The 270,211-nt window shown below is 35.3% G+C and overlaps 10 protein-coding genes across 19 annotated transcripts; 5 read left to right on the top strand and 5 right to left on the bottom strand.

The window, feature by feature from the left end:
- Nucleotides 1-29,299: 29,299 nt before the first annotated feature.
- On the bottom strand, nt 29,300-51,572 carry LOC129004372 (protein ecdysoneless-like). Of its 2 annotated transcripts, XR_008491700.1 has the most exons (14): nt 51,326-51,572; nt 41,696-41,816; nt 41,227-41,314; nt 40,079-40,224; nt 39,150-39,291; nt 37,714-37,893; nt 37,072-37,185; nt 36,650-36,830; nt 34,338-34,491; nt 33,748-33,914; nt 33,078-33,176; nt 32,083-32,201; nt 30,900-31,150; nt 29,300-29,585 (listed from the first exon to the last, which is right to left on the bottom strand). XR_008491700.1 is itself a non-coding variant. In XM_054432940.1 (13 exons), the coding sequence occupies exons 1-13, from the start codon at nt 51,558-51,560 to the stop codon at nt 30,983-30,985; spliced, it is 1,914 nt and encodes a 637-aa protein (XP_054288915.1). In that variant the 5' UTR covers nt 51,561-51,572; the 3' UTR covers nt 29,300-30,982. The 2 variants fall into 2 exon arrangements, 1 of the variants encoding a protein (XP_054288915.1); XM_054432940.1 differs by having other exon boundaries at nt 29,300-31,150.
- A 3,798-nt stretch (nt 51,573-55,370) lies between these two features.
- Nucleotides 55,371-69,011, bottom strand: LOC129004028 (ribonucleoside-diphosphate reductase subunit M2 B-like). The gene is made up of 8 exons (XM_054432401.1): nt 68,754-69,011; nt 68,558-68,644; nt 63,180-63,353; nt 62,079-62,188; nt 58,416-58,541; nt 57,131-57,359; nt 56,468-56,686; nt 55,371-56,045 (listed from the first exon to the last, which is right to left on the bottom strand). The coding sequence occupies exons 1-8, from the start codon at nt 68,841-68,843 to the stop codon at nt 55,893-55,895; spliced, it is 1,188 nt and encodes a 395-aa protein (XP_054288376.1). The 5' UTR covers nt 68,844-69,011; the 3' UTR covers nt 55,371-55,892.
- Nucleotides 69,012-71,936: 2,925 nt separating this feature from the next.
- LOC129003908 (matrix-remodeling-associated protein 7-like) lies at nt 71,937-81,461 on the top strand. The gene is made up of 3 exons (XM_054432246.1): nt 71,937-72,318; nt 78,443-78,564; nt 81,130-81,461. The coding sequence occupies exons 1-3, from the start codon at nt 72,115-72,117 to the stop codon at nt 81,239-81,241; spliced, it is 438 nt and encodes a 145-aa protein (XP_054288221.1). The 5' UTR covers nt 71,937-72,114; the 3' UTR covers nt 81,242-81,461.
- A 6,842-nt stretch (nt 81,462-88,303) lies between these two features.
- On the top strand, nt 88,304-108,817 carry LOC129003875 (MAPK regulated corepressor interacting protein 2-like). The gene is made up of 6 exons (XM_054432204.1): nt 88,304-88,542; nt 91,652-91,754; nt 97,571-97,671; nt 99,243-99,329; nt 103,220-103,270; nt 106,156-108,817. The coding sequence occupies exons 1-6, from the start codon at nt 88,491-88,493 to the stop codon at nt 106,227-106,229; spliced, it is 468 nt and encodes a 155-aa protein (XP_054288179.1). The 5' UTR covers nt 88,304-88,490; the 3' UTR covers nt 106,230-108,817.
- Nucleotides 108,818-112,167: 3,350 nt separating this feature from the next.
- On the top strand, nt 112,168-119,098 carry LOC129004206 (uncharacterized). The gene is made up of 5 exons (XM_054432688.1): nt 112,168-112,211; nt 112,510-112,582; nt 112,927-113,020; nt 117,904-118,023; nt 118,798-119,098. Exons 2-5 carry the CDS (start codon nt 112,580-112,582, stop codon nt 118,950-118,952), a joined length of 372 nt encoding a protein of 123 aa, XP_054288663.1. The 5' UTR covers nt 112,168-112,211; nt 112,510-112,579; the 3' UTR covers nt 118,953-119,098.
- On the bottom strand, nt 119,063-133,822 carry LOC129004205 (uncharacterized). 6 transcript variants are annotated; one of them, XM_054432682.1, is made up of 5 exons: nt 133,708-133,822; nt 130,641-130,843; nt 122,813-123,006; nt 121,526-121,753; nt 119,063-120,555 (listed from the first exon to the last, which is right to left on the bottom strand). In XM_054432682.1, the coding sequence occupies exons 3-5, from the start codon at nt 123,001-123,003 to the stop codon at nt 119,745-119,747; spliced, it is 1,230 nt and encodes a 409-aa protein (XP_054288657.1). In that variant the 5' UTR covers nt 123,004-123,006; nt 130,641-130,843; nt 133,708-133,822; the 3' UTR covers nt 119,063-119,744. The 6 variants fall into 6 exon arrangements, with proteins under 6 accessions (XP_054288657.1, XP_054288659.1, XP_054288658.1 ...); XM_054432684.1 differs by having other exon boundaries at nt 130,668-130,843; XM_054432683.1 differs by lacking the exons at nt 130,641-130,843; nt 133,708-133,822 and adding an exon at nt 130,405-130,539.
- A 6,478-nt stretch (nt 133,823-140,300) lies between these two features.
- LOC129004508 (caspase-2-like) lies at nt 140,301-166,857 on the top strand. 3 transcript variants are annotated; one of them, XM_054433118.1, is made up of 9 exons: nt 140,301-140,382; nt 143,084-143,233; nt 143,972-144,099; nt 152,034-152,163; nt 154,448-154,621; nt 155,749-155,981; nt 158,853-159,199; nt 161,479-161,588; nt 165,970-166,857. In XM_054433118.1, exons 2-9 carry the CDS (start codon nt 143,102-143,104, stop codon nt 166,105-166,107), a joined length of 1,392 nt encoding a protein of 463 aa, XP_054289093.1. In that variant the 5' UTR covers nt 140,301-140,382; nt 143,084-143,101; the 3' UTR covers nt 166,108-166,857. The 3 variants fall into 3 exon arrangements, with proteins under 3 accessions (XP_054289093.1, XP_054289092.1, XP_054289094.1); XM_054433117.1 differs by lacking the exon at nt 140,301-140,382 and adding an exon at nt 140,835-140,972; XM_054433119.1 differs by lacking the exon at nt 140,301-140,382 and adding an exon at nt 140,835-140,972 and having other exon boundaries at nt 165,402-166,079.
- A 16,061-nt stretch (nt 166,858-182,918) lies between these two features.
- Nucleotides 182,919-199,331, top strand: LOC129004187 (coenzyme Q-binding protein COQ10 homolog B, mitochondrial-like). 2 transcript variants are annotated; one of them, XM_054432656.1, is made up of 3 exons: nt 182,919-183,135; nt 195,848-195,994; nt 197,605-199,331. In XM_054432656.1, exons 1-3 carry the CDS (start codon nt 183,041-183,043, stop codon nt 198,065-198,067), a joined length of 705 nt encoding a protein of 234 aa, XP_054288631.1. In that variant the 5' UTR covers nt 182,919-183,040; the 3' UTR covers nt 198,068-199,331. The 2 variants fall into 2 exon arrangements, with proteins under 2 accessions (XP_054288631.1, XP_054288632.1); XM_054432657.1 differs by lacking the exon at nt 182,919-183,135 and adding an exon at nt 189,085-189,194.
- Nucleotides 199,332-199,932: 601 nt separating this feature from the next.
- On the bottom strand, nt 199,933-229,014 carry LOC129003153 (transmembrane protein 19-like). The gene is made up of 9 exons (XM_054431409.1): nt 228,872-229,014; nt 226,736-226,899; nt 225,784-225,888; nt 212,841-212,978; nt 212,116-212,265; nt 211,139-211,243; nt 210,331-210,546; nt 203,273-203,455; nt 199,933-200,031 (listed from the first exon to the last, which is right to left on the bottom strand). Exons 2-8 carry the CDS (start codon nt 226,875-226,877, stop codon nt 203,295-203,297), a joined length of 1,017 nt encoding a protein of 338 aa, XP_054287384.1. The 5' UTR covers nt 226,878-226,899; nt 228,872-229,014; the 3' UTR covers nt 199,933-200,031; nt 203,273-203,294.
- A 16,814-nt stretch (nt 229,015-245,828) lies between these two features.
- On the bottom strand, nt 245,829-267,699 carry LOC129002668 (neuroendocrine convertase 1-like). Its single transcript, XM_054430648.1, has 13 exons — nt 267,544-267,699; nt 260,536-260,640; nt 260,156-260,293; nt 259,512-259,823; nt 258,654-258,797; nt 257,376-257,541; nt 256,082-256,254; nt 250,720-250,932; nt 249,663-249,763; nt 248,841-249,062; nt 247,645-247,814; nt 246,657-246,790; nt 245,829-246,008 (listed from the first exon to the last, which is right to left on the bottom strand). Exons 1-13 carry the CDS (start codon nt 267,652-267,654, stop codon nt 245,859-245,861), a joined length of 2,139 nt encoding a protein of 712 aa, XP_054286623.1. The 5' UTR covers nt 267,655-267,699; the 3' UTR covers nt 245,829-245,858.
- Nucleotides 267,700-270,211: the final 2,512 nt, after the last annotated feature.

Below are 270,211 nucleotides of genomic sequence, written 5' to 3'. Positions count from 1 at the left end.
TTCTAAACGATTCATATGACCATACCAAAGTCATTATATTTTAATCTTATTCTCCATAAGAATAACATGGGGCTCGTAAAAGTGGTAAAAAAACCTTCAAATTTTAAAAATTAAACCTAAGTTTTGGGGGTTAAGGAGTAAAGATACGATAAATTATTAAAGGAGTAGAATTTAAAGTAAGGAGAATACAAGAACCAAGGAGAATACAAAGCAATAATAATATTCGCGAAAAGTAATTATTTAAGTATGAAAAAATAGCGAAAACCGGTAAAATTTGGAAAGAAATTTATCAAATTTTTAAGGTATGGCGTTTTTTGAAGCTGAAGGAGTGCGATTTTTGGAAAACGCAAAATAGGGTTTTGTAGAAAATTTAATTTCCTTTCGCTAAGATTCTTTCAAATCCTTTCTATCTCTTACTGTTTTCGAGCTACATCCGATTAAAAAAACTTGTTTTTTCGTTTTCAGAGGTCCGCCATTTTGGATGTTGGGGGGGGGGTTAATATTAGAAAATGGGACTTTTGGGAATTTCACCGGTAATGTAAGATCCCATACTACAATACTACCAAGTTTCAAGTCTCTAGCACGTTTCTAATTGGTTCAGATGAGCATACTAAAGTCGGCATTTTTCAATGTTATTCTCCATAAGAATAACATGGGGCTCGTAAAAGTGGTAAAAAACCTTCAAATGTTGACATTAAACCTAAGTTTTGGGGGTTAAGGAGTAAAGTTACGAAAAAAGAAGTATTGTGTAAAATTTAAACTAAAGTAAGGAGAATACAAAGCAATAATAATATTTGCAAAAAGGAATGATTTAAGTATGAAAAAATAGCGAAAACCGGTAAAAAGTTGAAAGAAATTTACCAAATTTAGAAAGTAGGGAGTTTTTTGAACCCGAAAGAGTGCGATTTTCGGAAAACATCGAAAAGGGTTTTGTAGAAAATTTAATTCCTGTTCCTGGATATACTTTCAAATCTTTTCTAGCTCTTACTGTTTTCGAGCTAAATCCGTTTGAAGAAAACGTGTTTTATCGTTTTCAGAGGTCCGCCATTTTGGATTTTTGGGGGGGTTAAAATTTGAAAATGGGACTTTTGAAATTTTCACCATTACCTTATGATCCCTTACTACAATACTACCAAATTACAAGTCTCTAGCACATTTCTAAACGATTCATATGACCATACCAAAGTCATTATATTTCAATCTTATTCTCCATAAGAATAACACGGGGCTCGTAAAAGTGGCAAAAAACCTTCAAATTTTGAGATTAAAATTACGTTTTGGAGGTCAAGGAGTAAAGTTACGAAAAAACATGTGATAAGTAAAATTTAAAGTAAAGTAAGGAGAATACAAAGCAATACTAGTTTTTGAAAAAAAAAAATATTTAAGTATGAAAACATGGCGAAAACCGGTAAAAATGTAATAAAAATTTACCAAATTTTGAAAGTAGGGCGTTTTTTGAAGCTGAAGGAGTGCGATTTTTGGAAAACGCCTAAGAGGGTTTTGTAGAAAATTTAATTCCTGTTCCTGGATATACTGTCAAATCTTTTCTAGCTCTTACCGTTTTCGAGCTACATCCGGTTGAAAAAAAAGTGTTTTTTCGTTTTCAGAGGTCCGCCGTTTTGGATTTTTGGGTGGGTTAAAATTTGAAAATGGGACTTTTGCATATTCCACCGGTAATGTAAGATCTTTTACTACAATACTACGCAAATTTGAAGTCTCTAGCACGTTTCTAAGTGGTTCAGATGGGAACACGAAAGTCGGCCATTTTTAATGTTATTCCCCATAAGAATAACATGGGGGGGGGAATTCGAATTTTCGGGGGGGTTAAAATTTGAAAATGCGACTTTTTGGAATTTTATGGGTGGTTTGGGCACTAGACCTACAACCACCGAAAATTTCAAGTCTCTAGCTCATCTAGAAGTGGTCTAGAATTTGTATCCCCAGTCAGTTACACATCGGATTGTATAGTATTTAGACTCGCCTTGTGCTCGCTGGGGGCTCCGCCCCCAGGCCCCCTTTTAATAGTAGCCGTGATGAGAAATTGTCACGGGGGACAGGATGTTGTCCGGAAACATTTTTGCTTTTTGCGTAAAAGACGTAGTGATAACTTGGCAGTTGCGAAGTATTCCATAGAGGGGTTGTTTAGTGCAAACCAAACCAGTCTTGGCATGTTAGAGTCTCGATGTAGGGCCGGTGCTATGACGAATTAAATTTGCTAAGTCACAACCTCTAAAACTTTCTTCACATCAATAAGCATCGATATAAAGTCTTAGGAGTTAGAGTGAGGTAAAATAATATTTTTAAATAATCTTAAGCCCCCTTCGGGAGCGGGGGGTTGGTAAAAATTATCGACATGAAGAATGGACCCCTTGCGCAGTAAAAATCACCAAAAATAGGGAAAAAAGGTAAAATTTCAGGTTTAAACACGAATTTGGGGTGGAGATGGGAAAAAATTTAACTAAACGCATGGCTCAATCAAATCCTGGTTGAAGTTCGTTCGCTACGCTCACTCACCTTTAGGTTGGAGCTCGTTCGCTGCGCTCATTGGCCTTCTGGTTAGCTCGTTCGCTGCGCTCACTTGCCCTCAGCCTAGTTCGTTCGCTACGCTCACTCACTTTTCGGTTGGAGCTCGTTCGCTGCGCTCACTTGCCTTCAGGTTAGCTCGTTCGCTACGCTCACTCACCTTTAGGTTGGAACTCGTTCGCTGCGCTAACTTGCCTTCAGATTAGCTCGTTCGCTACGCTCACTCACATTTTGGTTTGAGCTCGTTCGCTGCGCTCACTTGCCTTCAGGTTAGCTCGTTCGCTACGCTCACTCACCTTTAGGTTGGAGCTCGTTCGCTGCGCTCACTTGCCTTTAGGTTAGCTCGTTCGCTACGCTCACTCACCTTTTGGTTGCAAATAAGCTATTGTCATAGATTTTAAAAAAATATTAGTGCTGCACCCTGTTGCTAATGGTAACATTTTGTTAATGGGGATGAAAGAGGGGGGGGGGTTAGAATGGTATTGGTCTAAATATCCATAATAATTTACCTCCTTACATTTTGATCTCGTTTGCGTGTATAAGCATGTTAATTTTCTATAAGGAATACGTTAAAAAAAGCGTTAAAAAGTACCTTTTTGAATAAAAACCCGCCATTTTAAATTTTTTAGTATGTTAAAATTATAGAAGGTCACTCAAGGGACTTTCTTTTCAACGTTAAGACCATAAAAAGTACAAATATATGTACGAAAAGTCGTTTTATAAATTAGAAACACCAAAAAATCAAGATTTTTTACAATTTTTCGAATTAGGGCGTTTTTTGAAGGTGAAGGAGTCAGATTTTCGATATGACCCCTTCTTGGAGAAAACTGTCTTGTAGAAAATTTAATTCTGAACCTACGATTTTCCCTCAAATCGATTCTAGCTCTTACCGTATTCAAGCTACAGCAGTTTAAAAAAAACATGTTTTTCCCAAAAAAAACTAGGGTTTTACGGGATTTCTTTTGGCGGGTTTCAGTTGGAAAAACTAAATTTTGGGACTCTCTGGGTGGTTTGGTACCCAGACGAACCTTTAAACAAAAATTTCAGCTCCCTAGCTACTCTAGAAGTGACAAAATTTTTTTTTCTGTCACCAAACGCCCATATTTCACCTACTGACGTTTACGTCTAGTTTGCCTGTCGACGCATGTTAATTCTCCATAAGAAATACATTAAAAAACAATCTTTTTTATTAAAAATCCGCCATTTTGAATTTTTTTTGTAGGTTAAAATTATTGAAGGTCACTCTAGGGACATTCCTTTAAATGTTGGGAGCATAAAAAGTAGAAATATATATACGAAAAGTCGTTTTAAAAATTAAAAACACGTAAAAAAATAGAGGATTTTCACAATTTTTGGAGTTAGAGCGTTTTTTGAAGGTGAAGGAGTGCGAATTTCGATATGACGCCTTCTCAGACAAAACTGTCTTGTAGAAAATTTAATTTCGAACTCACGAATTTTCCTCAAATCGATTCTAGCTCTTACGGTTTTCGAGCTAGAGCCGTTTTAAAAAAACATGTTTTTCCGAAAACCGAAATTTTTATGGATTTTTTTTGGGGGGGTAGAATTTTGAAAATGGGGTTTTTAAGGATATTACCGGTAATTTAAGATCCCATAGTACAATACTACGCAAATTCCAAGTCTCTAGCACGTTTCTAAACGGTTCAGATGAGCGTACGAAAATTGGTGTTTTTCAACGTTATTTCCCATAAGAATAACATGGGGGGGAAATCGTTAATTTAGGGGGGGTTGGAAGAGGAAAATGCCACTTTTAAGATTTTTCCCGGGGGTCTGGGCACTAGACCTTCAAAACACCGAAAATTTCACGTCTCTAGCTCATCTAGAAGTGCCCAAACATTAGTATACGTTACTAGTTACACATCCGGCTGTATAATATAAAGGTTGGGACTCGCCTTGTGCTCGCTGGGGGCTCCGCCCCCAGGCCCCCTTTTAATAGTAGCCGTGATGAGAAATGTTCACGGGGGACAGGATGTTGTCCGGAAACATTTTTGCGTAAAAGACGTAGTGATAACTTGGCAGTTGCGAAGTATTCCATAGGGGGGTTGTTTAGTGCAAACCAAACCAGTCTTGGCATGTTAGAGTCTCGATGTAGGGCCGGTGCTATTATGAATTAAATTTGCTAAGTCACAACCTCTAAAACTTTCTTCACATCAATAAGCATCGATATAAAGTCTTAGGAGTAAGAGTGAGGTAAAATAATATTTTAAAATAATCTTAGGCCCCCTTCGGGGGTGGGGGGTTGGTAAAAATTATCGACATGAAGAATGGATCCCTTGCGCAGTAAAAATCACCAAAAATAGGGAAAAAAGGTAAAATTTCAGGTTTAAACACGAATTTGGGGTGGAGATGGGAAAAAAATTAAACTAAACGCATGGCTCAATCATATCCTGGTTGAAGTTCGTTCGCTACGCTCACTCACCTTTAGGTTAGCTCGTTCGCTGCGCTCACTTGCCTTCAGGTTAGTTCGTTCGCTACGCTAACTCACTTTTAGGTTGGAGCTCGTTCGCTGCGCTCACTTGCCTTCAGGTTAGCTCGTTCGCTACGCTCACTCACTTTTAGGTTGGAGCTCGTTCGCTGCGCTCACTTGCCTCCAGGTTAGCTCGTTCGCTACGCTCACTCACCTTTAGGTTGGAGCTCGTTCGCTGCGCTCACTTGCCTTCAGGTTAGCTCGTTCGCTACGCTCACTCACCTTTTGGCTGCAAATTGGCTATTGTCATGAATTTAAAAAAATTTAATGGGGATGAAAGAGAGGGGGTTGGAATGGGATTGGAATACGTTAAGAAATCGTTAAAAACTACATGTTTGATTGAAAACCCGCCATTTTTAATTTTTTTAGTGCGTTCAAATTATAGAATGTCACTCAAGGGACTTTGTTTTCAACGTTAGGTCCCTAAAAAGTACAAATATATGTACGAAAAGTCATTTTAAAAATTAAAAACACTTAAAAAATCAAGAGTTTTTAAAATTTTTGGAAGTAAGGCGTTTTTTTAAGGTGAAGGAGTCAGATTTTCGATATGACCCCTTCTTCGATAAAACTGTCTTGTAGAAAATTTAATTCTGAACCTACGATTTTCCCTCAAATCGTTTCTAGCTCTTACCGTTTTCGAGCTACAGCAGTTTTAAAAAAACATGTTTTTCCCAAAAAAACTAGGGTTTTAAAGGATTTCTTTTGGTGGGTTTCAGTTGGAAAAACTAAATTTTGGGACTTTCTGGGTGGTTTGGTACCCTAACAAACTTTTACAAAAAATTTCAGCTCCGTAGCTACTCTAGAAGTGACAAAAATGCTTATTCTGTCGCCAAACGCCCATATTTCACCTACTCACGTTTACTTCTAGTTTGCTTGTCGTTACATGTTAGTTTTCCATAAGAAATACGTTAAAAAACGAACTTTTTAATCGAAAATCCGCCATTTTGAATTTTTTGTAGTAGGTTTAAGTTATAGAAGGTCACTCTAGAGACTTTCCTTTCAACGTTGGGAGCATAAAAAGTATAAATATATGTGCGAAAAGTCGTTTTAAAAATTAAAAACGCTTAAAAAAATAAAGAATTTTTACAATTTTTGGAAGTAGAGCGTTTTTTGAAGGTAAAGGAGTGCGATTTTCGAGAAACGCTTAATAGTGTCTTGTAGAAAATTTAATTCCAAACTCACGATTTTTCCTTAAATCGAATCTAGCTCTTACCGTTTTCGAGCTACAGCTGTTTTAAAAAAACATGTTTTTCCCAAAATAGGGCGTTTTTAATGGAATTTTTTTTGGGGGGTTGCATTTTGAAAATGTAACTTTTTGGGATTTTGCTGGTTGTCTGGGACCCATACGGACCTCCACAAAAAATTTCAGCTTCCTAGCTATTCTAGAAGTGCCCAAAGATTTGTATACCTGATGAATCAGTCAGTCAGTCAGTTACACAAGCGGCTGTATATAATATAGACTCGCCTTGTGCTCGCTGGGGGCTCCGCCCCCAGGCCCCCTTTTTTGGTTGGGGGTCAGTGGGAATGTTCCTCGGGGGACAGAATTTTGTTTAGGAATATTTTCTGCGTTTTAATATAATGATTACTTTGCAGTTGCTAGGTAATTTTTAAAGAGTATGTTTAAGGGGGTGATTAAACAAGCCCAAAAATATTAAAGTCTCGATGTGTGTTTGGTGCTCTAATACAAAAATTTTCTAAGGCATTTACTGTAAACCTATATTTAGCTACAATTATATAACGTCACAATACAAAGCGATTGAGGAGGTAACAATATTTACTCCGCCCCAGGCCCCCTTTTAATAGTAGCCGTGATAATTTCAGGTTTAAACACCAATTCGGGGTGGAGATGGGAAAAAAATTAAACTAAACGCATGGCTCAATCAAATCCTGGTTGAAGTTCGTTCGCTACGCTCACTCACCTTTAGGTTGGAGCTCGTTCGCTACGCTCACTTGCCTTCAGGTCAGCTCGTTCGCTACGCTCACTCACTTTAAGGTTGGAGCTCGTTCGCTGCGCTCACTTGCCTTCGGGTTAGCTCGTTCGCTACGCTCACTCACCTTTAGGTTGGAGCTCGTTCGCTGTGCTCACTTGCCTTCAGGTTAGCTCGTTCGCTACGCTCACTCACTTTTAGGTTGGAGCTCGTTCGCTACGCTCACTTGCCTTCAGGTTAGCTCGTTCGCTACGCTCACTCACTTTTAAGTTGGAGCTCGTTCGCTACGCTCACTCACTTTTAGGTTGGAGCTCGTTCGCTACGCTCACTTGCCTTCAGGTTAGCTCGTTCGCTACGCTCACTCACCTTTTGGTTCCAAATTAGCTACTGTCATAAATTTAAAAATTTTAATGGGGATGAAAGAGAGGGGGTTGGAATGGGATTGGAATACGTTAAAAAAAACGTTAAAAATACCTTTTTGAATGAAAACCCGCCATTTTAAATTTTTTAGTACGTTGAAATTATAGAAGGTCACTCAAGGAACTTTCTTTTTAACGTTAAGACCATAAAAAGTACAAATATATGTACAAAAAGTCGTTTTATTAATTAAAAACACAAAAAAATTCAAGGATTTTCACAATTTTTGGAAGTAGAGCGTTTTTTGAAGGTGTAGGAGTAAGATTTTCGATATGACTCCTTCTTTGAGAAAACTGTCTTGTAGAAAATTTAATTCTGAACCTACGATTTTCCCTCAAATCGTTTCTAGCTCTTACCGTATTCGAGCTACAGCAGTTTAAAAAAAACGTGTTTTTCCCCAAAAAACTAGGGTTTTACGGAATTACTTTTGGCGGGTTTCAGTTGGAAAAACCAAATTTTGGGATCTTCTGGGTGGTTTGGTACCCAGACAAACTTTTACAAAAAATTTCAGCTCCGTAGCTACTCTAGAAGTGACAAAAATGCTTTTTCTGTCGCCAAACGCCCATATTTCACCTACTCACGTTTACTTCTAGTTTGCTTGTCGTTACATGTTAATTTTCCATAAGAAATACGTTAAAAAACGAACTTTTTAATCGAAAATCCGCCATTTTGAATTTTTTTTAGTAGGTTTAAGTCATAGAAGGTCACTCTAGGGACTTTCCTTTCAACGTTGGGAGCATAAAAAGTAGAAATATATGTGCGAAAAGTCGTTTTAAAAATTAAAAACGCTTAAAAAAATAAAGAATTTTTACAATTTTTGGAAGTAGAGCGTTTTTTGAAGGTAAAGGAGTGCGATTTTCGAAAAACGCTTAATAGTGTCTTGTAGAAAATTTAATTCCAAACTCACGATTTTTCCTCAAATCGAATCTAGCTCTTACCGTTTTCGAGCCACAGCTGTTTTAAAAAAACGTGTTTTTCCCAAAAATGGTCGTTTTTAATGGAATTTTTTTGGGGGGGTTGTAATTTGAAAATGTAACTTTTTGGGATTTTCCTGGTGGTCTGGGACCTAGACGGACCTCCACAAAAAATTTCAGCTTCCTAGCTATTCTAGAAGTGCCCAAAGATTTGTATACCTGATGAATCAGTCAGTCAGTCAGTTACACAAGGGGCTGTATATAATATAGACTCGCCTTGTGCTCGCTGGGGGCTCAGCCCCCAGGCCCCCTTTTAATAGTAGCCGTGATGAGAAATTGTCACGGGGGACAGGATGTTGTCCGGAAACATTTTTGCTTTTTGCGTAAAAGACGTAGTGATAACTTGGCAGTTGCGAAGTATTCCATAGGGGGGTTGTTTAGTGCAAACCAAACCAGTCTTGACATGTTAGAGTCTCGATGTAAGGCCGGTGCTATGATGAATTAAATTTGCTAAGTCACAACCTCTAAAACCTTCTTCACATCAATAAGCATCGATATAAAGTCTTAGGAGTTAGAGTGAGGTAAATATTTTAAAATAATCTTAGGCCCCCTTCGGGGGCGGGGGGTTGGTAAAAATTATCGGCATGAAGAAAGGACCCCTTGCGCAGTCAAAATCACGAAAAATAGGGAAAATAAGGTAAAATTTAAGGTTTAAACACGAATTTGGGGTGGAGATGGGAAAAAAATTTAACTAAACGCATGGCTCAATCAAATCCTGGTTGAAGTTCGTTCGCTACGCTCACTCACCTTTAGGTTGGAGCTCGTTCGCTGCGCTCACTTGCCTTCAGGTTAGCTCGTTCGCTACGCTCACTCACCTTTAGGTTGGAGAAACGCATGGCTCAATCAAATCCTGGTTGAAGTTCGTTCGCTACGCTCACTCACCTTTGGGTTGGAGCTCGTTCGCTGCGCTCACTTGCCTTCAGGTTAGCTCGTTCGCTACGCTCACTCACCTTAAGGTTGGAGCTCGTTCGCTACGCTCACTTGCCTTCAGGTTAGCTCGTTCGCTACGCTCACTCACCTTTTGGTTGCAAATTAGCTATTGTCATGAATTTAAAAATTTTAATGGGGATGAAAGAGAGGGGGTTGGAATGGGATTGGAATACGTTAAAAAAATCTTTAAAAACTCCCTTCTTGATTGAAACCCCGCCATTTTAAATTTTTTTTAGTACGTTCAAATAATAGAAGGTCACTCAAGGGACTTTGTTTTCAACGTTGGGACCAGGCCCCCTTTTTTGGTTGGGGGTCAGTGGGAATGTTCCTCGGGGGACAGAATTTTGTTTAGGAATATTTTCTGCGTTTTAATATAATGATTACTTTGCAGTTGCTAGGTAATTCTTAAAGTGTATGTTTAAGGGGGTGATTAAACAAGCCCAAAAATATTAAAGTCTCGATGTGTGTTTGGTGCTCTAATACAAAAATTTTCTAAGGCATTTACTGTAAACTTATATTTAGCCACAATTATATAACGTCACAATACAAAGGGATTGAGGAGGTAACAATATTTACTCCGCCCCAGGCCCCCTTTTAATAGTAGCCGTGATAATTTCAGGTTTAAACACGAATTCGGGGTGGAGATGAGAAAAAAATTAAACTAAACGCATGGCTCAATCAAATCCTGGTTGAAGTTCGTTCGCTACGCTCACTCACCTTTAGGTTGGAGCTCGTTCGCTCCGCTCACTTGCCTTCAGGTCAGCTCGTTCGCTACGCTCACTCACTTTAAGGTTGGAGCTCGTTCGCTGTTGGAGCTCGTTCGCTGTGCTCACTTGCCTTCAGGTTAGCTCGTTCGCTACGCTCACTCACCTTTAGGTTGGAGCTCGTTCGCTGCGCTCACTTGCCTTCAGGTTAGCTCGTTCGCTACGCTCACTCACTTTTAAGTTGGAGCTCGTTCGCTACGCTCACTCACTTTTAGGTTGGAGCTCGTTTGCTACGCTCACTCACCTTTTGGTTGCAAATTAGCTATTGTCATAAATTTAAAAATTGTAATGGGGATGAAAGAGAGGGGGTTGGAATGGGATTGGAATACGTTAAAAAAAACGTTAAAAATACCTTTTTGAATGAAAACCCGCCATTTTAAATTTTTTAGTACGTTGAAATTATAGAAGGTCACTCAAGGAACTTTCTTTTTAACGTTAAGACCATAAAAAGTACAAATATATGTACGAAAAGTCGTTATATTAATTAAAAACACCAAAAAATTCAAGGATTTTCACAATTTTTGGAAGTAGAGCGTTTTTTGAAGCTGTAGGAGTAAGATTTTCGATATGACTCCTTCTTTGAGAAAACTGTCTTGTAGAAAATTTAATTCTGAACCTACGATTTCCCTCAAATCGTTTCTAGCTCTTACCGTATTCGAGCTACAGCAGTTTTAAAAAAACGTGTTTTTCCCCAAAAAACTAGGGTTTTACGGAATTACTTTTGGCGGGTTTCAGTTGGAAAACCCAAATTTTGGGATCTTCTGGGTGGTTTGGTACCCAGACAAACCTTTACACAAAATCTCAGCTCCGTAGCTACTCTAGAAGTGACAAAAATGCTTTTTCTGTCGCCAAACACCCATATTTCACCTACTCACGTTTACTTCTAGTTTGCTTGTCGTCACATGTTAATTTTCCATAAGAAATACGTTAAAAAACGAACTTTTTAATCGAAAATCCGCCATTTTGAATTTTTTTTTGTAGGTTTAAGTTATAGAAGGTCACTCTAGGGACTTTCCTTTCAACGTTGGGAGCATAAAAAGTATAAATATATGTGCGAAAAGTCGTTTTAAAAATTAAAAACGCTTAAAAAAATAAAGAATTTTTACAATTTTTGGAAGTAGAGCGTTTTTTGAAGGTAAAGGAGTGCGATTTTCGAAAAACGCTTAATAGTGTCTTGTAAAAAATTTAATTCCAAACTCACGATTTTTCCTCAAATCGAATCTAGCTCTTACCGTTTTCGGGCTACAGCTGTTTTAAAAAAACGTGTTTTTCCAAAAAATAGTCGTTTTTAATGGAATTTTTTTGGGGGGGTTGTAATTTGAAAATGTAACTTTTTGGGATTTTCCTGGCGGTCTGGGACCTAAACGGACCTCCACAAAAAATTTCAGCTTCCTAGCTATTCTAGAAGTGCCCAAAGATTTGTATACCTGATGAATCAGTCAGTCAGTCAGTTACACAAGCGGCTGTATATAATATAGACTCGCCTTGTGCTCGCTGGGGGCTCCGCCCCCAGGCCCCCTTTTAATAGTAGCCGTGATGAGAAATTGTCACGGGGGACAGGATGTTGTCCGGAAACATTTTTGCGTAAAAGACGTAGTGATAACTTTGCAGTTGCGAAGTATTTCATAGAGGGGTTGTTAAGTGCAAACCAAACCAGTCTTGACATGTTAGAGTCTCGATGTAGGGCCGGTGCTATGATAAATTAAATTTGCTAAGTCACAACCTCTAAAACTTTCTTCACATCAATAAGCATCGATATAAAGTCTTAGGAGTTAGAGTGAGGTAAAATGGCTCAATCAAATCCTGGTTGAAGTTCGTTCGCTACGCTCACTCACCTTTAGCTTGGAGCTCGTTCGCTGCGCTCACTTGCCTTCAGGTTAGCTCGTTCGCTACGCTCACTCACCTTTAGATTGGAGCTCGTTCGCTGCGCTCACTTGCCTTCAGGTTAGCTCGTTCGCTACGCTCACTCACTTTTAGGTTGAAGCTCGTTCGCTGCGCTCACTTGCCTTCAGGTTAGCTCGTTCGCTACGCTCACTCACCTTTAGGTTGGAGCTCGTTCGCTGCGCTCACTTGCCTTCAGGTAAGCTCGTTCGCTACGCTCACTCACTTTTAGGTTGGAGCTCGTTCGCTGCGCTCACTTGCCTTCAGGGTAGTTCGTTCGCTACGCTCACTCACCTTTAGGTTGGAGCTCGTTCGCTGCGCTCACTTGCCTTCGGGTTAGCTCGTTCGCTACGCTCACTCGCCTTTTAATTCACCTACTTACATTTAGATTTCGTTTGTGTGTATAAGCATGTTAATTTTCTACAAGGAATACGTTAAAAAAAGAGTTAAAAACTACCTTTTTGATTGAAAATCTGCCATTTTAAATTTTTTAGTACGTCGAAATTATAGACGGTGACTCAAGGGACTTTCTTTTCAACGTTAATACCATAAAAAGTACAAATATATGTACGAAAATCCGTTTGATAAATTAAAAACATCAAAGAAATCAAGAATTTTAACAATTTTTGGAAGTAGAGCGTTTTTTGAAGGTCAAGGAGTAAGATTTTCGATGTGACCCCTTCTTTGAGAAAACTGTCTTGTAGAAAATTTAATTCTGAACCTACGATTTTCCCTCAAATCGTTTCTAGCTCTTACCGTATTCGAGCTACAGTAGTTTTTAAAAAACATGTTTTTCCCAAAAAAACTAGGGTTTAACGGGATTTCTTTTGGCGGGATTCAGTTGGAAAAACTAAATTTTGGGACTCTCTGGGTGGTTTGGTACCCAGACAAACCTTCACAAAAAATGTCAGCCCCGTAGATACTCTAGAAGTGACAAAAATGCTTTTTTCTGTTGCCAAACGCCCATATTTCACCTACTGACGTTTACTTCTAGTTTGCTTGTCGTTGCATGTTAATTCTCCATAAGAAATACGTTAAAAACGATCTTTTTTTATTGAAAAACCGCCATTTTGAATTTTTATTCGTAGGTTAAAATATAGAAGGTCACTCTAGGGACATTCCTTTCAACGTTGGGAGCATAAAAAGTAGAAATATATGTGCGAAATGTCGTTTTAAAAATTAAAAACACTAAAAAAAATCGAGAATTTTCACAATTTTTGGAAGTAGAGCGTTTTTTGAAGGTGAAGGAGTGCGAATTTCGATATGACGACTTCTCTGATAAAACTGTCTTGTAGAAAATTTAATTTCAAACTCACGATTTTTCCTCAAATCGATTCTAGCTCTTACCTTTTTCGAGCTACAGCTGTTTTAAAAAAAACATGTTTTTCCCAAAAAAGGGCGTTTTTAATGGAATTTTTTTGGGGGGGTTGCAATTTAAAAATGTAACTTTTTGGGATTTTCCTGGTGGTCTGGGACCCATACGGACCTCCACCGAAAATTTCAGCTCCCTAGCTACTCTAGAAGTGCCCAATCTTTAGTATACCTGATCAGTGAGTCAGTCAGTTACACATGCGGTTGTATATTAATATGGACTCGCCTTTGGCTCGCTGGGGGCTCCGCCCCCAGGCCCCCTTTTAATAGTAGCCGTGATGAGAAATTGTCACGGGGGACAGGATGTTGTCCGGAAACATTTTTGCTTTTTGCGTAAAAGACGTAGTGATAACTTGGCAGTTGCGAAGTATTCCATAGGGGGGTTGTTTAGTGCAAACCAAACCAGTCTTGGCATGTTAGAGTCTCGATGTAGGGCCGGTGCTATGATGAATTAAATTTGCTAAGTCACAACCCTAAAACTTTCTTCACATCAATAAGCATCGATATAAAGTCTTAGGAGTTAGAGTGAGGTAAAATAATATTTTAAGATAATCTTAGGCCCCCTTCGGGGGCGGGGGGTTGGTAAAAATTATCGGCATGAAGAATGGACCCCTTGCGCAGTAAAAATCACCAAAATAGGGAAAATAAGGTAAATTTTCAGGTTTAAACGAATTTGGAGTGGAGATGGGAAAAAAATTAAACTAAACGCATGGCTCAATCAAATCCTGGTTGAAGTTCGTTCGCTACGCTCACTCACCTTTAGGTTGGAGCTCGTTCGCTGCGCTCACTTGCCTTCAGGTAAGCTCGTTCGCTACGCTCACTCACCTTTAGGTTGGAGCTCGTTCGCTGCGCTCACTTGCCTTCAGGTTAGCTCGTTCGCTACGCTCACTCACTTTTAGGTTGGAGCTCGTTCGCTGCGCTCACTTGCCTTCAGGTTAGCTCGTTCGCTACGCTCACTCACTTTTAGGTTGGAGCTCGTTCGCTACGCTCACTTGCCTTCAGGTTAGTTCGTTCGCTACGCTCACTCACCTTTTGGTTGCAAATTAGCTATTGTCATAAATTTAAAAATTTTAATGGGGATGAAAGAGAAGGGGGGTTGGAATGGGATTGGAATACGTTAAAAAAACGTTAAAAATAACTTTTTGAATGAAAACCCGCCATTTTAAATTTTTTAGTACGTTGAAATTATAGAAGGTCACTCAAGGAACTTTCTTTTTAACGTTAAGACCATAAAAAGTACAAATATATGTACGAAAAGTCGTTTTATTAATTAAAATCACCAAAAAATTCAAGGATTTTCACAATTTTTGGAAGTAGAGCGTTTTTTGAAGGTGTAGGAGTAAGATTTTCGATATGACTCCTTCTATGAGAAAACTGTCTTGTAGAAAATTTAATTCTGAACCTACGATTTTCCCTCAAATCGTTTCCAGCTCTTACCGTATTCGAGCTACAGCAGTTTAAAAAAAACCTATTTTTCCCCAAAAAAAACTAGGGTTTTACGGAATTACTTTTGGCGGGTTTCAGTTGGAAAAACCAAATTTTGGGATCTTCTGGTAGGTTTGGTACTTTGAACCGCAGGGGGCTCACGCTTGCGTGGGTTCGTGGCCTGGGCGACCACGCGGACCCTAGCTCTCCCAGAGGGGAGGTAACTGCCCGGTGTCAGACCCGGCACTTCAGGTAGACCACAGTTATGGACGACTGGTAAGCGCCAGCCCCTTAGGGGGAGCCTCCAGTGACATTCCCTCCATTCAGGGTGGGGGGGGTGTTTAGCTCTCAGTGACGCCGTTAATTCCGCCTCTCCTCAACTACCTGTAACTGTGGTTGTGACTGAGTCCTACCTGTTGTGTTCGACTGACATTTTGTGAGGCATATCCTCGACTTTGGAAGTAGCCTCGTCCTGGGAGGTGAAATACCTAGCCCCCAGAGGGGAGGTAAATGCTCCGTGTTGGTATCGGCATTTCAAGTTGGCCACAGACATGGTCGACTGGGCATCGGGTCCCAGTGACATTCCTTTATCCAGGATGGAGGGGTGTTTAGCTCTAGGAGAGATGGAAGTACATCATAATCTCTAACCTACCTGTGTCTGTGGTACTTTGGGCTTCGGCCTGCTTGTGGTGTGCGACCAGCATTCAGTGGGCAAATCCTCGACTTTGGAAGTAACCTTTCCTGGAGGTGAAAACGGGCAAGTACCCGCAGCTCACGGGGACACTCAAGGGCAACGTAACTTTCCGCAGTGTGAGGGCAACGGTTTGTAGGTACTTATGCAAACCTATCCCTGTCTCTGAGCACGGACGGTATGGTTATCTTGAGTGTGGGGGGTTCTTCCCGGAACCTCAATTGAGTCAAGGGTGTCGCCACCTCTGGTGGATAGGTTCATCCGGGTGGGTCCCACTTCTATACCTGCCTCCTTTTGGGAAACCCTGATGGCCTGGCAGTGATGTTGGGTCTGACGGGCAAACGAAGTAGATCGGGTGCTGGGTCCGAGCCCGCCAGGGGTATCTGGGGATCTATCGCTCTGGATATCTCTGGTTCCCAGCAATGGGTCAGGCCTCGATCGGGCAGCGGTGTAAATGGGAGGTTGGGGTTCCCCCCGTCAGCGTGCTGATGGTCCCCTTCCTCCTGGCTATTGATGGCGGGTTCTGCCTGTCAGGGATGAGATAGGTCCCGAGTGTTGCTTGCACTAAATGCGTCGGGGCGCTCTACTATGGACCTCTAGGTTCCGACCTAGTGGAACCCAGGTGGAGTGACGCTTAAACAAGCAGCCGGAATCCCTGGTTAGGATTGAGGGGCAACCCTCTTTCCGAAGGGTCTGCTTCGGCAGCCGGCGAGCCTGATGACCTTAAGTCATCCGCCCATGATGTGCTAAAGGTTGATGCGTAAGCTTCGGCCTACATCATGGGGCCCGGGTATGTCCTGAAGGATAGGTACCGGGTAAGCAGTCAGGGGGCTTCGGCTCTCATGACAACAAATAATAATAATAATAATAATAATAATAATAATAATAATAGGTTTGGTACCCAGACAAACCTTTACACGAAATCTCAGCTCCGTAGCTACTCTAGAAGTGACAAAAATGCTTTTTCTGTCGCCAAACGCCCATATTTCACCTACTCACGTTTACTTCTAGTTTGCTTGTCGTTACATGTTAATTTTCCATAAGAAATACGTTAAAAAACGAACTTTTTAATAGAAAATCCGCCATTTTGAATTTTTTTTAGTAGGTTTAAGTTATAGAAGGTCACTCTAGGGACTTTCCTTTCAACGTTAGGAGCATAAAAAGTAGAAATATATGTGCAAAAAGTCGTTTTAAAAATTAAAAACGCTTAAAAAAATAAAGAATTTTTACAATTTTTGGAAGTAGAGCGTTTTTTGAAGGTAAAGGAGTGCGATTTTCGAAAAACGCTTAATGGTGTCTTGTAGAAAATTTAATTCCAAACTCACGATTTTTCCTCAAATCGAATCTAGCTCTTACCGTTTTCGGGCTACAGCTGTTTTAAAAAAAGTGTTTTTCCAAAAAAATATTCGTTTTTAATGGAATTTTTTTGGGGGGGTTGTAATTTGAAAATGTAACTTTTTGAGATTTTCCTGGTGGTCTGGGACCTAGACGGACCTCCACAAAAAATTTCAGCTTCCTAGCTATTCTAGAAGTGCCCAAAGATTTGTATACCTGATGAATCAGTGAGTCAGTCAGTTACACAAGCGGCTGTATATAATATAGACTCGCCTTGTGCTCGCTGGGGGCTCCGCCCCCAGGCCCCCTTTTAATAGTAGCCGTGATGAGAAATGTTCACGGGGGACAGGATGTTGTCCGGAAACATTTTTGCGTAAAAGACGTAGTGATAACTTGGCAGTTGCGAAGTATTCTATAGAGGGGTTGTTAAGTGCAAACCAAACCAGTCTTGACATGTTAGTGTCTCGATGTAGGGCCGGTGCTATGATAAATTAAATTTGCTAAGTCACAACCTCAAAAAACTTTCTTCACATCAATAAGCATCGATATAAAATCTTAGGAGTTAGAGTGATGTAAAATAATATTTTAAAATAATCTTAGGGGCGGGGGTTGGTGAAAATTATCGGCATGAAGAATGGACCCCTTGCGCAGTCAAAATCACGAAAAATAGGGAAAATAAGGTAAAATTTAAGGTTTAAACACGAATTTGGGGTGGAGATGGGAAAAAAATTAAACTAAACGCATGGCTCAACCAAATCCTGGTTGAAGTTCGTTCGCTACGCTCACTCACCTTTAGGTTGGAGCTCGTTCGCTGCGCTCACTTGCCTTCAAGTTAGCTCGTTCGCTACGCTCACTCACCTTCAGGTTAGCTCGTTCGCTACGCTCACTCACCTTTAGGTTGGAGCTCGTTCGCTGCGCTCACTTGCCTTCAGGTTAGCTCGTTCGCTACGCTCACTCACCTTTAGGTTGAAGTTCGTTCGCTACGCTCACTCACCTGTAGGTTGGAGCTCGTTCGCTGCGCTCACTTGCCTTCAGGTTAGCTCGTTCGCTTCGCTCACTCACCTTTAGGTTGGAGCTCGTTCGCTGTGCTCACTTGCCTTCAGGTTAGCTCGTTCGCTACGCTCACTCACCTTTTGGTTGCAAATTAGCTATTGTCATGAATTTAAAAATTTTAATGGGGATGAAAGAGAGGGGGTTGGAATGGGATTGGAATACGTTAAAAAAATCTTTAAAAACTCCCTTCTTGATTGAAACCCCGCCATTTTTAATTTTTTAGTACGTTCAAATTATAGAAGGTCACTCAAGGGACTTTGTTTTCAACGTTGGGACCATAAAAGGTACAAATATATGTACGAAAATAAAAACACTTAAAAAATCAAGAGTTTTTACAATTTTTGGAAGTAGGGCGTTATTTGAAGGTGAAGGAGTCAGATTTTCGATATGACCCCTTCTTTGAGAAAACTGTCTTGTAGAAAATTTGATTCTGAACCTACGATTTTCCCTCAAATCGTTTCTAGCTCTTACCGTTTTCGAGCTACAGCAGTTTTAAAAAAACATGTTTTTCCCAAAAAAACTAGGGTTTTAAAGGATTTCTTTTGGTGGGTTTCAGTTGGAAAAACTAAATTTTGGGACTTTCTGGGTGGGTTGGTACCCAGACAAACTTTTACAAAAAATTTCAGCTCCGTAGCTACTCTAGAAGTGACAATAATGCTTTTTCTGTCGCCAAACGCCCATATTTCACCTACTCACGTTTACTTCTAGTTTGCTTGTCGTAGCATGTTAATTCTCCATAAGAAACACATTAAAAAAACGATCTTTTTGATTGAAAATCCGCCATTTTGAATTTTTTTTGTAGGTTAAAATTATGGAAGGTCACTCTAGGGACATTCCTTTCAACGTTGGGAGCATTAAAAGTAGAAATATATGTGCGAAAAGTCATTTTAAAAATTAAAAACACTTAAAAAAATCAAGAATTTTTACAATTTTTGGAAGTAGGGCGTTTTTTGAAGGTAAAGGAGTGCGATTTTCGAAAAACGCTTAATAGTGTCTTGTAGAAAATTTAATTCCAAACTCACGATTTTTCCTCAATTCGATTCTAGCTCTTACCGTTTTCGAGCTACAGCCGTTTTAAAAAACGTGTTTTCCCCAAAAAAGGGAGTTTTTAATGGAATTTTTTTTGGGGGGGTTGCATTTTGAAAATGTAACTTTTTGGGATTTTGCTGGTGCTTTGGGACCTAGACGGACCTCCAAAAAAAATTTCAGCTTCCTAGCTATTCTAGAAGTGCCCAAACATTTGTATACCTGATGAATCAGTCAGTCCTACAGTAAGTAACTTACATCAAGTGCAAGCTGGTGAAATCCTGAAGTTGGTGTTAACTTAGGAAATATGCTGTTACACTTTCTGCACAAGAGATTTCTTGGTTTTACGAGTCCAAGGACAAAATCAAGCTCGTCTTTGGTGTTCAAATGAAGCGAAGAACTATAAAAATAATTTTAACTTGGTCATAGTGGTTAAAAATAATAATAAAATAATGGACATATAGGTTAAAAATATAGTATTAAAAATAATTAAAAAAGAATGCACTGCTTATGTTCCTTTGTTTTGAGAAAATTATGTGGCATTTATCAGTGCCAATTTGGTAAAAAGCACCTTATAAAAAGCACCATTATTGAAGTGTGAATATAAGTATGGATCTGAGAAGTCCATTGCATTTACATCAAGATCACTACTTAAACAGCATGAATGATTTTAATATTGAAATTAGTTTAAAATTTAAGTACCTAATGTTTAAAAGACATTTACTGAATTTTTTTTGACTTGTTTTTAATGGATTCATTTTTCTTCTTCTTTACCTATTCAAAAACCTGCCATGAGGAAGAAATGCAACATAATCCAAATGCACCAGTCGCTGCTGGTCTTTAACCAGTGCAAAAATAAGCTACCATACAATAAAAATAGGTTTACATTGGGTTGGTATAACGTATTCATCATTTCCTCCAGGATTAATTTTTGACAAGACAAAAAAAATAGGTTTACATACCTCAATTACATCCATCAATCACAATTTTTAGTGTTGGCGACTAGTTTCGAAACAACACAGTTTCATTGTCAACTGTTCAGCAGTATGTAAACCTATTTTTATATTGTCAAAAATCAATCCTGGAGGCAATGATGAATACATTATACCAACGCAATGTATAAAAACGCACATGTGGCCCTTACAGCGGGAATTCAAGCAGTCAAGCACTCTGTATAGAGTAATATAGAGTACTAGTACACCTGTTGCTCGAATTCGAGCAATTGCAAAGTATTACAGGCGTTATTTCAAAACGAATAACCCTAACAGTCATAATTTACTATGTAAAAGAATCAACTCCAAGATAATGTAATCAATCACTCCACTCCAGTGATCGAAACTGAAAATGAACGCTCTTGTGTGTATTTACTGTTTACTATGAACAGCTGCAATTAATACAAATTATTCGTCTATTAAAGTAAACAAAATCTTTTCTTCATAAGAAATACATTGGGATTTTAATGGCCTGTGGGGCAAAGCCCGAGGACTTTTATTACAGGAATTGGTGAAAGGGGGCGTCTACACAAAAAATACTTTATTTTGACGCGTCGTTTGTGAAAATCCGTTCATTATTAACGGAGGAGTAGTGTTTTTTAGAAATCGCCTTCACTTATTATATATAAGGATTTAGTACATGAAAAAACCTGTGTGGCTGTAGCCTAACCTTACAAAAAAAGTACAGTTAGAAAATTCTAATGGCTTAGAAATACACAGAAACACTGTCCTATCTCCAGAGTTACTTCAGTTTTACTTATGCTTATGTAACATTTCAAAACGTCAAGAATTAATTTTAAATGGTTTTGCAAGTAAAATAACAAAAACACACTTTTACTTCATGTTCCACATTTTTTTTCTGATTGGTTGGAATCAAGTGGGTCTAGGTGGTATTTTTTACAGCGTTTGTTCTTGTTGCAGCAGTTAAGTTTTAAGTTTGTACTGTGTTGGGTCTAGTTTATTTATTTAAAAAAAGCAACATCTTCATAGGGTACACTATATAAACATATATATATATTCCATGTAACCAACCAACAGCCCTAGAAACTTCCAGTTGTAGAAGGATTTGCCGCTGAGATGTCAGCGTTGCCCGGGGTGCGCCCGATTGTGATGTCGTTCTTGGGTGACGAGGGTCTGTCTCTTGCTTAGTCCTCGCTGCCGACGCAGAAAGGACTAAGCAAGAGACAGACCCTCGTCACCCATTACACGGCCACCAACCTGCAGAGCGACGGCTTCGGTCCAGAAAGAGCTTTTTATCACGGACACGAGTCCTGAATGGATCACTCTCAAGCAATCGGGTGGCAAGGTGGGAGGCCACATTGACTAACCCTCCCATACCAGCCAGGGAGGAACTGGCTCCTGGTGGAGGCCTTCATTACACGGTGTGGAAGACCCTAAATCGAATCAGGGTCGAGGTAACAAAATGCAAGACAAACTTGCAGAAATGGGGTCTCTTACCAGACAAAGAAAACATCTTGTGTGCGTGTGGTGCTGTTCAGGATCCTGGCCATCTGCTGATCTGTCCACGCTTAGATCAGTCTTGCACATTAGATGATCTTTTACAAGAGAATGACAAAGCCATATCGGTAGCTAATTTTTGGAAAAGCAAAGTCTGATTTCCGGACACGGAAAGTAAGTAAGCCCTAGAAACACAGGCCGAGACTAAAGCGCGCCTGTGTGTGTGAGAGATGATACAGAAGTCTAAACCAGTCAGATTTGAATGAGAACGAGTCTACTAAATTCAAGAATAGAATCAACTAGTGGCAATTTGCTTAAGGTAAAATGAAATAATTAGACTTATTCATTAAAATGTAAATTAATAGCAAGAACCTGTTAAAACCTGCTGCCTGACAGACAGATACAGCTGGTAGTCTGGTGGTCCAGCGTAGATAGTATGTGTCTGGATGTAGCATAACACTGTTGTAGGATCCATGATCCATCCAGAACACTCCAACAATGTACAATGATATAAGGTAAGAGCTGAGGTACAGCGTTCTGCAGGAAAACGAGAGGGATGTATATTTTTCATTTTAAAAACTGTGTAGTGAACCCTCAACACTGTAATTATTATGTGAATGCATACGGACCTACTTTCACTTGTTTTTTTGAACGCAACTTTTACGGTTATGCCTTTTATTGTAATTTAATATTTACATTGGTTGTACGGTTTTGGTTGTTGCAAATTGAAACAGTTGACAAAACAATAACAAATCTTTTTTGTTCACGTCGGCCAAATCCAAAAGAGATAGTAAACATTGATTATTAATTTTGCATATTAAACATTCTTCTTCCCTAGTAAACAATATGTAACTATGAATTTTTGCAGGTGATAAACATGTATCGAAAACAGGTTATTTCACAGTAGTGTAGCCAAAATATATTTAGTGGCTGATTCAAAAGTCAAGGGTCTTTATTATTTGAAAAAATTATATCAAAATTCCTTGGGCTAAGTAAGATGACAACCCTCTTACAAATTAAAAAAAGCCCTACTTAAACGAAATTTTGGTTTATATTTTGTTTTAGTTCAATCCCCGCAATATTTTAAGCTTGATTATGTTAGATTTTTTTACTGCTTTCCCTAAACTGTGTTTATGATTATTTCATATAAAATGTTACTGACAAAAACTCTAACATAGAATGCATATTTCTGCTTTGCCTTCATCTTAAAATAATTAAACAATTGCCTGCATTAATTTAACTTACTTTCCAATACTTGCACATATAGAACGGAACATAATGCATACACACAGCTCTGGAACAATAAAATCACTGCTTGCCAAATTATTGCTGTCATGACCACTTCACATGACATAGGGTGGGTTCAAGTTGATGAATTGTTAATTAGATATTATTGACATAAACCACACATACACGCAAGAGTGTGATTTTGGTTATCTACTTTTATCAGCTATGTATGTATGATGATAGTGAATAGTGATCCAACAAAATTTAAAAAATGAATTTTTTTCACTCCTCTTTCTACCTTTTACTCAAAGATGTTGAGAAGAACAATTGACATTGAAACCTGATAAGAATTGTCGACATAGAACAGTACCAAATTGTACATCTTGTGCTAAATAAGTACAAAGAACTTTCTAAAGATCAATATTTTTAGATGTCAAGACATACTTCTGCAAGAAAGTAGGATTGTATGGCATAGTCATTGGTACATTGCTTAAAGGCTTTTGGTATCAACTGGGTAACGTAATTAAGAAATTAAGACCCTAAGAACAGAACCGGGCGAAACAGGGCACATAGAAAAGACGCCCCCGGGCACCCGAAGGGCAAAATGTGAAGCTGTCCAAAATTATGCCCTGAGGCAAGTCGCTGCCGGGCAGAACTTTCGGCCCATGCACGTTGTGATTTATTCCCCCACAGGCAGATTTTGATATAGATTATTTTCCAACTGATAAAAAAAAAATCAAATCTTTATTCATCATTAAATAACATGAGTTACAATAAAAATGTAAAATGTAAAAATGTGTGTTACGTCAAAAATGTATAAAGTAAAAACCTTAAAGACACCTCAAAAATATGATTAGGAATACAGCATGAAAGACAATTGGTTTAAAGGTTTCCAGACAGTAAAATAAGCAAAGAATAAGCAGTTCAGACAAATGCACCTCGTAAAAAAAAAGATAACAATATACATGTATGACTGTGACATTTTATACAACTATAATATTGTGCTATTACTATAGTGGTTGAGTAACTAATTCTTGATCTTGGTATTGATACTGAGGAAAGAGAGCACCAACATACATACCTTAAGGGTATCAAAAACCACTCCTCAGGAGTTATGACTGTTTTCTATTCTGCTCCCAAGTATAAAGTTGAATTAAAAAATTGGCTAAATCGGCTCAAGGCTCAGAAGTGAAAATTCCCATATTTCTTTTCAGGTTTATGGAGGCTAAAGTTTTTACTTGACGTGCCCTGCCTTGTTCTGTGTGTGACAGCAGCACAACATGGCAAGTAAGGCGTCTCGTCGCGCCCCGCCTCGCCCGGTTCTGTGTGTGGCCTTATTAACCAACTTTATTCAACCAAAATTAAAAACAAATTAAACATTACAACCGGCTGTTAGGCCAACCACACACAGAACCGGGCGGGGCAGGGCGTGACAGGGCACAACAAGACGCCCGTCTAGCCCTGTCGTGCTGCCGTCACACACAGAACGAGGCAGGGCACGTCAATTTAAAATTTTAGCCCCCATAAACCTGAAAAGTAACATAGGAATTTTTATTTCTGAGCCTCGAGCCAATTTTAAAATTCAAGTTTATACTTAGAAGCAGAACAGGAAACAAAATTAAAACAGTCATACCTCCAGAGGAGTGGTTTTTGAAACCCTTAAGGTATGTATGTTGGTCCTCTCTTTCCTCAGTATCAATACCAAGATAAAGTATTAGTTATTCAACCACCGTAGTAAACACTCAAGTCGTATAAATTGTTACAATCATACATGTAAATTGTATTGGTTGTAAAATAACCTATAAAATAATAACCCATAAAATAAAATAACCCCCATCATATGGAAGCCTTATAAAAAAATATGTTAACAAAAATAACCACCTTAAATACCTTAAAAAACCTTAAAAATATGTTTGCTACCACAATTATACAGAATTTTCATTCGCATAGACGCATTTGTGCGTTGAATCGTCTCTGACAGTAGACCACCGACGCATATTTGCCTCGCAGCATATTCCTTAGCAACAGTCTATTTTAAAGCCCTGATCTATTCGTATCGGACCAGAGGGATTGCATTGCTTGGTCAGTGGATATGATGATTGGTTCGTCACACAACAGTAGGCCACATTGTTGTTTATATTGTATTTTCCACGGCATCACTGAACAGATGTAAACGTGCTAACCTTTGTAGTTTATATCAAACAGTATTTATATGTTTGAACTTTACCTTCAAACAAGCAAATCACAACGACGCATACATGCGTTGCTTGGTCTATTGAAACAGAAATTCAATCTCTTTTACTGGTTTTCATTAAATAGACTGACCAACATGTTTATAGGTTGTTTTAAAAGTTGCTCAAAACGATAAATAAAAGCAATATTTTTTGCTTCCTAATTCATTTTATGTTAATAGTAGTGAATTAGTCAATTTTTAAAAAAATCCTTTTTTTGTCTGTCGGTAATGCTATTCCTACACCATTTGGTCTGTGGGAGTGACTGGACCGACACAAATGTGCGTCGCCTGGTAGCGAACGTGTTGAATAACAGTTGATTAGTGTTTTATTTGTTGTTGAACTTCTGACACACCTTTTCAGGCAAGATTATTTCTTGTACAATGATGTGATGATGGCTGAAGTGCCGAAATGCACAAAATCAGTCAAGTAGAGACTTGGACCACAAGGCGACAACAAATTTAACTTTTTCACCTGAGAACTAGTAAATCTTAACTTATACTTCCTACAAACACTTTAAAACCACACTATGGAAATATAAGAAATTATAATAAAACTCCATTTTGTTTGATATATTTTTATTATCTCAATCATTTATATATAACATATGTAAAAGAAAAGAAATCTTAAGACTTAATACAAGCTATCAATTAAATTCTACAATACAAAGACTTAAAATAAATTTCAGAAGGTAACTGGATGTTAACAGTTGAATGAAAATCGGAATACATTAACATATAAATATAAACATAACCTAACACATTGTATATACAGGCACTTATTCTTACAACTGTCATGAATTCCCAGTTGCATTCACAATAATAAAGGCTTCATATTATTCTAATTGTTATGCGAGGAAGGGGAAAATCACTTAATATGCACACTAAACAAAATAACTTCTCGATTGGCATTGAGCTGAATATAGATAAAATTCCAATTTCTTCCAACACTAATCAATATATTTTTAGATAGTCACACAGGCTTGCATTTTGAATACATTCATGGCTTTTAATAATTAGTTTTACCATTCAATGGTGAGTGATAGCAAACATTATTTTTTTGTAAAAGACTGGCAGTAAATTTCCTTTTCCAACAGTCACCCGAAAAGTTGGCTTCCTTGTACTGTTTATAGTACAGAAAGCTGCTAATTGCCGAATGAGCTGCCGATACACCAAATATGTTCATCCATTTACCACCTTACTGGTAGTCTCAGAATAAATGTCAATATATCTAGTAGTGTTGGAAGACAGAAAAAAAGCAGGAGCCAATACTGAAACATGTGTTACATAAAACTAAATCAAATTTAATTGAAAACAAAAGATTTCATTTTTGTGTCTTGAGTCACTTAACATATAAATAAGAGGTTAATCTACCTTGGTTTTGTCTTGTGACTATTTGTCCTTACAAAACATAGTTTTAGGTCTGTAATTGGATAAAATATTACATGATGGGTTAGCCTCTGGATCAAGATAATGGAAAATATAAATAAATAAATACTTAATTGTCTTGACAATAAATATTGTATCGACAGTACAATTAATTAATTTTTAACTTAGGTTTAGTAGTATTAAATTAAACGCTTTATAATTTCATTTTTAAATTTTGATGCATTTTTCATTGAAGTCTTCAATAGAGTAGATCCGATCTTCAGTATTTGTTTTAATTTTTTTTTTTTTTGTATTCTTTTCATTTTAAGTTTTGATTATTAGATGGTAATTTGTTAAATAATTTTCTTCCATTGTAATAAAGATGTTTTTCATAAAACTTTGTTTTGTGGAAAGTAGAAGAAAATATTTGTAATTTTCTCAAATCATAACTCTTCTCACATAATTCATCATTTTTCCAGAATTTCTCAAAATTGTTCTTTAAAAATAGTAGGGGTGTGCGATGCATCAAAAATGCTGGAGGTTGGGAGAAAAAAAAGCTTTTCTCATCCGTGAATGAGGTGGTCAGCACATTTAAGACACAAAACACGAAACACATACAAAACGACATTTAGGTATTTACGATAAAAAACTTGGCCAAGTAGTCCAAACACGAGGTGCGTAACCGGCTGATGATAAGTCAGCACATTTCGGACAGATAACACGAAACACATACGAAACGACATTTAGGTATTTACAATAAAAAACTTGGCCAAGTAGTCCAAACACGAGGTGGGTAACTGGTTGATGATAAGTCATAACTCATCATCAACCGGTTACGCACCTTGTTTTCGGACTACTTGGCCAAGTTTTTTATTGTAAATAACTACATGTCGTTTCATATGCGTTTCAAGTTATGTGTCCTAATGTGCTGACGACCTTATTCACGGATGAGAAAACTGTTTTTTAAACGTTCTTCCGACCTGAAGATGTGCTTGCTTAGTAGCACGAAACAATTGTAGTTATTTTATTTATAACACAAGGATCAATTGACACAACAGTTAAACTAAACATTTTATATTTTTAAATATTACGTAAGAAAACTGACTGCAAGATGCAAAGGCATGTTAGCTACATCCAATATTTCCTAAACTCAAGTCTTTTAAGGAAGACATTAAAATCAACAATGGTTAAGATTGGACTAGTATTATCCTTTTCTCTTTCTTGCGGATTTTCCTATACGGAAGAAGCTATTACCGTTGGTAGCACGGCAAGACCTGGACACGGACCGATTTACTTTTTCATTTTGATGTCCCCAGAGATAAAAAAACACTACTATTCATTCAAGTGTAATTTTTCAGGTATTTTTTGTCTGGTTTTGATTGAATTTGGCATAAACGTGTAGGAGTACACTTAAATGATTCCACGAACCAGAAAGGTTGGGTTGTAGGAACAAGGTTGTTATATTATGGGTTTATTAATTAACATTTTTTTTTCATTTTTACCTTAAAAGTAAAATACCCCTACCGCAGCAAACCTGCCGACTAGGCGAATTTCCAGTTGCTTGAATTGATTTTCAATTAATGTATTTAATTAACATTGGGTTTTATGAGTACATAGGCTTGCTGCTACAGGGAGGGTAAAAAAGTGTGTTTTTTAGTAAAATATTAATAACTTAGGATAAAGTAAATAAATTAACCAAGTAGTTTGATCAAAATATATCCATAAAAAAGCATACTACAACATTTTAAATATTCTCGATAAGAATACATGGGAATTTTAAAATAAATTTTTTTGAATCTTCTCCTTAACCAATCACTGTACAAAAACACTTTGATATACTAAGTTATTTGTTTTTTTAAGCTCTTTTGAAAAGGTCTGGAGAAAAATTGATAAATTTTGTGTTTTAAGGGCAAAACATTTGAAAAACCCATTTTTACCCCCTTAAACCACGTTCCCATCCGGTCTGATCATGCTGCTTCGCGAACTCATTCAAGTTTATCCCGCCTTACACCTTCAAACCAAATTTTATCAAAATTGGACAAAAATTACTCAAGTTATCGTCCAGACGGATATACATATATATCTCTATATATAGATATATATATATATTGATTTGCAGTAGCTGTTCAATGGCGCTACTAATTGCACCAACGGGATTGATTTGTTTAGTATCTAATATGAATTAGAGTTAATCATGTACTACCACAAAGTATTCTTTCTACATAAATTACAACTCCATAATACCCCCACCGCAGCAAACCTGCAGCCAAAGTAAATTTCCATTTGTGTGCCTTTATTTTCATTTAAATCTAATTCAATAACATTAGGTTTAACGAGTACCTAGGTTTTTGCTGCCTACAGGGAGGGTAAGGAAGTGCGATTTTAAGGAAAATATCATTAGCTTACTGTGAAACAAATAAATTTGCCAAGTTTGATAAAAATCGATCCATAAACAAGCAATATTGCAACTGTTTACTTATCCTACTAATATTATAAGTAAGAAAGTTTGGATGTACGGATGTATGGATGGATGGATGGATGTTTGTGAAGTAAACGCGAAAAATACTAAACCGACAAGGTTGAAATTTAGTATGATTATAGCTGACATTCCCGATTAACATATAGACATATTCTTACCTCAAAAATCCTTTCAGGCTCCGCCCCAGTGGCTCTGGCTCTGGAGTTTCACATGTAAACCTTATGAGTATTCATATTTAAAGAAATTAAAGAATTTTGTCAGCCGTTTCAACTTCACAAGTTGGTTCTATGATATTAAATAGCATTAAAAAGGTATAAGGCTTACCAACAGAGTGCAGCACTTTTATGTTTTTTGCATTTATGATCACAGCTAATTTTAACCAACTAGCAACAAAAAGTTGTGGAACACAATGAGAACTTAAAATTTTTTCATGGTTTAGGTGCAGTGGTAGAAAATTAGGGCTATGGTAGATACTGTAGGACATAATAGGATACCGTATAAATTAAAAGACCAAATTTTCTTAAACCGTGTTCTCTCCCATAACTACAATAAGCATTTATACTTATATGTCAACCCCGTACGAAGGACGGGTACTCTGCTAGTATATATATATATATATATATATATATATATATATATAAATTTTAACGAATGGTGTTATTGGCCTTTGGGGACATCAAAATGAAAAAGTAAATTGGTCCCAGGCCTAGGTCTTACCATGAGACCTACGGTAATAGCTACTTCCCTATAGGGAAATGCGCTAAAATGCCCAACTTTTATTAAATAAAAACATTGGAAGAATGAAAATTCGCTTAGTCTGCAGGTTTGCTGCGGTAAAGGTATCTCATACTATCTCACATTCCTACAATTATATACTTGCGTAGTATTTTAAAACCCCTTCAAAGACTTGACTTCAATGACCCAAAAAATCAATTGATTGTTCATTTGTAAACATTGATTGACTTGCAAAAAGTCCCTCCTAGTTCATTACAATGGGCAATTGGGATTCCACTGTTCCTCGAGTTAACCTGAAAATTCAATATCTTAAATGTGAATAATTTTATATAATACTTTCAGGCTAGAACTGTGCTGGTATTAAAATAAAGTAAAAACTATAGCTATCGCTTTAAGAGCATAAAAATACAACATAATTTATTTGTATTTACAATAAATGTGTTATAAAAATACAAACTATCAATATTCATGACACACACACCACAATTTGTGCTCTACGATAAATCTAGCAAAGAAATTTTACAGTAAGAACCCGAAGACTAGTTTTGGATAGGTTAATCATATTTGTATTTAGAACAAGACTTGAAAAATCTATTGTAAACTGAAGAGATCGAAGTATAGTTTGGGGTTTGTTTAAACCTCTGTTGGAATATTATACGGCGAGTCAATAAATCTATATTTTTGCCTCTGAATCTAGATTATGAAGCTAGTTCTATGGGTATAAAATTATATCAGCTGATGTCAAAAATGTTGTGGCGATTTGGAATCCATGTTTAATCGCCACTGAAATAGGCTACTTTCGGTGCTGCTAAACAACTCAGTGATTCTCTATATTGCAATATGTCCAAATATATTCTAACTGTAAACTTATACCTAGTCTTCTAATCTTGTCACAATAATGTAAATCATGGTTTGTGTTTACATTCAATTGTTATTCGTTTGCTGTTAGAAATGTCACATTATTATGGCTGTAGTGTTAAATGCCCTTTGTCATTGTGTTTGTATTGATAAATAAATTGTGTGAATTGTGTAAAGTTAGAAGCTTAACTGTACCTAATGGCACATTGGTTATACTACAAATTAAAAAGTAAAAAAATAGTGAAAATGACACGTATAAAATTAGAAACCCTGCTGGCACTCATTGGTTGGAATAATCTTGAAATCTACTATAGAGCTTGAAGTACAACTTAATATTACTAAATAAATGGCCAACAATTATTAAGTAAAAGTTATCCAAGAACAATTAAAATATATTGAGCAAAATCTTCATCCATATAAAAACCAAGCCAACTGGACAGCTTCAAATTAATTTAGAATCTAACAAGAAAATAAACCTGAATGTTTTTTGTTCAAAAACACTATTGGAGGATTATTAACTAAGTAAACAGAATGGATTTCAAACAAACTAATAAATTATCAAAAGCAAGATAAAAAAAGTAGAAACTAAACTCGCCAAACTTTGTGAACTAATAAAGCAGTAAAACTAAAGGAATAGTAAATAATATAATCCCACTCTAAGCTTAACAAATTGATATAGCGTTTTGAACTTCAATCATTAAAAAAATATCACAGATAAAAAGAACAAAGGTTTGACATTTATAACTGACCGATTTGGTTTGAACAAAAACGATGCCATCAAAGTACTGTAGTCTACGAGATCTATTGTTGTGCTGTCGCTGTCATGTAGTTTCTACTGGTCATCATCGTCCAGTTTGACGCCCATCGGCCCCAGCATAGTAGACGCAGGACCTGCCACACCCATCTGGGCTTGGTACGAGGCAAGAATGTTCTTCAGAGCATTCATGTCTATGTTGACTGGTTCGAAGCTTTCTACCTCGGAAAAGCTGTCCTCCATACCCTGAACAAAACAAAACGTTGATGTCCCAAGATTTTGATTACAAAGAAAGTGTTTTAGAGTATTTGGAATGTACAGCAGCCAATCAAAAATATTAACCTCACTCCATAGCCACTAGTAAGGAAAGAGCATTGAATTTGTAACGATCATCATCATTGATTTAACAACTCCAGTCTATTGGGTGCGCTCATAAGCCTCTCCAATACTTTTCTAACAAAATAAAACTCCTTTCCATCCTCTTTTAAACACTTTCGATTATGTCTTGCTAGTTCAGTTCTTTTGTGGTCGTAAAATTCTTCTCAACCACAAATTTTTCTCCCAAACCAGATTTTAACTACTTTTCTTTCATATATCAATTTAACACGAACAAACCACTCTGGTCCTGCCATTCCGATTTTTTCTAATATTGTTTTGTCACATCTAAACTGTCTGAATCTGTCCCGTCTTGTTTTTAAGCTAGTATTCGGCTGTTGTCCTGTTTGTTGAGTGTACAAGTTTTAAAGCTACATGACAGAATAAGTGAATGTATGTTTTAAACACTTTTATTTTGATGGTTTCTATGTATTATCATGCCACAATCACAAACATTGTTAGTAATGCATCATAAATAATAGAACTGAAATTGGCAAGATGTTTTCCAATAGACCGAGATAGCCATTCATCAATTAGCAATAATAAAGAATTGCACAATCAAATGCTTAGATTAGAAGGATTAACCTTTACAGGTAAAAATGAAAATTTTTACAAACTCTTCCAATTAAAAATTGTTAACATAATTTTTTTGTTCGACCTCAAGGAACTGACTCTGCTGAGTTTTCGGGGACCTTATCGCTGCTACTGCTGTTCCATTAAATAATTTTTACTTGATGGGAGGAAAGTAAAACTATAAATTGAAAATCATCTGCGAGCTACAAATGTCCAGTCAATAATATTACCTTCTTGTCAGTGGCCTGGATCTTCTCAAAACTCTTGCCCACAGCTGTGGTTGCCAGTTCTCTGTCCATTTGGTCCATGTACTGCTTCAGTTCACTGATGGGAGTCTCTTGTTGATCACCTGTCCAAACACCACACATTCAAGCATACTATTTACTACATATCTGCAGGACAGCAATTCTTACTTCAGCTTGGGTGGTGATTTTGTCCCTCGGTACAACAAAGTATTAAAATTTCAGGACAAACAGCTTATTACAAAGCTGTCGCATTACTTCATAGTATGAGAAATGACTTAAACACCCTTAACAAAAAGTATAAACAATACTCCCGCTCCAGCAAACCTGCAGACTAAGCGAATTTTAATTTGCCTGAATTGATTTTAAATGTAATCTATTTAAATAACATTAGGTTTAATGAGTACCTATGTTTGCTGCTACAGAGAGACTAATACAGGGTGTTTTTTAGTAAAATAATAATAGCTTAGAATAAAATAAATAAATTTGTCAAGTCTGATCAAAATATATCCATAAACAAGCAAAATACAACATTTAGGCCTATTCTACACATAGGCCTATTCCCCGTAAGAATAACATGGGAATTTTAAATTCACAGTTTTTTTTCTACGTAACCAATAACCGTACAAAAACACTTTAATACATTAAATTATTAGTATTTAATATCTTTATAACGGTTTAGAAAGTTGGAAATTTTGTGTTTTGAAAGTGAAAAATGAGAAAAACCTTATAAAAAAAACTATCACATAAAACCCCCTGTAAAACCCCCATTCCCATGTTTAACATATAACATAAAAAAAGGTATATAACATTTTGAACTGTTGGAGTTTTTGGCCTCTGGACATCAAAATGAAAAAGTAAATTGGTCCTGGAACACGGGCCTAAGTCTTACCATGCCACATACGGTAATCTACTTCCCTATAAGAAAATTCGCTAAAAGTGATCAGTTGTATTTAGAAACACTAAGCGTTTAAGATACCTACCGGTTTTGTTTCCGAGATCCATGTCCTCTTCATCTTCATAAGAACTCATTCCTGATCCATCTGATTCCATATCCCAGTTGTCTTCAGGTACTGCAAAATCTGGACACAAGAAAAAGATAATTACTAATTAGTCATTGTTTATAGTGAGACAAATGGTAGCTTTCCCAATATCCGATTAGGCATCTGTATTATTTTTGTTGGCTAGCCAGCAAATTTATGTTGAAAATAATCATGTTTCAAGTCCTTCATAACATATGCACTTTTATTAAGGTTACTAAAGACGACATGTGATTTGACAATAAAATTTAAACATTGGCCTGCAGTGAGGCTCTAAAACTAGTCCTCTATGGTGAATTGATGACAACAAGGTATGTAGCTTATTTCATCATAGCCATTACATCAACCCTGCAGGAAAAACATTTTGAATTGAATTATTGACAAATTTATATACAAGAAAAACAAAACTAAATGTAACAATAAAGTATTGTAAAACTTACAAATAATTTTACTTTATCAATATATTGCATGTATAAGACAAAGGACTTTAAACAGAAGGAATTAATACATGAAAACTAAAAACATACTCTTACAATCACATGTTTTCAATATTGACTATTTGACCAAATATAATAGTAAGAAAAGAAAAAAAATATATGAATATTAAATGTACCGAGGATATTCTGCACGGCACAGGAAAATGAGTCAGGATCAAAGGACACTCGGTTGTCCTCCTCGGACTCCTTCTCCCTTGAAGTCGAGGTAGTTGCTGAGTTAGCCTTCCTCGGTTTCACCCCTCTTCGAGGCCTCACTGGTGGTGAGTCCATTGCTAGACTGTCCCTGCAGACAAAGATTTTGTAAAATAACCCATATTTTAATTATAAGCAAAGATAAGGTTAAGGTGTTTTCTCTGGGAGTAATTGAAAAGATGCACGAGAGTGAGGAGTTGAGAATCGTTAGTATTGGTCAGTTGCTGTTTTTAACATATTGTGTAAAGATGACTTTTGATTGACCAGTATGTACTACTATTTGTGCAAGCAAAGCTTGAAAAAAATTTAATTTTGCCTTGAAGATTTTTTATATAGGTAGATGCAGCTTAAGGTAGACTCGTTGGTGATTGGCATGATTTGAACACAGGCTTGCAGCAAAGAAGTCCAACACCCTAACCATTAATTGTAAATGGATAATCATTTATAAAATTATATAACACGTTTTGTGTATAGGAATTCTTAACTTTTCAAGACTAGCATGAGCATCACTTACTGAGGGAATTCAGCACCATCCACAGAGCTGACATGGTTAAGGAACTGCGCCAGTTGGGCTGGTATGTCAGTAGCAGGGTGAGACAGTTTGCGACCGTAGCGTTGCTCCATCATACGATCTAACTCTGCTGGGGTCACATCTAACCAGCTGTCATCTGGAAATGCAACCACCAACATCAGCTGTATTGACATAACATTTAGTACAACATACTTATAGTGATGGGCCGATTCCAGAACTTTGGTCAACTCCGATTCCAGAACTTTAGTTTCGATTCTTGAATCCGCACACGAAACCGATACCTGTTATTAATTCATTTAATAACACATATATGTGTGCTTATTGTTATCCCTATAAAGGAGCATGTTATTTAAATTTAAACTTTCGGAATCGATAAAAAAATAAATTTTAGGGATGGACGGGTCCCGAAATTTCGGGAATTTTTTGGGAAAAAAATATTCCCGATTATCGGGACGGGATTACATTTGACTCGGGAATTTTTCGGGACGGGATTTGGTCCGATCGACGGCGATTTTTCCGCTTCGCGAGTTCCAATAACGCCGTTATTGCGAGCGATAGGTCCGCGAACGCAGGAGACGAAGTCATTTTGACGATTACGCCGTGACCGCGGAGTCATAACGACGGTCGCGCCGTGGCCGCGATTATTGGACCGACGATCGCACCGAGATCGCGAGTCATAACGACGATCGGGCTGTGACCGCCTACGAGTCATACTGACGATCGCGCCGATACCGCGAGTCATACCGACGATAATGCCGTGACCGCGAGTCATACCGACGATAACCCCGTGACCGCGGAGTCATACCGACGATCGCACCGTTACCGCGAGTCATACCGACGATCGCGCCGTGACCGCGGAGTCATGCTGACGATCGAGCCGTGATCGCGAGTCATACCGACGATAATGCCGTGACCGCGAGTCATACCAACGATAACCCCGTGACCGCGGAGTCATACCGACGATCGCGCCGTGACCGCGAGTCATACCGACGATCATGCCGTGACCGCGAGTCATACCGACGATAACCCCGTGATCGCGGAGTCATACCGACGATCGCGTCGTGACTGCGAGTCATACCAACGATCGCGCCGTGACCGCGGAGTCATGCTGACGATCGAGCCGTGATCGCGGAGTCATGCTGACGATCGAGTCGTGATCGCGAGTCATACCGACGATAATGCCGTGACCGCGGAGTCATACCGACGATCGCGCCGTGACTGCGAGTCATGACGACCATCGCGCCGTGACCGCGGAGTCATGATGACGATCGAGCCATGATTGCGAGTCATACCGGCGATAATGCCGTGACCGCGAGTCATACCAATGATAACCCCGTGACCGCGGAGTCATACCGACGATCGCGCCGTGACCGCGAGTCATACCAACGATCGCGCCATGACCGCGAGTCATACCAACGATCGCGCCGTGACCGCGAGTCATGACGACGATCGCGCCGTGACCGCTAGTCATGACGACGATCGCGCCGTGACCGTGAGTCATACAGACGATCACCCCGTGACCCGCGAGTCACAAGTTTCTATAGGTACATGTAAATTGTTACCCATTTTTTTGTTTTTATAGATCAGTGCCACAAATGGTAAAAATTGATTTTGTATGTCTTTTTTGGTAACTACAATACAGTACTACAAAAAATCCCGTCCCGAAAATTGGGAAGGAAATAAAAATCCCGTCCCGTCCCGTCCCGAACTAAAAATTCAATCCCGTCCATCCCTAATAAATTTCATTTAAAAACTGTGCATGAAAATAAACAATAGAGATTTAAAGTTATATTTTTAAATATTTTTTTAAAGGAAACAGTTGGAACTTGAGTCTTTTTACTATCTAACCGCAACCTGTAATTAAAGCGCATCAGTAATCAATATCTCAAAATGTCGTGGCAAATGGGTTCAGAATTGATCTTTTTCAAAGCATCAGCAACCTTCAGATATAAAAGCAAACACCATGGGGTTCCCTAATATACTACTTTATATTAGGGAATAAAGGAATGGATATAATACAACTAACTTACTTAAGAAAAGAGTTCATAGCACAGACACAGTTTACAGTACTACTAATTTGATACTTTACCACTTAAAGGAAAATATTCAGAAGGAAATATTACTTCAACTTTTGTGTGCTGTCAACTCCCTCTAACCCTTTTTTTAAGTTAAGCTACTTGTGTTATCCATTTCTTATTCTTCAACTTATTTCCAAGCCAAGTGCTCTTTCCCTCAAAAACTATTTGCCTAGTTGGGACAAAACATCATAATAAAAGAAAACACTAGAGTACTACCGTCGGAAGGAGGCAAGGTGGATTCATTTTTCCGAAGCTCTTCAATGTCCACGTCGATCTCTCGCAGGAGGTCAAGAACGATCTGTCCAATGGCTGGCTGTGATTGGACACAATGTGAGCGGAAATACTCTTTGGCCTCTTCCTCAAGTCTGCTGTACTCTTGAGATCCCTCTAACAAGTCCTGCGAGGCAAACATTTAAATCTTAATCTTAGGAAAACTGTATGTTGTTGCTTATGGCAATTGTTAATTTTTTGTTCAATAGGAGTTTATAACCAGTTTTTAACCATCCATTTTTGCTAAAGCTTACAAAAGCTACATTACCCTATAGTTTGACAATTCAATTTAACGATCTTTGTCATAGCACAATTTGTCAATAAAGAAAACAGAATATTCTCATCAGAAGAAGGTTTGAAGGACCTACCTTGAAATAACCTTTGTTTTTTAGGGAATCTTTGTAACTTTGCCATTCTTTGCTGAGATCATCGGTCTGTCCAATACTTTTACTCTGAGTGACCAAGATTTCAAAACCACAAGCCTAAAACAGAAACTCACAATTAATTGTAGCATGTTTTAACCAATATTATTTACATTTTTTCTTGAAGTTAAATTTTTATTACAATAGTTGGTTACCGTTATTTTTAATAAGCATCTATTTTTCCTAACTGTTCAAGTATAACATATTATTAAACTGAGGCTTAGTCTGCAGTTATTAGTGTTACAGCTGCCTTAAATAATTCTTGAAGATTTTAAACAAATAAAATTGTTTTTTTTAACCTTCATCAAAGGAAACAAAAATAGTTTTAATTAAGTTCCACACTTTTTTCTAGGCTAATCCAGGTTAGTGCTGCTCTATCTGGGTTGTATGACAGCTAGCCCACTCTGATCATATGTGGCTTTGTCAAAGTTTTAACCCCACAGACACATGGGTCTGAGTCCACTTGAATTTAGAGTTTTTGTCTTTTGATAATACAGAAACCCGATAGGGACCTTAATTTACAGAAAATGCTTATAGCTAATCAATACTTTGATGCAGTTAAGTACAAACGCTGTTTATAATACTCACCAATTTGAGACCGAGCAGTTTGGAAGCATAGGAAGCATCAGTCGTAAGAGGCAAATTCCAACCAGTTCGTCGATCAGGCATGTACTTCTGATGTGTCAACATGGCGTACAAACACTTAGTGAATGTTACTCTAGTCATAACGCAATGCTCTGGTGGGAAGTATCTCATGGCACGACAGGCCTACACAAACCACAAAATCATTGACATTTTCTAGTGGTACATAGTTAAACTATGGCTAGCATATAGACCCAGGTGTAGGCTAAATTGGATATCACATATTGGTAAAAATAAAAATATATTACATCCAAATAAACATCCACACTAAAAAATCCATTTCTAATCCTTTTTTTTAATCCATTTTTTAAATATAATTTTATAATTAATAATATTAATTATAAAACATATAAATAATGTTATAATTTTAAAATATAATGGATAGAAATCCATTTTTTTAATAAATGATTTAGTTTAACATTTTTGGCTAAGTATAAAAACTAAAAAGTGTAAGTCCTAGTCCAAAAAGAATCTAATTCCATAAAATAATACTTATTTAATAAGTAAGTTCCAGGGAACCAAGCATTACTCGGTGGTGTTTAATTTCTTTGGGAGGTTAGAAAATATAAAACACAAGCTGTTATACCCGCTCTTCACACAGGGAAACTTTGGCCGATCAGGATGAGTATTTGTAAATCAAAAGCATGAGTGTAGTATAAGAAAATAATGTGTAGGCCTATTATCATTTAAGTTTCTTAAGTTTTTTAAGTTTCTTATATTCATTTTTAGTTCCTCATAGGAGGAAATTTAAGTAAAAATCCTGTATAGTCATAGAGCCAATATTATTTTTACTGGGTGTGAATTTATTTAATACTGGGATATTAAAATGCATGTACTTTTGAGGTTGGAATAGAAACTCATTAAGGCAACAATATATAATATATGTTTGATCTGCAGGTTTGCTACAACATGAACATAGTCCAGTCAAAATACATGTAAATTAATGACCCAAACTCCGAAAAAATCCGAAAGTTTTGAAACTTTGCACACATATTTCTAGGTACCTAGGGAAGATTATACCAAAAGTCCTCATAAATATGAGGCGAGCTCTAGAGGCAATTAGCGAAAACAGGGAACCTATTTTGGTTTTTGGCTAAAATCTCGAGAACCGTCTGTCAGAGTTAAAAGTGACTGTATACCAAATGAAAGATCATTAAATTTTCAACAAAAATGATATTTACACTTTTATTTTATTCCTCATGGTTACTGAGTTATAGGGCGCTAAAATATGGGGTTTTTTCTACGAAATAACTTCTTTAGTTTGCACCATTGTTCGCACCCCGACAGTTTGCAATTTTTCGGAGGTTAACCCTTTTATTGACTGGACTAACAGGGATATCAATATATTTAAAAAATTATGATTTGTAGAATAAATTTCAAACCTTAAGGTCAATAGGATCGCGATGACAGAATGCTGTAACAGCTGGTGCCACTAAGCTAGGACGAGCTCTCAGCAATGCTGCCACTCCAACGGGCACAAAAACATTACAACTGTGCAGGTTGTCCACAATACGCCCAGGATACCTGGGGCAGAAAATAAAGGTAATGTTAAAATGTATTTTACAGTCAAAATCATGCACTAGCCAATGGTGCTGTAAATTCACTAGCTTGTAATTTTAAGATGAGCAGAAGTGGTCATATTGAAGACTAACTTACTTTACTACATGTAATACACAAAAATTAAACAGTATTTTGAAGAAGCAGTAAAAGTTTTGGCAAGGCGCATCAGTGTAGAATAGAGCCACCATCTTGGCTTCGGAATTTGTCTATATACAGTAACAGTAACAAAACAAGTTGTTTCCATTAACACTCGTGCCTTTCGTTCGTGTAAGCAGAAGAGGATTTTTCATTCACAGCCATAGTAAGAGAAAGTCGAATGTAGTGAAGATGAATTTAAAAAAGTTTTAGTTTTTATGTCACAGAGCTTTAGAACTTTTTTACCAAATTTAGGAGTTTTGTCCAAGATTGTTCATGATAAAACTGAAAACCACAAATTTTGTGTCAGGTAAGATTTGAAACCCCTACTCAAGAGTTCTTGGATGGTTTTGGGGGAACATTTCACAAGATTCAAAATCAGGAGATCCAAAGTTTATATTGCCGATCAGAAGATCCAAAATCGGAATATCCAACGTTTATATTGCAAATCACAAGATCCAAAGATTGGATGATCCAAAAGTACAGTCATTACCAAAAGTACAATTTTAAATTGTGAAGTAAACTGAAATCGACCGACAGATTTGATGCTGAGCGATTACCACCTATCCCCAGCAATGGTGATAAATGCATCAAGAAGTAAAATAAAAGTAAATACCCCTCTATCCTGGCAGATATCGCCTGTTGTATGCCAGTGGAGGCTCTGGTCTCTTCAGGTGTGTCCCAGATGGTTTGGATCGCTTCATCAACTTCTAACGTCGCGTCTCCTGGTATCAGATGGACAGATCCCCCGTGTAGGTAAACCTGTACAGAAAAAGTATTAGATAACAAACTGTTTAAGTACACTGACCGTCAACAGATGCTCTTAGACATCAGCTTTGTTTCCCCTTTGACTATATATTGACGAACATAAAGTACACATTTTATTCCCAAATGTATAGCTTTGCATAAACTTAAAAAAAAATACTGTTCAATTACTCAGAGTGTCAAGAGACACTCTCAGATTTTAGCTTGGTTTCACCTTTGAAAGTTAAAGGGTTAAAAAGGTCAGACAGAATAAGCTTTAAAAAATGTATCTACATACAGTAGATCTCCAATTATCCGAATCAGTTGGTACCGGACTACATTCAGATAATAAAAAATGTGGATGATTGGATTTTTACCAAAATTTAGAGTCTTGCCGAGCTTTTACTACTGTGATCACAGAACGTGTATAGGAAGATTTTGCGATCGGAAATTTACGCTTTTGCGGCGATCGGGGATGATTACGATTTTCCATGACCATGAGAGACGATGATGGTGTCAACACGACCATGGGATATAATTATCATTTTGACACAATAGCTAAAAACTATGACAATGTAACCGTGACCGCGGGAGACGATGACAGTGTCTACACGATCGTGAGACGGGTTTTGGATTTTGCCACGATCATGGCTTCTGCCTTCTTTAATAACGAGTAACGACTATTAAATAAATGTGGTTTTCAATTTTTAAATTATTTCTGTTGTAAGAAAATTCTGATAATTGGTGATTAGGATAGATGGACTTCGGATAATTGGAGTTCTACTGTACTTGAAAACAAAATATGTTCTATACAAACTGTTCCAGGCACCTATAAATTAAAAACTCAATCCCATTTCGAAGATAATATTTTAAGGCCAAAAATTTACCAAGCATAACGAGTAAAGTAATGAGTAGGCCTACAAACCTAATGTACGATACTGTACATCAAAATATTAGGTTACCTTCAATCTTTCATTTAGGAGTATTCTTAATAAATACAGATATAAATTATGTACATACCCGTTTGTCACATGTCTCAGGATTGGCCCATTTAGGTAAATGATCTGCGGCTTCAATCAATAGAAACTCTCCATCCACATCCACCATCCTAAAAAGCAATAAAAAAAAAGATAATTCCTCAACTCAATGCCAAATATTGTTTAAAATTGTCATGAAATAATACAGAAATATATGCTCTGAATTAACCGCATCTTGTAGTAAAAATTCATTACATAAAAGTTGTAGAAAGTTCAAAACAAAATATATTTTAATTATTGCTGATTAAAGTGTAGATACGCCTATCTTGTACCTATTTTCATTAAAATACATGGTATAGAAAGTTAGGTATAATCAAAGTTTAAGAATTCCACAATTTTTTGAACGTTGACTACATTGCACAAGATGCAATAATGTCACCTATTTTTGGCATTATTGTTAAGAACTATAGCACAAAATGGGTAAACAGCAAAACTACTAATGGCTAATCTACCTTGCTATAAGTCCAGGGATTTCTTGAGTAGCTTTCATCAATAGGAACACTATGAACCATTCATCTTCTATGTTATCCCCATAGTGTGTGACTCCATACAGATGAGGGGGGAGTTTCTCCACTGAAAACAAGCATTTTTACATCAATGACTCTGAAGGAAGTAAATCGCTTAGTTCACACTACTGTGAAATAAGGTGCTGCAAATATATGAATACAGGTCCTGTTGGGGGAGCTGGAGCCCAGGTAGGTTTGTTACGATACCACCAACCAACAGTACTTGATAGCGATACAAATCGCAGACTTGGGAAAGTTACTCAAAAAATGTAGGTAACTGGTTACAGTTACAAGTTACTCGCTCTTTCAGAAATGTAGGGTAACTGATTACAGTTGCAAGGTACATGCTCTAATTTAAAGGGATGTGATCTCTGAAATCGGAAATAAAATTGAAGTTTTTTTTAACCAAACCGATATGCTCAGAAAGTTTATAACATATTTGGTTTTGCCTATATTAAAGAAACAAGAATTAGATTAAACTATAATAAAATAATATTTGTTAATACAACATCTGAATTGTCTTGGAGATCTTGAGTCTGCTAATATACATTTTTACTATTGAACCAAAATGGAATAAAACAGTTAAAAAAGTAATTTTGTTTAAGGTAAAATTATAGATAACACTAGCTGTACCCGCGGGCTTTGCCCGAAAATTAAACTTCTTAATTTTCAAGATGAGCCTATTTAATGCCCAAAGAATCGGTGTACCGAATTTCAGCCTCCTAGGTAAATGGGAAGTGGGAGAATTAGTGATGAGTGAGTGAGTGTGTCAGTGAGGGCTTTGCCTTTAACATATTTGGTTTTGCCTATATTAAAGAAACAAGAATTAGATTAAACTATAATAAAATAATATTTGTTAATACAACATCTGAATTGTCTTGGAGATCTTGAGTCTGCTAATATACATTTTTACTATTGAACCAAAATGGAATAAAATAGTTAAAAAAGTAATTTTGTTTAAGGTAAAATTATAGATAACACTAGCTGTACCCGCGGGCTTTGCCCGAAAATTAAACTTCTTAATTTTCAAGATGAGCCTATTTAATGCCCAAAGAATCGGTGTACCGAATTTCAGCCTCCTAGGTAAATGGGAAGTGGGAGAATTAGTGATGAGTGAGTGAGTGTGTCAGTGAGGGCTTTGCCTTTTATAAGTATAGATTCTAGGTGTATATGGGAATCAGATTTTTAAAGCGTTTTTAGGTAACCCTCTACAAATAACTACTAACTAAAAATACAACAGTAATTTTGGTATATATTTATTAATGACTTTCCACACTTTGAATACAAATACTACAAGAGGAAAAACAAGAATTTTAAAAGGTGGGTGTTAAAAGCGTTAGGCTGGATAGGGATAAAGAGAAGGTAGACTAATTGAAGTAGTTTAGTTCATTTGATGGTAGTATCTTACCTAAACTGCTTTGTGATTCATAAGTTTTAGCTTGTAACTACCCTATTTTATTTTTAATAAAAAAATAAATAAATGAGGGTTTATTTTGTTAAATTCCATCTTGAAGGCCCCTGGATTTATTTTGTTCATTCTTACTTCCTTGATCGGTAAAAATATATTTTTGTGATGGGCCTACAGTAAAATTTTTTAATACAAAGTGAATTAATACAGTATTTATAAATCTAATTTTCATTATTTTCAAAACCTCTTAAACATAAAATTAATACTGTAGTATAGAGCCAGTGGTTTAATGCAATTTATAAAAAATAACACTAAGTTTAGTAGCCTACTAGTACAGCAAGCTTGTTATAAATTTTAGAATAGACCATTTCGGCAAACAAAAAATTCGGGTGTAGTTCGGCCTTCTGGACATACGATAATCCTATTAGCGACACTCGGCTGATCTGTCAGCGCTACCCGTCCCTGCGTTGGGGTTGAAGATGAATAAGCGTAGGACAGTGGAGGGGGTGAGGTGCCAATGTAGGGGAAGTCAGTGCGAGGTGTAGAGAGTGAAAGTGATGTAGGGTGAAGAGAAGGAAAGAGGTAAAAATTCAGCCATAAGGATCAAACTGATCAACAACTCACCCCATTGCATTGTGATCCAATGGTGTTTATAGTTTTTTATGTCTTTGTGGTGATATTTATTTACCGTATTGTGAGTTAACAGTATATTGTGCAAATAGCCTAAATGTATCAATAGTGTTTTTAGACCTCTCTGTACTTACATTCTGTGCTTTAAGTAAACTGTTGATTGTTTATGAACAAATTATGGTCAAATTTGAAAAAGAAGTATTTAATTCATACTAAACTATTAGTATTTCACCTAAATAAAACACTTTATTACCTTCCCTGTAGCAGCAAACCTAAGTACTCGTAAACTAATGTTATTTAAATAGGGAATAAATATGAGACATCCTTAAGTAGATATTGTAGTGAAAATTCAATCTTGCAAATCTTAATTAGTTTACAGGTTTGCTGCGGCGGGGCTATTTATAAATTATATAGTTGCTGTTGATGGAAAAATCGCTTTTCTTAATAAAAAGATGGTAGATTGTGGCCTTTAACTTTAATGGACAAGTTATATAATGTAACGTTCAAATCAAATATAAATGTCGAGATAGGAAAAAAAACAAACAGTATTATACCTAAACAGAATAACCGTATTTATTTGTTCAACAAAAATAATAATAGATATATTTACAGCTGGAGGATACAATATCTGCCTAACATTATTTTGTAAATAAAGTAAATACTTACAATATATACAAATCGAGTAGAAAAATGCACGTATAAAAATATACATAATTGGAGCATACACTTATATTTTTGCCGTTTAAATCGTCTTTTATTACTCAGATGGTGTAAACAATTTTATTAACTAAGTGTGCAATGCAGTTGTATGCTTGCAATATTGAGCGGAGCTAGCATATTAATCCAATACTTTTCTAAAGTCAATTTTACATCTGTTCCTCGCAAATGAGATTAAATACTTGCAGATCGAATGTCAATGGTATATTTGGTTCACTTAAATGGAATGTCTATTTGCAGTATTCTAAGTCAATTATAAGTCTGGTTCACGCAAATGAATTGTCTAATTGCAGAAACCAAAGCATATGTTTCATCTGGTTCTCATAAATGTCTAATTACAGTATCCAATGTCAATGATACATTTGGTTCGGATAAATAAAATGCCTATTTGCATTATCCAAAGTCAATGGTACGCCATTGACGGTTTACATAAATGGAATGTCTATTTGCAGTATTCCAAGTTAATTATACGAATTGTTTACTAGCGGTATCCAAAGTCAATGATACGTCGGGTTCACGTAAACGAATTGTTTACTTGGAGTATCCAAAGCAATGGTTCATATTTGATTCACATAAATGGAGTGTCTATGTAGTATCCAAAGTCAATGGTACGCCTGGTTCACGTCAATGGAGCAGTATCCAAACTCAATTGTATGTAGGCCTAGATTTGGTTCACATAAATGGAATAGCTATTTGGATTATTTAAAGTCAATGGTGCATCAGCCTTATTCCGCCGACCATAATTATTGGCATTTCATTTTGTAGTAAACTATAATCAATGATATTAATCCGATTGTTCTTCCCTTTTTCTCTGTACGGTATTTGGTATTTGTAATATGCTATTTAGATGATTCGTTGACTAACATATGTTGCGACTCTTGTTTTGCCTTTTTATTGTTATCTCGCAAATAATGTCATGGCAACCAATTAACCCATAAGGCCCATGTTAAATTTCCAAAAGTTTGAATTCACGTAGAGAAAAGCCCTGTGGTCCGATTTGTACCATTTCAGATTTATACCTTCCCATGGTAGGTTACTATGATTGTGCTAAATTTTGTGCAGATCGCTTCAGCCGTTCAGGAGGAGTATTTGTAAAACAAAAGCAGGAGTGTAGTATAAGAGCTTCGCTCGCTTCGCTTCGCTCCACTCGATTAATTAATTAATGGTTGTTAATTGGTATTTTAATTAATACTGTATTGGCAAATTTGTTAAATTCATACCAAACAATTAATATTTCACAAAAAATACCTTATTACCTTCAAGGCAAACGCAATAACATATAACGATAGAAAACCTGATAAATATAACCCTGGTATGACTGTTTTTGTGTTGCGTATATATTTAGTTCTTATGAATCTATTGTATTGGTTTGTTGGTCACATAGTTGCAGACAAGTACTTATACCACACGCACGATTACAGCTTTTTAGACACAGGCCACAAAAATACCATATCTCGGTCATTTTAAATTGGATTTTCTATGTCGATGTGTCATTACGTTTGTGTCAGAATTTACAGTAAAAAGCATTATTGTATTTATTTTAAGATTTTCTGGTTTAACGTTACAACTGTTAACAAATTTTTAATGGCTGCCATATTAAATTTTATATTTGTAAATTGTAGCCTAATATATCCTTGCAAAAACTAATCGTACTAGCATGAACATTTATTTACAATTTAAAATTTTAAGTAACATGGATATAAAAAAACTAAATGGTGGCTCTGTGTGTAACCATTGATTTACAGGTGCTTTAAATGTGATACTGTATTTATACATTTGTTATTAACACAGACATTATATTCTAAAAGGTTGGTAGAGAGTTACTTAACACCCTATAGTTAGACAGAATTGTCATAACAAAGTCACTACTAGATCATAAATGACCAGAAATAGATTTTCATCAACATCAGTTGATGAAAATCTATATCTGGTTAGTAACTGGTTAGATGACGTATTTTCTCGTCACACAATTGGTATTCGGAATGTGACGTTTGCAGTAAAGAGTTGAATAAAACTTGTTCAATACCGTACAAAACTATGATTTTCTTATTTTGTATAAACAAATCATTCAACAAGTCTTAATTTACGACTCAACTAAATAAACTATGACATAAATATTACATATATATACTGGAATATCTAAGAAATAGCAAATTAAATCCTTGTACGCTAATCACTCATATTTCCTTTACCTTTCCTAGTACTAAACACTGATTCCCTTCATTGCATTTCAAGTCCATTCAAATTCTTTAAGTCGAATTTTTGTAATGTCAACCATATCCTTCTGGGAACGTCAGACGTCCGGTATCGCTGGGGGCAACAAACTCCATCTTCTATCTCGCTCTACCCCCACTCTAGCGCTTGCTACCCCTCAACTGCCAGGAAAGGCCATAAATCAGGCGATTAGCTTCAACAATACCCGGGTAGGATTATGTCACGAGTTCCGTCTCCCAAAAAATTCAGCCCTTTAGGCCGTGTAGGGGGGGGGGGGGGGGGTCTTGGCCTAGGCCTACCTAAATACAATGCAATTGTTTGGATCCAAGTCAGACCTACATTATAAGTTTTATTCGCCTATAATATTGTGTTAGTAAAGCAAAATAAACGCATAAAAACTCAATTTCACACTTATTACAAAATTATTGCAAATCCAAACTAAGCTTAATTAAACGTTTCAGCATGAAATATAAATACATTATTCCCTTATTCTGAATGTCTGGAACGTAATTTGTATTTGTATACGTTTCTTATTGTTGATGAAAGAATTTTCTCCATGCTCATTGAATTTTGTCATAAAATTGTGTCATAATGTTATAAAACTAGCCGTGCTTTATTGCTGCGCACTTCGACTGTACGTAGTATAATTCATAACTCTATTATCTAAGTTCCCATAATACAAGGATTTTTATAATAAACAATCACGCATAATTGAATGTTCTCAAACTAAAGTATGACTAATAAAACTTTGAGACAACTAAACGGATAAACATATAAAATAGACCTAGGATAGGCCTAGATATAAACTTTAAAACTACACTTTGGACCACAACAAACACCAAAAGAGACTGGAACTGGAATCAAGGACCAGACTACAGTGTCAGGATTTACACTCACTGACTTCACTACAACTGGTACGTTGACGGACTTTGGACTGATGTGACGGACAGAAGTGTAACAAAGGGATGGGTTGAGTCAAAACAAAACAAATGTTATTGTGTTCGCTACTGGGAATGGTTAGGAGCTTGGGGTCAACAAACTGGCCTAGCCCGCTTTCTCTTCTTTCCGAACTACCCTTGTCTCTGAACGGTGTACTGAATTTAAATTTGAAATTTGAAAATAGTTTTCAAGATCAATAACAATGTAACAAAGTTAACTTTTTGCCACTACTATTTAACGTTACTAATGTTTTTTTAACGATTACCAATTACAAGTTACTTGTTAGCGAATTTCCCATATAGGGAATAAGCTATTACCGTAGGTCTCATGGTAAGACCTAGACCCGGGACCGATTTTCTTTTTCGTTTTGAGGTCCCCAGAGGCCAAAAACACCATCCATTCAAATTCATATATATATATATATATATATTTATATATATATATATATATTTATATATATATATATATTTATATATATATATATATTTATATATGTGTCCGTTAGCGCGATAACTCGAGCAAAATTGATCCGATTTTGATGAAATTTGGTACAAACGTGTAAACCTACATTTATTCGAACGAGTTCGCGAACCAGCATAATCGGACCATGGGATCAGGGGTTTATGGGGGATTTTATGGGGTAAAAATGGGTTTTTCTCATTTTTGACCCTAAAAACTTAAAATTTCTAAATTTCTCTCTAGACCAATTTGAAGAGCTTAAAAAAACAAATAATTTGGTATATTGAAGTGTTTTTGAATGTTCATTGACTACGGAGAAAATTTAAAATTCCCATGTTATTCTTATGGAGAATAAATAAACTGTTCTAGTTTGCTTGTTTATGGATATATTTTAATCAAATTTGGCAATTTGGTTTATTTCATACTAAGCTATCAATATTTCAATTGAAAAAAACACATCTCAACATCTTCCCTGTAGCAGCAAACCTAATTACTCACTAAAATTAATGTTATTTAAATAGGAAATAAATCTGAAAATTTATAGGGAATATTTTAGTAGAAATCAAGCCGGGTAAATGGAAATTCGCTTAGTATGCAGGTTTGCTGCGACGGGGGTATTTTAAGATGTAACGGATGAGTTACAGACGTTACTCAAAAATGTAGCCATTAATAGTAATCGTTACGTTATTATAATCATTCAGAACTGGGAAATCTACAATTCAAGCTGTGACCTATCTTGTAGATGCAATCCTTGCAAACCTTGAAAGCAGAGCCGATACTGGTGTCACCTAATGTGACCTCAGTAAAGCCTTTGATTGTGTTTGTCATGAGACATTGCTGGCTAAGTTAAAGTACTACAAGGTGACTGATACAACTCTGTCACTTCTTAGCTCATACCTAGATAATAGAGAACAAATAGTCTGTGTCAATAATCAGTATTCATGTAAGAGACTTGTACCCTTTGGCGTGCCGCAAGGTTCGGTTCTTGGACCTCTTTTATTCCTTGTCATGGTTAATGACATTGATGTTAATGTACCATTTGAGACTGTATGTTTTGCTGATGACACTACTTTGTTTAATGCTGGTTCTGATATAAAAACTGTCAATTTGAATTCTGAAAGTGCCCTTAAAAGTGTATCCAACTGGTTCAGTACCAATGGTTTCATACTTGACAATGACAAAACTCAAACCATAGTTTTTAGTAATAAGAATGTCAAGGCTAGTGATTCTCCCTCCTGTGATCAATTAGGGTTAAGTAATGTTAAACTATTAGGCTTAGTTCAGTTCTTGATAGAAAATTGACATGGCAGTTTCATACGGATTATATTTGTAACAAACTTTCAAGAGTTGTATATTTACTAAGATCTTTAGATAAAAATGTCCCGAAGTCATATCTCAAGCTTGCTTACAATAGTTTCTTTCAAAGTAATTTACTGTATGGCATATGTTTATGGGGAAATGCAGCTGGAGTACATAATGTCTTACTGGTTCAGAAAAAAGCTGTCAGAATACTAGCTTCAGCTGACTACTCAGAGCACTGTAGGCCTATTTTTATCCATGAAAAAGTGTTAACTGTCTTTAGTTTATATGTTTTGTATGTTATATTAGAAGTAAAAAAACAATCTGTATTCTTGTTGAAACGGCTAAATGTACATAGCCACAACACAAGGCTCAAGCATGAAATTGACATTCCCTTTTGTAGATTGACCAAAGCAGCCAAAAGCTCTTAAGTTATAGGGCTTAAACTGTACAATAATTATACTACCTCATCATGTCAAGAATATTGAATCCTTTGCTAATTTTAAAACTGTTGTAACAAATGGTCTTCTAAAGCACCCACTTTATTCTGTTAATGAGTTTTTGCATTTGAGTGCTACTGATTTTATAGATTTTAGCATTGTTATTCAACAATTTTTATTTTATGATATTTATTCTCAATTGACAACTGTGATCTCTTCTGTGATATAGGCTAAGTTTTACATGTATGTTACATAAGGTCTACTGTGATAATGTTCATGACTCTGTTACATTTTCTAGTTTATAGTTTTCTTTGACAATGTCTATTGCACAACCGTGTCTAATGACACCAATATGGATAAACATAAGGACACATATGTATATATATATGTACATATATAAAATATGGACACAAAGATGAATAAAGGATTCTTATTCTTCATTACTCCCAAGTCTGCCAAATCGGAACTGCAGTATCGCAACCACATGTCTGCTTTAGTTGTAAAAGTAATATTTTAGTGCAGGCCTAACAATTTTAGGGTTAAAAATATCAGTTTGTAATAATTTATAGATATAACATCAAAAAGGTAAAAATAAAAAAATCTTAAAATAAATTAAATTAAGTAGGGCCTAAGCCTACTTACCTAGGCACCTAACAAACTTTTTGTTAAAATCACCAAAACGCTCGGTAAGACTAATTTAAGTTAACTGAATCAGGATAAAATAACAATTATAGTCTAATAAAAAGGTTACCTCTAGTACTTGTCAGTGATCCTGGAATTTAGGTCAGCGACCCAGGTTTTGAACCTAAAGGTTCATTTTAAAGCTGATACCAAGTTGAAAACGCATTCCAAACACGCAATCCTCTTCATTACTGTGAAGAGTCATTAACTTATAACACACGAGACACGAACACGAAAACACTGAACATTTAACAAAAATTGGCCAATTATAATAAGTTACTGGTACGGTAGCGTGCGTGGTGTAGCCGGCAAAAGATGAGTCATGACTGGCCATCTTGAGTTCATGCTTAGGCCTAGTTCATAACAAGTGCGATTGTTATATCGTTTGGTTAACTTAGTTAGGTAAGGTTAACGTAACCTAACTAACCAAATGATATATCGGAATGAAACAATTTAATCGATATTTTCATTCAAATGAGTGTAGGACCTAAAGTAAAGTGCAGCCTCGATTATTAATCAATATTTTCAATTCAATAGTTTCAATCGATATTAGCGTAGCCCAGTTAAGACACTGTACCCCACTATTGTGTTTATTTATTTTATGTATAGCCTACTTGTATAACAAAACACAAATAATAATAATTTTTCCTATAGGCCTAATTTTTCCCGTTCTAAGCCTATGTCACGATTTCGCCCGTCCGGGAAGGGTTAAGTTGCAAAGACCCATGGCTACCTATCATTATAATATTTTGTCTAAATAGTGTCAACACTTGGTAAAATTAGAGTTACCTGAGGTATCAACTGCAGCAATTTCGCACTCAAATCGAGGTACAAGATTGACTTCATCTTTTTGCCAGATGTAGGTACAATATTTGTATTTTCCAAACACAGACCTTACTTCAGCTAAAACATTTTGAAGATATTCTCTTATGTTTTCTGTAGAGTGAGATGTCTTAGGGAAAATATAATATTCAACATAATCGTCCTCTCTTACGGTTTGAAGAACTTCTTTATTAATGTTCATGCTTGCTTTGGGCTTGTTGTGTTGGGTTGACTTCTTGATTTGATTTTGATCTTGCTTTTGCTTGATCTGTATTCTGTAATCTGTACTGTATGTAACCCTAACCTAACCTCAAATTAAAAGTTTTTTTTTTCTTATAACAATTTTCAGTTCAGCTGTTCAACTCAATTCAATTCAACTAGGACGGAACGATTCAGCAGATCAGAACGGAGTGAAATAAACGGCACCAGCAGCCTGACACCACTGAGCTAAAATTATAACTGGACTAGCACTGCCATGGCAGAAGTCTGTCAAAAGCGTGTCGCTGATTTTGTTAGGCCCGTATTACACTATCATAGTTCTATGACATATATCTATTGTCATATGTCTTTGATGAAAATTACAGTGTAATGTACCAACTATTATAATGGTTTTGAACTATCTATATATATAATACGCTAAGCCGATTTTTGTAAACAGAACTCCTCCCTCATTTTTGGACCGATTTTGATGATTAAAGTGTCAAATGAATTGCCCTGATCTGTAGTTTTGCAAAGTCTTTTTTTGTTTTTTGAAATCTTTATTAGTTTGGACAGGATATTCCATCAAAGTCGGATTTTCTCCCATAAGATTAACATGGGGGAATCTAAATATTTAATTGGAAACTTTGTCTCCATTAATTTGAGAGAACGACTGGACGTAGAAACTTGGTAGAGGTGTCCAAAGAAAGGTCTTGGTCTCTAGATGAGTTACCAAAAGAAAAACTAAGTGAATCCTGTTAGGGCTCTGCCCCAGAAGCCTTTAAAGATCCCTCCACAGATTTGTTTTCATTTTGTCCATGTGGATAATACTTTTTAATGAAACAGCTGTTAATTTTTGAATTAATTGTATTTTAAACAACACATATTTATTGGGAGTTACTGAATTGTCCAAAAGAAGTATTTGCAATGTTATTTTCTGATTTTAAAATTGATTTCCTACTGTATGTCATATTTTGCAATATAACGTTCCATTACGAAATCAGTAGAAAATCCTTTTATCACAGTAACTCTCATTTAACATTTATTTCTTATTGAACTATCTTATATCTATTGTACGGGTTGGTGTCTGCCTTTTTCACCACTTTTGGCTATATTTTCTCATATTATTCTAGACAGATCATCATAGGTTCGTGAGATTGGTCATACATGTTTTCAATCATTGGAAAAATCTTCGATTTTGTAATACAATACAAAATAATACAAGTGCAGAAGTGTCTTTTAGCTTTAACATTAACCCCACAACCGATTTCTCAAAACTATACTAGAGGGTAATTCATTGGCACAGAAGTACGATATGAACTGATGCGACGTGTCGAAGGAAAAATCAAACTTACACTGTGAGGACCTCCCTTTCAAGTTAGAACGTGTCTCCTCAACAAGCAGACATTTTCTCTCAAATAAAATCATAGATTAATCCTTATTACACTGATGAAATCGGGGAAGTTTTTAACTAAAAAAAGATCCACCAATACGATTTTAATACTGTTTAAAGGTTCTTCCAAAGTATGGGAAATATTTTATTCGTTGAATGATCAACCATATTTGGTAACTAACGCAATTAATATCATTATTGTTTTTACACTTATTTACTCTTTAAACAATGTTAAATGCTCAAAATATGTATAATTTTACTCAATTTATCGCAGTTAGATGAATTAGCGTAAGCCTTGAAAGTAACCGTCGATTTCGACGGGTTTCACCTAGTGATAATATGTCATAGAACTATGATAGTGTAATACCGGCCTTAGGTTGGTATAGCAGCGAGTTTTCTTACCATAGCAATAACATGGCTTCTAACTAGGTTGGTATAGCAGTGAGTTTTCTTATCCAATAACATGGCTTCTTTATAACTCACACCTCACGCAAACATGGCGGCTGGCGACACGCATCTTTGACATTCAGTGCTACCTCCAGTTAGAATTATAGCTCAGTGCCTGACACATACTTTCTCCCATTAGCTTGTGAAAAACGTTTATCAAGAGCAACGATCACATAGATTTCTAAGACCAATTAGGGCACGCCTATCTAACTACTAACTAACATTCAAGCTTTCAAGCAGCTGCCGCCAGGTCCGCCATCTAGCCATCTAGGCTCGGTTCACACGAGCGACTTATCTAGCTGACTAGGCTAAGGCTGTGACTAGGTAAGCCCGACTGGGTAGCAGACCACGGGATACACCGGTTCTCACGAGCGACATGTCCATTGTCCACGAACTAGATGAAAATATCGATATCAAAACCACTCGGATCCATCAGTGGTGCACAATGAGAACAAAGGGAAGAATGCGAGCTGCAACGCGACTACCCGATCGCTCGTGTGAACGCTGACGCTCCCATAAGGCTACATGTACTGCTACGCCACTCACTAGAGCGGGTGACTGGGTAGCTGCCATGAGTGACTGGGAATCGGAATCGGGGCCCGACTATGTTTTGGGACACCAAGCTCGAACGCGGCTAGCTACAGTTCGGCCAAAACTTCTGTGCGCGTGGACGGGTTGCTACTAGCCGAACTAAAACATACGGGTACCGGCTATTAGCAGTGCTAGGTGTAGTGGCGACTGGCGAGTGAGTAGCAAGACACAAATGTTTTCACAAAAGTACCCCCGGCAACCCCCTCGCCTAGACTCAACCAGATCTGGTCGCGCGCACACAAACTTTGTCGTGTGAACCGGCCTTACTGTAGGATAGAAGCGCTAGATGCCGATGAAAACTGCACCAAAACTCATTGTTCGCTTTAAAATAACTTGACATTTAGCCTACTTAGACTAGGTAAATCGTTGAAACTTCGTATGAGAGATGTCAATAAGTCTAGGACACTATTGGTTCTAATTAAAAGCTTTTAAGAGTTAATATTTTCTATTTTAAATCTTGTAATTGTTGCAGCAATGGGGGGTTGCACTATTGATAGCAAATCTCCCATAGGGAATAAGCTATTACCGTAGGTCTCATGGTAGGACCTGGACCCAGGACACGAGTTCGCGAACCAGCATGATCTGACCATGGGACCGGGTTTTATAGGTTTTTCTAGTTTTTCATACTCACAGAACATGAAATTTCCCAATTTCTCTTTAGACCATTTTAAAGAGCTCAAAAATCAAATAATTTAGTATTTTAAAGTGTTTTTGTATGGGTTTTGGATAAAATGCAAGAAATTGTAAATTTAAAATTACCATGTCATTCTTATGGAGAATAAGTAAACTGTTGTTGTAGTTTGCTTGTTTATGTATATATTTTGATCTAACTTGTAAAATCTATTTCTTTTATACTAAGCTATTAATTTTTTACTAAAAATGCACTTTATTACCCTTCCTGTAGCAGCAAACCTAGGTAATCATTATACCTAATGTTATTAAAATAGATTTAATTGAAAATCAAATTAGGCAAATGGAAATTTGCTTAGTCTGCAGGTTTGCTGTGGTAGCGGTATTTTTATAATTCACATTAATTTTAATGAAAACCGGTTTCATGGCTACATTTAATTTTCTGTTTTTTATGGGGGTTTAAGGGAAAATAACATAAGTTACAATACCTTTTGAACCGTTATGTTTAAGGAAATGGTACCAATTTGTTCAGAATTTAAAGGACCATAACATTCCAATAATTGTAATCAAAACTGGTTTTTTTTTCTAAAATCTGATTTTTTAAATGAGAAAATAATATAAGTCACAATAACTTTTGAATCGTAAATTTTGCGGAAATGGTATTTGTACAATTTTGTTAACCAAGTGTTGTAAAACTATTTAAGTTGGAGGAAAATAAAACTTATACAAGAATTTGTGTACAAAAGCTTCTTTAATATAGAGAAATATACAAATCACAATTAAAATACTGAAAAGTATAGTTTCCTTTCAGAAAGTATACAGTTTTATACTGACATACTACGCTGTCAGGCGATCGTACTACAATATAACTTCACACGTTAATTTACAATTATTATGTATATTAGTGTTCTTTGCTATTTATTACATTCAAGACAATTGACCATTATTCACAAACTTAACAACTACAACAGACGAAATTACAAATTTGCTAAATTAACTCCTCCAAACAGAAAAATTTGAAAAATAAAATGGCAAAATTAACTGGCCACAGATTAACTATATGGATTAATTATTCTTAGGAATCATACTTCCTGTTTAAACACAAGACTCAAGAAACCGAGGATGATACAATTTATCGGAATAGTAAATTCGCAACTCAGGTTATAAGTACACAACTTAAGTTATTGCTTGTTTTCAAATTAAAATAAAGAACTTAATAATTAAAAGGCAGCATTGGTTTGTTTGAAAGACACTTCGTTATGGTGGAACACTGTTTTAAAAATCGGCTTCTGTAGCAAAGACGTTCTCGCTTCTCTCATCCATCACTCCACTTTTCTTGTACTCTCCAACTCGTTTTTCAAAAAAGTTTGTCTTTCCTTCCAGTGAAATGTTTTCCATGAAGTCAAATGGGTTTTCTGAGTTGTAGACCTGCAAAGAACCAACATGATTTATTATTTGAAACAATTACTAAGTATTGTTTGTTACTTAATAAATAGAAAAATAAATATTTCATAAGTCAACCTAGCTTAAGTGAAACAAATTTAGTTTTTTTTAAGTACTCCAAAATTAGTCAAAGACAAATGATATTTAAGTGTAAAAAAATACTAAATTAACTTGATATACACTACGAACAAGACGTTAGGCCTAATGCATTGGTTTGTGAACAAAATAAGCAGCAATTCAAGCCATAAACTTGATGATAAACTTATTCAATCCATAAACTTGAACTTGTTGATACTGTTTCTTGTAAAACTATGGCCCTTAACTAATTTCCCAACTTTGTATTTAAACTAAGTGATATTTATAATACAACCGTAAAAAATCCAGCTAAAGTGAAATATCTCACTAACCTTTGAGCACTTGAGTTCATAGAGAAGGCGGTCAGCCACGTACTCAATGTACTGCTTCATGAGGTCGCAGTTCATTCCGATGAGACTGACTGGAAGCGCAGCCGTGAGAAACTCCTGTTCTATGACCACAGCCTCCTTGACTATAGACTGTACTCGCTCCTCGGACGGCTTCTGAACCAGGTGCTTGAACATGAGGCAGGCAAAGTCACAGTGCAAGCCCTGGAAATAAGTATAATTAGATGTTATACACACAAAATGAAAATGTATATATTTTTAGGTTGGCCTCTTTAAATTTGCATTTGCCTGTCCACATAGGCCTCGAGTCAGCTAATAAAGAAAGAAAAGGTAAGGGGAAAGTGGCATGGTACAAGACTTAAGTGTAGTGGTAAAATTTAGTCGCAGGCACTAGGACGTAAACCCCCTCTGCCACAAATTTTTGTAGCCTGTCCCACTAACTACTATTGAGGTAAAGACATACATTTTCCTAAACTTATTTAGTTAAATTTCTCCATAAACTGTAGGACAACAGATTGTAACACACCCCGATAAAAAAACATTTAAAAAATGTATGAAATGTATATTTACAACACCCATATAAAATGTGAACTAAATTAACACCATTTCCACAGCTAAAATTTAGATCAAAAAGATTAAGGTACAAACCTCATCACGGGAAATTAGTTCGTTGCTAAAGGTCAAACCAGGCATGAGCCCTCGTTTCTTCAGCCAAAAGATGGAAGCAAAGCTGCCGGAGAAGAAAATCCCTTCAACAGCTGCAAACGCGACAACTCGCTCACCAAACGTAGCCGTATCACTGGCAATCCACTGCAGAGCCCAGTCAGCTTTGCGCTTTACACAAGGCATTGTTTCGATTGCGTTGAACAGAAACTCCCTAGAGCAAAAGAAATCATGAGAACCAGTAATCAAATTTAAAACAGACAATGAAAATGTGAATTAGCTAAAACTGTGAGTTCACAGCCAAAAGATATTTTTACCAAAAGATATAAAAAATGAATGTAATAGTAGGAAGTTCCACTTTAAACTAAAGAAATTCCTAGTAGAAAAAGCAATTTACTCCTTTGAGGGATTTTACAATTTAAAATATTGTAAATAGACAATTCATTGTAGGCCTACTTGTACATTTTTGAATAAATTTATGAATACATTTATAATATTTATGAACATCTGTACTGAAATGTCGCAAAAAATTCCAAAAACCGGTGTTTTATTGGAAATTAAAAATATGTAGGCAAAAAAAATGACGTAGGATAGTTTTGAACTAGGTAAGTGATCATCTACTAAGGCAATAATAATTTAAAAAAAGAAAAAAATAGAAAAAGTTCTCCCATCCTCCACTTTGATATTTTGAAGTTGATTAACCAGCCAGAAAATTTACTTAATTAATTAATTATATGTTGAAACCGTCTAGTTTGACGCTAACTACAATATGTAATAAATATATACATTACTTCAGGAGTTTATTGTCTATGAACACGGGAGACAATGATATGTCCACTATGTCCAGACAAGCACCAGAAATTATCAGAATTTTGCTGAGATAAAAAGAAGACGATGATGTCTACATGAGCGTAGGAAACAATTAGGATTTGCTACGATCACAGGAGACGATGAAGTCCATACAGCTGTGGGAGAAGGTAAGAATTTTGCCAGAGACGTTATACATACAGGAACACAGGGGATAATCGGAATTTTTAATTGCTGCATAATTTTTTTCTTTACTGAAAAAACACCCCGTTACCCCAAAATTACCCAATGGAAGAGAGGGGTTAGTAAAGTAACCAATTCATCTAGAAAATTTGGTAAAATTAAAAATAAGAATGGTATTGATATCGAGAATTGATAAATTTTGGTATCGACACATCATCACTAGTTATCAGTCAACAGGAAGGTTTAGTCGTGACAGTGTCTCTTCTTTAACTGCACTCACCTCTCCTTGGAGTCCTTGATGTACGTGTCGATCAGTAGACTGTACATTTCGGAGTGTATGTTCTCCATTGCGATCTGGAAGCCGTAGAAACATCTTGCTTCGGTAACCTGCACCTCCTGACTGAACCTACGGATCAAATTAGAACATTACAAATCCGTAGGTTAAAGATGTAACGTAAAGAACAAAGGCCAACGTGTCGTCTGGAGCAGGCTTACCTGACTTGACTAGGAGAGTCCACCCAAGCACAAGAAATATAACAACTTCCCAATATACACAACAGTTAGAATAATTTACTGTCCCTGACATAATCGTTAACTATGGAAGGTTTAGTTGGGAAGAGAGGTTTTGGTAGGGAAGGGATACAGTTTTTTTACTAGGAATTAAAAATTCTATGATCTTGATGGATACACTTGAATTACTTTTTCTAACCACTGCTACAAATCTGCAGATTAGATAAATTTAGAGACAATTTTTAGATTTTTATAAAAACTATCTTATGGTAAAAGGAGTTGGATCCATATCATGAATAGTTTACAAATAATGCTGGCTAAACTAGAACTTAGATCACTGCTACAAAAAATAAAAATCATTGTTTTTACTGCACAAAAATTGCTTCTCCCCAATCCAACAAAGAGAGGATTGATAAATTCCCAAGTTCTAATGGTATTATTTCTTATTTTTTGGTGAAGTTGTAGGGAAAAAAATTGAACTCAAATATTTTAGTGATTTATAAAGTTTTAAATTCCATTTTTCAGCCCCTGAACTGCTTAGTATAGACTAAAATAAAACATACCTCGTCTTACAGTTCAAATAGTGTGTTTTTTAATCCACTACATGTTTCGCCATGTTGGCATTTTCAAGTGGTACACAGAAACATTGAAATATTGAAACATTATACCATTCAATTGGACTTGTCAACTTGTAGAAATTTACGTGTAAATGTAAATTCCTACAACTTGACAAGTCCAATTAGGATGGTATAATGTTTCAATGTTTCTGTTTACCACTTTGAAAATGCCAACATGGCGAAACATGTAGTGGATTAAAAAAACAAACTATTTGAACTGCAAGACGAAGTATGTTTGATTTTAGTCTATAAAGTTTTAGTGAAATTGCACTGAAACAATTTAACTCTATCACTACCATGTAAGCCTCCCATAGAACCTATTACTACAGTTTCTCAACCTTTTGAAAAAAAAAATGTTAGTGTAACCCTCCGAGTGTCCATAGTTTAGGCCTTAATGTCCGCCTATTTTTGGCGCATTTGCAAGGTTTTATTAAAACGGATCTGAAAAGCTTAAAACAATGTTAATTCTACTGTTCTATATACCATTTTGTTTGGAAAATCATGGGCTTCAATATCATACATAAAACCTAAGGAATATTTGTTTCAACAAAAATTTTTTAGGTAAAAATAAAAATTATTTTGGAAAAATTGAAAAAAAAAATAAGTTCGCACTCAATGAAATTGTATAAATTATAGGCCTATAAATATTTGAAAATAGCCACTTTGTTCTAAATTTTATGAGGGTTACAAATATATAATAATATAAGGAAGTAGATTTGCAAATAAATAAGTTATGGGCAAAAAACAGATTTCAGTACATAGCGTTTAGCTAAGAATGCATAGCCTAACCATAGCTAGGAATCTGGCTGATAATTTACATCAATATCACTACCTACTTCTTCAAGATCATCAACCAGCCCTTCAAAATCACTTAAATCTTCTTATAATGCACCACGTATATCACTACTTTTGATTTTTAACACTAAAACAATGATAAACATAATAAAACACATCAGTCATCGGTCCGAGGTTAACTAACCTGTTTACAAATACGCACGTCAGCTGTCTGCTACAATTACGATCGGCTCGGAGAACATAAAGCACTTAGAGACAGACCTCTGGAGAAAGCTTATAATCTAACGAAAAGAACGATACCTAACTCGATCCAGTTCAATCCGATTTTGTCAGTCATAGAGCCTTCGCCGTAAACAGTGTTCGTGAGTCGCTGCAGCGACGCATGACACTACACAAAGTGTGCTACGCGTCGCTGCAGCGACGCATGACACTCGGAGGGGTAAACTCGGCGCTCAGCAACGGCACAGAGAAAAATGTGGAGTGTTTGTGAGTATTAATGAAATATTAAGAGAGAAAATAATTAAACCATGTTAACAAGAAGAATAGAAAGGAATATTTATTTTTACAATATTATTAATCATTTTAAAATCATCAGCTGTTCTAAACAGGCTAAAGAAAACTTAGGTGTAAGAACTGAACAAATACATCTAGACTGTAATAGTTTTTTAATGGAAAGTACATAAAATAAGTCTAACTAGGTGAACCCGTGTTAATTCGCAAGAATAATAAATTAGGATATTTTGAATGTTTGGATGAAAATTATTTGGTATTAAAGCTAATCAATGACAGAAAAATAAAGCTACATATAAAACATGTTTTAAATAATTAAGATAAATGTTTACAACTCTTTAAAAACGACATTAGTTTTATGGATGGAACTTTCACCGTCAACAAATTGTTTCTCTGTTTCTGTAATGAAAACCCTTGTTGAGTCGAAGCTTTTTGCACGACTGAGTGCAATATATAGTTGCATGCTGCGAGAAGACCGGTTTTGGGAGCTTCAGTGCAACCTTCATAAAGGTTTGTCCCTGACTTTCTTTTGTTTATCGTAATTGCATATACAACGCAGATAGGAAACTGGTATCGTGTGAGTTAAATGGGAAAACCATTAGGATTTTAGGTTTTTCATTAGCCTGTGTTCTGGTGTCCTTACAGTATTGAAAAGCCTCATTTCCCTAGAATGTGGTGATAAAATTAGTTTACAAAACCAAAAACACCATTTTGAACGATTTTGTTTCTACAAGGGTTAGGGAGCTGAAATTTTCCCAGAATATTTTCAAAACTTACTTTATTAACATTAAATGTGCAAGGTTTCAACATTTTTGGTGCATAAATGGGCAAGTAATATAAAATCAAATGTTTAAAGCTCTTCGTGGGACACCCTGTATACAAAATATGGTAGTGATGATTGATTTTGATTGAACACTTTCAAACCCAATAAGAAAATGACAAGAATCTCAATGGTGTCCCTACTTATTAGCTATTGAAAATTCGGGCCAAGAAGTTTCTAAAAAGTACAACTGGAGTTAAAACGTATTTATTCGTTAATTCGCTAGTATTTATATTATCACATTTTCCCTTATAAATATGACTCTTCATAAGTATTCATCACTGCTTTCTTACAATTATTTAAAATACTTATATCGTCTTCAATTTTCCTTAAGAATTTAGGAAATCAGAACTTGAATAGGCTATAATAGTTTAATTTTTATTTTTATTTTTGGTAAATGAAAATGCAACGATTTTTCATTCAAAAACTAGTTTTGGATAGATACAGTTAGGTTTGGTTAGGGTAGATTACCTGACCTACCCTAACCAACAATTTTAAAGCTAATTGTAATTTGGTTTTATTCAGTAGACAAGCACAACTGTCAACAACCCAAATTTGTGTCTCAACCATTAATCACAGAGGATAGGTCTATAAGATTATATAACAGTTGATGAAAAGAGTAAATTTTACAGCCAAATAAATGGAAAAGTGTAACTACCTCATTAGCCTGGAAAAGTGTAAGTGTAATTACCTCTCAACAAGGTTCTCGTTGACGATGCCATCAGAGGCTGCAAAGAAAGCAAGCACATGGGAGATAAAATGGCGTTCTCCTTCGTTCAGTTTCTCCCAATCGGGTATGTCCTGTAAAAATCATAATTTAGTTAGATATCATACTGCCAAAACTTACATGTTTGATAAATTATTATTATAAAAAGGCACAGTGAGATTGTTTGAGACAGAACAATTCCTGGGATTTTACAATGCCGTTCTTTACACATAGAAGCGACATATACAATAAAAACTGGGACTAGGAATGATTAGCGATTAAACAATTTTTACTGCATAACTACTGATCGAACAAAGTATCTATTAACTAAACTGGATCATGTGTTAGGGGTCATTTTTGTGGTTACACAGATGTAACCTAAACAATACAAACAACAAAAGGCTAAAATAAGTCTTTTTTAGACATGTTTAGGCTATAATATAAACTAAAAATAAATAATACATTACTACTATTTATGTTTCAGTACTTTAAAAAAAGATTCACCGCTAGAAAACAACTTTAATAAATGGGAAGTTACGTTACATTATGTAATAAATCATTGAGTAAATCTTAATGGGGCGGCTTGCTGTTCAATGACTAGCACTCACGTAATCTCCAAGATAAAAAGTGTAAATAAACAGATATGTTGTAATTTTGAATTGAAACGTATGTTGTTATAATTATGTGTATTTTTATTATTGAAAAAAAATATATGATAAAATATACCTAGAGCAGAGCCTATTGATATTTTATAAATATATATATTGATATGTAGGCCTATATATTGAGCAAAAATATTAATAATAATAATAAGAATTCTTTGTTTACTATTGGTACAGCAACTCGTTTTATCAATACTAGTGTACCTGTTGCTCGAATTCGAGCAATTGCGAAGTATTGCAGGCGTTATTTTAAAACTATAGTATAAGGTTTTGCTGTCAGACAATAATTTATAGAGAGACACATTTTGTTAAACTTTAAAAAACTAATCTTAAACTCTTAAAGTAAAGCAACTAATAATTGAAGATGAGTTACAAATAATCTGCATTTATTTAAACAAACCTTATCTAAGTTTGTATAAGTTACCTTTGTAAGATCGACTTCTTCTGCCGTCCAGAATGAGGCCTCAGCCTTTTTGTACATAAGCCAGATATCATGATATTCGATGGGGAAAACCACGAACCTGCGCGGATTTTCTCGTAGCAAAGGCTCCAGCTGGGGGTCAAAGGCCGGCTCACTCGTGGCCAGCTTCTTAACAACCTGCATGACAACGCAACTTCATAGTTAAAACAATAACTACCAAGAAAAACTATGGGCCTACACCTTTCTTACAGCAATATTTAAACAACAATTCATCTTCTGTTTTGTTAACTTCACGACAAATGGCATTTAAGAGCACTGTAGTAAGTAGCCTGTGAGTAGTTACCTGCAAAAATATTTAGATTTGTTTATTTCACATGACTTAAACCTCCTGAAGAATTGGGGCGACTTCAAGTTTATGAGCCAGTCTTGTTTTAAATACTGGAAAAATAATTGAGATTTTTATCAGTGTTGTAAATATAATTGCTGTAACTAAAACCATTAGGGCATATAACTATTAAGAGGAATATTTTACAAATTAAGATACATTAATATACAAATTAAAACATTTTGGGTCCATGTTTAAACTATTAAGGGTTGTGAGATTTATTTTTTTATATTTAAAAATAATTGTCATAAGAAATATATTAAGTGTTTTACTTTTAGTTTATTCTGGTTAATCAACCAATAAATTAACTTAAAATAATATAGGCCTATCTTGTTTGATTTAAGAACAATTGTTTTATTTCAATTTGTAGACGTAAAGATGTATTTTGTTTGACATGACCAATGCAAATCTGTTTTTTTAACTTTGGTTGAATAAAGGAGTTATTGAGTTATAATAAAATCAATTCCTATTTAAGATAGGGACGCCACTATGTGCGTATTTTACCATGGTCTAAGTTAATTATGATTAAAAAAGCCATTATGTGTGAGTTACGGTATTAACATATCAAAACTCTGAATAATGCCGAGGCTACCAAAGGCAAAATAGCCTTACATAATGTTATTACTTTAACTTGCCTAAATGGTCTCAATTTGCTTAGTGACAATAAGCTTTTTAAACATAAAAAAATACAAGAAAAATATTCATATTTTGAGTTGTTTTTGTCTCTGGATCACAGAACAAACTATAAAAGGTATAAAATTACCTGAGTACTGCCAGAGTGATCCTGTTGGTCCTTACGGACCCAACCTAACACATTGTTAAACGACAAAATCGACAAAATCAGTTTCCAGTCCAACGCTCTGTATGATACTTTAATAACAAACCAAGAACAGCTGATGAACAAAGAGCCGAGAAGTACAAAGTCCACCGCCCGCCCACCTCCCGTATCGCAGTCATGACTTTAACCTACAACTGTGCGGTCGGACATTGCAAGTTTTTGTCGGTAGGCCTATCCGTAATCGTAAAATGTGTTTATTTATTATGTGTCCGTGTTGTATATTTAAACTTTTGACGACCTTTTCGAAGTGATAGATGTGTTTCTTGTACAAGATCTGATGATGAGGACTTAAGCTCCTCGAAACGCTTAATCCGTAAGGACCAACAGGATCACTCTGGCAGTACTCAGGTAATTTTATACCTTTTAAGAAAAATATATTTCAATCACTCGTTAAAAGCATTATCTTAATGCTGTGATAGACTATAAACAACGATACAAACGACAAAAAAGCTGAATACATTAAGATGTTAGGCCACCAGTTAAAACCTCTACATTTTCCACTTTAATACACCATAGGTAAGGAGTTTAAGTTAAGTTTAGTAAATAAGATAAACGTCATTGTAGTTAGCTATAGGAGAATGTATGAAAGCTATGTTTCGTTATTGAACCCGATTGTTTTTAAAACAAAATTGTATTAAACATGTTTGAAAAACACATAACAACTTAAAAAACAAGTTGTATAGTGTAATGGTTAAGTTTTGGTTGCAATATTATGAAATACATTTTGTCAAGGATGGATTCATTAATGCCCTTGGCTCCTTGTGGTGGCTTTTGTATGGCTCAGACAGAAGTAGGCCCGAATCAATATCTTAGGTAAGGGCTAGTCTACTGGAGCATTTTGATTTCAGATGCTAGTTAATAAATAGCATAACCTATGATACTTTAAGAAAAAAATAAAAACATGATTTATTGAGCTAAAATGTAAATTATTCATACACTTCCCAAACACAGCAACAACTAATTAAGTTACATAACATCTTGTTAAAAAAATAGCTTTCACTTACTATGGAGTTATAATATTTACATAACTAAACAACAGAATTCCTTCCTAGATCATTTTGCTGACTAAATTTACTACAAATGCTGTAGGCTATAATATTTACCAAATGTACCTACCTAAAACTATACTAACAATATCTAACCTACAAACATCAGATGTAACTTGACATCTTTTTTTATCTTGATTTAGTAAAAAAAATTCATGATAACTAAGAAACCAACTGAGGCAGGGTCACTGGATTGCATACTACCTTTTTCCTAAGATCTACATAAAACATGCGGTACAGTAACTTAAAAGAATGTAGACTGAACATTAAAATATGATTGTTAGTGTACTTGCTTTTAAATTAAAATACCCCCGCTGCAGCGAACCTGCACATAATACGCGAATTTACGTTTACCTGATTGGAGTTCCCCTCAAATTTATTTCCCTAAGGAAATAAATAAATAAATTTTGCTGAATTTATTTCCTCGAAGGTATTTTCCAAAAATTCTCCCTGAGGAATATCATTTCATCCGGTTTTTAATTTCAACTTTTAACACTTGGAATCAAATTTGGGGGGTGTCTACCAGTCGATCACGCAAAATTTCAGTGACTTCGGGTGGTGGTAGGGGGGGGGGGGGACAACGCACACAATAAAGAAAATGCACAACCTTTGGAACCAAAATCAAATTCTCTTCTATGAACATGTGATAGTCAAGCATGTACAATATTTTGTGCTGTAACAATTTGAGCTGGTTGCCTGCTCCTAAAATATTTTCACTCTCACTGATTATGTACAGTATAATGAATTTTATCATTGTCTGTAGCATGGGACAAAACAAAAGACAGGCCTAGAGAACTTATGTCAACAAGGCCTGATTTTTTCTGTGACTTTTGAGACCTTAAAAAAACAGTGAAAATTTGTTTCTTTTCAGTGACTTCCATGAACCCTTAATAAAATCAGTGACTTTTTCCATGATTTCCGTTACCGGTAGGGGCGGTAGGCACCCTGTAATATGCTATGACCTATAACTTAATTTGCTAAAGACCTAGGTTACTATTACCAAAAGGCAGCCTCGGCCAACACAGCTGACCATATCGGAATTAAACATGACGGAATTAAACCGCCTAAAACTAGTCTTTCTGGAGGATTAAGGACAGCTGAGTCCAGTTTCAATCAAAACATCAATTTCAGAATAATAGGGAAGCACTCTACTGTAACCCCTCTATGACCTTGAAGCTATGTTAGTAAAAATATAACTATAAAGGTTACTTACAGTCTTCGCAATCCTGTAAATTGAGCACTAAGGCCGTTTCGGAGATAACTCCATTGTCGGGTATGTAGTCATCATACACTAATCTGAACTATTTACATATTTACATTTTTTACGTGGTTTCTTCATTTTCATTGCGTCAAAGTTTAATAAATAAGTTAGTACATACAATACAAAACACGGACACGACACGAAAACATTAAGGCACGTGCACGGCTAAAAACTGGCGACCGACTGTCAAAGCATTAAACTTAGCAAAATTTACAGACAAAATCAAAACTGTTTTAACAGAAAAAGCATGACTATAATAATGGTACTATACCTCGTCAAGTAATCCAAATGTTGTTTGAGGTTAACAACCTACATGTTTCGCCGTAAATACGGCATCGTCAGGGTTACAAAAACGAAGACATCGATGTCACACGCACACAATAAATACACGAATACGAACATTTACAGAAAGACAAAGTAATCATTTAATTGACATTGATAGGCCTATCACACGCACACGACACGGACGGTCCCGGCGCAGGTAGTAGACTGCAGTGTCAGACTCCTTCCTCGTTGTTGTCCATGTTATCAGTAGGACAAAGGTCAGGTGGCCGGTTATTTTGGTGAATTAGCACATTGAAAATAGAGTGTGACTGGAACTGCAGTTTTTCGTTGAGGATATGTCCACTGGCAGTGTTGTCGTGGTACAATTTGTAAATTTCAAACTCCTCTAACGTGTTTAGTTTAGAAACATGTAGGTTGTTAACCTCAAACAACATTTGGATTACTTGACGAGGTATAGTACCATTATTATAGTCATATAAAGTAATCCAGGGGCCATCAACATGGAATTTAATAGAAAAAGCATATTACACTCTCAAGGAATTTTTCAATGACTCCTGGTAACAGACACCCATTCTCTTATCAACCTCTCCTAACATAATCAGTTCCACCATGTTGTAGCTTTTGTAGGGGTATCTTCCTGGCTAAATCTTAGGTTTTTTATATATTTAGAATTCCTTATTTATTAGAAACCTTGACAATGTACCTGCCTGTGTATTACGTTTGTAATAATTGAATCAGATGTTATGTGCAATAAAGAATTGTCATTTGTCGTACAGTAAAAAAGTGTTGTTTAAGTAGTTAAATCGACCCTATTAAGTTAATAACAATGTACAATAAATGCGCTCATCGCCTGAACAAATTCATTACAGCCTGGACGAGAAGAAATGGGTAGGCTGTGCAGCCTAGTGGTGAGGGTAAGGTAAGAGAGGTTTGGGTTAATCCCCTGCCCGAGCAACAAGAGTTTAGAATTAATTGAACTTGGTACTTTCGTATTATACGGGAGGCAACCCTTAGCCTATACAGCGTGTTACAGCAGTTAGGTTATCATGATTTTGTATGACTCATCTGGTATCGTTCGATACATAAAAAAACAAGAATAGTCCTACAAACATATTTAGGCCCTACCTACTTTGTATGGTTGCCATTTCACCGAAGAGTATTAAAGTATGATAACCCAACCTAACCTAACTGCCGCAGCGCACTGTAAAATAAGTGGCCTCCGTGCAATAAGAAAGTACATTGAACTTTCCTAAAATCAACACTAAGGCCTATATTTGGCGACTTTTAATAACTAGGCCTAATAAGAATGGCGCCCATTCTGTAACTTACTAGGCCTAGGTGGTAACACAACGAGAGTATGGACAAGGATCACTTGAACGAATGAAGATAGATACTTGAATGAAGATAGAAGTACAAGATGACAACCAAGGTGCGAAGCTTACTACGAACGGGCTTACTACTGTACAAGTAACTTAGGCTATGTTAAATAAATCAGAAACCACAAAGGTTAGGGCCTATAGACCAGGACACTTGATTACAAAACTACAACTTTCCTAGGCTACTTACATTGGTTTTGTCTGTCTTAATAATGTTTGTGGTGTCTCTCAGGGCAAGACTGGCCACACTCTTACTAGGACTGAAGGTTGGGTCCACCTGAAACAATGCAAAGTATGGTATTTAAGTTTACAGCATTAAAAAAGTAATATTGCTTGACTTGAATCTTTTGACTTAATTTGCCATTCCTTTCTGCTCAACTACGTACCTTCTTTGTTGAGAGAGGCATTTCACAGTCTTCTGTTAGATTAGCATTTTCCTTGTTGGGGATGTACATTTCAACAGTAGCGTTTGGCATGATTTTGTATAATTAACGAAGGATGTAATAGTAAGAAAAAGAAACTAAATGAAAAGGAACTGTTAGTTTTGGTAGCTAAATTAAACAAATGGTGCATACAACGTGTCGTTGATGCCAATGGAATGAAATGAAACGATGAAAGAAAGAAAACTAGAGGGAAAATAACATAAACTCATAAACATGTCCGTGTCCTTCACGAATAAGTATAGGCTAGCACCAATTACAAAAAAAAATAACTTACACCTTAGTTGATTTTTAATTGTAAGAATTGAAGATTTAAGTTCAAACATCTTATATAGATGAATAAAAAATTTTTTTAAGTTTTCAGTAAATAAAACTAGTAATAATTGATTTCTAGACGTTAATTTGTTCGAAAATATTTTCAGCGGCAAATTCAAACATGGCATTTTAGAGGGAATTTGACATTCGCTTTGTTTAGAGACCAATCATGATTCACGAGAATGAGATGGTAATCAAAAGGGGTTGGATGTTTGAAAGCCAGTAGTATGATATTGATATAATACCATATAAAATCTGGCGAAACATTGATATACGACTCAATTCCATAATATTATTGAAAAATACTTTTCTGAAATATAAAATCTGTTTGTCCAGAAATCCTAAATTTTTGGGATAAAAGAAAAGTACTAGTAGAGGCTTACTACGAATTTTTACCTCTTCTATCATACGCAGCTGCGATTTGGGGACATGAGTGATTTAAAAGAGTCTTAAAATTGCAAAAGAAAACCATCAGAACAGTTTTTAAGAAGCGTCGTAAATTTTCCTGTAAAAAACCTTTGTTAAGAATAAAGTTCTTACTTTTCCGTACATGTATAACTTGAACCGTCTCGTATTTGTTCAGAAAAATGTTGACCTGTTCCAAAATCTGTCTCACTCTATCTCCTGCGGTTTACCTCAGACTTACCTAGACATTGAGATAAGAAGCCGATTCAATATTAGACATCCTAAAACATAGATTTTTTTTAAACCATTTATTTTACAATGGCATTAAACAGTTCAATGCACTACCAGTTCCTCTGGAGATAGAAACTACAGGACTACAGCATGCGGAAAAATTTGGTAAAGGACACTATTATGGGACTCTTCTTTGGTCACGATGACGATGTTGCTACAGTGCCGTGAACTTTTTATGATGTCTGTTGTGATTTATATTACTGTAACAATTAATGATTTGTATTTTTATATTTTGTCTATAAGAATCTGTTGTTTTACTAGTTTTATGGAAAATACTTATTGATGCAATTATATGCACTTTCTCACTGTCAAAAATAAAGAGATTTGAATTTGAACAAATGCCGTGCATGTAGAATAACGTTTTATTGACGTAACCGCATTAATTCCATTGTGCTTATAACCACGTTTAACTGTCTCTGCGACTGTTTTGTCAGTTGCGGTTTACCGGTTCTGGTTGTCGATTGTGTGATTTTTAGTTGGGTCTTTGCTTGAATGCACTCTTTTGCTCGGTATGGACGGTTAAGGAAAGTGGGATTATTACGGGTGAAAAATCCGTTTTACAAACATTACCACCGAAACACCAGCTACATGAGAGTTGCCCTGATCGTACCTAAGGTACACATTTACGTATATGTTATTTATTACGAAAATAGTAGAGTGCTTTCTATCTATTTACCTAATCTACCAAGTGCCTTCTTAGGCCTGTCTGACCATACAGATGGCTGACTCACCTTCTGGCTAGTGGCTACACACCTAACACACGTCCGCATATCAGTTGATTTGGAAGTTAGTGTTAGTTGTTTATATGACGACTTTTCACGGTATTTACTCAAGGTAGGTATAGAAGAGCCTTCGATGACGTCAGCTGTCAGATCTCTTCTCTTGAGGGAACACCATTACCGCAACGATACGGTATTGAGTCATCGGCCTCGGTGGTGTAGAGGAAGCGTTTGGTGGGAGTAACTATGGTAATATTGTAGGAAGAAATCACAAAAGTTGCATTAACTTTTGAACCGTAATTGTTACAGTAATGGGGGTTGCGTTATTTTGTTTCGAATTATAAGGCCCATAACATATTAGTCGAGAACTTAAATCGATCGAGAGCTACAAAACCATTTCGGCCCGTGGTAGACCTACGAATGCTTTTTTTTCACCACACTATACCCTATTACCACTATTCCACACAATAATAATTTACACTAACAGTCAACACAACTACAACTTAAAGGTTATGTGAAGAAATAATTTGAGGAATTAGCAAAAAAAATAATAAATACAGTAGTTGCTAGGCAGCGGTGACAATAAAAAAATTCAATTGCAATGCTATGGATACTGATTGTGTATTTAATATGCATTCATGTTTTAAGAAAGTAAGTGGGCAGCTGATTTTGCGACCCTAGGGATGTAAAAACCTGCTCGGTCCCCAAAGACGATGACAGAGCTGGCATGGCCAGCAAATCGTAACTTTCAGCCACCAATTTACGTATGTAAAACAGCTAAAAACATCATAGTGTGGTGAAAACATCTTTTGGGGGTCCAGGGGGACCCAAAACGGATATATCCACTCAAAGCTCAAACTCAAAATTTTTGACGAAAACAATACTTTCACCATATACTATGTATAGGGGGAGAAAGTAAAAAGGGGACCAGACCCAGAGGCCAAAAAATGTAGAATGCTTTTTAATTGTTCAGTAATGGTAATAGCATTTATTTATATTGCACATATTAATAATAACTTTCAATAATATGCTAGCTCCACTCAATATTGCAAGCAGACAACTGCATGTACCAAGGCAACCTAAGTTAGTATTGGTTAGTCTATGCTAATTACTACCTGCATTGCTGCATTCATGGTGGAACTTCCACCATGAACCTGCATTAATTAGACCATGAGACCTACCTACTTACATACCTGCATGTTCTTAAGTTTCATGGTATATGTTATTGCCTGCTGACAATTAGAAAAGAGTAAAGCGCTTTTTTGCTGTCATATGTTTGTGTTTTTCTATATTTCTGCTAAGTTAGTTTTGTTGTTGTTGACTTTTTTTGTTCTTTGTTTATTTATTTTATAGCTAGCATCTGCTTGCTTCTGTCGTCTGTCTGAGCTTCACTTTCATTCATTCAACTTTCACTCTTCACTTCAGTCTTCACTCACATCACACAGTCACACAGTACTTAACGCAAATATAGGCCTAATGTTTATTTTACCGAGTTATTTTCAAATTTTCACTTGCCAGAAATTATTTACTCTGATCAAATAAAACATATTATTTTAACATTAGGCCTACGTTATAGAATGATTAATAATTCAATACTTGAAAATTTATCAATACACAATATTAATTTGTCAGTTTATTATATTGCGAGTGTTTTAATAACAGTTTTATCCATTATTATTACATGGTGGTATCAAAAATATTCATCGGCAAAACTAGAAGATTCTGGTGTTAATTCAAGCATTAGTGAGGGACAGATTGAAGAGGAAACCTCAGATCTCAAGGTAAGGGACATTAGGTAAAAATAGGTAAAATCCAGCCCTACCCTGTAGCCAAACCATAACCAGTGTGAGATTTTCTTTTGACTGATAAAAAGTTAACCAAATTCCTACTGACGCTTTATCAGGCATACTGGTACTCTAAACAGTGATATCTCATCGATTCCAAGGTGGAAGTGAGAAGCTTAAGTTTATTGCTTTTAAGTTACTTCCATATTATCGACTAGAAGCCACATGGAAACTTACTTACATGGAATTGAATAATGTTTTTCTTTTTGCGAGTACAGTTTCTTAACTAGGCTACGCTAGTATCCATTGAAGCTATCGATTCAATTTGAAAACCTTAATTCAATTTTTTAACTTTCCAGCAAGTTTGGTTAGTGAGGTTAGGTTATGACAGTTTCATTTTATAATTGATATACTTAGTTAAATATGTCAATTATTAATTGACATTTTCAATCGATATCAGCGTAGCTTAGTTAAGAAACTGGCCTACGAATTGAAGGTTGCAATTTGCCTTGAAGTTGGCCGCATCCCACAACAAATAATGCTTCACAGAGTTATGTTGAACTGGAACTCCAGAACTAGAAGGTAGCAGTGCATTTATGATTAGTGACACCACTTGCAGGATATGCTGTTTAAAATCAAGTAGCCTAAAGTTATATTAAAATAAACTCCCAGATCTAACCTTTTAATCACAATATGAAGTTTGATTCTAACATTTTTGGTTATCTTTTAATGCACTTTCAAAATTAGGGATGACCCTGCCCCACCCTGTATATAGGCCTACAAACAAATAGGCTACCGGTACCTATACAAACCAAACATCCTCTTTCATACGTACATAAGATGTGTCTGTGAACACAATAACTTGAGTAATTTTGGTTAGATTTTGATAAAATTTGGTTTGAAGGTGTAGAGCAGGATAAACTAGAATGAGCGCGCAAACCAGCATGATCGGACTATGGGAAATGAAATCAAATGAAAATGAAAATGAAAATGAAAATGAAAATGAAAATGGAAATGGAAATGAAATGAAATGGAAATGAAATGAAAGAAACAAAACGAAATGAAATGAAAATCCTTCTTTATTGAGGCGAACTTAGGACCTCATGGTCCTATCTTACAGTTAACCTCTACGTTTAATATTACGTAGGAACAGGGTTTTATTGGAGGTTTTATGGGGTAAAAAAGGGTTACTATAATTTTTGGCCCTGAAAGAATAGGAATTTTTTTGAGATAAGAATAGGCCTATACGGTATGTTAATGGGGAGTGTTAGCCATCATCATGCCAAATTTCAGCCCAATCCGTCCAGTAGTTATTGCGTGATTGAACTTCAAACAATCAAACACACAAACTTTTACATTTATAATATTAGTAAGATAAGATGAGGGAAATGGTTCTAAAATTTTTAGATTTTCTACTAACCATTTAGGTACTAACCATTTTGAGAGTAGATAAGTCGGAGAATTAATGCATGAAACAATTGGTCTCATTCCGTCTTCTGATTTGTGAACTTATTTGTAAGCTAATAGTGCTTTTGGCGGCTAGGGACATAAAAATAAAAAAAGTATATAGGTCCTGGGTCTGGGTCTTAATATTCCACCTACGGTAATAGCTACTTCCCTAGGGCAATGAGAATGAGAGAATGAGAATATGAGAATGATTTATTTCTTGAAAGCATAATATGTACAAGGAAACGTCAATAGGCTACATCAATCTTAGCCTAAGCCTGCAACACACCATGCAGAGAATTGAAAAACAAAAACAAAACTTTTTTATCATCACACATTGGCACTCATTGGCTAAAAAACTTACTTACTTGGCCAGGTGAAATTTCAAAATACTCGTTTGATGAGTAAATCGGATTTGCCAACAGAAGAGATTCCATCCCCTTTTTGAATTTTCTTCCGACAGGTTCCGAGCTGTACAAGGGAGTTTGTTAAACAACTTGTATCTCTGTATACAATAGCTAGATTGGACCTTTCTTAATCTAACATAGGGTACATTCAAGTTGTCCTTCCTCCTAGTATTTTGAGGGTGGATATCACTTCGGAGTTCGAGAGAGCCTGACTCCTGCTTAGTATACAGAAGAGATTGGTAAATAAATAAACTGTACACTGTCATAACGGATTCAGAAATAATGATAGATTTGCAGTGGTCTAGAAAATCAGCACCTGCCAAGATTCTGACTGTCGCCTTTTGGAGCGTCAAAACCCTCTCGACTCCCGGAGTGCCACCCAAAGTCTTAAACCATAAAGAATTATGCTCTGAAAAAAAACAAGGTAGGCAGTTCTTAGCCATTCAGTGGGTACAGAGTTCTTCAAGTTCCTGAGCAAGTGAATAACCCTGGAAAGTCTACTACATACTAAAGATATGTGACTATTCCAATCCAGCTTAGGATCCAACATTAATCCAAGTAGTTTAACGCTTATGACATCTTGCTTATGCTGTCTAAGACTAAATATTATGGACTGAGTCTTACTCTCATTCAGGAAGAGAAAGTTAGCTCGGAACCACGCCGAGGCCATTTGGAGAGCCTGAGACATAGTGCCCTGCAGGACATTAAAGTTATCATTTACCCCAATCAGAGTAATGTCATCTGCATAGCAAACAACCCCCTCTCCCAAATGCAAAGAAGGTCATTTATCATTATGTTGAAAAGCAAGGGCCCAAGGACAGACCCCTGTGGGACGCCATGAGTTAAAGATTTGACAACAGAGGACTGACCATTTACAGAGACAAACTGTCTGCGCCCGCCCAAGTATGATCCCAGTAAGTCCAAACCCTTACCCCTAACTCCATAAAAATGGAGTTTGTCAAGCAAAATTTTGTGGTCCACGGTGTCAAAAGCCTTGCTGAGGTCACACATCGTGGCCCCAGCAAAGCCTCCACTCTCAAATGATTTTAAAACAACCCCAGTCAGAACTTCAACTGCATCGATTGTGGAACGGCCTGATCTGAAACCATACTGGGCTGACACAAGCAGTCCATTACTTTCAAAATAAGGTAACATTTGATCCTTAATTATACCTTCAAAAATCTTACCAAACACAAGGAGAATAGATACAGGTCTAAAATTTTCAGGCACATGGTTCCCCTTTTTATGGACAGGGACTACTCTGGCTGTTTTTAGGACATCTGGAAGAACGCCCTCCTTGATACAAAGATTGATACAATAGGTGAGTGGAACTACAATATGATAAATCACATTCTTAATTAAGATTGCAGAGATATCAAAAACATCCATACTTCTAGAGCTATTCATCTTATGTACAACAGATAGCACTTTCTCACAAGAGACAGGTTCAATGTTAAAAGAACATGTTGGTCTAGGATGCTGGGCTAGGAGGTTTACAGCGGGGGTTGGTGGGGTAGGCCTAACAAATTGCATCCCGAGTCTGTTGGACAGAATTAATGAAGAAATCATTCAGCTCCTCAGCAGAAAGTCTAGTAGTTGGTTTTGCTTTTGCAGGGGCCCCCTCTTTTTTGATGACAGACCAAGCGGCAGCACAAGAATTTTGAGAGGACTCAATGAAATTGGCATTGTATTCTTGTTTTGACCGTACTAAACTCACCTGGTAATCTTTCTTTATCGCTTGATACCTCCTCTTGGCATCAAGGGTTTTTTCTTGTCTATAAATATCGTAAGAAAGAAGCAACCATCTTCTCAATACTACAATAGTCTCTGATTTCCACTCTGGAGCCAGTGGATGCTTTGTATTCTTCGGTCTAGACACTTTTTTAGTTAAAGATTCTTGAAAGAGCAAAATAAATATTCTAAAAAAATTACTAAAAATAACATTAGCATTACCCGCAAGTAAAATATTCCAATCAACTGAGTTGAGAGCAACTATAAAGTGATATGTTTTATCAAGAGTAATCGGTCGATAAGTCCTAGCAATATAAGGATCTTTATTCTTGGACAGAGGGATACCGAGATTAAACTGAATGCCATCATGGTCACCTATGGCATGTTTCACCACCTCTACTTTAAAATCTTCACGAGGAAGATCTGTGGCAACATTGTCCAGACAAGAGTTCTCATGAGTCGGCACCCAGACAGTACAGTAAAGATTCAGTGATTTTAACAAGTTTATAAAATCTTCAGACAAACAGTTTTGTTTCAACACATTAATGTTCATGTCACCACCCAGGATAATATGGTTTTTTGCCCTCTTGTTGCCTACAAAATAAGGTTCTCAAAGCTAGACAAAAACATTCCTGGATCACCATCAGGGGACCTATAGACACAAATAAGGACAATGTTCATAGCCGGGAAATGAACGCAGACAAACTCATGATGTAACTCTAAACAAAAACTATTTACATTGATAACAATAAATGAGTCACTAAGTTCTTGGGAAGCAAATATAGCAACTCCGCCTTGCCTGCGTTGAGAACGACAAAAAGCTGAAACATAAAAATAACCCTTAATGTTCACAAGCTTAATATGTTCATCACTCAACCAGTGTTCCGACAAGCATAATATTTTGTATTTGTTATCAGTGAGCATCATTTCAAGTTCCATAACACGGGTGTAGCATAGACACTGGACATTTAAAAATAGTAAGCAAATGTTTAGGAATTCCATGTTGTTTAGGGCTGTGCCAACTTTGGCTACCGACTCCCTTACAAAGTTGAGAGTTTATAAAGTTACGTTGAAATCTAGGCTTAGTAACAAATTCTTTAACGAGTGCACCCTCTGGCCAAAAGGATTCATTCAACACTTTTGAGGTTAGGTTGTCAGGAATGCCTATTTTAAAAGAAGTGTAGGTATTGTGTTTAGGTTTGAGAGGAACCACATCACCCTGGATACCAGATTTGTTAAGAATGTCAGAAATATCTTCCTTCACGCAATCTACGGCGAGTCTGGAAACAAAAATCGATGGAAGTTTACCTACCTCACGAACCTTTGTAGAGTCTAGAGTTTTATTGGTCCCGATGATTTGTAGAGACTGTTGTTTATTGGAACCAATATGCTTGGAATTAATACTGGGCTTTAGTCCATCACGCTTTAAATGTCTTTTCTTACCAGCTGTTTGCCACTGTTCAGCACTGCTTATGTAGTACACGTTGTCCAGAGGTGGAAGCACAATCAGAAACAGCCTTGTTACTTGAACCTCTTGTTACCTGGGCAAAGGACTTAGCCTCAACCTCACTGTTTATTAGCTCCAAACTATTAGCAGATGCAATGCCAACCTCCGTGGAAGACAGTGTGCCAGTTGTATCAGAGTTTTTATCATTAGTCTTAGGCCTATTTAAAGGATCAACTAGCCTAATTTGCGAGTTAAGAATCGAGTCTAGTTTATTGTTGACAGCAATATTATCAGATGCTATTCCCTTAACAATTTGAATCAAATTCAATACTGTGGATTTCAGCTCAATTAAGCCCTCAATATAGTCAACGTTCTTGATGACTTTGTCAAACTTAACCTCACAATCACTGCAAGCCCACTTGGACTTGTTACCTAACAGACTCATACAATTGTATTCCTCACTGCTTATATTCACACACTCACAATGAAACCATTTAAAACAGAAGAATTCACAATAAACTCCTTTTCCATCATCACAAACAGTAGTTTTACAGACTGGACAAATATCATCGTTGTAACCACCAGCCATGACAGGTTCACTCCAATTCCTTTAAAGACAGTAAACTGCACTGTGGCAGGCTAATAGGCTAACTTTAAGTTAATATTAATGAAGTGAAAGCAAATGATTGACAAAAAGTTGGGAATCTTTTAAAAGTCATTATAACTTACTTTAATTAGACAACATTTATTCAATAGCCTATAGACAATAATGTTTATTGGCATGTTCGTTGAGAACAGTACATGCGTCATTATTCGTGTATTATATCTTCATATTCCAATATTACCATTTTAGTTGTATGCATTTTCTTCCTCATGTCACCTAGAAACAGAATATAGAATTTTCTACTGTCTCTCTAATCACCGATCATTGGCTGAAATAATAGCCTACTTTTGTGATTTGCAAGTGATGACCGACTTGAAATAAAGCTCCGAAAAGGGAATATTATAAATGCTTTGAGGTGTGAATTTATTTTTTAATGCTCATAACTTTTCAAGACAGTCCCCATTTAAACTTCCTTAACTGTTCCAGGAATCCCAACGCAAAGACGATTCAATAGATGAAAATATCATGTCTCATATTAAGAAAAGACACTCCTTAGCAGAAGAAGTAGCTGCAAACTTGACTCAGCAACAACTTGAGGAAGAAATGGAGTAAGTTTATTTATAATACTACGTGTGAAATAATTGATTAAATGTATTGATGTTGTCAATTCACTGAGAAATACTACACATAGGCCTAAATAGTTGTGAGGCTCCATTTATTAATTTTCAAGTATGATAATCAAAGTGTTTTGAATATTATTCCAAAGTACTTTGAAAACTTGTTGATCATATTTGAAAAAAAACCTCAAGAACTAATCTTCTGTAATAACAGACGGTGTATTGGTTAAGACGATGTAAGAAAAAAGAAAGCCATTCCATGTAACTTAAGCATCAATTTTGCACAATTTGCATCAATTTTGAAGATAAAATACCCTGTCACAGCAACCCACAGAAAGGTGAATTTTCATTTGTCTGATTGTATTCTTACTGTAATATTTCCTTAAATGTATCAGAATCATTCCCTATTTAAATAAAATTATGTTTCATGAGTAAGGTTTGCTACATTGAAGAAAAAAGCTTGCTGTTTGGTAAAATGTTAATAGTATGGTCTGGAAAAAAATCAATTTTTCCAAATTTTATAAAAATAAACCTATGACCAAGTAACTAAGTAACTAACCAAGTCCAATAACAAAGGAATTTCAAATGTACAGTTTATTGGAATTTTCTCCTTAGCGATAAAGCCTTCAACAACGCTTTATTTATTTTATTTTTAAGTTTTACTCAATGGCTGTAATAAAAATTAGGCATTTTTTCATGATTTTTTAGTAAAAGTTATAACAAATCAATTTTTGAAAATCTAAAAACCCTATAACACTTTTGTTCCTGTTACCCAATCTTGCTGGTTCACAAAATCTATACAAATAAAATTAGAGTTCTGTCTGAACTTTGTTCATAATTATATTGTTTTTTTGTTATTTTTACGTTTTATAAATTAAAGAAGCCTAAACAAGTCTTATCTCAATATCTGTCTATCTGTCTGTCTGTCTGTCACGGCCCAGAAGGCATTTTATGTGGCCTTCTCCTGAAAAACATGAGCATCGATTGTGATTCAAATAGGCTAGTCTTTTTGTATTCACTGGATTGGCAACAGTGTCTTTAGCCATTAAAATATGGCCTCACTACTTTTGAAATAAAATAATTGAGGTTCAAAAACCCAATATTGCGCGTTTTTTCTGTCAAGTTTTCTCCCAGTGTTTACCACATATGGTACGTCATTAATGTAATATCTGTTTGTAGACTACGACATCTATGAAGTAACAAACGGCTGTTTGGATAAAGATTAATTTTCTAGCTGTCACTGATATGCTTACATTAAATGTTGTGTACAAATACTGCAACCTTTCTGATCACGTTTTGTAATAATGTGCAATAATGTGTAACTGTATATGAAATTAAATTGCTTGTTATCATTCAGAACCTTAACCGGAGATTCTGCGTGTGTGTATCAAAATGTACTCAAGTTTTGATAACCGGGAAAAAGACCCTGAATCAGTGTTGAATACGGCTGGGAAACTTATATTTGTTAATCATTGTCTCCAATAGCTTACAAACGAGGTTTCCACTCATTGCGGCCTCGATGTTGAATTAATATAAAAAAAGAAGCAGAATTCTTTATGTTTAAGTCTGTTCGACTTTTAAATTCCAAATAAAATGCGCTTTTGTGTGATGTAAAAAATCACAACAACAGTTTGATCGTAGATGTTGTTGTGATCGTAACAGAGGTTTCCAATGTGTCACTTTCGGTTTCTACTCACTACTATTGCACTGTTATCACTGTACCATATACCACCGCCAATATAGGGCATCTAGCAAAGATTTGTTTTAGAAATCCTAATGCACCTATCAAATTCTTGAATCTTGAACACCTCCCCTTCTTAGTGAGTTTCATAAATTAAGTCTACGCACGGGTTTATGTGTATTTTTTTACGTCTCACTGTCATAGCGGGAGCTGGTGGCACCGTCAATTGGAAAACAGAAATGTCGTATTGTGCTTAGTGTGTTATCATGGCTTTCCGCAACAACTTGGATTAGCAAGGACGCATAGTAAGTCATGCAGGGAACACTCATTCTACTCTCTTAACCAGAGTAGGAAATGTGTTAAACATAATTTTACACATTTACTTATAAAGTTTAACTTGCTTTTAAATTTTCAGACCAAATTTTGTTGTTGATTAAAAACATATTCTTTATAACAATTAGAACTGGGTAACAAAAATCCAATTTAACTCCCCCCCCCTCCCCTGTAACTCTACCCACTTGTCTACTTTCAAAAAGCGAGGGCATGTTTATAATTTAATTAGAAGTTTATTTCCATAATCTAGTGATTTTTCCAAAGTTTTACAGCTACACATGTGACAAATTAATTTTATTAGTCAAAAGCTTACCCAAGCAAAGAGAGGGCAAAACAGCCGTTATATTAATAACACTGTGATGGAAGATCAAAGCTTTCTTATCAAGAATAATTCATCTTCTGTGATAAAGTTCCTATTTCAGGTAAACTTGCCAATAGCAGCTTGCTTGGCCAAGACTATACTTCTGATAAACCTCATAAATTACATTAAAATGTATTCTTAAAGAAAATTTAGAAAACTAATTTTTGTTGGTTTTTTTCAGAGTTGAGAAGCAACAGTTAGAGGCAATATTCCAGCTCCTTCAAAATCAGCAAGAAAAATATCAAGTTTCATCAATGGAAGAATTAGAAGACCAACTTAGACTCTATCGTTAGATTTTACAAAAGTCAAGGTTTTTGTAGGTCCTATTACCTATGTTGTACATATTGTATTATTAACAATACATGTGGCTTTAATTAAATGTTTTAAATTATAATGCCTAATTAGTCTTTTATACTAATTTAGATTTATTTATTGTTAATATAGTACCTGTATAAAATATATTTTATGAGATCAATACTTTGTTCAAAACTTGAATAAATGTTTTCAATGTTATTTTTTTTATTTTCTTTAATAAATTCCATATCACTCTTATCTTGTGTGTTATATTGCTTGAGCATTAACTATCCCAAGGAGGTTATTAGCTTTCTATCCTCTATGACTCAGTTCTTACAGTAGGAAATGTAGAAACTATTTTCAGGAGGGCAATAATAGTATATTTCATCACCAGGGCTTAAAGTGACTATTTTCGACCCGAGCTCTGTGAAGCCAGAAAATGAGAGAGGGGTTTATTAAGAAAGTTAGAAAACAAAAATACTTTTCATGAAAAATAACATTAATTTCAGTTAATTGTTTTCAATTTTGCTAAAACGGAAATAAGCAGATGTTTAGTCAGATTGTGTTAGTGTACATTATCGATATGTTGATCTAATTGTCAAGAATACTAAAATAAGCTACCACCAATTAAATCTACCCACACAATTAATTACCATGATTCTATAATTCCGTCTATTACGATTGTGTTAGTGTATTAATAGTGTGTGTTATTGATATGTTGACCTAATTGTCAAGAATACTAAAATAAGCTACCACCAATTAAATCCACCGACACAATTAATTATCATGATTCTATAATTCCGTCTATTACGATTGTGTTAGTGTATTGATAGTGTGTGTTATTGATATGTTGACTTAATTGTAAAGAATGCAACAATAATCTACCACCAATTAAATCTTATTAGCAAGTTATTAACAAGCAGACTAAAATAGTTTGACTTATTCTCCAAAAGCATAACATGGGAGTTTTTAATTTACAATCTTTAAAATTGTTTCCGTAACTAATATCTGTACATAAATGCTTCAATAAACTAACTAAATTGTTTGTTGTTTTAAGCTCTCCAAAATGGTTTGAAGAAATTAAAAAGGTCATGATTTGAGGGTCATAAATGAAAAACCCCAATTAAATTTTACCCAATATATTCCCCCCATTCCCATGGTCCAATCAAGCTGGTTTACCAAATTTCATCGAACTCTGATCATTTTTGCTTGAGTTATTGTGCTAATGGACACATATATATGAATTGGAACGGATTGTGTCTTTGGTCTTTGGGCACATCAAAACGTAAAAGTAAATCGGTCCTGAGTCCAGGTATTACCATGAGACCTACGGTAATAGCTTATTCCCTAAATGGAAAATTCGCTAAAATGAAATAGTAGCGAATCCAATTCTTTAAGTTAATATGAGCTTTGTCTGTGTTGTTTGTTTGTAATATTTTTCTCATAACCCAGTGGAATGAATTGGGCTAAAACCCCTAAACTTTAGTGTAACAATGGGAAAATATTAATATTTGTGTCTTATGTAAATGTAAACTATTTTTTTTTTATATTTGACTTATGTCGCATGTGTGAGTTCTACTATTTATTTAAATTAAATTGGATTCCTCACGGAGTTCAAGTAGAAATAAAACTTTCTCGTCCGTGTATAGATCAACTTTCCAGAGTTTCATAGCGATCAGATGGATTTAATTTAATTTATTATTTAATTGAATTTTGAATTCTTATTAGGTTTGAAATCAGCATCCCATTATATAGGTCTTGCTACCACGTCCATTTCATGTTCAGAGCATTAAGAGGTCTGACTCAAAAGGGGGTAAACAATTCCTGACATTATAATTTTTTTCTGCGCACACGAGGGGAGTATTTCCAGTCCTAGAAGGAAAACTGGTAAACTATACTTTTATTTTATTTTATTTTGCTTCCGGTCCAAACAAACCAATTTTTTATTTTTTTTTTTACAATTCATAATTTAATGTAACTATATCTAAGGCCGGGGCCACACGAGGCGGATTATCCGCGCGGACGATCTGCGCGGATCATCCGCATGGTCCGACAACACATTGAATCAAATGAGAGTGGCCACACGGGGCGATCCTAAGCCGCCTGGGCGGATTGTCCATGTCATGTCGTCGATTGTCCACGTGATCATAAGTCGCGTTGGAGGGGATGACACACGTAGTCTTATGAGAGTGGCCACACGATACGGATTGTCCGCGCGGTTGGAGCTCATTTTCAAGCATTTGTAGTTGTTTTTTTTTGTTTGTGCTTGTGCGTTTCGGTTTATAGGTGTAAAATGTTCGATATAGACAAATTAATAGAACTTAATAAAGACAAACCATGTCTGTGGGATTTATCATGTTGTATTTCATGTTGTACATTTCTCATGAGTGTATCTTCCTTAGTTGTATGATGCGGTCGAAGCAATTGAAGTAGCTCGTCAAACGATGCTATCTACATGCGATAGTAACCAAAAAAACTCTGAATTATGGTTTTGCATGTCCTCATAAAAGGTTTGGAACTTATCGGTTGTGAAAGGATGGACCCATTGATTTCGGTTAACCTTAGGCTCTAGCTCACCACACGCTTCTAATGCACAAACTAACATAAATGTTTCGTCCATGACTACCATGAGAACGAGTTAATTAAACCTTGTTCTAATCTTACAGTACGTAGGCTGGGAAACCCCAACCGGAAGCGGTTCATCCGCTCCGTGTGGCCGGGACATTGTCGCGCGGACGATACGCCCCGTGTAGCCCCGGCCTAAGGGTTAAGTGCAATGGGACCTATGTCATATGTCCCATGACATATGCACCTATGTATCCTGACAGGGGGAGGGGGTACAATTCCAGGGGGATACAATTACACCCCATACACTGACCAAATAAGCCTCGTTGTAAATGAGGGGAGACAATTCCGCGGGCCGTCCAGTTTTTAATGGTATGCCGATGAATATAATGAAACCAATAGTGCATACCAATATCAATGTTTTATTAAGAGGTACAACTCCGACCCGCCTTGGTACATTCCTTGCTGGCAATGTTTTGATCAAGAAAATGAGACAGTGACGCCACCTGGGTGGTGTACAATTCCAGGGGGGAACAATTGTATAGCGCCTCGTTTTCCTAGTCACGAATGGATGAGAACCTCTTTAGAGAAGGAGTGGGGGGCATGACGTCACTCTTTCCTTGAGGGAACACCATTACCGTATAACGAGACGATATGATTCCATCGGTGTTCGTGGCGTCTCGGACTGGTGTTCTGGAGGTCTCCAGATTGAATCCCGGCGGGGACACTAACTTTTTGTCAAAAATTTGTCTTAGAATGCAAATACTTCTTAACTGAACATCTTTTTTTAGAATTTGAGGTATTTATAATTTTATATACAAATAGCACTATTTTTTAAAAATTAGTAAACCTTCATTCGATTTTTATTTTATATATTTTTTATATTATCAGCAAGTTTGGTTAGGTTATGGCAGTTTAATTTTATAATAAAACATTTTAAAATTAATTTTATAATTAAAATTATTTAAGTAAACCTTCATTTAATTTTTATCTCATATCTTTTTTATATTATCTCAGCAAGTTTGGTTGGTTAGGTTAGGTAATGACAATTTAATTTTATAATTAAATTAATTTTATGATTAAAAAAATTACTTTATATTAAAAAAATAATTTTATTAATAAAAAAATAATTTTATAACTAAAAAATTAATTTTATAATTAAATATATAATTGTATACCAATTAATTGTACACCATTACCGTATAACGAGATGATATGATTCCATCGGTGTTCGTGGCGTCTCGGACTGGTGTTCTGGAGGTCCCCAGATTGAATCCCGGCGGGGACACTGACTTTTTGTCAAAAATTTGTCTTAGAATGCAAATACTTCTTAACTGAACATCTTTTGTTAGAATTTGAGGCATTTATAATTTTATTTACGAATAGCACTATTTTTTTTTTATTAGTAAACCTTCATTCAATTTTTATTTTATATATTTTTTATATTATCAGCAAGTTTGGTTAGGTTATGGCAGTTTAATTTTATAATAAAACATTTTAAAATTAATTTTATAATTAAAAATTATAAGTAAACCTTCATTTAGTTTTTATCTCATATCTTTTTTATATTATCTCAGCAAGTTTGGTTGGTTAGGTTAGGTAATGACAATTTAATTTTATAATTAAATTAATTTTATGATTAAAAAAATTACTTTATATTAAAAAAATATTTTATTATTAAAAAAATAATTTTATAACTAAAAAATTAATTTTATAATTAAATATATAATTGTATACCAATTAATTGTACACCATTACCGTATAACGAGATGATATGATTCCATCGGTGTTCGTGGTGTCTCGGACTGGTGTTCTGGAGGTCCCCAGATTGAATCCCGGCGGGGACACTAACTTTTTGTCAAAAATTTGTCTTAGAATTCAAATACTTCTCAACTGAACATCTTTTGTTAGAATTTGAGGCATTTATAATTTTATTTACGAATAGCACTATTTTTTTTTAATTAGTAAACCTTCATTCAATTTTTATTTTATATATTTTTTATATTATCAGCAAGTTTGGTTAGGTTATGGCAGTTTAATTTTATAATTAAACATTTTAAAATTAATTTTATAATTAAAAATTATAAGTAAACCTTCATTCAATTTTTATCTTGTATCTTTTTTATATTATCAGCAAGTTTGGTTGGTTAGGTTAGGTTATGACAATTTAATTTTATAATAAAAATTGTTCAATTAATTTTATGATTAAAAAATTACTTCATATTTAAAAAATTATTTTATAATAAAAAATAATTTTATAACTAAAAAACTAGTTTTATAATTTATTATACAGGGTGTTGAAAATGTCTGGAACCAAGATTATATCTGGTGAGTGGTTAAAGAAAAACAACTATTGATATTTTGTGTACGGATATACTATGGTTTTACCTATCTTTTGGTGCCTTATGCAATTTTTTACCACTTATAGGGAACGTCCTGTGGAGGATGCAGTAAAAAGTTTTAATGGAAGCCTATGGTAAATGATACATTATTTTAAAGGCCATTTCTTTCTGAGTAAGGAGCCACAAGTTTCATCTCAAAAGGACCACCCTAGCAAAAATGGCGACTGTTTGAAATTTAAAAAACCCACTTATAGGGAACGTCCTTTGGAGGATGCAGTAAAAAGTTTTAATGGAAGCCTATGGTAAATGATACATAATTTTAAAGGCCATTTTTTTTCTGAGTAAGGAGCCACAAGTTTCATCTCAAAAGGACCATCCAAGCAAAAATGGCGACTGTTTGAAGTTTTTGAAAATAATTGAAAGATGTTGCTATAATTAAATAGCAATGGTTTAAATTTCAAACAGTCGCCATTTTTGCTATAGGGTGGTCCTTTTGAGATGAAACTTGAAACTTGTGGCTCCTTACTCAGAAAAACATGGCCTTTGTGGTGGCTCCTTACTCAGAAAAACATGGCCTTTAAAATGATGAATCATTTACCATAGGCTTCCATTAAAACTTTTTACTGCATCCTCCACAGGACGTTCCCTATAAGTGATAAAAAATTGCATAAGGCACCAAAAGATAGGTAAAACCATAGTATATCCGTACACAAAATATCAGTTGTTTTTCTTTAACCACTCACCAGATATAATGTTGGTTCCAGACATTTTCAACACCCTGTATAATTGTATACCAATTAAGTTTATAACTAAAAAATTATAAAATAAATTTAACGTTTTTCTTAAATTGACGTGAGGGGCTATCCCACAATCCCCCACTCCTTCGCAGAAAAGGTTCTAATCAGTTTCAATCGAGGAAAATGAGACGCTAGGTGAACAATTAATTCCGCCACCCACATAGCTCATCAGCTGAGGTTTACCAAAACTTCAATCAGCTGATAACCTACATATATTAAAAAAAGTAGTGGGAGAACTTCACCTCAAACTACTTAAATTTTGTGAACAGAGTAGGCCTATGATCTGATGACAAAATAAATTAGTCTGGGCCATGGTGGAAGGAACTTCCAGGACTGAACTTGGAGAACTAGGAACTTGGAGGTTGGAGGTGAAGTTCTCCCACTAGTTTTTTTAATATATGTAGGTTATCAGCTGATTGAAGTTTTGGTAAACCTCAGCTGATAAGCTATGTGGGTGGCGGAATTAATTGTTCACCTAGTGTGATGGAAGTTCCTTCCACCATGAGTCTGGGCTAAGATTATGCATTATAAATAATATTGCAATGATATCATTGACTTTATATCTACACAAGATGTAGATATAAAGTCAATGATAATATATTGAAATAATATTGTTTCATCGGATCCGGCTGTCCAATGAAACAGCTGGTCTTGGTCAGCAACAAAGCTACACACACAAGACCACTGAGCTAAAATTATAATTGGAGGTAGCACTGCCATGGCAGAAGTCTGTCAAAAGCGAGTCGCTGATTTTGTTAGGTTGGTATAGCAGTAAGTTTTCTTACCATAGCAATAACATGGCTTCTATAACTAGGTTGGTATAGCAGTGAGTATTTTTGTCATACTTGAATACTTTTAATACTTTAATAATTTTCTTTGAAATGGCGACCATACAAAGTAGGTATTTTAAGCCAAGTATAATAATAGCCATAGCAATAATATGGCTTCTTATAACTCACACCTCACGCAAACATGGCGGCTGGCGACACGCATCTTTGACATTCAGTGCTACCTCCAGTTAGAATTATAGCTCAGTGCACAAGACATGCCACTAAATTCTACTACCTTTATACATATTTGGGTTAAATTACGCACCTTGGTGGTGGTCATCATCTCAATTAGTAATACTGTATACATATATAAAATAAAATCTACACATCTGAAATCAATAATCCATCGTTCTAGTAATATGTTTTATCGATGGTTCTATGGGTTCTAGTTCTAGGTAGTGTTCTTTAATCAGTCAATTAATTGTTTTACAACAGACTGTTGGCAATCCTGTTGACCATGTGACTTTCGATTTTGGTCTTGGTCGGAAAAAATAATAATAATTAGAGATCAAGGCCTTTGAAATTTCTTCGTTTCTTCTATGAGTTCAGTTTCGTCTGCCCTTTTCTTTCCATTATCAATATCATTACTGATTACCGATTCGATTCGTCCGGTTATCAGGTGTTAGTAATTCAGAATTTATTAATAACTCGATTTGTAATAATTAAATTCACAGTTCAAATAGTTTTCAGTGATTTTTTATAAATTGTTACGTAATGTACACCGTTTCCAAAGGTCCGAGTAAGATTGTCCACAAAACCCGTCGAGGTAAGTTCTATAACTAATATTTGCATGAGCTACAATAACTACTTATTTGGAATGTAGGAACTGATAAATTGCAATAATAAATAAATAACAATTAAACGCTTCCTCTGCTGTAGGGCTAAGGTTATCAATGGCCGCCGTACTTAATTTCCTTTCAGGCTTTATTTTGGTTAGGCCAAATTCTGTAGTAAAGTCGCAGGGTTCATTAGGCCTATAAGCATTGGCTTTTTATTCTTTGGGCAAAAATACATTTTGTATTTCATCCATTGGGTAGACTTCCGTATCTGTTGGCAAAAACAACCAAATGAAAATATCGATTACTCGATTGTTTCATTCGATAACTTATATCGTTTGAGGTTAACCTTACCTAGAACTAACCATTCGATATATCGATCAATATTTTCATTCGGTTACGCTATCTATCGTTTGAATATATCGATTCGATTCCTAAACCTTCATTCAAATTTTTAAAACTAGGCCTAGGCCTATATCAATTATAAAATGAAACTGTTATAACCTAATAACCAAACTTGCTGAATAAAAAAAAATCTAATGAAGGTTTAGGGCCTACTAATCAAATGGATATTTTCAATCGATAGTAGCGTAGCCCAGTTAAGAAACTGTACCCGTGTCCCTTTTTTATGCCTCAGATATTTAAGTCCTGTAGTCAGCTTTGCAGGATCTATATTTCTTTATTTTCTTCCTTAAGTTAGCTAATACATTTTTGAAGACATGGCTGTGGGCATCAACATTCTTTCTTCTGAACGGATAGGCTATGCTAATTTACTTAGCTTATTCATGATTGTTTTCTTTTAATCTGGTTAAGCCAAACTATCAATTATCAATTATCAATCATTGAGATGGGGACGCCACCTAGGTGCGTATTTTAACCCAAATATGAGTGTAGAATGGTGTTTGATGACCTGTGTAGTTTTGTTACTGACTAAGATCAGCTGTTTCATAAGTCAGGATCATTTATTTAAAGCCCAATGATCAGGAACAGCTGGGTCCAGTTTCGAACCATCAAAAAGCCTTACTGACTTTTCTCAGGATCGAACCGGCGACCTTTTGATTACTAGGCGAGCACTATAACCACTCAGCTACTCAGCCAGTTAACCCTAGCAGTGGCCAATGTTAGTGGGGAATGGCCAACCCATTTTGGCGATTTTGCAGAACTTTTTTTGAATATTCGTATAAATTCAACTGTACAAGTAAACCTACCCAACCTCATATTCATTTTGTTCGGAAAGAACAGGATAATCTAGAAATAGCAATATAATAATGATTTAGATAGGCTAGTGCATTTTTTCGGTAAAGTGATAAAATAAAAAAAATTAGAATTTTATTTTTGAAATTTCAAAAGTAGCCAAAAATGTTAAAAAATTGTTTACAGATTTTTTATGGGAAATTCATTATATACAATTTTTAGACAATCTAATTTCCTACATAGAAATAGGCCTATATATCATGTTAGGAAAATATTTTTTTTATAAGTTTTTGGGGCAAAACATAATAACAAACGGAGAACCGAAAAAAATTGAAAACCGTACAGTATAAGTTTGTGTTCTAAAAAGTTATATGTGTATACTAATAATGATATATACATGTTTGTATAGAGCTAATTAAGTAAGGAATCCAAAAAAGTCATAAAGTTTATGATAAAAATAATTTGTTATTTATAAATATAAAATAATGTTTTTGTGTTTTAGCGATTTTGTGAAAAAAAATCATAGTATTTAGTATAAAACTTTAGTACAAAATGTTTTTACTTCAAACTTACATAATAATTTTGTAGTGTATTCAATTACCTACATAGAAATCTATAACACGTTGGGTTACAATTTTTGTTTTTACGTGTTAGGGGACATAATAAAAAAATAAACGGAAAACCTCAAAATACAACCGCAAGAAAAATACAACCTTTTATAAACACAATTTCACACTATTCAGTAAATATTCATGAATAAAAAATGCATGAAGATTACTGTTGTATACACACACACATTTCTCTAACGATACAAAATAATAATGAATTTAGTAATAAATCGCGGATAAAACGAGAGCAAAAACTCACCGGCAACAACACGCAATGGCAAATACAAGGCACTTGGTGTATGAGACCTTGACAGTAGTGACGCACTTTCGTCGTCTTAGTGAGAGAAAACGGAAATAACCCTGAGCGCAGGGCTGCCACTATCACAAGCTACATTTCTTTCTCTTCAAAATGACATATTAGGCCTATATGACTAGTAATAATAACTTGCACTGTATGTAATTCGTTTTTCCGTACTAGCGTATTGGTACTTGGTATATGGCCATTTGTTATAAATTTCTAAAACAGCTGTTTTTATAAAATCGTACAATAGTGTGCAATCAATATTTTTTTCTAAATATCAATACCACAATGAAGATAAAATCAATGGCTATCCAGTGGTACCACCCGCAACATCCCAAGACGAAAATTTACACGAAGCAGGGTAATGCCAAACGAGTCGTGTTTTGACAGTTCCCAAGTGTCAGCTGCAAAAGTCGTGCCGCGCCAAAAATTCATTTGATTTCCAACCGTTGTGACATTCTTATATAGGTACCTGCTACAGGGTTTGTTTATATAATAAAATGAAAGTTCAGAATGTGATATTTCGAATGGTATACCGGTATATATATTGTTCATATCAGAGTTGATTATAAGCAGTTTTTTAACGGTTAAACAAATTTCGGCCCATACTATCGTATTATGCTGGTGGCCATTCTAGGCGTCACGGCGAACGAGCGTATTACGCTTGTTGGCCACTGCTAGGGTTAATCTGTTCTCTAGTGCCTTCAAACCACGTTTTACAACTTTAGGGAAAATTCCGTTAAAAATAATAAAAATTTCCTAATTTAAGGTTCTAACGAGTAACCATAAATAAAAACCTGTTTTATTCTCTTCTTACAAGACTGTATTAGGCTTTTCTTAAATTTTTGTCATATCATCACACAATGTGTCATAATCCTTAACCTCCTTTATTTTCATTGAAATGGCTTTCATTTTAGGATCACTGTCTAAGAAAAAACAGTAGAAATACTACCATTTTGGTAGGAGTGTACCTAACCATTGTGTGATTTATTCCAGGTATATCCCAAAACCTTGATAGGTTAGAAAATTCAAGAGATTTCTCCAAAAAGTGGGTTGAAAGTCAGAGTGAGCCTTCCTCACCAGATGATTGGACGATACGGTGAGTAAATTAATATTTTACTTTGGTACTTAGTTATGAACTACTAGCGAACCTGGCGCACGTAATCCTGCACAATCTAGACATAGGAGAAGAAGAATTTGTATTTATCTTTTTTATTTGGAGTTTTCTGGTTTCTTTGATTTTGTTGTCAAAGGTGGAGATGGTAAAAGGCCTTTTGAGTTCGTTGTTGAGTCTTAGGATTCGGCCTCTTTCAAGGGAGTATTTCATTTGATCCAAAATCGTTTGATCCACCGTTTATATTGCCGATCGTTTGATCCAAAATTGTTTAATCCACCAGTTAAAAAGCTACAGTAAGAGTAAATAAGTCTTAAAATTGCATCTACATTCTAAAAACCCCATAAAATACATAGTTTTCTTATTTTAAAATTTTCTGCCATTTTAGGAAAATGGCGTCCATTTTTGAATCATTATTTTTATGTTTTTAATGGTCACAACTTAATTCCCCATTTGTGGTGCTTCTTTTTGGGGAGGTATTGAGTCAAGGAAACACGTTTGTAGTGTGCATCAGAGATTTGTCTACAGATAATGCCTGAGAAGGATAGTAATAGAGCTTGAACAGTCTATTAGCGTGATCAATTATTGGCTGGAACCAGAGAGCATAGAATAGAAATAGAGAGGGCATCGGGCAAGTGAAGTGAAGCCACCTGAAAATCGGCGTTGCCCGTATAAGTGGTGGGGAGAGCAATGAGTCATCCTAGTTCCGCAGTCTCTGCGAGTTGCTACAAGTTGCTAACTAAGCAACATTCATAGACTGATGCATGTAACTGGAGTCAGGGATGGTACAAAACAAAATTTTTATATTATTAACAAGTGTTGGAATCCAAGCATGTAGTTTATTTTCCAAATTATTTATGTGAACGTGTTTATGTTGTAAAAATACTTGTAAAATATCCAATTTACCGTGGTTAATGGGTTTTCTTAATGTGTAATTGTTTCATTGGCATCTTAACACAATTTTTAATATATATAGATTGAGTACTGTACAGAAAAAAACATTCAAAAGCATGCAGTTTATTTATATTCGTACATGTGTTATATTTGAAATATAAAAAAATAATTTAAAAAAAAACCATTATTGTCGTTTTTTATTTTATGAACTAATACTATATGGGACCAAGCTTTAAAGAAATTGCAATAGGCCTATCATAGAAAGTTCATTAATCGTTATATTTTCAAACATATAGAACTAAGCTCATATAGTTACACAACAATGATGATTTAGTCAACTTTCTGGTTTGGATTTTGTGGTTAATAATAGTCATTAAGTACGCGAAACAATAGTAACACGGATAAAATAGCTATTTTATGAAATAAATATATTATTTATATCAAAATCAACTTAGAGTGCAAATCCCGTGTTTTTGTAATGTGTAATTAATTTATTGCCATTTACACTTGATTTGTAGTTGTTTGAGCAAAGTAAAACAAACACAAAAGCATATTTTTGTTTTTAAGTTAGCCTTCATGAAAGTCGATTTAGGCACCATCTAACAAACGTTGCACCATTTTTGGGACAGTAAAAGTATTTTTGAACAGATTTATGAACAGCATTTTGTTGTCAAATGTTTTATGTTCAAAGTATTATTAATGTAATTTACCGTGAAAAATTATGTACATTGTATTATTGTTATGTGTAATTGGTTTAGTCATTGCCATTTATACATGATTTGTAGTTGTTTGAGCAAAGTTAAACTTAACCCAACAAAATAAATTTGTTTTAATATCCTTATTAACAGTTTGTAAACAGGCTTCAATGTATTGTTCAATATAGGACTGATTTAGTCATCATTTAGTTATTAATTATTACACAAAATAATAATTAAATTAACGTGAATAGCATTTGTATACGTATACAAATGTTACCGTGCTTATATTATAAATGTATAAATTAGAATGAATATTGAATGCATCAATCACTGTGTGCGTAGTAGGGTAGTAGCATTGACTATATATACCTATGTATATATAGTATATAGTATATATACCTGTAGGTATATATAGTCAATGGTAGTAGTGAGAGACGTGTAGTCGCAAGGCAGCGCCCGAGCGTCGGCGGGTCCCAAATTTTGCTTCCTCTTCTACCTGATTTATTTCCAAACTATTCATCATTAATTTTTCCAAAAAATATATGTTATGATTCAACTCAAGCTCTCAAACTTTGCCGCTGACAAAACTTTCCTGACCAAAAAATTAAAAAATCTAGATCACTTACTTTTTTATGTTCTAATTCATAATTTAATAATTTCTTTAGGTTTTAACGGCTGTTAAAATTACAATAAAATTATTTTTAATATTCCTACCTTACTGTCAGTGAGAAGCACTAATAATTTATAGTAGTTGTGCCAAATTTGGTAATTTTAGGTCTACTCTAAAGGTGATCTATCGCTATATGCAGCAGTTGCCGCCACTTGCCCGTATAAGTGGTGGGGGATTGGCTACACTCCCTCAATGCTTGCTGGATATACGTAGCCCCTCTATTTCTATTCTGTGCTCTCTAGCTGGAACCTGCTACAAGGGTCATGCATACCCAGGCTCCCCTAATTTAGGTGAGCTACAAACATCCACAATATGAAAAAACTTTAAAATAAATTGAAAATTATCACGGGGCATCATTTTTGAAAAAAGGTGTGGCCTAGCTAATTGAGTATCCCAGTACAGCTCGTGACATCTAAGCTGGCACTTGGCCTAGTGCGGACAGTGTAGGCGGGAGGAGGGTGGAAGCAAGGAAAAGACCGGACTGCAAACATTTCCGCTGCCTCACGGGGTTGACGGGGTTGAGGTGTATTGTGTACTTCAGCGCCTTCACGTGAGTCGCGAGGGCAGTTGACGCAACCCGCACGACAAGACATAGGCCTAATGTTTTTGAACTAGCTACTAGGAAAGATCGGCCAAGTGCCAGCTTAGATGTCACGAGCTGTAACTCATTATACTGGGCTTACGTATTAGTCCCATATTTATAATAATGGCTAAAAAGACTTTCATCTCAACAACGGTAACATTTATCCATCTACTTGTACGGCTGAATGGGGACAATCCATGCTGCTCCCTTGCAATGAAGTCTGTTGCATATTCAGGCACGGTCCTAGGGACTTTGCCGCCCTGGGCGAGATCGGTGATTGCCGCCCCCCGGGGGGTTTGTAAGTAAGGGGGGTCCGGGTCCTTCCCCGGAAAATTTTAGAAAAATAACTTCTCTAAACACTATTTTTAAGCGTTTAGGAAGTGAAATCTGATGTTAATACTTAATACAATTTTATGCAATTTTGTAACACTTAAACACTGAATATTTTGATTAATATGTAGTTTGCTAATATGTATAGGGACTTGGCCTATTAAAAAAAAATTATTTCAAAGGCGAGTAATAAAATCACTTAACTTCGTTGTTCCATTGCCACACCGGCTAACGCCATCAAATCTTTCTTTTCGGGGTGAAAAACCCGATCAGTTTACTTTGTTTTGACATAAAATAACACTCATGAGACACCACGGAATACGAAAATCATAAAAACACACTGGCACAATAATTAACACCAGACGACAGATCAAGCGTAGTGTGGGTGACGGGGTAGAGGAGGAGGGTGTCGATGGGCGGTTGAACGCAGAACGTCCTGTGACTCACGTCTGTTTGGCGCGCAAATATCCAACCCCACCACTGCTACCGGCTACCGGCATGTAGTTTATCTGTTACCATTTATTCATCGACAATGAAAGTATACGTTTAAACAAACAAGCTTAGTACAATAGGCTTGACATTTGATTAACTATTTTATTGCTCATGTTAAAACGATTAATTTCAGGTAGGTGTAAAAGGTGAAGTGGTGGTGGTAGGGGAGGGGCGGATAGGCTAAGGCTGTTGACCTTCCGTGACTTGTGTCTGTACTCTGTTTTGCGCGTAAAAACCATACTACTTTCACTGGCATTGCAGTTTATTTACGATTTATTGATATTGAAAGTATACTTTCGAAAAACAAGCTTAATACAATAATAGAAGTAAAATTAAAAACGTTCACTATTTCATTGCATACGTTAAAACATTATTTTTTAAATGTTATTAAATTTTTTTACCCATTATACGTTGAAGGGGGGATATATCCCCCTGATCCCCCCCCCACGTATCTATGCCACTGTCCCGCCTAATTGTTGACGCTGTCACTCGTCCTGGGTAACGTCGTAACGTGGTGGCGACGGTTGTTCGATACACAAGCCGAGTGGATGGTTTTTATATTTGGGCTTAAATTATAATTTTACATCGATGTTTGAATTGCCGTTTATCTTCTTAGGCTTGTTCTTTGCGTAAATTGTAATATAGATAATTGTACTCTTCACATTCACTTAATGAATTTATTATTTTATTCGTATTAAAAATTTACTGTTCCCTAAAATTTGTTTGTTGCCCTGGCTCTGCCGCCACGGCTCCGCCGCGGCCACCCCGGCTCCGCCGCCCTGGGCGACCGCCTGGTCCGCCCACCCCTGGGGCCGGCCCTGTGCATATTGATTAATTGCACGAACAAATGTTTCGAGCAAGGTGGTAGTAAAAAACAAACTAAAATAGGAAAGGGGCCTTGAGTTTACTGGAGGACAATGTTTGGGCCCAGAAATTTCTGCAAACTGAATTCGATGGTTATAAGGCTCGTCACTACCTTCTTCTTTTTCATCTTAAGAGGTACTATCGTCATTTTCAGATTAATTTTATCCAGGCGTATTTATAGGGGCATTCCTACCCCTACCTCTATTTCCTCTAGGCCGTCTACTACCCCTAGACCCTCTATTGCCCCTAGACCCTCTTGTATTCGATCCTGAACCTTTTGCTGACATAGGCCTAGTTGGTTGTAAAGGCTCATCTGCCTCAGAATCGGAACTATCATGATGAGCTGCAAGTCTGGTTTGAAACAAAGGCAAACATCTGTTAGTGTTGTTCTGTTAGTGTTGTGTGAAGGATCCTCGTCAGTGTCATCAACTACAGAATGACTAGAGGCCAAACTATTAACATCGTAGTTGTTTCCTTTGTTGCCACTTTCTTCAAAATCGATGTTTAGCCCGGCTTCTCTTGCAAAACTTGCTAACGTGTTTTCACTGACAGGTGAATTTTAACGTAAATTACTCATAACTTATTTTAATTTACTCCAAAAAAGCATAAAGTAATAATTCACATAACCACAAACAACAACTGAACTGAGACAGAAACAATAGTAACAGCTGTATTGTGCAACAGCGTAGTAGTCAAAAGACGCCACAGCGGCCACGGCGCTCTGTATTTCAAAGCTGTAAATATGACAAAACTGTACTATATAAAATGTCAAAATGTATATTATATTCTGAAAAAGTATTTATTTACCTTGAATTTAATGCAACTTGCGTTTCAATATTTAAAACAACAGCGCTACAATAAAAAAAGTTCTGAACAACAATGTGTTCCTTAGCACTTTTCGGGAATAAGATGAGGAACGATAAATTGTTCCATAGCACCTAAAGGGTCAAAGAAACAATTACGCAGTTTCAGTTCATCCAGTGCATAGTGAATATTTTACAGTTTATTTTAACTCGATAAACACTTTAATAATGCCACAAGGTTCTTTTTTTATAGGACCATGTTTACGTGGTGAACAGCCGGCGGGTGGAACCCTTTAATAGGTTGATACGTGGTACCTAAACTACCCATTGTCTTGCTTCATTAAATTATTCTATCAATAATTATGTTTCATTATGCTAGCCTCCAAAACTGTGACTGGTATATGTGTAAGTTTTTAGATACCTACATCGAAGTATTTGTTTTGTGATTCAATGTATGTTTATTACAGAATCGATAAACCAGTGTTCCACAAAAAATCAAATGGAATGAGGGCACAACAAGAGGCAATAAGCCCCCAACATGAAGAGATCATTAAATTCATTCATGAATGTGAGTAAGGTCATGCATCCTCATATCATGTAACTTATGCAGTCAGTAGTAACTTAACATTAGTTGATGATATTAATTGTTTTAATTAAATACTTATTAATTAATTGTGAAACAATTCCTAATTCAAAAGCCAAACGTAATATTGCAAAAAGAAGTGTTTATCAATCAATACAAAATTTCACCTTTCATGAAACACAAGTTTAATGATTTACAAAATTGCATTGTTGTTTATATTGTTAAGATTTGGTTGGCACTAGGCCTATTGTTCTACAGTAGACTCCCTCTAATCGGACACCTTTTAACCGGACATCAGTTTAACTGGACTTCACTCGGCGGAAATGACAACTCTTTAACCGGACAATTTTTATCAGCACATTGGTTTAACCAGACTAGATCGGCAGGAAGTGGGCAGTACTGAAACGACTGTTCTCGTGGGAAAGATTTGAGACCATTGATCACGTGTCTAAATACAATGCTCTCCTAAATTTAAGTCGAATATCGCAGTAAACAGTCCGTTTTAACGAGTTTTTATGGACGTCGGTTTAACTGGAAAACCCGTTATCTGGACTGGCCTCGGTCCCGGATAAGAGGGAGTCTACTGTATTTGAAGGAGATTGCAGGACCTCATTTAAGAAAGATGCATTAATTTCAAACTTTTAAACAATTTTGAAAGAAATAATGATGCTGTACATTAATTTATTGGCTTTTGTTGTGTAATATCACAAATAATTGTCTGTGGGGAGAGGGAGTTATAGGAATGGTTGAGGAAGGAAAGTAGGGGTCATAGCCTTATATAGCTCCCTAAGGTTCTATGTACCTAGACAGCAATTAAAATGTTTTGAATATAGCACTGATCGGTGATCCATACAGACTCGCCGCCTATATAGCGTGTGAGGGAAGAGAATTAGAGTGAAGGAAGAGAAGTTAATTCATCCTTGTAGGTTTTAGTTCCAGAATTTCAACTCCTCAAATTGGGAACCATTTGTGAATAAAACAGTAATAAAAAAGAAAATCATTTTAACATAGGGCTTATAAAGATTTTATATTTTTGCTTGATTGGAATTTTTCACTCTATAAAAGAATCATATTTGATTGAAAAAATAATTTGAAAAAGTGTCATGCCAACTGAAAGGAAAAATTCTGTTTTTTTGTGAGGGTTTAAAACTGCATAAATATATGACAATAGATTATTAGGCTACCTTGGCCTCTTGTTATCTGTTAAGTAATATTTCTTTGTTAAACAATTGCTTTGACTGTAATTCAAAAGATAAGTGTCACAGGAAGAATGTAGTTGTTTGGGGTTATCTTTTTGCAATATTGTTATCTAAAGTTCATTTTTTATCTTTAGTTTCCTGTATATAATCAATTTATTAAGTGTCTGGGCCATTAATTTTTTACTGTTTTTCTTTTTAGTTACACATATTTATTTTTTATGCCTTAACATGGTTTCTAACACCAATAATAATAATATGGTTTTCTTAGCAGTGTAGTTTTATGTCATATTTATTTTAATCATCAAAAGGATTTATATTAAATTCAAACTGGATCTTGTAACTGTGATTTTTTCACAGCATGGAGTTCGGTTTGTAAGGAATGTGATAAGGAGAACGGAGAATCGTCACAATCTGAACAAGTTAATGGGGAATCACATATGCCAAGTGAGATGATATTTTTATTTGTTATATGTTGTTATATGATTCAAAAATGTACTTTAAGCCCTAACATATTTATGAAACTCTGTTAACTGTGCTATAAACAGATACTTTAAAATATGGGTCCAGTTTCTGTTGAATTGTAGGCATTTTTCTGAAATCTGGAATCAGTGAGTCGTCAGCAATGACAGACTGTAAAACCAAGGGTGTTCTGATGCTGCCACTTGAAACTGTTTAGTTAATTCTTTTACTGTACAGGCTCACCACTTACTTTGCTAGATTCATTCCTTGCACAGACATTTGAGGCATGTGAGGTTAAAAAGAGGCCTCTAACCTCTTATAAAAAACCAATAGATTCAAGTAAGGTTATAACAAAATGTTGTTGGTTTTCAAAACCTCTATACATAAAACATTTAATGTTAGCTAAAGTAAATAGTGTTTCAGTGAAATTAGTTGATATCAGGCCATATCGTCAAATCAAATCAAATTATTCTTTATTTGCAGTTTTGTCAAGAAATTACAATGGCGTCATACAATAATATTAAATAAAACTAGTGGATAGATTTGACTGTGAAATTGCAAGAAACAAATTACGGTTTTTAAGTTATTGTAACTTATGTTATTTTCCCATAAAATAACAAAATATAGGATTTTAGGAAAAAAGCCGGATTTATTAAAATTAATGTGTTATGGTCCTTATAATTCTAAACAAAAATAGTGCAACCTCCCATTTCTGTTACAATTACGGTTGAAAAGTTATTGCAACTTTTGTGATTCATGCCTATAGAATATCATAGTTACTCGCACCACTTACCCATGGTAAAGGTTGTTTACAAGCTTATGGGAGAAAGTTTGTGTTAGTTTGCTGATACCGTTTATTTTTAGTTTCATTGTGCTAGGAATGTTTGTTAAGTCATAAATAGATCAAGGAGACACAATTTTTATAACCAAACGTGTGTGCAAATGTATTGTTATTGAAGGATTTCATTAATGTTCTGCTTGATTCTACATTTCCTAAGCTTTTATCATTGTTGTTAGAACTGGTTCTTATGTCATTGTTTTTCTACATTGTTAAGGCCTAATTAACTTTGAGTCAACACTTTTCTCAGAAACAAATTGTTAAAATATTTACACTAATCGGAGTCAGTGCAGTTATTCACTTAAACCAGTTTGCAGCATTTCTCTTACATAAAACCTTTCCAGGTATTATTTAGCTGAAAGCCTGTTTAACCTGAATCACAGTAGCAGTAACCATGTGGAAAAAATGCAGTTGAATAAATTTTCAAGATTTATTTCAAACAAATAATCCATTAAAACATAGTCCTACCATGGATAAAACATACTCCCTAAGTAGATTTATCATCCTTATGGAACAGCTGAAGCAAATTTTTTTGTTAGTTATGACCGATGGTATACTGTTGTAGAGGCCTTGTTTTGTTTAAAATTTGTTTCTTGTTATTTCAGTAATTTAAAACCTCGTTTAACAAAATAAAACAATCTAATTATAAACAATAACCCATTCCCTTGTTATACAGGGTGAATAAAAAGTCAAGACCCCCCCTTTAATATTTTCCCCATTAAATATACAGAGATATCCTTTTGGTGGTCGTGCAATCTTAGCAGGAAGTTTCATTTTATGATTTGAAATTTTTGAGTGTCCCCCCAAAAGGGGGGGTTTGGGGGGTAACTCAAGTATATTATATGTAAACCCCCTTCAAGTGACACCTCATTTTGAAGTGTTTACAAAAACTTAAAGAATGGTGAAAACTAGAGGTCGCTATCTCTTCTCTATCCAAAACGGTAGCCCGTCAAATGTTGTAGAAAATCAATGGTAAAATTGGTTCGTAATAGTAATATTGGCTACCATTTTGGTTAGAAAAGAAATAGCGACTTCTAGTTTTCACCATTCTTTAAGTTTTTATAAACACTTAAAAACAAAATATTAAAAAATGGGGGTTTACGTTTAAAATTTTTGAGTGTCCCCCCGGGGGGATTTGGGGGGCAATTAAAATTTTTTCAATGTAAACCCCCATCAAGTGACACCTCATTTTGAAGAGTTTACAAAAACTTAAAGAATGGTGAAAACCAGAGTTCGCTATCTCTTCTCTATCCAAAATGGTAGCCAATATTACCATTACGAACCAATTTTACCATTGATTTTCTACAACATTTGAGGGGCTACCATTTTGGATAGAGAAGAGATAGCGACCTCTAGTTTTCACCATTCTTTAAGTTTTTGTAAACACTTTAAAATGAGGTGTCACTTGAAGGGGGTTTACATTTAAAATATTTGAGTTACCCCCCAAATCCCCCCTTTTGGGGGGACACTCAAAAATTTCAAAATCATAAAATGAAACTTCCAGCTAAGCTTGCACGACCACCAAAAGGATATCTCTGTATATTTACTTGGAAAAATATTAGAGGGGGGGGGTCTTGACTTTTTATTCACCCTGTATAACCAAACAGTAAAGCACAAATCTTGAAACTAACCCTAAAATAATAGAAACAAAATTTCGTTGACACTAGCGATCAGTGTCACCAGACATGATCTAGACACAAAAAGCGAGCTTAAAAATTTACAATGGTATGAGAAGTCTACTTGTGTTGGTTAGTCTATGGTGTTACCTAATGTAACGACAATCATATTACAGTAGTTTATTATTGATACAATTCTGTTACTACAATGGTGACTTTAGAGTTAAATAAACCTATGTATGTCTAAACAATTCTCATATATTTTAACAATTTGGAGATAAAGACAAGTAAGATTTTCTTTTGCAGCCATACTTCAGTAAAATATATTCCGAATTGTAATTGATCACAAACATATTAATTGATCGGAGCGAAGCAAAGCTCTTATACTACACTCCTGCTTTTGTTTTACAAATACTCCTCCTGAATGGCTTAAGCGATCTGCACAAAATTTAGTACAGTCATAGTAACCAACCATGGGAAGGTATAAATCTGAAATGGTACATTTTCCCTACGTAAATTTCAACTTTTAGTAATTACACGGGCCTTATGGGTTAATTGGTCGCCATGATATTATTTTCAAGATAACAATAAAAGGGTAAAGAAGAGTCGCAACATATGTTAGTCAACGAATCATCCAAAATATCAAATTAGAAATACGGTACAAAAAAAAGGAAGAACAATCAGATTAATATTAATATCATTGAGCATAATTTACCACAAAATGAATAGCCAATAATTAGGGTCGCCAGAATTAGGCTGATGCTCCAGATTGACTTTAAATACTCCCAATAGCCTTTCCATTTATTTAAACCAAATATAGGCATACCATTGACTTTGGATACTGCAAATAGGCACTCTATTTATGTGAATCAAATCAACCATTGACTTTAGGATACCGCAATTAAACGATTCGTTTACGTGAACCCGGCATTGTCTTTGAATACTGCAAATAGACATTCCATTTAGGTGAACCAGAAGTCAGCCTACCATTGACTTCGGATACTGCAAGTAGATTTTTCATTAATGTGAAGCAGGGGTACCATTGATTTAGGATACTGGTATACCAAATATACCATTGACATTGGATACTGCAAGTTTATATATCTCATTTACGAGAAACAGATGTAGCATTGAATTTAGAAAATATTGGATTAATATGCTAGCTCCGCTCAATATTGCAAGCAGACGACAGCATTGTACACCTAGTTTCATACAAAGTCATGTTCAAATCAAATCTTTATTAATCAATAATTAACATGTGTTTCAATATTATATTTTGTCAAATTATAAATAATCACCATATAAATAACTCAAAACACGACATAAGCTTTTTAATCATACAACAAAGTTTATCAGGAAATGAATCATTATATTCTCTACTCAAATGTTTTCTAAATCTTGATTTTCATTGTCATTTTCAGGTCCTTCAATAGTATACTACAAGGAGAATGAACCCAACCATCACCTTCAAGGTAAATTTGACTAAAATTTAAAATCTAACATTGGAATTCATCTAAGAGGCTTTTGAGGAATTTAAATTTATTCAACAAAAAATATTGAAAACAATTAATTGCCAAATTACCGAGAGTATGTCTGAGTACTAAGTGCCAGTAATAAACGCTGTTTAGATAGCATGTGTACTGCTGAAATAGACAATAGACAAAGCTTTATTGTACATAATGCCTGAATACACTAATTACAAAAATAATTCCCAAGCTGGTACATGGCTAATTTATATCTAGGTTCCTTAATCTTAATTTATATCTAGGTTCCTTAATCTTTATTATACCCTCCTAATAAGAGTGAAAAATCATTAAAATTTATCTTAAAAAAAAGTATGAATTTTGTAAATATGCTCTCAGGCTCAAAGTCTCTTTCAACTTACATGTAAAATTTGATTTTGATAAAGTTCTGTATGAATTAGGTAAATGATTTCATGTAAAGAGGTCTAGTTTCAAAATTTGTGTGACAGTGTTTAGGATATTGAACATTTTTGTTATTATTTCTCGTTTGATAGTTATGATTTATTTATTTTATATTTTTCATAAAAGAAAGGATTTGCATGAACATCCTTATGTTTTTGGAAAAAGGTTTACAGCTGGTTTTAGACTTCTGGTGAAAAATAGTTCTGAGAATAGACTTTTGGCAAGTGAACACTTTCTTGGCCTTTACATAGTTACCCCATAGAGTAACGCCATAAACAAACAAAGAGTAGACATATGCATGATAAACCGTCAAGCAAACTTTATCGGTGTGACTTTGGGCCCCCAGAAGGGAGGTAACTGCCCGGTGTTGGAACCGGCACTTCAGGTAAGGCCACAGCTATGGACGACTGGGATCGCCAGCCCTCAGGGGAGCCCCCAGTGACATTCCTCCATCCAGGATGGTGGGGTGTTTAGCTCTCAGAGTGTAATTCTCTCACCTACCTGTGGCTGTGGTTCTATGGGCTTGCCCTGCCTGTTGTGTACGACTGACATTTTGTGAGGCATATCCTCGGCTCTGGAAGTAGCCTCTTCCTGGGAGGTGAAAGACGGGCAATTGCCAAGCCCCCAAAGGGGAGGTAACTGTTCGGTGTTGGAATCGGCATTTCAAGTAGGCCATAGTCATGGACGTCTGGGTAGCGCCAGCCCCTTAGGGGGAGCCTCCAGTGACATTCCTCCATCCAGGTTGGTGGGGGGGGTGTTTAGCTCTCGGAGAGGTGGAAGTGCGCCATCAATCTCCCATCTACCTGTGACTATGGTTCTATGGGCTTCGGCCTGCTTGCTTTGTGCGACCAACATTCTGTGTGGCAAATCCTTGACTTTGGAAGTAGCCTTTCCTGGAGGTGAAATCGGGGGAGTACCCGTAAGCTCACGGGGACACTCTAGGGGAACGGAACTTTCCGCAGTGTGAGGGCAACGGCTGGGCGCACTCCATCAGCCAATCCCTGTCTCTGAGCCCGGAAGGTATGGTTATCTAGAGTGTGGGGGGTTCTCCATGGATCCTCAATTGAGTTAAGGGTGTCGCCACCTTTGGTGGATAGGTTCATCCGGGTGGGTCCCACTTCTATACCTGCCTCCTTTTGGGAAACCCTGATGGCCCGGCAGTGATGTTGGGTTAGATGGGCAAACGAAGCAGATCGGATGCTGGCATCAAGCCGGCTGGGGGTATCTGGGGATCTATTGCCCTAGTTATCCCTGGTTTCCCAGTGAATGGGATGGCCTCGATCGGGTAGTGGTGTAAATAGGGGTTTGGATTTCGCTGACGGTCCCCTTCCTTCTGGCTTTGATGGCAGGTTATGGCCTGTCAGGGATTAGATCCCGATCAGGTCCCGAGTGTCGCTTGCACTATGTTGCGTCCATGGACTCCATCATGGTCTGTCGGGGTTTTCGGCCCTGGGGGAACCCAGTTGGAGGGACGTAAGACCAAGTAACCGGTATCCCTGGTTAGGATTGAGGGGCAACCCTCTTTCCGAAGGGTTGCTTCGGCAGCCGGTGAGCCTGATGACCTTAAGTCATCCACCCATGGTGTGACTAAGGTTGGTGCGTATGCTCCGGCCCACACCATGGGGCCCGGGTATGTTTAATTATAGGTTACTGGGTTGCAGTTGAGGGGCTTTGGCTCATTCGACACAAACAGAATGGAATGGAATGGTGTGACTTTGGATAGTACACTCAATGAATACCTTGTTGACCTTAATTTTTTATTTAGATGATGAATGTGATTGGACCAACTTAATTTTGAGTCTAAATTTAGACCTAAACACAAACTTTACAATTTTTGTATTACTGATTGTGGGATCTGAAACCCTATTTCTGAGCTTAAATTGAAGAATGTTAGTTTTACATTAATTCAATTTCACACCATGGCTCTCAAACCACTCATTAATTTTTTAATTGTGCTGTCAATAGTTAATTTAAGTTCACTTAGTGTTCTTCTTTCTAAAGAGCAGTTGTGTCATTGACATACAAAGTGAAAGTACAGGAATTTGTGGAAAGGCAATTAGGCAAGTCATTAATCAATATAATAAATAATAAAGGTCCAAGTATGGAACCTTGTGGAACACCATATGTAAAGCTGGCTCAGTTAGAATAATATTTTATTGATTTGTTTATTACTATTGTGTGCTGCTATCCATTGAATAGGTATGATCGTAATAATTCTAGAGTAGACAGTAAAAGGATTGTAATAGTTATCAGGCCATTATTTGAAACTGTCCAAACTTGAATGATTGCACAAAAATTCTGCTGAATGGGTCCAAATTTCGTCAAACAAGCCTGAAATATTTCAATGTGTTTGTGTTTATGAGTTCCTCTGAATGATACCAGATTAGCAGTGTTTACTTGGTTATGCAGTTAATAAATGTTCATTCTTATAGACTTCAAGCCTTTTGACCTGGAGTCTTGGTGGGGCAAGAGGTTGTTCAACACAATCACCAAGTCCATCCCCTGAGAGCAACACAGACTCGCTCAGTGAACACTCTACTGAACGATTCTCCTTCCTAGTGAGTCTCAGCGAGGCTTAGCTCTGTAAATACACTGTATATATGTAAAGGGCTCTGGCCTCGATAGTTCCTAGGCGTAGATGTGAATATGTAAATAGCCTATTTTGTAAATACCGGGGATTCTTTGTTATCTGTTCATCGTTCTTTAAGACATAAGGCATTGTTATTTTTCTTAATCTTTCATGATTATCTGATGTCCTGTAGTCTCCATTTTGAAATGAAATATCTAAGTGTTTCCACTTCGGCACTTTGAGTGTTATATCCTAAAGGAATCAGTCGGAGCTTAATGCACCAGTATTCACATTTGTTGTGTTTGGGTTACATTACAATACTGGTGGATTGAGATCTTACAGTACATAAAATGCCAAAGTGGAGTAGATTTTCTATGCCTATAATTGAGGGACAAAACTTAAATCATATTTCTTTTTGGAGGGTGTTTGGTTATTTGTGAAACTTTTCTAAATATATATCAGATCAAAGGGTTGCCCATTCATTGCATATTTTTCTTCAACTCAACTTTCAACAACTTTGAGTTGTTGTGCAATTTTTGCCTATCTTGATTGTTGCTTGTTCAAATAGTTAATTCTATTTAGGTAAAATATAAATCTCGTCATCATTAGTTTGTTGTTGTTATGTCTTGGGTCAGTTGGAAATCTTCGTTTTATAATTATTAATGTTGACTAAACAATGTATTTTAGTTGCAAAACTATTGGTTCTGTTTCTATATCAAGAGTGGCTTTGATTCAGAAGTTACACTGTGGTCAAATTCACTGTAACTTATTCTCAATTCACAACAAATTTGCTGTGGTAAAAAACTAATATTTTTACTCTTGGACCAATTTTTTAATTTAAAAAATATTATAACTAATGACCAGTCATATTGACTGTGATAAAATTTCTTGTTTTCAATACATGATACGAAGACCAAGTCTGACCTGACCTCTGATTGTTATTAAATGTGTATTTACTATGCATAATGGTTGTTAAATGTTATTGTTAGTTTTGTTAAATCCATTTACAATTTAACTCTAGTTTAAGTTAAATTTATGTTAATTGATAGTATTTACAAGAAACTATTTCCTTTTAATGTGACATTTATGGTGATAGATAAAAGGCCTATATAGAGACCATACTATATGTTTTTATGTAAAACATAATTTAATTACCTCAGAAAACACATTACAGTATGGTAATAATTGTTTTACAATCTTTTCTATAAGTTATCTAGCAATTTCTTTAACGCCAATACAACCTTTTTTAAAGGCTAAACAAAGTTTTTGTACCTACAACATTTTACACGGCTGAATATTTTTTTCAGTCTTGTGTGGGAAACTAAACCTATTAGGTTATAGTACAACATCCTAGTTGTATATGCTATTAACTAATTTTAGTAATTGGTTTGTTTTTCTCCTGTATCTAAACCCAAACAAATCAGAACGGTAAATTGGATATCACATTAGAACTGCCTAGGCCTAAAAGGTGTTTAGAGGCCAGCTTGTTAGTACAAACATACTTTTATGTTATTTTGTATGACTGTGAAAGTGGGACTAACAATCTTGTTTTAAATTACATGGTGTTTGAGATAACAATTTAATTGTAAAACTTATTGAAGAATGGTTAGAAACTATCATAGCCAAGTATTTGTCAAAGGTGTGCTGGATTAGGTTTCTGGTATTCTGTAAGTATATAGGGTTTTTTGGGGGTGGATGTGCGAGTTATGATTTTGGGTGCCATGGATCGGAGTTTTACCAAGTTAAGTGATTCCAATTACAGTAGTCGAGAAATAGTGTTGATAATTATAAGTGTCGTTATCCAATTTTGTAATAAGACTTGCCAAGTTAAGTCATAGTTCTGTTATGATTTTGTAACTAGTTGTAAGAGGTGCCCGTTTATATTACGTTGCGGAGCGCGCCGTAGACTGAATGGCCTGTCGACGTGGCGGGCTGTAGTAGTATAACCGGACGAGACAGTTGAGTCTTGTCCATTCGTAGTCGATCCTCCAAAACGCCTTGTACGCAAGAGCCAGTTTTGGTGTAGTCTTTCGTAGTTGATTTATGCATGCTAAAATGCTTTAGTTACAAGAAATATTAATTTACAATTGTGATCAGACTTCCAAAGTTGTACTGCAGATTACTGCTTGTCTCCAAAGAAACATTTTCAATATTTTTTGTGACGTTATAAAGAATGATTATGTTATCAGGTTTTTGCTCTTTACTGTTGATTTTTTATGCTAGTCTATTATTGTTGTAATTGCCATAACTTTATGAAATGACTTGTTAATTTTGAATAAGGTAGGACTCTTTTTAAGGTATTTTTAAGGTACTGCAGAAAATCTGTGCAAATTGAAATACAAGCACAATAAATACACAAACCCATATTACTCAAGGTATTAAATCTTGAATTTTAATCATTTCTCTACCTTTAAGCGTAAGAAGTAAATATATTTGTGCAATAAAAAATATTTATTTCTTTAAAAAATTCTGTTAAAACATTGTTAACAACACCTACTTTTTTGTTATTAAAAGTTGAATGGCTACCTCAAAGTTTTTATTTCAGTCACTGTTTAATCCAACATACTAAGCAACCCTATCTAAAACTATATTATGGCAATGGTTTTATTTTTGTATAGATCAAAGTAAAATACATTGGAACCTCAATCAAATGGCAATTTTAAATACCCTTGATTTTATATTACCCTTAATTACATGTTAATCGCTAACTTCAATAAGAAGTAAATCTTGATTACAAGTCTAGTGTTATTTGATCATTAATCCCCTTGAAAGGTTTGTTGTCAAGGTTATACTGTATACTTGATATGTTTAATACAAAAACCAAAGCATTATCTGTTACCAATGAAAAAGGGTATTCCATTATTTTTGTGTAGTTGGAAATACATAGCTGCAAATAAAAATGTGTGTTTTTTACCATCTATTTTGTTATATTACATTTTGATTTTATATTCTCAAGTTATAGTTGTAAATATAATAAAAGATATGGAAAAGTTGTTCATTATACATAATGTCACGCTAATTTGCAAACAATTTCAAGTACATAAATTCACCAAGTACATACATTTTCGTAGTTGCCTTTAGTTCTTGAAGTGTTCCAGTATTTTCCTTATGCGCATTTCACCAGGAGGTGTGGCATCTTCAGAGGTCACTATGTTGTAAATTACATCCTACTATATACAAAAGTTCATATCCTAATGTATACAAAATTTCATACACAAAGAGTCAGCACTGTTTGAACTTTGATGGTTGCTTCACCATACCTTACTAATATTATAAATGTGAAAGTTTGTGTGTTTGTTTGTTTGTTTATGTGTTTGAAGTTCAATCACGCATAAACCACTGGACGGATTGGGCTGAAATTTGGCATGATGATAGCTTACATTCCCGATTAACATATAGGCATATTCTTATCTCAAAAATCCTTTCGGGCTCCGCCCCAGTGGCTCTGTAATTCCCCATGTTAACCTTATGAGTATTCATATTTAAAGGGAATTAAAGAATTTAGTCAGCTGTTTCAACTAAACAAAGTTGGTTCTATGATGTGGAAGCATTTTTTTAAAGCATTAAAAAGTTATAAGATTTACCAACAGGGTGCAGCACTATATTTTTTTGCATTTATGAAAACAGCTAATTTGAACTAAGCAGCAACAAAAAACTGTGATTCGCAATGAAAACTGTCAAAGTAGGATTGTTTAAAGTAATGTTTATGTTTTTCATTTCATGAATAATTTGTGATTACTAATATTATTTGTGATATTTTGCAAATTGTTGATAATTTATTTTTCTCTATTGTTTAGGTGAAGTGGTAGAACATTATGGCTACGGTAGATGTGTAATACTATAGAATACTGTAAATTTAAAAAAGCAAATGTTATCAAACTGTGTCCTCCCTTATTGCAAACGCAAAGCTTGAGTATAACTGCAATAAGCATTTTATATTTATATTCCAACCCCGTACGAAGGGCGGGTACTCTGCTAGTAAGTCATAAAATCATTTCCAAAGGATAATTGCAACCTCTCCATGGTAAGAAGCTGTAAATCGGAATTCCAGTATGTAATAACTAACTCCAGAACTAACCCCAACCTTAGATAAACCTTTCCAGAACAGCAAGTTAAATGCATATCAGGCATAGAATATATATTTTTGTTCATAGTTGAAGGTAAAACTAGTGAAAGTGGAATCACTGCATAGGTGGCAACAGCCATGACAGTAACTATTTTGTCAACTGACTACAATTGACAAAGTCCCCCAGGGGACGAAATATTGTGTTTGTGTGTCTTATTGACAACATTTTACCTGCACTTTTTCTAAGGTAAGCTAGCTGCTATCCCCTTATTCTGCAAGACTAAAATAACATATTTAATAGTTTATTTCATAACAACTGTAGAAAGTGAGTCATTATGGTCATTACATGTTTGAATTGCGAGATTTATCGAGAACTTTAAATGGTCGAGAATATGTATAGAGCCACTTTCACTAATGTTTTGAACGTTACTTTTCACTACACTACAAAGAATGATTATTTAGTTCATTACATAAAACTCATAGCATTTTTAGGTTATGCCTTCAAATTAAAGTTAATATTGTCTTTAGTTGTTGAAAATTGAAACAGTTGATAAAACAACAACAAATATTTGTTTATTTATGTCGGCAAAATTAAAAAAAAAATAGTAAACGTTAGTTTCCCATAGAAAACATTCTTATGCCGTAGTAAACAATGTAATGATAGATTTTCACAGGTGAAAAACATGTAATGAAAACAGGTCATTTCACAGCAGTGTAGTGAAATAGTATATTTCGTACCTAGGGCCGAAAATTGGGTTTTGCCGGCTCGAGATAGTTTTTAAGTTCGAGACGAAGTCGAGAACTTAAATCGATCGAGAGCTGCAAAACCATTTCGGTCCGTGGTACGAACGCTATTTTTCACCACACTATACCCTATTACCACTATTCACCACTATAATAATGCACACTGATCGTCAACAACTACATCTTTAAGGTTATGTGAAGAAATAATTTGAGGAATCAGCAAAAATATAAATAAATAGTTGCTAGGCAACGGTGACAATAACACAATTCTATATTGCAATGCTATGCATTTTGATTGTGTATTTAAAACGCATTCATGTTTTAATTAAGTAAGCGGACAGCTGATTTTGCGGCCCCGGCCTGTAAAAACCTGCTCGGTCCCCAAATTGGCGCCAGCTGGCATGGCCAGCAAAACGTAACTTTCAGCCACCAATTAACGTATGTAATACAGCCAAAAACAACATAGTGTGGTGAAAATATGTTTTCAACCACCCAAAACGTCTGACTCTTAATATAACAAGCCAATTTAACCAGCTTCATGATCAGCTTTGGAACAATAATGCTTACATTAATTTACATTATTGCTGCATGAATTCAAATTTTTTGTCTAGGCTACCTAACAGTGATGTATTTTATGTTGACCAATATACAATGACTATTTGGTTTTATCATTAATTTTGTAACCTTGTTGCTAGGTATATACATTTCTTTAGCCATCCAAATTTTAAGTTGCTATTTGTACAAGAAAATGCATTGTGCAGAGAAGGAACAAGATACTTTTCCAACTGTCTATGCCAAAGATTTTATATGGCATGAGTTGAAGGATAAACCAGGAAAGTAAGTTATTTTTTTGTTAATTTTTAATAAAACATGTTCCATAAAGAAGTCAGTGGTGTAGGTGGTAGATGATAGGACTTTTGTCCTGAAGGTTCAAGTTCAAACCCTGCCGATTAACAATGGCCTTTAGTTAGTGATAATGACATGACTCAGTAGAAGTTATGAGCCCTTCTTTAGTTGTAGGTCTGCCTCAACAAGTAACAAAGATAGTTCTTTAGTTGAGGCAATCTATCTCCATGCATTGGAGATATCTTCCTTGCTCCATTCATAAGGTATGATTTTAGTTTTCTCCCAGGTAAGTTGCATGTGATTTTTTATGACATTGGCTGTGAATTTAAGAATATACAATCAATGAATTATTCTAAGGTCATCTAGAATGACCTAGCTGTATTAATGTATTACCTTCTTCAACGTAACCAGCTATGCTGAATTGTTGTCATTTAAAAAAATTGATACTTTTTGTATCTTTAATATTTACATCTTGTAATTATTGTATCCTTATAAATGTCTATTGAGGTGCTTCAAAGCTAAGCTAAATAGAAACCTTCTCTCAAACAAACATATTTTTAGGTTTTCAAGTCCTGATGCCTATGCTTTGACTAAAGATCGAGAAAGAGAATTTATAGATACAAATGCAATTATGGTAAGTTACGGTTTTAATGCTTATATGTTTCGCCTAGCCTTCATAATTATTAATGAAGCTATTGAAACTGTAATTAATTATAATCTATATGTATACTGCATGGTACTTATAGTTAAAAACTAATTTAAAATTAGCTTCACTATTTGCAACATTGTATGAAAGCTCGACGCTTGTCAAAACTATTGAGTGTAGAATTAGAACAATTGGGATTTTTAAAATATCCCAAAAATCTTAGGGGAATCGGTATGAAAAAAAGTTTACATAGTTGTTAAGATTAAGTTACAGTTATGTATATCTAGGTATCTGGTTTCCCAATGTTTTTATGGTTGTTTATATTCCTTCAGAAAATACCATGGGAAGAACAACTGGAAATCATTAAAAACCTATACGCCCAACGAATGAAGACTACGTACTATGTTAGTTTTTGTGAGAAGAAAGGTAAGCTGCTTAATAATGCTAATTTGTACTCATAAGTTTTGAGCGCTCCCTAAAAGTTATTTTTCATGACGATTCTGATTTACATGAGTTGATAGTTTAACCTTGGGGCATTGCTGGTCCAGTGGTGGACTTCTGACCTGGAGAATTGGAATAAAATAGTGCCAATCATACTTATGGCTTATCAGTGTAGGTAGACCAAAATGTAATTTCGTGTGTTTTAGCGAATTTCCCATATAGGAAATAAGCTATTACCCTAGTACTCATGGTAAGACCTGGACCCGAGACCGATTTAAATTTTCATTTTGAGGTCCCTAGAGGCCAAAAACACTATCCGTTCAAATTTATATATATATATTTAAATATATATATATGTGTGTGTGTATGTCCGATAGCGCAATAACTCGAGCAAAAAGGATCCGATTTTGATTAAATTTGGTACAAACATGCAAACCTACGTTTATTCTAACCAGTTCACGATCCAGCCTAATCGGACCATGGGAACGTGGGTTTATGGGGGGTTTTATTGGGTAAAAATGGGTTTTTCCCATTTTTGACCCTAAAAACAAAAATTTTGCAATTTCTTTTTGAACCCTTTTGTAGAGCTTAAAAAAGAAATAATTTAGTATATTGAAGCGCTGTTGTATGCCTAACGGTCACGGAGAAAATTAAAAAATAGTGTAATTTAAAATTCCCATGTTATTCTTAATGAGAAAATGAAAATTTTTGTAGTTTACTTGTTTATGGATATATATTGATAAAATTTGGCAAATTTATTTATTTCATCCTTTACTATTGACGTATGGTAAAAAACACTTTTAACCCCGTTAGCAGCAAACCTAATTACTCGTTAAATCTAATTCTATTTAAATAGGGAATAAATATGTCTTATTTATGGAAATCTAATATATAAAATTCTCGTGTCACAATGTTTGTCTGCAAACTCCTCCGGAACGACTTCACCGATCGTTATGAAATTTGGTGTGTAAATTCTGTAGGTATGCGAATCGGACGTAAACTATTTCCCGTTTCGAAAATCTTAAAAGGGCTCCGCCCCAGTGGCTCTGGAGTTTCCCATGTTAACCTTATGAGAAATGGAATTAATGAATCTTAACAGCTGTTTCAATTAAACAAGTTGGTTCTGTTCTATGATGTTCAATAGCATTAAAGTTACAAGGATTACCAACAGGGTGCAGCACTATTATTTCTTTTACATTTATGACAACAGCTAATTTGCAACCAAAAGGTGAGTGAGCGTAGCGAACGAACTTCAACCTGGAGGCGAGTTAGCGTAGCGAACGAGCTAACCTGAAGGCAAGTGAGCGCAGCGAACAAGCTCCAACCTAAAGGTGAGTGAGCGTAGCGAACGAGCTCCAACCCAAAGGTGAGTGAGCGTAGCGAACGAACTTCAACCTGGAGGCGAGTTAGCGTAGCGAACGAGCTAACCTGAAGGCAAGTGAGCGCAGCGAACGAGCTCCAACCTAAAGGTGAGTGAGCGTAGCGAACGAGCTCCAACCCAAAGGTGAGTGAGCGTAGCGAACGAACTTCAACCTGGAGGCGAGTTAGCGTAGCGAACGAGCTAACCTGAAGGCAAGTGAGCGCAGCGAACGAGCTCCAACCTAAAGGTGAGTGAGCGTAGCGAACGAGCTCCAACCCAAAGGTGAGTGAGCGTAGCGAACGAACTTCAACCAGGACGTGATTGAGCGATGCGAACGAGATCATCTTGAAAATTAAACGTAACGGTACTTTCTTTCCATCGGTCTGTCTTAGGGGAAACCTATAACTTAGGCGATACGAAGTTCGCCGGGTCAGCTAGTATTTTAGTAAAAATGTAATCAGACAAGTTGAAATTCGCTTAGTCTGCAGGTTTGCTGTGGCGGGGGGTTTTTTTTAATGCAAAAACTTATTATATGTGATGGGGAAAGCGAAAAGGGACCTCTTGTCGGAGATGCAAAATTTTCAGTACGGCCAATATAGCCGTAGTAGTAGTAATTAAGGTAGAAAATATTGTATTTTGGGTTTTTTTTCGATTGTTATACCTCATTTAACATAGAACATGACAGGACATAGAACATAGAATATGGAAGGAGTATTTGAATAACATATTTATTATATCTTGTAAATGGTAGAACCGAAATAGTTACATCATATACTTTTTTTGTAGGAAATTTAATCACCTTTAATTTCCAAATTTTATATAGTATACAAAAAGTGGTACTTTCCTATTAAAGGGAACATTCATTATTAACGATGATTTTTTCTCGATATATCTATAATATTAAAACGAAACAGGGTTTTTTTATTTCACGATTCTGAATCAACCACTTGACGGATTTTCATGATTTTTGTGTTGAAAGAAAGATAATTTTGAGAACTAAGGAATGTCGAAGCCATAATTTTAGTTTAGGGTTTCAGTTTTTTAGAAATTAAGTTTTAATTTTTAAAAAGTCTAGCAGCCGACGCTAGCAATTTGAAGGATTTTCAATGCTGGTTTAACTAACAGCTGGTTTATAACTGTCATTGAAATGTTTATGTTACGAGTTGTTTGTTTACAAAAATATTGTTCGTTGGTGTTTTTCTACATACCTACTAACTGTTTCACTTTAAAATGTAGGTAGTTTTCCCCTACCGTGAAGGATATGCGTTATCAGGAAATGTGTTATCTTGAACTAAACATCTCAAACACTTGCGTTTAGTCAAGTTTTGTCATAAATGCAATCTGTGTAAGTATTTAGTTTATGCATTGCAAATTTCAACTCATATTTGGGAAATATTTTTTCGGCAGTTTATCGCTTAATTGTTTAAGATATAAGTGGTTTACGTGTTGATACCTCTTTTTCTGTATGTTTGAATGTGAGTATGTCGGCATACTAAAATTTTGGTTAGTAATGAAAGCGTCAATCGGTGTAGTAGGTCTCTATAAAACTGTCAAATAAACTGCAGGGTGCAGCAGAAACCAAAGTTGACTCATACCATACCAACTATCCCCGTAGTGCTGATGATTCAGAAACTTGGGCACTGACCAAAGAACCGAAAAACCTTAATGCTGAGTTAGATAATAAAGTGCAGAAAAAATATACAGTTCAAGATAACTAGGAGGTCGAAATAAAAAAGATCAGAGAGCTAAGAGAAATGTGTTAACACCCAAATATAGGGATGCTTTCCAAAAGTAGGTAAAGCTTGGATGGACAGGCTGTGCATAAACTTTTAAAAAGTATATTCCAAGGAGTACCACACGATAGACAGGAAATATCAAGTTATGAAATGCATCCTCAGACTGGGATCTAAATTTTGAAGAGGCAGGTGAATGAAGAGAATCCTCATAAAAGTTTCAGTGGTCACGGAGGTAAGATAAGGTACGGTGAGTACATAAGTAGTACAGTATGCAATTGGAGGTGGCATGTAACTACTCTACTCAAAACCAGTGTGAATCGGTCGCCAATCTCACTTCAAGATTTTTCAAATCGACACAAATGCTGTTTTATGGTAAAATTATCGGATTTAAAATGCATATCGCCATATTTTAGGTCTATATTCGAATGGAATAAATAGGTGGTCACGATACATTTGTTTATAAGGTGATCTTCCCCATTAAAACTGCCTGAATTTGTGTCTATGCGTGTAAACTAGATGTTCTGAATTATTCCGTTTTAGTTGACAACTCGATTCCCGTACGTAGGACGGGCCACCAGCTCGTCAATATTAACAAATATTGAAACATATCAGCTGATAACTACGATAAATATTGTTCAGTATCAACAAACATTAATGAAATGAAACTGTTCTAAAAAAATAACCTAACATAACTAACCAAACTGCTGTAACATTAAAAAATTCCGTGTTTTAAATTCAACCCAAACGGAATTTTTAAATGGTACAGCAAGTTTTTTTGTCGCGAACCAGCATGATCGGACCATGGGAACAGGGGTTTATGGGGGCTTTTATGGGGTAAAAATGGGTTTTTCCTATTTTTGACCCAAAAAACATAAAATTTTGAAATTTCTTTCCAAACTATTTTGTAGAGCTTAAAAAAACAAATAATTTGGTATATTGTAGCGTTATAATGCGCCTAATGGTTACGGATAAAATTCCAAAAAATTGTTAATTGAAAATTCCCATGTTATTCTTATGGAGAATAAGTAAACCGTTGTAGTGTGCTTGTTTATTAACATATTTTGCCCAAATTTGGAAAATGTTTTTATTTCTTACCAACTATTAACATTTTACATAAAAAAAACACTTTTACCCTCCCTGTTGCAGCAAACCTAAGTATGTGTTAAACTGATTCTATTTAAATAGGGAATAAATGTGATATTTTTAAGGATACATTTTAGTCTAAATCCAATCAGGCAAATGGAAATTCGCTTAGTCTGCAGGTTTGCTGCGGCGGGGGTATATAGTTTTTGCCTTTAACAAAAAAAAAAAAAAAAAAAAAAAAAAACACACAAAGCTTTATTTTATTACATATGCGCCTGAACTATATAGAGCAATGTTCTAATGCCGCCATTGAGTGGTTTGAAATCCACCTTTGACTTACATCCACCTATCTTTAAACACAAAACATAGAATAGGAATCTCACACCTACACGCAAGGAGAACTTTTCTTGTATTGGAGAACTCTCTTTGCTTAAAGACTTATGATAATAAATTAATTAGATTTAGCATGTTTGGATTGTGTTTCTCTTGCTTTCTTCTTTCATGTTGCTCACAAAAACTCTTAAGCCACCCCAGCAACAAATTTGTGCTTGATCAACTTCCAAACAGATAAAAGAATTACTTCATAACACAAAATATTCAATTGCGTTTAAATTTTTCAATACATTTAAAAGAATGATCCAAAAATAGCTGTATATGTTTGTAAAGGTTCTAGTCATTTAATTTTCCAGCAAAGAAGGAAATAAATTCCCAAAGTGAGGATGATGAGGATACCCTGCTTTCCACTGCTGATAAACTCTACTCTCCTAAATCTCAAAAAACTCTTCTCCCAATACCAACTTCTCGAAGAGGTAAGTTATTGTATGTTTTCTTTTATAAATTTTTTAGCTTTAAGGTAAATATTTTGTTTATAGTTTAATGGTTTAATTCTGAATAGTCGCCAGTTGGTATCTTTTTGATGGCTCGAAATTGGTTCCAGATGTCCTCGATTTTTGGGCTTTTAATAAATGGTACTGCCTTAAGAAACAGCTGATTTTAATAACAAATCTAACATCTCATCCATTCAAAACTCATCCTTCACTCACCTTTGCCAAATATCCACTTGTATGTCAGCATCATACAAACATAATCCTAATCTAATCTATATCATAAACCAAACCAAAGGTTTTAAAAACTGGATAATAAAGATAATAGGTTTTGAATCGATAGTTGGGGTCATAGACCACATAATGTTTTCCATAATAGCTATATAATTACTGTAGTTATGGAAATCGCAAATGATGTATTTAGCTAAGCCCTTGGAAATATATTTGTTTTTAATACTGTTATTGATAATACAAGGTGGTATATACTGTACATTGAAGATGAAGATGCTATAGATAGATGTTTAGAAATATCGATTGGACTCCCCAAAGTCATCGGATCAGATCTTTCACAAAATATGTGTAAAATCAGCTATACAGATCAGAGCCCGGTACACAATGTTTTTTAGATCCATAAACCAAACTTGACCATAACCCTCCAAAAATATCTTTAAAAATTCATTAAAAAATAATATAATGATTTCAAACTATTTTAATGATATTTGTGAGAAAAGTGTCAATCAAAAATTATAATCCTTGCAGTGTTGGGGTACAGCAGGCCTGCATACTACTACATGGGACGTAGTGAATATCAAGATGAGTTTGGCAAATTTGGATATGGACAGTTGATGCCTTCCAGAGGTCAGAGACTAAAACAACGACTTAACTTCTGTGACATGTTTACAACCAAACACTAACTTACTTCTAAACAATTAAAGCATCATGGGATTTACAAATTAGTTTCAATATGAAAGTTTACAAAAAGTTTTTTTTTTAAGTTAGATGATCTATTCTATCTAAAAAACATAAATTGTAAGATTGAAAGTCCATTTTTAATGTGAAGTTATGTTTTTTTTTTTTTAAGGTGGGGTTGACTCCATGGTTAGGCTGATGGGGGGGGGGGATAGGTTAATGCAGATATTTTTTAAAACATTCTATAACAATATAATTATCAGATATCAGAAATTGGTTTTTTATAATTGCCAAATACATGTAATAGCATGTAAAAATAATTTTGAAAATATTCAGTTCAACTGAAGATTGTTTAAGAATTTAAATTTTGAGGGTTGTCTATTAATTAACGTTTAAATCTGACCCCAGCACCATGCATTTTACTATCTCCACAACTAGCCTATGCAGTTGTCTCTCGGTGGCTATGTTGAATATGAAATTGGTGAACAAGTCGATATCAGTGGAGGGGAATATTGGCTCCTCGCCAAGTTTCTGTGATTCAATTTCCATTTGAAGGCGATCAGTCCCAACTAGCTTGCTTTGTTGTGATAATGGAAGCTTTTTTGGAACCTTGATTTAAGAATCACTGATCTTATTAAAATTACGTGCCATGGGATGCAGTAGAAGATTTTCCAATCATCAACTGGACAGGAAGGTTTTTCATATCTTTCATAGCTTGAAGCAACTAAATCACTATTTGATCATCTATTTCTCTAAAATCATTATCATGCTTTTATATCTTTCTAAGTCATTATTTATCAATCCAATGCTCCAAATGTTTCTAAAAGTTTCAACAAAGCAGGTAATCTTGCTTTGTAATATTTGCTACGGAAATTCTTTGAGAAAGGAGAATCTTCATCATTGACAGGTTTATCAAACTCGTTTTCACCCATTTCATTAAAGTCAGCTAAGTTATCCGGGTCAGCCATGGCTACTGACAAAATCGAGCTGCAAACAAAGAAACCGTACGGGGAATAACGTTTTATCTCCTTGTCAAACTCATCTTTTGAAATTCTTTCTGATACTTGTGCCTTCTCCAACGTCTGGTTGAGCGTTTCCCGATAAACCTCAAACAATTCCTCTTGTGAGTTTTCTTGAACTTCTTGTTTCACACTAGTCCACCAGAAGTAATGAATATCTTGTGCGAAGCTTCCAGTACGAATAATCTGGAAATCTATGAGTTTTGAATCTACGACTTTGCCTGACTCGTACTTAAATAGGAAGTTGGTGGTCCAACAATCTCCGTGACAGAGGACTCTCAGTTCACCTTGAGGTTTAAAAATTTGTTGCATCGTACTGTAGAAAGTGTCCAACTTACCCTGGATAATCTCAGCGTATCTGTCTAAGCCAATAGACTTTACTGTCTTCATCATCGTGGCAATGTTAAATTTTGTGAACTTTTCTTGCTCTTTTATGTCTTCTTCAGGTCCATCGTCGCTGAACCATGAGCTCTTTCCTATACTCTGTATCAGCTCGGGGTTCTTCTGGTAAAGTGCTATTGAGAGTCCGTGAAATGTCGCTAAACTTATAAAAAATTGCCTGCAGTGGGCAAAATCTAGTTGTTTCAGCCTGAAAAGAAAAAAGAGGAAATGAGATTAATTCAGTAGGTTGTTTATAAGTTTACAATTAATCACTTATGCTAACATAAAAAAAATAATTGGTGTAAATGAAGAGAGGCTTCAACCCTCAAAAAACCTGATTGTGGTATACTATTAATACAAATAAAAGAACTAACCGTATAGTGTTTTATTGAAACATTTGAGGGAATTGCCATTCAGAAAATAGTTGTATAATAGCTAGGGGTTCCAGTGGGTTGTCAAAAATGTGAGTTTGATTTCATTTCAGCAAGATTTTATCCTTAAGATTGTTAAACACATTTCTCAAATATCATACATTATTTATGCATTTACATTTAGAAAAATAATAATTCAAACTCTGTTTTGTTACTTTCTGAAGTTAAACTTTTGTTAGAAAACAATATAATAATAACCCACCAGCAAAATGGCAAGAGGGTTTAGAATCAAACTTTAAAGACTTTTCTCAAGATCAATCATACGACTTTTAGATAACAAGGCAAGTATTTTATGACTCCATTAGATAGCAAGTAACTACAACCCCCCATCGGATCCACAACCTTAAAAGAACCTATGTGACAACAAACTGTCAACCCTCATCAACTTCTATCTCTTGAGATTCTTATAGATGATGATGATAATGATTTTTATAGATTAGCTATGTTTACATTACGATAGTTTTTATTCTTCCATACAGCTGTTTGAATATACATACACTGAAGAGATCACTAAAAATGTAAGCAAGAAGTAAGATTGAGTTTTGTCTCTATAATCGATGGTGGGAGTAACTTTTATTTAAAGAACCACATTATACTCCTCTGTGTTCTCAACCCGTTGTGAAGCACAGGCAGTGCAACTAGTTTCAGTAATGCTTGCATCTGCATGCAAAATTTCAACCATATAATAAAAATTTGTTAACACAAACGGTTTTAAAATATAAAAATCATTCAGCCAATGGTTCTTACCTGTCAGCCATTTTATAGCCGAGTACCGTCAGGTCTTCAAGCACCAAGGAGTTGTGAAGGTTACATGGGTAGGAGCGAGCCGTCACTACGATGGACCAACTAATCTCATACATTCTGGGGAGTACGTCTCGGTACATCCTCAGCTCTTTGCCATAGCCATCAGATTTCTCCAGCCATTCTTTCACCTGGCCTGACTCCAGAGGGGTTTTGACAATGAGAGAAATAGATCTGTTAAAAAAAAACAAATAATTTATTTTACAATTTTAATTGATTTTTCTTGACCCTCGCTAACTTAAATATTGATCTCCCAAAATAAAAATCTTCGATATCTCAAATAAATTTTAATTACCTTAGGAAACCTGATTAAATTTAAAAAAATAACCATTCATAACTTGAAACAGTTTTACAGTTTTAGTACTTTACCTCTATAGAATTCAAAAGAATACCAAATCAATCCTGAATAAATGTAATTCTTTGAGATCCTGAATAGTTTTCAATATCTTGTAGGTTTGAATATCTTGATTAGCTAAAAATAAATGTAAATACATAAAATTGAGTTAACACTGTTTTAAAAATTGGATTCAATTTGCGTTTTAGCCCGGTTCACACAAATGAGGCCAGTAGGACTGGCCTGGCCAGTGAGGCCAGGTTACCTGCCTCAGTGTATTTCAAGTGACTGTAGCTGAGCAAGGAAATCAGCACTTTACTGGCCTTGTGTAAACACGGCTTTGCTTTCAAAAATCAAGTGTGCATAGTTTGGTTTTATAGAATATTTTGGGGAATTAAAGTAAACTTCATCTCTGTTAGTCGGATTCAAAATTAGTGTAATTGGATAGGCTAGTTGTTATTGTACAGTAATGACCTCTGTAACTCAAACTCTGCTTAACGCTAACAACCTGTAACTCGAAGAAAAATCATAGTACAAAATGAATTTGTATCTAGCAAGAGATCAGGAATTTTTATCCTGATTTTACAAACAAAAGTATACAATAGATGAACATTATGGAATATCCAGCTGTGTAGTATCCATGTGTGTAGGTACTGTAGTTGTATGCTATAGGGAGAGAAAGCTTATGGTGCATTCTTACAGCATAATTTGGTTATACAAATAAAATGTAGAGTGATGCAAACTAACATAAGCGTAACACACATACTTTTGTTAGGAACTTGTTTACACATAGGCCAGCTCAATATTAAAAAATGTGTAATAGTGATTACTAAATGTGGATATTACTGTATAAATAAATCTTAAAAATGCCCAAACATCCTATTTTGGTTTTTCCATACCTTTGGTCATTCTCTATCTCGTAGTCAACAGACAGACGATACAACAGGCTGAGGTAGTTGCTGCCAGGAGGAACTGCAGGGTTACATTTCCACTTGGACACAGAGATGTGGTCTTCACCGATGTTTTCAACTGATCTCAATACTTGCTTGATAAACCCTTCATCCAACCAACCGGGTTGCAAGTCCTCCATTATCTGAAGAATCAAACTCTGTTTACAGACTTTTCTCTTTCAAGTCTTATGTTGGATTTCATAAATATTGGAATCTATATAATTAATACATTACATGAAACTTTATCGGTTGAACTCCTCCGCCATTTCTTAACCGATTTTATCCATTGGCATCTCATTGGAAAGAGCGTGTCGCGTAGGTTTGCAAACTGACCTTACATTTCTGAAAAAGTCCCTTGGGCTCTGCCCCAGTGGCTGTTAAAGTTCCCATGTTATCCTCATGAAGAACATAATTGTTTATATTTTGATCAGCTGTATAATTTAATTGCTGTTATTTATTAAAACGTTTTTATTAGGTCGCTTTCTTGTCCGCTACAAATTTTGCAACCGATTTTATACTAACTTCCCGATGAGCTAGGGACTTGAAACTTGAAACATATCTCACAAATGGAAGACAATGCAATATTATACAATTTAATTTTCATATTTCCCTTGGGCTACGCCCCATGGGCTTGTTTTTATTAAATCGATTTCTTGCAAATTTTGATACTTCCCGATGAGCTAGAGACTTGAAATTAGAAACATAGCTCACAAATGGATGACATTGCAATATTATATCATTTAATTTTCATATTTCCTTTCGGGCTACGCCCCATGGGCTTGTTTTTATTAGCTCGCTTTCCTACAAATTTTGTTATCAATCTTAAACGATGTTCCCGATAAGCTAGAGACTTTAAATTTGAAACATAGCTCACAAATGCATGACAATGCAATATTATATCATTTAATTTTCATATTTCCCTTGGGTTACGCCCCATGGGCTTCCAAATTTTTCATGTTTACATTTTGAAAGGATGTAAATATATCAACTAATTTAAGTCAGCTGTAAATACTTAAATTTGACAGTTCGAAGAGCAGAGGTTAAGAGGTACAGGTTATGCTCCCAAGAGATTCTTTATACAAACAAACATTTCAAAATAAAGATAAACAATCTGATTGCAGGTATCAAGGTGTTTGTAAATAATGTCAATTTTTGTTTATTTAGTATTCTATAAAGTAAACAATAAATAAGTCGTGTCAGATCATTAGATGGCATAAGAATAGAGGAACTTGACTGCTCAAAACTCACTGGAAAGACACCATGCAATGAAGATGCAATGAAGGAGATGGAGAGAATGCGAAAACTAGATCATCCAGCATCATAACTGAGCATATTTAAAACTAATAACCAATAAGTACGGTATAGCTTTAATTTCAAGTAACAATTTTATCAAATACTAGCTGACCCGGCGAACTTCGTATCGCCTAAGTTATAGCATAGAATAAATAAACACCATATTACTTATAGTAATATTATTTATATTACTTCATCTATGGTTATAGGTTTCCCCTAAGACACCGATGGAAAGAAAGTACCGTTACGTTTAATTTTCAAGATGATCTCGTTCGCATCGCTCAATCACGTCCTGGTTGAAGTTCGTTCGCTACGCTCACTCACCTTTGGGTTGGAGCTAGTTCGCTACGCTCACTCACCTTTAGGTTGGAGCTCGTTCGCTGCGCTCACTTGCCTTCAGGTTAGCTTGTTCGCTACGCTAACTCGCCTCCAGGTTGAAGTTCGTTCGCTACGCTCACTCACCTTTTGGTTGCAAATTAGCTGTTGTCATAAATGTAAAAGAAATAATAGTGCTGCACCCTGTTGGTAATCCTTGTAACTTTAATGTTATTGAACATCATAGAACAGAACCAACTTGTTTAATTGAAACAGCTGTTAAGATTCATTAATTTCATTTCTCATAAGGTTAACATGGGAAACTCCAGAGCCACTGGGGCGGAGCCCTTTTAAGAATTTCGAAACGGGAAATAGTTTACGTCCGATTCGCATACCTACAGAATTTACACACCAAATTTCATAACGATCGGTGAAGTCGTTCCGGAGGAGTTTGCAGACAAACACTGTGACACGAGAATTTTATATATTAGATATTTATGAATAACATTTCTTTGTACTATATTTCAGAAACATTGCGATTAAATAGATTGATATATTTATAGTTAGTAGGTAGGCCATACATGCAATCTAATACATAATTATATGCAAAGAAACTCAAATAAACCTTAGATTTCCCACATGCCTCTGTCTTAATCTGATATAGATACTTGAAATAGATTTAACATGCACACACATTAAAACTAAAAGTATAAAATAATTTATAAATAAAAAACTTTTTAAACAAAACGTTTTTAAACGCTCTAAAAAGTAGAAAATAATTTACAAATAATTTATAACTATGTTGAGAGAATATAAATACTTGTACGATTTAAAACGAAAAACGTTGGGTGCATGCAATTACTGTAATTGATAATAATACATTAGTTCAGTAGGTGAAGGTAAACTATCTATTGCATGCACCCCACGTTTTTCGTTTTAAATCGTACAAGTATTTATACTCTCTCAACATAGTTATAAATTATTTGTAAATTATTTTCTACTTTTTAGAGCGTTTAAAAACGTTTTGTTTAAAAAGTTTTTTATTTATAAATTTTTTTTCAATTCAAAGTCTTTTAAACTCATTGGAAATTATGATGACTTTTATTTGTTTTTAAATAACTACTTAACTTCTTTGCAATATTAATTGGGTCGCCGGAAGACTGCCCCCCGGAAAACTACCACCCCAAGCAGGTTCCTACGTCATATTGACGTCAGAGACCGGGGGGGCAGTTTTCCAGTCACGGACACTCAAATTTAGTTGTCAAACAGTTCTATTCTAGCCTAACCTAACCAACCAAACTTGCCGTAACATTTTGAAAATCTGTTTTATATTCACCACATGCTTTTTCTATTATCCAACGGAATTACTTGAATTAAAATTACATACCATGATTTGTCTAGGGGGGGTAGTATTCCAGTCGCGGACACGGCTTCCATATTGGTTAGTTAGCAGATTTTGTGACGTCACGTTTCACCTGGGGGGGTAGTTTTCCGGGGGATAGAATTCCGCATCCCCTATTAATTATATATAGATTGCTCGATTTCAAGCAACGTTTTTACTAGTAATTTATTAGAAAGCCAATGATCAAGGACAGCTGGGTCTTAATTTAGAAATTTTAAGGACTAAACCATTAAAAAATTTTTAACTTCACATAAACAACCATTGTCAGTAATTCCTGCCAGGTTACCCTGAATAATATTTAGATTGTTGTACATCCTTGAACTTTAAATATCTAGTTCTTAAATACTTTGCTTCTTTATTTAATTAGCTAATTTACTACAACCCCCTCCCCCAAGAAATATAGTAAAAATATTTTCAATGTTTTTTTGAATAGGATGTGCAAAAATCCTGTTGTCCAGACATTATTTGTCACAATGTCTAATATGAACGCCATTGCAAAAAATTCACTTTCATTTAATATGGGGAAAACAAGTGTTTAGCTATCATTATAATACCAATTTCAATGGTTCCAGTGGTATCAAAAATAGTTGAATCCTGTGCTAAAGCCCAGATCTTTGATTTTCTTAACTTAAATAATATTTTAAACAATAACCAATTTGGTTTCAGACCGGGTCGTTCAACTACTTTGGCTATAGAATCGGTGGTGTCTGATATTTTGGATGGTTTTGAATCTGGTGGTTATCTTAGTGTGGCACTTGTAGACCTCAGTAAGGCCTTCGATTCGGTCTTACATACAATTCTTTTGCAGAAATTAGAATTTTATGGAATAATGGAGCACGAACTAATTTTTTTTAAATCATGCCTCTGTGGAAGACTACAATTTGTTAATTTGGGAAAAGATAGGTCAGATTTTAAGGAGGTCCTTGCTGGGGTTCCTCAAGGGTCGGTACTGGGTCCGGTTTTGTTTATTCTCTATATTAATGATTTGCCAAACTCCATACCTTGCAAAACAATTTTATATGCTGACGACACAACCTTCATCTCATCAGCTGACAACTTTTACTCTGCAAACCAAAGCATAGAAAACGCCATTGAATTGGGTAAGCTATGGTTTGAAAGTAATTTTCTGGAAATAAATCATGATAAAACAGAAAAAATTTGTTTTACTTTGCGTAATCTTGAAGCAGACAATGCAGTTTCTGTCAAATTACTCGGAATATCCATAGACTCTAAACTCACTTGGGAAATACAAACCAATAATATCATTTCAAAATTGTCAAGAGTATGTTGTTTGATAAGAAAACTTAAAAATTGTGTTTCTAAACCAACACTTCTAATTGTTTATCACAGTTTATTTCACTCACACTTGCTGTATGGCAATATACTGTGGGGTGGGGAGCGAGCTGGCGTAGTGGCTAGAGCGCGGGACTTCGGCCCGTGAGGTCCCGGGTTCGATCCCCGCCAAGTCACCAATGGATTTTATCTAAGTGATAGTGCCGCAACCCCTAGGTCTAGCCTGAAGTAATGTGAAAAACAATCCCAGGCTCGTGCCTAGCGTCCTAGGACAAAAAAAAAAAAAAAAAAAAAATATACTGTGGGGTAATAGCTCAGGAGCTCACCGGGTCTTTACATGGCAAAAGAAGGCTCTCAGAATTATGTTTGAAATTCCGGATAGGGTTAGTTGCAAAGCATTTTTTGCTGAAAATAAAATCATGACACTCTCTAATATTTTCATTTTTTACAATTTAGTTTCCGTTAAAGAGAATCTGAATAAATTTGTTCCTTGCAACTCAATCCATGGGTATATCACCAGACAATCAAAAGATTTATATATTCCTCAAGCCAGGCTATCAAAATTTATCAAAAGTTATAAATACTTGCAAATAAAACTATTTAATAAACTTCCAATATATTTTAGAAATCAGGAAAATATTCATTTGTATAGGTCAAAATTTATCAGATTGGCTTACAAGTCGTGCTTTTTATTCGGTTGAGGAGTTTTTGCAGAATGTAGATTTTTCAACGCTTATGTGAGGCCAAGCAGTCTTGATGATTCTTTGTTCGTGTTATGGTCTTTTCCCTGTTAATTTCAAAGTTTTTATTATTACTGATGCTTTATCCTTTTAAGTTTCTTTTAACTTTATTTTAACATTTTCTGTAGAATATTTAATATTTTATATAACATATGTAACAAAACATGTTGACCTTGTCTATTGTAATGTTTATATTACCAAACGACAATAAAGATATATTATTATTATTATTATTATTATTATTATCTATTCAAAAACTAAAAGAGAAAAGCTGCGTCCACACTTGGCGAACGTTCGCGATGATCATGAACGTTTGTACGCCTAACTAGCAAAAAACATTCGCTGAACGTTCACTTAACGTTTACTGAACATTATTTAAGCTGTTCGACGGACAAAATATGGTGTTCGCTCTAAGCTCAGTTTTTAGGGTTTTCTTTTTTACTGTTGTTTCTGTTGCATATTACATTATCAGCTATCAACGGCGTCGTCGGTTGTGACAGACAGTTTATGAAGACGACACACGCTACCCCCACCCTCGCTCTCTGAACGTTGGTCAATGTGTCCACACGTAACGAACATCGAACGTTCTCTGGCGAACAGCGACATGTTAGCGAACACTGTTCAGCTAACATTGTTCGTCAAGTGTGGACGCATCTATACAGATAAAGTTTAAATTTCAAAGTTTGCTTATTATTGTAATACTGTACTAAAAAGCTATATTTAAGTATGTATTGTTTTTTTTTTTAATTGGTTGTCTAATTGTTACAGTCTTTTCAATAGTTAGTTTTACATAGTATTGTCATAGCCTCCTCTAATATAAGGCGGCGAGACAAAAGTAGTAACACAGCTGTTGCACTAATTTATAATGGACAGTATAGGAATGTTTTATGTTTACATTTTGTTATTTCTGTTACCAGGCAGTAGGCATTAGGTTGCAATGTTTGTTAGAAATTTAAAATTGTATGTGATATTATTTTATTGTGATATTATGTGATATTGTACACACAATCATAATAGACAAAATGATTGAATGACTAACTATAGTTCAGCTGCTTAGAAAGCGACCTCTAGCATTGGTTAGCATTAGCGCTCAGGTCGGTTTCTAAGTGACTGAACTATAAACAGCTGCTTCTTCCATTAGTAAAATTTAAAACCTGGTCATTTTGAGAGGCTACCTTTAAGTTTACCTATAGTTTACCAAATTGGTAAATAAGTGTCTCCCCCCTCCCTCTTCACTTTACGTCACTTTACAGCGTTTGCGCCCTAGTAGTAAAATATACTATTTTTTTTTATTTTTGTTTTTGTAACAACTTAGGCTAAGCTTAAACGTAATTTGTAATTTTAATCAGAGTAGAGATATCGTTATATTCAAGAAAGATTCAGGATATTCAAAATAGTAAAAAAATGTCCCCATAAACAGCTTACAAGATTCACTCTAAACTGTAGCATTTTAAAGAGTTCTTCTCAGACCCTACAACAGGGTCCTTCCCGTCCTAAAGCTTATTTTTGAGTGCCACAAAAGATAATAATTTTAAATGAAACTGTTTAGAAGGAATGTTACTACCTGTAGTAAAAAATAAACTCATTAGAACTTTATATAAATAAGGACTAAAATGTAATCTGAAACACCATTCCACTCCAAGCTTTCAGTGTGTTCTTGCCCATAGACACACAAACACTTGTACAGTATCACAACACTTACACTAGCCATGCTTATCACTGTAAGCAGGTCAGTGATATCTCAGATATTAGATATCTCAGGTACAGTCATTGACTTGGCGGTAGACTTATAAGTACCGCACCTTAGACTGAAACTGTTTTTGATGGGTTCTATGTTGTTAACATTTGATTAGGCTGATTTTGACTAAATGTTTCTCTCTTTTTAGGGTTCATTTTACAATTCGGTGCTTTACTCAATACAATATCAGAGGATGAGCAGAGATTTGCTATTAGTTTTATATTATTTAGTATAAATAGTTGACCTAAATGAATCTTTTATTGCAGAAACCATAACCAACTTTTTTCGATTTTTAATTTTAGTACATAAATGTACCTAAATATTTAAAAACAAAATTTGTTCGTTTGACAAAAAACAAAAATTTGCAATTCGAACAGTGTGCAAATTGAAATACAATGTTTTGTGAAGATATCACACAACTGCGAAATAATGTTGGTTATGGGGTTTCTGCAATAAACGATTCAAAGAAAAAAAAGACTAAGCACACTAAAAAAAGACTAAAAGACTAAAGCACAATCCACTTACCAAACAGAATATACCGTTCTTTTAAAATTGTCTTTAGCTGATATTATTTCTGATTATCCTTTATTAGAATGATGATTTTACTAGTAGTAAGTAAGATCTATAAAATTATATGCAAACTTACATAAGAATAAATATCATAAAACGGTACTTACCCCTTAGCCAGTCACAAGACCCATAACTTATCAAGTCATGACCAATAAACCATTCTGTATTGATATTTCAAAGTGTTACTTACCACATTGCTTATCAATCAAAGGCAGCTCTCAAAAGTTTACAAAATTAATTCTAAAATGAACTCTAACTTGACAATTGCAGCCAAGTTAGTCAGCAAATAACAGATGGAAATGTAGGTTATGAACTTGGAGTTATTATCATAACCCACTGATAAGAAAAGTGAGCCTGTTTTATAACCGTTTTGAAATGACATTGCATCTTTGAGATGTTAGCAGCATGGTTTAAAAGATTACTCACATGGGATGACTTCACTGCAAACAGTACCAGTAAAGCTGCGTTTACACCAAAGTTGACAACCAAAAGTTTACAACTGAATGTTGCTCCTCACTAATTTAGAGCAACTAGTGGAAAACTTGTTGCCAAAAGAATAGGCGCGAAATGATCAGTTGAGTTAAACAGTAGTGTCCGGATGTCATCGGACGAAGAAGACGCAATCATTCCTAAACAGAAAATAATGTGCACTTTAGACATTATTGAATCAGCAATCTGACACATACTATCTCTGATTAGCTTGTCAACAACCATTATCATGGATAAGCGATTAGAGTAATAATGATATTTAATAGGTAGGTATTTAGTAAACTATGCAACTATGATATTTATTAGGTAAAATTACAAAAGTCACATTAACTTTTGAATTGTAACTTGTACAGCAATGGTGTGTTGCACTATATTGCTTAGAACTATAAGGACTACAAAGGTAGTAATTCAATCAAAAACGGTAAACTGTTGTAGTTTGCTAGTATATATGATCATATTTTGATCAAATTTTGAAAATGCATTAATTCCATACTAAACTTTTAACATTAAAAAAAAACAAAAAAACACCTTTTTACCCTCCCTGTTGCAGCCAACCTAAGTACTCGTTAAACTAATGTTATTTAAAAAGAGAATAAATGTGATACTTTAAAGTGACATTTTAGTGTACAGTAAATCCAATCAGGCAAATGGAAATTTGCTTAGTCTGCAGGTTTGCTGTGGCGGGGGCATTTTGTTTTTTCATGTGGTTTTATATGAAGATAACAAAAGTTACAACAACTTTTGAATCGTAATTTTTACAGGAATGGGAGTTCTATTATTTTGTTCAGAATTTAAAGGGTGGTTACAACATACTAAATCTTAATCAAAATTTTTTCGCCCATTTAAAAAAAATTAATTTTTCCATCTTTTTATGAGTTTTTATGGAAAAATCACCATTAAAAATCAAAATTTCAAAAAAGTTCAAAACACCTGGAGATATTATGGATTAGTACCTACATACCAAATTTCATCAAAATCAGACCACGGGTGTGGTCTGTAGCTCTGTACACATCCAGAGTTATTAGGCCTAATTAAGATATTTATATATAAAATAGCTAACATTTACCCTTTAATATATAGATTACAATAAAACACAATATTTACAATATGTGTACAATATGGAAGGGGAATAGTTCTCCACTAGTTTTCCACAAGTTGCTTGCGCAAAGCGCGTAGCAACTAGTCTTCCACTTTTTGTTGTAAACTTTCTTTGATCTTACCGACTCTCCGCGGGAAAACCAAATTTTAGTGGAAAACTTGTCTCTCCACTAGTTGACGACAGAAAAAGTTGCTGCATTTTGTAGAAAAAGCAACAAGTTTCTGCAAATAGTGGAAAACCTGGTTGTCAACTTTGGTGTAAACGCGGCTTCAGTAATGCAATTGTAAATTTGAAAATAATTTTGCACCATATGAAGTAACAGATTTATAAGAAAGCTAGCGGTTATAAGAAACCTGGTGTAACGAGTTTATCTTTAGTTTTGGTTATAAAACATAATTTCCTCCATAAATGCTTAATCCTTAAGTTTTGTTTTTGTGAAATTCCAACCTATGGATATTTATTACAAAAGTATACTAACTTTGACTACAGATAGACCATTGTGAAACATTCCAAATCAATATTGCTTAACACATTGGCTACAAACTATACTCATCCCTCAGTTACAGAGTAGTGTGCCGGTCAGTAGGGAGTGTGTTAAACAAAGTGTGATTCAATTTACGGTATTGGTATCACTGTTAACTTTTGGATAATGAAGTACATCTCTCATCTATTTGGACAAGCTGTATAAGTAGTTGTCAAACAAGTCATAGAGTAAGCTTCGACAGTACTGTCAAAATAATATTTTCTCTCTTATTTTTTTAAATATTATTTTATGATAAAATACCCCCAGCAGCAAACCTGCAGACTAAGCGAATTTCCATTTGCCTGATTGGATTTACACTAAAATGTCTCCTTAAAAATATCACGTTTATTCCCTATTTAAATAACATTAGTTTAACGAGTACTAGGTTTGCTGCAAACAGGGAGGGTAAAAAGGTGTTTTTTTGTAAAATGTAATAGTTTAGTATGAAATTAATGCATTTTCCAAATTTGATCAAAATATGTTCATAAACCAGCAAACAACAATAGTTTACTTATTCTCTATAAGAATAACATGGGAATTTTAAATTTACAGATTTTTGGAATTTTCTCTGTAACCATTAGGCGCATATTAACGCTTCAATATACTAAATTATTTGTTTTTTTAAGCTCTACAAAATGGTTTGGAAAGAAATTGCTAAATTTTAAGTTTTTAGGGGAAAAAATGGGAAAACCCAATTTTTCCCCCTAAAACCCCCCATAAACCCCTGTTCCCATAGTCTGATCATGCTATGGTTCGCAAACTCGTTCGAATAAACGTAGGTTTACACATTTGTACCAAATTTCATCAAAATCGGATGATTTTTGCTCGAGTTATCGCGCTAACGGACACATATATAAATATATATATATATATGAATTTGAACCGATGGTGTTTTTGGTCTCTAGGGACCTCAAAACAAAAAAGTAAATCGGTCCCGGGTCCAGGTGTTACTATGAGTACTACGGTAATAGCTTATTCCCTATAGGGGAAATTCGCCAAAAGATGCTATGGTTTACCACAAGTTTATCATTCAATTTGGCTAGTTTAAAAGTTGATTTATAGCATACAACAAGAATCAGTAATTTATATCTGTCACCCTGTAAAACAATATGTCTACAACTCTTAAATGGAATGTCTATCAAACAAGCAAAAATACTGATTAAAATCACTTTTGAATAGCATGGGGCCAAATTAATAATTTTTCAGCTAAATCGGTATACATTTTTTGTGGATTCACATTTTTTTTAAATAAAATAAATAATTATTTAGTTCTATTCATGGTCATATGTGGTGTTCAAAATGAATTTTAAACTTTTATTTAATTGATAAATCTACAGTATTTTTTAAAACTAAATTTAAATAATCATGGAAGATGTCCTAACCTGTGTTGTGTTGTCTTATTGTAGTCCAATGATGTATGATGATTGTCTGAGTTGTTTAGCTAGTTGTGCAGTCTGTAGTTTTGGCAGACAGACCTTGAAGCCAAGGCTTGCCACTAATTTGGGCCATTGCAGGAACAAAGAAACGGACAATTTCTCTGAATGACTTTTAGCTTTTAGCATTTGATTCTCTCTTTTCCACTGAGTTTTATATCATAGATGAAACTGCTCAGTCTGTGGTTTTATTCTTCAGCAGTTTAATCCATTCAGGAGCAATAATTGCTATGAATGATCAATTTGTTAGTGCTGGTGTGAATAGAGCAAGTGTTTTAGCGAATTTCCCTAAAACAAAATAGCAGTACTATTATTATGAGTACTATTGTTAATGAGTACTATGAGTAGTATTGTTATGAGCAGTACTATTACAATACAATGATGACCGTAGGTCTCATGGTAAGACTTGAGCCCGGGACCGATTTACTACTCCATTTTGATGTCCCCATCAGAGGCCAAAAACACTATTCGTTCAAATTGTTATATATTACATTAGACATTTAGACATATTTTATTTGCACATAACATTCTTTACATGTGTTGGTACATACAGAATAGTATTGGTGCATTGTCAGAGTTAAATTATCAGAATATAAAAAATAAAATAGTAATCAAGAAGATAATGTAAATTAACAAAATTGAATGACAAAACTATTCTAGACTAAATGGGTATTATGAAAATCTGCAATTAAATAAAAGGCTCTGTCAATTTTAGTTCACCTATTTTATCATTAAGATTATTTTCACTTAACAATTTATAGTCTGCAGGCAGCACATTGTAGGCCTACAGCCTCGGCCCAGCATATAGCGGACTTTTTCCATAAAGGGTTAAACCACTTAAACGGACGGTGCCTTAGAAATCTAAAAATGTTTTCATTTCGAGTATTATATCTATGGTTGTTTTGAATTGATTCTGGGAGGTTGTTTTTAGCTGAATGCATGTACAGTAGTTTATTGATTCTAAAATGTACAGTCCTGTTAGGGTGTGGATTTTTAAATTTTGAAAAAGGTGTTTGCATGAACTAGGTGGATGAGAGTTGGTCATAATACGGATAATGCGTTTTTGTAGCCTGAATATTGATTTGACTCCGGTAGCCTGACCCCATAACATTATACCATACCTCAATACTGATTCTACATAAGCAAACCATTTTCAGAGTTTCCTTATAGGAACACAGTCCCTTAAATGCAGAAATACAATTGACATTACTTTTTAATTGATTCAGATGTACATCCCATATAAGTGATTCATCTAAAGTATGTAAACACCTAGAAATTTATGAGACACCAAATTTAAGGGATTCAATTTTGTTACCATTGTTTCTGACAGAAAATTGTATTGTTTGCGTTTTTTCAAGATTAAGTTTTAATCCATTGTTCAAGAACCAACCCTCCATGTCATAGCCTATGTGTTATGTATAAATAAACATAAATATCTATACAGGGTGATCAACTCAAGAAGGCCACCATTGGGATATCGGAACGGTAAGAATTAGAGAAAACTTCAAATGGGGAACATTCCTTTATTTTTTGTGGCAGTAAAAAATATGATTTCAGTTTTTAGAAATTCAGCCGCCATTTTCCACAATGGCGGCCACTTTTGAAATTTCTTAAGGAACACCCTATATGTTATCATGTTTTCGGATCATACATACAATTTAAAAACTTGTATACTCTTGACATTTTTTCGATAAACCCACTCGTTTAGGAGTTACAGCCTATGGAAAAATGACTTCCGGTGTACATTTTACATATGTAGCTCCTAAACGAGTAAGTGTAGAGCAAAATTGCGGAGAGAATAAGTCTTTAGAATTCCATCTACATTCCAATAAGACCATAAAATACACAGTTTTCCACTTTTCAAGTTTGCCGCCATTTTGGAAAATGGCCACAATTTTTTTAATAATAGAATTAATATTTTTAACGAATTTTATGGTCTTTTTGGAATGTGGATGCAATTTTAAGACTTGTTTGAATTATTTACTCTTCGCATTTTCGATATAAACCTACTTGTTTATGAGCTACATGATAAATATTTACCTAAATTAGAACAAACTCATAACTCCGCGACAGATACCGTTCATTTAACTAAAAAAATTTACTCTCAGCTTACCCATGATAAAGGTTTTTGACAAGCTTATGGGAGAAAGTATGTGTCAGAATGCTGATAACGTTTATTTTACTATGTTTAAAAGCATGAACCCCATGATTTTGGTGTGAATAAAGAGTTGTGATAGAAAAACTACCTCTAACACCACTTCACATTTCATTCAATTGTAAAAAAACATTTGATAACCAACCAATTTCCATATTCGTTTTATAGAAAATAGATCTTGCCAATGCAAAAGAATGGAATGTATATATCCTACTAATATTATAAATGAGAAAGTTTGGATGTTTGTGACAAGTGAACGCGAAAAATACTGGTCGGGTTGGGCTGAAATTTGGCATGATGATAGCTCACATTCCCGATTAACAAATAGGCATATTCTTATTTCAAAAATCCTTTCGGGCTCCGCCCCAGTGGCTCTGGAGTTTCCCATGTTAACCTTATGAGAAATGGAATTATTGAATCTTAACAGCTGTTTCAATAAAACAAGTTGGTTCTGTTCTATGATGTTCAATAACATTGAAGTTACAAGGATTACCAACAGGGTGCAGCACTATTATTTCTTTGACATTTATGACAACAGCTAATTTGCAACCAAAAGGTGAGTGAGCGTAGCGAACGAACTTCAACTTGGAGGCGAGTGAGCGTAGCGAACAAACTTCAACCAGGACTTGTTTGAGCCATGCAAACGAGATAATCTTGAAAATTAAGAAATTAAACGGGGCAAAGCCCGCGGGTTACAGCTAGTAGTACTTTATAAAAGGCAAAGCCCTCACCGACTCACTCACTCATCACTAATAATTCTCCCACCTCCCATTTACCTAGGAGGCTGAAATTCGGTACACCGATTCTTTGGGCATTAAAATAGAAAAACAAGTAGTTTTTATTCTGATCCTCTCCAGTGGCTCTGGAGTTTCCCATGTTAACCTTATGAGTACTTATGCAATTAAAGAATCTTCAGCTGGTTCAACAAAAACAAGTTGATTATGTGATGTTCAATACATTAAAGAGTTAATAGGTTCACCAACATGGTGCATCACTATTATTTTTTTACATTTATGACAACAGCTTGCAACCAAAAGGTGAGTGAGCGTAGCGAACGAACTTCAACCTGGAGGCGAGTTAGCGTAGCGAACGAGCTAACCTGAAGGCAAGTGAGCGCAGCGATTGAGCTCCAACCTAAAGGTGGAGTAGAGTAAGCGAGAAAGCGTAGCAAATGAACTAGCCATGCGAACGAGCTCATCTTGAAAATTAAAGAGCATTGACATAAACCACATTAGGACAGGACGACGACTTGACCAATTGAGCAGATTTTTTCATGAATAGAGCCAATACAACCACAGGCTTAGTGGAGATAGTCATTTTTAATTTAATACTCTCCTAGGGCCCAAATACTTCCTGACAGCTAATTAGGTCCAATGTTGTTCTTTGGAGTAACCATGAAAAGCCACTCGAAATACCACCCAACCCGGTACGGCAATCAATAGTTTTATTAATACTTATGAAGTTAAACGGGACAAAGCCCGCGGGTACAGCTAGTTTGGTGATAAAACATGAAAAATTGATTACTTCATAGTAGCAAATAACAATTAACAGTACAAAGGGAAAACATCAGTTGTTACTATTGAGCAAAGAATACACTGAAGATTAATCTATATAGAGGGAAATATAGTAGTTCACCTAGGATATGAATTATTTTTACCATCGACTGTAAAATACATTAATGTGTTGTGGATTGCCAGGTTAAATTCCTCATCATAACTAATTGAAATTCCACTGAAATTTAAATAATTAAGTCAAAATGTTTTGTAAATAATACTGGAGTTTCCTTTATTTTAATTTAAAAATCGAAATCAACTATACCAAACCATGTCTCTGTCCCCCGGTACTTAGATATATAAACTGCATGCAAGCCTGAGGCGTTTCCACTATAGTGCCATTGCCATTGACTGTATTAATAGTCAATGATAGTGCCTAGTTTTCCCCTTCTGTGTAGGAACTGATGAGAACCTCTTTAGAGAAGGAGTGGGTGCGTGACGTCACTCTGCTCTAGAGGGAACACCATTACGGTAACGAGACGATATGATTCCATCGGGGTTCGTGGCGTAGTTAATAGACTTGTGATCTGGAGGTCCCCAGTTCGAATCCCGCCGGCGACACTAACTTTTTGTATAAGCTTTTGCTTAGAATGCGAATAATTTCTTAAAAGTACATCTTTTGTTAGAATTTGAGGCATTTATAATTTTATTTATGAACAGAACTATTTTTTTTAAATTAGTAAATTTTTATTCGATTTTTATCTTATATCTTTTTTATATTACCAGCAAGTTTGGTTGGTTAGGTTAGGTTATGACAGTTTAATTTTATAATTAAAAATTTAAAAATTAATTTTACGATTAAAAAGTAATTTTCTAACTAAAATATTATGAAATAAATTGAAATATTTTCTTAAATTGACATGAGGGGCTCTCCCACAATCCCCCACTCCTTCGCAGAAAGGTTCTCATCAGTTTCTGGAAGGGGAAAATGACATACTTGGGAATAACGAATAGAAATTTTATCGAATAGCACTATTCATTAGTTTTTTTGGCTAACTTCTATTTTATTCGTTTGTTTTTAAATTAACTAACTAATAACTTCTATCAGTTAGAATTTTCAACTAACTTTCCCAATTATGCGGAAGCATCTAAAATACTGGTTATTTATTTCACGTGATCAGTGAGAGTTGCGTGCGGCCGTGAGAGGTCAGTGCAGTTGTAGACAAACAATGCGGGGGATGGGGAAAGAGAAAGTCAAAGTCCAGTTGCTTTGGAATGCAGTGGGCCTGTGGAAGGGTAGTGACGGCCATTATCAACACCCCAAGCACTGATGGGTGGGGAGGGGAAATGTTTGTTTGGTGATTGATATATCATCTCAAGTGTCAAAACATTGTCTTTAGTTGATGTTCATTATCTGACAAGTTTTATGTCATTTGTTTATGTTGTAGTAATGTAAAATGTGACAATGTTTGATTAAAACACAAGTACCAGGGGACCGATCTTGCTCGAGGTGTTTGATTTGTTCAAGAGGTAAAAAATAGAGCTTATTATAAGCCTACAAATATTTTCAGTCTTACTACGATTAATTAAGTAGTAAAGTCAATTCGTTTTTGTTAGACATCCACTTATCCTCAATTTAGTCTATAAAACTTTTTAATTTGGACGATCAATCTATAAAATGTCCACAATAAGCTTCAATCAATATAAAACTCATGATACATTACATCTATTATCTGACGACCGTTATTGCATTAAGTCACTGGGACCGTGGAACGTTGCAACTATAATTACGGGATGGTGTAATAACGCATCAATTCGTGAGGTGCATCGTCGAAAAATACAAATCTCTTTGGCCTTTCCTTTAGATTTTTAGTTCAATTTCAGTGTATGTTTTGCAGTAAAACATGTTTTTGAACAGTCGTGGGGGTAGTAAGACATCATACAATGCAAATGTATTATACAAGCAATTTTCAATGGCATTGAAATTGGAGGAAATCGTAGGAGCCATTTTTTAAATCATATCTTGCGCAATCTTTACTCATATTAGTAACCAAGATGTGACATTAAAAAAATACTTTAAAACAACTGCCCAACGAACAACTAATTTCTACTAAAACTAACTTTATTTTCTATCAGTTAGTTTTTCAACTAACTAATAATTTATATCAGTTACTTTTTAAACTAACTAACTTATAACTTCTATCAGTTACTTTTTACGGGACTAACTTATAACTTCTAACTAGTTAGAATTTTTGACTAACTTTCCCAACTATGGAAAATGAGACGCTAGTGCAGATCCGAAACGGCACACGGAAGATTTCTGAGGTGCCGTTTGACGTCACTAACTGCTGATGTCACTTTGAGGGAACACCAATACCGCAACGATACGGTATGAGCCATCGGCCTCGGTGGTGTAGTAGATAGCGTGTCGGGCTGATAATCCTATTGTACCGGGGTTCGAATCCCGCTGGTAGCTTTGACTTTTTGACTACAATTTTTTCATATCAGCAAGTTTGGTTAGTTTGGTTAGGTTATGACAGTTAAATTTTATGATTAAAAAATATAAAATTCAATTTTAGGCATTTATAATTTCATTTTATGAACAAAACTATTTTTTAGATTAGTAAACCTTTATTCGATTTTTCCATTATCGGCACGTTTGGTTAGTTTGGTTAGGTTATGACAGTTTAATTGAATAATATAAAAATTATAAAATTGTCTGTTTCTTCGATTCTTCAGACGCAGCAGTTAGTGACGTCAAACGGTACCTGAGAAATCTTCCGTGTGCCCCACCGAGTGCAGATCCACCATTCTGATTCCACTCATTCCAGTCTTCCAGTCCAGTCCCAGTCCAGTGCCAGTAGTACTAAGTACTGTACTACTTCAGTCTTCAGTCAGCAGTACTCACTCACTCAACTCAGTTTTCTTCACTACATTAACTCACTTGGCCTGTCATCTTCTTCAATCAACAATAAGGTTAACTTTTGTTTTAGTTTGTATTGAACGAAAATGAAATAATTATTTCTTTTATACATTTAATTATAAAATTTAAGCTCTAACTTGGTATAATGTTTTTGTATCACCCTTTCAGTTAATTTGCATTCCCTCTAAGGTCAAAGTTCTAATACCGCCTGTGTCAAAGTCTATTTAAGATGCTTTTTCTGTGTTCCTATTATTCTGACCATCGTTTCGGACCCTAGATTAAAGAAAAATGTTTAATGTTGAAGGTTGGGTCAACATTAAATTTTCAAAGTTTATAAGGTAGACTGGATTAATAGCCAGGGGTTTAAGCAACATTTATCTTGTTACCTACTTTTGTTTCCCTGTTTTAACGATCGTGGTTTTACTAGGCCTACATATCGATGATCAGCTGGTGAGGTTCCCTCCAATTTCCATTTTTTTTATACTTTAATTGGTAGGTACTTTTTAATAATTTTCTTTAAAATGGTGACCATACAAAGGTCTTTATTTTCATAACCTTTACCTTAGTGACATTCTTTATTTGTTGATGAAACTGTCACTAAGTTAGTTTCTGGAGCTCCTCCGTGCTTGAAAAACTGTCAAAGGTAAGTTATGAAATCATTTTTTATAGGTATACTTACATGGAGACTAATGGTGGGTAGACTTTCATATCTGTTGTCAAAAACAACCGAATGAAAATATCGATTATTTCATTTGATGTATCGTAAACGATATATCGAATGAAATAGAAAATATCGATCAATATTTTCATTTGGTTGTTTTTGATAACAGGAAATGAAAGTCTACCCCTAATGGTTTTGCATCATGGTCTATTAAAACTTTAATAATTACCTTGACCGAGTATCTTGTGGGGACCAAGGTGTCCTACTAATATAGGAGCCTATGATGGCTAAGTTATTTAAGTCATATTTCTATTCTCGTACCTACTTAAAGTACGGTAAGTTAGCCATCCTTAATCATGTCGACATATTTAGCCTGTAATCAGTGGTGTAAAGCGGAATGCGTGGTAACTGTAATCCCACACTGTTTTTCCCAAGGAACCTAAGTTATTTAAGTTAGGTAAATTTCTATTTTGACATAAGATATGGAATTTCTGATTAGGCCTAATAATGTCATGAGGCTGTGCAGAATTACATCTAGATCACCACTGTAATGTTTTTTCCGTCGCTCCTAAATATAAGATTATTCTTCTGACATTAAAAAATTATAGCCTATATTATGCATTCACATATCTTATTCATCTTTTGCAACAAAACAACTATATTACGGTACTGTACTGTACTTACAAATTACTAAAAGGCTCGTGTTAAAGTACCTCCCAGTTGGGGAAGAATGATGACAAAACAGCGGCTCAGTGCCCTGACTACCTTACATTCATCAATTGCCCATTGTCCTCATCAAGAGCGACACCAGAGAAGTAACTGGGCCGTGAAATTTGTGCACGTAGAGCCTTGATATTGTACGAATAGTAGCCTAAATGATTTCTAGCTGATCAAATAACTTATACTATTTTGGACACCTGTCAATTAACAATGGCGTCACTTCGCTGCTAACATAAGTGAGGGTGAAGTGAAGCAAGTTAAGAAATGATGGGAAGATTTAAGAATAGCCCATTCTTGATTGAAAATAGAAAATTATCATTGACTATTGTAAACACTTCTAAAGTGATTAGGTAATTAGACAATAATGTTTCCTTTAAAGAAGATTTTGATTCATTAGGCTACAGGGATATAAATGGGTTGGCAGACCACTTACACCTAGTCCTTATTTAGGCATGTTAGGATGGGAGGTCATTCTTTTGTTGATTCAAGGCTGTATTAAGGAAGTTAGGTTAGATTAGGAAGGTAAAGTTTAGGTTACAATGAACCGGGTATTAGTTGATGTTTTGTAAGACACTGCTTGCATTTTTGAAATAGTATTTTGCAGGGTATTACTTAGTGTTTTAATTAGATAAAAAGTCTGGAGATAAAGATAACATGAACTAACAACTCGGTTCATTCCTAAACTTACCTTACCTAATCTAACCTACATTCAAAGGACTTAATGCAGTCATGAATTAACATAAAGGACGACCTCCCATCCTAACATGCCTTTTCTGGCATCAAAAGGAATTTGCTGACTGTAAGAAGTTTGGTTAGTTGCTATATTAGATTAGATTTTTCCCTGTTTAGATTAGGATTTTCGATCGCGCAATCTTCATGGATGCTTTCGGTGATCGCAAAAAATAAGTTCGATTGGTAAATTGCCCCTTCTAACTCTAACAAATAATCAGCAAAATTTATTTTTTAAGAGAAAAATCAAACAAATTATTTTGAGGCATTTGACAGCCCCCTCCCCTTTAATACGCCACTGATCCCTCCCTTTGAATTGCAGAGTGGTTTGCCGATGAAACTTTGAATTACCACCTCTTTCAAATCGGCCTGCTCTCTGCTTGGACTTGGAAATACCAAGTGTATGAAAATGCATGATATTTAACTTCAAAATATTAAGAGATTCTCTACGGACAGAGCTTTTACTTTGAGTTAGGCCTATCGAAAGTTTTGATTTGTCGAGTGTGTGTTACCAAGAGTAGGCTGTATTATTATAGTTGAGCTTATAAAATAAAATATATTTTAACCCTAGGTTCTGGTGTTGACTAATTTTACTTAGATTTAACTTAAAACTGTATGACTTAAATACATTTTTTGTGTCACAGTAAATTTGGCCACATCTAATGGAGGAAAACCACAGAAAAAAGATATTGGACAATTTGGACAATCTTGCTGATGGGATTGTTTTTGATGACCTCTTCGAGCAACTTAAAAAGAAAAAAATGTTCAACAGTTTTATGGAAAATGAAATTTTAGTAAGTTTGTTATATAAAAATATATTTGTATTAAAGTTTAAAGAGCACGTTTAGTGGGTGAATAATGTTAAATGAACTTAAAAATTATTTTTTCATATTTAGGATACTTATTGAAAACACTGAATTAGTTCTTTCTGTTTTAAATTTTAGATTTATAACAAAACTAATTATAGCCACAAGGAAGGCTGTTGAAGCGTTTAGTTCTAGCTTGTTATTTTTATAAAAATTTAATCACTAGAAGTATAGGCTTGCTCAAAATATAGTATCTTGTAATAGTATATTACGTTACTAGTCCAGAAAATAAGTGTTTACCGGACAAGTGTACGGGATTAGTACCATACGAGTCCGGTACACACATTTTGGACGAGTTATGTACGATAGTTTACGCCATACTACTAGATCTGTACAAATCCTTATATATTACCACCAACTAAGGACTAAAAATCACTAGTCATAACCTCTCTTATGTTTTTGTTTATAACCACTCATCGCCACCCAAATACAGTATAATCAGCTAATTGGTGTCCAGTAAAACTCATTACAGTACAGTAGTACACAATGAAACCCTATTTAATTAAGCTGGCAGCAAACAGCTGTTTTCTGGACTAAATCCTTGCGTGGAACATAGTCAAAATAGTGTAGTGTGGCGTAAAAATATTAGCAGAGCTGGAAACACCACATTTAAGAAAGTTTGAACATACTGTTAATTACAAACAGATGAAATGGTGATTTTTTCAGGAAAGAAGACAGCTTGATTTTTTATATCGCTATGTGACTACTAGAGGACCCGATGCATTTGGTGACTTGTGCAATGCTCTTAATGATATCAATCGTAGTGACCTGGCAAACCTTCTGACTTCCAAAGGGTAATGTATGATAAAGGCCAAGTCAAATCTCTCTGGTCTAGCACATATAGCCTGACTTAGAATAGGCCTATGAGTGTTAATTCAATTATTAGGCTTAGTTACATGTAGTAGCTACCGGTGCTATGGCAAGACCTGCCGACTGCTTGCCCAAAATCTTGATATCATCATCAACTCCTCTCTCTGGTTGGAGTGGGGAGAGGCGTCACGGGAATAAGCCTAGTCCAGCCATTATGTACTGTGCTGAACTCTACCCTGTTTGAGGGAGCTTGTGGTGTAATGGTTAGCATTTTACTGTTCTAACCCAGTGAGTGGTGTCATGGAAATTTTAGCAGTGGCGGAAAGGTGTAGGTCTACCTGGCCCAGGCCCCGTTCAGCTTCTGCTGAACTGCACGGTATGAGTTTCTGATTAGTCTATTCATGTCGAAGTTGAGTGGTTTGTCGGATTTTGGCAAATTTATGTTGTATTCATTTTTTGGCCTAAGGTAACTAACTACATTTTTATTGCATACATAACTTTTATTAAATTCATTTTTGTACATCAATGTATTGTTTTGTGGCCGGAAACATATATTTTTTTGGTTGTGTTGCAGAAAGTCAACTGTGCCAAAAGGTCAAATAATTTATTCTTGTACCATTAGATAAAAACAATATAGTTTGCTGTAGCGTTAGGTCAACAGTCCCATTTGGTCAACAACTAAAGTCAGTACAAAAAACGTAGGCTGTGTATATGATTTTGACCGTTTGACCCAATGCGATTTTGACCTAGTGAACAGTTCGTTCATACAAGAACAAATGTTTGATCAAACGAACTATTTCGCTGTTTCAATAAGTCAACAGTACCACTAGGTCAAAAGTATATTCTGTTCAAAACAACGATGGTCCTCTCGACTTATGACTTCAATAATTTTGTGTTTTGCAATACTTAAAATTCTGCTAACATTTTAAATATCCCCGGCGCAGCAAACCTGCAGAATAAGCGAATTTCCATTTGCCTGATTTGATTTTCAATTAAATCTATTCAAATAGCATTAGGTTTCAAATCAAAAATCACTTTATTCAGCTTGAAATATACGTGAATACATGATAATTGGTAAGAATAGTATTCCCCCAAATAGATTACAAGTCCGTGCTCAGTTTAACAAGTACCTAGTTTTGCTGCCTACAGGGAGGGTAGTAAAGTTTGTTTTTAGTAAAAAGTAAAATATTTATAGCTTAGTATAAAATAAATAGATTTGCCAGGTTTAATCCAAATATATCCATAAACAAGCAAGCTACGGTGGGGCAGAGTGGACTCCCTGATTTGATCGGTTAACTGTCTAAAAACCATACAAGATTATTACAAAAGCTTTTTATATATGAAATCTAAATACAATGCCATTTATTTTTCATTGAGTTTTAAAAATGATATCGTCCAGGTGACGACCTTGAGGAGCGATTCACATATTCAGCCGTTCAATGAAGTTTTCAAAAACTACGCAGCATATCTGGCGTTATTCCAGTGATAACATCAACAATTGCTTCCTTAAGGGCTTCCAAGGTCCTTGGTCGAACTTTGTAAACCTCAGATTTGAGATACCGTAACACCAAAGAAAATAATCGTATGGGCTTAGATCGAGGGAGCGAGGGGGCCATGAAACATCCCCTCGTAATGAGATCAAGCAGCCGGGAAACCGTTCTTGCAGAAGTTAGCGAGAGCGACGGGCGGTATGAGCCGTGGCACCATCCTGTTGAAACCAAAAGGCTTCCATATTATTTTCCTCACCATACTCTTCAATTCTGGGGAAGAAAAAGTTCTCCAACATCTGACAATAGCGCACAGCGTTCACAGTAACGGTTGCACCTTCCGAATAAAAAAAAGTAGGGGCCAATTATGCCTATGGAGGACACAGCACACCACACAGTCACTTTTGGAGAATGAAGAGGTTTTTGGTGAAGAGTTCATGGGTTTTCAGCTGCCCAGTAACGAAAATTGTGTTTATTTACTGTGCCCGAGAGGTGAAAATGTGCCTCATCACTAGACTACAGAATAGTGCCGGGTTGTAAAGAAGCCAGTATTGCATTGCAAGCATCTGTACATTTAACAAAATCTGCTGGCATCAATTCTTGAACAACCATCATCTTATACGGGTGTAAATTAAGGTCTGAGTGTAAAACTCGCCTCACCGTTCTGGCCGACATTCCAAGAGCAGCAGCATGTTTCCGCGCAGAGCGCTATGGAGATTGTTCAATAGACTTTCTCACCGCCATTATGTTCTCTGGTGTCCTCACACTCTTTGGTTGTCCGACTGGTTTTCTAGGCAGTGCAGATCCGGTCGCCCGTACACTTGTAATCCATTTCCTTATGGTTTTAGCATCGGGAACACTATCATGACGATTCAAACCAAACCGTCTACGAAATGCACGCTGGGTCGCCACCACACTATCCTTATTTTTAAAGAACGTTTCAACTACAAAACCACAATGCTCGCCAGTCCACGGCATGGTGACTACTAACAATGGCGTCTTTCCCCCCACCACATGAAACCTCTCCCACTCCGCTAACTCGCGCGCGCGCTCTTCAGCGACTGATTGAAACTAGGGAGTCAACTCTGCCCCACCCTGTACAACAGTTTAATTATTCTCCATAAGAATAAGTTGGGAATTTTTAATTTACAATTTTCTCTGTAACCAATAATTATACAGAAACACTTCAATATAGTGTTTAATTACAATTTATTTTGTTCATCTAATTTTGTTTTTATTCATTTTTACAACAAATCAATTTAGGTACAATAATCAATTTTAAAAATTGAATAGGCCTAGGCCTGTATTTTTATGAGAAGTTTAAAGTAAGAAATACATTAGTGGCCACATAGAGGTAGCCTCAAACACTTCTACATGAAACATCTATACATGAATATTGAACACTCAGTGAAAAGAAGTGAAACATTAAAAATCATCACATTCCATTTATAACAAGCACAAAATAGGCAGTTGGAGTAACTTTTATCAGGCAACCTATTTTACCTTGCTGCAAACATATATTTTTCACTTTACTTGTAAATAAGGGCGTTGTCATTTCTTTTTCTAAAACTATTCTGAAGTGTTTTTGCTGGACGTTTTAATCTCTTCCTCGCAGCACGAAGGCCTATTTGATTATTTGTTGTCATCAAAGTGTACATAACAATTTAATGTTAGAGCTTATGGGATTTTAGTCAGCCGATTTAAGTTAAGCAACAGGGTGGTACAAAACCACAAAGAAACATAGGTACCTTTTTTTAAACTTACCTGTAGATCAAGCATGTTGTGATTTCTTTTTGTAACATTATATTATATTTTAGTGATTTTGGTAGACAAAATCTTGTTTTATCTTCTCTATAACTTTACTACAGTTAGATTTTTTTAGATAGAAGCGGTTTGGGTGGTGTGGAATCATTTGGCTGTATGTGTACATCATACGTGTAAAATTTTGAGGTTAATTCAAAACAAACATAACAAACCGGCATATTATAGCCTATTCTTGGAATTGACAATTAGTTAAATAGTCTACTTTTTTTAAACATACTCTACTTTTATCAAATCACTTGGCCATTAAAGAATATTTACTGTGAAATAGAGACGTAGGCTGATTCCTAATTCCAAATCAACTAATGAATAAGTTGTTAAATTGTTGTCTCCAATATTTATAAGTGATGGTTGCTTTTAAAATAATTAATTAACTTGAGCAAATATTAAAATAGGCTATTGAATCTTCATGCAAAATTCATGTCATCATTATATTAAGAGAATAATTTAGTTACTGTGACTGGCATATACATGATAAACTGTTGGGTCATAATAAAGACTTAATGTTTCGTTTGGAAATCTTTTAACATATAAATAAAGACCACCTTTTAAGGGTTTAAGTTAGGGGCCAGAACTAAATGCTCCCGAGATGACGATATACACCTTTATAGACTAACGTTTTAACCCATTAAAATTATAATCTGATTGCTAATAATTCACTAATGCCAAGGAAGCAAGAGTCGAGTTTGGTTTATAACATGCAGTAGCCTAAATAAATACTGAATGTTTTATAAGAAATAAGAAATTACACAATGAAATATACCAAATTGATTTATTTAATCTTAAATGAACATTCTTATGTAAGTTATACTACCCGGTCCCTAATTGACAACATGTCAGTTTGTCTGCAATGATTTAACCTCAAAATTTGAACAAGTATCGAAGTATGAACACATGATTGCAATACAGCCAAAAAGGTTCATCTTCAAAGGTATTCCACCACTGACCACACCTTAAAAAATCCACTTCTAGGTAAAAAAATCCAACTGTACTTGATATAGACCTAATTGGCTATTCATTTTTATAATCGACGGTATTAATCTAATGGTTTTTTACTTTTTCTCTGTATGAAACATATTGTGTTACGATTATTTTGTTAACGTTCTTATGACAGTCATGGTGGCATGGCCCATAAGGCCTATGTTACATTTTGGAAATTGTATTATATGCATATAATGACAAAAGATTTTCCTGGCTATACATCACTGGTCTAGAACTCATTTTTGAAACAGAACTTAGGTATACCGTAAGTGTAACGGTGTTTCTCGGTGCCGATTCCGAGATCAAAGTAGGCCTAACGTGTTTACAAATTTTACAAATATGTTTAAAATAATTAATACAGGCCTCCAAGTCGTCCTACTTTTCCTACTTTTCCTACTTTTTAGTAGGAAAGTAGGAAAAGTCCTACTTTTTACACATTTGTCCTACTTTCCTACTTTTTTATAAAAATTATGTCGATTTTGCGATATTTTATTACATTTATTAATGTTTACTTATCAATATTTCCCAATGAGAAGTTTTTTCCTAAAAAATATGACTGACTGAGATAATTTTTTTATAAAACAATTTGTTAAATGATTTTAAATTTTAATTTATAAGTTCCAGTACCGGTAGTATCTGTATGGTTAATCTTATCAACATTGTTATTGGGTGAAAACATTTTTATTTTCAAAGACATGGCAATACTATTGTGATAGAAAATAAAAATTGTGATTATTATCAGTGCTTACTATTCTGACATGTCTTTTAGATTCCCCAATGAAGTAAACTGAGGGGAAATCAATGCTCCTGGGGAGCCCTGGGATACTAGTTCAAAAGTAGTTAACTTAGCACTTATCGGTCCAGTGTTTCCCTGATTAGCCTAAACATGATTTTTTGACATAACTGTATTCAAAATACCCCCGCCGCAGCAAACCTGCCGACTAAGCGAATTTCCATTTGTCTGAATTGATTTTCAGTGAAATATATTTTAATAACATTAGGTTTAACGAGTACCTAGGTTTGCTGCTACAAGGAAACTAATAAAGTGTGTTTTTGAGTAAAATATTGATAGCTTAGTACAAAATAAATAAATTTGCCAAGTTTGATCAAAATATATTCATAAACAAGCAAACTACAACATTTGACAATATTCTCCATAAGAATAACATGGGAATTTTAAATTTACAATTTTTTTAATTTTCTCCGTTACTAATAATTGAACAAAAATACTTTTATATACTAAATTATTTGTTTTTTAAGCTCTTTAAAAAGGTCTAAAGAGAAATTGGGAAATTTTGTGTTTTGAGGGTCAAAAGTGAGAAAAACCAATTTTTACCCCATAAAACCCCCCGTAGAGCCCCGTTCCCATGGTCCGATCGTGCTGGTTCGCGAACTCATTCAAGTGTATCCCGCTTTACACCTTTAAACCAAATTTCATCAAAATTGGACAAAAATTACTCAAGTTATCGCGTTCACGGACGTGTATATATATATATATATACATATATATATATATATATACATATATAAAAATTTGAACGAATAGTGTTTTTGGCCTCTGGGGACATCAAAATGAAAAAGTAAATCGGTCCCGGGTCTAGGTCTTACCGTGCCACCTACGGTAATAGCTACTTCCCTATAGGGAAATTCGCTAATAAATTAAGGCTTAAGTTCAAGTTTAAATGTCCAAGTTTCACTGGCTCAAATAGTTTTTACTCATTACAATTCAAACATTCCTACTACTTTTAAGATCGCTCTAATCTAACTAATTCAAAATACTTTTGGAACATATTTTTAGAATTTTATATTATATCTAGTTCCGTACTTTATTGGCCTACTTAAATAACTATTCATGCTTCTGTTTTCCACCCAAAAAAATTCATTTTACTTTTATATTAATTTTAGTTCTGAAATATTAAATAATATAAAAATAAAGAACAAATTTCTTATTTACAACACCATTTTAAACACAAATTAGGGCTGGTTAATGTTAGGGAAACATATTTATTTTTATCCTTTATTTAATGCTGCTTGTCCTAAATATTTTTTTGTGATGACTGTAGATAATGACTCCTTAACATTTTAATTTCTCTTGTGCGTTACTTCTGAATATTTGGTGTACAATCTCAGCTAAAACTATATCCGGCCTTTTAGTTGAAGATTTTTTAAATAAAAATAATTAATTATTGATTTTAATTTTAAAATTTATATATAGAATTATTTTAGTTATGTTTCCAAATTGTCTGGACATATTTTGTGGACTTCTTTCTTGGGCTAAAGCCGGGTTTTCCTAGGCGCGGAAGCGGAGAGCGGAGAGAGGAACGCGGAGAGCGCACTCCACTTGTCTTAGGTAATTTAATGTTTCTGTTTTCCTAGAAGCGGAGCGGAACACCATGTTAATTTCTTTTCCGCTCTCCGCGTTCCTCTCTCCGCTCTCCGCTTCCGCGCCTAGGACCCAGCTTAAGACAAACATAAAATTCCATATAAGTATGGGTCTAAAATGCCTAGATTTTAATTTGTCGGTCTGTTTGTGATTTTTAAGAATTATTTTATATCTTGGGCATTTTTCAAGATAGAACTTTTAAAATGGATATAAATGTGTATTTTAGAAGGTGATAAGAGCTTGCAAAATTTTGATCCAATATCTCAAGCCGTTTCAATATGTCAGCCATTTAAAATATTTAATGCCAAATTTAATTTGAAACCGTAAATATTTAGAATATAGTTTCCTGGATCAAAAAGATAGAGAATTCAAATACAAATCAAATGAGACCTTGTTTTTTTTTAAATCTGATGACAAACAACCAAATCAGTTTTTTTTCTAAATTTGTTTACGCAACTTAATAGGACTACCCATACTGCTCTGAAAATTAACAAATAAGAATACAGTATGGTAGTGCTATTAAATTGCGTAACCGAATGTTGAAAAAAAACTTATTTATGGTTGTTTGTCATCCGATTTTACAAACAAGGTCTCATTTGATTTGGATTTGAATTCTCTATCTTTTTGATCCTGGAAACCATTTTCTAAATATATACGGTTTTCATGAAATTTGGCATTAAAGATTTTAAATGACTGCCATATTGAAACGGCTTGAGATATTGGATCGAAACTTTGCAAGCTCTTTTCACCTTCTAAAATACACATTTATAACCTTTTTAAAAGTTCTATCTTGAAAAATGCCCAAGATATAAAATAATTTTTAAATGTCATAAACAGACCGACCAACTAAAATTTAGGCATTTTAGACCCATGCATACTTGTATGGAATTTTATGTTTGTCTTAGCCCCAGAAACAAGTCCACAAAATATGTCCAGACAATTTGGAAACACCCTGTATATTTATATACACTATTATATTTGATAAACTATTGTGTATGCTAGTATTATTTGGTTTTTAATATATATTGTATCAGCAAAAAAGTTCGATTTGTATGTAAAATTAAGTCCTACTTTTCAGTAAAAAGTCCTACTTTTTGCTGAAAAAGTCCTACTTTTCCTACTTTTTTGAGGTCAAAAACCACTTGGGGGCCTGTTAATATGAAGATATATTAAAACATAATAAAATACCAGAAATGCATTTAAAATCTTGGTGGTGGAAATATAACCAGAACTCCTATGCTTACAGGTCAGGCAGAGTAAAAGTGCTTTACAATGGGTCATGTTCAAGTCAACCCAAATTGAAAGAACAGTACCCAGATAATGCATTTTGGACGGTCAATCAAGGTTCTGAAGAGTTTGATTTGGATTGTGAGAAGGTAAGTTTTTCCTTGTTCTCATATTGTTATTTTTTATTTTACATATTAGTTTCTCATTACTAACTGTGTAAAAATAATTTAATTGTCAGTAGTAGCCTACTTTGTTTGCAATTCAGTGTTGGTGATGATGAGATGATGGTAAGAATGTTGGGATATGATTTCACATTTTAGCTTAACAATGTGAAAGAAAGCTAAAAATTATGTATAAATTACATCTCAAGAACTCAATAACAATGACATAGAACTACACAAAATTTGCTTTATTGAAATTTTAAATGCTATGGCGAAATGAAAACTCAACGATACAAGAGTTTAGAACAAGCATAAAACGTACAAAGGACAATTTTTAGTCAGAACATTTGCCCCTTAAAATTTTGGCCCATTTAGGATTGATTTCAAATTCCATCTTACTAGGCAGATCTGTATTTGGATGACACGGTGTCTACATGTTTACTGCTGATTTCCCCTATTAAGAAAAAATAGGAAAGTGAGAGACATATACTTAAATTTAAACACGTTAGCCAGGCGACCTGGAGACCAGGAATCGTAAGTGGATTTGTTGGAAGGGAAAACCACAGTGATTTATACTTGATTCAGGTATAGGCCAAGAGTTCCATAAATATTCTAAATAAAAATATGGTCGAGCATTGACAGCGTTTCTTTGGTTTTGTTTCAATGTTGTGTCTGAATCACAATCATTGATGTAGATATAAACATTGATGATCACCATCACCTGTGGCAAAAGTCTTTCACAGTATCGCCAAGACCGAGTGTTTCCACGATCGTGGGAAACAATCACTCTATCGCCGGGACCGCAAAAAACCTCACAAGTGTTGCCGAGATGGCGGGATTCAATCACGGTATTGCCAAGACTAATAATTGATGTGCTCAAAAGTGTTGCTGTGGTCGCGGGAGATGATCACAGTATTGCTGAGACCGCAATATACTCTCACAAGTGTTGCCTTGATCGTTGGAGACAATCATGGTATTACCGAGGCCGCTAGAACACAGGTGTACGCGATTGTAGGAGATCATCAGGGTTTGCTATCAAAAAGAGTCTTTTTTTAACCTATGCTGGCTTTCTGCGGGCTCAAAAAAAATCTGCATGATTCACAATCTATAAGGCTGCTCTTTATTGAAAAAAATCAGCTCAGTTAACTTGAAAAGTTGTAGACAACCATAAAGAGTTGTTTTTAAATTGTTTTGTATAGGAAGTCATCTCAAGACTTGAGTGTGTTTTTTACTTGTAGATTATGAGTAATTTATGCTCATCGTGGTAAAGAACAAATGCACTGATAATGTCTCCCCGGATTTTAATTTGACTAATGATGACTCAGAAACTAATTATTTAACCCTTTGAGGTCGAATTTTTTCCACATTTTCCGGCGAATTTAGCTTGCCATACAAGCAGTAAGGAAAATGGCGCCCAGCGACCTATACTCGCCATTTGACCAAAAAAATTAACATTTTTGAATATTTTTTTTTTTTGGGGCCCTGTAGGTTGCCATTTTTGAGCAGTCCGCAAAATGGCAGGCGGCGAAATATACTCGCCATTCGACCGCAAAGGGTTAATGCACTTTGATATAAATAACTTATATTTGGTACGCAATGTCACAAATTGATTTTTGTTCATCTAGAGCCATTTGAATTTCAACAGTTTTGCTAGAAATCAATAGAGCACATTTAATTAGGTTAAAATTTTAATTTTTACAATCGACATTTTGAGATTACGACAGGCCATAAAAACTGACTCTCAACATGTTACCAACCACTTATAACGTGTACAATCTAACAATAGTGTGCCGATAAAACATATCCCTAACATGAGTTCAAATATTTTCATAGCATAAACTTATTTCAATCTGTGGTCTCCCTCCCCCAATTACCCCCAATTAGAAAATCAAGGTTCTACTGTACTCACAGAGAGTTCTACTGTATAGACAGAGAGTTCCTATCCTATCCTAGCCATCTATATCCTGTGGCCGATCCTCCATTTATCGATGCCGTTTCATTGGTTCTCTTTAAACGTCATAAGGAAATCACTATCACATGTGACGACTTTTGCCGCAATCATCCGAGGCGATCGTAACGGTATCGCTGAGATCACGGCAATGTATGCTCATAAACACGGATATATGCTTATGAGTATCACTGAGATGCGGGTTACGATCACGGTATCACTGTGTGTATCACTGGCCCACAGGCTGTAGGTTGGAGACGCCTATTATAAGACAGATCAATACATCATAATAATTATTGATTGCATTGTTATATCTCCTTACAGGTTTATAGAATGAGATCTTCACCTAGGGGTTTGGCTTTGGTTATAAACATTCGAACATTTGTGAACGACACATATACGGAGAGGGAAGGATCAGAGAGAGATGTGGCCAGATTACAAGAGATTCTGCCTCAGTTGGGCTACCAAATGATTCTGGAGGAAGAGTTGTCTGCTAATGTGAGAATAAATTACCCCTGTCAAGCTTAAGCCAAGCGGAGCTTAGCTCAAAAGCTCAAGCGAACAAGCACCAAGTCAGATAATCAAGCTGGAGTCCAGCTGATTATTGAAATTGCAGAACAAGTCTACAAAGACTGCACAGCCTGACTCAGCTCTATTTTTTTTACTTGGTTCTTGATTATTTGAGCTTTTACGCTAGGCTGGTTGGCATGCCTCTATTTACCACAAAATCTGTAACTACTTTACCAATTACCAAAAATGTATAAAATACTATATTTACAAAATTGTGATTTTTGTCGAGTTCCATTACCAGCCAACTTCACCTCTATTAACAGTCCTGCTGGAATGAAAATGTACAATGGAGTCTTGATTAACCGAGGTGATGTAGGTAGAGGCTACCTCAAACAACCAAATCTTTAGTTAACATAAATACTCAGAAAGACATTTAACCCTTCAAGACAGATTGACGAGTGTAGTTTGTCGCGGCATTTTACAAAGGTAGTCGTACTGTTAACCCTCTGACGCTTAAGTAGTTTGACGAATCTTTTAGTGAGCGCTAGTGTTGAATAATAGTACCACTTTTCCAGTTATCTGATGTGTTCCTAGATATCATCTATTTTCTATAATAAAATATATATTAGATATACACAGTTACATATATATATTAGTTATACTTTGTGTAAACTTGTAAACGTAGGAAGATTGCACATACTTGAAGTATAGTATAGTACCAAACAACCATACTATACTTAGAGTACATGTATCTCTAAAAATACAAATGTTTGAAAAGTCTTCAACAATTTTGATCGCGCTGCATGGTTTTGACTGCAAACTGTGCAGTTTGGGGTGACATAACATAATTATGTATTCTTGCTGTTCTGCTTATTCTATTTTTAATAACGCTCAAAATGTAAAATTGTGACTGACTTTAGTTCCACAAATCCTAAATACCAGTGGTCTAAAGTAAGGCACTTGACTTGACAAAATACCGTCCTCAACTTGTAAGGAGGTAAAACTAATATATTAACACATCCAGTTTGTGCTCGGTTAACACAGAAGCTAGATTAATCAAGACTACTACTGTATATTGCCTTCAAAATTAATTAATAAAGAATTTTTATTTAAAGGAATTAATAAAAAAAGTGCGTGAGTTTTCACGTAAACCTGAACATTATGATTGTGATTCCACAATGGTGATCATCATGTCCCACGGGAATCGTCACAAGGAGTCGAACACTGCCCTCATTGCTACAAGGGATGCTCAATACGTCAGGCTGTTTGAACTCATCAACATGATGTCAGCGGGCAAGTGTGAAGCACTCCAGGGAAAGCCCAAAATTTTCTTTGTTCAGACTTGCTGGTAAGTTGGAGCAAAATACACCACCTCAATAATTTTATTGTTGTATTTCCATGACAAACAGTTTATATTAGTCCTACTTTAACAGTAAAATTAAAATTCACTGTACAATTAAAAAATAATACCCCTGCCGCAGTAAACCTGCAGACTAAGCAAATTTCCTATTTCTGATTTGATTTTCACTTAAATCTATTTAAATAACATAAGGTTTAATTTGTACCTAGGTTTGCTGCTTCAGGGAGTGTAATTAATTTAAAGAACCAAATTTTCTCCTACTGTGTCCTCCCCCATTTCTTCTTTTATCTTTTCCATTATCTTTCTGGACTTTACCCTACCATCTGGCCTTTGGTCTTCCTACTGGTCTCCTTCCCCTCGGATCTCCTCTTAGTACCTTCTTCAACAAGCTCTCCTCATTTCTCCTCAAGGCCTTCTGCTTTTGGCCTCTCCTACAATATCAGGATCTCGGAATGATTCTCTTAACTCTTGATTGTGGCGGATTCTCCATAATCCATCTTCACACACTGGACCATATATAGCTCTTAGAACTTTAATCTTATTATAATCCTCTTTTCCTCTTTTTGCTCTGGGTCCAATTTCCCCTACATATAAAAGTACTGGCCTAATTATTGTTTTTAGATTCTAATTTTGGTTTTATCGGTTTGGGGTTTAGGTCTTACCGAGCTACCTATGGTAATAGTTGTTATAGGAAAATTTATTAAAGGCATAAAATTAAATTATGTTTGACTTTGATTTTTTGAGATATAAATTGACACAATCAAGCCAACATCAACACATCATCTTGACAAAGACTGACCCTGCTATTTTATACTTTTCCAGAGAGGTCGTCCAGCTTGCCAACTGTTGGCGGCCAACCTAGTACTGTGTAATTTTAATTTTTTAGGTTAATGCGGATCATTCTTATTTCTTGTGTTAAAATAATACCATTGGGGAAGGAATTAATATGCTGCATGCACCACCCTCTGAGACTGCTTTCAGCATGCGTTGCAAGTAACCTGCAGCGGTCACATATCACTAAAGTTGCCATATCTCAGTTAACACTCGTACAATCCTTAAAAATAGGTGTCAATCGATTTGTAATGAAATTGCCTTAAAAAAGTTATTCTTGTAAACTTTTTGTAAAATCAACGGTTTTTGAGTTATTTAAGAAACAATATTTTAAATGGCTGCCATTTTGTTTTAAAAATTTTAAACATTTTCATAATTATTTGAAAGCTTTGTCTAGTTGTCGTAAATGTTTGTGCAAAGTTTCCATTTCATATGTTTCATCATTCTTTAGAACAAAATTAATAAGAGAAAAAAACAAAATGGCGGCTGTGTGAGGAAATAAGGACTTCCGGACAATTTAAATATGTTATATAGATGTTTTCCAACTGAAAATAGAAAAAAATATGTATTTAGGCCTATAACGGCATCGAATAACCTAGGATTATCGGTAGTGTACTGAAGGCCAATATAACTAGTAAACCTTGCACACGGAATCTTGTGCAAGCTAAGAAAAAAGACTTTTAGGCTTATTAATATTTTTTTATTTGGCATTTTTGGATATGTTAACAATGACCCTAACTTAGTTAGCAAAGACCCTAACTTTGAAAAACATTTATTCTGCACATATTCATTCTCATATTTCCTTTGGTATCCGTCTATATGGAGCAACAACTCAAATCAATCTAGATAAAATATTAAAACATCAAAAAAGAGCAGTGACAGTAATGCTCCTCAGACTAAATTCTGATGTCTCAGCAAAAGAGCACTTAAACAGCTAAACATACTAACTGTTCATGGGCAATATATTTTTCATTCAATTTTTATTTTTAAAAATAAAACCTTATCCAATCCAAATTCAATCTACCGGTTCACCGATATGAAACAAGGAAAAAAATCTGTTTTTGCAAAATAGGCCCAGATTAAAGTTTTATGAAAAAAACCATCATTTGCTGGTAAAAGTTTTTTTTTTTAATATCGCTGGAGGCATTAGAAATGAAAAGGATAAATAAAACAAAACTAAAAAAAAAAACTTAACAAACAAGACCATTTATTCTCATGAAGAATTTTTCCACCTCCCTCAAGAACTAGACATTAAAAAGGTATGGAGAGATGTAATTTTTAATTTATAATTCATTTTTTAATCTTTATTTTATATTTTAATAATTGCAATCTTTGACACTATTCAAATGCTGTATAATGTATACTTCTCAATGAAAAAAGAAATTGAAAATTAAATTAAAATTAATATCTTGGTTTTGTTGGTAAAGGAGATGGTGGAAGTCCTAATATTAAGTTCAAAGTTTACTTGCCTTTCTTTTGATTAATTTATTAATAGGGGTTTATTTTAAAGAAATAAAAACCCCACCCCCACTATTTGGGGGTGGGGTTGAATTTTAAAATACCACCAAAAAGTACTTAACATTAACCTAATAACCAGTATCGAAGCTCGTGTGAATATATGCAGCCGTTCAAAAATTAAACAGAAGGGGAGTATTATGGGTCACCCGGTAGATAGGCCTAGATAATGTGGCAACTTTGGAAGCCAGTGGGGCAGAGCCCTAATAGAGCTTCAAAATGAAAATAGGCCTACTGTATGTCCATCTGTGCAATAATGACTTTATTCCTGCCAAATCTCTGCTCAATTGATCCAGTAGTTTACACGTTACTATGTGCACATACTCACAAACATCCAAACTTTCCCATTTATAATATTATAAATAAAGATTTGAAGTGTGTCATTATTATCAACAGTTGCATAGAAGTAATACTTATCATTGTCAACTGAACATTATTTGCATCAAAACATAACTTTTATAGTGGCAAAACTCAAAAACTTATTGTAAGTGATAATCAACATTTTGATTGCAGGGGAGACGATTTTAACCATCCAGTAGAGAAAACTCACAATAACGGTGTTACCAGTAATGAAAATAGAACCAACGAGTTAAAGTCAAAGCTAGAAAACGGGGGTACAGAAGGAAACCAGATCTTTAAAGTGAAGGTAGAAAACAATGAAACTGAAGAAAAACAGATAATCGAATTAGAGGCAAAACTAAGGAACGGGTTTGGGTTTGAAGAAAACCACAACGAAGAAATAGATACAGGATTAGAGAATGGCCACTCACCTGAGGTACAGACAGACAGTGCCTACATGGGACATGCAGATGTAATAAGAAGTGATTCTGACATATTTATTGGATATGCTACATCTCTAGGTAATATAAAGTTTATTGATAAGTTTAATTGTAGAGAATTATCATCTTTTCTTACTACTATTTAATTTTAAAAAAAGTCATAGAGTAAAATAAACTTTTTGCACACAGACTGGCCAGGTTAGACGGAGGGCCAGATACTGTTTGGTACTGTTGGTAGGCGATGTTTCCTCCAGCTGCTCTGCATACTTCAAGCCATTGCCATGTGAAACTTTCAGTGCGTTTTCCTCCAATACATTGTCTCTTCATTGTCGTCATCTCCTTTTCCGTTTGCTACCATGTTCACTATTTCTTCATCTGTAACTTCAACTTCATATTGTTTGTCCTGTGCAACCCACTCATTTACGTCCTCTTCCATAGCATTTTCACAACCCGGAAAGGCGGAAAGCGCTACGGGTCGCTATTACTTCCATGTAATAATGGAAGTAGGATGGTGTTATTTTGTTCAGTCTCGTTTTGCAAATCTTCATCACCTGTAGAGCCTTATTATCTTGGAGAAAAACTTGCAATGGTGTTCGCTCCAACACTCCCTTGATTGGGCAACGTAGTAAGCCACATCTTTCAAATTAAGATGACGCAATTTATTGACCATGTCCTCTCTCTGGTCCATAGAGTCGGTTAGAGAAGAAAGCAGGTTCCTTCGATAATTTCTCTTCATTGCCTCTAAGGTCCTCGAATTTACCACCATAGGTCCATTGGTTGATATAGGGAAGTGACATTCGGAGGCAAAAACAGGGTTTTTATGTCCTTATCTCTAAGTTCCTCCTCGTCAGGATGACACGCAGCATTGTTGAGAAGCAATATCGCTTTCCGAGGCAACTTTTTGGATTTAAAAACTGTTCAGTTTGAGGCACAAATTCTTGAAAAAAACCATTCTTTAAACATTCCTGAGCATTTTTTAATTGTAATGTTTCACTCGAAAGCATTCTTCGAAACATTCTTAAATGCTCTCGGAGTTTTCGACTTGCCTATCATAGCCAGTTTCATTTTCGTATTTGCTGAGGAATTACTGCATGCAAGAATTTTTATTCTTTCTTTGCTCCGTTTATAACCAGGCGCTGCCGCTTCGACCTTTGATGCAAGTGTTTTTGTCGTTAGCAATTTGTAATTAAGACCAGTCTCATGACAGTTGAATATCTGGTCGCCTGATAGGCTTTCCTTGACCAATAGCGTATGTAGCTTAGCCCAAAACGATGGAATGTCTTCAAAGTTTGCGGTAAGCATTTTGCCACAGATATTGAGCTGCCGAATTCCATATCTTTTTTCCATCTATCAAGCCAACCTATACTAGCTGTGAAATCAGGTTCACCTTCGTTAAGCTAGTTTTTAAATTTCAATGCTTTTTTATTGTATAATTGGTCCTGATATCGGTACTCCTTTATCTCTATGTTGAGTGAAACACAGATACAGAGCTTCGCTTACCTTTTCATAATCACACTTTTTCATCATCTTGCGACCTTCCAAAGCAGTTGCTGTGACTCGCTGAGAACACCGTTGTTCAATGCCAACACGAGCCTTTTCCAGTCTCCTACCGTTGTTTTTCCCACGTTATAATATTGCGCCACTTTTAGTAACGTTTCACCATTGTCTAATCTCTTCAAGGCTTTCAGTTTATCTACCATCGTCACAATTACTTTCTTACGTTTTGAAGCCATGGCCACTTTTAGAGACGACAAAACTAAAACACAACTAATAATCTACAGTAGCAGAAACAAAACAAAATAAACTTTACTCTACACGACCTGTCAGTGAAAGAGCTATGTAAGCACTGAGGAGGCAGTCACAGTGGCAGGTACAGTAGCAGGTGCGATGGCAGCACGCCAAAACAGAGATAGTGCGGTCACAGACCTTGACTTCTGGCGCATGAATACAATAGTAAACTACAATAGTCACACGCAACAATCTGCTGTGTACACTGTACAGTCGGGCCTGGCAAAACGGGCTACCTCTCCCGACAGCCTAGTACTGTGAGTTAATTCAAATATTGTCGAGGCAGGTCGGAGGCCGAATAACTCGGTAGGTCGGATAACTGAAGATCGGATAACCGAGACTCTACTACTGAAATGGTTAACATATAAAAGATATATTGAACATAGTTACATCAAATACAAGACGGGAGAGGGTGTAGCTTTTCAATTAACTATGTTTATTTTAATTATCGGCTTATCTTTAACAATGTTCATTATAGTGCTTCGCTTATTTATGCATATAAAGCATAACAGCGGACCATCCTAGTTTACTTCTCTCACAAATGTGTGTTAAAGTGGTTTGTTGTTTCCCAGGAAATGTGTCAATGAGAGATACAGAGACAGGAAGTTGGTTTATCCAGACCCTGTGTAGAGTTTTTGCCCGAGACGCCTGGGCCCATGATCTCCACTCTATGCTCCAAACCGTAAGTTGTTATTCTGTCTAGAAATTAGTTTATTTGATTGTAATGATACATTTTTGTATAAATTGTCGTGTTGATTGCATAGCTAACATTTTTTTTAAGGTGTCTGATATCATAACACTGTAAAAACTGAAAGTAATAAATCCAATAAGTACCGGGCTCGATTTAAGAATATCAACAAAATAGCCTAAATTTGTTTTAATCCAATTATTAATATTTTGTCTATTTATTCACTTCCTATTTATAGTACAAAAAGGGTTATAGGCCCCGGTAGGTTAGCTATAGTTTCGGTAGTACGTTGATTTCTACTACAAGCCCTGAAGACAATTGGGATACTGGTTCAATCAGCGAGCACATAATAATAATAATAATAGAGAGGACACGGCGTTTAACCAAATGCACTGAAAGTGTGGCCAAATCCGCCATCTTGGTCCGTCATACAGCCTGAATCCAAGACCCGCGAGCTCAGTTCGCATTAAAAACCCCGCGACAAATACACGATCATAAACAACATTAATAGTTGACAAAAAATTCTGAAATTTTGCACATTTGTAGATATGATACTGAGGAAAACGATGGTGTTAATATAAAATTATTAGTTATGATAGTAATTGAGTTATAAATATGTTTAATACTTATATAGTTTAATTTTTCAGATTCAGACATGAAAAAGTTGTATTGCGAGGAATTTTTTATTTTTTGGTCAGAGAAATTTCGTCAGCGGGAAAGTTGTGGATAAATAACCAAATTTAACTATCCGATTCACCAAAAATTTTTATCATGTTCGGTTTTCTAAAAAATCAGGTACAAAAGGGATCCATTGCCGCTGCTCCGCGCCACGCCCGCTGCGCCGCCGGGCCGTCGTCTATACATTTAGCGTGCAGTGTTTTAATGTTTTATACTGTTGTACTGTAATATTGTATATATTAAAGAAATTTTCAAATATATTGTCTATGTAGAATTTTAAACCGTTTAGCACAACTTTTTAAGGACTAATTAGCTTTCAATATTATCCAAGATAAACCAAAGATAATTCTGTAAGTTAAATTAAACTTCCCAAATATATTTGTAAAATTACACTCAATTTATTGTCCCAGAAAAATTACAGTTTTATTGAGATGTTGCCTGATTTTATTTTTGTGAAGACTTTCGTTACTTATTTTACAGTAATAGCGAACACTAACATTGAAATATTTTTGAGCAATAATTTTAATTAGGTAGGCTACTAAACAAAAATGATTTTTGTCCATATTGTTTCATATCCTGAGAAATATGTACTATTTGGAAACAAATTTACTCCTACACATTGTCCAAGTACTTTGTTCGTCAAGTCCTCAATTACATTGTTTTCCTTTACACTAATATCATTAGCTTAATATCTACACTATTCTCATCAAGCATGGCAGACGACTAGCGCGCTGCACACGCCGGGACTGCTGTCGGGGAAATAAATATGTGCTTGAGTTTGAGCCTAAATATCTCTTGAGATTAATTATCCGATTTTGTTGAGACAAAAATTAAATATAAACTGGTTTAAATACATTTTACGTGGTAACAATTAAAAAAATTTCCGTTTACCAGAAAATTTTTTATAGTTGAAAGATTCTAAAAAGTACCGGTTTTTAAGAAACTCTGCACTAACACTGAAGCTTAAAACTTAATTGTAAACAAACCACTAAGCCAATCTTTCTGAAATTTTTATGGCTTATTGGTAGATTCATTGTTAACAGTTCCATGCATTTTAAAATTTTTACTCAGGATAGTTTTTATGCTGATGTTTATTTTTAAAACGTATGCTAACATCGTTAATAAGACGCTAAAAATTTCGTTCAAAATATCACCGTGTTTGTCGCTGTCGTGACACAAGAAATAACACCAATATGACAGATTAATAATGCGAACAAAGGTGTTTTTTAAACTGATATATATTTGTAAACAAAAATTTATCCCGCAATTGGCAGGCCGATTGGCTCAGTGGTTTGTTTACAATTAGATTTAAAACTTCAGTGTTGGTGTAGAGTTTCTTAAAACCCGGTACTTTTTAGGATCTTTCAACAATATAAATTTTTCTAGTAAACAGATTTTTTTTTATTGCTACCACGTAAAATGTATTTAAACAAGCTTATATTTAATTTTCGTTTCAACAAAATTGGATTATTCATTTCTGAGATATTTAGGCTCAAACTCGAGTGCACATATGTATTTCCCCGACAGGTAGGCTAGCGCCGCCATCTTTGTCCGTTTCGCCGGCTAGTAAGACTGCCACGCTCCTGCGCTCCGAGTAGCGCTTCTATTTTGTTATGTGTTCGCTGGGTTCAATAGCCTTTCAGATACCACAATGTATAATCTAATAGGCTAAGCAAATAATACATCCAACAACTAGATTATGTTGTTCTCGATGCACCATATAAATATTAGGACTGATATAACAATCAGATATATAGGACTGATAATGTTGATTTAATCGCCGACATGCATTTAAGTTCTGTAAAGGATACAACAGGATCAATTGGCGGACACAGGTAACTAACCCTTTTTGATTCAATCATTTTAGCTTCTGGATTGCTTACATATAATCAATTGATAATGAAAATGCTCTTACCTTAGCTATCCTTATTGTGGTTATCCGATATTAATTTCGGACCCGTAGGTCCATCTTCAGTCGGAAGACCAAATACTTATAATAGGATCCACCCGACGGGTTTCGTAGAAACTAAAGTGAGGTTATCCCACTTTTTGAAAACCATGGTTTTTACCCCTAACCTCTGTATATTATTTATGCCTTTTTGATTGCCTATATTGATTGGGAACAAGAAAAAAAAAAATGAAAAACCATAATAAACTCAACTCTATGTAGGCCACATTTTAAATGCTAGATTGAGTTAGAAACTCCCAGATAGATTTGTGTAAAGAGCAATGAAACTGACCAAATTAATTATCATCTTATTCCCTCAAGACTCATCTCTAGTTATTTTACAAACTTTATTGTAGTTTTGTTATTATTTTGTTGTTATTATTAATTTTTAGTGGTCAACTGTAAGGAAGGGCCATGGTGTCCTAAATTCGCCTCTATAAAGAAGGATTTGATTTTATTTTCATTTTGTCTTAAATTCTGCTTAAACAACCAACTAAATAACAGAAGTAAACCTTATTTTTTAAAAGCATTGTAATTTACATTCATATGCTGTTACTTTAATCATGAACTAGGCCTACTATCACGACTTTAATAATGAGTAACTATCAATAACTACTATTTTAGTTCACACCTTATTGCTTTTTCATTGCTGATACAGGGAGCGGCAGAAATATCTGACGGTTTTCAAGCGAGTACAGTCCAGCAGCCGAGCGGAGGGGGGTGGTGGGGAGCGGCTCATTCTCAAGGCCAAGTGATGCCATTTCAGTAGCCATGGAGCAGTGGATCTAAAGGTATCCACCCACAATTTGATGGTGTTTCGGGATGGGATAGTTTCCCCACGAGCCACATTAAAATGCCTCCGAAACTTATGTTGCATACCAACAACAGAATCGCCATTTTTAAAAAACGCCTCAACGGCAAACGCGCGATGTATACTGGTCCACTGCTTCATGGCGACTGAAATGGCATCACTTAGCCTTGAGAATGAGCCGCTCCCCACCAACCCCCTCCACTCGGCTGCCGGACTGTACTCGCTTGAAAACCGTCAGATATTTCTGCCGCTCCCTGTACTATGCTATGGGAATAAATGTAAATTATATACAAGATTCTGAAACCAATCTATAAAATGTCAACATATTTTTTATTCATTAGTGTTACTTAAAACATGCTTACATTTTTAGGTTGATCGAGAAATTGCAGAAATGAACTACATGGGCGCGAAACAGACTCCTACCATTCGTGATAAATTATGTAAAAGTCTTTATTTTCAACCTGGGATTAATGATTTACCATAGACAAGTAGGCCTAATGTTGAATGTTATTGTTTGGTTAAATGTTTAATCTTCTCACTGAACTGGAGCAAACAAGTTATTATTATTATTAAGTGTTGGGGAAGATTTTTAGATTCGTTTTAAATTTATTCTGCTTTGAAAATATTAAGTAGAGCCAGACATAATCCTGTGGGGAAGACTATATATTTATAAATTTTCTTTTAAAACAAAACTAGGTAGTCTCGTCATTAAGAAATGTGTGTATGTTCTGCATAATTCTTGATTGCTTGCAGATTATATTGTTAAACATCAGTTTCATTATCATACAATTCCATAAAAAATATTCAATAACGCCTAAAATTAATTCAGTCCCAACGTCTGGTTAAAGATAATGATCTTTTATCTGTTTACTCCTAATTCTTAGTGTGCTTTAAGTTTGTTCTGGGTGATATAATCGAAGGTTGCATGGTGGTTGTAGGTGAAACGAGAATGCCGAATACTTGGATTGGACTCGGAGTCTTACTCCATTGAAGAATATAATCAAGGGTTCAATAAATCTCTTTACTTTCAACCTGGAGTATGTCTGGCCTGCAACCCAATCATGGACAAATCTTGACAACAGTATTTGCTAGTCGTAATGTTTTCTTGGCAGGGTAAATTAATTATGGATGTTTATGGATCAGTTGTCGGTTATAAAATTTACGCTCTAACACTTGTAATGAAATACTAACAATCCCTTTAATTATTTACATATAATGAATCTAGCTTTTTGGAACTTTCTCTACCAAATCAGAGTGTAAATTGCCATTCACTCTGTATACAGTTTGACAGAAATTCTATAAGTTTGTATTTAAAACAGACTTGAAAGTGTGTCGGCTTAACAAAAAGAAATTTTAGTTGGTAAATGTTTACAGTTCCAGTAGATTACTATCAAATATTTCCATTGATACAGTATCATTTGTTTTCTCGAGCTTGTGTGAATCCAGTTCAGTGAATGCAATCCGGAGTGCTAATTTTCAAACTTATTTAAGGTTATGTATCTAATGTAATGTTTCACTGTGGTATTTTCAAGGATTTATAGCAAGCATCTAATGTTTTCTATTCTTTAATTATTTACTCAGAAGACACGAAATAAAGACAAATGCGAACTGATTGTAAAAGACTGACCTTACCGGACATAATAATTTTAGATGAAAGTGCAATATAAATAGTTTTATAGTTTAAACAGTTATGTTTAACATGTGATCAATTAATTAAAATCATTAAATTAGATGATAAAACCCTTTAAACATACTTTTTTTAACAAATTTTCTTTAAATGAGCTGTTATTAAACTATACAATTTTCTTTAGTAAAACTAATATGAAGATACACATCCAGCTCATTAATATAACAATCTCTAAATTAAGACAAACTCATTTTTGTTTAACATCAATTAAGAGTTTTTTTTCAGACTCAAGCTTCTCATTAACCGTCTCTTATTGGAAATAATATATTTATGTATATAATAATATAAATCATTTTAGCCTCTGGATTGATTATATATAATTAACTGATAATGTAATAATAGCCTACATCAGTGTTTCCCAACAATTATTTCCTGGTTTATCACTTAATAATACAAAACCATACTGTGTACCACTTTTTTTATATTTATTGTTTGTTACCCTAACTGGTATTACAAACCTTTCTTGAGAAGGTTATATTTTTAATTAATTGATGAATATCTGAGTGAAGTACTTATCTTAGTGAAGTAGTGGTGCTATAGTTTTAATTTAGCTAATTTAACCAGAGTGCTATTATTTAAAGTCAGTCGCTTAGTTTTGACTACCTTAACCTAACAAAATAATATCGTCCTCGTTCTAACATCTTGTTGACTATACGTGGTTGCTGTTTGGCCGTGAAATAAGTCTGACGCACCAGGCCAAAAAAGTCCTGACATAATACTCGTAGTTAGAATATAACTACGCACAAACCACAACAGTAGCCTCAATATACCACTACTGGTACACGTACAACAGGTTGGGAAACACTGGATTTACATCACATTAGAATGTTTAAATGAATAAAAATCACTGAATTTTTTTACTGGACTATATTGAAATGTAGTGCAAGTGTACAGTAGGACTCCGATTATCCGAATCAATTGGGACCAGACCCCATTCGGATAATCAAAAATTTGGATGATCGTTGTTTTACAGGAATTCCGGGAATTTCCAAGAAAAATCCTCATTTACGGTACTAAATGAACTTTTAATTAATAATAAATTGAATCAGAACATTTTTACAGTTTACAATGCTCATAGCACAAGTGTTCTATACAAAACATGTTCTTAGAGTAAGTAGTGTTCCATCAAAGTCCAAAATTACACACTGGCTAAATTTGTTTAATAACAATCCTTTTGATATTTTGCGAAACCTATTAATACTGTAGCTTTACGTTTTTAAAATTGTTTAAATAAGCGATTCGGATAATCGGCGATTCGGTTAATTGGAGTTCAGATAATTAGAGTTTTACTGTATATCTATATTAAGCCCTCAAAAACGATTTTATATATTTGAAATAGGTTTGTGATTGTAACATAAAGTGATGTATGTGTCTATAAAGTAAGTTTTAGAGTTTTATATATATATATATATATATATGAGTAAAGTTTATATTTTTATTTATGACATTCAACAAAATATTGTTGTAAAATTTGTATATGAATTTCATTAATACAAATGTAGTCTTTCAAAGTATAGATTCGTATAATACTAAACTAATATTTACAATAATTTTATAATTCTGTCTGACAGAAATTGGAAAATTATATCGACAAATAGTTGTATTTTTTGTATTAGTGAGATAGTGAAAGTTAGGAGTGTAAGAAACTAGCATTTCAGGTTCTGTAAATCATCGATATGCAACTTAAAATCTTGTGAATCTCTTTCTTGCTCAAATGTATGGGGGCCTTCATGGTCTATAAAATACCTTTCATATAAAAAAACCCATACAACTCTTAAGAAATAGTTTGTATGTAATATATTCTTGTACAATTTAGTAGTAAGTGATACATTTATACACAGTAAAAATCTAACAAAGCAGAGCTCAATCAAGTCTCAGGAGAATTAACAACAAAATTGTGTTCAACAAATCAATAATCCAAATGTGTTCAATATGGTAAACATAACAATTTGTAATTGTAATTGTTACCATGTCCATACCACCTAGTGTCCTCAGGAATATATTTTGTGTACATAATGATCTCTCAACTAGCAATCTTTGTATGTTCAGGATTGCCTGGTATCACAGGTACATAGTTTTCAATATTTTTACTTTTCAAATGCTGGTTGTTGTATTTTAAATCCAATTGTATTTTTGTATTGTCTTACATTTTCCTTTCCTCTAACAAATGTTATATTTAAAAGTTACATTTTGTACAGTGGAACGTGCTTAATTTTAATTTCTTTAACTCAAAAACTTATAAAACTGGAATTTTTTTGTTCGCAGATCGGTGTTGTTTAATCAATCTCAATGTTGAAATAAAATCATGGTTAATTCTAGTACAGTATAACTTTGGATAGTTTGCATTCATTAATGGATAGCAACTGAGGTATGGCAAGATAAATGTGCCGAAAAACAATCAAAATACTGTGTGGTGTTGTAATACGGCCTATTACTGCTCATCTTATAACTTAGTCAATTCATTGCCTTCTCCTCCCCTACTCCCTTACAATCCACCTACAGACTTGCTCTCTACCTGCCAACCCTTGTTTTTTACAGTCCTATCCATCAATTAAAGTTCACATTTAACCTCTACATATCGTACGCTTGTTGCAATTTTGCAGCTTCAAATTTTGTTGAGTAAGTATAACAATGTTTACATCTGTTATGGTCCTCATCAAAGCCAAACCACCGTCAAATCTTTGACCTTTCCTGAAAAAAAACCTAGAGTTTTCATTATACCCTAAAATTATTGAATACTGAATACATTTGTTTCCAGTACAAGTGTAAAATCAAAAGTGTGACTTCTATTTTGAAACCTTTGTTACCAAACTTACCTCACTCAAATTTTTGGATAACTGATTTTTTCTGGTCCTGTGGTTATTAAATTAACCATGTTTCACTGTATTACATTTTTACACTATCTATACCCTATTAGCCATTACATTATCTCGTTTATTTTATTCTATGTAAGAAAGGTGCCTTGTTTTTATGTTGGATCAAGTTTTCCAATATTTTGTAACCTAACCTTTTGTTAGTTTATTTTGTTGAAAAGAGTAATTTGTAATAATAAAATTTACATGTATAAAACACAGTGTTAGTATTAGGTTGTTTACATTTGTTTAACTAAATTTATTGAATTCAGGCTTTTTTAAGGTTCTTCCTCATCAGGGTGCAGGGTGTGTCTCATTAGCTCCCCAAGACCTCCCTAAATCAAAAGTATATCTGTAGGTCACCTTATTGTTTTCTAAATGTAATAACAGTTATCTTAAGTTGCCCATATTTTGTTTTGTTAAGTACATTGGTTATTTATTTGAGATTATACTTTCTCCCAGTATCTTCTTAAACATTAGGATGAAAAACTGGTGGTGTGTATTCAAACTCTAGTATCCAGACTCATTTCCTCTACCCCAATTCTTAAACTGTGAAAATATAAAGTTTTTAATCCTACATGAAAGTATGCTATCTGATTATGTTGAAATCTTGGTCCAACATAAAATACATATAGTTTTAAATATTATACAAATTTTATATGTACGTAGGTATATGACAAGCTGAAGTTCAAATTGTTACCTAATACTGAATGGTTGTTTACAAAATTATTTTTTAAATTTTTTAATTAATCTTAACTGTGATATGTTCAACAACTGCAGGCACCCTACCACAAGGTGCCAATACTCAATTAGTATTAGTATTTAACTAGGATTATTTTTTATTGTACCTACAGGAGACTTTCCAATGTTCTTACTTCTTGAGGTTCAAATAGCTTATGATAAGAATCTCACACCACACACTCAAATGTGTCCATTGCTTGTAAACAAACAAGACACAACCTGCATAACGAATTTGTAACATTGACATAAAAAATTAACAGTGTAATATATACCTATAAAGGGTGTCCTGAAACTCTCTAGTAATATGTAAGGGCATTGTTCCTGGGTAAGAAACATATCTAAATATCATATATAAATTGTCTGGTAGTCCTTAAATACTCACACAGCCGCCATTTTGTTTTTTCACTTATTATTTTTTTCTGAAAAGTGGTTAAACATACAAAATTGAAACTTTGCACAAACACTTATGACAACTAGACAAAGCTTCAAAAAAATTATGACAATTTTCCTAATTCATAAAACAAAATGGCGGCCATTTACAATTTTGTTTTTTCAATAACTCAAAAACCGTTGATTTTACAAAACGTTTACATTACAAGAATAACTTTTTTAAGGCAATTTAAATATAAATTGATTGACTTCTTATTTTGTTAAGATTGGACGAATATTAATTGAGCTATGGCAGCTTTAGTGATACGTGACCGCATGCCTCTGTATGCAGTTATGCACTAACCTCCAGCAACCAGCGGTCAGGTTCTTAGTGTTTAAACAAAGAAAGTCTTCTGTACATGCAAGTTGTTAATCATGATAAATTTAAATTGCTTGAAAGTTTTATTTTAATATGGATTAATTTAGGCATGAAACAATGATTTTGTGAACTTAAAAACTTGTTAGTGATAATACTAATACTCAAGTTAGGAAGAAACAAAGGTTAATTTTGGCATTTATTTATGTATTTTTTTATTATTTAATTTATGACAGTTATTAATGATATATTAGTGTACATTTACTGTACCTACTTTTTTGCATGTAGCCTACTTCTTAAATTAAAGTCTCATAAGTTATACAAAAAATATAAAATTAAAAAGTAAATAAAAATTGCAAAATTGGATTTAAATGAGTTTTTATTTTATACCTTTTTTTATGTTTTCATAGAAGAAGGAGCTGATTATTAGATCTAATAATAAATACAAGGAGGCAGTGATGGATAAAGCCGGAACCTATTAGTCTGACGCTCTCCGATCCTCGTTCAGTCTCCGAAAGGCTTTAAATGAACTCAGTGTAACCCATTCTTTCCATTCAGATATGTATCCATTCGATGACATTGCTCTTTGGGGAATCGTTGACAGACATTGGATCTGATGTTTCTCTAGTCTGCGTGCACCAGCCTGAGCCTAGTTTAGTCATTGTCAAGCTTCGTGTGTGACACGAGTGTAGACAAACTTTTGATTGGAGCAGTTAGGGAGTATCCCTTTCTTTACAGTAAGTGATCAAAGTTATCATGATAGCAGGAAAAAGTAATTTAATATGACGCCTGTCAGGAAACAAGTAAAAAATTTGGTTACATGACAGGTAAGTTTATGCTCGCCATACCACAAGGTACAGTGCAATAATAAGGATTTTCGTTCCTCATCTTCAGCACACGATATGCGGCTGCCACAAACAATATAAAGAACTGGGACGGGTGGTGTCCTGTAGTCCAGCTACTAGGAGGTCACAAATTGTGGATATTTATAGGGATGCACTGTGGATGGGATGCTCCCTGGTGTGGATTATAATGTCCGCAATAGTGAGTAGTACGACTATCCACAGTACTATCCTGATAATTAGACCAATTCGTAAATTACAAGGAAAAAAATGTGGTTCGAATTCCACTATAAACTGTAGGTCCCTTAGTTGCCATTAGCTGTATGGGCTATTAATTAACAGCTGTGTCTAAGGAACATGTCGGCCTTAGTCACTAACAAGACTACAAGATCGGGCCACTCATCCTACACTCATCTCCATTCATACTTGGCTTAAAATACCTAGGTATTTTGTATGGTCGCCATTTCAATGTAAAAACAGTCAAATCCACAGATACAACACAAGAAGCAACAGACGATTGACGACTTCAACCGAGCGAGGAGGAATTTCAGTAGAACCATAGATAAAACATACTCCACACAAGGAGTATGTTTTATCTATGATGGTAGAACTGAACGAAGTCCATTATTTGTGGGAACGCGCCAAGGCGCCACCACGTCAACCCGCCACCAAGTCAACCCGCCATCAAAAAGAAGAAGAAGTTTGAGGTGGCGGGTTGACGTGGTGGCTCGTTGTCGAGTTGGCACGTTGACTCTAGCGTGCACGACAACCCGCCACCTCGGAAAAATGTGTGGTGGCGGATTGTCGTGGTGGCACGTTGTCCTGGTGGTGCATAGACGTGTTCATACACGTCAACCAGCCACCTCTTTAGTGTGATGGCGGGTTGACGTCTACGTGCGAGGTGGCGGGTTGACGACACCGAACATTGAGCGTACACGACAACCCGCCACCTCATAAAATAGTGATGGCGGGTTGACGTGGTGGCACGTTGTCGCTTACGTGCGAGGTGGCGGGTTGACGAGAGTTAACATGGGGCGTACACGACCTGTTTTTCTATTTAGAAGAATTTGAGAAAGAATACAGAACTAGACTCGACCCAACCGGGCAACGTACTTTGACCTCTGAGTCAAGGGTATTGCCCAGAGAAGTTCATACCAGACAGATGTATTCCAAAAAACTCATTAGGAGATATCTTAAAACCAAGAGTTCTATTGAATTTATTATGTTCTGCTTTAAATTCCATTTCATGCTTCAGGAAATACCGTACCGTTACTTTGGTATTATTCGGAGGCCACTTGTTTTCTAGAGGGATTTTTTTACCTAAGGCCAAAAATAACCACATTATTAGAAAGAACATACTTTAATTAACTTACTGTCCAAATTTGACATGATTGCAATTGAGTGAAAATTTAAAAACGTACGTTTTCATGTCCCTGGCCTGTTACTTCGTAGATACTGGATTTGTAGTTTATTATTATGTGTTTTAATATTTTTTGGGACGGGGGCAACACGTTACACACATTTATTTGGTTTTAAATAGGTTCTAGGTATTTTTTTCGTATTTTTAAAGTCTCAAAATTCACGACCATGACGTGTCCCTAGGGTACATTTTCCAACTTTCACGCTGTTTTTAGACTAATTATTCATGCCGAAATATATAAAGCCATATTTTTATGTCATCAATGGTTATTAAACTTACAAAAAAGGAGCATATTATAATTTTATTGTCATTGCAGACTGACTACCATGACAAAATAAGTCTGTCCCTCGATTTGGCGTCACGACAATTTGGGAAAAATTTTCAACTTTGGAGCACGACAGTGGCAAGCCTGGCGTCAATGGAGTCAGTTGGTGTTAGAGACTAGTTCGGGGTGTACGTCAGGATTGTAGTGCCGGTCGTTTTGAGTTGAAAGGAGGAATTACAAGATTAATAAAGGAAAGATTGTGTTTTTTGTAATTTTGGTGTGTCCATGACCGTACGTAGTCATTCGATGAAGTAGACATGGTGTTAATTTTTGTTTATAAGATATTTCAATTGCTAGATTAACCTAGAAGTCCACTTTGTATCCTCGAACATGAGGTGCAGGGCTACCGCCAGAACAGAGCCAAATAACACGTAATTTCACTACCAAAGTTTCACGACCATCGCGGTTTTTTTCATGACCAATCCAGCCTTATGGATTATAGTGTGTTTGGTCGTGACAATAACTTTAATATAATTGTAAATTGAACAGTTTAGTTCAATAATTGAAACACATAGTTTTATTATAACTAACAGTATAATTGAAGGATTGTTTAGAAAGATTTAGATTATTCCAGACAATTCACGACCGTACCGCTTGTCCCTGACCATCACGTTAATGATTTCTATCATAAAAATTTCAAAAATTAAAATATCGTCATATTTCAATGTTTTATACACAAAAGAAGCACACCTCTATACAAACATAACGGTTTTTCGGGTCTCAGGTAAGTTTTTTCGGAGTTATACAAACTTAAAAAGATTTTATTGGCTTTTTTCTATTTTTTGAGTTTTTTTATTTTTTTCTAGAAAGACCAAATATACCAAAAGCTCAGTGACCTTTTTATTGTATAATGGTCATAAAAGTAAATTAGTTTATAGCAAAACATAGTTATAAAAATAATATTGACTATTTTTAATATTCATTTAAACGTCCGTTATGGTCGTGACAGGATTTTGTGTTTTTCTACTAAAGATGCTCTTAAAAAAGAAAACTACCAAAGATATTGCGTTACCATGGACATTTTATGAAACTTCAAATTTTAATGAAATAAAAAAAATAATAAAAGTTTTGAAAAAAGGGGAAAAATATTTGCAAAGTGCTTTTCCTGAAAACGTACGTTTTTAAATTTTCACTCAATTGCAATTAGCGGTTTTTGAGTTCTGCCTCCCAGAAGGCAAGATTGAGTTGAATGCGTCACCGCCCCTAGCTGCCACATGTGAACTCCGCCGAGTATGTATACTGCGCGCTGTGGCGGTTAGGTTAGGTTGGGTTTCCTCGTTTCGTTATGAATCGAACGATACCCCATGAGTGACGATACCTAAGATACAGGTGGTGACAGGTGATGCGCGCGCTCCGGCCATTGGTCAACGACCTGACCTTGGCCACTTGGAGGGGATTTGGCGATGGTATCACTCATCATGCCAAATTTCAGCCTAATCCCGATGTGCCAAATGAATTGTTATTGTGTGATTGAACCCCAAACAAACACACAAACTTTCATTTGTAATATTAGTATAGTATCACTGTACTTCAACGTATGAATCAGGCCGTAACTTGAAATAAACGCTTAGGCCAGTTACATTTTTACCATCCAAATGTAATATTATTTCGCCAAACAGCGTTGATTAATAACAGTTATTATTATTAATTATTATTATTAACAGTTATTAAACGGAGGCAAATGGTACCAAAAGTCATTATCTTGGGAAAAAAACATTTTTTTAAAACAAAAATCAGGTTAACAAAAATAAAGGACTTTGGCTTTGACTTTTTTCAGGTTATAATCCTAAGTCAAATTTGTAGAGGTCGTGCGTTTCCTGGTGAAGCCTGGGGGTGCGATACCAGGGGCTCCCGACGACGCAGACTCCCGACGACACAGACTTCCGAAATGTGACGTCACGGCCGACCACCCCTCTCTCTATCTGAGTGGAGTGGGAGAGAGTCGTTGCGGCAGCGCCCCCGATCCAGCCGATGGCTTGTCCTCCACACGAAAACCCCTACAACACTATGACGTCACGGCGTCTATCCCTCTCTCCGGGTAAAGTGGGGAAATGTGAGTTTTCGTCCGCGATTTTGATGTTGTTGATTTCCACTAAATTAACGATATAATTGTTTTAAATCAGATTTGTAAAGCATGGCATAGACATATTTTTTTGATATTGTTCATTCCCACTAAATTCGTAATATATTTCATCAAATTTGAACATAATTGTTAACGCAATTTGGACATTATTGGAAAAGTGTTGAGGTTTGTGAGTTAGTATGACATCCACATAAATCACTAAACTGATTAAAGTGAATGTTGGCTTTTGAATGTAATTATTGTATATTGTATTCATGAAAGCAATAAGAAGACAATGTGCTGAATTTACTCTGACTTTTAATGTAAACCTGTAGAAGTTTCAACAGCACATTGGGATATACAACGTCACACAGCTGATTTAAACCAATAATTGAATTCAGAATAATTGTTTCGTTTGTTTAAACCATCGATCTCTATTACTTAGAGATCGATGGTTTGAACTAATTGGTGGGTTTATTAAATTATAATACTGTGTTATTTACTGTAGGACATGGGGATTCTATAATGGTAGGTAAAACAGACCAATGTTGTATTATTCAAGATATTTATGTTTAATAAATTATTATTACGCCACACTACAATGTTTTAACGAACTTCCCACGCAAGGATTTAGGCCTAGTCCAGAAAACAGCTGTTTGCCGCCAGCTTTAGTCAAATGTGGTTTCATTACGTACTAATGTATTGTAATGAGTTTTTACCGGACAACAGCCAGCTGGATGATTACATTAGGCAATGAGTGGTTATAAACAAAATCATTACCTCTCTTAGAGGTTATGAGTAGTGATTGTTAGTCCTTTAGTTGGTGGATATATATAAGGATTTTTTATTGTTAAGTTAGCTTAGAGTTGTATGGTGTAAAATATCTTAAGTCACTCGTCCAAAATGTGTTTACCGGACTCGTATGGTAATCCCATACGACTTCGTGTCGCACGGGAACGACCACACACTCGTCCGGTAAACACCTATTTTCAGGACTAATAACGTAATATACTATTACGTCACACTACACTGTTTTGACGAACTTCCCACGCAAGGATTTAGTCCAGAAAACAGCTCTTTGCCGTCAGCTCAATCAAATGGGGTTTCATGACGAACACTCTACTGTAATGAGTTTTACAGTATGACAGTATGACACCAACCAGCTGATTATATACTGTATTTGGCAATGAGTGAGTGTTTAGTTTATAAGCTAAAACATAACCTCTCTTAGAACTACTACATAGTAGATTCAAAAGTGCAACGTGTTTTATTAGAAAACTAGTTATAATTTTACCATAGAAAATAATGTTTTTCTACTGTAATTTTTAAACTGTAAGAGATATAAAGAAAACTGAAATACGTAAAATGTTTGTTTGAAAAGGACCTTCCACGTGATATGAAATTGTTATACCTTGCTATTTAAAATTTTTGAGTTTTCAGCTTTCTTTTATTCTTCAAATTTGAGATTTTTAAATTGGAAAATATTACGGAAAATGTCCTTAATACAAATTATTTTAAAGAGTAGCTCAAGAATAAGCTAGGAAAAAGAATTGGCGCTATTCCGTTCAGTTGTTAAGGTAATACGGTACTTATCTTCAAAGTCCTTTTTTTAAACGTTTTGACCCACTCTGTAAATACGGTTAAAGATAATTAATTTTTTTGCACCAAAATGATCAGGGTATATATACCTTTAAATTGATGTATAACACAACCCATGTTTACATTTGAAAATTTCTCAAAAAGCATCCCTACCCCCCAAATTAGGCCCTTTTGGGGCATTTTTCTAAATTACAAATAATTTTATTAGATTCGGAGTGTCCAAATTAGGGGGAAATGAGAACGATTAAGTGTTAAAAGCCTTACCTTTGGATACAACAGATATGGAAAGTTTTCAAATGAACTGATTAAAGAAAAGATTTGTTCTGCAAATAATATTCAATTAAATGTCTATATGTGTCTATTTAGCAACGAGAAATCAGTAGTATATGGCAGTGTTTCACAGCAAGAAGCTGCATTGTTTATATTTTGATTCGATACTAAGATTTTCCCATAACTAATTTTAGTGGACTAGTATTTTTTTCTGACGCCTCAATTATTTTAACCTCAATTTTAATATTGCTTGAAAATAAACCTGAACTATTACGGGGTGTATTTTTATTATTCTCCGGATGACCATACATGACCACCGAAATATATAATTACTAAATAGAAAACATTATATTATTTTGCAATCTCTTATCAATAATACTCAAATTAATTGGTAACTTCCATATTTAGTTTATGGGGTTTCCAATAATTCAATCCCTCCTTATTCAATCCGATGCTCTCGGGTCAAACATCTATCCGGGGAACCGAAATGTTTTGGAATTTGAGTGACGCATACAGTACTTATTTTCACCCCTCCTCCTACTTTAGAACGAATCAGATAGTTTTTCAATATAAGCACAACCCACATTACCCTAAAGCCACTTAAAGGTTTAGTTGTTGAAATGTTTAAAGGAGAGTGATCGGGAAGTAGAACGGCGTGTGGTGGGTAACGGGATGCATGGAAGTCACTAAGTCGTGGACAGGGCATATCTGAACAAGGAAAAGGCTACCTACCTACCTCTGCTATTGTGGGGTGGTCCGCCTGGCCGTCCATAATTAATTTCGCTTGACTACGCTCAACAAAAACAACTACCCAATAGCAAAAAGTAAGTTATCAATACAAAATATTAACATTCATTATCATATTATATTTTGTTTTTTCATGTTGATTATTTCGTTACCTACTAAATTTGATGTACTGTAATGAATAATAATATAGTTTAAGCATATCCTGTTGTTGTAAAATTTTGCTAAATCTATTATGTTGAAACACAGTGTTGAAAAAATACAATAAATCGCAAATAAATCATCGCATTAGAGATTACAGCATATAGATTCTTAAAACTGTGTGAAACCCCCTCCTTTGCACATAAAAGCCCTTGGCAATTCCCTTTTAAAAGCCTTTAATTCCAGGAGTATTTTAAGACCAAGCCAAACAAATTAATGAAATAAAAATGAATTACGTATCATTGATTTCAGATAAGTCCTAAAACGATTATAATGAATTATTGTTGATTCTGCATCGTGCTTCAGGTACGTCCGATCTAATCAATAGCTCATTTTAGAATTAGCAGATTTTAGAACACAAAAATCAACGACGTACAACTTAGTGATTGATGATATTCTTTAGTTTAATTTAAGCATAGGTTTAGCAAAACACAGTAACTAAATATACAACCTTAATATACATATAAAAAAACAATGTGACGTGCAAGTTATGTTAAGTTAATCCAACACATGTTAAGCAGTTCGAATTTATTTTAAGTAGCCTCCAAATCAGGGTAGTGAACAGAATGTTGTGCAATTTGTACCAATACGTGAGCATGGTAAGAAGTTATTATGGAAAATCTGTGAAGGAATTAGTCCAATATCGCACAAAAACTGTGTTATCTTCTAATATCCAGTAGTGCATGCGATGGGTCGTTGTCGCGTTTAACATTATCTATCTTCCAAATTCAATAACAATCATAGCATGTTAAAATCAAGCCACGACCTAAACACAGTACAAAAGGAAAAAATGCAAATGATGATTACTGATCAAATAATACAGAGAAAGTCTTAAGTTGACATTAAAATCACAATTTGGAAACGACCACGTATTGAATGGGTACAGTATTTTACGGATTTGAATAACGTCGTTTTTGTATAAACTAGCTCCCTATGGAATAAGACATATTTAAATTGAATATCACATGGCCAATATAATCGAGTTTTGGCAATGAACAACATAAAGATTTTGGGCGACTATTTTAATAATTCTAATAATTTATTCCAATCTTTTTAAGCGGAAATATATGTGTAAGGCATGGTATGCGTCAAAACTGATTAAAAATATATTGCTAATTCAGTGGTAATTACGTGCCATCGGCTGGACCGGGGGCGTTGCCGCAGGGAATTACGTGTGGAGGTTAAGCCGTCGGCTGGACCGGGGGGGTTGCTACAGAGAATTACGTTTGAGGGTAAGCCTTGGCTGCACCGGGGGGAGTTGCCACAGCGACTCTCTCCCACTCCACTCAGATAGAGAGAGGGGTGGTCGGCCGTGACGTCACAGTTCGGAAGTCTGTGTCGTCGGGAGTCTGCGTCGTCGGGAGCCCGCGGCGCGTTCCCAGCCTGGGGGTAGGGTTGAAGCCCATACAAAACCGGTTTAGAGCCACTCTAACCACCCACCCTCCAGGCTTCACCAGGAAACGCACGAACAATCGTATAATGAAACTGCTTGATGCGTAATTAAGGTTCAAATGAATCAGTAATATTATTTTAACCTATGTAGATACGATATACTGCACATTGTGAAAATTGTTTAGTCGAGGATACAATTACACATAAACATCATCATTATTTAAATACTTAATTGGCCAACACAAATGTTGTGATTATTGTTTTGAAAATGCTACACATCCGATCATCAAGTTTAAGGTGTCGTTGGATAGGTCGTGACATGTAAATTTTCCATAAAACAAAACACATTTGAAATTCCATCAGGGCTCTGCCCCAGTGGCCTTCAGCCAATTGAAAGCGTCAATATACGTGAATCAATTTTTTCATATCACGGACGATTACTTAATATCAAACATTAGAAATGACAAAATAAAAGTAAAAATAAACGGTATCATTATTCTGAAAAAAACTTTCTCCCATAAGCTTTTTAACATCCTATATCATGGGAAAGCGGTGATAGTATATAGTTAAAAATCACAAAAGCTGAAATAGCTTTTGGACCATAATTGTTACAGCAATGGGGTGTTGTACTATTTTTTAAAAACATCATTTATTTATGTTTATAATCCATACCGGGTCTCTTCTAGTATTCGTAGTCACAGAATACCGATAATTTCACCCGATTTTTTTTTAAATTCAAGTGAATACAATTTTCTTTGCGTCTTGCTTTCGCGATCACCATTGGCAAGACTATCCCTGACTATCGCCGGTTTAAATTTATAAAATGCATGCTTTTCACACGTATGTTGCGTGCGCACGTGATGGTAGGTGCGCATAAAAACTTATATATATATATATTTATACGCCTAATGAAAAATAGTTATTTGTGCAACTAGTGAGCAATTGCACTTTGCACTCGAGTTGCACATTATATTTTTCCTACAGTTACCATAAAACAAATAAATTGGTAAAGAAACGTGACATATTTTTACACAGAAGTGAACTTTTAATATTACATTTAATGATACAACAGTACAACAGCTTACCAGCTGATTTACAGCCAGTGCTGCCAACGTATTTCGCGCGCATACGACCTTGTCTGCATGTTACGCGCTCACTATTTCGTGCCTTCACGTTGCAAATCTGGAGTGAGTGAGACAAAGTAATTAGAGTGAGACAATGTTTAACATTGTCTCACTGATGAGCGAATTGGCCACTTTGCTTTCTCAAATCAGTGAGAGAACATGTACATTGTTAGGTAACTGCGTAGGGAAAAAATTGTTTATTCACTGGCAATTAAGTAAAATTAAATATTATTTTTTTTGTATAAGTTTTTATCATCTCATATTAATACGCGAGGGCTGCGTTTTGTGAACACTACTCCTCCCTTATTTGTGGACAAATTTCAACGTTTAAGGTGTTAAAGGATTTGGACCAATTCGTAGTTTTGCATTAAGGTTTTAGAATTTAAAAGTTCCTACCCTTAAGAGCGTGAGACCCTTTCAAATGTCGGGTTTTCACCATGTTAATAATTTTATTACCTATCAATCTTTCCTCCGAAAATAAACTAAAATTTCCAGAAATGCTATTTAAGAGTTAGGTACATTAACTTTCTCTAAATTAACTGAATCAAAGTACAATATATTTAATGCTACAGAATATAAATCCAACCGATTTACGACAAGAGTGCATGGTGGCGGGTTGTCGAGGTAGCACGTTGTCACCTATGAGTGACATTTGCTCTTGTTACACCGCTCAGCGAGGTGGCGCGTTGACGGCACCGAACACTGAGGTGGCGGGTTGACTAGGTGGCACGTTGTCGCCTACGTTCGAGGTGGCGGGTTGCCGACATCGAACATGGAGCTTCACGACAACCCGCCACCTCTAATAAAAACTGGTGTTGGCGGGTTGTCGTGGTGGCATGTTGTTGTGGTGGCTCATTGACTTGAGTGTGTACGACAACCCGCCACCTCGGAAAATTGTGTGGGGGTGGGTTGTCGTGGGGGCCTGTTGTCGAGGTGGCGGGTTGACCTGTACGTACACGTCAACCCACCACCTCGGTTTTTTTGTGGTGGCGGGTTGACGCCTCTGACCAAAACACCGAGGTGGCGGTTTGACGTGGTGGCGCATTGACAGCGACCCATTATTTGTGATGGTGTCTATCTATTTCAACCACCTACCAAACAAAATCAAGGGTATAGAAGGCACGGAATTCAAAATTGCTTTGAAGAATTGGCTAGTTAAAAATTAATAAAACATTTCAGAATTATAAATCAATTTGGCTGATTAATTTGATAGAAGTTACTTTTTTTGGAGTGATCTAAGTTGATCCCAGGTATTACACACTTTGGTCATTTATTGGAGTTAAATCTAATGATTTATTTTGGCAACGATTGTTTTTTTTATATTTTTAGTTTACTTTGTCTATGCATTGTTATCAATAACTTGCATGTACTAATTGGGACTGTTAGCCTAACTGATTGTTACCAGATGATTATTATAAATGACTTGTGTCTGATTGCATGTAACTGCATGTTTAAAAGACCAAATAAATTCTCATTCTTGTTCTCTACACAGACAATAAATGAGTTGATTTGATTTGAGTTTAATGAAACCCCTCCAGACGGAAGAACCATGACGATTCCCCGATCTACGGATTGCTGTGAAGACATCGAAGGTAAAATGTATCATAATTGTATCCTAAAATGTATGAATGTATGTTATATTACCTTTACCATCATCAATCATATCGTAATTTTAATTTTAGTACAACTTTTCCTCCAGATAAAAAAAAACACAGTCTCCCCTCCAAGTACGTCCTCCAGGATTATCAGGCATCAAACAAAAAATAATTACTTACAAAAATAATAACATAGTATTCAATTGTTATGTATTGATTTTAAAGGCCGTGCATTAAGTAGGCGAGTTGTTGGAGTTTGGAATGACTAGTGAGTTGAGTAGTGGAGTAGAGTGACTAGATTTTGAAAAGCTGTCTGCTGACTTGACATTGTTATTGTCGTCTAGGTTAACGAGCGAAATGACTTTTTAAGTTTGAAGGGTTGTAGTGTAGTTTTATTTAAAAAATAAACAATGTGTTCACGTAGGAGTGTGCTTTCAGTTAGCAATAAAGCTTTCAACTGTTTTTGTAAAAGAAGTAGGAGCCAAAGTCCAAGACTATTAACTAGGTAAAAATCTTTGCTTTTCAATACTTCTTATTAGGCCTAATAAGTTAGTCATTGAACCATTACCTGAAACAAAGATGATAATATGTTATTGCTTTTTCATTTGGTATATTTTTATATTTTTACTGTGAATTCAATATGAATTAAGCATATATGAATTATTTTGTTGATTCACTTAGCCTAACCTACAAATATAATGTCAAAATGGGTGAAGGTCACCTGTCAAATTTTGACCTTAACCTACTGAAAGCCCAGTGTCTAAGAGTAACTTACTAGTAGCGTTGTGTCTATAATTGTTATGGTAAAATATTGTTTATTTCTTGAAACGAAAGTCCAAACAATGATTATAAGTGTAAGAAATCTTAATGATAATCCCAAAATGATAAAGCCTAAATTATTCTTCTTCTAGGCCTATTCGAGCATTCAACTAAAATCGGGTACAGTTCCACGGAGAACATGTGATTTATTATTGGATGATACGTTAGTTAAATGTACATAAGTTTATACCGGTTCAACCATCTCACAGCATTAAAAATGTTGGGCCTACCTTTATTGTTAGGTACTGTAATGGTTACATTTGCGATAAGTAACTCCGTGGAACAGATTGGATTGAACCGCTCCTGCCTGATAAATAGCTCAACTTAGGTCAGCTAAAAACGGTTATGTGTTATACGGATTATGTGGTCTACTAACTTACTCCTATTTTACTACCCATGATGTGATGTTTGCATAAATAAAAGAAATACCTATGAATACAAATACAAGTTAGAGTATTTTGTTATAATAGCCCTTGTGAAACCTTAAAAATAAAAAGGAAGGAAAACTGCTGCATGCTTTGAAAATTCTTAATAACATTATCTAACTTAGGTAGGTACCTATTCAAAAGTCATTTATTTGATATTAGGCCTCCTTAATTCCATAAGCCTAATGTTTAAAGTTTTTATGAAATTATGAGCAATCTATATAATTAATACGCTACATGAAACTTTGTCGGTTGAATGCTTTAGGTTTATCAATAAAGATAATCATGGACAACCTTATATGGCTATAAGTCAGGAAATATTTTTAGAAAACATTAAAAAGCAATACCAGGTTATGAAGTATGATGCAATATTTACAGGAAATGTTGATAACTGTTATATACATCGTGAGTATCTCCATGAGTTACACACCGGTAATCTTTGAGTTGACTCTTTTAAACTCATTGTAAATATGACTGTTAGTCGTTTTGAAATATCTCCTGTAATACTTTGCAATTGCTCGAATTCGAGCAACATGCACACTAGTAGGGTTTTAAAACTGGAAAATTTTTAATTTTAAAGCTAGTGCATAACATTTTGGGGGAAATTGGAAATAGGTAGGGGCCTATTCATTTCTCCACAGGGTACTTTCCTGTTAAAGGGAACATTCATTATTATTGATACGGTAATTATTTTGATATATCAATATTTTATTTTTCTATATATTGATAAGCTACTAATAAATTATCAGCAATCGGAACAAGTTGTGTACCATTTTTTCTTTAATGTAAGGTTATTTGAAAAAGGGAAAATTGTTTAGAAAAATATAGATTAATGAATCAAAACTTTATTGTATTTTAAGATATAATATAGCAAACAATAACGAAATAAAAATAACAACAAAAAAACTAATTTACAGATCTAAGACAAGGGCATAGGCTAAATGCCGAAATGACTAATAGCATAGGGTACCATCAAAACTATCTAGATTCTCTGCTTTTACGTACTCCACTCCCGCCATATGTATACAGCAAGATATGATTCTAAGTGTTGGTGTGATGTGCCACCTTGCCGCTTATTTCTACCTTTTGCTGACCCCCACATACGTTCCTCACATTGTGTATTCGCTCCAGTATTTGGATCAACAAATGTATATATGTGGCTAACTGTAAAGTGAGTAAAACCAGACTTTTCAAGTTCTTCGGTTTTATACCCTTTCCAACAATCAGACATAATAACTCTGAACCTACCGTACTTCAATTGCGTTCATTAAGGTTTTCGCTTTCCTATCTGGCATTTTCACTAAAAAAACATTGATTACCGGTACCTACTATTATTAGCCATTGTTCCAGTGACACTCTTCTAGCATTGTTCTTTATTCTTGTAAATAAACTTTCATCTATTTCAACTATCAAACCATCCCCACAAATATGTAAAATATTTTTCTTCTTTTCCTCAGCATCAACGCATACTTCCCTTAGGCCCCGGCCACACGAGGCGAATTTAAGCCGCGCGGCTTCTCTTCGCGCGAAGTTAAGCTGCGCGAAGAACCTGGCCACAGGGGGCGAATGAACCTCTTCCTGTTGGGTTATTCCAGTATCAGTACTCTATTGAAACGTAGTTCAGTTCTTTCTTTTTAGTCATTGACGAAACACTTATGTTACTTTGTGAATTAGAAGCGTGTGGTGATCTGGAACCAATTGTTAACAGAAATCATTGGGTCCATCCCTTCATCTTTTCTTTCTGGTTGGTTCCCTCCCAATCTTCATAAAATACTTCAGAGATTTTAACCCACGCCTTTTCTTGTCACCTTCTGTCTGGGTAGTCATTCAGTTTCTTGTCCCACAAACATGGCTTGTCTTTGACCAGTTCTATAAGCTTGTCTGTATCAAACATTGTTTGAACACCACACAACCGGTAACAAACACACATAACAAACGAAAAAAACCACTGGAAATGTCCGAAGAATATCTCCAATAAGCGCGGCTGCCGCGCGGTCGAACTGTATCGTGTGGCCACTGCTCTCATAAGACTACGTGTGTCATCCCCCCCAACGCGGCTTAACTTCGCACGGTCGAGGGACGACATGGCGCGGCTCAACCGTACATGCGGCTAAACTTCGCCTCGTGTGGCCACTCTCATTTGATTCAATGTGTTGTCGAACCCCTTAACATCGCGCGGTTAAACCGCCTCGTGTGGCCGGGGCCTTATGTAATTATTCCAATTTACTGCAGTGTTCTTATTCATTCCTAATTGCCCTGCACATAGGGGTCGCAGTCCCGGGCCTTCAATCCAATCCCGGGATTATATAATATTATGATTTTTAACTTTTTAGCCATTTAAAATGAGTGAGAAGTCCCCTCATTGAGTACAGTACTTTAATGTTTTAAACTGGCCTTACCAGTGTTACACTGCGGAATTTCACCGGAACTTTCATCACCCGTCTTTCTTATTTACAGTGTATAAATGTTGATATGTCACTCTAGAATATAATATATTTTTTTTAAATCACGAGCTGCCGCACTCGCACATAGCCTATACGTCACGCTACCTAATAGATGGATTAATGCAACTCTTTCTTTTTATTATTACTTTAAATTAAATGCTTCAATTAATCCTTGACTTAATAAGAGTCCTGATTGTATTTTATTTTACTGTATATTTTATTCAACCCGTACGAAGAACGGGTACACAGCTAGTTTCTGAATAATGTGATAACATTTACAGAAAGTAAATCCAAATCGCCTATGAACCGAAACATATATTTACATTCGTTCGCCTACTGAGTTTAATGATAATTTTATTTTTCAATCAAAATAGATCATTACTTGGGTACCATTTCATTAAATATTTATCGTCCTAAAAATAAAGCGTATATGTGTTTCAAGTGTTATTGGACATATTTTTATTTATTTTCCGTAAGTAAAAGTCCCCAAGTTCTCAAAAAATAAATATAAACAAAGGTTTTGCAATCCCGTTAATCCCGAGATTAAAAGTCACCAATCCCGGGATTTCTAGGTATCAAACATCGGCTGGGATCCGGGGATTCGGGACCCCTACCTGCACAACAGACTATCGATGTTAGTTCTTCACACCAACAATAAATCTAACTATATTAGTAAACTGTTGTCTGCTCCCCTAAAAACAAATTTCCAACTCGTAGACCTACGGTACCTTGTTTTTGCATATGGTACGTTGCATTCCCAGAATGGCTTTTCTTCATAAAAATAATAGGCCTATATCATATCATGAAAAATATATAATAGCCTACATTACCGTTCACCATGTAATAATCCATTGGCGCCGACTTACGAGCGTTACTCGTACGGCCGCTGCAGGCCCAGCGGCCGACTTACGAGAGCCACTCGTGTCACCGCTAGGCAGCGCCATTTTTTATTTAGTTATTATTATTTTTCGCCCTTTTTGTTTCTTCTTACTATTATAATGTTTATAAATATCTTGCTTCTTGATTTGTGTATTTACTCATTTATTTTAGCGAATAACAAACAATTTTGTGTTGCCATGGGAACCACATATCACCAAAAATCAGCTGCGGTAAGGTAAACAAACAATTTTTTAAAAATGTTATTACTTATAAAAGTACACAACTTTTGATTTTTCTACGTAGGGAATCGATTGACCTTTATAATAGTAGTGTTATTTGGTGTCTGGATTAATCTTGGAATTTGTATATCAAGTTTACTTTCAAAAAATTGTTTTTAAAATTTTTATTTTTATAATCTTTATATATATATATATATATATTTTTAGTTTAGAACTTTGACTATCCAATTACCACTTTTCTGTAGACAATTTTACTGTGAACAAAATGGTGAAAGAATTAACAATTTATTACCTAAGGTTTTCTTTCTATAGCAGTTAGAGTAAAAGTCTACAAACTCGGTAAAATTAATTGCCGCCAGAAGGTGCTGCAGGTAGCGCATTAATTCCTTCCCCAATGGGTTAAAAAATCCAATTGTACTATTGGTAGGCCTAAATCCCATTAACATTTTTTACTGAAATTATTAGGCCTAAATTGTTTGTTGATACTGAACAATTTTTATTTATCATAGTTGTCAGCGGATATGTTTCAATTTGTTAATATCAATATATCGGATCAAAAAATGAAATAGGCTTAGGCTATCAATATAACGGAAAAAAAATCATCGATAATAATTAATGTTCCCGTTACAGTAGACTCCCTCTTATACGGACACCTTTTAACTAGACTAAACTCGGCAGAAATGACATCCCTTTAACCGGAACTTTTTTATCAGCATATCGGTTTAACCGGACTAGATGGGCAGAGAGTGGATGGTACTGAAACGACTGTTCTCGTGGGAAAGATTTGAGACCAGTGACCACGTGTCCAAATAGGCCTACGTAATAATCATTATTGGCTTATACAGTATGCATTTAAATGGTCCGTTTTAAAGAGTTTTTGGGGACGTCGGTTTAACCGGAAAACCCGTTATCGGGACTGGCCTCAGTCCCAAGGAGTCCGGATAAAAGGGAGTCTATATTTTGTCTTAAGTTAGTCGTTTTTAAAAGGCTAGTTTTTTAAAAACATGTTCTCATTTTGTATTGACACTCATCTGTTCTCTAATTACAAACATTAGGGTTAAATAAATTTTCAAACAAAAAGTAGCCTACCTCTCATAATTTGTATGAAACCAGTGGTGATAATGAGTCATTGTAATCAAGTTTAGGAATTTAAAACCACAATAAGAGGAACTCACGCCTAAACACTCAAGAATCCACACAAAAAAACAGCTTGAAAAATATATTTACACTTGTGATACCTACATAAGTTTAAAAATAAAAGAAACAATGATTTCCTAAAAACTTAAATGATAAGTTAGATGTCAAACATTAGGCTATTTTTTTCTTTTGGTTTCTTAGGAGCCATTTTAGATTTAATGTTACACAATGATTTTTAGTTTTAAATAAGTTAGGCTAGTAAGAATTACGATTTAAACCCAACTTTAATCTGACAAGTTGGATTGATTAAAATATTTATCTGTGCCATAAATTTGTATGTATTGATAACCAGTGTACCACTCCTTAACTTTGTTTTCTAACTGGACTTTCTACACCATATCTAGTTGTGGCTTAAACATGAGGATTATTTATTATAAATGATAATGCCATTTTAATGTCGTGTGGTACGATTTGGTGATGGTAAATTAGTTTATGTATTTGTATTCATTGTTTTTTATTTATTGTAATGGGATCAACTGAAAGCAAAATGAAACTGTCCTCTGAGTTAGTGGTGGATGACGAAGTAGATCCCAATGAATTAGATCTGATAATAGTTGTTGAGTAAGTACCGTAGTTTTGTGTTCTAAAACTAAAACACTTGTCTACAAAACTGTTCTTTTGATTTGAGCTTCTGTTATTCATGCAACAATTTGAAGAGTATAAATTGGGAGTGTTGCACGACGTCCAATAATATTTTTCCAGTGCCACGACGTCCAAAACATAATTTTTGAGTTGTTGCACGACGTCCAAGTGTCACGACGTCCAAAAGTACAGTAACTGCCAAAAATATAGTCTTTCTACAAGCTTTGGACGTCGTGGCACTTGGACGTCGTGAAACAGCGCACTATATAATTGTAAAGACGTATCGTTTGCACCACGTCCAAAGCCTCTGCCAGTTGCACGACGTCCAAGTGCCACGACGTCCAATCAATATTTGACTGTTGCATGACGTCCAAGTGCCACGACGTCCAAAGTGCCTGCACACTGTGAACACTGTTTGCCGACCTCAGTGCATACAGTTCGCATTGCAATTATTGAAGGCAACTAGTCCTAGTCAACTGTTTGAAAGTTGTCAACCGCTTCGTCTTCGATTAATGTTTAAATTATTCAATATTCAATGGTTCTAATTGAACTAATTATTGCATTAGCTTAAATTTTTTATATGTAAAATAAATACTATGTCACCGTAAAATGTAATGATGCAGTATTTCTGTTGTTATGATTGCATAATTGATTTCTACAAAATAGAGCTATGTCATAGAAACGAAATAAATAAATGACTACCTACACTATTCACTATATTGTATGATTAATACAATAAATTAATCACTAGCCCAAAAGTAAATATGGTTGGTTTAATGTGAGTAGTGGTAGAATTCTAAGTACTGCAGTAGAATAGAATTGTCATACTATATCAATTGGTAGCAATTTTACTCGTAAGATAAAATGTATGCACAGTTTTATAACAGCTGTAAGACTTCCCATTTAAGTACTGGTATCATTGAAATTGTATAACTTCCATTGAACAGAAATGAGATAAGTAGATATTGATACACAGATATATGAATTTTCATACACTTATAATATGACGAATTCAAAAAAGTTTTATCCGTCAAATGTGCTAAATATTATGTAAACTATCAACTTTTTAAGCTATAATGATGTTACTAAAATTGTTAAAAATGTTTCCTGTGAAACAGTGGGAATAATTCGTTTTAAAAGAAATCATTCATCATGGATATAGGAAATAATTAAGATTCTATAATCATTGCCCTATCAACCTAGGCCCTTTTCCTGAGTGTTATGAGGTTTATGTTTTGATTTATTTTTGTGTAAACCGTAATATAATCCCCCTGCCACAGCAAATCTGTAGACTGAATTTCCATTTGCCTGATTATATAATTTCACTAAAATATGTTAGAAAATTACCCTTTTTCCATATTTATTTATATTTTCCTATTTGTCGGTATGGAACTATTGTGATAGCTTTTTGTTTACAGTGCAAACCATGGATGTATGGATGGATGGATGGATGTTTGTGACAAGCAAACGCGAAAAATACTAAACCGACAAGGTTGAAATTTGGTATGATGATAGATGACATCCCCGATTAACATATTCTTACCTCAAAAATTCTTTCAGTCTCCGCCCCGGTGGCTCTGGCTCTGGACTTTCTCTAGTTAACCTTATGAGAATTCATATTTAAAAAAATTAAAGAATTTTGTCAGCCGTTTCAACTGTACAAGTTGGTTCTATGATATTAAACAGCATTAAAAAGTTATAAGGCTTGCCAAACAGGGTGCAGCACTATTATGTTGTTTGTTTGCATTAATGACCACAGCTAATTTGAACCAACTAGCAAAAAAAAGTTGTGGTACACAATGAGAACTTTACTTTTTCCATGGTCTAGGTGCAAGAACATCAGGACTATGGTAGATGTGTGCTACACAATAGGATACCGTATAAATTAAGAGACCAGTTTTTTTTTTTTTTTTTTATCGTGTCCTCTTCCATAACTGCAATAAGCATTTATACTTATATGTCAACCCCGTACGAAGGACGGGTACTCTGCTAGTAACACAATAATACAAATACAGTATACTAATACAATAATACTGTAGGTTTCCGTAGTCTGTGGCCATAGGTTCATCTGAACTGTCAATCAATTCTGAGAAATTCACAGTTGTAAATTCTTACTAGTCTTTTTCTAAGTTCACGTCGCACTCGCAATTAGTTCGCATGTTTTATGTAGGAAAACAGGTATGCCCTAAGTCATAGCATTTGTAGGTTAGGTATAATAATAACAAACATGCTTATCGTAGGTTTGTAGGCATACTTGTTCAAGAATATGCCGTGGTAGGTTTTGTTTATAAATTTTATGTTTTAATTCTTGTCTAATGACGATATTGATTTGTATTAGTGCGAAAATGTTAATTTATTTGTCAAGGGCATGAGCGGCCCTCTAGTCTATGTATGTTACATGAAGCACAACATGAAAAAGAATAAATTAAAGGAAGGTAAAAATGGATCAGTTGCTGAAGGTCTAAATCTCGGAAGGTCTAATCAGACCTTCGACACACATTTTGCAGTTTGTACTTGATGCTGAGGATCCCATGAATCCTGTACAAAATAAAAAAAATGTTTCATTCAAACTACAATTTTATTATTTTATTACTTTTCCGAGAACCAGCCTTTATCAGGACATCCGCTCCCACGCTAGTTGGCAACGTCAACTGTGCTATATGAAAACAATAAATCTTGAGTAAATATACTGTAATGTTGAATTTTGAGGTTGTGGTGTTCCTTCGTAAACACATTCAATTATAATCTAGGAATATGTAAATTTATTGTTATACGTTAACTTTATTGATATTCGATTCGCTACAGTACTATTAAACCTATAACATTTTCAATTCATGTGCGTTGTATTTTAGAGTTGGGGAAACAAAAGAACCCTGTGTGCAACTTATTTATATTATACTAGCTGTGTGCCCGTTCTACGCACGGGGATCTTAAAGTAGTCAGTTGAAACCTTCTTATATTAAGAAAAGCAGTTGGTTTGCATATTTTCAGATATGCTGGCAAAACTATTATATATAAACCTTCGCAAATACAGTATCTGACAGTTTCAAGCCAAAACAAATCTATGAGGCATAGCCCTAAGGCCTATAGTTGAAAGTTACTTCCCACAATGGTTAAAGGCATTTAAAGTACTACCTCAACCTTACCATTTAACACTTTATTCGGGTTGACATTTTCATTATCAAGGTGCTCTTGTCCTTTTCGTGACACTGAGAAATAAGGACATAAATGCGTTACCAACAGACATACACACAAAAATACAGAACTTAATTAGGGAATTTGCTACGTTTTAAGCATAAAGTACATATAAAATTAGAATTTGAAATCTTTGTCAATGTCATCAAATTTTATCATAACAATTTATATTTGCTTGGACCGAAGATGACCCGAAATGCTGTCGAAATGACGGCTTACTTTATAAAATGAAGTACTATAGACAATTTAGATTGGTAATGGTAATTTAACCTATAATAAAAATTACCAAAATAGGCCACGAACTATTGATACATAAACAACGTAAATCGTAAACAATTCATGATGGTTTGCCAAACAAATGTTTTACTTAAATGAGTTATCATTTTCTTAGCATAAACTAACATTTTGGAATCCAGACAGAAAAAGCAAAACTTATACAGTTAAGGCATCAATTAAATTGAATAAGGCTGTAATACCACTGTATAAATAAGGTGCAACACCAACGATAACTAATTTGTAAATTACAGTGATGTGTTGGTACGTAAAAATGATTCTTGCTGCTACCAACGGTTCTAAGGAAAAAAACCAGTACCAAAAACCAACGTTTACAGTTAAGAATTACGTCCGACAAATTAAATGCGTTAATCAAGTCCCAAGGTTATTGATTTCTTGGTTTTGGATTTTCTCGTGAAAAGTTATCGGCAATCAAAATTATTTCCCATTAATTGCTTTATTCGTAAACAACTTTTAATGTAAACTTATTCAGTTTGAAAAAAAAACAACCTTATAAAAACAACTGTTTGTTATTTAATAGATTACGCAGGCCTATTCTCTAAACAATGATTGGTATATCTTTTAACATTAGAATGAAATGTGACAAAAATCACGCAATGCTGGGTTTTTGGACGTTTGTAATTTTATTTCTTAAGTAGGGAGGCCGTGTATTCTAGGGAAAAGTACCGGTAACAAGGATTGTCGTCGAAAAGGTTGTTATGAATGATTGGGTAGGCGTAAGTACCCAAGAGATGGGCTATGGGCCTATTGGCTGTATGGTCCAGCGATTGCATCACACGGTGAGTAGGAACAGAAAGTGACACATTGGAAAAGCGAGTTTAGCATCATCCATAAACCGTAAACCTCTGTTACAATCACCCACTGCAGTTGTGATTTTTTACTTTACACTTTACACTTTACACAACCACCATCGAAGCGCCGTCAATGAGTTAGTAAGGTATTGGCGACGATCATTAATAAATTCAAGTTTCCCAGCCCTATACAACACTGATTCAAGGTTATCAAAACTCAAGAACAATTTTATACACAAAGAGTCTCTGGTTCCTAACCTGGATGATGTTATTAAATTTCATTTACGGTTTCACTATATTATTCCACTTGCGATTAATTAAATCCGTTATGTAAGACAACGATTTTAATCTCACTTGGATAAATGGGCTTTGCCTTCAAAACGTGATCGGAAATGGTTGTGGTATTTGTAAAAATATCAGTGACAGCGAGAAAAAATAATCTTGATCCGAACAGCTGTTCGTTATTTCATAGATCATTATGTGATAAAAATTGGACGAAAACTTGACAAAAATCGCACAAAACTGCATTTTTTAAAGTCCGTAATATTATTTACTAAGTAGTGAGGCCATATTTTAATGGCTAAAGACACTATCGCCAATCCAGTGAATACATTAAAATGACTTGGATCTTGATAGGTACTCTCGTTTTCCTGGAGAAGATTGCGTAAAATGTCATCTTGAGTGTTACAGAAAGACAGACAGAAATTTAGATGAGACTTGTTTCGGCTTCTTTAATGTATAAAACGTAAAAATAACCTACAAATGAATGATTCTGAGCAATGTACAGACAAAACACCAATTTTATTTATATAGATTCTCATTGGTTGCAATTTAATAAGTGGTGTAGCAAAACACAAACACAAAATTTATTGAAATGAAATTAAGTCATTGTTAAGTGAATACTATTAACAAACATATTTGCTACATAAAGACATTTAATTGAAGCCTAAAAAACAGTTCGAAAAAGGCATTCTATTCTTTATAATAGTAAAAATTAAAATGAGGGTATAAAAAATAGTTTTCAAAGATCATGTTGATCAATGTACATTCATCTAGTCTTGAAAAAATAAGTATTTAAAAGCTTACTCCAAACATAATGAAGTTGATCGGTTGTTAAGAAAATGTCATCATTTTTCAAACCATGTAAACCTTATAGTTTTCCAACTGTTGCCTTGTTTCTTTTTTTCTTTTTATGTTTTTTTTTACTTTATGATGTTTCAATTAATGGTTCAAATATTCATAGTATATATATTTCTGAACAAGAACATATACCCATGTATATATAACTAATAAACGTTCCATAAGCATTTTACACGAGAGAACACTATTCGGCAAGTAGCTGGTCATCGTAACCGGTCATCATGAAGGAGCTCGGACGTCGTGCAACAGCGCTGAGCTATATTGGACGTCGTGCAACAGTCAAATATTTATTGGACGTCGTGGCACTTGGACGTCGTGCAACTGGCAGCGACTTTGGACGTCGTGCAACACTCCCGCAAATGTAACTTTTTTACAATTCTATAGTGCGCTGTTTCACGACGTCCAAGTGTCACGACGTCCAAAGCTTGTAGAAAGACTATATTTTTGGCAGTTACTGTACTTTTGGACGTCGTGGCACTTGGACGTCGTGCAATGCATCCGTATAAATTATACTTTAAATATTATTTTATTATAGTCAGTTGTATACAAGATATTTAACTGGCTAATCTTAGTGATTGTGGTACATTTGTAACCCCTTTGCCTATCATATTATTTTAGGTACTAAAAATCTTGTTGTGTTCAGACATGAGCTGTTGGACGTGAAGAATTAATTTAGCTAAAAATTAACATTTCTAGGGTTGTAAAAAGTCCAGATTTGCTTATGACATCTAGAAGATTAAAATATCACCTAAGAGCGCCATTTAATTTGATATCGCATTATTCTTATGGATAGGTTTTGGTAACTGAATGCACCGAGAGGTCAACAGAGTTGGCTGTCCAGCTATTTTTTGTGGAAATGTTCCTTTAAATGCACTGACCCGAGCATGACAGTTAAATGTCTAGAACTGGATCCAACATGTTTTCATGGACATTTTTTTCTCAAACTTGATAAGACTGTCCAATTATACCTTTGCTATTCCTACAAACAAATTTCCTGTGGATTTAAAGTAGCCTATTTTATTAGAAATAGTGCTCAGCAAGCTGAGCATTCTAGACTTCCATTTAATGGTTTCCGCCAACTCGTTTAAAGAAGGATAGGCCTACTGGTGGCTGTTGTACAGAAATTGTTGCTGTTGGCCAAAATTTTTCTATTACAGACTGATGCATTTACTCAAGTTTTGTAGATAAAACAAACTAAACCAACTTTTTCAGAGAATGTCAGCCAGAAACCTTACCTAGTCTTCGAACTCTTAATTCTAGTCACAGTGAAGAAGTTCTGGTTTCACCATGTCGATCGTTTTTCACTCTTCCTGGCTCTCCGGCAAAAACAAGAAAGTTCACTGGAAAGAAACTGGTTGGGTAAGTTATTTTTATTTCTCCTGCAGTTCCGGTATTTTGATTTAATTAATTATAATTATTTTTCATCTTAGTTAAATTGTACATCAATAAACCTGTTTAAACCCTTTCAGTGCTAGGCCATTAATTCATATTTCTTAAGACTTTTTTGTTTGCCTTTTAATTCCATTACCTTTTGTTGAATTTTAACTGTATGGTTGTTACTATTTTATTAATTAGACTAATTGACTAATTTTGAATAATAAGACAATAACAAATAAATATATAACAAAGAATAGTCCGGGTATTTGTAGTAAACATTAAATAAAACTTTGTTTTTGTTGTAAATTTCCAAGTTTTCTTATAAATTGTAATGTTCTGATAGCATTGTTTGAAACCTAAATCTCATAAAATCTAAAGACATCTAGTTTACGATGTAATATTGAATTTAACCTTGATTTAGTTTGATAAGGTTATTATAATATAGCAATTTTAGGAAGAATAGTTTTTTGCAGCAAAACCTCAGTAACAAAATTTATTATCACTAATTTTTTTGGTTTAACAGAAAAATATCATCCAAACAGTCCGTTACTAACTAGTGCTGCTACCTTGTTGCGCTACCTGTCCGCAATCGTTGGCGTCAGCTTAAATACCGGGGTTTGTTTTGACTCCTCAGTCTCCAAGCACAGATAGCTGAGAAGGCTAGGGCGTGTGTCACTTGGCCAGTGCTATTGGTCTGCTCAGGTTTGATTCCCGTCTTGTGTGGCAAATAATTGGTGACCTGTGTGTTTGTAGCGATAAACTACAACCACTGGGGCATAGTGAGGTGTTGATAATCCTTGGTTTAGACATACACCTCGGATAATTGGATTGGGTGAATCTTTAAGCTGATTGATTGTTAGTGTATCCTATGAGCATGCAGGTCACCAATGGCCGTTTTGCTACTTTTTGTTAAAATGACCTTCCTCTCTATATCCCTTAGAGATTTTAGTAAACGCCGATATATTGTCACATAGCACTCAAAGGGTTAAAGACATCTTTACATTTATAACTAGGTCTGGTTTTCATAACTTGAGCTCTATAGAATGCTAACTATTAAAAATATATTTGGACAGTAATACTAGTCTTTTTGATTATTCCCTATGGGTTCCATAATTAGTTACTAAAATGGTTTTTTGTGAAGAGGAGTCTACAAAACAGAGTCTCCCCATGGCCTAAGAGAACCTCATTTTTTTGTGAAAGGTTAACTGCAATGATCAGATTTTGAGTTTGAATTTTACAGATTATTCAGTCATCATATAATTTTTGCCATGTTTATCATGTTTTCCTCTATTTTTGTATGAACACTAAAACATGGTAAACTCAAAAACCAAGCATAGTACTCCAGTCTAAATTTGATTACAAGGTTGCAGCATAAGAGGTATAGCATTTAGCCTTTTTGGTTGAGTTTTACTTGCATAGAAAGTATCAAGTTAAGACTTTCTCTAATAACAATTAAATACTGCTAATGTTTGTGTGACTACAATAGCTTAAACAGATCCAAAAATAGCTCGACCAGGTCAAAACAATATCAGTCAAATAGTTAACTTCCATATACTGTATATGAATGTTATTTTAGTTGAACAATGTTCCAGATTCACAATGGAAGAGATGTATGAAGTGGTGTCCGATGTTGAGAACTACAAAGCATTTGTTCCGTTCTGTAAACGGTCCAATGTCCTGACACGGACAGACACCTACTTGAAGGGGGAACTTGAGATTGGTTTCCCTCCGATCGTGGAAAGTTACGTTTCTCATGTAACACTTGATCGTCCTCGGCTGGTTGTAGCCGAGTGCAAGGACGGGAAGCTGTTTGATCACTTGGTTACCAGCTGGAAATTCAGCCCGGGGTTGAAAAACAAAAAGCGATCATGTGTCATCGACTTTCACGTAGACTTTCAATTTAAGTCTGTTCTCCACTCACAGCTAGCTCATATGTTCTTCAACGAACTCGTCCGTCAGATGGAGTCAGCATTTTTTGACGAAGCAGAACGTAGATTTGGAGCTGCATCAATGCAGACGATCAAACTAAAAGTTACTCCCTCCACCGGTTCATGACCCTCAATTCCTTAGTAATTATTTTCAATTAGGTTGGTAATTTAATATTTTATTTTTTTATTTGTATATATTATTTGAGAACAATGTTACCAGGCATATATTGTGAAGGAAATTTAACAAGTTTTGTTGCTAAGTTTGTAAATATTGTTTGTTGGTAACGTTTATGTAACGTGGATTGCTTTTTGGACGTTATAGTTCAAATTATTTATTTTAGTTTTATAAAATTGCATATTTTGTTGTCAAACAAACTGTTTTCACCCTTGAGGACCTGTTATTAAGTGATACTCATTGTTTACTTGATATTCAAAACTAAAAGTGTCCAGTAATTTTGTTTATTTTATTTACAAGGATATGTGTGCTTACAGGATAAATAAAACTACTTGGGTTTGAGAAATGTTTTCCCTTCAAAGAAATTAACATTCAAGAACCAACTAATAATTGTTATTGGGTTGAAATATCTTGTGTTTGCATTGCTATGCTCTTTTCATTTTAATAAATTAATTGTAAGAAAGCATAAACATTTTAAAATGTTGAGAGAGGATTTCACGTTACCTGACAATATTTTGAGGAAAAAATTTTCTTGAAAACAAAATTTATTTCCATAATTTATGTGAAAGTGTTATAGCTAGTCTTAATTTATATGTTCAACATAGTAAAAATTTTCTTTATGTAAGTGCATGAACATTAGGAAGCTTTTATTTGCCTTTGAAATTGCCTAGATGTTGTTAAGGAAGCTTTATGATAGGAAAAGTAGAACTTTTTAGGAATGTTAACTGTTACATTTAAAGAGTTACTCAGAATATTATATTTACTGTTGAATGTTGGTAACCATTTATGATTCATGTACTATTATGGTATACTGGAACATATTTTTTTATGTAACTTGAATTATGAATTTATCATATATTTTTGGTCTAATTCATTTTGGATTAAATATAGCAAATTGTACACTCACATTTTTGGTAAATGTAATTTTATTTTCTAATGTATAATTTTGATGTCATCAGATTTGTAGGATTTAGTAACCAATAAATAGGTATAAACATTTTAGTTTGTTAACTTTGAATTATTTGCATTAGCCTATTCAATATAACATCTGTAAAATGGGGGGCCTATCTGTAAAATGTTATATATTAGATATACCGGTATTTGAATAGTTTCAGATAAGATAGTTGATAATAGCCATTCTATTGGCCCCACTACAAAAGCAAGCATGTGTCTAATCTATCAGCATTGGTTTTCTTCATCAACAAGGTTTGCCAAAGTGCAGTGTAAAATAAAATTTGTTTTTGTATAAACTACAATCTTTTAATCCTAAACATACCCTTAGCATGTGACATTGCCCCCATATCGACAGTTTCTATTAAACATCAATAATGTCTTAGTGCACTGTATTTTACAAACAATAAAAACAATCTAAAAATAAAAAATTCAAGTCGGCATAAAATTTCAATAAAACCAAACAAAATAAGTTGAACTAGTGAAGGGCTTGAAAATCAATATTAGGATTAGACAAAAGCACAACACAGAGGAGTCAATGATGCCAAAATACATAATGGCCACACGCCTGGCTCAAGGCCAAGTTATAAATAGTTCTTTAGGTCATGGCCGATATTCACATTACCTCAAAAGATAAAATAATTATATGTTTTGTAGCTCAGAATCTTCACTTTAGTTTAGTTATTTGCTAACCGTTTTTATCCTTTTTGATATAATGTTCACATTTCCTTAAAAAACAATGATAACAAGTTTTGTAGCTCATAATTTGTATTTTCATTTAGTTTTGCTGTTATTATTAGATGTTTATTTCAGACTTCAAACAGGATTGTGGGGATGAAAAACTGTTCATAGATCAAAATATATTAGTCTTTAATTTTTTCCTTATTTACAAAAATATATAAAATTATATTTACACGAGAAATGCACAATTGGAGAAGATCGATGGGATGAAGAGCATTTGACACCTAAAACAATTTTGTTAACATTAAGCCTCATACAAATTACAATGCAGTAGATTCAATACAGTGCAGATCCATTTGGTCCAGACTTCATACATTTTAGACAACTGTCTGAATAGTGAATATGACTCACACATTTGCAAGTACTTAGTGCCAGTTTGACCATAGTCACACAAACAAAAAAGCCACAGCCTATTTATCTAGCGCTGTTCAGTATAAGTACCGGTACAGATTATATTGCTTAAGTGGTATATTACTGTACTGTGGTACTGCTCTCACGGGCTTATGTGAGATTTTCAAAGGCATCCATTGTCCATTATCATTAAAAAGTTAATGAAGAAATCCACCACCTTCTAAAGGTTCAAACTTAGTTTTATTTCCTGACACAAGGTGACAACTGAATGACGGGGTTTACTGTTACATAGTTTTCATGCAAAAGTATTATTTGGTATCAGTTCTTCATTAAATGAAATTATCAAAGGTATCAAAATAATTGTCAAAGTTTTTATTTGACACAGTAACTTCTTATGGTCCAAATAGTCTAGTCGCTAGGCCATGTCCCGTGTGCATTATATGTCCCCTAAGTTTTGTTGAGGGGCTTTGTTTAACACCTATGGGAGCTTATAAATACCCCCGCCGCAGCAAACCTGCAGACTAAGCGAATTTCCATTTGCCTGATTGTATTTAAACTAAACTGCCTCCTTAAAAATATCACATTTATTCCCTATCCAAATAGAATTAGTTACTTATATATGAGTTTGAGAATTTGAAATTTACCATTTTTTGGAATTTTCTCTGTAACCATTAGGCGCATAATAATGCTTCGATATACTAAATTATTTGTTTTTTAAGCTCTACAAAATGGTTTGGAAAGAAATTGTGAAATTTTGTGCTTTTAGGGTCAAAAATGGGAAAACCCTATTTTTACCCCATAAAAACCCCCATAAACCCCCGTTCCCATAGTCCGAGCATGCTGGTTCCCGAACTCGTTTGAAGAAATGTAGATTTATAAATAGTGGAACTCCAGCCAGGTAAATGAAAATTCGCTCAGTCTGCAGGTTTGCTGCGGTGGGGATGTTTTATTAGATCCCATAGGTGTTAAACAAAACCCTGCAACAAAACAGGGGACATATAAGTGCACACGAACAGGTTTTATAGACAGACCAGCAGAGTACCCGTCCTTTGTACGGGGTTGGCGTGTAAGTATAAAATTCTTATTGCAGTGTTATACTCGTGCTTTACGTTTGCAATGGGGGAGGACACGGTTTGAGAATTTGCATGAAAAAAAAAACATTTTCTTGGCTAAAAAATCTTTCTACGTTTTTGCATTTTACATACTTATCAAATATTTATGCAATTTAATCATATATAAATTTGAAGCACATTTTATATTCAATATGTTTTCAATTTGTCCTGATATCTTAAAAAATAATAAATAGTTATTTAAAATCTAGTAAACTACAATTTTTGTTAAAAACGCTGGTTTTGCACAAACAAAGATGGCCACCAAAAAAATTTTGATAGGAAATATTTTTTTTAATACTTGCATGACATTTCTATTTATACAATATATCTTTCCCTAGCGGCAGCTGCAGGGCGAAGCTTTTGAAATGTTGATGTTTTTCCACTACTATCTGATGGTTTTAGTTGATTATAGACACATTTTTCTACAAGTTTTATGACCACAGTTAGTTGTTGCAGCGTATATAAACATCTAATGCTCGTATATAAACATCCATTGATCTGTATATATACAGCTAACGCTTGTAAATTGTGTTAAGGATGAACTTTTTTTTTAACAGTTAAAAAGATTAATGAAATAAAATAATGATCTGGCTCTTCTAGCTAATAACATCCAAGAAACCAAGCAACAATTGAGAAAACTGAAATAATGTTAACAAAACCACCATTGGCTAACAAAATCAAAATTGGAGAACATTGCATCAAAATTGTAGAAAATTTCAAATAAGGTGAAGTTATAACATACAATAAAACGGCCACAAAAATATATATATACAACGCTCAGGAATGTTAACAAATGTTATAAAAAAATCATCAAAATAAAAAATATTGAGCAACCATGTATGAAATGACTGTATGAATGCATCTCTATGTATGCCAAGGACAAATACAAATCTTGAAAGCTTTTAAAAAAAATGCAACACTTATTTTAATTATTTTCATTTAAATATAACATAAGGTATACCAGTTTTTCAATCAAAATGGGCGTATTTGAGTTAAGCCACCAATAGGTGATGTTAATTGCCGATTTTTGTTGAATTTGCAGACTTTTAGCGAATTTCCCATATAGGGAATAAGCTATTACCGTAGTACTCATGGTAAGACCTGGACGCGGGACCGATTTTTTTTTTTCGTTTTGAGGTCCCTAGAGGCCAAAAACACCATCCGTTCAAATTCATATATATATATATATTTATATACATATATATGTGTCCGTTAGCACGATAACTCGAGCAAAAATGATCCGATTTTGATTAAATTTGGTACAAACGTGTAAACCTACGTTTATTCGAACGAGTTCGCGATCCAGCATGATCGGACCATGGGAACGGGGGTTTTATGGGGTAAAAATAGGTTTTTCCCATTTTTGACCAAAAAAACATAAAATTTAACAATTTCTTTCCAAACCATTTTGTAGAGCTTAAAAAAACAAATAATTTAGTATATTGAAGCGTTATTATGCGCCTAATGGTTACGGAGAAAATTCAAAAAAATTGTAAATTTAAAATTCCCATGTTATTCTTATGGAGAATAAGTAAACTGTTGAAGTTTGCTTGTTTATGAACATATTTTGATCAAATTTGGAAAACGTTTTTATTTCTTACTAACTATTAACATTTTACAAAAAAACAGTTTTACCCTACCTGATGCAGCAAACCTAAGTACTTGTTAAACTAATTCTATTTAAATCGGGAATAAATGTTATATTTTTAAGTAGACATTTCAATGTAAATCAAATCAGTCAAATGGAAATTCGCTTAGTCTGCAGGTTTGCTGCGGCGGGGGTATTTATCCAGTTAAACTGATATAACTATAACAAGTTATTGTAGGCTATAGCATCTTTTATGCCAATTTAACATGTCAACTACCTCAGAAACCAAAAAAAGGGGTGGAAAATAGAATTTTATACACTAGCATACTCTGTCTACCCCGATCAACAATGTTATTTTTTAATCAATCGACAGGTGGTCCATATAGCTGGGATGTCTTCAGTGCTACAACATACCTGTAGTTACAAGTGACTAGAGCTAGTGAGGCCAGAGTAGGTTGGCCAACATGGGGGTGACTAGACCAGAGATGATGCTAGACACCAGATTTACACTGTGGTTGTCTAACAGTCCAAAGCCACTGATGTGCTTTACTCCTGGCCCTGGACACTCCACGACACAGCCACGGCTCTTGTCCAGACCTGCACAGCAGACACACATGTTATAGGTTGACTTAAGCAAAGCCATAATATGTTGGTATTGGGCTCAAGTTTGGTATACAGGAGTAGTCAGGATGCATGAAGTTATATCAATATTTATATTCCTAATTCAAGCATAGTTTTAGCAGTTTAAAATGTACTAGTGTACATGTTGCTCGAATTCGAGCAATTACAAAGTATTACAGGAGTTATTTAAGATTGAATAACAGTCATATTTACAATGAATTTAAAAGAGTCAACTCAAATATTACCGTTGTGTAACTCAGACCCTGTTTATCTTCGTTATTGATAAACCTAAAGCATTCCGGACGGTTCTCTCCTTCTCAAAATGCCTCGCTGTACAGGCAACACAGGTCATTAAGAGAGGGCCAATTGAGAACGAAAAGTTGTTTTGGGGTAGTGTAAGGGCGCATTTGTAACCAAATAGTTGAAGTTGTCCAGGTTCATGTTCAGACTGTTAAGCTGATGAGTTAAGCCTATTACGCGCCACTGTTCTGTAGTTGCGGTCGTTATCACGATTGCGCCTCCTGTCTAGGTTTCGTTGTCGTTGCGTCGGAGACATTTAAAAGAAATAAACAACAAATAATAAACAAATTATAGCTACACAAAACAACGATAAATGCACAAATTTAAGTTACAATCATGCTAACACAATCCATCATAGCGACACAAAACAACGATAAATACACAAATTTAAGATACAACCATACTAACACGATCCGTCTTGGGGGTTATGTTTACACAAACTCAAATAGTAAATAAATGTACTCAATGTGTTTCATTGAATTGAAAAGTAAATAACAGCAATAAAATTATACAGCTGATCAAAATGTAAACAATTATGTTCTTCATAAGGATAACATGGGAACTTTTAAAGCCACTGGGGCAGAGCCCAAGGGACTTTTTCAAAAATGTAAGGTCAGTTTGCAAATCTAAGCGACACGCTCTTTCCAATGAGACGTCAATGGATAAAATCGGTTAAGAAATGGCGGAGGAGTTCAACCGACAAACTTTCGTGTAGCGTATTAATTATATAGATTGTACAGAAAAATCTGCCAAGATGAATTAAAACATGTGATCATTTTTATTTCCCAACCATTCCTAAAAAATTAATTTTAGTAAGAAATACTTTCATAAGTTTTCTATTGAAAGCTCGTGAGCTTCGATTCGTATACAGCAATGCAGTTGACTTATTTATACTAAGTGTAATGCTGACCATTGATACATTAAATTCTTCGGTATGAGGATGGCAGATTAATTAAATATGCATAGTAATATAGTAGGATGTTCAAATTATTTTTTCCTACAGTTACCTAACAATGTACATGTTCTCTCACTGATTTGAGAAAGCAAAGTGGCCAATTCACTCATCAGTGAGACAATGTTAACATTGTCTCACTCTAATTACTTTGTCTCACTCCAGATTTGCAACGTGGAGGCACGAAATAGTGAGCGTGTAACATGCAGACAAGGTCGTATGCGCGCGAAGTACGTTGGCAGCACTGGCTGTAAATCAGCTGGTCAGCTGTTGTACTGTTGTATTTGTCACTTCACATTAAATGTTATATTAAAAGTTCACTTCTGTGTAAAAATAGGTTATGTTTCTTTACAAATTTATTTTTTTTATGGTAACTGTAGGAAAAGTATAATGTGCAACTCGAGTTCAAAGTACAATTGCCTCACTCGAGAAACCATTCCTCACTCGCCTACGGCTCGTGAGTAAAGATTTCTCTCGAGTGAGTCAATTGCTCACTTTTCTCACTAGTTGCACAAATAACTATTTTAAGCAATCTTTGTAATCATCGATTTGTTTTAGTCCAATATAATTTGTTTTACTATAACAGCTGGTTGAATGTTTTTAGCAAATTTCCCATAGGCCCATAGGGAATAACCTATTACCGTAGTACTCATGTTAACACCTGGACCCGGGACCGATTTAATTTTTCATTTTGAGGTCCCTAGAGGCCAAAAACACCATCCGTTCATATTCATATATACGGGGTGATCAACTTAAGGAGGCCACCGTTGGGATATCGGAAACGGTAAGAATTAGAGAAAACTTTAAATGAGGGACATTCCTTTATTTTTTTGTGGCAGTTAAAAATGTGATTTTAGTTTTATGAAATTCAGCCGCCATTTTCCAAAATGGCGGGCAACTTTGAAATTTCTTATGGAACACCCTATATTTGATCATGTTTTCGGATAGAATATGCAATTTAAAAACTTTTTTATCCTTGAAATTTTTTCGATAAACCCATTCGTTTAGGAGTTACAGCGTTTCAGCCTATATGGAAAAATGACTTCCGGTGTACTTTTTACATCATGTAGCTCCTAAACAAGTAGGTTTATAGCGAAAATGTGAAGAGTAAAAAAGTCTTAAAATTGCATCCACATTCCAAAAAGAACATAATTATATTATTTCAAAAATGGCAGTCATTTTCTAAAAGGGCGGCAAACTTGAAAAGTGGAAAACTTATAGTCTTTATGGAATGTAGGTGCAATTCTATGACTAATTTACTTCTTGTAATTTTGCTCTAAACTTACTCGTTTGGGAGCTACATGATGTAAAATGTACACCAGAAGTCATTTTTCCATAGGCTGTAACTCCTAAACGAGTGGGTTTATCGAAAAAATGTCAGGGATAAAAATGTTTTTAAATTGCATATTCTATCCGAGAACACGATAAAATATAGGGTGTTCCATGAGAAATTTCAAAGTTGGCCACCATTTCGGAAAATGGCTGCTGAATTTCAAAAAACTAAAATCATATTTTTAACTGCCACAAAAAATAAAGGAATGTCCCCCATTTAAAGTTTTCTCTAATTCTTTTGACTAGGTAGGAAATATGCTGTCAACTCTTGTTATTCAGTTAATGGAACATCTATATATTAATTACGTAAGCCGATTCTTTGCGTCAAAATTGTGGGCAACTGGGAAGTCGTAGAACGACGGGAGAGGGCTCAAATTAAAGGTCTCGATCCTTTGACGGCGGGAAAAATAGTGAAATTCCCTAAATTTTAACACCAAATTGGATATAACGTAAAATGTTCTCCATAAGAAATGCATTAGAAGCCATTTACTGCTGATTTTTGTTTACTTCAATACAGCTGATCAAGATTAATCATCAAACCAGTAAGCAATATTACATTTGGATTACTCATTTGCCAGTCAATTCTGCAATGTACTGTACACTAGCCTATATAAAACCAGGGATAACTTTAGGCCTACCTATACTAATAAATACTTTTTAGTTACGTCTTAGAATGTTGAAATCAATTATTTTACTATGCAATTGGCAAACTTGTGTATTTTTAAGTAAATTAGTTAAGCGTATGATAAGTAGTAGAATCATAGGAGATGGCTCAAATCAAAGGAATTAAACTTAGAATGGCTGAAAAAAATTATGAAGTTTTTTTTCTTCTAACTTAACGGTTATTGTTGTGTTGAAGGAATGTTCAACATGAAATAACTACATTGACTAAATAATAATCGATTCAAGATTGTTGAAAACTTCTGCTTTGTTTTGATTTCAAAACATTTGTTAAAGATGTACCGATTCGTCGTATAAAACAACGAATTAACGTGTAGCAGACGCAACAAATAGTCAGCTGATCAGATACCCACAATTCTATCTAACCACACAAGTGGAAGGGGTAAGAACCCAGCCGCCAGCAACGAGTCTGTTTGTCTGTCCCGTGCCTCCCTTGTAGCTAGTCGGTAAAGTTTCGGATCGTGCAAATTAAATTCATTTTGCGGTGTTGGTCGGACAATCTTATTTTCTTAAAATCGTTTAGCCTATATCGATAGCCTATAGTTCTCAATAACCTTGGTAATTCATTAAAGTTCAAGTTCTTCCAGACTAGAATACCTTTAATATGAAGACTAATAAACAATCTTAATCTACACTGAATTTAATCTGCTCACTACCACACTAGTATTTAGTGTTGCACTTAAAAGGTGAATCTTTTGTAGTGGCCTATGATTTACTGAATTATACCTTTATTTCACTAGGTAAATAATATTGCTAATAATGAATTACCAAGGTTATTGAGAACTAAAAAGTGAGTAACAATTTGATTTATTGTACAGTATTAATGAATTATACAATCGATTTCACCTGACAATTGCTTGTTATGTTTATGTAATGCTGAATGACCTTTAGTGCTGCAATCAATTTGAAGTCTTTTGTTTGAGAATGTCAAATGGATCTATCAAAAGGGAAGATGCGGTGCGGTTACACACTGATCGCGAACGTGTCAACGGAAGAGTGATATTTAATTTAATGTTTGAGATGACCAGTACCAAGCAAATCCTGTTCGTTGGCCAACGAATTAAAAACAAAGGTCGAGTCTCGCAGTCCAACTGATTAAACAATATTGTGCTTAATCGTAATAGTATATATTAGAATGTTGCATATTATTTTATGGCTAATTTGGTACTTTGGCGGTTCATCTATTTATAAACTGTCACAACCTCCGATAACACCTCCGTATCTAGTCGAACCAGCTACCTGCTCCCACCTTTGATATTACTTAATTTCCCCCAAACAAAATACTGACTGTGGCACTCTTAAATGTATTATCCCTTAATACTCAACAAATGAAATCCAATAACGACTCTGTAATAAATTCCAATACTATAAAAATCTTATAAAGAAATTCTGAATTACCCTACAAAAACATTTTCATCTATTCATTTTTAATACTATTAGATTATCACAGCTTAATAAATAATACAGATTGTTACGCTATAAATGGATATAAAAATCACCAAATTGAGCTCGATCCTGGAAACATGTGCTTATATAACATGAACTAACAAAATATAACAGGAAAAATTTACCACATGTGCGACTCACTGAATTCTAATATATAACAATAAATAACACTAATTACTTACAATTTCGGACGTCCACAAAAAACAATGACACAAATACAGGGATAGGGATGGGGAATTGTAACTAGTCGGTTTTCCGATAAAAACGCGATCGATTTGAACTCATATGACGAACGTGAAATTTTCAAATGGCGGATTGTGTTGATCGGTAAAAACGAACTTTTAACACTTGTTTTACAAAAAAACTGATTCTATTTTCCACTCGCGTTGCAATTATATCCCTTCGGGATATAGGCTAAACGATTTTAAGAAAATAAGATTGTCCGACCAACACCGCGAAATGAATTTAATTTGCACGATCCGAAACTTTACCGACTAGCTACAAGGGAGGCACGGGACAGACAAACAGACTCGTTGCTGGCGGCTGGGTTCTTACCCCTTCCACTTGTGTGGTTAGATAGAATTGTGGGTATCTGATCAGCTGACTTTTTGTTGCGTCTGCTAAACGTTAATTCGTTGTTTTATACGACGAATCGGTACAAAGATTTATTCTACACCTTTTTGTATACTTCCTAACATTTTTAATTTGAGATTATTGTAGTGTTTACAAAAGGAGCATGAACTTAGAAATAATAACTGGGTCGGGGTGCTAATTTAGCGGTTTTAACTAAGAACTAAGCTTATTTCAACACACCTTTATTTGCCTTTTCATATATGACGAAGACAATTTCCAATATTTTAATCAGGAAAGCCTTTTTATTATGAAAAGACCAAAGCTACCTTAGTAAACTAATATTTATTCACATACATGTTTGCTGCCTTTAGCAGAGTTAAACCTTTGGAGTAATTTAAATTATTTATTAAAAATAACATCAACAAAAGCAAACAAAGACAAACAACAAACTATTTTTTACACAAAAGATATGTTGTACTGGGATATATATGTGATATATGTATTAGATTTATTTAAGTTTGTTTATACTGTATTACAATAGTTTGTTTTACATTTGAGCTTTTCAGGGACTTATGTTCCTTCAAGCCACTAGTATTTGTTATATACTTCTATCTCTGGGAAACGGACAGCTGGATTGCAATAGTTTAATATAGTTTAGGTTTCCAAACTCAAAACCAAGTACCTAATTAAAAATTGCCTCCAATCCAGTGTTGTTGAAATATAACGTTTTAAAAGTGTTTTTTTTTTTAGTGATATATATATGTAAAGGTTAAACTATTTATTCTTGTGTTAAACCGTTGTATGAAAACCCGGTATAAACCGGAAAATGGAAATCAGAAGATTAAACAATCATGTTGAGACAATTGAACGTACATTCACCGAGGAATTACAGTCTTACAGAGAGATAATAAAAGTACTTCAAAATGAAATAGAAAGCTCAAATACAAGAAACACAAAACTGAGTAATGATACCCAACTCACACAGGAAAACCAATTTCAAACCCCAAAAAAGCTCACAAAACCTGGATCTAAAGTTGTTCCTGAATCGATCACTGTTAAGAACAGTTTTGCACCACTTGAAACTGTTGAAATTAATGCCCAGCAAGAACTAAAACGGTCATATTTGCAAAAAAATTAGGTTATTTCTAAATCACAAAGAAATAACAAGACCAAAGATGGAAAGCTTCGGATTGAGGGAAAGGGGTTAACGCGCTTTTTTGTTTTGTGTTTTGGCCAATCAGTGTTAATTAAATGTTTCATGTACGTGTATGTGTTATTTTTTGTGAACTTTAAACCTTATGATGACCATTCTTTGGAAAAAATCAATGCATAAATTTGACCTGAAGATGTGTTAGTATTAACATGAAACAGCTGTAGTCAACCAACTACAAACCACGATCACTTGACGGATACAGGTAATTTAAACCTTTTATTGCATTTATTAAAGCAGCCCTGTAGTGGTAGTCGTAATACGGAAAAGGTTCCAGAAACAATCACTCTTTACCTTTGGATAAGAACACGTCACAGGCAAACAATCACAATTAATTAGTTAAATATCAACTTTTACCAGAAAACTGGACTGTAGCTCCAAGAAGTGAGTCTACAACACTGCCAAAGAGACCAGCAAATGCAGCCCACAGGATGACAGGCCACTGAGGTGGACTGCGAACCAGTGACGTAGTATCTACCAGGTATAACAACCCCACGTAGTAGCCTACCCCCACCACCAGACCTCCCAGTAGACTGAACAGGAGGCCCTGTGGAGACACACCTCCGTTGGTGCCTGGGACAGAAGAGTGGATGGTGGAAAATACAAGAGATACAAAAGACAAAAACTATTGAACCTGTTAATAGTTGAGGTATTTTTCAGGAAATCTATTTAGTCGAGGAAAACATCAGTATGCCTAGATGTATTAGACTAGAAGTAGTTGATTAGGCCTACTACATGAATAATGAAACAGCATAGAATTCAAAAATACATAGAATAAAAGGAATTAACAGTTTTTCAACTAAATGTATATTTGATCATCTGAAACAATATATTTAGCGGTTCACTAATCACAGAAAAAATAGGTTAGCCGAAACGGCCTCGCTCCCTTATTTAGATGATCCAAAAAAATCAAACCCATGAAACTAATAACACATTGAAACTTAAAACTAAAAGTAATTCCATTGGACTATCTAAAAATTGTTTTTTTTTATTAGGTGGAATTGAGGACTATAACAAATAAACCAGTATATTTTTCCACTAATAACGTAAATTATGCCTAATTTATTTTGTTACTTCTTTACTCAAGCCTATGCTCTCTGTCATAACATATGGAAATTATATCTTAGATAGCTTAAGGATTAGCAAATAACGTATGGATTGTTACCACGAGGCACTGGTCGTCCATTCGTGATGAGACGAGGCTGTCCTCCACCCACCACAGCCCCGAGCTCTGACGCCCACGTATCACCATTGCAACAAGACAGCGAGCCTGAACACAATTTAGAGAAACTTTTAAGCACAAGTCGCTAGGAAAACAATCAATAAGCAGAGTCTAAAGAGTGGTGTCATGACATTCTAAAGATGATTCTTTAAAATAATCAAACCCTCTCTATTTAGGTAATGTTTCTTAGTTTTACTTAATTTTAAAAAGCTGTTACTTTGTCCATCTGTGTGTACTATGACCTACCTGGAGTTTTTCCTCAGGAAAGCGAGCTGATCCTTCTAGAATCACAATCATGGCCTAGCTAGAGCCTTTTCTTGACCAAAGTAACCTTAAAGATGTTTATTTGTTATTTCTTTAATATAACAACTTTTGCAATCGAATGTGTTGCTATTTGTGTGGTGTCCAAAACTCAAGTTTTTTAAAGCAGTAAGGTCACTGTGATTCCTGTTGTCTAAAAAACCGTTGACTAAACAAAACATACGGTATATTTGAACTGTCTAAAACACTGACCAAGAAAGGAATTAATCTATTTATTTCTGTGTAATATCTCTGGAAATTTTTTCACATATTAACATTGGTTATCTCGCCAATAGATCATAAGACAATTGTTTCATTCATGATGTGGGGTATGGATCAAGGCTAAAGCTCTTGGTACAATACCTAGGAATGGATGCAGGGGCAATTTGTCATAAAACAATGGTTGCATTCAAGATGTTATATAATTTTTTGGCTGAAACCATAATTCTGTATGAATAGAATCATTTAAAGTGGCAAGCGGGGTGTACATTTGCATTAGCATCATTTCTCACCATGGCATTTGTTATTTTGTACAGTCATCTCAAAAATTGCTGTTGGATCTAGTCCGATATATGTATTCACAGTAAGGGAAGATTTCTGTCTCTCTTGCACTAGCTTACCTAGAACACCGAGTGCCAGCCAGGAGGCCCGGTAGTCCGAGGAGAAGTCTACTGGTCTCTCTCCACAGCCAGAGTCCAGGATGTAGAGTAGAGCGAGTTGTAACGCCATGCCACTGTTGCACAACACTTGTACCCAGTTGCGCTGTCCTCCTGCAGATCAGCAAATTATGTATCAGTTACCATCATCAAGCAATTTTTATACTACACAAAAGTTTTGAAACTGAAGATTTTTGGTGTAATTATTATTATTATTATTTACTTACTAACAGTGTGACCGCTCTGTGTACAGGGATTCTTGTAAACACAGTCAGTTGAAATCTTATTATATTCAGAATGGCAGTTTGTTCGCATATCAAGTTTGCATTTTTACAGGTATGTAGGCAAAACTATTACAGGCCTACAACCAAAATCTTTGTAAATGAACTAATGTCAACCGGATTATCTTTTTTTCTATATATTTGATATCTTATGATAAAACAGAAAAATCTGCTTTATAAATCTGAGGCATACCCCTAAGGCAGCGCTCCTAAATACTTGGCAAAAGAATCAATCTGGTCTTAAGTCAACAACAACGTTATATCAACCATAAAATCATCTTTTATTCATAAAGCCAATCACTTAGAATGCACCAACCAACCCTGCCATTTCAATATGGTGCTTTATAATCCATTCCTAAAAGAGTGTGATTTAGCCAGGGCACCAGATTTAAGCATTAGGTACGGTACCTTCTTTAAAATCCTCTTCGAGTTTGCGTTTCTGGTTACTCCGGAATTTTGTTGCTCGACTTGATGTGATGAAAAACACAATGAGACAAATCAGAAACAAATAACTGCTGAGTGTGAGCACAAAACCCACCACCAGGCCTGCAACAATCACACAAATGGTTGTTTATACTGGTTGTATAATATAAAATAGTAATCCGCAATATAGTACAAAACTCTGTTTTTATTATTGTGCTAAGTTAAAACGCACTGTTTAGGATTTAAAAGTTGTAGGATTTTAAAAATGAGTTAAATTGCCTATAAATGAAAATTGATGTGGTTACAGCTGTATGTGTTCAATTTAAGCAAAAACTTGGCTCAAGAAGTAAATACACACTTATGTTTGTTCATTTAAAGTTAGCATACGGTAACTAATTTATTTCGCCAGAGGTTTTGACAAAATAGTCTTAGGTGTTGTATTTGTTTATAGACTAGTATAAACGTTGAAAAATTAGTAAAGTATTACATTTCTGCTAATTACTACTTAGTGCCTTGGGTAGAGCATTGTTAAAATCTTAAGATGAAAGTCTCGTTTTTTTTAAAAGAGTTTTTGTTTGGGGGGTTCGTTTTAATTATTTAAAGGCCGCGAAGGCTTGAGCGCGCTTGACAACAATGTCACACATGTCCACTGCAGCTGGTCATGTCTCCTAGTTCGAGACTCGGCCGCTGTCACCTTGAAGCGCTGCCGTAGACGTGGTGGGGAGAAGCCGAGACCAGCGGACAGTGGACAGTTCTTAGGACAGTCGGCGTCGAGCGTTAGGTTCGCGCACACCAACCAACCCTCCTTAGGCCGTGCGAGCGAACCAAATAATAAGGTATCCGGACGAAGGCGAGAGTAACCCGGATGTAAATCTGGAAGTGTCGTGTTACGTAAGTACACTGTATATAGCTAGCGTATACGTTGTATTCATCCCCGTATCCACTTTGGCGAGGGAAATTGCGTTATTTATTAGGCTATTCTAGGACGTTTATCGTAGTTTATTATAGAATAACGTAGTTTATCGACCGACGCTGCGAGTGTAGTGTCGCAGTCACATACGCCGACTTTTAGTCATCCAAAGTGGTTTTGTTTTATTGTAATCAGGAGTTTTTATTTATTTTCCTTAAAGCCAAGAAGAATTGGCCTAGGTGCCTTCTACGTTTTGTTTTATTTCATTATTTACTTATCGCGAGTTAGCGTCGTTTTCTTTTAATTCCGAGAAGATTATTTTTAGTTTTATTTCGAGAAGTGAGATCTTTCGTTAAGCCTAGGAGCTGGTTATTTATTTTATTTCCTAATCGTCGCCTATTTATCTATCAGCCCTAGTAGTTAGCTTAGACTTGGCCTTGTCAGCGCGTCGCTGTGCTGACACCAAGTTATAGGAGTAACTATAGTTAGTGTATTCCTTAATAGCAACTCGTGTACGGTGCGTCGACGTGCCGAGGTACACAGTGTGTACTTGTGTACTAGCAGATCGGCGCGACATTAACATCTACGAAGATCCAGAAGTGGGAAGCGAGCGACGAGGATTGTCAGCGAGACCCTGGACTACTCGAGCTGTCCGAGCAAATCGGAGGTAAGTTTACGATAGGTGCCCTACCCGACATAAACACCTCACAAAGTGGCGCCTCCGAACAGTGACATTGAAAGTTTCGTTATTATCGTAATATTCATACGTGCTTCACGTATTGGCGCCCGAACGGTAAAATCGATATCGTAGTGGTTTTTTCTTTGGAATATAAGAAAAAGCGAAAATGGTAGGATCGAGTGTTAGCGCGAAAACTACGCCTAAAACGGTCAGAGCGGTGACTGAATCGACCTCGACTACGACGACTACAACTGCCGGGTCTTTACAAGCTCAAGTAGCGCAAACTATTTCACAACCAACTGTGCCATCGACTTTAAGTTTTCCCGCTACGACCGCAGAGGCTACTCAGCCTCAAGTAGGTACAACGACGACACAGTTAATGGTACCAACGACTTTAAATTTACTTACTACGACTGATCGTACGTTGACGTCTAAGAGTCCCTCAGAGGATGACCCGCGAATTGGGTGGATTCACACGTTAACCAAGGATGAACTTCGTTACGAAATGAGTCGATACGGTTTGCCGAATATGGGGACAGTCGAGGAACTTCGAAAATCTTTTTGTAAATTTTGGAAACATGGCATTCCCCGAGCAGTGTACGGTAAGGACGTGAATGATAGCGTGGACGGTGCGACTGCACTTCCACTCGGCTATGACACGGGATATGTCGACTCGCGACCAGGTGCCAGTGACATACGAAGTGCGGAACTTGACAGAGTACGGGAGATAGTTGGTTTGCCTCCAGGAACCAACTTTGAGGACGTTTGTCGTTCGTTATCAAGCCTAACGATGCGCGCTGATAAGACCAACAATCAGGCTAGTAATTATCCAGTCAATGTAACACGATCCGATCGTTTTACGAATTCCGAGGGGTTAGTGTATAGTACACTAACCAGACCAAGTGTCAACTATGCTTTCGACACTTCCCACTCTACAGATTCGATTCATCGACCTACGGTGTCCGGTACCGGTCAGCGACCGTACGGTGGGTTCGCGAGCGAACAACTAGGTATTGCTACACAGGCAAGCGTGAATCACGGATTCAGTAGTGGTTTGCCTTCGTGTCACGAAAATTCGAACGTAATTCGTAAGGTTGGCGTTGACGTCTCGGCGTTGTGTAATCTAGTTCGAAAGTGGAACGTTCGTTTTGACGGCTCTAAAGACCCCGTTTCTTTCTTGGAACGCCTGGAAGAGCTTATGGAGGCCTACGAAATAAATAAGAACGATATTATACGAGCACTCCCCGAGCTACTACATAGTAATGCACTGTTGTGGTATCGAAACTATAAAGACTCCTGGCATAATTATGAGTCATTTAGATCGAGTTTCGAACTACAATTCCTACCACCGGGATACCAGCGAAATCTAGACGAAGAAATTCGGCGTCGTACTCAAGGTGACAACGAAGCTTTTAGAAACTTTGTTGTGGCTTTAACTACTCTCATGCGACGCAAGGGAACCCTCAGTCTCCACGAACAATTGAATATTTTGTATACGAATATGAGACCCGAATATAAGTTGACGATGAGGAGACACGATTTATTCTCGGTCGACGAAATGCTCAGACAAGCGGAACACGTTGAGAGCTATTTTAGGGAAAAATCTCTTTTCCGTCCCCCTCCCCCTCCGTCAGCAGCGTTGGTCCCCGAAACGGCTTATCACCCGAGACGAGGACGCGATAATAAATCAGGAGATGATTTCGTAGTTTCGACGATTGGCGAGTGTCAGTCATCGAACGGCGTGACGAGACGATTAACCGAGAAGCGCGTAGGCTTCCGGTCAGAGGCAAGACCACGTAGGTCACGAGAGAACTCTCCGAACCCCCGGACGAGTAATTTTACGAGGACCTCGTCATCTACGAGCCCACGACGTCGCTCGGAGCGTGAGCGTGAAGGTTCACCCCGAGAGAACAATACAGTTTCGCGATTGCCCGATAATGTGCGCGACAATTCTACTATCACGTGTTGGAACTGTGACAAGAAAGGCCACATGTTTCGTGACTGCCGTATGCCGAGAACTCTAAAGTGTTTCTATTGTAAAAAGGTGGGCATCCGCACCCACGACTGTCGGTGCCAGGGAAACGATCGACGGGTTCAGGAAGAAGGAGGTCGCCTGAATCCTCAGTAGTGCCTACTACGAAGACCTCCCCGGACTGGTGCGCTTGGTTAGAGAAAATTAAGAAATTCCCGGAAACCGAGAACGCTCAGATTCAGACCAACGACAGACGACCGCACGTATCAGTGACGATAGCAGGGCGAGAGTTCGCCGCGCTAATAGATACTGGTGCCGTAGTCACGTTGATCGGCACGGCGGTTGCACGTCACTTGGAACGGTCTGGAATTATGTCTGTTTCGACTCCCACGGTAGTGAGACTCGCAAACGGTAGCTGTTCGAAATCGGACCAATCCTATCGTTTTAAGGGTTCGATTCAAGGTCGCGACGAGGAGTTCTATACATTGTATCTCCCCACTCTCACTAGTGACGTGGTTCTCGGTATCGACACTCTCGAACGACTGGACTTGGTGACGTATAACGTCGCGTTAGATACTAGTAGGACGAACGTCGCCGGCGAGATTGTCGAATTAAGCGCAATATCGGACTTGACTGAGGGCCAAAAGAAACGATTGGGCGAATTTCTAAAGGCCGAATTGCCTTTATTTGAAAGCGTTTCTGGCCGCACGGAACTGATCCAACACGAAATCCGTTTAAAGAAAGGAGTTACTCCAATCAAGCAGCGGTATTACCCGCGAAATCCCGCTATGCAGGAAGTGATAAACGCTGAAGTGGATCGTATGCTAAGTGACGGGGTAATCGAAGCATCTACTAGTGGATGGAGTTCCCCTGTAGTGCTTATTAAGAAACCTAGTGGAAAATATCGGTTCTGTATAGACTTTCGACGTCTGAATGATTGTTCAGAGAAGGATGCTTATCCCCTCCCTAGAATATCTGCCATACTTGAAAAGTTGCGAAAGGCACGATTTATTTCCACACTCGACTTGGCTAATGGATATTGGCAAGTGCCGTTGGCGGCGGCGAGCCGGCCTCTCACTGCCTTTACGGTTCCTGGGCGCGGGCTGTATCAGTTCACATCGATGCCATTCGGTCTTCATTCGGCTGGCGCGACTTTTCAAAGGTTGTTGGATAAGGTAGTCGGTCCGGAATTGGAGCCTAGGGCGTTCGCGTACCTGGACGACCTCGTGATGATCTCTGAAACCTTCGAGGAGCATCTCGATTTGTTATGCGAAGTGCTGGGTAGACTAAGAAAGGCGGGGCTAAAGCTCAATGTTGAGAAGTGCCAGTTCTGTCGGACCGAACTGAAGTATCTCGGCCACGTCGTTAATGCGAACGGTATTGGTACAGACCCGGAAAAGGTTAAAGCAATCGCCGAATTTCCGCGTCCAACTAACGTAAAGAGCCTTAGAAGCTTCCTAGGACTCGCGTCATGGTATCGACGCTTTATAGACCAGTTCGCGCGACTTACTACTCCACTGACCTGTTTACTAAAGAAATCGACGAAATGGAGCTGGGCTGAAAGCCAAGAGGAGGCGTTTCTCGGGCTGAAACGGAAGTTGACCACGACACCGATATTAGCTTGTCCCGATTTCGGTAAGCCGTTCGTGCTGCAAGTTGATGCGTCGGACGACGGGCTCGGTGCCGCGCTCACACAGAAGAAGGACGGAAAGGAGAACGTTATCGGCTATGCGAGTAGGCTTCTCTCTGACTCAGAACGTAAATTTACCGTGACAGAGAAGGAGTGTTTGGCGTTGGTGTGGGCCGTGAGGAAGTTCCGACCCTATATTGAGGGGTACCACTTCATCGCCGTCACAGACCATATAGCGTTGAAATGGTTGCTACGGCTTAAGGAGCCGACAGGCCGGTTAGCACGCTGGGTGTTAGAACTCCAGCAGCACGATTTCGAGGTGCATTACAGGAAAGGCATCGCCAACCGGGTGGCGGATGCGTTATCGCGGCACCCCGTAGGTGTAGCCGAGGAGACGTCTATTGAGACAGCGGTCTGTCCACTTCAATTGGATGGAGGTCCCGACGCTGGAGACGGTCCCGAAAGGCCGAGTAATCAGTCGGACAAGTGGTACGAGAAACTCTGGGATAAAATGAGCGTCAATCCCGGGATGAACGACAAATATGTCATTCGGGAAGGCAAATTATATCGCTCGATTGGTCGGCAAACTACGGAAGGTGATGGCCGGGAACAGACATGGAAAATGTGTGTTCCTAAGGACGAACGGGCGGTGGTTATGAGAGAGGTGCACGACTCCCCTGCAGCTGGACATTTCGGCGTTAAGAAGACCGCTAGAAAAGTAAGCGAACAGTACTACTGGCCCGGTTGGAGACGTGACGTGCGTAAGTATGTAAGGAACTGTCCCGTATGTCAACGTTACAAGGTTGAACAGACGAAACCCGCCGGCCAAATGCATTTTCGCCCACCTGGTGGGCCGTGGCATACTGTCTCCGCGGATCTATTAGGTCCCCTCCCGCGTTCGAAGAAAGGAAATCGCTTTGTCGTCGCATTTCAGGACCAATACAGTAAGTGGACTGAACTAGCCCCTTTGAAGGACGCGACTGCGTCTCAGGTGGTGCTTAAGTTCAAGGAACTCGTCTTGTATCGTTTTGGTGCGCCGGATGTACTCATCACGGACAACGGTACTCAGTTTACCTCGAGGATAATTAAAGATATGGCGAAGGAATGGGACATCGAGTTTCAGACGACTGCGCCCTATAGCCCGCAATCAAATCCCATCGAACGACGTAACCGCGTGCTTAAGACTCTTATCGCTCAGTCAGTGAAAGGCGATCACCAAACGTGGGACGCGAATCTGAAGGAGATCGCGTTCGCCGTAAACACAGCGTGCCACGAGTCGACAAAGTGTACCCCCGCGATGTTGTGTTACGGGCGTGAACTTAGGCTCCCTGCGGCACTTCGAGGCCCGCTGTTCGTCGCGAGTCGGAGAGGTGAACAGCCGACGCCGGCTGACATACATATGGAACGTATGGACCGTTTCCGGAGGCTGTATGACACCACTCAGAAGAATCTTAGAGCTGCGTTTGATCAACAGGCTAGATCTTATAATCTACGAAGGCGTGACGTTCGGTACGAAATAGGTCAACAGGTTTTAAAGCGGACCCATGTACTGTCGTCAGCTGTCGACGCGATCGCGAGCAAACTCGCGCCAAAATTCGATGGCCCTTTTGTAGTGAGCAAAAGGCGAGGGTATAATTTGTACGTGATAAAGGACGTGGCAACGGGTAAAACCACCGTGGCCCATGTATAAGTCATGCTATAAGTCATTAAGCAAAACTAAATTTAAAGATACAATAGATAATTTTCTTATTGACAAGGCTTTTTACTTAATTGAAGATTTTTACAGAACTACAATTTAGATTTTTTTTTTTTTTTTTGTGTTTAATTTTAAGTTAAAAGTTTTAATGTTAAATATTTTATGTATGGATTTAATTTTGACAATGCACCTATTCTAAATGTTATGACATGTATGGAATGTTTTGTGCAAATAAAGTCTATGTCTATGTCTATGTAAAGGACCTTAAACCTTTCCATTCGGATGATAAGTAGGTCAGAGGTCTAATCCGGTTTTATTGTTTATCGCTTAGTGAGGTGCATTTCCACTCATAGTAGTTTCATTTAGTTCACCAAACTTACATTTCTGTGTGATACTTAGCTTGTGGTTGCGGTTGTGACTAGTGCATTATAATACTTTAGTAGGATTCCCTGTCGTATTTTATTAGTTTATATTTATTAATAAACTCTCTTTCACAGGTTTGCTTCGTGTGCACGCTCTGCATGCTTTCGCACCCTGCTTGTGCTTCAAATTTCTTATCTTAGATGCTTGTGGTAGTGCTTGGTGAAGTGTATTGTGCATGAGACAGCTTTTTCTAAAGTGTATTAGTAGTTATTGCGCACGATGGCATGTATAAGACCTCTTATTACGCTTTGCCCGTCTGAAATGGACTGTTTGCATCCTGGGTGCTCGTTGAACCCTCACGTAATGAATGCATTTTTACGATTGATTGAGAGGCGAAGCCGATTTTACATTAGTCTACCCAGTGTGTTTGCGTTCCCAGTTAATTTTTTTCAAGAATGGGCGGATGGTGGATTTGAGCGTACTTGTTCGTTGACGACGGGAATGGACGTATTAACGCACTCGCTGCTGTTATTTCCTGTGTTGTTAAGTGGTGAAGATGGTAAGGGGCTCTGGGCCATTGTGGTCTGCAGGCCTGGTTCGGCGACGATCGGTGCATATGACCCGTCACTAGTCAGTCGATGTCGAGAGATGGGAATCGTTTTCTCTTTCCTAGCGAAGGTAGCTGAAGAACAGGGAGACTGTTTAGAGGAGAGAAGCTGGAGATTTCTAGATACGCCGAGTGATTATCCCCGACCTGAGAAGTCGGAGTCAACGGGTATATTTGTGTGCGCCTGTGTTTCTTGTATCTCGCTTTCGACGCCATTCGGGAAACCCCAAGTCGATGAAAAGCGGTGGCGTCGTGACGTTGCGACAGCCTTACGACGGGGACGATTGGAGGACGAAGTGTTCGACCTGTTGGAAGTAAACGTCCCTAGGGAACAAGATCTTCGGTACGGAGGGCGTGTCCAACCATCTCACTTATCCCGGTTGACAGTGACTGCGCCCGACTCGTCAACAGAGGTGGTGGACGTAGCGATAGACCCGGTTAGCTTCAGGTCGTATGGGTCACCGCGATACGTCCCGATTTTTAGTAGAGAGGAGGCAGCTTCCGGCGAAGAGCGAGTAGTGACGCAGGAGACGGAAGAAGTGAAGTCACCAGAAGCGGTGGGGGGTGAGTCGCCCGCTCTGTCACTTACAGCCGATGATCTTATGGACGAGATTGAGGAAATGTGCAAATCAGTAGAGGGCAACGGGTCTTCGATTGAAGTGGTGGCTTCTCCAAACCGTAGTAGAGTCGTGAATCGTGAGGGGGGATTTCAAGTGACAATCCCGGTAAACGTGATTCCAATGGGGTCACCGATACTGTCGGATATTTCTAGTCCCGACCCATTCGAGGATTTTGACCCGGTTGCACGGGGCCAACCCCGACCTTATCGAGAGGAGCGCGTATCGGCGGAAATGGGAACAGCGACGTCTACCCAAGGGCCCACGACTACTACTGATTCACAAGAATCTCATAAGAGGTTCCGGAACCCACAGAGGAACCGAGGTCGGAAACGAGTCCGCAAGACGTACCGGGTGCGCTTCCAGCGAGAAGATGGGACCACCTACAGGCGAAAGTTCTTAAAGGACGAATATCGCCGGAATTAAAGATATGTGTCTTACTAAGCGAGAAGCTATTTTGGTTAAATTTTTATTTTGTTTTACGAGAGTGTTTTCGTTTCGTTAAGGAGGCAGGAGGAGAGTGTTCTCCCCGCCCACGAGTCGGACGAGTCAGGTTACTCGACCAAGCGAAGGTCGAGCGCCGTGCGGGGTGCGAAGGTTGTCGCCTCGTGGGATTATGTTTGAGTTGATACCTGCAGGCAGGAGGTATTTTTTTTTGTTCGTTTTTTTTCTCGCCAAAGTGAAAAGGGGGTGTAATGGTCACATTTTATTGGGGGGTTCGTTTTAATTATTTAAAGGCCACGAAGGCTTGAGCGCGCTTGACAACAATGTCACACATGTCCACTGCAGCTGGTCATGTCTCCTAGTTCGAGACTCGGCCGCTGTCACCTTGAAGCGCTGCCGTAGACGTGGTGGGGAGAAGCCGAGACCAGCGGACAGTGGACAGTTCTTAGGACAGTCGGCGTCGAGCGTTAGGTTCGCGCACACCAACCAACCCTCCTTAGGCCGTGCGAGCGAACCAAATAATAAGGTATCCGGACGAAGGCGAGAGTAACCCGGATGTAAATCTGGAAGTGTCGTGTTACGTAAGTACACTGTATATAGCTAGCGTATACGTTGTATTCATCCCCGTATCCACTTTGGCGAGGGAAATTGCGTTATTTATTAGGCTATTCTAGGACGTTTATCGTAGTTTATTATAGAATAACGTAGTTTATCGACCGACGCTGCGAGTGTAGTGTCGCAGTCACATACGCCGACTTTTAGTCATCCAAAGTGGTTTTGTTTTATTGTAATCAGGAGTTTTTATTTATTTTCCTTAAAGCCAAGAAGAATTGGCCTAGGTGCCTTCTACGTTTTGTTTTATTTCATTATTTACTTATCGCGAGTTAGCGTCGTTTTCTTTTAATTCCGAGAAGATTATTTTTAGTTTTATTTCGAGAAGTGAGATCTTTCGTTAAGCCTAGGAGCTGGTTATTTATTTTATTTCCTAATCGTCGCCTATTTATCTATCAGCCCTAGTAGTTAGCTTAGACTTGGCCTTGTCAGCGCGTCGCTGTGCTGACACCAAGTTATAGGAGTAACTATAGTTAGTGTATTCCTTAATAGCAACTCGTGTACGGTGCGTCGACGTGCCGAGGTACACAGTGTGTACTTGTGTACTAGCAGATCGGCGCGACATTAACATCTACGAAGATCCAGAAGTGGGAAGCGAGCGACGAGGATTGTCAGCGAGACCCTGGACTACTCGAGCTGTCCGAGCAAATCGGAGGTAAGTTTACGATAGGTGCCCTACCCGACATAAACACCTCACAAGTAAGCATACGGTAACTAATTTATTTCACCAGGGATTTTGACAAAATAGTCTTATTGTATTTGTTTATAGACTAGTATAAAGGTTGAAAAACTAGTATTACATTTGCTGCTAATTGCTACTTATAGTCCAGTGAATAGGGGTATGTTAACTTACAAACGGTCCGGTAAGTCTAAATTTTTTATATGTTGTCTAGGATGGTAAGTAGGTGTTTAAAATGAAAAATGCACAATTCTCCTTTTTCGATTTTTCAATATGGCGGCGGGCGCGGAGGGGGGAGAATTGTGCATTTTTCATTTTAAACACCCACTTAGCCTACCGTCCTAGAAAACATATAAAAAATTTGGACTTACCGGACCGTTTGTAAGTTAAGCCCCCTATTTTTGTCTCTATTTACTGGACTATTAGTGGCTTGGGATGAGCATTGTGAAAAAATTCATGAGAAAGAGTGATGTTTTTTTTTTAAAGAGGTGGTATGGTATGGTATTCAGTTTGGAATGGTTTTGAAGGTTGATTTTGGAGTAAAGACCTAGATGATATTCTGGTTTTGTTAAGAGAAAATTAAGCGTTTATAAATGACAATACAGGGAAATGTGAGAAGTTTTAACCTCTTCAAAGATGGCTTACAAAAATCTGTTTGTTGAATCCCAAAAATAATTCTGATAGGCCCTAAACAGTATAACTTACATAGAAAATCACTGCAAAAAAGATATGAGAAGCACCAAACTCCTGAGTGTCAGTAAAGATATAAAATATAAAAGTCTACGGTGAACGAAAATACCAGATAAAATCGTCTGTGTATGGTATTGTGGGAGGAAAAACATCTGTGGGAAGGGGTCAACTCCCATTAAAATCTGGTTTACTAGTTAACCCTCCAAGTGTCTCTAGTTTTGGTCTTAATGTTTGCCCATTTATTGCGCAATCGCAGGGTTTTATTAAAATGTATCTTAGAAACTTAAAAACAATGTAAAGTATACTGTTTTATATATCATTTTGTTTGAAAAATTATGGACTTCAATGTAACATATAAAACATTACAAAAAAAAATTTCAAAAATTTTTGTGGGGTTAACATTTCTTCAAAATTATAAAATAAATGAAAAAATTTATGTTTGCGCTCAATAAACTGTTATAATTTATAGGTCTACAAATATTTTAACACTTTGTACAGAATTTTATGAGGATTCCAAGAATATAATAATATAAGGAAGTAGATTTGCAAATAAATAAGTTATGGGCAAAAAACAGATTTCGGTACATAGCGTTTAGCTAAGAATGCATAGCCTAACCATAGCTAGGAATCTGGCTGACAATTTACATCAATATCACTACCTACTTGTTCAGGATCATCAACCAGCCCTTCAAAATCACTTAAATCTTCTTATAATGCACCACGTATATCACTACTTTTGATTTTTAACACTAAAACAATGATAAACGTAATAAAACACATCAGTCATCGGTGCGAGGTTAACCAAGCTGTTTACAAATACGCACGTCAGCTATCTGCTACAATTATGATCGGCTTGAGAAAAAAAAGCGTTTAGAGACAGACCTCGGGAGAAAGCTTAGAATCTGCAAAAAAAAACGATACCTAACTCGATCCAGTTCAATCCGATTTAGTCAGTCATAGAGCCTTCGCCGTAAACAGAGTTTGTGAGTCGCAAAAGCGACACAAAACACTACACAAAGTGTGTTATGAGTCGCTTTTACGACACATAACACTCGGAGGGTTAACGGATGTTTGAGATGATCTTCAATCCTGGGTGGAATTTCCCTGGATCTGATTAAATTTCTAAGAGGAAAACCTTACTGTCTATCATGTTTTCTTTAATTTTTAAGAGGAAAACCTTACTGTCTATCATGTTTTCTTTAATTTTTAAGAGGAAAACCTTACTGTCTATCATGTTTTCTTTCTATTTAGTTCAGCATTTTGCAAAAACTGACATAGGTACAGCAATAGTTAGGCCTACGTTGACTTCCTCGTCACACTTGTTAAAACAATACTGTAGTAGAGGACCAGTAAAAATAATATTTATTTTTTCATGAAACCAAATTTTCAATCATGCTTGGACCTTTCGCACACTGGAGAAGTAAAGAAACAAAATGCTTCAAGCAAATCGTTGTGCAACATTTTGCTTCAGGTGAAATGCTGGAACAGTGTGCGCCCAGCCATAAAAATTAGTACCTATGAAAAAAAATTTATTACATTCAATATTAAAAAATGTTAATCAAAAACATGTACATTTCAGATTGTTCCTATTATTAATGTTTTATTTTTACAATTAATAAAAAAAATTAATTTTAATTATTTGATGGATGCATTATTCAGGAAACAAGTTAAATGTTTATATACATTGTTTTTACTTTAATTTACAGTAGAATTTACTATTTTTCCGGACTTTTAAAAACTTTAGTGACCTGATGTTGTCTTTGTAGTTGATAAGACAAATATTTGTAAAAAAATAGAAACACTTACCGGTACATTTAAGCTCTGCTATGGTTAGCAATGTATAATGTAACACTTTATTGGGTCAATAAAGTATGTATGTACAAAATAATATTTTTTATTTTTTCTGTTTTCATTTTCTCTCTCAATTTGAAATTCATCCATAAATGTACTATAATCATATTAAATCGGTTACAGTTCCAGCACCTCATTTTTTTACAAATCAAGCACTGTGTATTTAAGCATAACTCACCTAAAACTGCTCCACTGACACTTAAACTTTTTTTCTTCAGACCGTAGGCAGCAAATAAAATTGGTGTTATGACTGAAAATAGCCATCTCGTAGGTGATATTGGTTCTGCAAAGTACAAGCTAGTTAAAAAAAATTTAACAATGACTAGGATTTTGGTTAGTAAAGCTTTTTTTAAATAGGCTGGAATACTTATAGTTTTAAAAACAAGATTAAAACACTAGAGTAACCTGTAGACCAAGAAAGGGCCTCATTCACAAAAAATACGAAATTGGGTTAAGCCCAAAAATTCTTTGGACATACTCAAAAAACTATGTTGAAAAAAACTCAGTCCCACTATGTAGTAACCATGGAGGTATAGTCCCACTAGTAACCATGGAGGTATGGAGTAATTCAATTTAGTATTTTAAAGAGAAAATGCCTCAGTCCAGGACTGAGTTCCTCTCTTTCTGTTTTCCTGCTCTTTTCAACAAATTGGACTGAGGCTCTTTCTCTTTCCACGAATTTTAATAGTAACACTCAAAAGGCTATTAACAAGTAAAGGCTACTTGGAATGGTCTAATGTAGGCTACCGAACGGTAATAGCAAACTACTAGATTATCTTCATTGTTTTGTTTTTTACCTTGAAAAATACTTTGTTTAGGGCTACAATACTGTGCATAGGTAGACCAACCATAGAAATTGTTGCATTTTTTCGTTATGTAGCAGTTCCTACCTACATATTGCTTAAGTAGCCTACCTACATATTCTTAAGAGTATTCATAAAAATTTCATGGATACTTCATATTTTTAATTAGATAACTTTAAATAAAAAAAAACATTGTCAATTAACTTTGATAAAAACAAACCGAATCATAAAAGATAATTTTCTGTTAGATTTTAAGATTTTAGTTAGCCTAGACATGTATAGGCCCTAAAGAGGCTACCGTAATGGATTTCTCTGACAAACACTTACCACTCTCACTTTCCCAAAAAGCCGAGAAAGCCATATTTCCAAGCCATAGAGTTAATGATAAAGGAATCGAGACCAGCAGTAACAACAGTGGGAGGGCTATCATGAACTTTGACTTTCCACGATTCTCTTCTTCTGATCCCATTTTTTTGTAGGGTATCTGTAATCTATTTTAAATATTCAATATCTAAACATTACAACCTCCTTCCAGAACAACCAACTTAAACATCGGAATAAGTCAGCCGCTTTCAAGAAATTACTCACAGACTAGCTGCTAGAGAGACCATTCTACATTGAAAAAGAATTCATCGCATGACCTTAAAATATGTGATGTTTCTGTATTTGCTTGCTCAACAATTTGCATGTTGAGTATGACCATATGATCTGTATGAACAATTGTTGACCTTTTACTGTCTTGTTTCTGATAGGCTCGATGCTTGCATAGCTACATTTTTATTTTTTGATCTATTGTGACTGCCCAGACAAATTTTCTGTCTATTTATGTTTTAACGGTATCTAGTTTTATTTTCTTGGTTAAACTTGAACCTCATTTGTTGTTGACTTTGTCATATGCATGTACCTTGCAAATTACGGCAATGAAAAGTTTCTGATTTATGTAATCCACCTGTAACTATGAAACTTTTCTCAATGAATATGTTAACCCTTCCGGGGCTAAATTAAATGAAGGGCTGGAGCTTAATAATTTTTTGACAAAAATTAAAAACTAAAGTGGTTGTGTTTTGTATTTATTTCACTTGAAATAATTCATGGATCATAAAAAGATTTTCCTTTGGGGTGAACTAATTTTAGTACAAAAGTTATGAAGAAAATAAAATTTGATTTGACAGATATATCCGTCTTTGGCCCACAAAAAACATAAGGTGGACGGATATATCTAAATAACTTCTTGATCAGCATTGTACGTGTTATTTTTACAAGCGTAAAAAAAAATAGTAGTTTTGGATATATCTGTCTGACGCCCTCAGTGACAATCACAAAATACTAGGCCTACCAATAATCTTGAGTATTCTTGTGGGCGGCAGACGGATATATCCGTCAACCTTAGGCTATTCCGTTTTAATTTTTTATCCATAAAAATGTATCTATCATTCTGAAGTAAATCTAAGCCACTCAGTTCCGCTCCCATGCCCTCAATCCCATTCCCCGCCAAGACTTCCACTATGTAAAGACTGATCTTCAGGTTTATCATATCCATCACATTCCATACTATTATTTTCACTGCCAAGTACAAAACCCCTCTCGGACATACATTTTATTAAGCATCTCAATAACATCTTCAAATTTCATATAGGCTAAGTTAGTTTGCATTAGTAACTTTAGCTCAATAACATAAAAATAAAGTACAAAACACAAAATGTAAAAATCACTCAATGACTAATTTCATATATATGTATGTATGACCATTCATTAATCTTTATACGGTATTTATGCTGTATGATTTGTTTGTGAAGATTAATTAATCATCACATGTTTTAATATTGTAAAATGAGTAAATAAATAGTGATGGAAATGTTGTACTGAAATTGACTATGACTTTGATAATTGACAATTTAATACTCACTAACAACCATGTGTGAAGTGACAGCAATATTTACTTATGCACACTCTATGGTGCAAAATAGCCGAAACAACTGTGGCAATTATTATTGCCAACCACAAAAACAAAATAACCCATTTATAATGCAGTGTAATGTTTATTACCGTATTATAAACATTGTATATCAATTTGTTTTTTGGACGGATCTGTCTTAAGCCCAGAATAGAAATTTCTCGGGATGGATCCGTTTTCAGCCCGGAAAGTAAACAAAGATTAACGGATATATCCGTCCATAGCCCTGGAAGGGTTAATAAAGAATATTGTCCTAGACTGTTGTACCCACTAACTTATAAGTTACACAGTTATAGGCTACAGTCCAACAAGAACTTAATGGGTTTCTATCCATTCCATACATAAGTTAGTGGTGGAAACTAAAAAACCCTTTCAATACTTTGTGGGAAAGATCGTAGTGTTTATTAAGAAAATCTTTGTTTGATCTCAAAGATAATTTGCTTATTATTTTACTTATTTGAATAGGCCTACATTTAACAATCTAAGTTAGCCTAATTGTATTTACTTACAAGCGTATCGAAATCCACTTTAAGGGTTTTAAATGAACTTATTATTATTCAATAACTACAGAATGTATTATTAAATTAAATTAACTGTATTATCTATCTAAAAATTTATGTTTAAAACCACTGTAACTTGTTTTTGTTTGTAACAGTGCAACACATAACCTTAAAACGAATTAACTTAGTTTTGGTTATTTTTATGGTGAGGCTAGCTTTTAATTGTTATGTGTATAGCTGCGAAATCCATTTCATTCATTTGAAATCTCCGTTGTTTGTTTCTTGTGCTTTCTAGCATTGGTTATTTTTAGGTGCCGTGTCAGTAGCTTGGCAATTTTAGCCTTGCACGTTTTTGTTATTGCCCCCGGGGAATGAACTACAGTATTTTTTATTTGATTCTGTTTTTTTTTTTTTTTAGTATAGTACAACTAGCAGAGTAGGTACCACTGAGCTATAATAATATAACTGGAGTAACCACTCTTTGTTTTAAAAACGTACCACTGTTTTTGCTGGTTTTGTTTCAGAGTTTCGTTTCGTTAGGTTGGCCGGGTGATCGGGTTGGTGGGACTTGTCAAATTAGAGAGGCAAAATCAAGATGGCGTCATCCTGTTTTGTTGATGATAGTAAACAAAAATCTGCCAACTCAACATTATGATTGCAATATAAGTTTATTTGTTTATTTTACGAGCAAGGGCAACCCATTTTAACAAGATCATAAACCGATGGTCGTTATTTAATCAAATGCCATAAGGCTATTAGCCTAAACCATGCCTAAACCAATATCTCCAAACCAGGAAACTTGACTAGCCTATTTTCACCACATAGCTTTAAAAGAGGTAAATAAGTTAGTATTTATTTACTATCAAACAAAAACAATTTATAATGTTTCAAAATAACTTTAAATACAGAGGTTTTAAAGTGCAATAACTTAAATAAGTTTTTGATACAAGTCCCTGAAATAACGGATAACATAACCCCAAATAAATAGTATGGTTAGGTTAGAATGAATTGGAATTATTTGACAGCATCCCACCAACCGATCACACGGCCAACCTAACAACACGAAACACCAAAAACAAACCAGCCAAAACAGTGGCACGTTTTTCTCTAACGTTTAACCAGAGAGTAGTGACTCCAGTTATAATCTATATCTCAATGGTAGGTACCCGTTCTTCGTACGGGGTTGGCGTATAATATAAAATGCTTATTGCAGTTATACTCGTGCTTTGAGTTTGCAATGGAAGAGGACATGGTTTAAGAAAATTTTGTTCTTTTAATTTACGGTATGCACATCTGCCATAGCCTGTTCTATCACTGCACCTAAACGATAAAACAGTGCAAAAAAGTTGATAGTGCTGCACTGTTGTTTGGTAAACAAAATAAGTTTTTAATGCTACTTAATATCATGGAACCAAATTGTTTACAATTTAAATTCATGTGTGTAGCCCCTGAGCTGTTAGACATAATGTAAAAAGCGGCCCACACACTGGGGCGCTTGTGCGCGCACATGTGACGCGCGAACAGCTCTACGCACATGCGCCTCAATGTGTGGGTAAATGTGCCCATGCTCGCGACGCGCATGCGAGGTGCCTGGTGCCTGCCGCCGGACCTTCGAGCATCGTCACAAGAGCGCGAGCTTGTTATGATGTGCGCCAGTCTGTGGGAAATCGAGGCACATGTTCGCAAGCTAGCAGTACTAACCATAGCTGCATATACTGTAAATCGGGAAATACAAGGTCTGCGCCTGCGTGGCACAGTGTAACATTAACTGCCCCACGTGTTGTATTTGATTTGTCCTTGTTTTTAGGTTATGAACTTTTTTGTTGTGCGGTTAAGATGTCCTGTAATGACATAAGAAAGTTTTGGTCTGAGTTTATAGAGCTTTATAGATCACAAACGTGTTATTGGGACGTGAAAAATGTAAACTTTTCAAACAAATAAATGAGAAAAGAAATTAAGGAGTTATTAATAACAAAATGCAAGGGGGTGTTTCCTGAAAGTGGCGATACGTTTGTGGAGACTGAAATCAACTCTTTGAGAGCTTCATATCGATGTGAACCAATTAATTAGAACTATTTAAACTAATTAAATCTAAGTCTATAACCCTAATAGGTACTCTAAATACGACCCTTATACCCTTATATTAAATAATACAACCCTCATATTCTTTCATACCTTATTTCTCACTTTTTTAGGCCCACAAGTTTATTGTAAACACAAAAACCATAATACAGTACATACAACTAATAACTCCCCCAATCAATTGAAGTATAATCACGTCTAATGTATTTTTTGAAGGCAAATTTGATTCTTTAGTGACTTTGCTTAAAAAAAAATTCCTTGTTAAAAAAAATCCAAAATGAAAAACAAATAGTAGGTAAAAATTACATGGGGGCGATACAAAGGGGTTTATTAGAATGATTTCCATATAACATATAATATATGTTGAATTTGCTGTTATAGCCCACTATTTGAATCGTCAAAGACGGTGGTGCGCGCGCATGTGTCTTTAGTGTGTGGTTACCAATTGGATCGCACATGTGCCTCGAGCCGCTCGCAGTCACCTCACCACGAGCCCCGCAAGGCACATGCGCGCTAGTGTGTGGGCCGCTTAAGACAATAGCTATTTACCTTACAAGTGTAGTAAGAGCGTTTGGCTGCACTTTACTTTAGGTCCTACACTCATTCGAATGAAAATATCGATCGATATATAGATTAATCGATTGTTTGATTCGATATACCGTTTGGTTAGTTAGGTAAGGTTAACCTAACCTAACTAACCAAACGATATATCGAATGAAACAATCGAATAATCGATATTTTCATTCGAATGAGTGTAGGACCTTAAGTAAAGTGCAGCCGAGCGTTTTTACATCACGCAGGTGAATGTTTACCTAAAGCACGGGTCACACTAGGCTGGAATCAGCGGCGAATTGAAAGAAGCCGCTACTGTCAGCTTGATGTGACCACAAAATTCGCAGCTGGCACCGTCAGCAAGCGAGTATTTGTCAGCGGCTGGCGAAGTTGGACATGTTCAACTTTTGGTAGCGAGGCAGCGGCGAATAGAGGTCACGTGACCACTCGCACTCGCTGACGCCAGCGAGCAGCGCAGTCTGACCACTTGTAGAAGCGTGCCAGCGGCGACCAAAGATAATTTCCAACTTGGTTTAACAACACAAAAGGACAAAAGCAACTGTTTAAATTTTTTAATTAGAGGTTTAACTAATTGTAGTAATGCCTGGAATGTATGTGGTGGTGACTGACATTCGTAAAACATTTTGGTATGTTTCTGATTCTTTTTTTTTGTGCGTTTAAAAACGTGGAATTTTTAAAAAGTGTTTTTATTTATAAATTATTTGTATCCATGGCCTGATCCACTAACGTCTCTTCTTGCGGTTAAGCATCTTATAATAAAATTATTTCTCTTTCATACATCCTCAATTCAATATTAAGTAGTGCTGGATGAGGACCCAAAAAAGGACGAAATGGCGACAAGAACTGAGCTTTAAACTAGGCGATTAAAGTAGTATTTGTAGCATAGAAATTTCTGAGCTTAGGTGGTCGGGGAAGCAGGTTATTGATTTTTTATTCCAAAACTAAACGTACAGTACTTGTGGGACGTTTCTTTAAAGAAGTAAAAACGTCAAATAAGCACTATAAGCAGCTTACAGTGATTTGTTACAAAACCTCACACATCGTTAATATCAAGATCACCAGCGGCTAACAAGCAGCCTAGTGTGACCCGTGGAAAAGCTGCTGCTTCGTGGTGCTGGTGCCAGCCGCTGATCACCAGCGGCTGCCGAGCAGCCTAGTGTGACCCGTGCTTTAGTGATGTAAACACGCTCTTGCGTAACGTGTACTTCTAACAGTAACGTTCATTTACAAACAAAAGCTAGGTTAGGAAAATTCTTCAAAACGTTCAAAACATAACAAACAAATTCAAGCGCACAGCTGATTTCTAGCGTTGAACGTCGTTGGCTCCATAGAGGTATATTTTTTTAAGTTACGCACTCAAAGTTATTTAAACGGGTTTCATTACCTCACCGAGTGAGTTTTTTTAAGACCTTACATCACTCGAGAAGTAAAGAAGTTGTATACATCACGTTTGGGATAGGGAAGTTTAACATGACAGGTTAGGTAAAATTACTTAAGTACCGGTAATTCCCGTCTCAGCTATATAAAATATGTCTATTCAGGAAATGTTTCTGTGTTAAAACTTGCGTAGTTGTAACAGCTGACAAAATTATTTTATTCCTTTTAAATATGAACGATCTGTTGTCCCGTCCTACGTACGGGAATCGAGTAGGCCTAGTCAATTAAAACGGAATAGTTCAGAACGTCTAGTTTACACGCACAGTGACAAATTCTGGCAGTTTTAATGGGGGCCAACTGCCCCCAAAACAACCTAATTAACAATTAATTGTTATTTTTTAGTTGTTGACCTTATTAACAAATGTCACGTGACTACCTCGTCTTTCTTCCATCCGATTATAGACCTAAAATATAGCGATATGCATTTTAAATTCGATAATTTTACCATAAAATAGCAGTTACGTCGATTTGAAAAGACTTGAAGCGAGATTGGAGACCGATTCACACACACTGGTATTGAGTAGAGTTGCAACAATTGCATATACCATTTATATAGGCCTATGGCCTATGTACTTACCGCACCTTTACCTCCGTGACCACAGACTGACACCTTATGTGGATTCTGGCCACCCATTCTCTTCCATCCATTGTCTCTTCTAATTTAGATCCCGGTCTGAGGATGTATTTCATAACTTGGTCTTTCCACTTAATTCTTGGTCTTCCAAGTGGTCTTTTATCTTGTGGTACGATGGAATATACTTTTAAAAGTTGATTTATCTCCAATCCACCACGCATAGCCTGCCCATCCAAGCCTTTTACTTCTGGAAAGCACCCCTATATCTGGGTGTTTACACATTTCTCTTAGCTCTCTGTTTGTTTTTATCTCGACCTCCGTTATCTTTAACTGGTCTGTATATTTTGTCTGCACTTTTCAATACTACGGGGAGAATTATGGTATAGTATGAGTCGACTTTGGTTTCTACTGCACCTTGCAGCTCATTGGACAGTTTTGTAGAGACCTACTACACCAATTGACGCTTTCATTACAAACCAAAATTATAGTATGACTCACATAGGTACATTCGGACATACAGAAAACGAAGTATCAACACTTAAACCACTTATATCTTAAACGATTAAGCAATAAATTTCTGAAAAAAGATTTCCCAAATATGAGATGAAATTTCCATGGCATAAACTAAATAACTTACTTACACAGTTTGCATTTACGACAAAACTTGATTAAACTGTTTGAGATGTATAGATCAAAATAACACATTTCCTGATAAAGCAGATCCTTCACGGTAGAAAAAAAACTAAATTTTAAAGTGAAATAGTATGCAGGCCAACACCGAAGAACAATATTTTTGTATACAAACAACTTGTAACATAAACATTTCAATGACAGTTTATAACCAGCTGTTAGTTTAACCAGCACTGAAAATACTTTGAATTGCTAGCGTCGGCTGCTAGACTTTTTTAAAATTAAAACTTAATTTATAAAAAACTGGGACCCTAAACTAAAATTATGGCTTCGACATTCCCTAGCTCTCAAAATTACCTTTCTTTCAACACAAAAATCATGAAAATCCGTCGAGTGGTTGATTCAGAATCGTGAAATAAAAAAACACTGTTTCGTTTTAATATTATAGATAGATAGATAGATAGGTACTCATAAGGTTGACATGGGAAACTCCACTGGGGAGAGCCACTGGGGCGGAGCTCGTAAAGATTTTTTAGATAAGAATGCGTCTATATGTTAATCGGGAATGTGAGTTATATATGAAACCAAATTTCAGCCCAATCCGACCAGTATTTTTCGCGTTTACTTGTCACAAACATTTATCCATCTAACCTTTGTCACTTAAAATATTAGTAGGATAACCAAAAGTAAAAATAATACAATAACCCAACTTTGTGTTTTATGAGAGAGTACCTGGGGGCCGAGCTTTGTTCGGGAAAAATCGTTAGTTTACTCTGAAAGCAGTCTTAGTATTGCATATACATATCAATTCCCACAATCCCCAATTGATGCTCGCATTGACTACTTCCTTCACAACTCCCTACGTCGAGGACCTGTTTCCCTCCCTTCCCATAGCATTTTAGGATTGCAGATACATTAATCTAATCATCATAAACAGCTCCCACACTACGGACAGCTCGCTAATAAACTACTTACAACATTTGAAGAAAATCGTCGGATCCGTTTTCGAGATCTTTGTGCAAACATACATACATACATACAAGCAAACATTGCTCGTATTAGAGTATATCGATGGTTAGAAGCACACATGTAGTATGTCCATTTTTTTTGTAAAATGAGATACCGCTACCACTGAATTGGTGGAGTCTTCATCTTTCCAACTGCACACTTGTTATATGTCCAATATAACCCAAAAATTTTAAATAAATAACAAAAGAAAATACAGAGTCTTGAGTATTGACTCGTTATAAAGTGCACACTTGTGTTATGTCCTTAAGTTTTACAGAGTAATAGTAGCTTTATTACTGGATATCTTGGTTCGTGTGCACACACATCTTATGTCCGGACGTAAAACTCTTGTGCAGAAGAATATGTTGTTCTGTTGCTCACAGGGTATTACACAAATGGACATGGAACTGTTGTGCAGTAAGATTTTATTCCTCTATGGTCAAGCAGCTGATTGTAAGTACATGCCAGATTTATTTGTATGCACACATGCCACATGTCCGGGACATAAAACTGTTGTGCAGAATACGCTTGTACTTTAATTCCAACAGTTCGTTAAACATCTGGACATGAAACTGTTGTGCTGTAAGATTTTATTCCTATGTTGGCTTTATCAGTTTTTAAAGAAAAGATTGTTTAAAAATGGATCCTAAAAGTCGAGGATTGAAAATGTTGGAGATTTTAAAGCGGAAAACAGATGGAAATGCTCATCACAAACTAGTTACAAAGGTGGAAAATAATTCAGCTTTGCTATGCTCTCCTACAGGTAAGCCAGAAGTGCTAAAAAGAAACACAGAATGTATGTCAAAAGTTCCTTTGGGCCTTATTTCAGATAAGCACTCAAATAATTATTTAACTGGCTTTGGAAAAAACATTTTCAAGTGGAGTATTTTTAGGAGAAGATGGTAGAAAAGGTAGGCCCGTTCCAAATGCTTCAAAGCCTGAGGAAATAGAACATGTTAAAAAACACATAGACAGTTTCCCAAGGATGGAGTCGCACTATTGTAGGAAGGACTCCAAAAAAACTCTATCTCTCTCCAGAGTTAAATGTTTACAGATAGTATGTGATGAGTTTGCACAAAGGAAAACATAAATCCTGTAAAAAAATGGGTGTTTCGTTCAGTGTTCAAATCCTATGATCCTCCCCTGACAACATTTGTCCCTAAAAAAGATTAATGTTCCAAATGTAATCAGTATCTGGCTGCTGAAGATGAAACTAAATTTGGTGAGGACTATGAAACACATGCAAGGCGAAAAACAGAAGCAATGGACATAAAGAAGAAAGACATGAACACTAAAGAAAAATATCAAGTAACAGCTACTTTTGATTTACAAGCTGTGTTGATGGTACCATTTGCATTTACTATAAACGGAAACTTTCTGTTTACAATTTCACAATTTTAGATTCTAATTCAGATGGATTATTATGTTATGTATGGGACAAGAGCAATGGAATGAAAGGTTCAAGTGAAATCGGTACAGGCCTTGTCATATACATGAAAAACCTACCTACTCATGTCAAACATGTTACAACCTATTCTGACACATGTGGAGGGCAAAACAGAAATCAGTTCATAGGCTCTGCAATGTTGTATATTGTAAATAAGACAAACATTGAAACTGTGGATATGAAAAGTACATGGAACCTGGCCACACGTACTTTGAAGCAGATTCCATGCACTCTACAATTGAGAGAGCACGTAAACACAAAAAGATTTACATGACTGAGGAATGGGGTGTACTTCTTGAGATGTCTAGGAAAAAAACCCAAACCTTACAATGTTAAAATTCAAAAATATACTGGAATGACATTTATGATCTAACAAGCCTAGGAATCTCCTTGTCATCCAAAATAGGACAATCAATATCAAAGGAAAAACAGTTAATTGGTTGAAATTGAAATGGCTGGAGTTTGACAAATTATTGATTAAAATGAATTAAATTGATTGTAAATTAATCAGTAAATTAATTGATTACTGATTGATTGATTATAAAATATAAATTCAAAATTATTTTCTAACTTTCATGATAAAATAATGTCATAATTATTCTGCAATGAATTGTGTAAAACTGGCAAACCAGCCCTTTAATCTCTGTTATAGATTTAATATTATGTTTTTATTTTCTACTGTTTTTAGTCAGATGTTTTATTTTGACTAATACTTGCTATTAATGATTAATAATTGAATGTGTCAAATGGTTTAATAAAATAGAAGTCTTGTTTACGTTCAAAAAAGGACAGGAGTTATTTTATTATCTAGAAATCTAAACTATTAATTTTAAACAATCTCTTTTTAGACACTTTGTGTTATGCACAGATGTTTTATGTCCGTGGCTCCAGGTTTTCTTAGTGCACAAGAGTTACATGTCCGACTTCTTCCAAAATATAATTTAATTTCTCTCAAAGTAGACTAAATAACGGTAAACAACTACTCAAAACATAAAATATTTTAAATAGGCATTCATATTTCACCCTAGTGTATTAAGTACAATTAAGGATTTTAAAAATATGTTAGAAACAAAACTTCTTTTTGCATTTCCCTAAAGTTTGGTAAAATGGACATATCATACGTGTGTTTCTAACCATCGATATGATATGTTGGTGTAAAGCAGCTATGCGGTAATAGTAACGCTGGTGTCTAGGCCACTAGGGCAACGTCCATCCCCTCACCCACAGGTTCTACGCTCACGGTGGAGGAAGACCCTGTGCATTGTGTTGCGATAGGAATTTGGGGGTAGCAGATTTTTATCCCCCTGGAATTTTACCCCAAACGTGACGTCACAAACCAGGGGGTAAAATTCTGACCGCAAAATTTTGAGTTTCGCGACATCAGTTCGATGGATTAAACACGGAATTAAAAGTATATTTTCATGGTTGTGAATTTAATCAGAACACATAAAAAAAAACCTAGAGTGTATGGGGCGGAATTTTACCCCCGGACATTTACCCCTTTCATGAGATCAGCTCAACATGCACAGCCCGAACTTTTACCAAAGGAATTTTACCTCCTGGCCAGATAAATAAATTAGTGGGAATGGTTAATTCTCTTCATTAAGTTTTAATTTTAATGGTAATCCTTTTATTGTAAAGTAGCCTATCTAACTTATTTGTAACATCAACTAATCGAACAGGTTTTTAATTTTAATTTTGAGATTCGAGTATCAGGATTCGATCATTGAAGCCAACTTTTGGTTTATATGATCAAAATTAAACAGCGAACTCTGTTTACTTAGTTGAGGTTAAAAACTTTAAAACTACTTTAGTTGGACAAGGGATAAAATTCCGGTTTTTATTGATAATCTAATTAATCACGCTCTGTCTATTTTCATTAGACTTCCAAATCCGCGGGGGTAAAATTCCGCCCGCGAACAAAATTTTGAGCGCTCAGGTTACTGCGTCATGTCATAGTGACGTCACCTTTGCCCAGGGGGTAAAATTTCAGGGGGATAAAATTCCGGTGACCAGGAATTTGCGCTCAGAGCTCCCCGTTCGGGCTCTTCCTTGCTCGTCACAGGTATATTTCTGGCACAACATACAAGAGCTGAAAGTGCACGGTTGTCCCTTATAAGCGTGATTCATCTGTATACCTTACTTCTCTGTGATTAACATCAGGATTGCAGATATATAAATGGAATCCACGATATTTTGGAGAAAATGGGGTTTTATTGGAATAAGAACTCAATAACAATGTGAAAATTTAAGAAGCCTGTGACCTCTTAAAACTATAAAATAACCTAGGCTGTATTTCAGTTCCATTCTTTTTTTGTTCGTGAGGTCAGAAATAAATTAAAATCTTAGCAGGATGTTGGCCCAAGCTCTCCACTGTTAGCAAGCATCTGAAACATTCACAATGGTCCTGTAAGACGCAATTGAATTAAATACATTCTGGTTGAATAGGAACAGAAGAATTTAGATTTCAAGCAAGCATGTTAGGAAATTATTATTATGTAAAGTACATTGACCATAATGTTTTGATTTATTTTAACTACAGACGAAACATTAATGCTTTTAAAGCCTTCTTGAGACATATTTATACATCTGAAGTGAAATCAAGTAGAGAAGCAACGAAGCAACAAACCAATGTGATTTTTCTGTCTGGCTTACTAACAAAATTAGCCCAATAAATAAATATATGGTATACAAAAGTGTAACAAGTAAGATAAACACTCCGGCTGAAGCAAACCTGCGGCCTAAGCAAATTTCGATTTACCTGGCTCGCTTTTTACTCAAGCAATAACTTAAACGAGAGGTCGTCCAGTGGTCGAAACTCAACCAAAAATATGTAATGTACTCACTTATGTTAATGTTTCACCCCACACTGTAAATAAAACATGTGATTGGAGTTTCTTACATTTGTTTTGATTTTCTGTTTATATTTCGTTGTTATTTCGTCACCAGCATGGCAACGCATAAGATCCATGTAAATTTTTTCAAACTTTTAAACTAATTTTTTGCGCTTATCTTTGAGCCTATTTAAATTTATAAAGGGATTCTGCACACCTACAGGAAAATAGCTTTTTAACTGTATGCGTAGATTTTCCCTACGATGCACACGAGCTGAGAAAAAAGGTTTTAAAGAAACATGCTTGCCTATTAATATCTATCTATATATTAATAGGCAAGCATGTTTCTTTAAAACCTTTTTTCTCAGCTCGTGTGCATCGTAGGGAAAATCTACGCATACCGTTAGAAAGCTATTTTCCTGTAGGTGTGCAGAATCCCTTTATAAATTTAAATAGGGTCAAAGATAAGCGCAAAAAATGAGTTTAAAAATTTGAAAAAATTACATGGATCTTATGCGTTGCCATGCTGGTGACGAAATAACAACGAAATATAAACAGAAAATCAAAACAAATGGAAGAAACTCCAATCACATGTTTTATTTACAGTGTGGGGTGAAACATAACATAAGTGAGTACATTACATATTTTTGGTCGAGTTTCGACCACTGGACATTATACTCGTATAGATAGATAGATAGATATGCCAGATTCATTCCCTATCTAAATTACATTAGGTCAAATGAGTACTTAGGTTTGCTGCTACAGGGAAGGCAAAGTGTGTTTATAGTGGCATATCAATAGCTTTGTATGAAGTTAATAGATTTGCAATACTGCAAATATAATAAAATATATCTTGAAACAGGCAAACTATAACAGTTTGCTTATTCTCCATAAGTAGGAGTAAAACAATTTTAAAATCATACTGTCCTAGTATTTTATAATCCTCACGTAAAGTCCTTAAAACCTAGACCCTGGCCCTTGTGCTCTCTATTACATACTTAATTCCGATTTGTGATTGTTATCTCTTATGTAAAGAGGAAGCAGGTTTTTAATAAATAAATAATCAAAAGTTGGAGTCATCCAAGGAAGTGCAACCAGTCTACAATTTGTATCCTGTATTATAATCATAATTGATCTATATAAATTATGATTATAATATAGAATTAAAATTGTAGACTGGTTGTAAAGCATCTTGTTGTAAGCTCCTCTTTGGATTATTGGTTAGATGATGCCTCTTTGTTGGGAATTATTTTTTTATTATTGTATCTGCAAAACAACAGCTGTCTGTTGTTCTAAGGACACAGAGATGGAAGCATGGAATAAAGGATGGTAGTGTGGCTAGAGATTAAAAAAGTATGTGTTAGGTGTATGTATAGTTTATAAAACTTACGTATTGGAGGAGCTCATTATTCTTGAAAGAGTTGGTCATAATCATGTTCAAGATAAGAACTGCCATTTCCATAATCCATATTAAAAGCTGAAACAAAAAAGCAAAAGATAGGGTTCTTGTTCTTAGCAAGGAAATTTTCTCTGGATGGTTAAATCTCTTTTACTATGTACAACAAGATTATTTCATCTATTATTGTGATTTTTGCCATCATATGAAATTTTACCTTAATGGCAAGTTAAGAATATTGTAATTGCTTGCAGAAAACTTGGCTTTGATTAATGGCATAATGAATCTAATGGCTAAAGTGTACAGGCCTAGATAGAAAGTGTTGAGCATCAGTCCTTCCAATCGAGCTGATCTTAGGCCTCCATACATTAACCACATTTTTTTCAGATTGTGGGGAAAAACATACAAGTTGAACAATAACAATTCACACTATGCCAGTGGCCACAGTAACTATTAAAAGTTTAAAAACAATGCAGCAAATATAAATCGACAAAACAAATTCAGGTCTAAAAAAGCGTAAAAAAACATTTTTATAAAATTTTTATCATTTCTACGAGTACCCCTAGGATCACCCTTTTAACTATAGAGTTTACCCCGCCCCCTTTGTTGTATATTAGTGTCATATTCCGTATTGTTTTAAGTGTTATTATTCTTTGTCTTACATATTAAGGCTAGGTATGCTATTTGAGTTGTTGTGTTGGTAACACTGTTATTGGATCTAATTTTAGTTACTTTTGTACATTTTGATGGTTATACTTCCGAGCTAGACATACTGCTGTGTTTTTTATTCACTATTAATGACTATGTTTTGTGCCTTAACTTTATCATAATAAATCCTGTATAAATTATCAATACCGTGAATTATTTTAATACCTAGGTGCAAATTTTCCAAATACTATCAACATATATCCATAAACAAGTAAACTACAACAGTTTTCATTTGCTCCATAAGAATAACATGAAAATTTTATATTACACTTTTTTAGAATTTTCTCCGTGACCGTTCAAGGCATACAACAGAGCTTCAATATACTAAATTAATTATTTCCTTTTTTAAGCTCTACAAAATGGTTTAGAAAGAAATTGTAAAAGTTTTTGTTTTTAGGGTGAAAAAAGAGAAAACCCCATTTTTACCTCATAAACCCCTGTTCCCATTGTCCGATTATGCTGGTTCGCGAACTCGTTCGAATAAATGTAGGTTTATACGTTTTTACCAAATTTCATCAAAATCATCAGAAACGCACCGCTATGGACTTTTATGTTTTTGCTTGAGTTATCGCGCTAATGGACACATATATATATATATATGAATATATAAATATATGTGTTATATATATATATATATATATATATGAATCTGAACGGATGGTGTTTTTTGCCTCTGGGGATCTCAAAACAAGGTCCCGGGTTCCCGTTGCGAAGCACGGGTATGGTGGCTAGTTCCCTATATAGGAAATTTGCTAAACAGATTTTTTTAAACGGATTTCGGGATTAAAATCAGCTTGAAAATCTAGTTTATGTGTCCCAACACTATCATTACGTTAAAAATAATATTAATATCCAATATGGCGGATCCAAGATGGCAGCCATAAACGTGTTCCCTATCGGAATGAAGCACTAACCACCCAATAAACATTGGTGGTGGTCCCAAGTTATTATCTAAAAAAATGTGCATAAAAATGCGTGTGCAATTTTTTTTATTTGTCCAATGTTGGGAAAAGCCACAATTTTTATTTGTGATTTTAGGGGTTTTCCCGTGGACCGATTTTTGGCAACTTTTAGTATGTCACTCTACAGACCAAACACTACAAAATAAACCATAAAAAGTTTTCTACTTACATAAACAACATACTTCTCTTAGTATGTAAGCCAAAGAGCTACATTTTTTAGTAGGAAACGTGGACTTAACTTTGTGATCATTGCAGAGGAAAGCACTCTAAGGCTAAATAAATCTAATACGTTAAGGACATTCAATCTATGTTTCCATAAAAGTCAAGTGATTTCAGAGGAATAGCCTATGACTACATCCAAGAAACCCTTACTAACATTTTTATTGAATGATTTAATTGTTATTCACAGTTAAGGGAAACAAAAAACCAACAGAGCAACATCAGGCCTTTTACTTTGCATTTTCTCAGGTACCGGTAATTAGTAGTTTACGCAACGATTCCGTTAAGTTAGTCTTTACGACACGAGTAGAAAATTTAAGGCACTTCTACGAAAGAAAAACTTCTACGAGTGTCGTAAAGACTATTAACACGAGTTGTGTACACTACTGTACTTTACCTACGACAGTTTTAATTTGGTTTTTAATTACTAACAATTACTACTCATAACTTCTTAGAGAGGTTATGTTTTCGTTTATTGTCATTGCTACTGAAAGTGGTGCAACAACTTATTGTATAATCAGCTGATTTCATGTAATTACGTGTTTGTTAAACTTCGTAATAATAATTTACCTTTTTCAGGGAATAGGTTCTGCTAGCAGCATTCTTACCATAAATACTGTATCAGGTACAATTAGGGAAATATTGCATACTAGTGGCATGTAGGGACATATAAGTCCCTAAAAAGCTCAATAATATAAAACGAATGATTCCAATAAGAGGTTTTCAAAATAAACCACATTTTCATTAATCGTTTTAAGCTTATTTTGTTTTTTGTTTCTTCAATTTAATAAATTGCTGGTATGTAATTTCATGCCTTTATTTAGATTTTGGTGGGGGTACAGTTTCTTAACTGGGCTATGCTAATATCGATTGAAACTATCGATTTGATTAGTGAACCTTCATGCGAATTTTTCACCATCAGCAAGTTTGGTTGGTTAGGTTAGGTTATGATAGTTAAATTTTATAATAGATATATTTAAAAATAACGATTATTAATCAATATTATGAATTCGATAGTTTCAATCGATATTAGCATAGCCCAGTTAAGAAACTGTACCCTTTGGTGGCAAAATATTAGCACAAACAGTTTGTGCTCTCATTTCCATCACGTCAACTTCACTTTCACTAACTGACACTTTTAAATCAGTTCAATCTACCTTCCTTTAATTTCCACGAACTTAGGTTAAGAATACACGAGTATCAACAGGAACAAGTCGGATCAACAATTAAAATTTTCAAATGATCAGCTGATTAGTTTGACGTTCGAAGCATTACAATTTTACTTCTTTTCTCTCAATCCTTGAACCTCATTGGTCCGTTACCCGTGTTGAGAAAATGAGAAAAACTGCTGTTATGAAATGAAACTATGCTATTATGAATGTAAACAGCTGATAAGTGAAACTTTTCAATTCTAAGAACTGAACTGAAAAGGCTAGTTTTAAAAACGGTCGTAGGAAATAGTAGTTTACGCAACGATTGCGTAAAGATAGTCTTAACAACACGAGTAGAAAATTTAAGGTACGAGCCTTGGCGAGTGCCTTAAAAACTTCTACGAGTGTCGTTAACACTATTTACCTACGACCGTTTTTTAAAGTAGCCATTTCAGTCCAGTTTTAAGAATTGAAAAGTTTCACTTTACAGCTGTTTACTTTCATATCCGCATAGTTTCATTTCATATCCGCATAGTTTTCTCATATCCACACAGGTAACGGACCAACGAGGTTCAAGTATTGAGAGAAAAGAATTAAAATTGTAATGCTTGGAACGTCAACTAATCAGCTGATCAGCTGATCAGTTGACCAATTTAATTGTTGATCCGACTTGTTCATGTTGATACTCGCGTATTCTTAATTAAGTTGGTGGAAGTCAATACAACAAAATATTAAGATAAAAGCCCTAATAATATTGCTTGTATTAACCTTAATATGTTATATTTTTCTAAGTGGTACTTACTGGAAATGTTATAAAATTATAAAAACCATTTCATGAATTATTTTTATATTTTACAGTAAAAGAATTGCCATGCAGAAGTACAGGTCATTAGACGTTCTCTGGACTAATGTTAAAATGAAAAGTGAGAAAATTACCATGTTAACATCTTTCAAATTGATTGATTGGTACTTTAATAGCAAGAGTACCCTTCTAAACTACAAAACTGTCATCTTGAGCAGGTCATCCTTCACAATACTCCTCCTCGTGTGGTAGTCCGACGACAGAGCCAAAATGACAACAAAGTCACATGACTGAATTCAGGCCATCGATTGGGTAAGAGGATTAAGATGGTTTTGGAAAAACAAAGAATACACCCTCCTATTAGATGGTGGATAATGTCAGTTTTCGAATGATACCAACCGAAATAAAGTGAGTTTTGGAAATGATACACACTTTTTAACATTAAATATTAGTAGGATTAGGCCTAAACAAGTTTTGACACGATATTTTTTTAACGAATAAATGCGTCTTTATCTGCTGAATGCAGTGATACCAATAACTCAATTTCGAAAGAAATTTATAAAGAGAGTTTTGGAATAGACCGCCTCAAATATGACTGTTATTCGTTCAGAAATGTAATACTTTGCAATTTCTCGAATTCGAGCAACATGTACACTAGTCATAGATAAAACATACTCTGGTGTTGGTTAGTTTATGGGCAAATCAAATTGAATTAAATCAAAATAATTTATTCCAACAACAACAAACAAATATTCATTAAAAAACATACATAGAGAAAAACAAGTATTCATACATAATATTTCACTTTCTCATGTTTTGGTTTTGTACATTCAAAACATGTTTCCACATTAATTCTGTACCAGTCATTACATTCAAACACAACTACACATTTCAAAAAGACTCTATGATGGTCAAGCAAGACAAGATGGAGGTAAGAAAACAGATTAAATAAAACAGATTACAAACAGGAAAATGTATTTGCACAAACCAGTCCTCACTTGACACCCTCTCTTTGCAGTCAGAATGTCAGAAGGTAAATTAGGAGAAAGGGTAAAAAATAAGAAGTGCAAAGAAATAAACCACAGGATAATTATTATAAAGAGTTAGCGGAAGGGAGGATGGAAAATAAAGAGCAAAATAAAATATTGCATGCAGTAATATTTATTTCACAAACTATACCTCGCTGGTTTTCCCATTTGGAAGACGGAAAGCTGCGTATTTCCTAGGCAGGTCTTTAAAGTGTGCTGGCTTTTCAGATGTCCCATGGAGAGTGAGTATAAAACCCTTGATGTAGCCGCTGTAGGGTCTCACGTTTTGTATTCTCTACACAAAGCAAATTACTTAAATTAGTTTTTGAGATTTATCATAATGACCCAAAGATAAACCTGTTTGTTGTGTGTAAACAATTGTCTTTCGGCGCTTGTATTTAACGTAACATAAAACGTGTTGTTTAGTGTTTGAAAGAATAATTATTTGTAAGCAAAATGTTGGCAAATAATGAAGACATTGAAACAAAGTATAAACCTGTTGTTGCATGTTAACAACATTACAAACCAAAAATTAAATTCATATTTTGATTCATTAGGTTTGTCAAATTTCATTAGGAAGATTTGTATTTGCTAATTTTTGATTTTTTGAAACAATTAAATTTAGGTTTTGATTTGTTTGTGAGACGATTCCATCTAGGTTTTGATTTGTTTGTGAGAAAATTTCTTAGGTTAGAATTTGTTACAGTCTTGTAAAAATGCATGGTAAAAGTTAACCTCTAAATACATTCAATTACCCATTATTTAACACACTTTATTAGTAATTGTAGGACAAATATAATGTATAACACAAGTGCAAAGTCTCTTTTCACTGGCCTACGGCTCGTGCATAAACATTTACATGAGAAGAGTTTGGAAAACACTAATCTTAGTAACTCGGAAATAAAAGTGTACTAGATAGCAATGGAAGGTTGGCAACACTTACTGTAGCCTTGACCTCTATCTCCCACACTCCCTTAGGGTCTTCTCCCCAGTTATGTACAGACTTGATGCTCCAGTTTTGTAGTCCATCTTTGCTACTGTCCTTTGGCCGAGGCTCCAAAAGAGTAGTCTTCGTTCCTGTTTGAAAGAAGGACAAGACAAACATTTTAATGTGTAGTTTTGCATAGATAATCTGCTTAGAAAGCGACCTCCTCCAGCATTGGTTTAGCATTGGCGCGCAGGTCGTTTTCTAAGCGGCCGAACTATAGTGTATTTATGCACTTGAAAAATTATATCGCCCGCCTCAGGTTCAAAGGACCGTTGCAATATTGCACTATAAAACATGGTCAGGTGATTGGAGTAAGAAGTTTGAACTAACGCATTACTTGCAAGTCTCTAAATACTCAGAATTTACCTGTTATATTATACAATATGTATAAGTATACTGTAAGATTAAAGTCTGTTCAAAGTTTTGGAGGTTTGAGGGGAAGCGATTCCATCCCCTTCACCTCACCTTAACTCTGAAACATTGGCCGGCAGCTGATCAGCTGATATATAGATTATGCTAAAAAAAGTGGTGAGGGAACCCAAGAAAGCTTTCCCTTAAACCACCTAAATTTTTTGAACGGACTATTGTAATTTAATATTGGATAAAACATTTAACAACTTTGAGTGGGATAAGTCTTTTTTGTAAACTGCCAGTCATGGGCATTACAAGTAAAAAAAACAAAAAAAAAACAACTACAACAACATTAATGGTAATCCAAACACCAAACTGTTGAGTGGAACCGCCAACAAACAAACTCATGGAGGGGAAAATTATTTAAGAGATAAAAGATAAAAAAAAATCTATGAGAAAGCAAAAGGTTGAGGTCAAAACTCAGGTTTCCTCTCAGTTGAGGTTTCCTCTCAGTATTGCCTTTATAAATTTGAAACCAAAAGGATTACTTTTTATTATCAGACAATGTATGTGAAGGAAGGTGTTTACCAACCTGAAGGAGAAGTGATGGTTATTGTTATGGCTCCTCTGTAGGGATACTGGACAGTAGTTGTAACCTCTAACTGCTCCAAGAACTTGACATTGTCTTCTTCTTTGTCTAGACAACCATCCACGTCAAACTCAAGATCAGCCACTTCTCCCACTGTGAAATATATGGGCGATCTGCAATTTATTCATCCACATAAAATTTAGGCCTACATCATAATGTTTTCTTATATGAACGTGGAAATACTCTTTTGTGTCATACTGGAAATATTATTTTTTCAGCATAATCAATGACGTTTTCATACTGTTTTAGATATTCCGTCCTTATGGCCGCAATTGTATCCTATTTCTTAAAAAAATAAACCATGTTTAATCAGGGACTCACATTGTATGCTCTTCTGTCAAATTAATTTTCCACTATTAGCTTCTGATACTTTGATAATTTACCTCACACATAACATGCTATAGTTTGTAAGTTTTTCTTTAAGTCTGGCTTGATTATAAAGTCTATGTATGCAACAGAAAACAATAATTGATAGTAGCACACTCCGTCATTTGTCAGTGGCTCGATTCAATAATGCAGTTTCATTCACAACTTTACACAGAAATAGGATGTCTATCATCCTCCATAGTCCAAGGAACAACTCACTAAGCTAGAACTCCTTCAACTTAGCAAACAAGTCTCGTTTGAAAAGGATTTGAAAAATCAGATTTTAATCAAGTCAAATATACAGTTGTATTAGATTCCATGTTTTGTCACCTACATACTACATACTAGGATGTGTATCTTAAGATTAAGGTGAGTGAACATGATGAGTTCTGAATTATTGAGATGACAGCTATGTTAATTACTAAGATCAGTCAGTTCTTTACTCGGTATCATGTATTAAGATCTCAATGCTGTATGCTTTGTGTTTCCTTGTTACATTCAGTGTTCCTTTGAATAAAAAAATCTATCCTTTAAAAACATACATTTTCTTAGCTTAGAGAAAAACATTTCAGTGTTTGACTTTGGTAAAAACATAAATGAACTGATACGAAACAATTCAGGCAATATTTTGAGAAGCTCCAACTTATTAAACTCTCATTTTGACTACGCTGATTTAACGATACACAATCAATCAGCCCTTTCAGACAGTGACGGACACCTGGGCAAAGAGCTAAATGTTAATCTGAATTTAAATTACCCAATACGTTACTCACTCAGGATTGAGTTTGACAACACAAGTTTTCTTCTTAGGTACGTTTGTCCAGCTCTTGGCCAGTTTGACCATGTTCTCTGCATTGAGGAGGCCGAACCCAAAGTCGTTGCTGACCCAGAAGCCTCGGCCATTCTTGTACCAAATGTCTCCATTATCTGCTACCGGTGCTACCTCGGCTCCCATCGATATTATGTGGTAGATGTCTCGAACTGTCAGCTTTGGGCTGGATAGGAAAAAAGCCTATTTAAGAAATTCTGCAGGAGAAATTTTAAAAGATTTATAAATATATAATTTGCAAAATGGCGAGAGAGTTTAAGATTTTTATTAGTATGTGAAATAATAATCATGATGATTATTTTAATTACTTCAGTATTTGTGAAAGATTACACGAGCCACAGTTTTACCAAAATCTAGTAACTTTGCTGCACCTGTCTTTTCTGAGTATAATATATTTTCTGGGAATGCGTAATTTAAACTTTACATAAACAAGCAAGCGGTTATCGGTAGTCTTGGTTTGGTTTACTCTTATAAAAAATACACTAAAGTAATCAGGCTCATAGAGTTTATTTAATATTTTAACTTCGTTCAAAACCCTAAAAAACAGTATCAGGGAGTTGATTTAAGTCAATCCTCATTAACAGCTACTTAAGAAATAACAAGTCAGGGTAGTTGAATCACTTCACTTTGAAAAAATAAAATTCTGAAAGAACACATCAATCTAGAACAAAACATGTGCAACTTTCTTTTGTTTAGGCATTTTCTAGTTGTCTCTTTCAAAAAGGGATTGTTTAAGATGTGTCGTTATTGTTAGTGCTATGCTTACTTGGCTTCCAAAACAAGAGCAATAATGCCTGAGGCGATGGGGGCCGCCGCAGATGTTCCACTAAAGGAAGTGGTGCATCCACCATTCAGGTCTATGGTGGCCTGTAACAATCACAGGTAGGTAAAGTAGATAAGTTCTGCAAAGTTTGAAAATTATGGTTAATAAGTCAATTCAAGGCCCTACCATGGTGATTGAAGTCAGAAGCAATATATTTGAAGAGAAATATTTGATCAACATCAGCTATTCAAACGTAAGTCAATATGAAAAATGTATCAAACTACTGAAGATGTTAGGCTACAATAGGAGGAGAAGTCCAGTTGCAGTATCCAAGGTGAATGGTTGAACTTTAAGATTCAAGATCTTTATTTTTCATTAAGTAATACAAGTAGACATTGTCATTACTGTTTTCTTAAGTTTAACATACAATTAGTTTTCTTTTAAAGAACAGCATGAATGCACCAAGTGAATAGGTAAAACCATGCCTTAAATAAAATCTAAACTTAAACAAATTAACAATTTACATGGAATGGTCAGTAACAAAAACGAATATCCTCTAAAAAAAAATTGTAGGAGGTAAGCACTTTCATATCTGGAATAATACATAGTACCATTGACTTTTAGTTTAGGTATAGTAGACGTGGATCGGCTGTCACTAATTGTTTTTGTTGATCAAAAGAAAGTTTTTGTTTATTTGAATGAGCTACTCCAGAGTGGGCTACAGTCAACATTATTTCCACTCTTAGTTGTTGATACTAAGATAGTGGATGTGACATAAAATGTACCACACAGCTTAGCTGATAGTTTGACTTGGTTGATGTAAAAAGTTGATCTACCGTATTCCACAGAAATCAGTCATTTACATCTGCTTACTCTGTCGGTGACTCTCCATTTTTATAAAAATCTAGCGACAAAATTATTATGGGGATGGAATATCTAGTTCTATCAATAGTGAATGCTCAAAGCACTCAAAAAGTGACTGAGGTGATACTTTTACAAACCTCTTCACGATCAAAGCAATGAATTGTTCCATCAGTTTTAAAGCATATATTGTACTTACCACTTTCTCATCATTGCTGTTGCCCCCGGAGTATGCACCGGCATAGATAGCTGTGCACCGCTCGCTGTAGTACACAGTCTTGCCATTCTGTGACACGCTGCTGATTCCGATCGTGTGTGCATTGTTGACGAGTCCATCAGCACCACAGTTATCTCCCTGGTGCTTGCCGTTCCCTCCTGCGAAAACGTAGATAGCTCCTTTGCCTTTCCTACCCTAAAAATTATCAAAGTTTTGGCTTAAGCTTCTTATGTTGCAATATATTAAGTATTATCTAGGTTACGTACCTTATACAGTCAAAACAGTTCTGAATTTAGTCACTAAAGGACGATGCGCATTTCAAAGCTTTTGGCCGGCACATGTACCTGTATATATGTAATGAACTATGTGTTAGTGTTATGTGTTTTTAATGTTTAAAAATTTTGACGAAATAGCAAGATGAATTGATAAATGTATCCACGGACCTGAAGATAGAGCTTAAAAGCTCTGAAATGCGCATCGTCCTTTAGTGACTAAATTCAGAACTGTTTTGACTGTATAAGGTACGTAACCTAGATAATACTTTGAATAACAGTTCAGGAGGCAAAATAATGATTAAAATATATTAAGGTGAAAACATTATTTGAATTGACATAATCTAATTTAAACAAATTGCTGTTTAAAGAGTGTAAGTAATCACTAATCAATTTTATGTTTCATTTGAAAAACAAATGTTGATCTAAACTATTTATAACACAACAACAAATGTAATACAACAGAACTAGAGCATACAGTTTAGACTGTCTACTTCAGTATCAACAAGTCGGAGGACACTGAGGAGAAAATATAGATGCTTATTAAATCTGTTTTTGATTTCAGAAACAAAATTTCATTGGACCTCTTAGTTTGAAGAAAATATCTTTCTTTCAAGCTAGGCTAACTTATAAGGCTTCCTAGTAAAAATTATACGAGGCGCTGATGCATGTATGAAAATACTGTAACATACGATTTTATTTTCAAGTCATACGATTACTTAAAAGTTTACTTAGTTGGAAAAACTTACATATTATAATTGGAAGTGTAAAAAAGAATTGCTCAACATAGGGTATTGTATTAAAGAAAAAAACAATTTATTATATTACATTTATTATGTTAATATTATATTTTTTGTAATCCATATATAAATTCTAAAGTACTCATGAACTTTTTAGAAAACTACAAGCCTACAAGTCACACCCGCATAAACCATATACTTAAAATGTTCGCCATGATGAGAAACCTTGCGCAATTTTATTTCGTGCCATTTAAGGTCGTAATATTATTCTAAAGGGAACTTTCTATATATCTAATGTTAAAAATATTCAGCTGTACTTTATTTGTATGTTATTCTTTCAATTTATTGCCTTCCGTTTTATTTTTATTTTTTTTTTTTTATTTCAGCTTAACTTAACCAATCAAGTCAAACGGGGTGGAGCGGGGTAACAGCTAGTTATGATAACAGCTAATTTGAAGTAAGCAGCATCAAAAAGCTGCGATACAAAATGAGAACTGCCAAAGTAGGATTGTTTACAGTAATGTTTATGTTTTTAATTTAATACAAAATTTGTGATATTATGTGAATGTTTGATAATTTACTTTTTTATATTGTTTAGGTGCAGTGGTAGAGAAGAATTGCTATGGTAGATGTTAATTAACTGAACATATTACAAAAACAGACTGGAGTCCAATCATGAGCAATCACGAGGTTAATCAGTGCTCAGCATGTTTTTGTTCGACACTGAGTAACTGCATCAAAGCCTCAACTAAAACAATCAAACATCACTCTACAAGATTAAAAAAAAATAAAGCCTTGGATTACCGTAGATCTTATAAAATTAATTCGAAAACGAGACAAGCTAAGTAAAAAGATCAAAACCCAACCGTTTAATATATTACTACTAGATAGATTCAGGGCCCTGCGCCTATCTTTAAATCAAAACATAAAAATTGTAAAGAAAAATTATTATAGGGGTAAAATTTCAGAATCTAACAGGGATCCAAAATTATGTTGGGGCATAGTTAGTGAAATATCAGGCAGGAATTGCTCTATGGACCATTTCCCACTTGAAAAAGTATTACCTGGTTCTTCGAATTATGCGAACATTAAAACTAAAATAGCAAACGATTTCAATAACTTTTTTACATCAGTAGGTTCTAAATTGGCCAACTCAATAAATTCAGCTGGGGCTCCAGTTGTAAACGACGCCGACTTCTCACTTGACACGAATTTTACATTCAACACGGTCACACACGCTGACATAGAACGTTACGTCCAGGGTCTGCGCGGAGGGTCTGCACCTGGCCATGATGGTATCTCGGCCTTTGTTCTTAAAGAAAACATCCACTCTCTATGTGCTCCTCTTCTGCACATTGTCAATCTTAGCCTGACATCTGGTATATTCCCAAACGAACTGAAATTGGCCAAGATCATTGCATTGCACAAATCTAATGATTTCACAGACATGAACAACTATCGTCCGATTTCTTTGTTAAATGTAATTGCTAAGCTTTTACAGAAAATTGCCAAAGACCAACTTGTTTTTTACCTCCACCAGTGCAATATTTTAAGTGAAAATCAGTATGGTTTCAGGAGTGACAAAAACATATCTGATGCTTTATTTGATATTAATAAATACATTAACGAGGCAACTTATGGCAACAAACGAAGTATGTTAATTTTCTTAGACTTGAAAAAAGCTTTTGACTCAGTGGACAGAAGTCGATTGTTGCGCAAACTTGAGCTTGTCGGGGTGCGCGGCACCTCGCTCGCTTGGTTCAGCAGCTACCCCTCTGATAGGCTACAAACTGTCGCACTAGGTGAAGTGTCAAGCGATGTTTTGCCAGTGGAGTATGGTGTGGTCCAGGGTTCGACCCTTGGTCCTGTTTTATTCCTCATTTATATTAATAATATTTCTAAGATTCAAACAGAATGAAAATTAACATTATTTGCTGATGATACTCTAATATTTGTAACCGGAGCATCCTGGGAGGAGGTTAAAAACAAGGCAGAATCAGACCTCTGTTTACTAAAAAAAAATGGCTTGACCAAAATGTATTGTCCCTTAATATATCTAAAACAAAATTTATGCCAATTTCATTACGCAAGATAACCGAATACAAACTTGATAACCTAACTATTCATGTCTGTGGAAATCATTTCAATAACTCTTGTTTCTGTAGCAAAATTGAAAAAGTTGATTCATACAAATATCTTGGTATTGTTTTTGATTCAAAGATGAAATGGTCGGGACATGTTGAATATCTAAAAAATAAATTACGTAAATATATTTATGCATTTAGGCAACTTAGTGATATTCTCGAAGAGCAAGAAATTAAAATAGCATACTATGCATATGTTCAATCATTGTTGTCCTTTGGAATTATTGCTTTTGGTGGTGCTTACAAAACTATCTTGCAACCTGTTTTTGTAGTGCAGAAAACAATACTTAAAGTTGCTTTAAAAAAACACTTTAGATATTCAACTGACGATCTTTTTGTAGAATCGGGAGTTTTGACAGTCAGGCAGTTATTTTTAAAATTTATTTTAGTTCACATGTACAAAAACGTTGATAATATTTTTGTAAAAATTACTCATCCCCACAATACGCGCTTTTCTCGAAATGTTGGTGTAAGTGTTCCACAAACTTTCAAATCATTTTCAAATACGAATTGCTTTCACTTAACCCAAATCATTTATCGTAATATGTGTAACAGATATCAAAATGTCAACATTCTAAATTCACCCTCTCTCTCTCTATTTAAGAAGCGTGTTGTGGGGTGGCTTGTAGGACTGAGTTCAGAGGACACCGAGGCCGGTTAGGCGGACCTGACCGTTGACCCTACACTTCACTACACAATCACTGATACACCACCTTCACTGGCTGACTAATACACCACACTCCACCTCTCCTCTTCAATCTTCACTAAATTTTTATAAATTACCTCTGTTTGCACAAAGAGTTTTTTTTACCGTCAATTTATTCCTGAACACTAAAAATTCAGTTTCAAGCAAGACAAATAAAAAAAAAGTTTAAATTATACGATTTTTTTTCTCCTATATATTTTTTACTTCCCATTTAAATTAATCTTTTCGCAACTCGAGTCTACGCACAGGCCCTGCCTATGTAGACTTTTTCCTTTCTTATAGAATGTATTTTTTTACACTTTTATTTACTTATTTCTACAGTATATATTTTTTGTTTTGTTATCTAGTTAGTAATGTTTTGCTGTATCATATTTAAGTAAAGAAAAAATACAATGTACTTATCTGTAAATAATTAATGGGAAATAAAATATTATTTCATTTCATTTCATAATACTATACTGTATATACTATACTATTTCTGTAATACTATAGCATACCGTACCGTAAATATTAAGAACCAAATTCTCTCAAACCTTATCCTCCCCCATTGCAAACGCAAAGCTAGAGTATAAAACTGCAATAAGCATTTTATACTTATACGCCAACCCCGTACGAAGAACGGGTACTCTGCTAGTAGTAATAGTCTGAAATAGCCACTCAAAACTATACTTATAAATAATATAAATAAACTATACTTATACACTCAAAACTTATAAATATTCTACCTGATTGTAGACTGTAGGAATAGTGTATATTATGTTTGGGACACACTAACAGGTGTACTGTGTACTACCATGGTGGAAGGAAATGTTGTACTGCATTGTATTAATGTGATAAAACAAATGATACAGTTAACAATAAGTTGTATATTCAGTTTGGCTTGGTTTAGTTTGCTTATCTGACAAATGTCACAATTTCTTATTATTATTTAATTATATTATTATTTATTTATTATTATTTATTATTATTATTTATTATTATTTTATTATTATTATTATTTATTATTATTATTATTTATTTATTTATTATACTATTATATTATTTAATGTCTGTTTCTTATAGTTTAATGCGTTGAAATTGTACTGACCTTTCCTATTGCAATGTATATATTGTTTAACGGAATAAAGAATTGTCTATTGTCTATTGTCAAACATCTGTAATTTGAATATGGATTTTGGTACATCGCTTTACATAGGATCGCTTTTTTTTGTACATAGGATAATACGTTTTGTGATGTTGGTAGTCCTGCTGTTATTTGGTAAATGTTGATGTGTATGTGAAGACTATCTGCGGTGTCTGCTGGTGTCTCAAATATAATATGTTTAACTCATAATGTGTTTAAATCTTTTACCACAGATCAAGCAACAAAACTTTAAGTAGGGGCTCTTTTCAACTGTGTTCATGTTTATTCTAAAACAGCGCCTACACCTTATTTCTAGTTCTATTCACAGTCAAAAAAGGTAGTAGAAATTCAAGCTTTACCTCTGAGGCTCCCTTGTCAAAAGCCTGATCTGTCATACGGCCGACCTGCTCCATGGTCTGTCCGTCGTCTGCTGGTCCCCAAGAGTTGGAGTAGATGTCAAACTCTTTCAACATGTGTATCAGACCTCGAGCTTCCACGTAGTCTACAGACCGATGACCCAGTACCTTTACTCCTGCAAAAAAACAACCTTGCTGTAAAAGATAGAAGTTTTAATTTCTAGGAAACGTTTTGTTGAAATAACACTTGAGACAGACTTAAGGGAGAAATTTAAATTTCATGGTAATAAGGAAAGAAGAGAAAAAGAAGAAGCAGTGTGTGGTTTAAGTTGCTTTGTTTCATTGTATGTGAGTGACTTGGAATAATCTTAACAAGGTTGATAAAGTATGCCACCTGTTAACTTCTAAGGTAAATCAAGGAAACCTCAACTTTGATTTATTTTAAACCTTGCAAACACAAGGAAATCTTATACTGTAGTATACTGTATGTCGAAAAGTGAATTTCATTCCAATAACATTCACAGTCAGTTTTAGTGAGAGGTACATGGTTAATTAGAAACATTTTAACACAAATTATGATCTTCTCTTACTGGTAAGGCGCTTGGTCTATTAGCAGAAACAAGTAAAAACAGCTTAAAACTACAAACAACTTGTTGCTGCGTAGCTGAGTGGTTTATCGGTGTTCGTCTGACAATCAAGAGGTCACCAGCGATCCTGAGCAATCTCAGCAGTAGTGTTTTGATGGTTCAAAACCAGACGCAACTGTCCTCACTCATTGGCTTATACGTAATCGAACAGAGATAAAATCTACTCAACCACACTATACTACCTCTACTATACTGTATACTATCTCTATATCTCTCTACCTATGATGTTCATCCTTCAATCTTCTTTGCCTTACAAATATACACTCATCTATCAGAGTCATTTGATCGGCCACTACGGTCGGTCCGATACCGTCCCTACCTAACAGTGTGTTAGTCGCTCGAGTGTGTAAAACCTGCTGTGTTTCCATAGTGGCATTGCCATTAGAAATGTTGTAGGGACGGTATCGAACCGACTGAGGCCAATCAGTACATGTTTTTTTTTAACCAATGTCGTTGGGCCGACATCGTGCCGATATCATTTCGGTGTGGTGTCGGCTAGTGTGAAAACCCAATGTTAACAATTAACACTTTTTTTTTATTAAAGTTTTAGTCACAAATAATCATCTAGCTTATAAAGTAAATGAGGATATTCTGAAATACTAGACAAAGATAAAACATCAATGATCAATGGTCATTTGGTATGAAGTTACCTGCAACTTTAGCGTCGTAAGCGACTCCTACACCACACTTGTTGTTATTGGCTACCATCGCAATCTCGCCTGCACACTTTGTCCCGTGGGAGTTGGGATGACCATTGGACGGGTCCGGATTGGAGCCAGCTCTGTTGTTGGTCATGTCGTAACTCAGGTTAGCCAACTGTCAACACCGAATAATATTAAGTAGGATGGGTGACTACCCAAGTGAATATTAGTTATCCTTAGTGAATATTATCAAACAATAGCTATTTACATTACAAGTGTAGTAAGAGCATTTTTACATCACGCAGGTGAATGTTGTGCAACGAGCGGAAGCGAGTTGCATAGTTATTCACCTAAGAGATTTTACAAGATTTACAAGATTTTACCTGACCCGACAATATACATGGGTTTACGTACAATATTTTGCATTATCCATTTCACTCATCGTCTAACAGTAACGTTCTTTTACAAACAAAGCTAGGTTAGGAAAATACTTTAAAGCATAACAATAACATTCAAGCGCACAGCTGATTTCTAGCGTTGAACGTCGAGCATAGAGGTATATTTTTTTAAGTTAAGCACTCAATGTTATTTAAATGGGTTTCATTACATCACCGAGTGAGTTTTTTCAACTTTACATCACTCGAGAAGTAAGGAAGTTGTATACATCACGCTTGGGATAGGGAAGTTTAACATGGCGGGTTAGGTAAAAGTTAAAATATTAAAATTTATATTAGTTTTTAAACCCTGTTGTAATGTGTTGGTCATACTTCTGTTTTAGTTCTCCTCCATTAAATTAAGCTTTCATAAATTTCACTCCATGAGTTTTCTTCTTTTGTTCTCTTCATGTTGTCCGTAATCTATTGAGGGCCTCTTTCTCAGGTGTTACTCTTCATTTGTTCAAATTATGATTGTACTTTCTGTGCCGTTTTTCTGTTGCGTAAACTTTTCAACTGCGCAAAATTTTAAGGACAACTTATGGTAAAGCATCTTTTGCGTTGCAATAAATTTCATAGACCGAAACGAAAATAAATAATCTAATTTTGACAACTGCACACTATTGAGAGCAAATCATTCAAATAATTGCTTTAAATAATAATTGTCTCAAGGGAAAGCGTGCATTCTAAATACAAATTATTGTGAGAAAAATTTAGTAAATACAATTTCTTATAGAAAGTTTTTTTTAAATTAATTAATACATTGATTGTGCATGAATGGTTCAGTATTATGTGAATATTCCTCTTAACTAATTTGTCAGACAGTGTATGAGGAGTTAGTTTCTAAACTTACGAAGTTACTTTGTAGATCAGGATGGCCATGCTGTACTCCGTCGTCTACCACAGCCACTTTGACAGACTTGCCTGTGATGCCCATGCGGTACACTGGCACCAGGTTTAGGTCCATCACGGGAACATCCTTAGTACGGTAGTCTTGCTGTAAACAATCAAATTTGAATTTTTGTATTGTGTTGACCTTTGACTGTCTAGGGAAGTACATATTCCATTCCCATACAAAAGCTGTAGCCAGTTTTACACATTGAGTTGAGCCACTTACTGTTTACACTACTTACTTCATGTATTCACTACCTACTGTACTCGTATCAGAATCAGTATTTGACAACTTTAGTAAATGCAAAATTAGTCAAAACCCTATCGGACTTCCATTTGTTATACTTTATACTTTCTTATGAAATGGCGACCATACTATGTAGGTATTTTAAGCCAAGTATGAATGGAGATGAGTGTAGGATGAGTGGCGCGATCTTGTAGTCTTGTTAGTGACTAAGGCCGACATTCCTTAGACACAGCTGTTAATTAATAGCCCAAACAGCTAATGGCAACTAAGGGACCTAGAGTTTATAGTGGAATCCGAACCACATTTTTCCTTGGTATATACGAATTGGTCTAATTATCAGGATAGTACTGCGGATAGTAGTTAGTACTCACTAGTGCGGACGTTAATCCACACCAGGGAGTATCCCATCCACAGCGCATGCCTATAAATATCCACAATCCGTGACCTCCAAGTAGCTGGATTACAGGACGACGCCACCCGTCCCAGTCAGGTTTATACCTGTCATCCTTTTTTTTAAGAAAATAAACTTAGATTCCTCCGCGAAAGCAAAATAACTACGAACTATATGCGTACCGCATACCACTGCTTGGTCCAGAGGGGATCGTTGAACTCATCGGCGTAGGCGCTGGGCTTGCTACTGTGACAACCGATGTGTTCAGTGGCTCCTTGGTAGGTTTTGAGGTTTGTAGCATCCACTGGTGTTGTGTCAAATGAACCCAACTTTGAACTGCCACTTGGACTTGAGCCATAGCCGCCGTATGTTCCATAAGATCCATAGCTCGAGCCGTAAGATCCCGGCTTAAATGACGAAGATGACAGTGAGCCTGGCTTAAATGACGATGATGCGAGTAAGCCTGGCTTAAATGATGTGGAGGAAAAGGAGCCCTGAAAAATATATTTTTAGATTTAGTCAGAAAAAATCAATATCAAATTAGTTTCTATAACATACATTAAAATGTATGACTAATGAAAGTAATACATTTACAATTAATCAGTGGTGAGCCAAAACGGAACCTTTCTGGATTATTCCTTGTCAATTTTAAATGTACATACAGTACAGTAAACTAGTTCCGGTAATTAAGTATAACATACAATAAATAAAATATGGTACGGTAAGTAGTGTACAAAAAATGTATTATTTCAAAATAATTAGGCCTAAATAAAAATAAGCTATAAAAAGTGCATGATGAAAAGACATGTAGTAGTAATTTCTTTACCGGTTTCTTAAACGCAGAAAAGAGGGACATCAGGGCGTCGTATTCTCCACGGGCAGCTTTTGTCGTAGGGGGCTCGGGGTCAGGTACAACGCCTCTCTTGGTTCGCTTCACTATGGACTGCTGCTCTGCCCATTTCACCTGTACAAGAAAATCAGTGTCAGTACCTTCAACAATGAATGGGAAAAAATAATAAAGTGTTCGAAAGAAGTAAAATTACATATACACTAAAAACACACACACACACAATAAAACCTAGTTAAAAAAAAAGACACATCAGTGAATAATGAATCCTCTTTTTTAAGAATAACATTAAAACTAAGTAGCATGTCAATTTTTGATATCTTTTTAAATAACGTTAAATTAACCACTGCACACCTGACCTCTTCTAAATCTGTCAAGCTGCGAGTGAGATGGTGACTTCCCCTCTTGGAGACCTCAGGATGGTCATCTCTTGTAAACACGTAATGGTCTTCAAACGCATCAGCCTAAGAAACGAACAGAGATGTTAGAAACATAAGATTAATATTGAGCTTGCTTTGCTCAACACACTATTAGTAGGTATGTTTTAGAAGTAGCATAGATAAAACATTACTCCCTTGTGTTGGTCAGTCAATGCTAGTAGTCTTTGGTCTTAGTAATGGAATAAACCTAGAACCAAAATGAAAAACACCTTAAATCTGATGGAAAATCGTTACTGTAGTGTGTCATTAAATTATCTACAACTTTTGTTCATAAAATTCTTTTCTGTCTCAAATGACTTAGTAAACTCAGTTTAAAGTCTAAAACTGTGAACATTGGCTTCTTCCTTATGTTTGCACCTCAAAACAAGGCAGTTCCCATTCCATTATTAAAATTTCTATTTAATTAAAAAGCTGTATATTTTACATTATAAAATAGTTAGAACAATATAAGATATTTTACGCCAAAACATTGCGATGAAAGCGTAAATATCTCCTACGATCGCGGAGGACATTATCATCGTTTGCCGCAATAGTGAAATCTTTTGGACATCTCCCGCAGGCCGCGAACGCGCTGAATGCGTGAGCATCTTCCGGGAATATAGCAAAACTATATATGGACATCTACCGAGGTCACGGAGACATCATCACGATTCCAGGCTTCGCAGAACCATCATGAACAACGAACATCTCCTACGACCGCGGAGACATCATCATTGCCATTCGTGATGCAACGAAACAGCTAATTGTTAGAACAAATCCCGCCCCGAGAAAATCTGAAATTGAATGTATTCCCGTCTTGAAGATCAAAAACACATTTTCCTTCAAAATTTTCCGAAGTTTCGGCACATGTTCATCCCTATCTATGACATGTAACTTACTATAATGTCTTTAATCCAGCCTTACTCCATCGAACCTAACCTAATACATAGGTACTCAAGATACTGTTTGTTTTGACAGGAACAAAAATCTCAACAAAACAACTGATCAGCTGTAATATCTCTGTAATCACTTTTGGTCAAAATATGTTGGGAATCGGCTGCTTGGTACGAGTTGAGGTTATATTTTCTTCGATGAATTCGAAGCCTTGAAATTGTCATTTTATTTGCTATTCCGTCTCTCTGTTGGACCATAAGCTTTAAAATGACATTTAAATCGTAAAAATCGGTTAAAGGACGGGATATAAAGGAGTGTTAATGAGAAAACCCCATTAATGTATTAAGTAGAAGTCGTCAGTTACATTAAAAGCACAAAAGTTTGCTGACAAGTTAATGTAATATAACCATTTAAATTATATCACCTATAAACTAACAATGGTGATAAGTTAAATGTGGACATTAAATTTGGTGATGTACGTTGTACGTAAAGTGTATCATGACTTGTTTCTGCGACTCAATTCATCATTGGCTCCCTTACCTAACAACGATTGATAGACCTTGCATTGCAGGGTGCCTTCCAAATTAACGCTCAACTTTTCAATTTAGCTTTGCTTTTCAATTGGTTGTCTGTGCAAGTAATACTGTTTTAGCTATGTAAATTGTGTGTTTTTTAAAACAAGCCATAAAGAATAGTTAATTATACCCATTTTACCACATGTGTTTTTGTTAATTATTAATTATTATTAAAACATTTTTATTAGCTCGCTTTCTTGTCCGGTACAAATTTTGCAATCAATTTTAGACTAACTTCCCGATGAGCTAGAGACTTGAAACTTGAAACATAGCTCACAAATGGAAGACAATGCAATATTATATCATTTAGTTTTCATATTTCCCCTGGGCTACGCCCCATGGGCTTGTTTTCATTAATTAGCTTTCTTGCAAATTTTGATACTTCGCGGTGAGCTAGAGACTTGACATTTGAAACATAGCTCACAAATGGATGACAATGCAATATTATATAATTTAATTTTCATATTTCCCTTGGGCTACGCCCCATGGGCTTCCAAATTTGCTATGTTTACATTTTGAAAGAATGTAAATATATGAATTAATTTAAGTCAGCTGTAAATACTTAAATTTGACAGTTCGAAGAGCAGAGGTTAAGAGGTACAGGTTATGCTCCCAAGAGTTTCTTTATACAAACAAACATTTCAAAATAAAGATAAACATTCTGATTGCAGATATAAAGGTGTTAGTTAATAATGTCAATTGTTATTTATTTATTCTTCTATAAAGTAAACAGTAAATTAAATCGATTGATACATATATTTATAGTTAGTAGGTAGGCCATTCATTCAATCTAATAAATAATTATATGAAAAGAAACTCAAATAAACCTTAGATTTCCTACATGCCTCTGTCTTAATCTGATTTACATGCTTGAAATAGATTTAACATCCACACACATTATAAACTAAATAAAAAGTATAAAATAATTTATAAATAAAAAACTTGTTTAAACAAAACGTTTTTAAACGCACTAAAAAGTATAAAATAATTTATAAATATGTGGAGGGTATAAATAGTTGTAAGATTTCAAACTAAAAACGTGGGGTGCATGCAATTGATAATAATACGTTAGTTCAATAGGTGAAGGTAATTGTAAATTATCAATTGCATGCACCCCACGTTTTTCGTTTTAAATCTTACAAGTATTTATACTCTCCACATATTTATAAATTATTTTATACTTTTTAGTGCGTTTAAAAACGTTTTGTTTTAAAAAAGTTTTTTATTTATAAATTATTATTTTACTTATCCACTACAAATGTTTAATAAAATCACACTTGTATAATTATTTCCTTATCTACATGAATTAGGCTTACCAACGACTCATTATTTAACTAAATCGGTCCAGTTTAAGTCTAGAATTAGTTGTAAAAGATTTAAAAAAATATATCTAACTCAGCATTTTTTCACCACTATAAATTCGGAGGTTGCTTAGCTTTTTTGCAAATTACTTTTGAAATAGCGAGGAAATCGACCAAAGTAGAAAGGTGATCTTCTGAAAGAAAATAAAGTTTCCTACACTTTTTTATCATGCTTTTATTAAAAATACTTAAAAATAAACGGTATCAGCATTCTGACACATACTTTCAACCATAAGTTTGTCAACAATCTTTATCATGTGTGAGAGTAAATATACAAAAATGGGATTTGTACAATTTTGTTCAGAATTTAAAGACTATAACATACAAAATTTTTAACAAAATTGTTCGGGCTATTTTTGGGAATATCCGATTTTACCGTTATTTTATGGGGGTTTTATGGGAAAATAACATAATTTACAATAACTTTTGAACCAAAATCTTTACAAAAATGGGATTTGTACCATTTTGTTCAGAATATAAAGGACGATAACATTCTAAAATTTTATCAAAATCGTTCGGGCCATTTTAGGGAAAATCTTATTTTTCCGTTATTTTATGGGGTTATATGGGAAACTCCCCATTAAAAATCAAAATTTCCAAAAAATAAAAAAAAAACTATCACAATTGTAAGGACCTTAACATACTATGTAAAATCAAAACCGGATTTTTTTCTAAAATCCTATTTTTCGTTATTTTATGGGGGTTTTATGGGAAAATAACATAATTTACAATAACTTTTGAACCGTAATTTTAACAGAAATGGGATTTTTACCATTTTGTTCAGAATTTAAAGGGCTACAACATACTAAATTTTTATCAAAATCGTTCGGGCCATTTTTGAGAAAATCCGATTTTTCCGGGTTTTTATGGGAAAATCCGCATTAAAAATCAAAATAAAAAAAAAAATAAAAAAAAGCCTGGAGATACCATGTATTAGAACCTACCTAATGTAATCAAAATCGGACTACAGGTGTAGTTCCTAGCTCTGTACACATCCAGACACACAGACACAGACATCACTTCGAAAACCACCTCAAAACTCAAACTCGAAAATTTTGACGAAAACAATACTTTCTCCACATACTATGGTGTAGGGGGAGAAAGTAAAAAGCAGCCAAAAGTTGCCTAAAAATGAGGAAAATGTGTTGTTTTCAATGTTTTTAAGGAAGCGTGTTTTTTCACATTAAATCATAAAAAAAAACTTTTATAATTGTTTGCAGATCTACACGAATTAAGCTTCCCAACGACCCATTTATCCTATTCCTACGTACTCTTATATGAGCAATGTTTGCTTAATAAATACTTGTATACTCGTATAACTATATATAAGTAGGTGACTTATCTACGTAAAAAAGGAGCCGTAGGTGAAAACAATAACATAAGAGGTTTGTTTTATCATCCCCATTATCTTATCTAAACATATGTTCATGCACTTAGAGTATGACTAAACATTGTTTTCTATAAAAAGTGTTTTTCTAACACTATCAGCTTGCAGCGTTGTCGGAGGTAAAACTGTCTGGATCAAATAAAAACCTTAGTTATTAAAATTTAATAGCCTTTGTCTCGGAAGTGGCTAGGTCCCGCTTTTCAGCAGCGGCGGTGGCGCAGCGTCCAAGAAAACAAGAAAATACCAGCAAACTGACACCTACTTTCTCCCGTGAGCTCGCCAACAACACTTATCACGGGCAAGCGGTGGGAGCAACTATGATATGTATGGCAAAATCACAAAAGTTGCAATACATTTTGATCAGAAATTTTTACAGCGAGGTTGTAAAAGGACCATAGCAGACTAAATTTGAATCAAAATTGTTCGGGCCGTTTTTTAAGAACAGTTTTCCGTTTTTTATGGGCTTTTATGAAAAAATAACAGTTAAAATAAAAATTTGAAAAAAATAAAAAATATCATGGATTAGTACATACTAAAATTCATCAAAATCGTGGTCGTCTGTATAATGTATATCTGTACACATCCACACAAACATACGGACACATACATACATCACTTCGAAAACCACTTTTTTGGGTTCAGAGGAACCCATAACTGATAAATCCACACAAAACTCAAACTCGAAAAGGTTGACTAAATCAACAATTTTCCATTTATTTTACTATGTAGGCCTATAGGGATGCAATCAATAAAACACGTGTTAGATATTTATTTCAACCAAATATGTACCATATGAATCTTAGCCTCACGAATATGGCCAATGATGAACATTTGAACAGAATATCACCATTGACTGACTATTGGATACTAGGCTATATATGATAGAATATAATATAAACTGTTCTAAATATTCGTGGCCTATATTGGATTCAATTGATTCAACCATAACGTACGTCGATTTTATTATTTAGTAACGAGCGTTTTCAATAATTTCTTCAACGTTGGATCAATAAGTTGAAAGTCGGCAAAGCTACTCAGAAGTCACGTCCGGGTTATTAAACATTACTTCAATTAAAAACAGGATTGGTGGTTGTTGAATGTTAAATAATTTTAAATTCAAACAAGTTTAAAGGTTTTTTAATTTTACATGTTGAATCTAACTGCAAGTAACTGATTATTAATTTCACCTCGGCACCAAACGTATGTATATTTCTGAAACCATTAAATTGTATTGACAATCAACGATAATATTGATCTTGGTTCTTAGGATACATTGTTGATATTGTTTATTTTGAAGAGCAGCAGTGATTTGTGTTTTCCTTGTCTAACTAGTAACTAGTTGCGTTAAAGCTGCGTTTTCGGAACCAACTGAACACGGAAGGGTCAATTACACGTGTTTTCCTAACGGCCGAATTGTGGAAGGAAAACTCAGTGCTCGCTCGATATTTACCATTTCACAGCTTCATTGAATACTTTTTGCCCCATACCCCGTCAAAATTTGTTTATGTATGGTACATATAAATAATTATTGAAGATGGGTTAAAATGAAAATTGCATTTCACAATGAATTTCAAATTTCAAACACTGGTCACATTAGGTATTAAGTAACATTAGGAATATTTTAAAATCTTACAAAGATTTTCTTAGCCTCACTGTAGTACATGATCCCGTCATGCACTACAAAGAACGATAACTTTTTAACATTAATTTTGAACTTTTTAACATTAACTTATTGAAACTAAGCACTGCACAATGTTACCAGTTACGAAAACATTATCATCTAAAGTTTAGCGTTTAGCTGTCTAACTGTTGAGTTGACTTAACGATTTTCCCTTATAGTACTAATAAAAGTAAAACTCTTAGCTTACACAACTAAAAGAAAAGTGGAGTTGGCTAATATATGCTATAGCATAATATAATGCTCTAGTTAAACATAGGCTAGATTCACTCAAACATGCAGTATTTAGAACAATTACATTAAGTGGGTATCAAGAAAGTAAGGAGAGGTTAATCGCTACCAAACTGGGAGAGGAATTAGTGCGTCTTCATTTAGCCACATCTCTGGTGGATTGGATTCCAAATATAGAAGTTTCTATTTAAAACTATATTCTGGGGTTGTTGTTTGGATAAAGACGTCTTGCTAATACAAAAAATTGCAATGTATATGTGACTTTTTCATCTTGGGAGGAAGATAGACGTGCACTAGTTCATAAGGTAACGTGTAAAATATGTGCCAATATTTCAGACATAAAGGCACTTTCAATGATATATTCACCCAGCGACTACCTTTTTTAGATCCTCCAACCAATGTAACGACAGCTTAAGTACCCAATGTATTATTGTATTTAAGGTTCTAGAACTTTAAAAACAATTAAATTTGTATTATATTGCGATAGTTCACAAGTTCTCTCACTTCGGTCGTGGTAACGCCTGTCGCCAAGTCCACTAGAATGCTCTTATCCGAATGTCAGTGGAAGGGCTGCGGCTGGAAGTTCGCACGGACAGACGAGCTCACTCGCCTTTCACACGAAAGATAGATTGTTTGTGTAGTCGAGTGGTTATGCTGTATTATTTCTCGCCTTCAAATCTGGAGGTTGCTGGTTAAGCTCCAAGAGATTGTAACTGGGTCCAGATGCAATTTGTCTTTGGGCTATGAATTAATGGTGCTATCTAATGAAAGGTTGACGCAAGAAGAATATCAATCTAACATAACAGTGAGGTAGATACATACCTTGCCACCGTACGTGTAGCCTAGGTCTCGCGCCACTCTCTGTGCCACCTGCTCTCCACCATCGACCTCGGCGATCCACATGTTGGTGAACTCTGTGGCCGAGGTAGACATCAGATACACACAGACCAGCACTCCTACTCCTAGCCAGGGGATCTCCATGCTGCGCAACAAAGTTATGTATTCAATCATGGAATCACCTTGCTACAGTCCCACTAATCCAACTCATTTGGTCCGGACCGTGTTTGGATTACACAAAGAATTTCGGATCAGCCAGAAATGCAATACAATCTAATAATATGATGGTACTTTTATTTTTTTATGGTTGTACCTTGCCATTTATTATTTCCGCGATCACGATAATATCGTGGAGGAAGGATAACGCGGAGATATCCTTCATCTACCGCGATTGCGTTCTTGTTAATTCAAGACTGCTTTAAAGACAACCAACAGAAAGTCGTTAATGCATGGACGCTAGACCCTAGGTTTTTTGGAATTTCTCAAAAATCTCCAGTTCTAAACAATATGTATGTACCATCACAGAAAACATACTACTATAACCTTATAGTAGTTATGGTAGTTAGGTTATGGTAGTATGTTTTCTGTGGTACCATTCATGGGCTTTTCCCAGGCCATAACTTTCACGTACAATTCCAGAATGCATATTTCCGTTTCCCGGTCGGCTGGACACCTTTGTTTGTTATCACGACTATTTTGAAATTTCAAATTGGACCAATCTTATATTTATTTCTAAAATAGGGCACGTTATCCTTAAAATACTCATCCAGTGTCATAAAGATTGTTCAAAGCAAATTCAAGATAAAAATTGTTATGTATCAAAAACAAAATGGCAGATATCTAGGTAATATGCCTTTTCAGACATACCTTTTATAATCTTTTTTGTATGAGAAATCACATCCCCAAGCCCTGACACTTTGTTTTAGCATACCCTGTATAATATCCACAGAATACATATATGCATCGATAAACTTTAATACATACTTTATAGTCCTAGATAACGATTGAGTAATTTGTTGGTGAAAATCTACGAACGTTTTTGAATTATTTTTTATGTTAAAGTACAATAAAATACTGTAAATAGTAAATCATGTTAAATAAATGATAATGTTTTCAAGAATCATAAACGTAATAGCATGTCTCATACCTGTGTGAGTCTAGAGGGAGAAGAGTATTTATTGTAAACGTGACCGATATATAAATCGGACCGAAACATCGTTGGAATAACGAAACAGATAATCCCGCAATCAATGAAGTCCAATACTAGCTTTATGTATATGTATGCAAATCAGGACCGACATTTTAGACTAGGTCTTCAACATGAGCCATGCTACAAAACCAAAACCAGTAACTATTTTTAGTCAATAGTAAAACAACGTTTTTCTAATAGCCTATTCGTAGGCTTGAGAAATAAGTATATTAAAATAGATTATTTAATTATTTGTTCTAGTTCCAATTTTGCAAAGAAAATCAGTAAAATACTGTAAATATTTAATCGGTGGTATTTTCCTAATGTCCTGTAATAATTTCGGTATATTCTTTGATCAATTGTTTACAACCGAAGGTTTTTTCCTTTGCACTGTAGATTGTATGTATTGTATTGTATTGTATTGTCCTTTGTACGGTAGCTAATCATGGCATGATTCTTTGTTTACATATACGTTGTTATCTTGTAACCATCATAGCAGCCCATAAGGCTAATGTTGAAAATTGAAAAAAACTATGGTAGTTTAAAATTTTACAAGCATTATCAAATTGTGTGTTTTTTTTTTTTATAAAATGCTTGCGGTTTGTCGAAATAACCCTGGTAAGTTTGGCTTTAAATGTTCAACCGTTATTGAGCGATTCAATTACATGGTTTGCAAAAGGTCCGATCTCAAAGAGCTTCGCTCGTTCCGCTCAATAATCCCGGCAATTAAAAATGGTGGCTTGGACCAATGAATACAGTGGACTCAGTCAATCAAAAAAAATTGTAAACACGTACCATAGTGTTCCTTATATTATGATTGCTTTCATAGTAGTGAAAGCCAGTTATGCGGAGCGATCACGTTTCATGGGGTTAAATAAAGTATAAAATAAAATAAATTAAAACAATGTTTATAGATATAATACAACTACATCATTTTAACTTATCAGTCTGTCTCAGAACTAACATCTATAACAAGTTTCATAAGTAAAGATGTAGCCAGATTTGGCAATTCAGACAGAAATAATCCTGCATGGATCCATATAATTAGCAGATTTAATTTAGACTTGCCTGCTTTGAGAGAATTTCGCGAATAGTTTTCCCCATACCTTATTAGGTATGGGGCCTTATACATATAGCCTGATGATGATTGGAGTGTCCAATCTAAATCGATCACAACTTACCATCTTTTTTGTATATTGACCGTCTTGTGAGTAACAGTATAAGCGTAAATATATGTTTGAAGTGTTATAAGACGTTTCTTTTATTTACTTTCCGTATATTAATTACGTCAGCAGATTCTTTGCGTCAAAATTGTGGGCGACTGAGAAGTAGTACACGTAGAACGACGGAAAAGGGCTCAAATTAAAGGTCTCGATCCCATGACGGTGGGAAAAATAGTAAAATTCCCAACATTTTAACACAAAACGAGATACAACGTCAAATTTTCACCATAAGAATAGCATT

This window comes from Macrosteles quadrilineatus, unplaced genomic scaffold, assembly GCF_028750875.1.
Source record: "Macrosteles quadrilineatus isolate MER2022 unplaced genomic scaffold, UCM_ALF_1.0 Scaffold_9__3_contigs__length_116548681, whole genome shotgun sequence".
Taxonomy (NCBI): domain Eukaryota; kingdom Metazoa; phylum Arthropoda; class Insecta; order Hemiptera; family Cicadellidae; genus Macrosteles; species Macrosteles quadrilineatus.
This window is presented reverse-complemented; position numbering and strand designations above follow the sequence as displayed.

Bases quoted from the DNA above. Each gene is read 5' to 3' on its own strand.
- LOC129004187 (XM_054432656.1), top strand. From the start codon at position 183,041: ATGTGTTCACGTAGGAGTGTGCTTTCAGTTAGCAATAAAGCTTTCAAC. The intron at 183,136-195,847 runs GTAAAAATCTTT...CAACTTTTTCAG, and splicing joins AGTCCAAGACTATTAACTAG to AGAATGTCAGCCAGAAACCT. The intron at 195,995-197,604 runs GTAAGTTATTTT...ACAATGTTCCAG, and splicing joins ACTGGAAAGAAACTGGTTGG to ATTCACAATGGAAGAGATGT.
- LOC129003908 (XM_054432246.1), top strand. From the start codon at position 72,115: ATGATTAATAATTCAATACTTGAAAATTTATCAATACACAATATTAAT. The intron at 72,319-78,442 runs GTAAGGGACATT...TAACTGTTCCAG, and splicing joins AGGAAACCTCAGATCTCAAG to GAATCCCAACGCAAAGACGA. The intron at 78,565-81,129 runs GTAAGTTTATTT...GGTTTTTTTCAG, and splicing joins CAACTTGAGGAAGAAATGGA to AGTTGAGAAGCAACAGTTAG.
- LOC129004372 (XM_054432940.1), bottom strand. From the start codon at position 51,560: ATGAACATTAATAAAGAAGTTCTTCAAACCGTAAGAGAGGACGATTAT. The intron at 37,186-37,713 runs GTGAGTATTATA...TTTCTGTTTTAG, and splicing joins AACTGCTCGGTCTCAAATTG to GCTTGTGGTTTTGAAATCTT. The intron at 33,915-34,337 runs GTAAGTGATGCT...CTTTGTCTGCAG, and splicing joins GATGGTGCTGAATTCCCTCA to GGACAGTCTAGCAATGGACT.
- LOC129004508 (XM_054433118.1), top strand. From the start codon at position 143,102: ATGGAGGAAAACCACAGAAAAAAGATATTGGACAATTTGGACAATCTT. The intron at 144,100-152,033 runs GTAATGTATGAT...CTATGCTTACAG, and splicing joins AACCTTCTGACTTCCAAAGG to GTCAGGCAGAGTAAAAGTGC. The intron at 152,164-154,447 runs GTAAGTTTTTCC...ATCTCCTTACAG, and splicing joins TTGATTTGGATTGTGAGAAG to GTTTATAGAATGAGATCTTC.
- LOC129002668 (XM_054430648.1), bottom strand. From the start codon at position 267,654: ATGTCTACCTCGGCCACAGAGTTCACCAACATGTGGATCGCCGAGGTC. The intron at 258,798-259,511 runs GTACGCATATAG...GATTGTTTACAG, and splicing joins GGACCAAGCAGTGGTATGCG to CAAGACTACCGTACTAAGGA. The intron at 246,009-246,656 runs GTAAGTGTTGCC...TGCTTTGTGTAG, and splicing joins AGATAGAGGTCAAGGCTACA to AGAATACAAAACGTGAGACC.
- LOC129004205 (XM_054432681.1), bottom strand. From the start codon at position 129,355: ATGCTACAGTTTAGAGTGAATCTT. The intron at 121,754-122,812 runs GTATGGAAAAAC...TTTTTTTAACAG, and splicing joins GAGATAGAGAATGACCAAAG to ATCTATTTCTCTCATTGTCA. The intron at 120,556-121,525 runs GTAAGAACCATT...TTTTCTTTTCAG, and splicing joins GGCTATAAAATGGCTGACAG to GCTGAAACAACTAGATTTTG.
- LOC129003875 (XM_054432204.1), top strand. From the start codon at position 88,491: ATGTACACCGTTTCCAAAGGTCCGAGTAAGATTGTCCACAAAACCCGT. The intron at 91,755-97,570 runs GTGAGTAAATTA...TGTTTATTACAG, and splicing joins CCAGATGATTGGACGATACG to AATCGATAAACCAGTGTTCC. The intron at 99,330-103,219 runs GTGAGATGATAT...TGTCATTTTCAG, and splicing joins TGGGGAATCACATATGCCAA to GTCCTTCAATAGTATACTAC.
- LOC129003153 (XM_054431409.1), bottom strand. From the start codon at position 226,877: ATGGGATCAGAAGAAGAGAATCGTGGAAAGTCAAAGTTCATGATAGCC. The intron at 225,889-226,735 runs GTAAGTGTTTGT...TGTACTTTGCAG, and splicing joins TTTTTGGGAAAGTGAGAGTG to AACCAATATCACCTACGAGA. The intron at 211,244-212,115 runs GTAAGCTAGTGC...AATTGTGTTCAG, and splicing joins GCTGGCACTCGGTGTTCTAG to GCTCGCTGTCTTGTTGCAAT.
- LOC129004028 (XM_054432401.1), bottom strand. From the start codon at position 68,843: ATGCCAAACGCTACTGTTGAAATGTACATCCCCAACAAGGAAAATGCT. The intron at 57,360-58,415 runs GTGAGTGCAGTT...CTTTTGCTCTAG, and splicing joins ATCAAGGACTCCAAGGAGAG to GGAGTTTCTGTTCAACGCAA. The intron at 56,046-56,467 runs GTTAGTGAGATA...GGTTCTTTGCAG, and splicing joins ATGAACTCAAGTGCTCAAAG to GTCTACAACTCAGAAAACCC.
- LOC129004206 (XM_054432688.1), top strand. The intron at 113,021-117,903 runs GTAAGCTGCTTA...TTAATTTTCCAG, and splicing joins TAGTTTTTGTGAGAAGAAAG to CAAAGAAGGAAATAAATTCC. The intron at 118,024-118,797 runs GTAAGTTATTGT...TAATCCTTGCAG, and splicing joins AATACCAACTTCTCGAAGAG to TGTTGGGGTACAGCAGGCCT.